Genomic DNA, 250939 nt, shown 5'->3' with positions numbered 1-250939 from the left:
ATTTCAGTTTCAGAAACTCATTTTGTAGTTGAAGAAACGGTCTTAAATAAAACGAGCTTGTCTGTCACACAGGAAGCCAGTGACAGACTGTGCGCTACAATTCTTATTTCCAGACTTCCAATCCAGTAGGCCTCTCCTCCCCACCACATTGTTACATAATAGCATGAGATTTCTTAGATTTTAGGCATTATGTGATTAAGCATCAAGTGAATGTTACAGAAAAGAATGCACCAAATGGTCACAGAAGTGGAGATTGTCCCTGAGGATGATGTTCTAGGGCAGCGTTAGTGTTAGAATGCTATAGAATCGTTAATGAATGGTCAAAATAAATATGATTGCTTCACTAATATACAAATATGAGATTAGCTGTGTTAGGATGACAGGTTTTTTTTTTAAGTTTTATAACTTCAAAAAGGAAAAATTGTAAAACCTTACTCTACCCTTCCCCCTCCCTCACCCTTTGTCACAGTTTTTATTATGTAGATTGACCCAATCTCTCTTGACTGAATTCCTCCTTTCTTCCCATTATCCTTCCATCTTCTATTCCCCATGAATCTGCATTTTAGGAGTCCAATGAATTGTTCTAACTCCATTAACTCGTCGAATTGAGAGGAGGGAATGAATGGTAGAAACCATGAGCACTCACATTAAATCATTTTTGTTCTTATAATTTAAGATTCTAATGCAGTCTCAAAATTTAGTCTTTACACAGGCTCCAGCCTGTGAAAGAGCAAGTCCTAGGCTGGGAGTACCCACAGTGAGCTCTTAGCTTTCAGAAGTAAGCCTTTAGAACAAGTTTGGGGAAACGACACCAATAGCCAGATGCTGCAAACGAATGGCTTACTCCCATGCCTTCAGTAAGACAGCTGCTCAAAATCATCTTGCAATGACTCAGTCAAGGACCATCTCTAATGAGTAGCCCTTCTTGACTTGGGATATGACTACTAACAGCTAAGAAGAACAACAAAAACTCTTAGCTCAGGTGCCTGGCTGGCTCAGCACCACTTTGGGCACAGGGATTGGAAGACAAAACAAAACAAAACAAAACCTTAGCTCTCCTGTCACTTCACATTAATATACATTATAAAAGGAACCATTTTCAATTACATACCTAGAATGTTGTTGTCATATTTGAATATGGAAATTAAAGGGTTTCCAAAAACATATTTTACCTAATTCTCAGTCTCATCAATTTGGCCTTAAACAAAACCCTTCAAAACTGCCGATACTATGAATGATGAGCCAAGTACTGCATTTAACTCTCAAATATCTTGTAAGGAAAGATAATTATTCCCTACCTTTACAGATGAAGGGAAGCCTAACGAGATCAAATGACTTGCCTCAAATCATAAGATATAGAGGAACTTGTAGATTAAACCTAGACACTGTTTTGACACTAGTATCTCCACTATTTGTAGAACTTTTGCTATTTTGTAAAATTAGTACTAATGATTTTCAATGCAAAGCAAAGGTATAATCAAAATCCCTTTGAAACTGATTCATGAAATAAAGCACATTATTATTAGTGGATATTAGCAGTGTATTTAAAGATTTCCCCTTTAAAGACCTATGAGACTAAATCAACCATAATTTAGGTTTTGGGGTCAATCAATTAACACTATATGCCAAGTACTATTGGAAGGGGTCTATAATTTCAAATACTACCAGTTACTCGATAGATTCCAATGACTGACTTGGAATTCCAACGTAACTGGAAAGTATATCAAGGTAAGCACTATGCTAAACCTTTTTATGTGTATTTTCTCAGTTAAGCCTTGCAACAACCTTATAACAACGGTGACAATTATTCCATTTTATGGATACAGAAATTGTGAGGTATTAAATAACTTTGCCAGGGTCACAGACTATTAGGTGTCATAGTCACACATTAAGACTCAGGTCTGTCAGGCTCTGAAATCTATGCTCTTAATCACTGTGCTATACAGAGGAAAAATCCAATCTAACCATTAATGCCAATCTCAAATCCAATTTAAACCTTTCCTGTTTAGGGCTCCTGACACTTTGTGCTCCTCTGTGGTTCCAGTTCCTTTCTTTATTTCCTAGGCAGGCTCTTTCCATAACAAAGGTTTTATTGCTGATCACAATGGGAGAAATAAACCAAAGCTAACAGACATAGATATGGGTAAATCACAGATGTTAATAGCTCATCTTTGTGTGCTTCCTCAATGCCCGGAAAGAGACAAATACTCGCTCAAAGTCACAGACCTTTTCCCTTAGAAAGCATCCTATCTATTTGAAAGCCAAAAATAACACATAGGGTAGAAGTTCTATTAGCTTTTAAGTAACTGCCCAAAGGAGAGGTGAAGTGGAATTTGAATTCAGGCTTTTTTGACATCAAAGTTCATGATCTTTCCTCTATACTTCAGGTCCATGAGGCTTAAGAGATTTTATAAAATTCTTAAAGAATGTCAACCATGATTTAAAGAGATCTTGACTACAGTTTTCTAATTTCATTTCAAAGTTTAATTTCTTTATTTTGTTATTTTTAAAGATATTTTTATTAAGTTTATTTATTTTGAGAGAGATAGAGTATGTGAGGGAGAGAGGGGAAGAAAGAGGGAGAGAGAGAGAGTCCTGAGCAGGCTCTACACTTCAGTACAGAGTCTGATATGGGGCTTGAACCCATGAACTGTGAGATCATGACCTGAGCTGAAACCAAGAGTCAGACGCTTAACTGACTGAGCCACCCAGGTGCCCTATTATTATTGTTTTTAAGTAGGCTTCATTCACACCTAGCAAGGAGCCCAACATGGGGCTTGAACTCACGACCCTGAGATGAAGATATGAGCTGAGATCAAGAGTCAGATGCTTAACTTGTGGGACCCAAGGAATTTAACAAAAACCCCCTACCCCTGGACAAGCAGAGCAAGACTAACTCCATTTTATGCTACACCCACCATCTCATGTATAACCCCCACATGACCTACTTATTGCTTAAGACACTCCCCCACCCTAGTCAAGCCGCAGAGCACACCCTTACTGGAAACTGGCTCATATAGGAACGCGGAACCCCTAACCGCCAAAGAGTGTAAACCCTGCCTTTTGCCCGCCAAACTTGCGCGCCAATTCTGACCAGAGTGATAGGCTAGTTCAAACAGTTACTATAGGGTAAATTGTAATTCAACTGGCCACCTGCGTGTGGACTAACATGACTATGCAACTTTCTGTGTGTGTTACAATCTCATTGGCCACTGGCCCCTATAAAACTGCTACGCCTCTTAACCTAGGGGTCCAAGTCCCTGCTCTGCTGTGTTGGGTATACTTGGGCCCAAGCTTGAGCTTGCAAATAAACCCTCGTGCGTTTGCATCGGTATTGGCTCCTTGGTGGTCTCTCTGGATTCGAAATCGGGGGCATTACAAACTGACTGAGCCACCCAAGTGTACTGAGAAGTTGAATTTCTTTAAACTTCTCAGTTTATCTACATCTGCACAATCCTTCCCTACCTTTTCTTCAGAGTTGGCAGGAAGAGAGTAGGTTATGTCAGTGAAGGGTTTCTAGAGGAATTGACATCTAAGTGAGATTAAAAGGATCAATAGGAATTAGGTGGGGGTGGGGGGGGTAGAGTGAACAACAACAAGTGTGCAAAAGTACATTTCTGGGGGCGCCTGGGTGGCTCAGTTTGCTAAGCTTCCGACTTGGTTTCTGCTCATGATCTCATGGTTTGTGAGTTCGAGCCTGGCATCGGGCTCTGTGCTAGCAGTGCAGAACCTGCCTGGGATTCTCTCTCTCTCCCACTCTCTCTGCTCCTTTCCTGCTCACACTGGTGCATGCTCTGTTCGCTCTCTATATTTAAGAGTCTCTTATGTTTTGTTCCTGTTAGAGCACCATCTTTAAGAATTTTTTTATTCTTCATGAGATGGGAGGTTATAGGAGAGTTTTGTTTAGAAGGGTGACATGACCGTTTAAAATGATCACCCCATGGGACACCTGGGTGGCTCAGTTGATTAGGCAACCAACTTTGGCTCAGGTCATGATCTCACAGTTTGTGAGTTCAAGCCCTGTGTGGGGCTCTGTGCTGACAGCTCGGAGCCTGGAGCCTACTTTGGATTCTGTGTCTCCCCCTCTCTCTGCCCCCTCCCCTGCTCACACTCTGTGTCTCTCTGCCTCTCAATAATAAATAAACGTTAAAAAAATAAAATAAAATGATCACCCCAGCTCCTGTTTTGAGAATAGATTTCAGTGGAGCAAGGGTGGAAGCTGAGAAACCAGATTTGTAAAAATCCAAGCGGGGGCACCTGTGTGGCTCAGTTGGTTGAGTGTCAGACTTCGGCTCAGGTCAGGATCTTGAAGTCTGTGGGTTTGAGCCCTGTGTCGGGCTCTGTGCTGACAGCTCAGAGCCTGGAGCCTGCTTCGGATTCTGTGTCCCCCTCTCTCCCTGACCCTCCCCCATTCATGCTCTGTCTCTCTCTCTCTCTCTCTCTCTCTCTGTCAAAAATAAATAAACATTTAAAAAAATAATAAAAAAAAATCCAAGCAGGCAATGACAAGCCGTTGGCCCAGGGAAGAGGTAGAACATAGATAATCTCTAGATATATTTTGAAGATAGCACCAAGGGTTTCTTAAAAGGTAGGATAGGTGATATAAGAATAAAAAACAAGGGGGCACTTGGCTGGCTCAGTTGGTAGAGCATGGGACTCTTGACCTTGGGGTCATGAGTTCAGCCCTAATGTTGGACCAAGAGCCTATTCTTAAAAAAGGAGAGAGAATAAAAGAGTTAAAAATGATTTCCAAGATTTCATAAGCAACTGAAAATGAAGAAATTGCCACATATACTGAAATAGAAAAGACTGGCAAGAAAAGCAAGTGAGGGGGAGGATATCAAGAGTTTACTTTTGGACACATTAAGGCTGTTTATATAACCAGGTTGTCTATATGTTGAATAGACAGCTGGGTATGAGTCTGAAGTTTGAAAGTGAGGCATGGGGTAGACATAAAAAATAGGGATACATCAGCATATAGATTGCTTGCAAAGTGATGAAACTAGATAAAATCCCCACAAGTAAAAGAATGGATAGAGGAGAGGTATACAAGCACTGAGTCCTGGCATACACAAAGAAGTAGAATTCTGAATGATGAGGAATCAGGAGGATGAGAAGGAGCAGCCAGTGAGGTAGGTGGAAAAGAGAAAGAAAGAAGAAAGAGGTTGGGGGCGGGGGGGTGGGGTGGGGGGGAGGAGATGTATTCTGGAAGCTAAATGAAAGTATTATTTATTTATTTATTTATTTATTTATTTATTTATTATTTTTTTTGAATGTATTTTAGAGAAGAAGAAATCACTTGGGTCAAATGCTGCTGAACAGTCAAATAAGATGAAGAATGAAAAGTGCATTTATCAACCTGACAAGAACTGTTTAGTGGAGTGGCCAGGGTGAAAGAAAATGGTAAGAGACACCAGGTACAGACCACACTTTAGAGAGGTTTTACTGTAAACAGAGTAGAAGAGATGGGGGGGAGTATGTTGTCAAAAGTTTAGAAGTAGTAGAAAAACCAATGAATTACCAAAGTAGTGATTAGTATAAGTTTCTTGTGCACACCAAAACCCTGCAAACCAAGAGCACTCAAAACCAAGAAATGGAATGAGGCTCAGGGGTTATAAAGCAGCTTATATAGTGAGAAAGCAGTGATTACTCTTCACAGTGGTTGGTTATAATATTAGAGTTTTCTTAAATGATAAGGAATTGATCAGTGGTTACCTCATACCAACCTTGGGAAACAGTTTAAATTTTGCTTATTATTTTCAGAAGCATAAGCAAGAAATGACCCAGGTTAAGTTAGCCTTGCAAAATAAATTAAATTAAACTTTGTACAACTAACTGCTTTTTTCTGTTCAGGGAATTTTTGAGGGTGGTCTCCATTTGTTTTTGACTTTTACAACCTGAATAATTAGGTCAAAAGTATTTTTTTGTTTTTAATTATGGAAAGAGTATGGGCTTTTTTTTAAAATGTTTTTTTAAATTTATTTTTGACAGAGAGAGAGAGAGACAGAGCATGAGTGGGGGAGGGTCAGAGAGAGAGGGAGACACAGAATCCGAAGCAGGCTCCAGGCTCTGGGCCATCAGCACAGAGCCCGATGCGGGGTTCGAACTCACAGACCGCAAGATCATGACTTGAGCCGAAGTCAGATGCTCAACCCACTGAGCCACCCATGCGCCCCAGTATAGGCTTTTTTTTTTATTTATTTTTTATTTTTTTTATTTTTTTATTTTTTATTTATTTATTTATTTTTTATATATATGAAATTTATTGACATATTGGTTTCCATACAATACCCAGTGCTCATCCCAAAAGGTGCCCTCCTCAATACCCATCACCCACCCTCCCCTCCCTCCCACCCCCCATCAACCCTCAGTTTGTTCTCAGTTTTTAACAGTCTCTTATGCTTTGGCTCTCTCCCACTCTAACCTCTTTTTTTTTTTTTTTTCCTTCCCCTCCCCCATGGGTTCCTGTTAAGTTTCTCAGGATCCACATAAGAGTGAAACCATATGGTATCTGTCTTTCTCTGTATGGCTTATTTCACTTAGCATTACACTCTCCAGTTCCATCCACGTTGCTACAAAGGGCCATATTTCATTTTTTTCTCATTGCCACGTAGTATTCCATTGTGTATATATACCACAATTTCTTTATCCATTCATCAGTTGATGGACATTTAGGCTCTTTCCATAATTTGGCTATTGTTGACAGTGCTGCTATGAACATTGGGATACAAGTGCCCCTATGCATCAGTAGTCCTGTATCCCTTGGATAAATTCCTAGCAGTGCTATTGCTGGGTCATAGGGTAGGTCTATTTTTAATTTTCTGAGGAACCTCCACACTGCTTTCCAGAGCGGCTGCACCAATTTGCATTCCCACCAACAGTGCAAGAGGGTTCCCGTTTCTCCACATCCTCTCCAGCATCTATAGTCTCCTGATTTGTTCATTTTGGCCACTCTGACTGGCGTGAGGTGATATCTGAGTGTGGTTTTGATTTGTATTTCCCTGATAAGGAGCGATGCTGAACATCTTTTCATGTGCCTGTTGGCCATCTGGATGTCTTCTTTAGAGAAGTGTCTATTCATGTTTTCTGCCCATTTCTTCACTGGGTTATTTGTTTTTCGGGTGTGGAGTTTGGTGAGCTCTTTATAGATTTTAGATACTAGCCCTTTGTCCGATATGTCATTTGCAAATATCTTTTCCCATTCCATTGGTTGCCTTTTAGTTTTGTTGGTTGTTTCCTTTGCTGTGCAGAAGCTTTTTATCTTCATAAGGTCCCAGTAATTCACTTTTGCTTTTAATTCCCTTGCCTTTGGGGATGTTATTTTTTATTTTTTAAAATACTTTATTTTTGAAGTTATTTATTTATTTATTTATTTATTTATTTATTTATTTATTCAGAAAGAAGGAGAGAGAGCCAGGGAGGGGCAGAGAGAGAGGGAGAGAGAATCCTAAGCAGGAGTTCGAGCCCATGAACCATGAGATCATGACCTGAGCCAAAACCAAGGGTTGAATGCTTACCCACTGAGTCACCCAGGTGTCCCTTAAATATTTTATTTTTAAGCAATCTCTGCACCCAACATGGGGCTCAAACTTAACAACCCTAAGATCATAAGTGGGAGCATGCTGCACCCACTGAGCCAGTCAGGTGTCCCTCAGCTTGTTTATGTGCTGGTGTCAATGATCCAAGAAAGGGGACAAATGATAATTCAGGAGAAAGAAAGGATGTTGCTGGGTGATGTCTTTGACTAAGCAAGAGGGGATAAGATCTAGTGGACAAGTCCAAATACAGGAGCTGGCCTTAGGTAAGAGCAAAATAGTTGATAGTAATAGGCAGTAAGGCAAAGACAGTTTGCCCATACAGAGAGGTGGGTAGTTGTTGATGGTGAGAACTTAGGATGCTCTTTTTTAAAATTTTATTTTATTGCTTTTCTTTTTTTCAGTAAAACAGGAAGCTGAGAATATGTTTGGAGGAGGAGGTGTTGGAAGTTGGAGGATAGAGAAGTTATGAAATAATAGTCCACTGAAAATAAACTCCCAACATTGACTGGACTGGGAGTTAGAAAACTAGATTTTGATTCCCAGGTTTTCTGTTCATCACGTGGGTAAAATTTAACTTGTCTATTCAATCTCTCAGGTGTTCAGTTTCTCTGTGGGTAAAATGGAGATACCTACTGTAAATAACTATTTAATGTTTATTGTTTTATTTTTGAGAGAGACAGACGGGGGTGGGGGGGGGAAGGGCAGAGAGAGAGAGAGAGAGAGAGAGAGAGACAGAATCTAAAGCAGGCGCCAGGCTCTGAGCTGTCAGCACAGAGCCAGACAGGGAGCTCAAGCTCACAAGCAGTGAAATCATGACCTGAGCTGAAGTCAGACAGTTAATGGACTGAGCCATGCAGAAGCCCTGGATTTTTTTTTTTTTTTAATGAGGATTAAATAAAAGAATAAATGTGAAAGGAAAGCATTTTGCAAAGTATTTGTACTTGAAAAATAACTAACTTTTGAATCCACTTATTAAGGACTTGCTATGTGTCAAGCATTATCATAGTTTTATGTATGTTATCTTATTTAATCTTTACACACCAACCCTGGGCGCGAACACATTCTTATCACATTTTACTGATGGGGATGTTGAACTTCAGTGAAATTAAGAACTTTGCTCAAGGTTCACAAATTAGTAGATGGCTGAGCAGGCATTCCAATCCAGGGTTCAAATCTAAGGCTCATACTCTTAAGAACTACCCTTTTCAAGACATATTTTTACTTAAATTAGCTGAAGTGTACTAATTTACTGCTTTCAGGGTTTCTTTCTTGGAGCAGGTTATAAGGATTTTCTTAGTACCTTGCAGGTGACAAGAAAGCTGAGTAAAGGAAGTCAGAAGTGTTTTTGATACTTGATTCATTCAATGTCGGTAGGAGTTGGATCAACAGAGAAGAGTGATAAAAGAGGTGTTGTTACCACAGTTTTAGGAGAAAGGTCTTTAAAAATATATTTTTTAAAGTATTTATATCTATATCTATATCGATATCTAGATATCTAGATATCTAGATATCTAGATATCTAGATATATATATATATATATATATATATATATATATATATATATATATTCTAGGGGTGCCTGCCTGACTCAATCAGTAGACCATGGGACTCTCAATCTTGGGTCCTGAGCTGAAGCCCCACGTTGGGTATAGAGAGTACTGAAAATACATAAATAAATATTCTATTTTCCAACTTCACAGAGCTAGTCTGTGGGCATACTCTAGAGTGGCTACAGGAGTGAGGTATCAACCCCTGAGGTGTGGGTTTAAGGCAAGTTGGTCTCAGAGGCGTGAGTAGGAGTTGGGTGAGCGCTCTCTGTGGCGTTGGTGTGCCCAAAGGAGGACGGTTGGGCCCTGATAGGGTGGGGTGGTGGTCGGCACGGGTAGGCGAGGGGCTGGCCGGCCCCGGGGGCGGGGTCTGCGGCGGTCCGGCCTCCGAGGGAGGGGGAGAGGCCGCGGCGGGCGCGGGCGCGTGCGCGTGGTCACGCCGGGCGTTTCAAAACCCCTGCGGTCCGGACGGAGCAGCGTGATTGCTGCGTGCGCTGCCCGGGAGCGGGCGCTCCTCAGCTGCCTCACAGCGAGGTTCGACCCCTTCTCTCGCGGGATCCGGGTCCGCGCTCGACGCTCGCTCTCTCCTGCCGCCCCGCCGACGGGGGTCGCCATGGTTCACTTCTTGCACCCGGGCCTGTCGCCCAGGAATATCGTCCCTCCCGACGCTCAGAAGGATGCCCTGGGTTGCTGCGTGGTGCAGGTGAGCACCGGGGCGGGGACGCGAACCTCGGCGGGACGCCGCGCTAGCCAGGGAGTCGTCGGGGACTGTGCGAAGGCACTTGCTGGTTCGTTTGGCTGACGTGGGGTAAAGTCTGAAGAGTGAGCCGAGACTGGGCTCCTGTCGTCGCCGGGGAAGTGCACGCTGGAAGGGAGTTTTCTGTCCCGGGCGTCCCAGCCTCTGGGCCGAGCGCTCTGACCTGGAGCCGCAGCGTTCAGGCGCGGCGAGGGCGAGTCCCGCCCCCCGGCTGACCCGAGGGCATCTCCTCCTCAGGTCTGCGATTCTCATCTGTGGAGGCAGCCGCCGTTTGCTGAGTGGTGTAAGTTTGGACGTAAACTCTCTAGGCTTGGCCGGCAGTTGACGGTGGCGCTTATTATTGTCATAATGAACCCAAATGCCCCCGACCTCGACCGTACTGCCACGTGCATTATGGACGTGGTACTCCGCAGAGACTGTGACCCAGCAGTCCCTAATACCCGAGGCCTGTGCCCCGGAACTCTAGCTGGAAGCCGCTCGTGCGTCCGGCGAGGGGGTGGGGGGACTAGAACCCCAAGACTTGAAATTCTTTCAGTTCACGTGTACCCCCTTCCGCCCTCCCTCCACGGAATTCCTATTAAACTACACCTACAAAAATGCAAACCAATAGAGTGTATTTTCTGCTGTGTGTTAAGTATCGCGTTTCTAGAGTAATCCGGTTATCTCTAGTCTTTTGTATGCATTGATAGTCTCCATTTTTCTGTGGTCTAGGGCAGTTGAGAACTCTAAAGGTTAGTTGATTTGCTTAAGAACCTGAACTTGACTTCGGGTGTTCTGGGGTCAGATTCCACATTCTACAACGCCCCAAGGGCCACGACTCTTAGAACTCAAAATCCACTTAAGGCTCAGCCTAAAATATGGAGGGAAGGAAACGTTCATTGAGGTTGTACTTTACGTGCAATACCTTGTTGGAAGATTGTTGTGCCCTACAACGATCTGTCCTGTACTTCTCCGTACTCTGTTGGATTCACTTTTAATGCTGCTTTATAATTTGTAAATATGTTTGTAGCTAATGGAAAAGCTGGGTTTTTAAGCATGTACTATATAGCACAGTATCTCAAGCACATTTTTTGTTGACGCTAATTGGAATTGAAACAAGATTTTTCCCTAGAAATCAAACCAACCCATTTTCTGCCTGGTTCCATAGTGTACTGCATACATTCGTTTTCTTGGTAAGATTTTATTTTCAATTAATCTTGAAAATTAACACATTTTCGCTTATATATATTTTCCCATTTATGTCATCTTTAATTTTATTTAGTAATGTGTTGTAGTTTTTGATAATAAAGTTTTGTGACATATTTTGTTAAATTCATCCCTATTTTTGATACTGTAAAAATATTTTTGAAAAACAATGCAAAGAATTTTTTGGTGTATTGCTCTTGTATCCTACAATCTTGCTAGATTCACTTTTTTTTTAAAAGATTTCTTAAGATTTTCGTCACAGTTATGTCATCTGCAAATAAAGACAGCTTAACTTTATTCCCTTTTAGTCTATGCTTTTTTTTAAGTCTATGCTTTTTATTTCCTTTTTCGAAATTGTATTTTCTCTAGAACCTTTGTAAAATGTTGAAGTGGTGAGAGTAAACATCTTTGCATTCTAGATCTTTCACCTTTAAGTATGATACTGGTTAAAGGTTTTTCCATAGATGCCCTTTATCAAGTTAAGGATGTTTTCTTCTATTCCTAGTTTGCCAGGAGTATATTTTAAAAAAAGATATTTTTTTGTGTGTGTGTTTTTATTTTTGACAGAGAGAGAGAGAGAGAGAGAGAGAGAGAGAGAGAGAGAGAGAGACAGCATGAGCGGGGGAGGGGCAGGAGAGAGAGGGAGACACAGAATCAGAAGCAGGCTCCAGGCTTTGAGCTGTCAGCACAGAGCCCGATGCAGGGCTCAAATTCACAGCCTGAGCGATCGTGACCCAAGCCGAAGTCGGACGCTCAACTGACTGAGCCACCCAGGCGCCCTTGCCAGGAGTATTTTTAAAATCATGAATGTGTGTTGAATTTTGTCAAGTGCTTTTTCAGCATTTATTAAGATTATATGTTTTTGTTGTTTTTCTGTTAATGTGGTGGACTTTCTAGATTGTGAATTTAACTTTACATTTACATCTAAACCCCACATGGTCATGATGTATTGTTTTTATATACCACAGGATTTTATTTGCTGATATTTCGTTAAGTATTTGTATGCCCCGTGTTTATGAGGGAGATTGCTCTCCAGAGATATTTTATCTAGTTTTAGTATCACGATAATGCTGGCCTCAAAAATGAATTGGGAATTGTTCCCTGTTCAATTTTTTTTCCTATTCAATTTTTTGAGTTTGTGGAGGATAGATATTATTTTTTGCCTTTTTAAAAATTTAATTATTTCTTTTGAGTAAACTCTGCCCTCAATGTGGGGCTCAAACTCATGACCCTGAGATTATTTCTTCCTTAGATGTTTAATAGCACTCATCAGTGAAGCCACTGAAACTAATTTCTTTGGGAGAGCTATTCATATACTTCATTTTATGTTTTATAAAAGCATCAATTTATCGAGTCATAACATTCCTAAATATGTATGCACTTATTAATAGATTGTCAGTTTTTATAGTTATTTAAGTAATTTGCCTATTTCATCTGAGTTACCAAATTTATTGGCAAAATTGTTCATAGGATACCTTTATTGTCATTTTAATTCTTATAGGATCTGTAATGATGTTCCCTCTTTTGTTCCTGGTATTGGTGTTTTCTCTTTTTACTTTCTCTTAGTCTTTGTATCTAGGGATTTAATAATTGTTAGTCTTTTTGAAGAACTAACTTTTGGTTTTGATTTATATCCATTGCACATCTGTTTTCTCTTATTTCTGCTTGTATCTTTATAATTTCTTATGTTTATCTTTGGGTTTAACTTACTCTCTATCTTTTTAAGGTGGAAACTTAGGGCATTAAATTTATAAGTTGTTTCTAAATTTTTAAAAATGTTTTTAAATTTATTTTTGAGAGAGGCATAGCGCGAGTGGGGGAGGGGCAGAGAGACAGACAGACACACAGACACACACACACACACACACACACACACAATCTGAAGCAGGCTCAAGTCTCTGAATTGTCAGCAAAGAGCCTGATGCGGGGCTTGAACTCATGAACCTTAAGATCATGACCTGAGCCAACGTTGGACGCTTCACAGACTGAGCCACCCAGGTGACCCATACATCTTGTTTCTAATACAAACATTTCCTCCAATAGTGCTTTGGTTAATACCCATAAACTCTGGTATATTGTTCACAATATTTTCTAATTTCCATTATGATTTCTTCTTTGAGCCATGGGATGTTTAGAAATGTATTGCTTCATTACCAAATAGTTGGGGATATTTAACATATCTTTTTTTTTTTTAAGCGGGGGAGGGGAGAGGGAGAGAGAATCCCAAGTAGGCCCCTCACCCAGTGCAGAGTCCTTCACGTGGCTTGATTCTAGGACCTGAGCTGAAATCAAGAGTTGGGTGCTCAACCAACTGAGCCAGTCAGGCACTCCACACATCTTTTTTTTTTTTTAAATTGACTTCAAACGAGGGGTGCCTGGGTGGCTCAGTCGGTTAAACGGCCGACTTCAGCTCAGGTCATGATCTCGCGGTCCGTGAGTTCGAGCCCCGCGTCGGGCTCTGTGCTGACAGCTCTGTTCTGTGATTCAGAACAGGCCGAATCTGAAATCAGCCTGTTTCAGATTCTGTGTCTCCCTCTCTCTGACCCTACCCTGTTCATGCTCTGTCTCAAAAATAAATAAACGTTAAAAAAAAAAATTGTAGGGGCGCCTGGGTGGCGCAGTTGGTTAAGTGTCCGACTTCAGCCAGGTCACGATCTCACGGTCCGTGGGTTCGAGCCCCGCGTCGGGCTCTGGGCTGATGGCTCAGAGCCTGGAGCCTGTTTCCGATTCTGTGTCTCCCTCTCTCTCTGCCCCTCCCCCGTTCATGCTCTGTCTCTCTCTGTCCCAAAAATAAATAAACGTTGAAAAAAAAAAATTTAAAAAAAAAAAAAATTGTAAATTGACTTCAAACATAATTATTGTTAGAGACCATACTCTATGATTTTAATCCATTTGTATACATATATTTTAAATGTTTATTTATTTTTGAGATAGAGAGCACCAGCATGGGAGGGGCAAAAAGGGGTGGGGAGACAGAGGATCCAAAGTGGGCTTTGCACTGACAGTGGTGAGGCTTGAACTCAGGAACTGTGAGAATCATGACCTGAGCTGATGCTGGACACTCATCAGACTGAGCCACTCAGGTGCCCCTTAATCCATTTACATTTATTGAGATTCGTTTTATGGCTCAGATATGATTTATCTTGGTGCACACTTATGTGCACTTAAAGATATATATTGTACAGCAATATATATGGGTTTTATCTATGAATGTCAGGTGAAGTTGGTTGATAATGTTAATTTTCTATATTCTTACTCCTTTTCCAGCTACTTGTTTTTTATCAGTTGTTTGATAAAAATCCAACTCTGGATTTTTCTTTTTATTCTTTGAGTTTGCTTCATGAATTTGGAAGCTGTTAGTAAGTGCATATACATTTAGGAATTACGTCTTCCTGATGAATTGATCCTTTTATCTTTATGTATTCTGGTAATAGTCTCGCCTTGAAGTCTTTTTCTGACATTAATATAGTTAACTCCGTTTTCCTTATGATTGGTATTTGACAATCCTGTATGGTTGTTCATGTTTAAAGCACATCTCTTGTAGGAAAGGTCTTTTATTCAGTCTGACAGTCTGCCTTTTAAATCAGAGTAAATGTGATTATCAAAATTGTTGGGTTTAAAGTCTGCTGTGTTTCTATTTGTGTTTTATTTGTCCTGTTTGTCATTTTGTTTCTTCCTTTCCTGACTTGAACACTTTTCAAGTTTCATTTTATCTCTCCTATTGACTTGCTAGTTCTGCTGCTCTCCTCTCCCTTCTTCCAGTCTTTCCCTCCTCCCCCCTTCTGTCAGTCTTTAATGGTCACTCAAAGGTAGCAGTTTTTAAAGTGTGGATTAAGGACCTCTGTGGTCTCTAAGGCCCCATTTTCTTTTTTTTTTTTTACATTTATTTATTTTTGAGAGACAGAGACAGAGCATGAGCAGGGGAGAGGCAGAGAGAGGAGACACAGAATCTGAAAGCAGGCTCCAGGCTCTGAGCAAGCTGTCATCACAGAGCCCGATGTAGGGCTTGAACCCGTGAACTGTGAGATCATGACCTGAGCCAAAGTTGGACGCTCAACTGACTGAGCCACCCAGGCGCCCCAGCATGGAATTGGGTTTTTAACTTCTTTTATTTCTAAATGAATTAATACAGGTTTTAAAGATTTCTGAGTTTTAACTTATGTAGTAACATGTTGATAGATAGAATCCAGTTTTTAAGAGTATAAAGTGGTCCTAAGACCAAGAAGTTTGAGAGTCACAGCTCTGGGTTTTAAAATACACATTTGACTTGATCACATTCTACTTTAAAATATATCAGTTTAGGGGCACCTGGGTGGCTCAGTTGGTTAAGCATCCGACTTCAGCTCAGGTCATGATCTCCCTATTCGTGAATTCGAGCCCCACATCTGTGCTGACAACTCGGAGCCTGGAACCTGCTTCAGATTCTGTGTCTCCCTCTCTTTGCCCCTTCCCCACTCAGGCTCTGTCTCTCAAAAATGAATAAACGTTAAAAAAAATTTTTTTTAAATATAGCAGTTTACCTTAAAACAGTATTCTTTGATTTTTTTTTTCCCTTTTGTTTTGTCCTTGGTGCTAGTGAGATAATATACCTCTTCTCCATGTTATAAATTGCACAATTTATTTCTTTATTTTTGCTTTGATCAGTTATTTCTTTTTTTTTTTTTTTTTAATTTTTTTTTTTCAACGTTTATTTATCTTTGGGACAGAGAGAGACAGAGCATGAACGGGGGAGGGGCAGAGAGAGAGGGAGACACAGAACCGGAAACAGGCTCCAGGCTCTGAGCCATCAGCCCAGAGCCCGACGCGGGGCTCGAACTCACGGACCGCGAGATCGTGACCTGGCTGAAGTCGGACGCTTAACCGACTGCGCCACCCAGGCGCCCCCATCAGTTATTTCTTAAAGACATTAGGAAATAAAAAAGTTTTTCTCTTTATCCACGTTTCCATTTCCATTACTCCCTTTTTCTTAAATCCCAAATATTCATCTTCTTTCCTTTTTCTTCAGCTTAAAGAACATTTAACCTTTCTTATAGTGTAGATTGGTTGGCAACAAGTTCTCTCTGCTTTTTGTTTGAGAATATCTTTATTTCAGCTTTATTTCTGAAAGCTATTTTAATTGTACTTAGTTTTTTTCCCCTATTGTACTTTTTTGGGAAAGATTTTGTTTTATTAAATTTTTTTAATGTTTATTTATTTATTTTGAGAGAGAGAGAGCAGGGGAGGGGCAAAGAGAGAGAATCCCAAGCAGGCTTTGCACTGTCTGTGCAGAGCTGGATGTGGGGCTCAAACTCACAAACCTTGAGTTCATAACCTGAGCCAAAATCAAGAGTTGGACACTTCACTGACTGAGCCACCCAGGCACCCCTCAACATAAGAATTTTTGAGGAACACAGTCTATAGCAAGGAGTGAGGGCTAATTTTAAAGGAGTGATTTGGGGGACACAGCCCAAGGCAACCTTAACAAATCATTAACAAGTCTTAACAAATGTTAAGAATCTTGATGAGATTAGTGGAATCTTTATGAGAGAATGGAGGGAGATTTGAGACCTGGAGACACAGGGAGGAAGGCCATGTGAAGATGAAGACAGAGATCATTTATGCTGCCTCAGTTGGGGAGAGCCAGGAGCCTCTAGAAGCTGATAACAGTTTTTCCCTTGAGCCTTCAGAGGAGAATGGCCCTGTTCTCAGGGCACTTGTTTTCTGGACTTCTGTTCTCCAGAACTGTGAGAGAACAAATTTCTGTTGTTTTTAGCCATCTCATTTTTTTTTCTCAGTCTTTATTTAATTTATTTTTTTAATTTACATCCAGGTTAGTTGTAATATAGTACAACAATGATTTCAGGAGTAGATTAATGCCTCTTACCCATTTAGCCCATCCCCCCCTCTCACAACCCCTCCAGTAACCCTCTGCTTGTTCTCCATATTTAAGAGTTTCCTCTGTTTTGTCCCCCTCCCTGTTTTTATATTATTTTTGCTTCCCTTCCCTTGTGTTCACCTGTTGTGTGTCTTAAAGTCCTCATATGAGTGAAGTCATATGATTTTTGTCTTTCTCTGACTAATTTTGCTTAGCATAATACCCTCTAGTTCCATCCACATAGTTGCAAATGGCAGGATTCCATTCTTTTTGATTGCCTACTAATAGTCCAGTGTGTGTGTGTGTGTGTGTGTGTGTGTGTACACACCAAATCTTCTTTTTCTTTTTTTTTTTTTCACCGTTTATTTTTGGGACAGAGAGAGACAGAGCATGAACGGGGGAGGGGCCGAGAGAGAGGGAGACACAGAATCACAAACAGGCTCCAGGCTCTGAGCCATCAGCCCAGAGCCCGACGCGGGGCTCAAACTCACAGACCGCGAGATCGTGACCTGGCTGAAGTCGGACACTTAACTGACTGCGCCATCCAGGTGCCCCCAAATCTTATCTATTCATCCATTGATGGACATTTGGGCTCTTTCCATACTTCAGCTATTGTTGATAGTGCTGCTATAAACATCGGGGTGCATGTGCCCCTTTGAAACAGCATACCTGTATCCCTTAGATAAATACCTAGTAGTGCAATTGCTGGGTCGTAGGGTAGTTCTATTTTTAATTTTTTGAGGAACCTCCGTATTGTTTTCCAGAGTTAGTCATCTCATTTTTTGTGATAATTTTAGCCACACTAGGAAACAAATACATGTTCTAACTTCATTCACCTCCCTTCTGTCTTCTTTGAGAGTTTCATGTTGTCAGAACCAAACTGACAACAGGGCAAGGGAATCTGTTCAGGAGATCTGCTTAATTCCAGTAGAGAGCAGGGTAGAGAAGATTAAGGAGTGAGTCTGGGTAGGAGGTAGGTGGCAAGTGCTATAGTACAATTCTGCTTACATAAAGTTTACAGACATGGAGAACTAAATAGTATACAAGATAATGATTGCCTCTGGGTGAAGGGATGGGAAATAGCATCAGAAAGGGACTGCAAACATATTGGTATATTCATTTTAAGCTATGGGATAAATACAAAAGTGTATTTTAAAAATATATATTATATTTTATTTTTATATTTGAAATGTTTTATAAATTTTCTTTAATTTTTTTAATGTTTATTTGTTTTTGAGAAACAGAGAGACAGAGCATGAGCAGGTGAGGGGCAGAGGGAGAGGGAGATACAGAATCCGAAGCAGGCTCCAGACTCTGAGCTGTCAGCACAGAGCCTGACGTGGGGCTCGAACCCACAAACTGTGAGGTCATGACCTGAGCTGAAGTTGGTCATTTAACCGACTGAGCTACCCAGGTGCCCCTGAATGTTTTATAAATTTCTAAATATCTTTTATGTGGATTTAGTCTTTAGTATACTATATTTTTATTTTTGTTCTTTTTAAAAAATGTTTATTTTAAGAGAGAAAGAGCGAGAGCAAGTGCACAGGGGAGGGGAAGAGAGAGCAGGAGAGAGAGTATCCTAAGCAGGGTCCTCGACGTTAGTGCAGAGCCCTATGCTGTGCTCAATCCAACAAAATGTGAGATCATGACCTGAGCTGAGATTAAGAGTCAGTGCTTAACTGATTAAATTAACAGATTAAGTGCTTAACAGATTAAGTGCTTGACTGACTGAGCCATCCAGCCATCCCTACTATGCTATATTTTTTTAAATGGGGCTGTCATGTAGTAATATGGCAAATAATGTTAGAAAATCTTAAAACTAAATATTTGGGATAAAATGTTACAAACATTTGCAAAGTAAGAGAAATCCCCAGCACCCCCACCTAATCCAGATAAAGTGGAAAACATCACTGTAAGCAGACCCTAAATCTTTGACATTTACCAATATCAATAACTTGGGATTGGAGGCTAGTCTTTTGCCAAAATCTGGGAGGGAATTTGAGTGGATACTGTAAACTATAACTATATATATAATATAAACTAATATGGGCTAACAAAGGCTGACTTTACTTTAGTGAAATGGTAGATCTAAAAAAATTTGCTTATGGGAAAGGGAAATAGGGAATGCTGTCAGTTTTGGCGTGGATTTTGAGTAGAAAGATACCTCCTTAAAATTTGCTACTGGGGTGCCTGGGTGGCTCAGTCAGGTATCCAGCTTTGGCTCAAGTCACAATCTCGCAGTTGATGAGTTCGAGCCCTGCATAAGACTCTGTGCTGACAGCTCAGAGCCTGGGAGCCTATTTCAGATTATGTGTCTCCCTCTCTTCGTACCTCTTTCCCCACTTGTGCTCTTTCTCTTTCAAAAATAAATAAACAAAAAAACAATTTGCAGGGCGCCTGGGTGGCGCAGTCAGTTAATTCGTTCGACTTTGGCTCAGGCCGTGATGTCAAGGTTTTTAGTTCGAGCCCAACATCAGGCTCTCTGCTGACAGCTCGGAGCCTGGAGCCTGCTTTGGATTTTGTCTCCCTCTCTGCTCCTCTCCTGTTTGCATTGTGTCTCTGTTACTGTCTGTCTCTCTCTCTCAAAAATAAATAAACATTAAAAAAAAATTTGCTACCATAGGCTTATCTTCACACACATTCAGGGTTTTTTGTTTGTTTGTTTATTCTGAGAGACAGCACAGCTTAGGAAGGGCAGAGAGAGACTCCCAAGCAGGCTCCACACAGTCAGTACAGAGCCCAACGTGGTGCTCAGTCTCATGAACCACAAGATCATGACCTGAACCAAAATCGAGAGTTGGACACTTAACTGACTGGGCCCCACATTTAGGGTTTCTTGCTTGGTTCAGGAAATCTATAGTTGAGAAATTATCAGGGTGAGCCTTGGTAATTCCCCTGAGGTAACCATAGTTTTGCAGAATCTCTCTGATGTGAACATCTTTTTTCTTCTTCTTTTAAGTTTATTTATTTTGAGAGAGAGAGAGTGCAAGAGAGAGAGAGAGAGAGACAGAATCCCAAGTAGACTCCACGCTGTCAGTGCAGAGCCCAGTGTGGGGTTTGAACTCATGAACTGTGAGATCATGACCTGAGTGGAGATTAAGAGTCATATGCTTAACCAACTGAGCTACCCAGGCGCCCCTGTGACATGTCTTCTACCCAGGCCTCATAGGAGTCCAGTAAATAAAATCCCATTAAAAGTGCGTTCACAATCTTAATTTATGAACCATGAATCTCCATGAGTAAAATTCAACAGAATCAACAACAGGATTACATTCCAGGAAACTTAAGGAAATGGATTATTAAAACACTATAAGTATATTTAAAAGTAAAGATATAAAAGATGAAATAAGTCATGAAAAAAGAACAATATACAATTAGACTATGAAGAAATATATACCACTAAACAAAGAGATAGTGACCTGGGAGATAGATGTGTGGAAATTACCCACATGAAGTATAATCTCCATTTTCCCATGGGCCTGTAAACCAATTCTGGCTTTTAAGACCTAAGTAGAAGTCTCCTGAGACTCTTTCAGGGAATCTTTTTGCTTCCCTCAGTCTTTTGGACATGAATTCTGACCTGGGGAGTTGGAGCAACTAAAATTTTGGGAATGCAAAATGGTAGATCCATTTGGCAAGAACAGGTTGGCACTTTTCTTTTTTTAATTTTTTTTTAAACGTTTATTTATTTTTGAGACAGAGACAGAGCATGAACGGGGGAGGGGCAGAGAGAGAGGGAGACACAGAATCGGAAGCAGGCTCCAGGCTCTGAGTCATCAGCCCAGAGCCCGACGCGGGGCTCGAACTCACGGACTGTGAGATCATGACCTGAGCTGGAGTCGGACGCTTAACCGACTGAGCCACCCAGGCGCCCCGGCACTTTTCTTATATAAAGTTAAATACAGACTAGTAGGAAGTGTGGAATCCCAGGGACCCAGGAATCCCATTCCTAGGAAACTACCCAAGAAAAATGAAACCCGGATTCACATAAACTTACATGAATATTTATAGCAGCTTTCTTCAAAACTGTCTAAAACTTTAAATAATACAAATACCCTTAATGATAAAATTGTGGAACATGCGGTATAATACTTCTCAGCAATAAAAAAGGAACTAATTACAAAAACACAACATGGAAGAATCTTGAATGCTTTATGGGGAGTGAAAGAAATCAGATTCAAAAGGCCTACATATTGAATGATTCTATTTATATGACATTTTGGAAAAGGGAGAACTCTGGGGACAAACACAGATTTGGTTGCTTGGGGTTGGTGGGAGGGATTGTCTACAAAGGGACATGGGAATTTTTGGGTTATAGAACTGTTCTCTATGTTTATTATGGTGGTGTGGCACATGACTATGCATTTGTTAAAATTTGTGGAACTAAGTACATCAAAAAGTAATTTTTTTGCTATATGTAAATTAGACCTCAATTAAACACACACACACACACACACACACACACACACACACACAGAAATGAATAGGAAAAAAGTGATTACAGTAGTCTCCCTTTATCTGAGGTTTCACTTTCTGTGGTTTCACTTACCCTAAATCAACTGTAGTCCCGAAGTAGGTCATCGTTTGTTTTATTTTATTTTATTTTTTTAACGTTCATTTATTTTTGAGAGAGAATGTGAGCAGAGGAGGGGCAGAGAGAGAAGGAGACACAGAATCTGAAGCAGGCTCCAGGCTCTGAGCTGTCAACACAGAGCCCCACGTGGGGCCTGAACTCACAGACCGTGAGATCATGACCTGAGCCGAAGTCGGACACTTAACCAACTGAGCCACCCAGGCACCCCTCAGGTCATCTTCTCTTGGCATATTGTCAGAAAATCATTAGTAGTCTAATGCTGCTTCACACTGCCTGTGGCATTCACCTCACTGCTTTTCATCATGTAGCCATTTTATCATTTCATATCCTCACAAGAAGGATGAGTACAGTACAGTTAAGATATTTTGAGAGACAACATTGATACAATTTATTACAGTATATTGTTAATCTCTTACTGTGCCTAGTTTATAAATTAAACTTTATTTTAGGTATGTAGAGGAGAAAACAGTCTGTATCGGGTTTGGTACTGTGGGCAGTTTTAGGCATCCACTGGGAGTCTTGGAACGCATCTTTTGTGGATACGTGGATAAGTGGGGGACTACTGGATAGCATGTGAACTTATTGGAGAAATTTAGTTATGAAGAGGAGTAACTGAAGAGAATGTGGTTTTCGGCAGAAGGTGTTTTTGTTTTTAAGGTATATAGCAGAACAAATTATATGTTAAGAATGATCCATTTGAGGACACTCTGAAGATGTATGCATGAAGAAATGATAGGAGGGACCAAGGCAAGGGGGGGATGAAATCAGTCAGCACATGTGGAAGTGTTGGGCTTTGCAAGGAGGTACACATTTTCTTTTTTTGTTTGTTTTTGTTTTTAAAGTTTATTTTTGAGAGAGAACGCACACAAGCAAGGGAAGAGCAGAGAGAGAGAATCCCAAGTGGAGCTTGAACTCAGGAACCATGAGATCATGACCTGAGCTGAAATCAAGAATTGGATGCCTAACCCAGGTGCCCCGCCCCCCCAATATTTTCCATGTAAGAGGAAAGTAAAGGAAAGATGCATGCATTTTCCGGCTAAATTTGATGGTTGAGATGGCCTCATTTTTCTCCATGAAGTGAGTCAGATTCTGATAGCATAAAATGCATTTGAGGAATAAGTAGAAGGCACGGAATAATTCTTGCCTGATGTTGGGAGAGTACCCTGTCTTGAAGACCTTATGGACAGACAACTGTCTCAGAGCTACGGAGGGCTAATTTGAAGTTAATGATTATGAATTTGCTGTGACATGCTATGTTATGGGAATCTTCCTCCTTCCCATAGATGATTAGCTGCTGTGTGTTGCCACAAAAAACTAGTTGGTAGAGTTCTTCTAAGAATGGAGTTTTGTCTGGAGAGGGAATAAGGAGTTGAGGGTATTTGCAAAGGAGTAATTTTTACTTTGGATCATGGAAGGAACTTAATCATTTGAAAGTGGTGTGGAAGTCAAGGAATTATTCCATGTTGAAGCCTCTGACAAAGGTAACAACCTCTGTTTGACCTATGTCTATCTCTTCGTGTCTGATACAGTGCCATGCCTTTCAAATATTTGTTGGATAAACAAATGCCAGTTTCTCTTAGAGGAGAAAGAGACCATATGCCTCTTTACTCTCACCTCACTGTCAGTTCTTACTCTTCTACAGCAGCCTGGTATAGCACACTTTTACATTGTGAACACTTGAGGGTAAGAATAGGCAGGCCTGGGGCACCTGCATGGCTCAGTCAGTTAAGTGTCTGACTTTTGGTTTTGGTTCAGGTCATGATTTCATGGTTTGTGAGTCTGAGCTCCGCGTCAGACTCTTTGCTGCCGGTGGAGAACCTGCTTGGGATTCTCTCTTCCTCTCTCTCTGCCCCTCCCTGGCTCGCACTCTGTCTCTCTCAAAATAAATAAATAAACTTAAAAAAATAAACTTAAAAAAAAAAAAGAATAGACAGGCCTTATCCTCTGGGACATAGTAATCACTGAGTAATAAGTATTTGTTGAGTGAATGACCATGTGATATCTGTTTGAGTTGCCCCTTGTGTTTCATTGAAATTGTCAGATTTCTTGATTGTATTCCCCACTATTAGCTCCAAAAGGATTAAAATAATATTTTGCTCATTGCTGTATTTTCAATGGCTGGCACACAACAGGTGATGAGTGAAGGATTGAGAGAACTTATTTTTTTTTCAAGATACAACAGAAATAGATAAAATCTTCCATTCAGTTAACAGTTGGAATAAGGTGGTTTCGTTACATATAAATCATGTAAGTCACTACTAGGGTAAGGAGAATGTATCTTCAGATATCCTTACCAACTAGTTTGATGTCTTTTGCATGGTCTACTTCTGTGCTGAGTTTTTCTGGATGTATTCTAACAAAGTTTGTTTTCTAGGAGGAGGCATCTCCCTACTCTTTGGTCAACATCTGCCTGAACTTCCTGATTGCTAACCTAGAGAAATTGTGTTCTGAAAGATCTGATGGAACATTGTGCCTTCCAGAGCATTGGAGTTTCCCTCAGGAAGTAGCTGATCGATTCCTTGGGGTGATGACATGGCAAGGTAATAATAACACTCTTTTATTTTAATTTTTTAAAGTTTATTTCTTTATTTTGAGAGAGAGTGCGCACTCGTGAGCACTCTTGGATGAGTGCACGGGGGAAGGGCAGAGAGAGAAGGGGGAGAGAGAGAATGCCAAGCCCATGTGGGGCTCGATCCCATGAACTGTAAGATCATGACCTGATCCGAAATCAAGAGTTGGACACTTAACCAACTGAGTCACCCAGGTATCCCTATTTAATTTTTTTTGATAAGGTTTCTTTATATTGTAGTCTTAAAGCATTTTACTGTTTGAAGAGTGCTTTCATATCCAGTTCCTGTTTTACTCCTCACAACAAATGGATGGGAAATAGGGAAATAATTTCCATTTTATTTGTGTGGAGATTTGAATCTCAGAGTCTTTCTGGGATCCCTTGCAGGAAATTTGTCTTGTTTCTAGGTTTATCCTGCTATTAGCTTAGCAGAGTGAAGACAATGGAGAACTAAACCAAGTTCCCACTCATCTGTTTGCTCTCTAGCTTTTGAAGTGCTGTTCCTATAGTCTTGTCTCCTACTCTTTTCGTTGTGAATATGAGACTTAAAAATCTTTTCATTTACTTCCCCGTGTAGTGAGGCTTTCAAAACCTCACCAAAAGTTGTTCTTTTACTTTTTGATTACAGCCTTCCTGGTGGATGTGAAGTATTTATTGTGGTTTTGTTGCATTTCCCTAATGAGTAATGATGTTGAGCATTTTAAATGATGTTTAATTTATCATGTTACTGTTTTTTTTTAAGTTTATTTATTTTGAGAGAGACAGTGCAAGTGGGGGACGCGCAGAGAAAGAGGGAATCTCAAGTAGTCTCCACACAGTCTGTGCAGAACCCAGTGTAGGGCTTGAACTCAAAACCATGAGATCATGACCTGAGCTGTAATCAAGGGTGGGACACTTAACCAACTGAGCCACCCAGGCATCTCCACTTTTTTTTTTTTTTAAATGTTTATCAGTTTTTTCTTAATATAAAGGCTTTTGGTAACAAATTACTGAGATGTGTTTCACATACTATATCATTCACCTACTTAAAGTGTACAGTTCAATGGTATTATTATTTTTGTTTTTAGCGATTTGGGCGGCTGTCATCACAATCAATTTTAGAACATTTTTTGTCACCTCAAAAAGAAACTCCTTACCCATCCCCCAATCCTAAGCAACTACTCATAGACTTTTTATTTCTGTGTTGTTGTTTTTTTTTCCTGAACATTTAATATAAATCAAATTGTATAATATGTGGCCTTTTATATCTTCTTTGGAGACATGTCTATTCATATCCTTTGCCCAGTTCTTTCTTTTTCTTTTTTTTCTTTTTATTTACTTATTCTTTTAATTTATTTATTTATTTATTTTTTAAATTTTTTTTTTTTTTCAACGTTTATTTATTTTTGGGACAGAGAGAGACAGAGCATGAACGGGGGAGGGGCAGAGAGAGAGGGAGACACAGAGACGGAAACAGGCTCCAGGCTCTGAGCCATCAGCCCAGAGCCCGACGCGGGGCTCGAACTCACGGACCGCGAGATCGTGACCTGGCTGAAGTCGGACGCTTAACCGACTGCGCCACCCAGGCGCCCCTACTTATTCTTTTAATTTAAAAAAACTATTAATTTTTTAGTTTACATCCAAGTTAGTTAGTATATAGTGCAACAATGATTTCAGGAGTAGATTCCTTAATGCCTGCATTTAGCCCACCCCCTCCCACAACCCCTCCAGCAACCCTTTGTTTGTTCTCTATATTTAAGAGTCTCTTATGTTTTGTCCCTCTCCCTGTTTTTATATTATTTTTGCTTCTCTTCCCTTATGTTCATCTGTTTTGTATCTTAAATTCCTCATATGAGTAAAATCATATGATATGTGTCTTTCTCTGGCTAATTTCACTTTAGCGTAATACCCTCTAGTTCCATCCACGTAATTCCAAATGGGAAGGTTTCATTCTTTGTGATTGCCGAGTACTTTTTTTTTTTAATGTTTATTTATTTTTGAGAGAGAGAGACGGAGGGGCAGAGAGAGAGGGAGAAATAGAAAATCCCAAGCAGGCTCAGCACTGTCAGCACAGAGCCCCAGAAATTTAAAAAAATGATCACCATGATAAATCTAGTTACCATCTGTTAACCATACAAAGGTTTTACAGTATTACTGATTATATTCCCTATGCTGTACATTACATCCCCATGTCTTATTTTCTTGTTACAAGTCCCTTATCAGTTACATGGTTGCAATTATTTTCTTCCATTCTATGAATTCTCTTTTCACTTTGCTGATAGTGTGTTTTGACTTAGAAACAGTTTTAATTTTTTAATGTTTATTTCTGAGAGAGAGACGAGTGCGAACGGGGGAGAGGCAGAGAGAGGAAGACACAGAATCCAAAGCAGGCTCCAGGCTCTGAGCTGTCAGCACAGAGCCCAACGCGGGGCTCAAACTCACAAGCTGCAAGGTCATGACCTGAGCCGAAGTCGGATGCTTAACCGACTGAGCCACTCAGGTGCCCCAAAAATGGTTTTAATTTTCATGAAGTCCAATTTATCTATTTCTTTTCTGGCTTATGCTTTTGGTATCATATCTAAAAATTCATTGCCAAATCCAAGGTCCTAAAGATTATACCTGTATTTTCTTCTAAGAGTGTTGGTTTTTTCACTCTTACACTCTTAGGTTTTTGGTCCATTTTGAGTTTATTTTTGTATATGGCATGAAGTGTAAGAGTCCAGCTTTATGTTTTCCATGTGCCTATACAGTTGTCCCATCACTATTTGTTGAAAAGTTTATTCTTTCACTATTGAATGGTGTTGGCACCCTTTTAAGAAATCAGATGACCACAGAGCATTGTGTTTATTTCTTACCTTCATTTCTGTTCTGCGAAGCAATATGTCTATCCTTTGTCTGTATGACCCTATCTTGATTGCTGTTGCTTTGTAGTAAATTTTGAAATTCGAAAGTGAGAATTCTCTTTTTAGGATTGTTTTGGCTATTCTGGGTCCTTTATATTTCCGTATGAAGTTTAGAACCAGTTGGTCAGTTTCTACAAAGAATCCAGCTGGGATTTGAATAAGGATTGCATCAAATAGGTACGTTAATTTGGAGAGCATTTCCATCTTAACAGCATTAAGTCTTCTGATGATGAACATGATGTCTGTTTATTTAGATCATCTTGAATTATTTTCTAATGTTTTGCCATCTTAACCATTTGAAATCTTCATGAGTTTGGGTTAACTTTCTATTAAACTAGACTTTCATCTCTTTGAACAGTGTTTTCTAGTTCATGTATATAAGTTTACACATCTTTTGTTAAGTTTATTTCTAAGTATTTTATTCTTTTGATATTATTTTATGTGGAATTGCTTTCTTAATTTCATTTTTGTTATTTACGTATTTATTTACTTATATTTATTTATTTTTTTGAGAGAGAGAGGGAGAGGGGCAGAGAAGAAGGGGCAGACCCTGGGATCATGACCTGAGCCAAATCGAGCTTAACCAGCTGAGCCTCCCAGGTGCCCCTTAATTTCATTTTTGGATTGTTCATTTTTAGTGTACAGAAATATAGTTGATTTTCTTTTTGAAATGTACAAAACTAGAAAATGTAAATAAACCTCAGTATATTCAACCTAAACAATTATCAACTCATGGCCAATCTTGCATCATCCACACACCTACCCACCTTTGTCCTGCCCCCAGATATTTTGAAGTAAATCCCAGGTATTATGTTATTTCAACTGTAAATGTAGGTGGGGAGTGGGGCTTGTAAAATGTATATACATAACCGTAATTTTAATTTAACACTTAAAATTTTAATATTCGTTTTTTAATATCAGATAGTGAGCGTTCATTTTGACTGATTGTCTTACAACTTTTAAAAACCTTTGTTTGGGAGCGCCTGGGTGGCGCAGTCGGTTAAGCGTCCGACTTCAGCCAGGTCACGATCTCGTGGTCTGTGAGTTCGAGCCCCGCGTCAGGCTCTGGGCTGATAGCTCAGAGCCTGGAGCCTGTTTCCGATTCTGTGTCTCCCTCTCTCTCTGCCCCTCCCCCGTTCATGCTCTGTCTCTGTCCCAAAAATAAATGTTGAAAAAAAAAAATAAATACAAATAAAAAATAAAAAAAAAAAAAAACCTTTGTTTGAATTGGTATCTAGGTGAGGTCCATATATTGTGATCGGTTGATAGGGTTTTTAGCCCTCTTTTGATCTACAGGCTATCTCGTATTATTTTGCAATATGTATGTTATATATGTATATATCTCTATCTTTGTGTGTGTGTGTGTGTGTGTGTGTAAGACTTTATTTTTTAGAGCAGTTTTAGATTTACAACCAGGTTGAGGGTACACACATGCGTAGCCTCCCCTATTGTCAACGTCACTCATTAGAATAGTACTTTTTTTTTTTAACCAAGGATGACGCTACCTTTGACACCTCATAGTCACCCAGAGTCCATGTTTTAGTTTAGGGTTCGCTCTTGGTGTTGTGTATCCTGTGGGTTTGGACAAAAGTATAAAGACATACCCATCATTATATCATAAAGAATATTTTCACTGTCCTAAAAATCCTCTGTCCTCTGCCTGTTCATACCTTCCTCCCATGCCTGGCAATCACTGATGTTTATATTGTCCCCATAGTTCTGCATATTTGGAATCCTGTGGTATGTAGCCTTTTCATATTGGCTTCTTTTACTCAGTAATATGCATTTCACTCCATGTTTTTTATAGCTTGATAGCTCATGTCTTTTTAGTGCTGAATAATAGTCCATTGTCTGGATGTGCCACTGTTTATTCATTTACCTACCCAAGGATGTCTTGCTTCCAAGTTTTGGCAATTATTGAATAAAGCTGCTGTAAACATCTCTGTGCAGGTTTTTGTGTGGACATAAGTTTTCATCTCCTTTGGGTAAGTAACAAGGAATGTAATTGCTAGATCATATGGTAAGAATATGTTTAGTTTTGTAAGACACTGACAGACTGTCTTCCAGAATGGCTTTTGTACCATTTTGCATCCCACCAGCAGTGTATGAGAGCTCCTGTTGCTTCACATCCTGCCCAACTTTTGGTGTTATCAGTGTTCTGGATTTTGGCCATTCTAATAAGTGTGTAGTGCTGTCTCACTGTTGTCTTAATTTGCATTTCCCTGATGACGTGTGATGTGGAGCATCTTTTCCATATGCTTATTTGCCATCTATATATCATCTTTGGTGAGGTCTTTTTAGGTCTTTGGCCCACTTTTTAATTGGAATGTTTTCTTATTGTTTTTGTTTTCTTATTGTTAGGCGTTCTTTTTTTTTAATGTTTATTTTTGAGAGAGAGAGAGCACACACTAATGTGAGTTGGGGAGGGGCAGAGAGGGAGACAGAGGCTTTGCACTGACTCCCATGTGGCGCTTGAACTCACAAACCATGAGATCATGACCTGAGCCAAAGTTGGATGTTCAAATGACTGAGCCAGCCAGGCGCCGCATGAGTTCTTTATATGTTTTTGGATAAGTCATTTATCCGATTTGCCTTTTGCAATTATTTTCTCCCAGTCTGGCTTGTCTTTTAATTATTTGGATATTCTCTTTCACAGAACATATGATTTTAATTTTATTTGAATTAAGTTAAATCAAATTTTGTTTTATTATACTTCTAAATGTTTATTTTTGGGTGAAAGAGAGTGAGTGAGGATGGGGCAGAGAGAGGGGGCCAGAGGATCTGAAGCAGGCATTGCACTGAAAGCAGTGAGTCCGATGTGGGGCTCAAACTCATGAACTGTGACATTATGACCTGAGCCGAAGTTGGACTCTCAATTGACTGAGCCCCACAATTTTAATTTTAATGAAGTCCAGCTTATCAATAATTTTTTTCATGGATTGTGTCTTTGGTGTTGTATCTAAAAAGGCATTACTATACCCATTATACCCATAGATTTTCTTCTGTTACATTCTAGGAGTTTTATAGTATTGTGTTTTACAGTTAGGTGTGTGATCTGTTTTTGAGTTAATTTTTTTAATGCTTTTTATTTTAACGTTTGTTTATTTTTTGATTCCGTGAGCAGGAGAGCGGGGCAGGGGGACAGAGAATCCCAAGCAGACTCCAAACTGGCAGTACAGGGCCCAACTCGGGGCTTGAATACACAGACCCTAAGATCATGACCCGAGTCGAAATCAAGAGTCAGATGCTCAACTGACTGAGCCATCCAGGCACCCCTGTTTTGAGTTAATTTTTGTGAAACGTATTAGTTAGGTCTGTGTCTAGATTCATGGTTTTTTGTTTCTGTTTTTTCATGTGGATGTCCATTTGTTCCAACATCATTTGTTGAAGAAACTATATATTTGCCATTGAATTGTCTTGGTTCTTTGAGTCAAAGATCAGTTGACTGTATTTATCAGGTCTGTTTCTGGGCTCTCTCTTCTGTTCCATTAATATCTTTATTCTTTTACCAGTACCACACTGTCTTGATTACTATAGCTTTATAGTGAGTCTTGAAGTTACGTAGGGTCAGCTCTCCAACTTTGTTCTTTTCTTTCAATATTATGTTGGCTATTCTAGGTCTTTTGCCTTTCCCTATAAACTTTATTTATTAAAATTTTTTTTTAATGTTTATTTTATTTTTGAGAGAGACAGAGCCCGAGCAGGGGAGGGGCAGAGAGAGAGGGAGACACAGAATCTGAAGCAGGCTCTAGGCTCTGAGCTGTCAGTACAGAGCCTGACGTGGGGCTCGAACCCACTAACCATGAGATCATGACCTGAGCTGAAGTCAGATGCTTAACCAACTGAGCCACCCAGGCACCCTCCATATAAACTTAAAAAAAAAATATTTTTTTTTTTTTTTAAATTTTTTTTTTTCAACGTTTATTTATTTTTGGGACAGAGAGAGACAGAGCATGAACGGGGGAGGGGCAGAGAGAGAAGGAGACACAGAATCGGAAACAGGCTCCAGGCTCTGAGCCATCAGCCCAGAGCCTGACGTGGGGCTCGAACTCACAGACCGCGAGATCGTGACCTGGCTGAAGTCGGACGCTTAACCGACTGCGCCACCCAGGCGCCCCAAAAAAAAAATATTTTTAATGTTTATTTATTTTTGAGACAGAGATGAACGGGGGATGGTCAGAGAGAGAGGGAGACACAGAATCTGAAGCAGGCTCCAGGCTCTGAGCTGTCAGTAGAGAGCCTGACATGGGGCTCGAACTCATGGACCGTGAGATCATGACCTGAGCTGAAGCTCAACTGACTGAGCCACCCAGGCGAATATAAACTTTAGAATCAGTTTATTGACATTCACAAAATAACCTGCTAGGATTTTTATTAAGATTGCATTGTATCTGTATATCAACCTGGGGAAAACTGATAACTTGAAAAAAAATTTTTTTTTGTTTGGATATTTATTTATGTTGGGGGAGAGTGCAAGTGGGCAGGGGCAGAGAGGGGAACAGAGGATCTGAAGCAGGCTCTGTGCTGACAGGCTTTCAACAGCAAGTCCAGTATGGGCTTGAACTCACGAACTGAGAGTTCGACCTGAGCCAAAGCCGGATGCTCTGCCCACTGAGCCACCCAGGTGCCCCTAAAAATTTTTTTTAATTCCAGTGTAGTTAATGTACAGTGTTATATTAGTTTCAAGTGTGCAATATAGTGATTCAGCAGTTCCATACGTCACCCAATGTTCATCACAAGTGCACTTCTTAGCCCATTACCCATTTCACCCATACCCCTACCTCCCTCCAGTCTGGTAACAGGACTGTTTGTTCTCCACAGTTAAGAGTTGTTTCTTAGCTTATTTTTCTCTCTCTCGCCCTCTCTTTTTTTCCCTTTGCTCATCTGTTTCTTAAATTCCACATATAAGTGAAATCATATGGTATTTGTCTTTCTCTGACTTATTTCATTGAGCATTATAGTCTCTAGCTGCATCCATGTTGTTGCCAATGGTAAGATTTCTTTCTTTTTTATGGCTGAATAATGCAAGAAACTGATATTTTATAACATTGAATCTTCCTGTTCATGAACATAGAATATCTCTCCCACTTATTTAGTTCTTTGATTTCATTTATCAGTTTTCTAGTTTTCCTCATATAGATCTTGTACAAACTTTTTTAGATTTATACTTAAGTATTTCATTGTTTTGGGGTGTTGATGTAAATGGTAGTCTATTTAATGTCAAATTCCCTTTTTCATTGTTGGTATATAGGAAAGCTAGTCACTTTTTGTATAGTAACCTTGTATTGTGCAATCTTGCTGTAATATTAGTTCCAGGCTTTGTTTTTTTGTTTTGTTTTATTTTTTTGTGATTCTTTCTGATTTTCCACGTAAATAATATGTCACCCGTGAACAAAGAGCTTTATGTCTTCCTTCCTAATCTCTTTTTTCTCTGTCTTGTCTTATTGCATTAGCAAGGACTTCCAGTACAGTGTTTAAAAGGAGTGGTGAGAGGGGACATCCTTGTGTTGTACCTTATTTTAGTGAGAAAGTTTTGAATTTCTCACCATTAAGTATGTTAGTTGTAGATTTTTTGTAAATAGTTTTCAAGTTGAGGAAATTCATCTCTATTTGTAGTTTACTTAGAGTTGTTATTAGGAATGAATGTTGGATTTGTCAAATGCTTTTTTTTTCATTTATTGATATGATCATGTGATTTTCCTTTTTGCATGTGATGGGTTACATTAATTGATGTTTGAATGTTGAGCCAGCCTTCTATACCTGGGATAAATCCATTTGGTTGTGGTACAGATTTCTTCTTTTATGTTTTTGGATTCGGTTTGCTAGTGTTTTGTTGAGGATTTGGTTTACTGATATTTTGTTGAGAATTTTTGCATCTGTGTTCATAAGAGAGATTTATCAGTAGTTTTCTTTTGTAATATCTGTGTGGTTTTGCTGTTAGGGTAATGCTTGCCTCAAAGAATTAGTTAGGAAGTATGTCCGTATGTCCTCTGCTTCTATTTTTTATTTATTTATTTATTAGGAGAGAGAGAGAGAATGATGTGGGGCTCAATCCTATGACACTGGGGTCAAGACCAGAGCTGAAATCAAGAGTCGGATGCTCAGTCCGACTGAGCCACTGAGCCACCCATGTGTCCCTTCTCTTTCATTTCTGATGCTAGTAATTTGTCTCCTCTTTTTTTTTTTTTTACTTAACCTGGACTTTTTAAATAACCAGCTTTTGGTTTTGTTGATTTTTCTCTATTGATTTATATTGATTTCACATTTTCAATTTCATTGATTTCTGTTCTAATTCTTACTATTTCTTTTCCTCTGTTTAATTTGGATTTAATTTGTTCATTTTTTTTTTAATGTTTATTTATTTTGTGGGAGAGAGAACGTGCACACACGTGAGCAGGGGAGGGGCAGAGAAGGAGGGAGAGAGAATCCCAAGCAGGCTGCACACTGTGAACGCAGAGCCTGATGTGGGGCTTGAACCCACAAACCGAGATCACAACCTGAGCTGAAATCAAGAGTGGATGCTCCACCGACTCAGCCACGTAGGCATCCCTAATTTGTTCTTTTTCTAGTTTCCTAAGGTGGAAATTTAAATGATTGATTTTATTTTATTCTTAAAAATTATTTATTTATTAATATTTTATTTTTAAGTACTCTCTACACCCAATAGGTGGGCTTTATCTCACAACCCTGAGACTAAGAGTCTCATGCTCCTCGGAGTGAGCCAGCCAGATGCCCCAAGATGATTGATTTTAGATCTTTCTTTTGTCTTATATGTATTCAGAGCTGTCATTTTTCCTCTAAGCACTGCGTTCACTTTATCCCACTAATTTTGATAAATTATGTTTTCATATTCCAAATTTAAAATTTCTCTTATTACACTGTAATTAACTAATTGTAATTTAAATAAAAACTTGGGAAAAGAATAAAATAGAAAAAAAAACCCAAAAAACAATTTAAAATTTCTCTTGAGATTTCTTCCTTGATCCATATATGTTTTTTTAATGTTTGTTTATTCTTGAGAGAGAGTGCAGGTGGGAGAAAGGAAGAGAGAGAGAGGAAGACACAGAATCCAAAGCAGGTTCCAGGCTCTGAGCTGTCAGCACAGAGCCCAACACAGGGCTCAAACCTATGAGCTGTGAGACATGACCTGAGCCTAAGTCAGATGCTTAACCGACTGAGCCACCCAGGCGCCCCTCCATATGTTTGTTTAGAAGTGGATTGTTTAATCTCTGTTTGTTTAGAGATTTTACAGTTATTTTTATATATTTATTTTACTTTTTAAGATGTTTATTTACTTATTTTGAGAGAGAGAGCGCATGCATGCTTGTGAGCAGGGGAGGGGCAGAGAGAGGAAGAGAAAGAATCCCAAGCAGGCTCCCCACCATCAGTGTGGGAGCTAGATGCAGGGCTCCATCTTAGGAATCATGAGATCACCACCTGAGCTGAAATCAAGAGTCAGATGCTTAACTGACTGAGCCACCCCAGCGCCCCCAGTTATTTAATTTTTTTAAAGAAATTGTGGTAGTTTTTCTGTAGTGTTTTCCCACAATCTGGATTTTTCCATTGTTTGACAGTGCTGTGATTTTGACTATTCCTCTGATCCCTGAAATCCCTATAAATTGAAAGTTAGAGGTAGAGGCTTGATCATATTCAGGTTTGATGGTTTTGGTTGTACCTTGTACTTCCTTAAGGGGATTAATTAAGTCTGGTTGTCCGGATGGTTTTGTGATTTTGGTGGTCATAGATGGTCATTGCCTAGATCCATTAAATCATCAGAGAATTCTTGTACCTTTGACTTTTAGTATTAATTACTCTTGACCTTTCTGACTTCAGAGTATTTCATTTTTCTGTTTTTTTCTTGTATCCTTGGTTACTCTGCCATAATTTCCTTGTATGCTCCTGTTTTTCTATATATCCCTTGAGTGTTTTATATTCCTTAAGGTTTCATCTTGGGTGCCCATCTCACTTTATACCCTCTTTGGGTCTGTGGGTAATCTTTTTAAATTTTTGTTGTTGTTGTTTAGCTACCACTTATTCTCCGATTCCCCAGAGTTCCCAGCACAGTACTTTTATTTTAAGCCCTAGAACCGCATATCCAGGATGCCTCATGGATATACTGCATTTCTTCTCTGGGCTGCTCAGTCATCATATTTTTCTGGTTTTCTTCCTTCCTTAGTGGCTGTGCTGCTGATCTGTTTCCTTATCTAGCTCCCCTTGAAAGACAGTAGAAATTAAAGTTTTAAGATATCTGGCTCTGATGCTAGACTGTCTAGGTTTGTACAGTCATGACTATTAGATGTTTCCTTGGGCCAGCTACTTAACTTTAGTATGCCTCAACTCATCTGCAAAATGTGGCTAACAATAATCCCTACCTCATTGGGTTTTATGAGGATTTGGAGAGTTAATATATCTAAAACGTTTAGAACATTCAGCAGCTGTTAGTTGCTATTATGACTGTTATTCCTCATTCTACTGACCTTAAATGTAAATGTTTTCGGTACTTTGTCTTGCTCCTTCTTTTACATTCCCATGTTATCCATTCCCACAGTTTTAAATACTGTCTTTGTGCCAGTTAATTTTAAGTGTTTATACTTCAGTCTTGTAGGTTTAAAATCTATAGAACCTAGAATGCCAACTGATATTTTGGGGAATTCTGAAGGTGTAACAACTACTCAGATCTGTTTGGTTGTGGTGTAGAATTCTTTTTATACATTGTTGGATTCAGTTTACTAATATTTTGTTGAGGATTATATTATACCATAATTCTTCTATAATTTCTTTCAGAGAATAGAAACAGAGGACATAGTTCCTAACTCATTCTTTGAGGCCAGCATTACCCTAACAACAAAACCACACAGATGTTATAAAAGAAAACTACTGACAAATCTCTGTCATGAACACAGATGCAAAAATCCTCAACTATTCAGATCTGTGTTGAGCTGGACTGTGAACACTGGACCTTCTACCTCCCAACTCAGTTTTGGAAATGGGTCTGCATGGGGAAGTGGTGTGACCTTGGGTGGGACAACTGTTTGTCCCATTGGACTACAGCCAGTGTAGTCCCCATAGATGAGGGCTGTTAGCTGTTGGCACTCCCAACAGATCTAGTAGTAAGTCCTTTGTTCCTAAAAAGGATCTAGGTGTCCTATTGCAGCATCTACTACACTGCCATTTTCCCCATCTCCAAAATGACCATCTACCTATTTGTTTAGTGACATTTTTCATTTCTTTTTCTCTCCTCGGTAATATTGAAACATTTTCTACTTTCGAATATGTATCTCATTCTTTTCCTCTTACCTCCTATCATAGATACCTTTTCTTTCCTTTCCTCTGACCTCATATGCACTCTCTTCACTTCTGCTTTTGCCCCTTGGCAAGCTCTGCCACACAGCAAACAGTCCTCTTAAAGTTTAATCAGATCTGGACATTACCTCTGTCACTCTCGAAAGGCTTCTCCTTGTACTTAGGATAAAAAGTCAGTTTCTTGCCCTGGTCTGCACGATTGACTCTTGCCTCTGTCTCTAACCTGTCAGATGCTGGTATCCCCTCATCAACTATGCTTCAGCCATACTGGTTTGCTCTAAATTTCACAGAAAAAGCCAACCTGTTTCCCACATCAGGACCTCAGCTTTTCCTTCCATCTAGAATGACAACTACTACCTTCACCTTTCATATCCTTCAGGTCTCAGCTTAAACATCACCTCCTCAGCCTCCTCAGAGAGACAGGATTCTTGTTTTCCTTCTTCATTTCCTTACCCCTCTATCATGTTCTTGTTTCCTTTAGAACTCTCACTACTTTTATTTTATTTTATTTTATTTTATTTTATTTTATTTTATTTTATTTTAGTTATGTTATGTTATGTTATGTTATGTTATGTTATGTTATGTTATGGGAGAGAGAGCGCATGTGTGAGCAGGAGAGGGGCAGAGAGAGGGAGAGAGAGAATCCCTAGCAGGCTCTGCTGTCAGCAGAGTGCCCAAAATGGGACTCAGTCTCATGAAGTGTAAGATCACGACCTGAGCTGAGATAAAGAGTCAGATGCTTAACCCACTGAGCCACCCAGGTACCCCTTACTACATTTCAAAAATTTTTTAATTTAAATTTGAGTTATTTAACATGCAGTGTATGTTAATAACATGCAGTGTATGTTAATAACATGCAGTGTATGTTAATAACATGCAGTGTATGTTAATAACATGCAGTGTATGTTAATAACATGCAGTGTATGTTAATAACAAGTGTATTTCTTAATCCCCAGCATCTGTGTTAACCCATCCTCCCACCCACCTCCCATCTGGTAACCATCAGTCTGTTCTCTATAGTTAAGAGTCTGTTTCTTGGTTTGGCTCTCTCTCTCTCCCTTTTTCACTTTGTTTTGTTTTGTAAGTTCCACATAGGAGTGAAATCATATGGTATTGATTTTTTTCCCTTATTTCCCTTAGCATATACCCTCTTGCTCCATCCATATTGTTGCACATGGGAAGATTTCATTATTTTTTATGGCTGAGTAGTATTTCATTGTGTGTTATATATACCCATACCACATCTTTTTTTTTCTCCCTATATCTTTATCTAGTCATCAATCGATAAGACACTTAGGCTGTTTCCATAATTTTGCTATTAATATGTAATGATTCTTTAAACATAGGGGTGTATGTATCCCTTTGAATTAGTATTTTTGTATTCTTGGATAAATACCAAATAGTCTGATTATTGGATTGTAGCATAGTTCTGTTTTTAATTCACTCAGTACATTTTTTAAAAATGTTTATTTTTTGAGAGAGAAAGAGCAAGCGAGCAGGGAGGGCAGAGACAGAGGGGGGACAAAGGATCCCAAGTGGGCTCCGTGCTGAGAGCAGTAAGCCTGATGTGGGGCTCCAACTCACAAACCATGAGATCACAACCTGAACCCAACTTAGAAGCTCAACCAACTCAGCCACCCAGGCACCCCTCACTTACTACATTTTTAATGTTAGATATTTTCTGCTTGTCTGGTATTCTCCCTCTAGAGTGTAAGTAAACTCCATGATGGTATGAAGCCATGTCTGTCTCATTCACTGTGAAGCATAGCACTTTGCATACAGTGAACATTCAGTATTTGTTGAATAAATGTATGAATCAGTGTACTAAATTCTTCCTTAAAATCTGAAGTATAGGGACTTTCTTCCTCCTGTCTTGGTAGCACAGCCCAGCTCAAACTGAAAAGGTGGGAATCAGCTTATATACCTTTTTCTCTCAGTTCTTTCCCCCATTCTGTTCAGCCACCATGTTCTGTCAGCCCTGTTTTAAACTTTTATCTTGCATTATGAGAAGCATCAATAATCTCTTGCCCCATCTTCCATCAGACACCATCCTAATTCCTTTACAGTCACATAATTGGTCTTTCTAAAAATATAATTATGACTATTTTTTATTAAATTTTTTAATGTTTTTATTTAATTTTAAGAGATAGGACATGAGTGGGGGAGGGGCAGAGAGAGGGAGAGGGAGAGGGAGAGGGAGATACAGAATCTGAAGCAGGCTCCAGGCTCTGAGCTGTCAGTATAGAACCTGATATGGGACTCGAACCCATGAACTGTGAGATCATGACCTGAGCTGAAGTTGTACACTTAACCGACTGAGCCACCCAGGTGCCCCAATGACCATTCATTTTTCTGCTTCAAAATTGAATTGTTCCTTATTGTGCATAGGATAAAAAAAAGTCTGGGTTTCATAACTTTGTCTACAGGCTGCATCTGCTTTTTACCTTCCTTTCTACTTTTCTTTCTAGCCATCTTTCCCTTTTACACCACCGTATTCCAGTAATGCTAATCTGCTTGGGGTCTTTCCAAGTAATCTGCTGTTCTTTGCCTCCTTGTCTTTAATAAGTTCTTCCATTCTCTCTGCCCCCACCCCCAAACTAATATTTAGTCTTCAGAACTTTTCACAAAGTTAATCTCATCTGTACTAATTTAATACATGGTGCAATTTACTACTGCGTGTAATACACTTATAATCATTTGTTTACCTGATGTGCCTTCCTAGACTGAATTCCTTGTGGTCACAGGTATCTAATTACCTTGTGTGACCATTACTTAACATAGAATGTCACACACAGAAGATGCTTGGTAAATCTCTTCTAAATAAAATCTAGTACAACCCATTCATTTTATAGATGAGCAAAATGAGGCCTAGAGTGGTAAGTGACTTGTTAAAGGCTATCTATTAATTTAGTTAAACTAATCATTGGTAGTGTTATTTGTATATTGCACATATGTACTTATTTATCTATTTTATTTTTTATTTTTATTTTTATTTTTATTTTATTTTATTTTTTGTGAGCACAGTTGCTGTGGATAAAACTGTGGGCTCTGGAGTCAAACTGGTTTTGATTCCTGATTCCGCCACATATTTTGACTTTGAGCAAGTCACTTAACATCTTTAAGCTCTAGTATCTTATAAGATAGTAATTAATAGTATTATAGTATTATTATAAAGAATAAATGAGGTGATCTCAGTAACGGGGTTAGAACAGTTCTTGCTACAGAATGAGCAGTAAATATAGTCATTATTATTGGCATCTGTCATTGTTCATTGACCACAATGCTTCCTGGAAAAGGCATGAGATTTAGTTGTTATTACAAGCTGGTTCTGGTTTTCTTATAGGCAAGCTGACTGATAGAACAGCGAGCATTTTCCAAGGCAACCAAATGAAACTGAAGCTGGTCAATATTCAAAAAGCCAAAATCTCGTCAGCTGCATTCACAAAAGCCTTCTGTCATCACAAAGTCATTGAACTGGATGCTACTGCAGTGCACACTGACCTCCCAATTCCAGACATCATAAGTGGACTCTGCAGCAATAGCTGGATCCAGCAAAACCTTCGGTGTCTCCTGTTGGACTCAACGAGCATCCCTCAGGATTCCAGATTACTGTTCTTTGGTCAGCTCACCGGTCTTCGCGTTTTAAGTGTTTTCAATGTTTGTTTTCATAGTGAAGACCTGGCTAACGTTTCTCAGTTACCAAAACTGGAAAGTTTGGATATCTCCAATACTATGGTCACTAACATCTCTGCACTCCTCGCCTGTAAAGATCGACTCAAATCTCTCACAATGCACTATCTAAAGTGTCTGACCATGACCAAACCACAGATTCTTGCAGTTATTAGAGAACTTAAATGTCTGCTTCACCTTGATATTTCTGATCACAGGCAACTCAAATCAGATCTGGCTTTTCATTTGCTGCAGCAAAAGGATATTCTGCCTAATGTTGTGTCACTGGATATATCGGGGGGCAGTTGTATCACCGATGGAGCTGTAGAACTGTTTATACGGCAGCGGCCTGCAATGCAATTTGTGGGACTGTTGGCTACGGATGCTGGTTATTCTGACTTCTTTACTACAAAGCAAGGCTTGAGGGTTTGTTTTTTATCTGAAATAAGTTTGTTTTCATTTGTTTACAACAGGATTAGGCTTTTGTTGTAAAACAGAATCTGTGCTAGGTATTAGGGTTACAAAGACAGATAAAAAATCCTTATGGAGCGAGCGTAACAAAAATGATTGTGTAGCTACCATGTGGTAGGTTGTGGAATTACAGCCTAAAGCAAGATATGGTCCTGGTGTGCAGGTCTTCTAATCTAGTTTGATATGATAAGTATAGCCATTTATACATTCCCGCCTATATGCCGATGCCACTTTGTGCATGTTGTTTTCCTCTTTAATCCTCCCATTTTATAGATGAGGAAGTAGAAGCTCGGGTTAAACTTCTTATCCATAATCCTATAACTACCTATTAAACGGTAGAGCTAGGACTTTTATCCAAGTCTTTGTGACTCTAAAACTTGGTCTGTTCACCTCTATTGACAGCTAAATATAATTAGTAAGGCAGTGATCAATGTTTTTGCTGAAGGTTTGAGAGAAGACAGTTTTGAAAAGGGTCTTAAGAAAAAAAGTTTGGAACATTGCCAGAGTAAGTTTATAGCCAATCATGATGCTGGTTTTTTTGTTTTTTGTTTTTTAAATATGGAACACTTTATGAATTTGCCTGTTATCCTTGCACAGGAGCCATGCTAATCTTTTCTGTATTGTTTCAGTTTTAGTTTTAGCTTATTGCTGAAGCAAGCACTCATGGTGCTGTTTTTAAAGCAACACACATTGGGGTGCCTGGGTTCAGCTCAGGTCATGATCTCACGGCTCGTGGGTTCGAGCCCTGCATCGGGCTCTGTGCTGACAGCTTGGAGCCTGCAGCCTGCTTTGGATTCTGTGTCTCCCTCTCTCTCTGCCCCTCCTTTGCTCACACTCTGTCTCTCTCTGTCTCTCTCTCTCTCAAAAATAAACATTAGAGGCGCCTGGGTGGCTCAGTCGGTTGAGCGTCTGACTTCAGCTCAGGTCATGATCTCATGGCTTGTGACTTTGAGCCCCACGTTGGGCTCTGTGCTGACAGCTTGGAGCCTGGAGCCTGCAGCCTGCTTCAGATTCTGTCTGTGTCTCTGCCCCTCCCCTCCTCATGCACTGTCTCTCTCTCCGTCTCAAATATAAATAAACATTTAAAAAATTTAAAATAAACATTAAAAATTTAAAAACCCACAAATTTAAATATTTTTGTTTCAGAATATTTCATTTATTTATTTATATTTTGAGAGAGAGTGCAGGAGGGGCAGAGAGAGAATCCTAAGCAGGCTCCCACAATGCCAGCATGGAGCCCCTTGCGGGGCCCAACCCCATGAACCGTGATATCATGACCTGAGCTGAAATCAGAAGTCTGACGCTTAACCGACTGAACCACCCAGGTGCCCCTAAAGTATTTCTTTTTTAAAACAGTGGTTTTCTACCTCGGTTGTACTTTGTAATCACTTGGGAAGCTTTAAAATATACTGATGCCTGTGTCCTATCTCCCAGAGATTCTGATTTAATTGGTCTGGGACTTGGTGTGGGCATCAAAATTTTGAAAGCTCCCAGGTATTTCTAATGTGCGGCCAAGGTTCAGAACCATTGTTTTGAAATGCTTTTTAATTATACCATACGTAATTCTTTCTAGGCTGAGAGAGTAAAATGATTTGCAGTCATTACTTGTTTTCATCTATCTCTCTGTCTGTCTGTCTGTCTGTCTGTCTATCTATCTATTAATGTAGGCCCTACACCCACCATGGGATTGAATTCACAACTGGGAGACTAAGAGACACTTGCTCCACTGACTGAGCCAGCTAGGCACCCCAGTTTTTTTTCACATTTTTACTCTTTTTTTCCTCAAACAAAAGGCCTCTTACATTTATTACTGAACGAGCCTACTGGTGCAGAAGCACAGTGACAGAAAAATCATTTCACCTATAAAACATGTCTGTTGTTCTGGTAGAAGTGATGTTTACAGAATGATAGGATATGAACACATTACCTTCATGCAACATAAATACATGTGCCATCTCATGTGCAATCCATTGCAGACCCAACTTGGTTCTTCTCCAATGCCTACTCTTGGAGCTATACCTCCTTTTTTTTTTTTTTTTTTTTTTTTTTTTTGTACCTGATTTTTATTACCAGTTTTCTTGCGAGTCGACTAGGGAATGGAACACTTCTGCTTTTGTTTCTTGGCCAGGAATTATTTGGTCCTGAAAGTCTTATGAGAAGACATGGTGGGAGATAGTCAGCCGCATACCCCATGATGACAGAGAAAAGGAGAGAGCTGTTTTCATATTTTTATTCTTTTGATTTGAAAATAGCAATTGTATTTTGAAGTCTTTTTAATTTTCTGGCATGTCTAATGAAGGTGTAAGCCATCAGTTAATTAATTAGGCTAGAATTAGAGATAATAGTGAGAACTTTCAGATTAGATATATAGAGAATTGTTTACTGGGAATGTATACTTGGGCCTGTTTCAGATTAATAGCATTTAGTGTCACAATGATCAAAAGACCACAGCTATCGGGAAAAATTTTTTTTAGTTCACACTCTTGGTATATGCAATAATATGGGACAAATGCTGGAATATTCTGCAGAGGGATTATGCATGTAGTTAAGATACTGTCAAAGTGGGTACACCAAAAGAAAATGGGAAGCTGTGTTTCAGTAAACTTATCTGGTATACATGTAAGTTTAGTTTATTTTGAAAACTTTAAAGTATGCATTCTATACGGTGTTAGATATTGTTGGGATGGAGAGGAGAAACCACAGTCTTCCCAGTACTAAGAAACTCTAACGATCTTAAGCCAGCCTTCTGTGGAGTGTAAGGTATGGCAAATTTAAAATTTAAATGGTTCAGAAAAACTTTATTTAATGGAAATATATATGTTTTAGATCAGATGCAAAGTATACTATGTATCTTTGTTATTTAGGTTGATCAAAAATTTGCTTGCATTAACATGAATAAAATCAAATGTAAGCAAAGACCTTTAAACACAACAAATACGTTATTTATTGTACCCCAAATTAGAATGGGCAGCATGTACTTAATTCTTTTAAAATGGGCAGAAAGTGGGGGCGCTTGGCTGGCTCAGTCTGTATAGCATGCAACTCTTGATCTCCGGGTCATGAGTTCAAGCCCCATGTTGAGCATGGAGCTTATTTTAAAATATAAAAATAAAAAATAAAATAGGCAGAAAGGGCACCCAGTATTAGTATTAAAAGCCACACACATCTTCATTTGGTATGAAATCCTTGTTAACCCCCTGGTGGGGTGTGGCGGGGATCCCTTCTGAAGATTGTTTTATAATGGCATCTTCAGGAAGCCAAGAAGAGAGGGTGAGGCAACAGTTATCTGGTCTTCTGCTTGGTCATGTGGTTAATCCTTTTGTTTCTTTTTCAGCTCTTAGATCTGGATGGCCATAAAACTTTTTAAAAAATTTTAGAATATATCCATTGTTTTACATTTTTAATGTGGAAGAGTGCCTTAGTCCTTCCTGTCCTTTGTGACATTGATATTTTTGGAGAATACAGACTAGCTTTGTTTTGTAGGCTTTTTGGAAGAATATTCCATTTTGGGTTTGTCGAATGTTTCCTTATGATTAGGTTCTTCATCTTTGGCAGAATTCCTTGGGAGGCATGTTGTATCAGTCTCAAGAATACAATCCTGAAGCACACAGTGTGCCTCATTAGTCCTGTTACTTTTCATCATACATTCAAAGTATTGTCCAGATATTATATAAAATATCCAGTATATATAAAATACTATCTATATAATATTGTATTGTTTCTATACTATATGGATAGTATTTTTTTCACTTGCAACTAATAAGTGATGTGTACTTGAAGACTATGCAAATATCCTCGTCCTCATCAAACTTTCTAATCTGGATTTAGCATCCATTGATGATTCTTACCTGAACCAGTCTTGACTGGAATGGTTGCAAAGTGATGATTTTCAAATCTAGCCCTCCTACCATAAGGAAGAGCCCTGCCTTCTGCATCTGTCTGTCTAACCCAACCTCAATGTGAACTCACTGATTCTTTTTTTTTTTTTTTTAACGTTTATTTATTTTTGGGACAGAGAGAGACAGAGCATGAATGGGGGAGGGGCAGAGAGAGAGGGAGACACAGAATCGGAAGCAGGCTCCAGGCTCTGAGCCATCAGCCCAGAGCCTGACGCGGGGCTCGAACTCACGGACTGTGAGATTGTGACCTGAGCTGAAGTCGGACGCTTAACCGACTGAGCCACCCAGGCGCCCCTGAACTCACAGATTCTTATTGTTTTCAGTGGTTTACAATTCAGTACTGTCCTTAATTATTTTGATGCCCAGTTTGTTACAGATTGGCCAATGGATGCTCCTTCATACTGGCTCCTGTGTTATTTTTTTACATGTCTCCATTATTACAATTGTTGTTACTATTATTATTTTTTAAGATTTTTATTTTATTTTTTAAAATGTTATTTATTTTGAAAGAGAATGTGAGCAGAGGAGGAGCAGGGGGGGAGGGGGACAGAGGATCTGAAGCAGGCTCTGTGCAGACAGCAGTGAATCAGATGCAGGGCTCAGACTCACAATCTGCGAGATCATGACTTTAGCCCAAGTTGGACATTCAACCAACTAAGCCATCCAGGTACCCCTTTGTTGTTATTTTGATCACTTCCTCACTTTCTAGCACATGAAGATGTTTTAGGCTTCATATACTTTCCTGTTCCTAGCCCTTCTGGCATTTCTACTAGGAGCCCTGGTTCCTTTTATTAAGCCAATATCTGAGTACTAGGTTTGTTCATAGTTGTTGGGGTATCTTTGTTGTTGTTGTTGTTGTTTAATGTGTATTTTGAGAGAGAGAGAATGAGAGGACGGGAGGGGCAGAGAGAGAGGGAGAGAGAGAGAGAAAGAATCCCAAGCAGGCTCTATGCTGCCAGTGCAGAACTCAATGTGGGACTTGAACTCAAGAACTGTGAGATCATGACCTGAGCTGAAATCAAGAGTCAGACACTTAACCAACTGAGCCACCCAGGCACCCCTGCATATTTTTGTTTTTAAGTCCCTTTTGGGAAACAGGGCTAAGGAGATATATGAAATAAGTTTCAGAGTAATACTTCCAAATGTCCATCCTCACACCATTCTCCTTTGCCTTTCTGCGTTCTTTACTTGCATCTCCTCTTTTCCACAGTGAGAACCTTGGTTCTCAAAACATTGGCACATTTGCTTCATCCTACAGTACACGTAAAAGAGTTTTCAGAATTGGTATACCCATACTATAGTGAAACACAAGCCTGTTAAAAAGAATTGAAAATTGGGGCGCCTGGGTGGCGCAGTTGGTTAAGCGTCCGACTTCAGCCAGGTCACGATCTCGCGGTCCGTGAGTTCGAGCCCCGCGTCGGGCTCTGGGCTGATGGCTCAGAGCCTGGAGCCTGTTTCCGATTCTGTGTCTCCCTCTCTCTCTGCCCCTCCCCCGTTCATGCTCTGTCTCTCTCTGTCCCAAAAATAAATAAACGTTGAAAAAAAAAATTAAAAAAAAAAAAGAATTGAAAATTTATTTGCAGTTCCTTCCCCCCCCCCCCCCCACCGCCGCCAGACCGAGGGTTTAATCAAGGTACTAAGCAGATGTATTTAGGTTCTCTTATTTCCTCTTCTTACACAATAGGTAGTATATACTTTGTATTTATTACTTAACAATATGTCTTGAAAATCACCCCATGTCAGTTCATATTTCCATTCCTTTTTTCTTCTTTTTTAAAAAATAATCTTTGCCCCCAATATGGGGCTCAAACTCAGGTCCCTGAGATCAAGAGGCACATGCTCTACTGACTGAGCCAGTCAAACACCCCTATATTTCCATTCTTTTAAGTTTTTTGGATGACAAAACATACATAACATAAAATTTACCATCTTAACCATATTTAAGTGTACAGTTCAATGGTATTAAACACCTTCATAAAGTTGTGCAACCATTACCACCATCCATTTCCATAGCTCTTTTCATCTTGAAAAACTGAAACTATGTACCCATTAAACACTAACTCCTCATTCCCCCCTCTCTCCAGACCCTGGTAACCCCGATTCTATTTTCTGTTTCTGTGATTTTGCCTAAGTACATAAGTGGAATCATACAGTATTTTTGTGATTGGCTTATTTCATTAGCATAAATGTCCTCAAGGTTCATTTGTTGTAACATAATTGCAGAATTACTTTCTTTTTTAAGGTTAAGTGTGTTATGTATATACCACATTTTGCTTATCCATTTATTGTCAATGGACCCTTGGGTTGGTTCCATGTTACTTCCAGCTATTATGAATAATGCTGCTCTCAATAAGGCTATTCATATATCTTTTTGAGACCCTGCTTTCAGTTCTTTTGATACAGACCCAGAGGTAGAATTGCTGGATCATATGGTAATTCTGTTTTTAATTTGTTGAGGAACTGTCACACTGTTTTCATAGCAGCTGTACAATTTTATATTCCCACAAACAATGCGTAAACATTCCAGTTTCTCCACATCTTGTCAACACTTAATTATTTTCTGTTTTTGAACAGTAATGATCCTAGCGGGTATGAGGTTGTATCTCTTTGAAGTTTTGATTTGCATTTCCCTACTGATGAGTGATTATTAAGCATGTTTCATGAGCTTATTGGCCATTTGTTTGTCTTCTTTGGAGAGAGGTCTGCTCAAGTCCTTTGCCCATTTTTGAATGGGTTTACTTGTTTTTCATTATTGAGTATAGAAGTTCTCAATATATTGTGAATCTTAATCCCTTACCAGAGATATGATTTGCTGATATTTTCTTTCTGTGAGTTGCCTTTTTACTGTTGATATTATCTTCTGATGCACAAAACTTTAAAAAATTTTAGGTCTTATATATTATATATATTTTTTTTCTTTTGTTGCCTGTCTTTGGTATCCTACGCAATAAGTCATTGCCAAATCCATTGTCATGAAATTTTTGCCCTGTGTATCCTTTTAAGAGTTTTATAGTTTTAGGTCTTACATTTAGGTCTTTGATCCATTTTAATTTTTTTATATATAAAGTAAGAGCCTCCAACTTTAGTCTTTTGCATATGCATATCCAGTTTACTCAGCACAATTTCTTGAAAAGATTGTGCTTTCCTTGTTGAATGATCATGGCATCCTTGTAAAAGTCATTTGACCATATATACTAAGGATTATTTGGGGGCTTTCTATTCTATTCCATTGGTATATATGTCTGTTTTTATGCCTTTAATATCTTTTAGTAGTGTTTTGTAGTTTTCACCATATAAGTCACCTCCTGGGTTAATTCCTAAGTACTTTATTATATTATTGTAAATGGAATTATTTTCATAATTTCCTTTGCGGATTGTTCATTGTTATTATATAGAAATGTGGCTGATTTTTGCTTGTTGACTTTGTGTCCTGCGATTCTTTTTAGTTTCCTTTATTAGTGCTAATAGCTTTTTGTGTGTGTGTGGAATCTTTAAGGGGTTTCTGCATATAAGTTTATATTACCTGCAAACAAAGATAATTTTACTTTTTCCTTTGCAGTTTGGATGTCATTTGTTTCATTTTCTTGCCTGATTACTCTAGCTAGGACTTCCAGTACTATGTTCAGTAGAAGTCATGAAAGTAGGTATCCTTGTCTGTTCTTGATCTTAGAATAAATGCTTCCAGTCTTCCACCATTGAATATGATGTTCACTGCAGGTTTTTTTATACATGGCTTTTGTTAAGTTGAGGTAATTTCCTTTGAATTCCAGTTTATTGAGTGTTTTTGCCATGAAAGGGTGTTGTCAAGTGTTTTTTCTATGTTAATTGAAATAATTATGTTTTTTCCCTTCATTCTGTTAATGTGTGTTTTACTAATCGATTTCCATATGTTAAGCCATCCTTGCATTCCAGGAATAAATCTCACTTGGCCATGGTATATAATCCATTTCATACGCTGCTGTATGTAGTTTGCTTATATTTTGTTGAATTTTGAATCACTGTTCTTTAAGTGTATTTATCTTTAGTTTTCTTGTATCTTTTTCTGATTTTGGTATCAGGGAAATGCTAGCCTCATAGAATGACTTAGGAAGGGTTTTTCTTCAATTTTTAACCTTTGAGAAGGATAGGTATCACTTCTTAAATGTTTGGTAGAATTTATTAACAAAGCCATCAGATCTAGGACTTCTGTTTGTGAGAAGATCTTTAATTACTGATCCTATGTCCTTACTAAGTTACAGGTCTCTTAAAATTTCCATTTCTTCAGGATTTAGTCTTGTTAAGTGTTGTGTTTCTTGAAACTTGCCTATTTCATCTAAGTTACTCAATTTGTTGGGGCATAACTGTTCATAGTATTCTTAAAATTTTTTTAAATTTCTTTGTGATTAGTAGGAATGTTCCCACATTAATTTCAGATTTTAGTATTTTGAGTTCTGTCTTTTTTTCTTAATCCATCTGGGAGCTAGTGGTTTGTTAATTTCATTTGTTCAAAGAACCAACTTTTGGTTTTACTAAATTACTCTATTTGTCTATTCTGTATTTCATTTATTTCTGCTATAATCATTATTATTTCCTTCATTCTGCTAGCTTTGGGTTTAATTTTTTCTTTTTCTTGTTCCTTAAGTTGTAAAGATAAGTTGTTGACTTGATTTTTTCTTGTTTTTATTGTTCTTCTCTCTTTTTAAGTTTATTTATTTTGAAAGAGAGGGAAAAGTAAAGAAGAGAGAAAGAGAGAGAGAGAGTAGGTGCAAGCAGAGGAGAGACAGAGAATTCCGAGCAGGCTCTGTACAATGCAAGACTTGATCTCACGAACCGCAAGGTCATGGCCTGAGCTGAAATCAAGAGTCAGACACTTAACTAAGTCACCCAGGTGCCTCTTCTTGTTTTCTTCTCTTTTTTCTTTTTTTTTAAGTTTATATATTTATTTTGAGAGAGAAAGAAAGTGAGCAGGGCAAGGGCAGAGAGAGAGGAGTCAAAGGATCCGAAGCGGGCTCTGTGCCGGCAGCAGAGAGACCAGTGCAGGGCTCAAACTCATGAATTGTGTGATCATGACCTGAGCTGTAGTCTGACGCTTAACTGACTGAGCCATCCAGGCACCCCATCTTGTTTTCTTTTTTTTTTTAATTTTTTTTTTTAATGTTTATTTATTTTTGAGACAGAGAGAGACAGAGCATGAACAGGGGAGGGGCAGAGAGAGGGAGACACAGAATCTGAAATGGGCTCCAGGCTCTGAGCTGTCAGCACAGAGCCCGACGCGGGGCTCGAACTCACGAACCGTAAGATCATGACCTGAGCCGAAGTCGGACGCTCAACTGACTGAGCCACCCAGGCGCCCCTCCATCTTGTTTTCTTAATGTAAACATTTATAGCTATAAATTTCCCTCTTAGCACTGCTTTCCCTGGGTCCTACCAGGTTTAGTATTCTGTGTTTTTGTTTTTATTTGCCTTTAAATATTTTCTAATTTCCCTGTGATTTCTGATTTGATCCATTGGTTATTTAAGAGTGTGTTATCTAATTTCCATAAATTTGTAAATTTTCCAGTTTTACTTCTATTATTTCTAACTTCATCTTGTCAGAAAAGACACTTTGTATGATATCTGTTTTTAAAAATCTGTAGAGACCGAATTTCTGCTCTGACACATGGTCTATCCTGGAAAAGTCCCACGTACACCTTAAAGGCTGTGGATGCTGATATCATTGGGTAGAGTGTTTTGCATATGTCTGTTAGATCTAATTGGTTTATTGTGTTAAGTCCTTTATTTCCTTACTTCTGTCTGGTTCTATCCATTATGGAATGGGTTATTGAAGTCTCCATTATTGTAGAAATGTCTGTTTCTCCCTTTAATTCTGTCAGTTTTTGTGTCATGTTTTTGGTTTGTTTTGTTTTGAGAGAGAGAGAGAGAGAGAGAGAGAGAGCGAGCGAGCGAGCATGAGCTGGCAAAGGGGAGGGGCAGAGGGAGAAGTAGAAAGAGAATCTTAAGCAGGTTCCATGCTCAGAGCAGAGCCTGATGCAGGGCTCTATCTCACCACCGTGAGATCATGACCTAAGCTGAAATCAAGAGTTGGATGCTGAACTGACTGAGCCATCCAGGTGCCCTTATGTGTCATATGTTTTAATAGTCTGTCATTAGATACATCAGTGTGTATACTTATTATATCTTCTTGCTGTACTGCACCTTTTATTGATATATAATGTCTTGCTTTGTCTCTTGTAACCTCTTCTGATTTTAAAGTCTATTTTGTCTGACAGTAGTATAGTCACCCCTGCTGTCTTTTGGTTATATTTGCATGGAATGTTTTTTTCCATCCTTGCATTTTCCATCTAGCTATGTCTTTGGATCTGAAGTGAGTCTCTTGTAGATAGTGTATAGTTGGATCATATGTTTAATTCATTCTTCCAATCTTTGTCTTTTGATTGTAGCATTTAATCCATCTACATTTAAAGTAATTAGTGATAAGGAGGGACTTATGTCATTTTGCTCTTTGGTTTCTATATGTTTTGCAGCTTTTTTTGTTCCTCATCTCCTGCATTACTAGTTTCCTTTTGTTCAGCTAATTTTTTTATAATGAAATGTTTAAACTCCTTTCTCATTTCCTTTTGTGTATTTTCTGTAACAGTTTTCTTTGTAGTTATCGTGGAGATTACATTTAATATCCTAAAGTCACAATACTCCAATTTGAGTATCAGCTTCACTTCAGTGACCTAAAACACTGCTCATTTACATCTCCCTTCTCACCCCTTTTAATCAATGATATCCCCAAATTATATCATTATGCATTTTTTGCCCCAGAGTATAAAAATTGATAATTCAAGTTATAATAACACTAGCTTTTAGAGTAATAATTTTTTTTTTTTTTTTTTTAGCAAATGTATTCGTTTCTTAAATCATGTAGAAAACGAAAAGTTACAAACCAGTTTTTGGGTTTTTTTTTTTGTTTGTTTGTTTTTTTTTTTTGAGTAATCTCTACACCCATCATGGGGCTTGAACTCATGACCCTGAGATCAAGAGTCACATACTGTACCAACTTAGCCAGCCAGGTGCTCCTACAAACCAGTGTTAATATATCACTAGTTTTGTTTTGTTTTGTTTTTGTTTTTGTTTTAGTGTTTATTTATTTTTGAGACAGAGACAGAACACGAGTGGGGGAGGGACAGAGAAGGAGGGAGACACAGAATCAAAAACAGGCTCCAGATTCTGAGCTGTCAGCACAGAGCCTTATGTGGGGCTCGAACTCATGAACCAGAGAGATCATGACCTGAGACGACATTGGACGCTTAACTGACTGAGCCACCCAGGTGCCTCAATATATCACTAGTTTTTTAAATGGACCATGTATATACCTCTGTTGAGATCTTTATTACCTCAGATGGCTTATTACTGTCTAGTGTTAACTTTATTTTACTCTGCAGGACTCCTTTGAGCATTTCTTACAGGACAGGTTTAGTGATAATGAATTTCTTCAACTTTTTTTTATCTGGGAATGTCTTGATTTCTCCCTTACATTTGAAGGACAGTTTTGCTGGATATAGGATTCTTGGTTAACAGGGTTTTTTTTCTTTTAACAATTCAAACATATCTGTTTTCCCACTGTCTTCTGCCCTTTAAAGTTTCTGATGAGAAATCTGCAGATAATCTCATCAGGGATCCCTTATGTATGATGCTTTGCTTCTCTTGCTGCTTCCAAGATTTTCTTTGTCTTTAGCCTTCAAAAATTTGATTATAATGTGTCTTGGTGTGAGTATTCTTGAGTTCATCTTACTTTAGATTTCCTAGGATATTTATATTAATGTCTTTAATCAAATTTGGGAATTTTTCAGTCCTATTTTCTTCAGATATTCTCTCAGCCCCTCTCTTTGTCTTCTTCTGGGATGCCCACAATGTGTAGTTTGGTCTGCTCCTTGGTATTTCATAGGTTCCTGAGGGTCTCTTCACATTTTTTTTTCTTTTCATCTTTTTGCTTTTTGTTCCTCTGACTACTCATTTCTGTTGTCCTGCTTTCAAATTGGTTGATTCTTCTGTCTGGTGAAATCTGCCTTTGAATCCCTCTAGTGAAGTTTTCGTTTCAGTTATTGTACTTTTCAGCTCAAGAATTTCTTTTCTTTTTCTTTTTCCTTTTTTTAAAAAAATTTTTTTAAATATTTGCTTATTTTTGAGAGAGAGAGAGAGACAGAGTGTGAGCAGGTTAGGGACAGAGAGAGAGGGAAACACAGAATCCAAAGCAGGCTCCAAGCTCTGATCTGTCAGCAGAGAGCCTGACGCGGGGCTTGAACCCACGAACCGTAAGATCATGACCTGAGCTGATGTTGGATGCTTAACTGACTGAGCCACCCATGTACCCCTTCTTTTTCTTTTTTATGATTTCTGTCTGTATTGATTTTTTTCTCTTTTGCTCATGCATCATTTCCTTGACTTTATGTATATCTTCCTTTAGTTCTCTGCAAGACAGTTGTCTAGAAGTCTTTCCTAGTAGATTTGCCATCTGGTTTTTTTTTTTTATAGGGACAGTTTCTGTTGATTCCTTTTTCTTTCAAATGAGCCATACTTCCTTAATTGTTTGTATGCCTTGTGATTTTTTTTCTTGTTAAAAGCTGGACATTTGAAACTTACAATATGGTAGCTCTAGAAATTAGATTGTCTCCTTTCCCTAGGGTTGGCTGTTTTGTTACTGTGTTTGTTTTTGTTTTGTTTTGACCTGTGCCAGATATCAACCTGAAGTATAAACTTAAAGGTCTTTTTAGGTGTTCTCTGAATCTTTCTTGGGTCTGTGCAGTCACTTTGGAATTTTCTCTGTGTATGCATTTGTTTTGAATGTTTTAGTCTTTAATGTCTGGCTTCCCAAATTAGAAAAAGAGTAAAAGGAAGACAAGGGGGATATAAAGGACACTGGCCCTTTAACTTCCCTGGAAGTCAGTTTGGTTGGAGGGAGAGGTGCAGCAATAGTGGCTTCTCACCTGCGTCCTGTACCCTGTTCTCAGAAGCAGCATTCTGTGATCAGAACACATATCCCTGATAATTGGGAGTCATGATCCTTTTTCCTTTCTTGGCTCCCACAAGCCAAGTGCATGCTGCCCTGGATGTATTTCTGGGGGCTGATGGGTGGGGGTGGACAGCTGTTACTGTGCTAAGAGCTGAAATAGATGGAAACGAATCACAATTTCCTGTTTAAGGCTTCTCTGGGAAATTGCAAGCCTTTGATAAACTCCTGGGTTCTGACATAGTTATATCAGACAGATAATTTCCCAATGTACTTGTTGACTATGTGGGGACACAGATCTATGATTAAATATGTTAAATGTTTACCATCTGTCCTTTTGCTAGAGTTACCTCCGTCATCTCTTGGTTACTGTATGAAACTTACTCTCTAGCAGATTTTCCAGGAAGGAGATTTGTGTCCTATTCTCTGAGTTCTTATTATTCAGTATTTTATATTTTTATAACCTTGATATTTGAAGTATAGCTTGGCTGGATACAAACTCCTTTTTTACCCTTTTCTTTCCTGGTTTCTTGAAAATTCTCCACTGTTGACTTGCTTTGTATGTTGCTTTTTAAGTTCCATGATAATCTAATTCTCTGTGTTACTTATTTGATCTTTTTATGTGGAAGCCCTGCAGATTGTTTTTTTCTTTATCTTTAAATTTAATCTTTGTACTCTGATATGTCTCAGATGATCTCAGTTAGTTGTCCCTGGTACTGGGTGGATCCTTTCAATGTATTGATTTAGGTCTTTTTAAAAATTATTTCTGGAAAGTTTTTCTAGATAATAGTTTTAAATATTAGTTTTCCCCTAAGGACCTTCAAATATATACATCTTGGATCTTCTTTGTCTTTTTTCCATAACAACACTCAATCTTAGACCATTTGTACTTTTTTCTTTCTTTTTGTTTTAAGTTTATTTATTTATTTTGAGAGAGAGAGAGAGAGACAGAGCACATGAGCAGAGGGTGGACGAGGGGCAGAAGAGAGGGAGAGAAAGACTCCCAAGTAGGCTCTGTACCACCAGCAGAGTACAATCTGGTGCTTGAACCCATGCACCGTGAGAGCATGACTTGAGCCGAAGTCAAGAGCTGGACCCTTAACCAACTGAGCCACCCAGGAACCCCTGTACTTCTTTCTTTTTAAAAAATTTTGTTTTCTTGCATTTCTTTCCATTACTAAATTTTTATTCAAATCCACGCTTCCTTGGGTGCCTTGTAACTTAGTTTTTATATTTGATATGATTTTGTCTTTTTCTTTCCTGAGTTTAAGCAACCATTGTCTCATCTTTTCATTGAGGGTATTTTTTCATGTCCCCAAATGCTTACGGAGAATATTTAATTCAGATTAGTGCTGTGTTAAAATTTTCTTCTGATTTGTTGTTGGTTTATAGGAAGAATTTTTCTCAGATGAAATGTGTAGATATGCTGCTTAGAAATTTCTTATAAATAGCTATATATGGAATTGGTTTGAATTTTTTATTTTTTGGTATTTAATGGACATAGTTCCTACTTCAGAAGCATTGTCCATTAGTGATGTCAATCAGTGATGTGAGGTTTCTTCAGTGATAATGATATCACTGGTCATGGTAGAGTGGAGAGGGGATTGTTTTCATTTTACAAGATTCTGAATTTTCCCCTTTATTTTCTTCTCCACTACCCAGGAATGCTGAAAATTGGGTCATACTTAGTTTTATTTGCATTCCTTATTTATGTTTTGGATCATGGTGGGGGGGGGTACCATTATCCTCCAGACCCAAAGTCTATATGTAGATTTTTAAAAGTTATTATTTAGGTGGTAGCAAGAAAGAATTGTGTTAATATTTAATAAATAAAAAGTAATACTACAAAAAAAGTCCTTTTCCCTTCCATTTTAGTTATTTTATGTGGCCTTTTACCTTTCTCTTATTACCTAATTTATTCTATATGAGTACTTAGAAAACATATGCAGTCATGGTTATTGATTGTTTAAAAATTTGTATGCCACCCATTATTCAGTTGAAGTCTTTTTTTTTTTTTTGAAGTCTTAACTGTAATATAGTTGTAGGGAGATGGCATTTCAGTTTAGCTCCATCACTGAATTGGTTTGTTAAAATTAGCACCATACTTCATCTCTCTGACCCCATCTGTAAAAATGGGATTGAGGAGACCGTTTACCTATTAGACTTAGAATTCAATAAGAGTAACTTTGTAAAGCACCTGGAACACTGAATTGAATACCTGTCATTGTTTCTAACACTCAAAACCCCTTAAAAACCTGAGTAGTGAGGGGCGCCTGGGTGGGGCAGTCGGTTAAGCGTCCGACTTCAGCCAGGTCACGATCTCGAGGTCCGGGAGTTCGAGCCCCACGTCAGGCTCTGGGCTGATGGCTCGGAGCCTGGAGCCTGTTTCCGATTCTGTGTCTCCCTCTCTCTCTGCCCCTCCCCCGTTCATGCTCTGTCTCTCTCTGTCCCAAAAATAAATAAAAAACGTTGAAAAAAAAATTAAAAAAAAAAAAAAAAACCTGAGTAGTGAAAACTATTGGTAATATTTTTGTTTTTCAGGTTGCTGGAGGAGCCAATATGAGCCAGATTTCAGAAGCACTGAGTCGATACAGGAATAGGTCATGTTTTATGAAGGAAGCCCTTTACAGGCTCTTCACAGAGACGTTTTCAATGCAGGTAACCATGCCTGCGATTTTAAAGGTAACTATACCTCAGAAAGGTAGTTTTTGTTACCACTTTTTGCTTAGTTCATTAAAGCTGTTCACAAAACACTGACTGCAATAATTTATATGCCTTATTCTATAGTGAGCCACAGTACCCTCACAGAGAAAGGAAAACAATGTTAGACTTAACTACTAGACCATTTCTCATTTTGAGCATCTGAATCAATTAGAATCATCCAGCGTTTTGATTTTACCTGAGAAGGGTCTATAGGAGCACTGTACTATTTTGCCTACAATAAGAGATATAATTTATAAACACAAAGTCACTTTGCCCTAAATGTTGTTTCTTATTCATTCATTCATTTGGTTACTCTTTGTTTTTTATTTAAAAAATAATGTTTTTTAAATGTTTACTTATTTTTGAGAGAGACAGAGTGTGAGTGGGGGAGGGGCAGACTCAGAGGGAGACACAGAATCCAAAGCAGGCTCCAAAGTCTGAGCTGTCAGCACAGAGCCCAACGCGGGGCTCAAACTCACGAACTGCGAGATCATGACTTGAGCCAAAGTCAGACACTTAACCGACTGAGCCACCCAGGCACTCCATTTGTTTACTCTTTAAAATCTAACCTCTGGTTTTCTAAAAGAAAACATCAGTATCTCCAACAAGAACAGAGCAAAATGTAATAATTGAAGGTGGCCAAATCTACCATTTAAAGTATTTTGTGAATAAAGTAAAATTACCAGTATTGGTAGGTCCAGGCTTTGGTTTACAGAAGAATGAATTTTTTTTTATTTTTATGTTTATTTATTTTTGAGAGAGAGAGGAAGACAGAGGATCTGAAGCGGGCTCTGTGCTAAGAGTGGAGAGCCTGATGTGGGGCTCAAACTCATGATCCGTGAGATCATGACCTGAGCCAAAGTTGGACGTTTAACTGACTGAGCTGCCCAGGTGCCCCTACAGAATGAATTTATTTTAAATGTTATTGGAAGTATTAAGTGGTTTGGGAAAGAAAACTGCAGTTATTTAGAGTGAAATGTAACGTGGAAATGAAGAGTCTTGAAGTCACTGTGTCTTTATTATTTGTAATTCTTTGCATTTCCTTAAAAATATGTATATTTCTGCCTTATGCGAGATTAGATTTGTTCATAACCTAAAAGCAGCACTGTATAAAGAGAAAAAGTTCTGGACTTTTCCCATTTGTAATGATACTGAATTTGGTGTTCTAAAAGTCCATTTCATATCAAAGATTCTATGATTTTTGAAAACCATGGTTTTTTTTTTATTATTTCTGCATATTTAATTTGCAGATGATGGCAATCCAATGAAATCCTAGGAGCAGTTTAGCAATATAGACAACAGTCATTTTTTTCTCTAGTAGAATGTGTCCCAGTTCTGTGTCTGTCTCTAGGCTCCATTACTTCATGCAGCTGTCAGAGTGAGGGGCTCTGGTCTCTTAAAATCATGGTTCATGCAAGTATCAGCAGACTAGTTTCTGAGGTAGATAGGGATGATTATTATCCCTGTTGGATAGACAAAACAGATTGCTTTGTCCTTAAATGTTAGAGCAGGGGTGGTCTAAGGTTAGAATGGCACCTCCATTTTACATGAGTGTTGTAGGTCTTTCACAGTTTGTCTTCCAGTTACCTTTCTAATGTTATGCTTTACCATTTTTCAAATGCTTTCAAAATTCTGTTAAATTCAAATTTTCTCCTCCGCTAATGGATTCATCCCATCCTTTTGTTTATTTTGTGTATTTCCTTATCACCTTTCCCTTCCTTGGGAATCTCCTCTTCATTTCATCCCTACCTCCATCTTATTCTGTCCAAATCTTAGCTGCAACCCTGCTTAAATGTGCTCTGTGAATGAAGTCTTCTGATTCCATACCAGAAATAATTGCTCCCTCCACAGTGACCTTAGGCAGCACTTTATGTATACTTCTTTTATGATACTTTCTTTTTTCCAGTTTCATGTTTTGATAGCCCTCACAGTATCCTTTGTTTACATACCTTATTTTTCTCACAAGGCTTTATGTTAAGGAATTAGGGTGTAAGTGATTCATGTTTGTGTCCCCTGTAGTGCTTATCACAATGCTTTGTATGGAGTGAGGTTCGATAAAGGATTATGAAATTACTGAGGAAACAGAAGTCCAAAGAAGGGAAGTGACTTGCCTTTAGTCACAGAGCTAGTTAATGGCTGCATTTGGATTGGAAGGTATTGCTGGTGTCCTAAAATAATAAATGCTGAGGATAGGGAAAATCTGTTACTTTCTGGCCCAATGAACAGATATTTTTGCCAATTAACACAAAAGCAAGACAGTTTAAAGAATGCTAATGTTGTCATATGCCACTAAAAACAAGTTCATCTTCAGCTTGTGGCTGTAGGAATGAGGAATCATCCATTGGATTTGCCAGTGCAGTTCACAGCCAGTGCTTGCGCCCTCAACTTAACACGCCAGGGCCTGGCCAGGGGGATGCCTGTTCGTCTGTTGTCAGAGGTCACCTGTCTGCTTTTCAAGGCTCTGAAAAATTTCCCCCATTACCAGCAGGTAATTTGAATTGAATACTTGACTGTGCTTCTTACTTCAGGGCAAATACATGAAAAAAGTTATTAGTATTAGTTATTACTAGTTTTAGCACTATTTTCTTTTAATTTTTCATCCCACCTGAAAGAATGAGAGAGAGAATAAATAAGGAATTTATATTTGTTATAGAAAAAAATAGCAAATTTGGATAAGCAGTTGGGTTCAAATTTTTAAAATTTCTCAAAAACCCAGTTACCCAGAAACCCATGTACTGTTAACACTTCAGTACATCGTTATAAGCTTAACATCATATGTGAAAGTTAACTTGAATTGAATCATAGATCTAAATATAAAAGGTAAAACCCTAAAACTTGTAGAAGAAAACATAGGAGAAAATATTTGTGACCTTGAAGTAGGCAAAGTTTTCTTAGGATACAAAAAGCACACATCATGAAAGAAAAATAATAAATTTAGAATTCATCAAAATAAGCTTCTCACACACACACAAATTGAAAAGGCTGAGCTGTGGGCTGGGAAAAATGTTTATTTTGTATATATGAGAAAAGACTTTTATAGAAAATATAAAAAAAAACCTCTTAGTAACACAAGATAAACCAATTTTTTTAAAAGGCAAAAGATTTGAGCACTTTACCCAAGAATACATGCAGATGACAAATGAGTATGTGAAAAGATGCTCAGTGTGTTTAGTTATTAAAACCACATTGAGATACCACTGCATACCCAGTACTACTACACACTAGATTGGTTGAAATTAAAAGTGTTGGCAGGGGTGTGGAGCAACTGAGATTCTCATATTGATGTTAAGAATGTAAAATGATGCAATTACCAGTTTGACGTTGGCTTACAAAGTTAGACATATACCTTCTACACTACCTAGTCATTCCACTACTAGAGAAATGAAATCATATATTCATACAAAGACTTCTACATGAATGTTCATAATATCTTTATTGATAATATATCTCCTAAAACTGAAAACTTTTCAGTTGTTCAGCAACAGATGAATAGATAAATTGTGGTATGTTCATATAGAAAAATACTATTTGGCAATAAAAAGGAAAAAAGTACTCATGTGCAATATGGATGAATCTCAAAAACATTATATACTGAGCAAAATAAGCCAGACACAGAAGAGTAGATACCATATGATTTCCATTTATGTGAAACTTGAGAAAAGATTAGTCTCTTAGGACAGTGTAATTTTCTGGGGTTGAAGCTTGTGAGGTTAAGATTGACTGGAAGGTCATGCAGTGCAACTCTTTGGGGTGATGGAAATATTTTTTATCTTAACTATGGTGATGGTGGATGGTAGTGGTTACACAGCTGTATCAATTTGTCAAATCTAATTGAAGTATGTACTTAAAATGTAAAATTTTTAAAATACAATAAGGAAGGTGGTTTTTCCTCATTAAAAAAAAAAAAATCTATTTCTACTTTCTGTTGAGAAGTTGGAAGCTCCTTCACAGTTTGGTGTTAATTCCTACATGGAAGGCATCAGTTGGAGTAAGAACTGCCCCTATAAGAGGCCATTAATTCTCGTTTGCCGTAATTCCTACAACTGCTCTGCTCTGTCACATTCAGCTCACTTCACTTGTTTGTTACTGCCCAGTTCCTGTTGGCATTTCAGGCTTGCTGGCCCTGCCTCTTAAACTACTTCAGTCATACAGGCCTACTTATTATGGCCTTTCAAGGAAATGGTATGTTTTTCTATTCCTACAGCTTTCCCATGAGGCTTTCTCTTTCTTTCCTGTCTCTAATGGCCCAGTTTCATCCCTGCTGGTCTTAGGTAGCAGTTATAACTCTATCACATAGTTATGAGAGATCTGGTAAGGACATTTGTAGATGGCCCAGTCTTCAGGTAATTGATTTAGACTGACCCATAGTCAGGCCATTGGGGTTCAGGAGAAAAGACCCCACTTTGTCAAAAAAAAAAAAAAGGCAGGGGGAGGATTGTTCTTTAGGCAGAGGTAAATGTGACAGAGTAAGATTAAATGAACTTGGAAGTACACAGAGGCAGGTACACAGTGAGCTCTCAGTAAATGCCTAGAATCATTATTTAGAATGGTGTATACCTTTGCTCAAAATTATTTTTCTTTATTCCCTTAAAGTTACAGAAGAATTGTCTTCTCTCCTTAACCAATTCCAGGATTCTTGTGGATGTTCCATTTGACAGGCAAGTATAAAACTTGGTCATCTGATTTTGGGGTGTTGACTAGTGTTACTCTGAACATTGTTGGCTTTGGTTATTAGCTTATTAGCAAGGGTTTGATTAAGGCTGGGCTAAGGTGTTTGAGGAGAATGTTCTGTTGAGCCTCTTCCACAGAGGTGATTAGAAGTACCCTACAGATGACCCTTGAAAAAATGCAGGGATTAGGGACACTCACACTACACCCCCGCCCGTCAAAACGCATGTATAATTTTGACTCAACCAGAACTTTACTAGTAGCTTGCTATTGACTGAAAAGCCTTAGTGATAAAATAGTCGATTAACATGTATTTTGTATGTTAAATATTATATATTATATTCTACATTAAAGTAAGCTAGAGAAAAGAAAATGTTATTAAGAAAATCATAAAGAAGGGGCACCTAGGTGGCTCAATCAGTTAAGCATCTGACTCTTGATCTAGGCTCTGGTCCTGATCTCGCTGTGGATTGAGCTCCACATTGGGCTCTGTGCTCTGACAGGCAGCCTGCTTGGGATTCTCTCCTCTCCCTCTGCCCCTCCCCCAGTCATGCTCTCCCCAAAAATAAATAAATATTTTTTTAAAAAGAAAAAAATCATAAATAGAAAACAATACATTTATAGTACTGTACTGTATTTATTGATACCAAAAGTTTATATTATCTACTTCTAAGGTGAATCTTCTGTCAGTACCTATATCAATATCATCTACAAAACACTGTAGATGTTTTATGTATTACTAACGCTAGATATCAAAAATGAAAAGATAATTGTGGGGTATCTGGCTGTCTTAGTAGAATGTGTGACTTGATCTCAGGGTCATGGAATTCAAGCCCTACATTGGTGGTAGAGTTTACTTAGGTTTTTCTTTTTTTTTTTTTTTTTTTAATGTTTTATTTATTTTTGAGAGAGAGACAGCATGGGCAGGGGAGGGGCAGAGAGAAAGGGAGACACAGAATCCGAAGCAGGCTCCAGGCTCCAAGCTGTCCTCACAGAGCCTGACGCAGGACTTGAACACAGAACTGTGAGATCATGGCTGGAGCCAAAGTCAGCCACCCAACCGGCTGAGCCACCTAGGTGCCCGAGTTTACTTAGGAAGGAAGGAAAGAAGGAAAGATAGTGTGAAAAATATTTATTTACAAGTGTATTCATGCATTGATAATGAAGAAGCAGCAATATGATTGCTTTATGGTAGTATAGTATAATCAGTGAATTGTTTCATGGTAGCCTAGCCTTACACTAATGAATGAATTGCTGTAAAATTTTCATGGCATAGAGTAAAGCAGTCATATTTATCATACAGTGTTGGAAACATTGTTACTTTAAAAAAAAAAAAACAAAAACAAACTACTGGGGTGCCTGGGTGGCTTAGTAGGTTGAGCATCTGACTTTGGCTCAGGTCATGGTCTCACAGTTTGTGAGTTCGAGCCCTGCCTTGGGCTCTGTGCTGACAGCTCAGAGCCTGGAGCCTGCTTCTGATTCTGTGTCTCATTCTCTCTCTGCCCCTCCCCCACTTGTGCTCTGTCTCTCAAAAATAAATAAATGTAAAAAAAAACAAAAAAAAAAAACCAACTACTTGCCTTTGATAATAGGCTGAAATGCAGTTTCTTCAGTTATGGCAGAGGCATATTATATGGTAATGTAATTCTTGGAAAGCAAAATTACAAAATGATAAGAAAACTAACATGTTTTTAATCTTATATTAAATATCACTTACCTTATGCTCTATAAGGGTAGGCTGTCCACTTCCATGCAAGTCTTGCATGTGATGTTGTACATCCTGAATACTTAGGCATTAGTAAGGACACAGACACCTCTCATACAATCCTTGCTATACAGTTATTAGATGTTCATAGGAAGATACATACACAACAGAGAGGTTTATTAACTGTAGGCATGATGATTATTTACTGCTCATTAAGTAGAATTGGATCATCATAAAGGTCTTCATCCTCATTGTTTTCATGTTGATCAGACTGAGGAGAAAGAGGAGGGGGTTAATCTTGCTGTCTTGGGGGTGAAAGAAGTGGAGGACATGGAAGGGGAGGCAGCCACACTTGGTATAACTTTACTACATCATAATTTCTGTCTGACTTCTTTGCTTTTTCATTTCTCTAGAGATATTTCTATACAGTACCAATTTTTCTTCCACCATTTGCTTTAGTTTCATTGCCCGTATTATAGAAGGGTCCATGTTATAAAATAAGTCAAAAGCAGTCTTGAGCCGAAGTCAACAGTCGGATACTCAACAGACTGAGCCACCCAAGAGCCTTGGAAGAACATATGACTTTTGATCTCAGGGTTGTGAGTTCGAGCCCACTGGTTGTAGAAATTACAAAAAATAAACTTAAATTTTTTTTTGCAGTTTTAGATCCTTTCCCTTCCTTTTCCTTTAACTTGTCATATGGTCACTTTTTCTCGAGTCATATTAGAGTCTATAACTATGCTTTTCTTATGGCAATCCCTGCCCACATAAAAGCTGCATTTTCAATAAGATAAAAGGGTGTTTTGCAAAAAAGCGCAAGGTTTCATGACAGCTGGCATAGCTGCAGCAACACCTTCACCAATTTCTCTTTTCTTTCTTTTTTACTGTGGTCTTTATTCTGGATTCATTTATGAAATGATGGGCACCCCAGCTGCAGTCTTCAATCTTTGGTAGATATCAGGCAGTTCAACTTTTTCTTGTAACGGCATGATTTTTCTTTGTTTCTAGGGAGCACTTCCAACATCATTAGTGGCATTTTTATATGGGTCTCATGGTGTTATTCAGGATTTACAATATTTTGCTAAACAGTGAAAAATATGTGAGTACTGCAAGAGATTACTTTTTACTGCTGTATGCAGTTTACTGGAGGGAAAACTGATCATGTCGAGTGATTAATGTTGCAGGGCATTTTAAGTGGATATACACACACACTTGAGCTCATTGTAATGTTAACAGGAGGTGGCTGTGAAATAATTACGGTAGTACAGTATGTAGTACAGTTAACTATATAGTCACTTAATACTGTATGTTTGTTTCCATTTCTGTTGACTGGTGCTATGTATGGTCTATAAGTGTTTGTGTAACTTTCAATAAGTTTTAACCTTTTATGGTAGATGTGTATACATTTTATGGTAATAGTAAAAGAAACCAGTAAAGTATCTGTGTATGTTTTGTATAGTTATAAATCCCTAACTTTTTCTTATTTTTTTTGATATTTCTGGGCTATGAGGTTTGTTTGTGAGTTTTTTCAAATTGTTGCAAATCTGCAAAAACATTTTCCAGTGTGTCTATTGAAAAAAACTCTGTGTTTAAGTGGACCACAATAGTTCAAACCTATGTTGTTCCAGGGTCAACTGTGCTTGCAAATACTGTCTCTCAAAGTGATTCCAGTTCAGGGTAGTAAGTGTCAAGAACATGGGCTCCAGAGAGTCAAACATACTTGAAGTTTGACTCATTTGTAAAAGTTTCCTCATTTGTAAAATAGTGACTCTTATGAGGATTAGACATGATAATGTTTGTAAAGTACTTATCAGGGTGCCTAGCTTAAGAAGTAGAGCCTGTTTAGGGGTGCCTGGGTGATGACTCAGTAAGTTGAGTGCCTGACTCTTGATTTCGGCTCAGGTCATGATGCCAGGATTGTGTGTCTGAGCCCTGCATCAGGCTCTGTGCTGAGCTCAGAGCCTGCTTAAGATTCTCTCTCTCTCTCTCTCTCTCTCTCTCTCTCTCCCTCCCTCTCCCTCTCCCTCTCCCTCTCCCTCTCCCTCTCCCTCTCCCTCTCTCTCCCGTACCTCTGCCTCTCTCTCCAGCTTGCACTTTCCTTAAAAAAAAAAAAAAAAGTCTCTTCTAAGTATAGTCATTCTTTTTGTTACTATTTTATTGAAAATAATTGAGAAAATCATCATCCTGGACTCCAAAGGGACTCCTTTTGAGGCCTTTATAGTCTTCCAGATTCATGAGCTCAGAAACATTTATAATAGTTGCTAACAGCAGAAAAATTCAGCACAGGCTGGCATGAACAAAGCCTGTGGTATGTGGGTGTGGAGTGTTAGGCTAAGCCATTCTCAAATCTAATTGAAATGTGTACTTAAAATGGGAGTTGACTTTTAAAGTTACAATAGGGTCTTCCTCATTAAAAAGAAAAAATTGATTTCTGTCTTCTCTTGAAAGTTAGAAGATCTTTCTCATCTGAGTCTTCATTCCTACAATTGTAGTCAATAGGAGCTAACTACTATCTGCCTCTATAAAAGAGTATGAATTCTCTTTAGCTATGTGATTTGTTTGCTATCCCATTTTAGCACTGTCTACAATTCATATTACAAATTACTACTTGTTGGGTGGGTTCTTCCCATTTTTCAGACCCATGAAAGTAGGAACTGAATGGTAAGTTTTTCCTAGGTCTGCTAATCTTACTTTGTTTAAAAAAAAAATTTTGTTTTTGATGTTTATTTATTTTGAAGGAGAAAGAGCATGAGCAGGGGAGGGACAGAGAGAGAGGGAGACACAATCTGAAGCAGGCTGCAGGCTCTGAGCTGTCAGCACAGAGCCCAGCAAAGGGCTCAAACTCACTAGCTGTGAGATCATGACCTGAGCCAAAGTCAGATGCGTAACCAACTGAGCCACCCAGGCGCCCCTGCCTGCTAAACTTACTTTGAATTCTGTGCATTTTGCTTACATTCTTATTTGTCTTCTGTCCTCTTCCTCTTCTGACCTTCTCTTCTTTTTGCCAGATGCTCTTGATTTTCATGCCTGAGGGATTAGAAATCCAAGATACAGGGTTTGTTGGGGAGGTTAAGTAATTTCTTCTCTCCTCATGTACTGTTTAAAACTTCATTGTGAGAAAAAAAAAACTGTTTTTTCAGGTTTGATGCTGCCAAGTTTGTTATGAGATGGCTTTGTAAGCATGAGAACCCCAAGATGCAAACAATGGCAGTGAGCATCACCTCTATTCTAGCCCTGCAGGTATGTGATTGCCAAAGTCCAGATTTCTCTCCTGAATCTTGATGGAGCTCTGATAGATGTCCAATGTTTTACTTTCGGCTTTTTGTTTGCTTACAGCTCTCATCTGAGCAAACTGCACAGCTTAAGGAAGAGCTCTTCATGGCAGTTAAGGTAAGTTGATTGTTGCTTTTATAACCCTTTTTTTTCCAATAAAAAAATCTATGAACATAATTTTAAAAGTATAATCATTCTAAAAGGCTTATAAGTGAAAACTGTCTAAAGACCTGCTCCCCAAAAGAAACTACTTTCTACTCTTAGAGCTATTTCTTTTGGTATTTACCTCCACATCTCTAAATAAAATGCTTTTAACTTGATTTATCAATTTTATATGTTTTCTAGTGATTCTGCTGCTATAGTAAATAAGAACTTAGCTCTCCCACATGTATCTTTAAAGAATTTTTTTACATTTATTTATTTATGTATGTATGTATGTATGTAATTTATTTTAGAGAGGGAGGGATGGAGGGAGGTATCTGCAGAGAGAGAGAGAGGGAGAGAGAGAATCCCAAGCTGACTCTGCGTGGACAGATGCATGTATTATCCAACACAGGGCTCGATCCCACGAACTATGAGATCATGATCTGAGTCAAAATCAAGAGGTGGACACTTAACCAACTGAGCCACCCAGGTGCTCCTCTCCTACATGTATCTCTATAAATTATCTCCTTTCCCAATAAATTAATATCCTAATTTTTATTCAGTAATCAGTATTAACCTTATGATTATGCTAATACTGCTCACTAAAAAATGTACATCATTGTTTTATTTTGCACTTGTTTTGAGCAAGTAATACCATCCCCCTTCCCCCTCCAAACATTTATGTTTCCTGTGAACTGTTTTCATAGCCTTGATAGGTTTCCTTTTTTTTTTTTAATGTTTATTTATTTTTGAGACAGAGAGAGACAGAGCATGAACGGGGGAGGGTCAGAGAGAGAGGGAGACACAGAATCTGAAACAGGCTCCAGGCTCTGAGCGGTCAGCACAGAGCCCGATGCGGGGCTCGAACACACGGACTGCGAGATCATGACCTGAGCCGAAGTCAGACGCTTAACCGACTGAGCCACCCAGGCGCCCCGATAGGTTTCCTTTTTTTAAAAAATTAATTTATTTATTTTGAGAGAGAGAACCACTTGAGTGGAGGAGAGGCAGAGAGAGGGAGGATGAGGTCCGAAGTGGGCTCTGCGCTGACAGCGGAGAGTCTGATGTAGGGCTTGAACTCAGGAACCATGAGACAATGACCTGAGCAACCCAGGAGCCCCTGTTTTCCCTTTTGGGTTGCTGGCTTTCTTATGATTTATAAGATTTTGCTATATATTAAGGAATTGAGCCTTTTGACTCTGATGTGAGATGCATGTATTTTCCCCAGTTGGCTGTTTGATTATTTGTACTTTATTTATGACATGTTTTGCCATGCAGTAATTTAAAAATGTTTATAGGTTTAAATTTATCATTTAATTTCTCTGGCATTGATGGCACAGTTTGAAAGTATTTCTGTGCTCCACAGAGTATATTTTAAAATTTTCTCATGATTTTTGTCTGTGGTTTCCTTTCTTTTAACATGTAAATTCTTGATTTACTTAAAGCCTTTTTTTGGGGGGGGGGTATGTTGTAAGGGTCTGTGTTTCTTCTCAATGTCTGCCTCTGCACCTTTTGTTGAACAAATTATCTTTTCTCCACTGTTATACATTGCTACCTCTATCATATATTAAATTCCCTTCTCTATTTGCATCTGTTTCTGGACTTTGTGCTGTGTTAAGTTAATTTGTATGTCTGTTTATATGCTGATACCACACTTTTTATTTACTAGTTTTATAAATTCCTTAATTATTAAGATCTTGAGTTTCTTTTTTTTCTTATGTTTTATTTTTGTGGCTTTTTTTTTTTTTTATTGTTATTGTTGTTTTTGAGAGAGAGAGGGCGCAGAAGAGGGGTAGAGAGAAAGAGGGAGATACACAATTCGAAGCCGGCTCCAGGCTCTCAACTGTCAGCACAGAGCCTGTCGCGGGGCTCAGTCCCATGAACTGTTAGATCATGAGCTGAGGCAAAATCAAGAGTCAGACACTTAACTGACTGAATCACCCAGGCGTCCCTCTTTGTTTTTTTTAATGTGAACACCAGAACTGGCTTTTCTTGTTTTAAAAAAGCTTTGTTTTCTTTGAGATTATGTTAAATTTATAGATTTACTTAGAAGAATTGACATCTCTTTGATACTGGTTTTTCCTTCTGAGAATAGGAGATGTTACTCCATTTATTTGGTCTTCTATGTCCCCCAGATGTATACGGGTGTTGTCTTAATATTGATATTCTATATTTCTTAAATTTATTCCTAAAGTTTTTACCTTTTGCATTGCTGTCACAAGTAGAATCTTACGAGTATTTGATATGTAGTCAGTAGGTTTGGGGGATAAAAATCAAGAGTGACTTTAGACATGTTAATTTCTGCAATGCTTGAGATGTCACAGAGGCAGTTTGATATGGGGCACAGCTCAGAGTATTGGGTAAGAATAATTTGAGTCCTCAGTTCTGATATGGGATATAATCACCTGGAGAGTGTGGAGTGCATATAGAGTAAAAAGAAGGACTGAAATGAGTGTGTTAGAAAGAAGAACAAGCCGGGGAAGGAGAGTGGAGTTGTGTCGAAAATGAGAAAATCAAGAAAGAGTGATGTCTTAAAATCCAAGAGAATCATTTCCAGAAAAATTGAGCAGTCATGTCAGATGCTATTGAGTGGTTGAGTGAGATGGACAGAGAGGTGCCAGTTGGATTTGGCAGGATGGAAGTCATTAGTCATCTTGTTTACATTATTTTAGTGGAGTAGTGGGACAGAGCCTGTTTGGACTACAATGATGAGCAAATGGGAGGTGCAACACGGAAGCAACTTTTTGATATACTTTTTTTTTTTTTTTAATTTTTTTTTTTTCAACGTTTATTTATTTTTGGGACAGAGAGAGACAGAGCATGAACGGGGGAGGGGCAGAGAGAGAGGGAGACACAGAATCTGAAACAGGCTCCAGGCTCTGAGCCATCAGCCCAGAGCCTGACGCGGGGCTCGAACTCCCGGACCGGGAGATCGTGACCTGGCTGAAGTCGGATGCCCAACCGACTGCGCCACCCAGGCGCCCCTTGATATACTTTAATGAGAAAAAAAGAGAAAGGAAGATACTACATGGGGCCAGCAATTGGTTTTTTCCAAGATCTATTCTACGCCCTTGAAAACATTTCTGAAAAAAAAGGAGAAATTGATGGGAATGGCAATAAAGAGGGAAGTAATTTGGTGCCAAATCTTTGTGTGTGTGCAGGAATTGTGTATAGAACAGGAGTAAAGATGTTCGCTTTAGACTAAAGCAGAAGGGAAAGCGGGGTGCGTTGATATATGTGTCGGTAGGCTGGTAGATTTTGTCAGGAGGAACAGCAGTAGTTCGTGAAAAACTAGATGAGGTGATCGAATGAGAGGTGTAAAAAGATGGTGAGTAAAGTCGGAGGGGAGAGGGAATGATGAAAGAAGAGTGGTCTTGGGAGCAAATTCATTGAGAAATCCAGTAGAATTCCCAGATACAGTTGAATGCCCTCTTCAGAGTGTTCTGGCAGATATTGAAGATGAGACTCAAGCAGCCTTTTTCAGGATTCTAGGGCATAAAGTAGGGTGTTTGAGGCAGCAGTTTCGTCAAGATGATGTGATGGATGGAGTTGCTGGGAATGGTTAACAGGAACAGACAGAGGTACAGAATAGAGCGAGACAGAGAGCAGGTCCTGAAGTAACACGGAGGGAAGAGCAGCCCTGTAGTTCTCGGAGAAACAATTTTGGAAATGTTACCAAAAATTCAGGCTTTAGGTGAAAACAAGCCATGTTCAGCCACTAGTCATAAGACCTTAGATAATTTATTTATCTTCTCTGTGCCTCGGATTCTTCATCTGAAAACTGGCATCATCTGAAAAACAGGCATCTGTCATAGGAGTAATATTTTGCAGTTATTTTGAATGTCATTAAGGTAAAAAGATATAAAGCATCTAACCACGGGCCTGGCCACATTCGTTATTATTGTCAGGGTCAGCCTCACTTCCCCTGCTCCCTCCCTTGCCTTGCGGCCATTCACCCCATTGGGCATCTGAATGATTGCTACCAATGCTGTGTGTCACTCTTACACTTCCCTGTTGGTTCTCACAGCTTTATTTTTGTGATAAACTCTCTCGATACATTCTCTCCTGATTGGGTAAAATTTTTGAGGTGGTCTCATTCCTCCTGAAAACAGACATACTCTGCTTTGTTCAGTGCTGTTTTATTTTATGTGTTTTCATTAGGTGGTTAAGTGAAAATGGCTATCTTTTCCCTCTCTCACAACAGTCTAATATGCTTGCAGGAAAGTGAGGATACTAGCTTCACTTGTGTCCAGTATTATTCTGCTATGAAATGGGGTTTTGGAATCTCTGTTAAAGTGAGCCAATGATTTCTTTATTATGACATATGGTTGTAGTACTGGTGTTACCCTCTAGCCGTACTGATCTGCTCAAGTGTGCTCAAGAACAGCACACTTTTTCTCTGCCTGGCATACTCCCTCCCCCTCTATGTCTCCACTCCTTGCTTAACTCATTATCTTTCTTTCTCTTCTGGTCTCATTTGTTTCAGTATACATATTACCTTTGCATGGAGGTTTCCTTTTCCTGCCTTTTCTAAAGTAAATTCTTAGGCTTTTATGTGTTTCCTTCAGAACATTTTCCCAAACTTAAAATTCTTTTATTTAGTTGAGAGAAAAACCAACATTTTTTTTTAATCTGTCGCTCTTACCTGAGGTGTTGACTAACCAGGCTCAATAAATGAATAATGGAATGGCTAATATGTACTTGATTATCAGTCTTATTAACAAGGACCAAGAACTAGATTAAGTGCTCATTAAAGCTGAATTGTTTTTTTCTTTTAATCTTCATAAAAACCTTAGGAGTTAGGTATAACTCATTATATAGAGAATAAATGGATCACAGAGCTATTAAGTGGTAGAACAACTATTGCTTTTCTTATGTTGTAATTGAGTTAGTCACTGGGGCATCTAACTCTTTGTCTCTTTGGTTTTTAGGAACTTCTAGCAATAGTAAAACAAAAGACTACTGAAAATTTAGATGATGTCACCCTCTTGTTTACTTTGAAAGCACTTTGGAATCTTACAGATGAGTCTCCAGCTGCCTGCAGTCACTTTATAGAAAACCAAGGATTGGCAATCTTCATCCAAGTCTTGGAGGTGGGAAGACAGGATTGAGTTTATATGTAAAGTTCTTTTTTTCATGGTAAAGTAACCTGTATATTCTTTTGACAGACTTTTTCAGAGTCAGCAATACAAAGCAAAGTACTTGGTCTTTGGGTAAGGTGAATTGTTTCAGTTAATTCTGATTTCTAAAAAAAAAAAATAATAAAACTAACAGTTATGTAGCACCTACTATATGCTAGGCACTATTGTAAGCAATTTCTGTGTGTTAACTCATTTAGTGTTCACATGATTCCCTATAAAATAATACCACATCAGTCCTCTTGCTCTGAACAAACTACAGCTTAAAACAACAGCCATTTTATTTACTTTTGAATCTGTGAGTCAAGAATTTGAACTCCGTTTAGCCATACAGTTCTTATGGTCTCAGTAATTCCAGTGGAGTTATTCATGTTGCTGTAGTCATCTGGTGGCTCAACTAAGGCGAGGTGTGCTAAGATGGTCTAACTCTCACTGTGACAGTTGGTACAGGTTGTTAGTTGGGCCTTGTATCTCCGTGGGCGATGACTTCTTCTTCTCCTCCCCTTTCCCTTCCTCTTCTTCTCTCCCCCTCCCCAACCCCCAGGGAGTTCTGTGCCCAATGTGGGGCTTGAACTTACGACCCTGAAATCAAAAGTTGCATGCTCTACTGACTAAGTCAGCCAGGCACCCCTGTCACCATGGGCTTGTTTCAGTTTCAGGGTAGCGCTAGAAGGCAAGTCCCACCATGCAAGTGCTTCTTAAACCTCTGTTTATGTCACGTTCTCTAATGTCTCATTGGGCAAAGCACACTAGGTGGCCTGGGGTGTTTCCCAGTAATCACTTCTCCAACTCTCAGTAACAACTGAGTATGCTCCAATTCAGTTCAATTCCTTTCTTACACTACCTACCTAAGTTATCCTAAGTTATCCAAGTTAAAGGGCTCAGGTTCATAAGACTGCCCCACTTCAGTTGCCAGTTTTAAGTCTTGGGCCACCCATACCTCTGACCATCTGGCTATAAATTAGACCCCTATAAATGACCCCTTCCTCAGGTTGATAATTTGCTAGAATGGCTCACAGACTCCAGAAGTCGTTTTGCTTGATATTGTCAGTTTATTGTAAAGGATACAACTCAGAAACAGTGAAATGGAAGAAAGATATAGGGCAAGGAAGGATGAGTGCATGCAGAGCTTTCATACTCTGGGCACACCACCCTCCCAGCACCTTCTCAAATGTGTTTACCAATTCAGAAGTTCTCTAAACCCATCGTTTAGGATTTTTTATGGAGGTTTCATCACATAGGCATGACTGATCATTAATTCAATCTTCAGCTCCTCTCTCCTCCTCCAGAGGTTGTGGGGTGGGGCTGAAAGTCCGAGGCTTCTAATTAAGGTTTGGCTTTTTTTGGCAACCAGTCCCCATCCTGAAGTTATTTATTTAGTTGCCTACCAAATAAAGAACAAAGATGCTCTGATTACTCTTATCACTTGGGAAATTCCAAGGGATTGAAGACTTCTCTTTCAAGAACTGGCAACAAAGACCAAATATATATTATATGTCCATGGTTAAGCCCACATTAAAGGAGGTGGCCACCCCTTGATGGGAGGAGCAGTGAAGTCACATGGCTAAGTCACATAGAGATAGGAAAAGTTGTGTTATGTTCTGTTTATCCTGTTACCTAAGTAGTAGGAGGCAGAATCAAATATCAAATTCAGGCAGTCTAGCTGTAGACCCTCTGATATTAACCACTTTACCATACTTTTTTATCAAGGTAATCAATTCTTTAGAAATTTCTTTGATTATATTGTTATACTACCTCTCAATCAGGATATCCATAATTGAGAAATTTCTTTGTTTCCAAAAGATAAAGGTGAACATTTACAAAAAGTAATGAAGACATACTGTTAAGTCCTTGCAGTTTGCCATGCATGAAATACATCCAGCTGATGGTCCTTCAGTGTTGGGGAGGTGGTGTTAGACAGGTATATGAATAATTTTCTGATTTAAGATGGACTGTGGTAAGTGCTAGAAAAGCACAAAGTCTAGTAGAAGCTTTTGATTCTAGAGCATGCACTCCTTGAAAGCAGGGACTGTGTCTTTACTTTAGTATCCCTAGCACATATAGGACTTGGAACACAGTAGAGGGGATTAAATGATTAATATTGGAAATCTTAATATTGGAAGGTACAAAAAAGTAGAAAGATAGAGGACAAAAGAAGTAGGAGACAAAGGTCTTTTGGCTAGGGAAGATGAGAAAATGTAATCATTTAAGGGATACTGTAATAAAGAATATCTGGAATTTTGGCAGAAGTTGGGAAAAGCAATAAATAAGGCCAGAAAGGTGGATTGAAGCCTCATACATGCTATATAAAGCTAAGTGTCCTACTATTAGCTAACCTTTTCTAAAAGATCTTTTACTTTTTTCTGAGAGCCTCTCAGAATGCTGAGAGTTTTTGAGGATGCCTCCTTTCCTTCCTTTTTCTGAGTGAAGAAGACCCACATTCTCCTGTAGCTTCCATCTCTTCTCAACATTTTGTTCATAGACTATTGGAATGAAAAAGGTACTAGAAAAGTAGCCTCTGCCAAGCTTATAAGAGAAATTGTGAGATTCATCTAAGGTGTCCTCAGTTATAGTAAGGATGCTGTCATGTTGTCTCTCCTTGTCTGGGGCTTCCATCTGATCGACTTAATGCTGAAATCCTACTATTGATGAGGGTATGTATAGATAGCTTTGGGGAAAACTGGGGGGAAATCTCACAATAGTGCAGTTTCTGCTGAAATCAATAGGGTATAGCTGGTCTTGTAAAAAAAAAACCTGGGGTAAGTGATCTCAAAATAATGTAGCTTTCTGCATAGTGAGTGCTGTATGATGCTATTTTGAACATACTAGTCTCTAGGGTATACTTTTCTGAAAACTGCTTCAGAAGGAACAGTAACTGCTGTGTTCAATTTGACCATGTGTTTCACTTCTAAACCTTTGTGTTTTCATCTGTGTGGTAGACAGACCCTAAGGTGATTCCTAGTGATTCTGATTTCTTCTTGGTGTTCACGTCTTTGTAAAAGTCCTCCTCTCAAATGTGGGCAGGAACTGTGACTTGCTTCTAACGAATAGAATATAGCAAAGATGATAGGGTATCAGTTCTGTGATTATGTTATGGTGTATAGACAGTAGACCCCTTCCCCTTATCCATAGTTTCAGTTACTCACAGTCTGGAAGCAGGTGATCCTCCTGAGGAATGGTCCAAAAGTCAGTAGTAGCCTAATGCTATGTCACATGCTTACGTCATCCACCTTTTTGTCTTGTCATATAGGCATTTTATCATCTCCTCACAAGCAGAAGAAGAGTGAGTACAGTGAAATAGGATATTTGAGAGAGGGTGCCTGGGTGGCTCAGTCGGTTAAGCATCTGGCTCTTGATTTCAGTTCAGGTTATGATCTCACAGTTTGTGAGTTTGAGCCCCACATCAGACTCTGTACTGACAGAGCAAAACCTGCTTGAGATTCTCTCTCTGCCCCTCCCCCCGCTCATGTGTTTTCTCTCTCTCAAAATAAATAAATAAGCTTTAAAAAAAAAGATATTTTGAGAAAGAGACCACATTCATGTAATTTCTTTTTTTTTTTTTTTTTTTTTTTAGAGAGCGAGAGAGAGCACAAGCAGGTGAGGGGCAAGAGACAGACTCCCAAGCAGGCTCTGCACCATCAGTGCAAAGCCCAATGTTGGGCTTGAACTCAAACCATGAGATCATGACCTGAGCCAAAACCAAGAGTCAGACACTTAACTGACTGAGCCACTCAGGTGCCCTATAACAGTATATTCTAATAAAAGTTACATGAGGAGCACCTGAGTGGCTCAGTTGGTTAAGTGCCCAACTCTTGATCTCAGCTTAGGTCATGATCTCATGGTTCATGAGTTTGAGCCCTTCGTCGGGCTGTGCGCTGACAGCATGAAGCCTGCTTGGGATTCTCTCTCTCTCCCTCTCTTTTTGCCCCTCCCCTGCCCATGCTCTCTCTCTCTCAAAATAAATAAACTTTAAAAAAACAGACAAAAGTAAACAATATATTGTTATGATTATTCTATTATTGTTAATCTCTTACTGGGCCTAATTTATACATTGAACTTTATCATAGGTGTGTTTGTGTAGAAAAAACAGTATATTATGGAATTTGATACTGTTTGTGGTTTCAGGCATATCCATTGGGGGTCTTAGAACATATCCCCCTCTGATTTAGGGGTACTATGGTGTTAATCCCTCTTGCTAATAGACTTGCTAGAGAGACTCTTCCATGTATTTGAAAAAGCAAGCTGCCAAGAAGTAAGTAGTTGGAGAAAGAAGCCCCTGTGGGAAGTAACTATGGGCAGCTTCTAGGAGCTAAGGGTGGCCTCCAGCAAGAAAACGAAACCCTCAATCTTAATGAATGTGGCCAACAGTTTGTAAGCTTGGAAGTAGGTTTCCTTCCAGTGGAGCCCCCAGATGAGAATGCAGCCCAGCCAGCACTTTGATTGTGGCTTTTTGAGACCTCAGAGTAGAAGAGCCACCTAAGCCATGGATGAACTCCTGGCCCACAAAAACTGAGAGAGAAAAAATGTATGTTGTTTTAAGCCACCAAGTTTGTGGCAGTTTGTTAAACAGCATAGAAACCTAATATATAAAATAAAATACTACCTGCCTTTCATTGTTACTGTTAAGTTTCAAGCTAATGTAACATATAGTAGGCCCTGAGCAATCTTAAGTATTTGAGTCAGGCCTGGATTTTATTCTAGTTCAACCAGTTATTAGCAGTATAAACCTGACAAGTTCTGACTGACAAGTTAAATCTTGCTGAGTGACTTATTTCTTGGTAAAACTATATGAAACATTAAATGAGATAAGGCAGAAAAAAGGACCTTTTTGTTTGTCTAGTACAGTGCCTGGCACTTAGTAAGTGCTCACTCAGTGATTTGTCATTACTGATATCCTCATCATCAAGGGATGGGATTACGGGTTTTAGGCTAAATTGAGAGGGAGGAGGATGGGATGAAGTATTCTGACTGTATCTAAGCTAAGCAGTAGGAAAGGAAGAGAGAATCAGACACTGATTCCTCTCCCTTTCCTATCCCTGATATTTTCTGCTCTCTTTTACCTGTAGAACAACATAGCTGAAGTTAGAGAACTGTCTTCCAAGCTGGTGACTGAAGATGTGGTGAAACATATTAGCAGCTTGCTCCATAGCAAAGAAATGGAAGTCAGTTATTTTGCTGCAGGCATCATAGCCCACCTGACATCTGACACACAGCCCTGGATGTCCCATGACCTTCAGAGGAGTGCTCTTCTCCAGGATTTGGTACAAGGACCATTCATTCTTCTTTATAAACTGTGTCGTGATCTCTTCTTGCAGGAGACTTACTTTTCTAGTTTTAAGAATTTTACTTTATTATTATTATTTTATATTTCAGAAAGAGAGAGAGACAGAGTGTGGGCAGAGGAGGGGCAGAGAGATGGGGGAGACACAGAATCCGAAGCAGGCTCCAGGCTCTGAGCTGTGCGCACAGAGCCTGACACAAGGTTCGAACCCACAGACTGTGAGATCACGACCTGAGCCTAAGTCGGACACTCAACCAACTGAGCTACCCAGGCGTCCCAAGAATTTTAGAAATATATATTCATTATAGAAAATGGGAAACATAATAAAAAAGTACAAAGAAAATATTCTAAATCACCGTACAATCAAGCTCTAACCTCTGTTAATACTTTGTTACATTCCTCCTGATATTTTTCTTTTATAAAAGTTACACGTATAAACAGTTGAATGTGGTTTTACCAGTTCTCTTTTCCACTTTCAGCTTTTTTTCAAGCTATTTCTTTTGATATTTTCTCCATATCTAAATTACCTCTGTTGCTACTTCATTTTGCAGTTTTAGACATTAATCTGTTCATTCATTTTCCCACTCTGGAAAAAGAAGATTCTTTTTCTCATTTTCCCTATGTGTACCCTTTCCTATACTCCCAAGTATATATATCCTTTCAGTATATTGAAATATATTCCATCTACTTCAGCTTCTTAAGACTTCTTTCCCAGAACTTTCTGTTTTCTTCCATCTGGTCTGCTTATTTGTGTATTTGCTATACTGCTGTCATTCCAGGATATTCCTTTACTGGGGATTCTCTTTACTTCTCTGGTGTTGGAATCCCTGTTTCCTGGATTGCATGCCTTCCTGGTTTTTTGGTGTACTCCCTCATTCTGTTGGATCTTATCTAGTAGCTTCCTCAGAAGAAATGCATGAAATAAGAAATTTTAGACTTTACATGATCTCAGAGTCACGAGATCCGAGCCTCACGTCAGGCTCTGTGCCGGGCATGGATCCTGCTTAAGCTTCTCTCCCTCTACCCTCCCAACCTCCCCACCTCCATACACTCTCTCTCTCTCTCTCTCACTCACTCACTCTCTCTCTCTCTCTCTCTCTCTCAAATAAATAAATAAAAAATTCAGACCTCATTTGTTTGAAAAGGGCATTATTTTACCTTCATATTTAGTTAGTCACATGGCTGGGTGTAGAATTTTAGTTTTGGAATATTTTTCTTTCTGAATTTTTAAGTTATTACTTCTTTGTTTTCTCAGTATCACTTTTGAGAAGCCATTTTCCTTCGGAACCTTTAAGATTTTTGTTCTCAAAAATCACACAGTGGTGTGCCTGGATGTAGGTTTATTTTCATCATTATCTTGGATACTAATTGCTCTAGAAGCTTGTTTCCTTCAGTTCTGGGAAATTTCTTTCTCCCTCTCTACTCTCTTCCTCTTTTTTTCCCCCCGCCTTAGGATGTTGGCCTCCCTGGACTCATTTTTCCTTACCTATTTCCCTGTTTTCCTTTTTAAAAAAAATCTTTAAAAATCTCCACTGCTGGGGCATCTGGGTGGCACAGACAGTTAAGTGTCTGACTTTGGCTCAGGTCATGATTTTGAGGTTTGTGAGTTCAAGCTTCACATTGGGTTCTGCACTGGTGGTGTGAAGCCTGCTTGGGATTCTCTCTCTCCCCACCTCTCTCTGCCCCTTCCTCACTTGTGCTCTCTCTCTCTCCAAGATAAATAAATAAAAAATCTCCACTCCTATTGGGTTTTGCATTTATATTTGTATTTTATATATTTTATTATATAATTAACTATTTTAATGTAATTTTATATATTTATATGGTTCATCATATAGTTTAAAATATACTTTAAAATTTTTTAATGTTTATTTTTGAGAGAGAGAGAGAGAGAGAGAGAGAGAGAGAGGAGGACACAGAATCCGAGGCAGGTTCAGGCTCTGAGCTGTCAGCACAGAGCCCAGCATGGGGCTCAAACTCACGAGCTGTGAGATCATGACCTGAGCTGAAGTCAGAGGCTTAACCAACTGGGCCACCCAGGTGCCCCTTAGTTTTTTTTTTTTTTGAGAGAGAGAGTGTGTACACACACGCAAGGAGGGGAGGGGCAGAGAGAGAGAGAGAGAGAGAGAGAGAGAGAGAGAGAGAGGAAATCCCAAGCAGGCTCCGCACTGTCAGTGCAGAGCCCAACGTGGGACTCAATCTCACAATCTGTGAGATCATGACCTGAGCCAAAATCAAGAGCTGGACACTTAACTGACTCAGCCACCCAGGTACCACAGTATATTTATTTATTTTTATAGCTTATGATGTGTTTTTATGTATTATGTATAGTTATATATTTGTATTTATATATTTCTATTTTAATTTTCAAGAACTCTGTTTTGTTCTCTGAGTGCTTCTTTTTCATATAATATCTTACTCTTTTCCCATGGTTGCTGTATCTATTATCTCTTTAAAGGTAGTAATGATTAGTTTGGGTTTTGCTTTTGTTTTGTTTTTTAAGTTTTCCTCTTCCTTCATGGTTTCTGTTTTCTGCAAGTTGCTTTTTCACCCTATTTTTATCGTTTATGTTACAGACTTTCTTAGAGTATATGGAGATCTTCAGCTGTCCAGTCATATTTAAGAGTGGAGTTGTTTGGAAGCTAGGTGCAGATAGTTGGAACTTGTCAACTGTGGGCCTCACCTAGCGTGATCTGTATTAGTCACTGTCATTGTCATTAGATCTTCTGTCCTGAACTGGTTGGAATTTTCCTCAAGAAGAATCTTTTGTTCTCCTGACTGAAAATGATAAGCTTGGTTCCAATGGTCTGAAATCCCACTAGAGGAAGAGAGTTGAGAGCAAGGGACTCTCAGCATTTATCATTTAGATTTTCACTTCATCCCTGTTTTTAACATGGTACTTCAACCCTTAATTGTTCACAAGGTTGCCCAGTCCAGAAATTTTTATTAGTGGTGGAAAGGAGATATGGGAGTCTTGATTCTTCGGTACTTTCAATCATTCCTCTTGTTTTTAACCCCACCTCTAATCTCACTTCCTAAAGTACTTGGTGTGCCAGATTTTTATGTCTAGGAGTTCTGTTCAAACTGGTTCATTTTTTAATCTTCTCCAGTGCTAGATCTACTAAATCACTCACCATTTTCTTTCTGCTTTGTTCTTGTTTGGTTGCCTTCTTTTATTTTAAACCATTTATATATTTCTGGTCATGGGATTTAGGAAAGGAATGGATGCATGCCAAGTCCTGCATCTTTACTCAGAAGCCCCCTCTTATTGCACTGTTTTCCACATGACTTTGTTCCTATTCTACATATTTAATGGTTATCTACTTCATATTTTGGCAGGTAGGTATACCTTAATTTGGGTGATCATTCCCATATTTTGAAGATTTGTTTTTTCATATATATGTAATTATAAATGGCATGAAACAGCCTATTATGACCTTTTAAAAAGGATGGAATACAATACTAGAATCCTGGTTTCTCTTTTTGTATAGTATGCAACCATCCAGAATTGGCCAAGTTCAAGTTGTAAGATGACAGCGTTGGTGACCTACAGGTAATCTCGTGATGGAGCAGTACTTTTCTTAAAGCTCGTCCTCATTGTACTCACTATGTAGAGACCATGGTACAGTGATAAAATATAGTCAGATAGCCTTATGTTCAAATCCTGTTACTTTGTGATTTTGGGAAAATCACTTTTAGAAGATCTCTGAGACTCAGTTTTACTCCTCTGTAAAATGAGGCTTATTGTATGCAAGATTGAGGATGAAATGAGATACTGAATGTAAAGAGTGTCTAACATAGAATGTAAGTTCTTAAATGTTAGCTTCTGATATATGCTCAACAATACATCTGTCTCAATGAGGAAATGATCCTGTGGAGAGGTTAAAAATAATTATTGTATCACAGATGCTAACCTGAATTCTAAATGAACTTCTTTGTGCCTCTTTAGATCCTTCAAGGCATTTTTCCCACTCCTTGGCAACTTCTCTCAACCACCGGTTCAGCTCTGGGCACTATGGGCAATGTATCATGTCTGCAGTAAAAACCGTATGTATTCAAAACAGTAGTTTTCCAACTGTTTTTCTGTATAAAGGTTAAGATCAAGATAGAGTTTTGAAAATTTGTTCACCTCTACTGAATTTAACTTTTTTAAAAAAGGAAGTTGGAAAATGTTTTTATTAGTTTAAAAAATGTCACAGAATTATAATCTATTTGGGGGTGGATGTCAAGCAGTATAGAAAGTGAAAGTTGGCTCTCACTCCTATTCCCCACAGGCAGGTACTATTAATAATTTGATAATTATAACTATCCTTCCAAATACTTCTCTATACACATACTGTAGTTAGTATATACTATATATAAATAAGGACATTTTTAAACAAAATGGGCTCATTCTGTGCATGCTGCCCTATAGCTGGCTCTTTTCACTCAACAGTTTATCATGAATACTCTGTCTATAGTAATATATACATCTGCCTTTTTGTAATGGTCTGGGGGAGGCTGGAGGGCCAGGAGTCAGGGGTTGTTTCCTAGCCAGATTAAATGCTTTTACATGTTTGGCTGTTGGGAGAATTGGGGACTTACATTCTTTGCTAAGGATTATTGTAAAATTTTTTGCTTTTATTATAAAAGAAATACAGAGTATAATTTTATAGTGAAAAGTTTCAAGAAATAGCTTTTAGAATTAAAATATTAGCCACTAACAAAAGTATAAAATTCCCAAAATAATTTTAACAAACAATGAGAGCTCTGTGCAGTAAACTGAGAAATAATTGAGAAACCTGAAGTAATTATGAGACATACTATATTCCTAGATGGAAAGACTTTAAGAGACACATGTCAAATCTTTTCAGCTTATGAATATGCTGCAATTTAAATGAACGAGTGAGATGAGGGATCTGAAAATTATTCTAAAGTTAACCTGGCAGAATAAACAAGAAAGAACTGACCAAGAAAAATGGTTTCTAGGAGCTTGCCCTAACACTTCTCTTTAAATTATAAATAAGTATTGTGAATGGTGTTGGCGTATAAACAACTACAGGCAGATCTGTCAGAATAGCTCTGAAATGACTTTGGTTTATAGCAACTAGAAGTTAGTTGAGTACTTTCTCTGTGCCAGGCAGTATTGCAAGGTCTTTATGAGTTAACTCAATCTTCACAACAACGAGAAGGGGGTAGCATTATTATTATTATTCATCTATTACAGATGAGCAAACAAGGCACAGAGAACTTAAGTAACTTGCTAAAGTTAAAATAGCAACTGGCAGAGCTCCAGATTACCACTATTAGTTAGACTGCTCAGTATTTCTTCACTATATAGATACAATTATTTAACCAGTCTTCTTTAAATGGATATTGTTTCTAGTCTTTTCTGTTACAAGCACTATTTTATTGAATATTAACATATTTATATACATGAATATGGATTAATGTACAATGAAAAATGATATACAAAGACTATATATCTGTAACTCTATCTATCTATGAATTGAAGATGCACATGTGGGTAATTAAGAGGACAGATGTTAGAACCAGACTGACTACCTGTGCTCTGTTCCCAGTTTCTGCCAGTTACTAACAGTGGGAACTTGAGCAGGTTACTTGACTTCACTGTGCCCCAGTTTCCTTAACTATAAAATGGGGATGAAGATACCTACTTCATAGAGCTGTGAGAATTAAGTGGGTTGGGGTGCCTGGGTGGCTCAGTTGATTGAGCATCTGACTTCAGCTCAGGTCATGATCTTGTGGTCCATGAGTTCGAGACCTGCATTGGGCTCTGTGCTGACAGCTCAGATCCTGGAGCCTGCTCTGGATTCTGTGTTGCCCTCTCTCTCTCTGTGCCTCCCCCACTCATGTCTGTCTGTCTGTCTGTCTCTCTCTCTCTCAAAATAAATAAATAAACATTGAAAAAAATTAAGTGGGTTAATATTCGTTAAGCATTTAAAACATTGCCAGGCTCATAGTATTAGCATTTGTGCATAGCATAGTATTAGTTCATGCATAGTACATATCATTTGTTAAGTGTATCATTTTGCAAGTGTCAGTTAACCTGCATAATATTTAGAATTGCTGAGTCAAAATGTTAGGAACATGGTGATATTGATAGGCATTGCTAAACTGTTTTCTGGTGAGTTGATTATCAGTTTTCATTCCTGTCAGCAATGTATGAAAGCTTGTCATTCTTACACAGACAATGTTTAATTGAACTTTTTGTTTGCCAATTTAAGGTGAAATGATGGTCTTGCTTAACATTTAAGTTACGTTAACTATCTTTTATTGAAGACTCGTTTTCGTTTCCTTGAATTGTCCATTGATATTCTTTATTCACTTTTTGTCTACTCTTTGTTGATCTTTTTAATTTGAAGGAACCCTTGCAAATATTTCTTCTGCAGTTTATTGTCTTGACTTTGTTCATTATGTTTCATCGGCCTTTTGTTACACAGCCTCTGGACTTCAGGTCACAGTTACACTTTCCAAAATTGATGAAAATTCTCAGCTGTTTAAAGATCTTATTCTTCCCCTATACTTTCCTTGTGGGGTGTCTGTCAGAAGTATCTTATACCTTCTCTCACTTTATTCTATCTTATCCTTAAAAAAACAATTTCCATGTCATTAGATCATTATTTCTCCCTGTGTCTAGTTGGCCTTTGGAATGATTAAGAGACTCCTTTTTAGACTACGCAGTTTTGTATTTGCTTCCCTCAGGTGCTCTAGAGGTTTTCCTGGGATTGAAGTAATTTTCATATTAACTTCTCAGCTCAAGGGTTCCCAGAACATTTAGGCAGTATAAATTCAAATCCTATACCAACTCACTACTGTGGTTATGAATTCTTGGGAAGGGTTTCTTCCAACCACACCTGTATACCCACCTAGAGGCCAAATGTTTTCATTGTCTTATCCCTTCTCTCCTATAGTCCTTTGAGGGGTCAGCTTTATGCACTGATACATATTTTATTATATATAGATTGCTTCTAACTTTGTAAGTTGGAACCTAAATTCCTAGATTACTGAAACTGACAGTCCCCTTCTTCCCCGGGATAGCTGCAGATAAAGTTACATGAGCTTAGGTGCTCTCTGCAATCTGTGTCTTCTGGGTCCTGGACAAGTTCTTTACTTTGTACACATGAGTATACATTTAAAATTTTTTGTTATATTTTATCCAGCATCTAGTGTTATCAGGTTATCTAGCTCAGCATAACGCCTGAACTTGAAATGTGTATTACATTTATAATAAAAGAGGTTTCTATCCTTTTAGCTAGGATTAGAGATTTGAGGCATAGAGTTGTCTGGAAATAAACATACTAAAAAATCATTTATAATTGCACTACACAATCCAAGCATTATTTAAGTTTTGACGTGGTTTTTTTTTTAAGTTTTTTTTTATGTTTATTTTTGAGAGAGAGAGAGCATAAGTGTGAGAGGGGCTGAGAGAGGGAGACACAGAATCTGAAGCAGGCTCCAGGCTCCCACCTGTCAGCACAGAGCCCAACGTGCGACTCGAACCCACAAACCGCGAGATCATGATCTGAGCCGAAGTCGGGTGCTTAACCGACTGAGCCACCCAGGTGCCCTTTGACATATTTCTTTTATCTGTTAATTCCTATGTCAAAGGGCTTAAACCTTGGTACCCTTTCTTCAAAAAGGTGAATGTGGTGACTTGGGAATATTTAAAATGCCAGTTTGTCCATCAGTTCTCTTTGATTTTCTTTCAGCCAGCAAATACTGCAGAATGTTAGTTGAAGAAGAAGGATTGCAGTTTTTGTGTGACATCCAGGAGCACAGTGAGGCAGATGCTCAAGCACAGAGGATTGCAACCTCCATTCTAGATGACTTCAGAATGCATTTCATGAATTATCAGAGACCCTCTCTGTGTTGAATGCCCTCCTTAGCCCCTGGGGCTTCAGAGGTGCTGTCTGTTCCTCAGTGTCAACCCTTCTGCCTTGCCAGCAGTTCAGTGTTGAAACAAGTTATCATTGGAGTTTGTAAGTTGGCTGCCTCACTGGGCCTTTATTGTTGATTTTCTGTAGGCCGCAAAAAGGTTGATTTTGAATGATAGCCATAATCCCAAATCAAGTTGGAATCATTCTGGGGACGCTCCTTCAACAGCTTTGCAAAATCAAGCCTTGGACTATGTGGGGAGGCCTGTGAGCTTATGTTGGAACAGCTATGCCAGTTACTTTTCCTAGCCCTGGCCAGCTTCTTAACTCTGGGAGTTTCAGAGAGGAAGGAGAAATGAAAGACCTACAGGGAGACCTTGGTATTTATGTTAAATTTCATGTTTGAAAGAACATCCTGAGTTGTTACTCCTAGTGAGGCTACTAGAAAAGAAGTACATAAAAAGGCTTTGGAAAATACATGCTTATAAATGTGTTGTTTAGAAGGCAGAATCTCAGCTGGAGGGGAGGAAAAAGAGGGGAAATTTTTTTTTTTTTTTTTTTAATACCAAAGTACCTTCCACTTGTGGGGTAGAGGGAAGGAAAAAATATATTTTTTACAATTTTGGGTATTCTGCTTTTGGCCTCTTTTGCTCCAACTTTACACACTAGACTGAACATAACATTCTGTGTAAGTGGATGTGCTGGTGGAAAATAGTAGGACTTGATGACTGTGAGTAGAGGGTTTAGATGATGATTATATGGGCATTGTAAATCTTAATCCCTCAAAGTTTTGATTTAAATGGGATTGTGACCAAAACTGAGAAGAAGAGGAAGGGCCAGAAAAAAGACTTTGCTATAGATTTCAAGAGTGCTCTTACCTAGCATGAAGACAAGAAATATAATGGGCTTTTGAGAACCAGCCTCAACTGCAGTATAAACTATCAGAGGCTTCTGTCTGTGTCCTTTGCAAACCTCTGTGGAACAGAGTATGAATTCCTTCCTTATTATTGACAACCAACGAAATGTGTTTTGCCATTCCTCTGTTTAAGTTTTCCAAAGAACAAAAGTATATTCCTTTTTGATTAGTGGCCTATTTTTATACTAGATGTTTGTGCTTTAGCTGGCCAGACTTTTTTTTTTTTTAATTTATTTTTTATTTTTTGAGAGAGGGAGAGAGAATCCCAAGCAGATTCCTTGCTGTCAGTGCAGAGCCTGACGTGGGGCTTGAACCCACAAACCACAAGATCATGACCCGAGCCCATATCAAAAGCTGGTTGCTCAGCACTCCGAACTGGCCCGATTCTTACTGGAGTTCTGTGTACTGTCTTTTGGAATCAAATGAGGCTTATCCTTACTCTAAATCATATTCAAAATTCTTGCTCACCAGTGAGCAAGATAAGGAGAATTTGTAATCTCTTTCCTTCCACAGTTCTGAAACTGCACTGTATTTTCTCGTATGCACTCTTTTGCATGATTCCAAAAGGCTGTCTTCAGTTCCTGACCTGGGTTCTAGTATTTTAGAACATTCTGTTGCCAGATACTAACTCTTACTGATAGGAGGATGTGGTAAGAACTAGTGCCTGTTGAGGCAGCCCTCTGAACTTTGTTTCATTCATGATAGTCCTTTGATATAGATAAGTTGTATTCTCCCCATTTAACAGATGAGGAAAAGGAGGTTAAGTAACATTGTTACTTTACTGAGTAGTTACAAGGAATGCGTGGCTCCAGCTAATGTGGTTCTTTTCTGATTCTAAGGCCTGGGCTCTGTTACTATTCCTTCCAGGAAATGAGCACAGCCTTGGGCACACTTGTATTTAGCAGCACATCGACAATGTTACTGGTATGTATCCATGCCCTTGGCTTAGTATCTCTAGGCCAGCCCTAAGCTGGGGAAGCTGAGATGAGTTAAAGAATGATCATAAGGCCGCAGCTTAAGATGCAGCCTTCTCTTTTCCTACCTTGGTACAGGAGGAGGGCTATGAGGCTTAGTGTGCATATGTGTTTATCAGCCACCATCATTTCTAAGTGTGTCATCCTCTTGCTCACTTTCCCTCATGCTGTTTCCCTTACCCTTCCTTTCTTTGCCTCAAATGCCTATTGAACGTTCAGGCTTCACTCCAGTGTTGCCTGACCATTTCCTGACCCTCCATTCTCTCCTTCAGACTTAACCTGCTCCCTTCTCAGTGCTCCTGAGAGCACTGTGTACTGCAGCCATCAAAGATTGCCTGCCACCCTATAGTTTACAAAAAGTTTTCACAGTGATGATTTCATCCGGTTCTCACAAGAGCACTGTACAGTAATAATAACTCACATTTATTGAACATGAGGCATAGGCTTTTTTTGTTTTTAACAGTTTCATTTTGCAGCTGAAGAAGCTGAGGCACACAATGAATAACTAGGAGAGCTGGGATCTGCAGTCTGATTGCTGATGCCTGTTCTACCATGACCAGGGTTTCCATATTATCCCTATTGTATGGAGGAAGAAACTGGAGGGTTCTTACAACCTTTTGCTGTCTCTGGTGAGCACCCGATAATTGAGTGGCAGAGGTCAGGCCAGGCCTGAGAGTCAATAATATAAAGACCCAGAGTGGTCTATTTTAATCCTTAGTTTACCATTCAAATAGGGAGAGACAGATATTCTCCAAAGCTAACTTGACCCCAGTGGTCATCTAGCCCCAGGATAAGGAATAACGAAGGTAGCAGTCAGTGGCATGGTCAGTACCTTGGTATCAGACACCATGCCAGTTGTTTTATATCTATCATTGTCCTTGTGGATCTTGCCCTTGATGGCTTGCATCTCCCATACTTAAATGGGAGTCATTTGCCAACAAATCTGGGGGGCCGCTTCTCCCTGAAGGCTGCCATGCCCTCTAGCCGGTCCTGGGTGGGGATGTTCTGAAACAACAATACAGAGTATTAATTTGGGGTGGGGTGGGGGGCACAACAGGGCCAGAGGCCAATAAAGACTTGCTTAAGCTTGTCCAGCCCATGGCAAGGTCAGAGTCCAAGTCTTTTCATTGTTTCTGAACTCTGGTGATGGGCCAGGCAAAGGTGTGGGCCTGACTCCTTGATCACCTGGGGAAGTTAGGCCACCTCTCTAGCATCTGTGACCTGTCACATTAGCCTCTTGCACACTGCTTACATGCTTCCAGGGAGCTGATAGTCTGCAGGAGTCCAATACGAGGCTGATTGGTAGAGAATGATTAAGTTTTACAGTTAGAAATCTGGCTTTGAATCCTGGTGTGTAGCCAGTTTGCACCAGGTTCTACAAGTCCCCAGACCCCTTGTTTAGGAGTATTTTGGATATTTGTTAACCTGGAGATTAGTATTTTTGACTCACCCAGGAGTCAAGGGCTAAATAAGTCAGCCTTAGGTAACCATCCTCCCCCAATCCTCCACAATTGAACACACACAGCCCGCAGGCTATAACCAAGGCCTTGACATTGCAAGGCCATCCTGGTCTCTACAGCAGCCACTGGTACAGAGACAAAAGAAGTGGCTCTTTGCCAGTTACCTCTACCTGTGTGCTTTGTGACTCTCTGTGCACTAAGTGGGGCAGTATGAGCCACCATTAGATGGCTGAGGACACAGTACCAGGGACCAGTGTGGTTTCCCTAGGACCATCCCAAGCTAATTGTGAGAGAGAGTGGCACAGAGTTTAACTCTTCAGGGTGGGAGGAGCCTACTAAATTGGTTATGTATTACACAAGTCTCCCCACTCTGGCCTGCCCTCTGCTTGCAAGTATGTACCAACGGACAGCGGTCACGTACCTGGGCATAGCATATCCCTTCAATGGCCATCCCTGATGCGATGTCCACCTGTGAGAAAGAAGTGGTGCCTGGATCAGCCTGACCTTCTTTCCCCTCTGTCTGCTTGGGGTGCCTGCCCACCTTACTGCCTACACCATTTCCTAGTGTTCATGGATTTCTCCAGCAAAGTATTACTGAGGCTTACTGTATGCTAGTCCATAGGAACAGAGATGAATATGATAAGGAATTCCCTACCTGGAGAGGGAACACCATTTGCAGCAGTGATAAAACAATGTTTGGGACAAAGCGGGGCTGTGAGAACTGGGGAGGATTGCACTTGGCCTGGGGAGCTGAGGAGGGTGTATGGAAGCTGTACATAGCCAGTGTTCCTTCCTTCCCATCTGGCTGCCTCTCCACACCTCCTGTCACTCCTGGTAAGTGAACTTCACAGGCTTTCTGTTGTCCTGAGGAGTAAGGCCCTAGGGTTTGTGGCCGGGCCCCTGGCAGCTTTCTAGTCTCTACTGCCCAGTGCTTACTGTTACTACCACTTATGGGCACCATTCTAAGAGAAATACCATGTGTGTATAAACTCGTTTACTTTTCACAGCAAGGGTTATTATCCCTACTATACAGCTGAGAAATCAGGCATAGAAAGGTGAAGGTCACAACTATATATGGAGAAGCAGGTCTTTGAATCCAGACAGTCTAGCATCAGAATGCCTGTGCCCCTAACTTACGTGCTGTATAGTCTCATTCACCCCTTACTCCCATTCAGTCAAGTTACTTGTTTATACACGTCTATGCTTTTGCTCATACTCTTCCCTTTTTTTTGAACCCTCATCCAACCCAAGGCCCAACCTTACAAAACATTCCCTAACCCAGCAATACCCAGCAGTAGCTGTGTCTGCTTGGTACCCACCCCTGCCTTTTTTTAGTAATCTCTACACCCATCATGGGGCTCAAACTCCTGACCCTAAGATCAAGAGTTGCATACTTTAGTGACTGAGCCAGCCAGGTACCCCTACCTTGTACTAGTGACTGTGTCTGTATCTGTCCTGTTTCCCTACCTTAGGGGAGTGACCATATTTGACTTCTCTCTGTGTCCCAGTTCTCAGCTCAGGTCTAGATTCAGTGTGTAATGGATGAGTTGATGAGTAAGTTGATGTCTGAGGATGGATTAGTAGCATCCAAGGCACCACCCTGAGCCCTATCCTTGAGGCCACCTTACTGACCACCAGCATAAACCCAAGAACATGGACTGGGAGCCACACAGACTTGCATTCTTATTACACTTGTTCTGTGATCCTAGATAAGTCATTTACCCTTTTACTCAAATTACTTTCTCTCCAAGAGAAAGAGATGAGGATAAAATGTAATTCGGAATATCATCTGGCCAAATTTTCCATTTTGTGGGTGGGTAAACTAAGGCACAGAGAGAGGTCAGACTCCATGTTTGTTAGAAAAGTCTGGTTCCTGAGTTGTTTCTAGCTGTGCTCTCAGTCTGCATGAGCCATGAAAGCACTGTTTCCCAGCAATCCCACTGACTTCAGTGGACCCAGAACCTGCTTACATCCATTCCTCTGTCAATGGCTACTTTGCCCAGCCGCACAGCAATGGGTGCCTAGGGAAAAGAAAAGGAAAAAGTCTTAGTTGAGGGGATCAATGCTGATAGTTGAGGGGGAGGGTTGGAATAAAGAGAGGGACCTATCTTCACGGGCGGGGTAAGAGTCATGGACAGGGAGACAGGTCTGGGTCAAGTTCCAGCTGTTCTGTTACATTTTGTTAGTGTTAGAACTTTCTACTTCTCAGTTGATACTCTCTATCTGTAATGAAGGAAGCCTGACTGATCCCTGAGCCTCCCAAGTGTATCTGGGGTTCTTGCCATTTAACCTATCCCCCCAGTGTGTATAACATACGATAGTTTACAAAGTGTTTTCCCACCTACAGACTTGCCTAAAGGTGCCACCCACTCTTCAAGGGTGGTGCCATCTTTGAGGTTCAGGGAGGTGAAGCAGTTGGTCCTGTTTGTCCAGAGTGGTGAAGCTTGGATTTGATTCCCAGTCACCTTTCTCACTGCTGCTCTGTTCCCCTACTCATCTCAGCAAATGCAAGCCTCTACTGCAAGCAGGTTTCACTCCAGCAGGGTGAAAAAAAGGTCAAGATTAGGAACTTGGGCTTTGGGGTCTGACAGGCCTGAGTTGAAATCCCAAGGGGCAGTTTACACAGCCACTGGAAGCAGGTGTATCAGAGCAGCAACCTGCGGTTCACTGGTCTTGCTTCCGATTAACTCGTGCCACCACAGGCCTGGCAGTCCATCCCCGGCCTCACTTTAGGCAAAAAATGTATTTATTCCCTATATTGCTCATATAAATTATTTGAAGTTTTTGTAAGTACAACTTTATCAGAAAAAGATTTGTAAAGTCTGTTAACATAGAGGCCATAAGTGAAAAGGCTAGCTACATAAACACAAATGACTTCATATTGGGGGAAAATACCATGAATAAAAGGCAAAAATGAAAAACTGGGAAGATGTATTTGTGATGTTTCTGACAGGCAAATGTCCTTGATTTACAAAGAGCTGGTATAATTTTTTTACGAATATTCACAAGGGTATGAAAAGGTAGTTCACAGAAAAGGAAATATGACCACAAGGGTTATTCGGTTATACTGTTAAAGAAATGCAGCTTAAAAATCTGAGGTGCCCCCTTTCCCCTAAACTAGGTAAGTAGTAAGATGTTGGTGATGCCCACTGTTTGCTGAGATTCAGGAAATAGGTATTTGCATACATTATTGATGGAGTGAATTGGTACCATGCTTCTAAGGGCAAGATGTTAGGTGGATGCACATACCCTTTGATGTTTTAATTCCATGTAGGAATCCACCTTACAGATGCACTTCTAGAAGTACACAAAGATGTTCAGTTATGCACTCCAGCCATTTTGGTAACAAAAAGCAACATAAAATGTTCATCATTAGAGTACTAGTTGAGTAATGATGGCACATCTGTACCATGAATGAAAAAGCGTGCAGTTGTTTTAAAAGAATGAGGTTGATAAGTATATGCTGAAATGGGAAACTCCAAAATATTGGGTAAAAAAAACAAGGGCTATACTAGTATGTACATTCTTATCTCATTTGTGTAAAAGTTGTTGGCATGACGTGCCTTTGATCTCTCCAGAGGGTCAGGAGAATGGACAACTTCACTTTTTGTTTTATACATTTCCATATTGTTTGAATTCTTTACTATTCATATTTTAATTTCATGTTTTTTATATGTCTGTTAGAACTGTATTAGCCTCTGCAAGTGTGCTCCTTGTCTCCCAAACCGTCCTAAAAGGAATTCAGAGTTCTTTAGATATGTGAGTGTATGTGCATAATATGTATTCCTATATATACAATGAAAATTTTTGGAAGAGTATGTAAATTGTTAACAGTGATCATCTCTGGGGAGGGCTTGGGGAATCTAGAGCTGTTTGGGTGACCACCTATCCCGGTTTGCCGGTGACTGAAGGATTATCAAGACATGGGACTTTCACTTTTAACTGAGACAGCCCTACGGAGACAAGGTCAGCTGGGTCACCCTACTTGTGACTTTTTACTTTATGCCCTTATTCTTCTGTTTGATTTGCTTGTCATGAATATGCATTATTATTTAGGTAACTACCTAATAAACTGATTTCTCACCAAAGAAAAGTAAAAACTGTATAGATATGATGTGTGTTGTGTGTGTGTTGAAAATGTAATTTTTTCCCTGAGTGTATGGATACCATTTGACTCCCTAGTCTTGGTGGTTTATCCACTAGAGAGCAGCAGTCTACCACACCATTCTTACTCTCATCCTATTTGGGAACCTTCTCATTCTGGGCACCCAATAACTCGCCTAGAAGTTGAAGATTGGGATTAGTGAATGTACAACTAATTTTTGGTAAGTTGGTGCCTTGGTATACAAAGCTATTTTTCAGTAATGAAATATAAGTAATTAGTAGGAGGCCATTGTTTCAGTATAGTCAAAAATCTGAAATCTGAATCCTCTTGAGATGAAGCTCAAAGACCCAATTATTCAGTTTATGCAAAAAGACAACCCTACAGTCCACAAGTCTTGCTAGTGCAGTGAGCCACGCACTACCTTGAGTTTTTTTGTGTTAGTTCAGACTTTTGCTCAAGTGTAATAGAAACCTGGTAGCATTAGAATGGCCCAAGTAACATCATCAGGCTCCATTTGTATGTGATGAAGAAAAGAAAAAGAAATAAAGACAAAACAAATGCTTTCTTTTAAACCAACTCACTATTAATTTTTAAAGTTACAGTCCTTGCCCTCAAAGAACACCTGAAAGTTATGAGGGAGGATTATTTAAATTTAAGAGAGACAAAGTATTTTTTCCAAAATACTTATTTTCGTGGTTAATTCAAATACTTTTTTCTGTTAATATTAAAATGATAATATATGGTTAACAGTTTTATAAGCTTATCTGTTTTATAAATGTAAATTTTTTGTGTTGGAAATGCATTAAGTATTTAAGTTTTAAAAATTTTGTATGTATTCTGCACTCTTAAGAATACCAGTTTTTATATTGTATTTTGTAGTATACAAAATAAAAGCCCAAATGCCAGTATTGTCTTTTTTTCTGGTATTGCAGTCACTTTTTGTGACCTTAATGAGCAAGTCACTTAACCTTTCTGGGTCTGTTGTATTACAAATACAACATGGATAATCAACTCGGCTGGATTGTACTAGTGATTGAGAAACTCTTAAAATACCTGGGATTGTGTCTGATGGATAGGAAGCGCTCCATATGGGCTAAGTCATTATAAAACCTAGCTCCATTTCAAGCTGCTTTCATACGGAAACTTGGGACCTTCCTCCAAGTCCCAGCAGTGAGAAGTGAGAAGCCAGCAGTGAGAGGCTCTCCAGTCCTTGGAGACCCCATCAGCCAGATTCTGGCTGCCCTGCTAAAGGCTTTGGGCCTGGAAGCAGGTAGGATTACACCTAGCTGGGGTCTTAACACATGTCCTACATGATACATGGGAATTTCTCTGTGCAGTATGTTGGGAAAGATAAGCTTGTAGTTCTTTATCTGCTTTAGAATCTTGCTTTATAGTTTTGGGGACATTTTATTGCAGTACTGTCTGATCTAGTAGCCACTAACCACATGTAGCTATTAACATTTGACATGGCGGAAGTGTAACTGAGAAACTAAATTTTTAATTAAAGTCCAGTTAAGTGGATCTTGTTTGTGTGTCCTCATGGGACGCACCCCCTCGCCTCCCCACAGGTGTACACATACACACCCCCTCCCGTGGCACAGGCTCTCCTGTGCTAGGCTGCTGCCTCACCTGGGGCAGGATCTCCTGGGCCAGCGCTCTTGCCCGGTGGTAGGCAGCATTGCCCTCCTCATTCTGGGGAACAGTGTGGTTCACCAACCCCAGGGCTTGAGCCTGTGCACCACTCAGTCTTCGGCCTGTGAAGATGAGCTCCTTTGCCAGGGCCACCCCTAGACATCGAGGCAGCCTCTGAGTCCCTCCTGCCAGGATGGAGTACGGGTGGTAAATCGACATAGGAAGTGGGAACCCAGAGAAGCCCAGTCTGGGAGTCAGCCAAGACTTCTCAGAGGAACAGATTCTGAGTTAGGATGGAAGGGCAGAGCCCAGAACATAAGGCAAAGGATGGAAGCAGGGGAGTAGCTTGGATAGAGTGGGAATGGGTAAGTAGAGAAGGATGGGTGCTGTGGGTACAGTTACCTGCTCCTGGGAGGAGCCCTCGGGTGGTCTCAATCAGCCCCATGACAGCCGAGGAAGCTGCTTAAACAGAACAGAGTGAAGCACCCATGCTGTCCTGCAGTGCCAATCCCCAGAGAGAAGAGTCCTCTGCCCCTAGGCTCACCCCTCCAGCCAACCACTTCTGTCATGGGCTGGCCGCAGCAGACCTCCCCAGACTGCCTTGGCAAGAGCCCTAACATAGAAGTCAGGAGGCCTAGGCCCTCATCCTGCCTCCTCCGGTGGTGGAGGTATGCATCCAAGCAAATCTCACCCTTTCTGAGCCTCATTCATAGGTGGAAAAAATATGGTTACTCTTCTGCCATTGTCAGAGAGCTGCTAAGGATCAAACGAGGTACTGGTGCTTGTAACAAGGAAGGGGTTCTTGGGAGGTACCCAGTGCCTATTTGTGGGTTAATGGATTCTCTGTCTCATGGACCCTTAGCTCTGGCCTGGCCTATAGTATCATGACTCATGCTCATACCACAGTTATTCCTCCCAGCTTTTCATCAGCCTGAAAATTCCCATGTTTCAGTCCACTTCTTTTGAGTTCTACTTCCTCTAAGGAGCTCCCTTGTGTGTCTCACTCCACAGGCTTCTCCTGAATTCCCTCACAGACCATCTGAACCATGCAGTCTGGCAGCAGGGAATGGCCAATACTCCTGCCTATGAGGGGTTTTATGGTCACTCTCTGCCATCTACCCAAACCCTGCAAGTTAGTTGCCCTAAACATGGGCACATGAGAAACAGAGTTGGAGCTATGATCTGACTTGGTAATTTGATACCTTCTCTTTGATATGCATCATGTAGATGCTACCTCTGTGCCTGGAGTTACACATTTCTAAATGTTCTACCTGGAGTGGCAGGAAAAAGCAGTGAAAAGGAAGAGCGTAGCACCAGATAGCACTCAGACTTTCTGCCGCCAAGAAGGGCACACTAACCAGCAAGTCTGTAAGGTTAAAGGCAATCATCTTTTTCATCCCCTCCCTCCACTCTTCAAACTCAACCGCTCTGAACAAGTATTGCAACCCTTGCCTGGTACCAGTGAACCAGAAGGCAGTGTTTTTGCCCAGGCATGTTTGTGATTAACTGGGCTGGTGACAAACTGCCCCCATGGTTCTTTGTGCAAAACATGACAAATAAGTGTGGCTTGCATAGAACCAGAAAGTTGAACAATTAATCTTTTCCTCAGTCTCCCCTCCCTGCCTTTTTGTTGATTGTCCTCTCACCAACTGCTGTGGGGTTGGTAGAAGCATTCCTGAGGTGAAAGAGGCTGGTTCTGAAGAGTAAAAGGTACTACAGCAGTCGGTGGCTGGGCCAGGAGGGAAACCAGCTTCCCCCCAAACTTGCCCTGTATCCCTCACGTTACATTTAGTTTTGCTGTTGATTGGAAAGCTCAGAGCAGTGGCTAACTGCAGAATCTCCAGACTTACCCTGCTTTACTTCTTCCCTTCTCACCCTGTCCCACCTCTTCTTCTGCCCAGTACCTGCTACTCGGAGATCACAGGCCAGGGCAAGTTCCAGGCCTCCACCCAAGGCAAACCCGTCCATAGCCGCAATAGTGGGTGCCGGGAAGGCTGCTGTGGAGATGAAGAAGGGCTCAGCCTGAGAGGCCCTAGCAGGGCAAAAACAGGGACTCAAGGTTGGAAAGGGGCTAGCTGGTTGGGACAGAGGGCCTCATGGGTCCCAGGTTTGGAACCTTACCTGGTACCTCAGCCAGGTTATCTTAGAAGTTGGTTTTTCTACTGGGGAAAGTTGGGAAATTAGCTGGGCTACTGGGGTGGGGAGATGGGCTGAATGATCGGTGCTCAGGCCCACTCTCCTGCTGGCCTCCCCAGACCAGCCTTTCTGCACTTCCTCCAAGTTCTGTGTGCCAAGCCCCATGCTGGGTGCTGAAAACATAGAATTGAATAGATACGGGGAAGGCAGATCAGTAAACAGGCAATGATGACCCATGGTAATCAGTGCTCTGATAAAGAAATCTTGGAGAACCAGTCAGGGAAGGCTTCCTGGTGGTTTTAAAGAATGAGTAAAAAGTTCAGGTGGCCAAGGAGGGATATTCCAGGCAAAAAGAGCAGTAATTATCAAAGCCTGGAGGCCTGCAGCCTGAAATCTGACTCCACTGGAATAGCTGGGCTTGAACCCTGAGGGTAGAGAGGTGGGGAGGTCAGAACTAGCAGGACACAAAGGCTGAGCACCAGAGCTCCCTCCGGGAGAAATGCCCTCTGAACTCTCTTGTCCCTTTCCACCTTGTAGAATTCTCTGTGCCCTTCCTCCTGGGAGAGTCATCTGTCTTCACAAAGCTCACAACAGAAACTGTCCTCTCTTTACAGTGGAGGATGGTAGGTGTGGTGGGGCTGGGATCAGCAGGGCCCCTGAACGCCCTCCTCCAACCCACTCCAAGACCCTCACCAATCTCATTCATCAGGCCTCGGAGCCGCTGGACAAAGATCCCCACTTCCGCCTCACTCATCTGCTCCCGCTCCTTCAGGTCTGCACCTGCAGATAGTGAGGGGGTGGTGACAGCCCTTGGGAAATGACCTATTACTGAATCCCAGGTTGTTAAAGGACCCAGCAAAGGTGACTTGAGAGGCAGAGAGGAAGGCGAAATCTCAGAGAGGAAGGCATGGGCCAGGAAGCCAGGGAGGAAAGGGGGGGGCGGGTGGTGTGTCAAAAAAGGACAGGTGCAACAACAAAAAGGTCAGTTGGACTTCATTAGAATTAAAAACTTTTGTGCATCGAAGGACACTATCAAGAGAGTGAAAAGACACCCCATGGAATGAAGAATATACTAGCAAATTATATATCTGATAAGGTATTAATATCTAGGATACCTAAGGAACTCTTAGAACTCACCAACCAAAACCACAAAGGACAAAGGGCTCAAATAGACATTTCTTCAAAGAAGATATATACAGATGGGCAATAAACGCAAGCAAGAAAAGATGTTCAACATCATTAGTCATTAGAGAAATGCAAATTGAATCCACAATGAGAAACCAACTTCACACCGTTTAGGATGGTTATTATAAAAAAACCACAGAAATAGAAAGTAAGTGTTGGCATGGATGTGGAGAACGCTGGTGCATTGCTGGTGGGAATGTGAAATGATGCAGCTGCTCTGGAAAACATGTGGGCAGTTCCTCAAAAAGTTATTCGTAGAATTACTATATGACCCAGCAGTTTCACTCTTAAAAGATTTAAAAGCAAAGACTCAAACAGAGACTTGCATACCAATTTTCATAGCAGCACTATTCACAATAGCCAAAAGGTGTAAACAACCCAGGGCACATCAAGATAGATAAAACGTAGTATAAATACAATGGAATATGATTCAGCCATAAAAAGGAATGAAGTTCTGACATATTCTGACATGTTCACTATGGGTGAACCTTGAGGATATTATGCTAAGTAAAAAAAGCCAGATACAAAAGAACAAATGTATGATTCCACTTCTATGAGGTATCTAGAATAGGCAAATTCATAGAGATAGAAAGTACAACAGAGATTATCAGGGGCTGGTGGGGGGAGGAGGAATGGAGAGGGATTGCTTAATAGGTACAGAATTTGGGATGATAAAAGATTTCTGGAATTGGACAGCGGTGATAGTTGCATGGCCATGTGAATGCACTCAGTGCCACTTTATTTTATACTTAAAAATGGTTAAAATGTAAACTCTGTGTAATTTATTTATTTACCACAATTTAAAATATATATGATAATATTTAAAATGTATTATTTCTTGGGGTGTCTGGGTGGCTCAGTCAGTTGGGCATCTGACTTCCATTCAGGTCATGATCTCACGGTTCGTAGGTTCAAGCCCTACATCAGGCTCCACGGTGGTAGTATGGAGCCTGCTTGGGATTCTCTCTCTTTCTCTCACTGCTCCTCCCCCCCCCCCCCATGCTTTCTCTCTCTCCCGCTCTCTCAAAATAGATAAATAAACAAATTTAAACATCAAAAATGTATTATTTCTTCCCAGTTTTATTGAGAAATAATTGACATATTGATTTTTTAAGGTTTATTTATTTTGAGAGAGTGCATTAGAGCGGGGGAGGGGAGAGAGAGAGAGAGAGAGAGAGAGAGAGAGAGAGAGAGAGAATCCCAAGCAGGCTCTGTGCTGTCAGCCCAGAGCCCGATGTGGGGCTCAATCCCACAACCCTGAGATCATAACCCAAGCCAAAATCAAGAGTCGGACGCTTAACCGACTGAGCCACGCAGGTGCCCCAACATATTACTTTTTGATAGGAGGGGTCAGTGTGGTCCAAGGAGACTACAAAGTCAAGATGAGAGAACTGACAAGCAAGTGCAGGATACAGTGGGATGGAGTTGGGAAGGACTTTGGTAAGAGTAGTACCATGGCAGAGTCATCAAAGGCCAGATGGCAGGGGGCTGAGGTGGGAGTAGGGAGTGAATATATTCTCTTCACATCTGAAACTATGGGAATTCAGAGCTGACAGCCCTTGCATGTCTTTGATTAGTCCCAGCCCCTCAAAGACAGATGGAGAAACTGAGGCCAAAGAGGGGTAGGGACTATCCCAGGATTCCAGAACAAGTCAGAGACAGACCCAGACCTCCTGCAGCCATCCCCCCAAGCCCTCCACTTCCCTGTGCTTAGGTGGGATAGTGGGGCTACTGGGACCTTCATAGAGAAGGTCAGACAGGCATAGAGCTGAAGGAGGAAGCCAGGGTAGAGTGAGGCCCTCATCCAGGGCAGCTGCGTCAGGCAGACCCCTCTGCATACTTGTCGTGCCAGGGGAGACCCCAAACTGGGCACTGTGATCCCGACAGCTCAGACCTAGAGACTGAGCCATATCACCTTGAAATTCCATGTTCTTCCCATCCTACCCATCCATGGCCTCTTCTCACCTCCTCAGTGACTCCTGCTATCCCTTCCCCAATCACCCCAGAGTGGGTTCTTAGCTCAGCTCAGTGCATCTCTCACTCACTTGCTTCTTGTTGTGGGCATGTGAGTCTGTTTTGTGTCTTTGAAACAGAAGTTGGTGATGCTTGCCCTACTGTGAGGACCAAATTGTCCAGGGGCAGTGGAGAGTTTTGGCAACAGGAACTGAGATCTTGTGGGTGGGCAAAGGGGCACAGAGTACCTTCTTGGCCACAGACCTTGTCAATGTCACAGCACTTAGTTTCCTCAGTGAAGCGTCAGAACAGAGCATGGTGTAGCAGAAAGAATAAGGATTTGAGGGTCAGAGGGGCCAAGTTAAAATTGAATTCTATTCTACCTCTTACTAGCTGTGTAACACTAGGCAAGGCATTTTACCTCTGAGTATTTGAGTTCACATCTATAAAATGGGAACAATAAGTCCTATGCTAGAGCTGACCTATGCCCCCAACCCCCTATAGGCTGGTGGGAACCCTGCTGAGCCCTGGGGTAGAGGCAAGGGAGGAAACCCACCTGCACAGAATACACCCTTCACTCCACTTCTGAATAGCAGAACGCGTACTTGCTGGTCCTCCCGCAGCCGGGCCAGAGCTTCCAGAAGCTGCAGAGGAGATCTTTTCAGGTATCTCCCAGCCCAGCCCTAGCCCAGCCCCCACCCACCCTGGTGCTGCCCTTTCTCACCTCACTGACCAAGACATTCCCCAGGGCATTACGGGCACTTGGTCTGTTCATCAGGATCTCCGTGATTCCTGCAGGTGACAGGGCAGCCTTGGGTAAGCCAGCTGGCCTGCTCACTCCTGGGCTGGGGCCTGGAGGCAGCCGCCTGGATTCTTGGTGGCCTCCACCCTTGATGAGCAGTGTGACTTAGAGTGAGTCACAGACACCCAGGCTTCAGTTTCCCTGACCATAACACGGAGAGAATAACCCCTTGCTCTTTCTCCCTCACAGAAGTGAAAGGGCTTGTAACCCCCATGGAGCAACCCGGAGAGACGGACAACAATGACCACTGCATTGGTTCCTACCTGCTTCTGCTGTTATTATACACGCAAACACACGGGCAAGTCAGGAGGGCTTTCACATGCTCATCTGCCCCTTCTCCACCTTCCACACCACCTGTGTGCTTGCCTCCTGTATACCCAGAACTGCTCTGCATATCTGACTAGCCCAGAACTCTCCCCGGAGCTCTAAGCCTAAATACACAGTTGCCCACTTGATGTCTTGGCCAACCGGTCAAAAAAATGATCAATCTTTTCTCCTGTTCCCTTTGTGAGTAAATGATCTATCAACTTAGAAGTCCCCTCTTCCTCACCCATGGAATTTACTCAGTCTCCAATGCCAGTTCAACCTCTTAAATGACATCTCAGATACTTCAGCTAATATCCCTCCTTGCAGCCAGCAACCTATATGGGTTCTTTACTACATGGATCACCCAAAATTGGCCCTCCTGCCTTCGGTCTTGCTCCCCCTCCCTACTCCACATTCATTCTTCATTTGGGTCAGAGTCCTCTTTCTAACCCAAATCCAACCATGACCCTCCCTTTCCCTTTTCACCAAAATTAAGCCAAATTTCTTAATACCACCCAAAAAATGCCCCCCCCCTCCATCCCTAATGTGGCCATTGCATCCTACTCTGGCCTCAACTCACCCCCACAATCTGGGCCAGTTGTAGAGAAGAGAGACCAGTTCTGGGCAAGGGCTCAAATACTCTCGTACCTTCTTGGTTGTATCCCCTCCTGTATTTTTTTTTTAATTTTTTTTAACGTTTATTTATTTTTGAGACAGAGAGAGACAGAGCATGAAGGGGGGAGGGTCAGAGAGAGAGGGAGACACAGAATCTGAAACAGGATCCAGGCTCTGAGCCATCAGCACAGAGCCCGATGCGGGGCTCGAACTCACGAACCTCGAGATCATGACCTGAGCCGAAGTCGGACGCTTAACCGACTGAGCCACCCAGGCGCCCCTCCCCTCCTGTATTTACCTATCCTTTGGCCTTCAAAGACCCGTTAGTATTTTCCCCCAGGGTCCCGAGACTTGTCTGTGAAATAAGCAGTATTTATTAAGATGGCATTCTCAGTGTGAGTTAATCTGAGACACAGAAGGGACAATAAAAGTTTTGGAGCGCTCAAGGGACAGGGTTTCCAGCCAGGAGTTAGAGAACTGTGGTTCAGGACAGAAATCTATAACATGTAGACTAGGCTGGCTTCCTTAGCCTCCCCAGAAACCTTCAAAGAGTTCTTTGAGCCCAACAGGTCTGGAGGTCCCACAGAACTCAGATGTCCCCAGGGTCTTCTCCAGCTCTAATGCTCCATGAAAGAAAATGCTGCAACTCTGGGGAAGGGAAACTCTGGTAGATACAAAGAAACCACATCAGAGGGATTGAGGAAAACAGTCTAGAGGTCCAACATCTTTGTGGCAGACAGGCCCCATCTTCATATCCTCAATAATCTCCTTCCCTGGAGTGTGGGCAGGGCCCCGTGAATTGCTTCTAACCAACAGAATACAGCTAAACTCATAAAATGTCACTTCGAAGATTAAAATTTAATGATATGGCAAAGGAGATGAGATGTTCGTTCCATAATTAGGTTACAATGTATGTAAGACTCTGTCTTGCTAGGGCATACTAGAGAAACTAGTGGACCTATAGAGAGGGTCCTGTGGCAAAGAACTATAGGCTGCCCCCAGGAGCTGCGGGACACCCCCCAGATCAACAGGAAGAAAACAGGACTTCAGTCCTACAACCACAGGAGGTGACTTCTATCAATGGGAGGAGCTTGAAAGCAGATCTCTCCCTAGTCAAGCCTATGAGGAGACCATACCCGTGGCCAATTCTTGGATTGTGGCCTAGTAAAACCCTGAAGTAGAGAACCCAGCTACATTGTGCCTGGACTTCTGATCTATAGGAACTATAAGATAATACATGTGTGTTATTTTAAGCAATAAAGTTTGTGGTAATTTGTTATCCTCAGGCAATATCCTGAGATTGACAGACGTTCTTCTCTCCTCTTCACTTTCCTATTCTGTCTTGCCTTTCTGGCTGATGCTCTCCCATATTTCATCTTTATCCACTCTCTCCATCTCTATCTCCTTCTTTCAGAATACAAATGGGGTGCTTGGCTCATGTCACAGCTTAGTCATATACTGGTTCCACTGGTCTTGGGCAAGTTGCTTTACCCTCTGGTCTTCAATTTCCTAATCCATAAGTAGAAATAATAAAAAGAGGGGCGCCTGGGTGGCTCAGTTGCTTAAGCGGCTGACTTCGGCTCAGGTCACGATCTCACAGTTCGTGGGTTTGAACCCCATGTTGGGCTCTGTGCTGACAGCTCAGAGACTGGAGCCTGCTTCCGATTCTGTGTCTCCCTCCTTGTCTGCCCCCACCCCCCACTTGCACTCTGTCTGTTTCTCAAAAACAAACATTAAATTTTTTTTTAATAATAAAAAGGTTGTTATGAGGATTAAAAGAGATAATGCCTTGGGGCACCTAGCTGGCTCAGTCAGTAGGGAATGCAACTCTTGATCTTGGGGTTGTAAATTTGTTTGTAAATCTTGGGTGTAGAGAGTACTTAAAAATAAAATCTTAAAAAAAGAGAGAGAATGCCCATAAGTGCTTAGCCAGAGTTTGTGAGTGAGCAGTGAGCAGGAAAAATGCATAGATGGTAGGGAAACTCTAGGATTTAATAGAAGGAATGAACTCCAAGCTGGGAGCTATGAGGAGCCAGACAGGGTTATGTTTGGCTTTCATTTAATTTGCACTTATCACATGTCAAGTCCTGGAGAAATAGGGAGGAATCAGCCATGGTCCCTGACTTTTTAGTCAAGCCCTGATTCTGGGAACATTGCCCTTGCTGGACCTCCACAGTAAGGATAGGTATGTACTATACCCTCCCCACTCTTACCTAGAAACTAGACCTTGCAAGGGACAGAAAATTCTTGTTCCCCAGAAAAAGTCAACAGGAACCACTGTAAGGTATTAGAGACCAACTCTTTTTACAACCCCTTACTATATAGAAGGGGAAATTCAGGCCCAGAAGAGAATGTACCTAATAGCTGGACCCACCTGGCAATCCTCACTCTCTAAGAGTTAACAACCTATGAGAGAGATAAGTTTAGATACATGGAAAGTAATGGGAAAATGGGAAGGAGGGGGTGTGTAATTCCATAAGGACTTATATAAGCAGAGTGGAAAGAGACTCCAAGTGAACAAAACAGAGGTGGGACAGTTTGAAATGAACCCAATGCACTGAAGAGATAAGATGGAAAGGTAAGGTTGTGGTGGAGAACGTTGAACGCCCAGCTAAGGAGTTGGGTAGAGCCATAAGAAGAGCCAAGAGTGGTTAAAAAGGGAATCCCATTTTCAAGGACAACAGAAAATGTGACAATGTTGTGGTGCCAGTCAGCTCAAGTGGAAGCAGAACCTGTGGCTTCTAACATGAATATCAAATGACCCCAAATCACTGTAGGTTGGTGGAAGGTGGGGGGGATGGAGGTAGGGGGTGGTGGTGGTGTTCTCCTTTGTGAGTCTCTTCCGGCTGCCTCCTCCATCCGCGGTTTCTCCATGGTTTCCTTCCTCTGTGGTTTCCTTCCTCATTGACTTCCTCCTGCCTTCTATATGCCCTCTGGCAAGGGCAGCCGTTTAATCTGCTAATCCTTGTTATTTGTGGATAAAACATTCTGTATTTGCAAGTGAGCCCTAATTTGACATATGATAGTTTTTTGGTTTTTGGTTTTTTTAATTGATGTAGAAGTCTGTCTTTTGAGTCAATACTAAAGAAGTAGTGATGATCTAATAGTTGAGAAAACAGGTTTTGAAATCAGATCTGATTCAAACTGCCTAACCTTTGCCTCAACTTCTTAATCTGTAAAGTAGGGAGAATAATTATAACAATCTCAAAGCAAGTGCTGTTGTGCTTTGCAATGAACTTAGCATGAGAGTAAGGAGTATTCTCTAAGAACCAACAATCCTAAGCACCTGGGTGGCTCAGTCGGTTAAGTGTCTGACTTCAGCTCAGATCATGATCTCACAGTTTGTGAGTTCGAGCCCCATGTCAGGCTCTGTACTGACAGTGCGGAACATGGAGCCTGCTTTGAGTTCTGTGTCTCCTCTCTCTGCCCCTCCCTTGCTCTCTCTCTCTCTCTCTCAAAAATAAATAAACATTAAAAAAATAAAACAAAAAAGAACCAACAATCCCAAATGGCTAGAGGAAGACCCTTCATGTCCAGGTCGGGGATGCACTCTACGGAACAGTATACAACAGCAGGGAGCAAGAAACTAGATTTATATGGCAAAGCAGCTCTTCAAAACTTAGTATCAACCAGGGAAAAAAGGAAGAAATACGAGTTATATAGTATGACACCATCTATGTACTTTAAAACTGTAAATTAAAACACAAACTATGCTACATCAAACTCAGGGAGAGAGTTGGGACTGGGGAGAAAGTAAAGCCAAGAAAATGGCTTTGCCCTTATGGTAACACGCAGAGGACTGAGGGGTGTTAACGCCACTGAATGCACTTTGACATCCCCTTGCACCCCAGCAAAAAACAAAACGCCCTTAGTGGAAAATGGAGGGCTGCCTGGGTGGCTCAGTAAGTTAAGCTCAGGTCTTGATCTCAGCTCAGGTCTTGATCTCAGGGTGGTGAGTTCAAGCCCCACTTTGAGCTTAGGGCTCCGCGTGAAGCCTACTTAGGAAAAAAAAGTTCTCTGCCAGTGACCAGCACGAACTTTCTCCTTTGACTCAAAACAGTGTAAAAGTCCGCCAGCCAAGGCCAGCCACAGCAGGGCCAGAGCTCATGGAGACTTGCCCAGGTCTTTGCTCCTCCTCTGCTCTCCTCCCTCTTCGTCCCTGCATGGCGAGCCGGATTGGCTCCGCCGCCTCGGCGCTCTGGAAACTAGCCAGGACTCTTGGCCGACGGGACAGCAGGCCTTTTAAAGTTACTGGGGTGGAAGCGGTGAGGGGTGGGGGTCGCCGGTGCTTGGTCTATCGCTGAGCGAGTCTCCGTCCCTCCGTCACAGCCCCAGGCCTTCGAATGGGGGACTGAAGGGACTTAGATTGACCTAGAGCTCCACCTCAACTAGGGTCTGGGCGGCTAGTGACGGGGCCACCCACTTCCCCGGCCTTAGGAAGGCGTGGGGAGCCTTGACTGGGAAACCGCACATTCGGGATCAAATCCTTAAACGACCCGCCTTCCCCTTACTGGTCTGTGTTCCCGCGTGTAGTGGGCCGCTCTGGCCATGGCTTCGGCCCTCGCAGCAGCGCCAGGAGCCCGGCTCGGACCCGTCGCGTCTCCCCCTGGGCGCTCCCGCGACAGCGCACTTACCTTGGTCTGGACCTGCCAGGACGCGCACTTGGATCTCCGGGTCCCCAGCCGCCCCATCGGAGGCGCAGCTGCGGGTCTGAAGGGGTCTCCAGGGGCGTGGAAGGCGCAGGGCACCGGTCAGGGCTCGCAGCATCTGGGCGCAGGCTGGGAAGGTGCCAAGGGCCCCTCCACTGCTCCCTCCTCTCTGGCTGAAAGCTTGCAGCGGCGCCCCCAGGTTTCGCAAACTGCTCCACCTACGGGCGGAGAGCACAACACAGTTCTTCGCGCCTCTTGACTCTCAGAGCCCTGGAGCCCAGGCTAGGTAAAGCCCGGCTCCGCTGTGTGATTTGGGACAAGGATGTCAACCTCTTTAAGTGCCAGTGTTTTAATCACTAAAGCGGGGATAATAATAGTGACTACTGTCGCAGATAAAGGGGAGGCTAAAGTAGTGAGAACAGATAATGTACTACTGCAAATGGGAAGTGTCGTGTGTGAACTGAACTCAACTTCCATTTGTACAGAGGTGCCTGAGAATTTTAAAGGGAGAAAGAGGAACGAGAGAGGTGGGTGAACCGGGCTTGTGAAGAATTACAAAAATCAGGAAAGGCGTTTGGCCACGTGAAACTCATCTGTGTTAGCTAACTGGCGCCTATCCAACCTTAGGCTCCCACAGAGACTGGGGTTGGTGGCAGCGGTGACAGACAGTGGGGGTGCTGTCTTCAGGTGTTGGCTGAAACAAGCAGTAAATTCTTTTGTCAGTGCTGACCTTAAAAATAAAAGTTGTTTTACCAGCAAAAATAGGTGTCTTTGGGAATGGCCAAGAATTGCAATTTGGGACAAACAAGCCACGGGAAAAAAACAGGCTAGTCCAACAGAGGAGGAAACCATATTTTATGGAGAAGTTGGGAGTGGTTGCTTTAAAACCAAAACCCACTGGAGAAAAGCAAGAGGTCAGAGTGATCACAGTTTCTCATGGGCTGAGCGGCTGACCTACTGGATTTCTTGTAGGAGATACAATGTACACCCTCTCCTGTTGAGTCTATTATAATTGACAATTCCTCCTGTAATTGATGTCCAGTGGTATCACATGAGAACTCCTCTTTCTGGCCTCCTGACTGCATTTTAGTGAGGGTTTTCCTTTATTAATTTCTACAGTTGGCTTAAGTGTTCTCCTCCAGGCACTCTAAGGGGGGCCAGGGTCATCTTAGGAATGTGGCCTTGATCTGCTAGAAACTATGTTAGTGTTCAAGTCATTGTAGGCCAAGTAGAGAAGTGGGCTCAGAGGGGCATGGCTAGAATTTGGTCAAGAAGAGAATCTTTGTCACTATGTCATGGTGGTATTATGATGATTGAATGGGGGTATGTGAACCTTGCTTCTTATTCCATTTTTTAAATGTCATTTCATTTATTCATTCTGATGTTGTCTACATTCATGGGCTTCACTGCCTCACCTCCCAGTTACTCTTCAATCATCCCAAATTTATGGTCACTAATTAGATGGCAAAAATATTTGTGAATGTGAATCCCTAGCCTCTGCCTCCACTATCTACCCAAAATGCTTTTGCAGAGGTCATCAGTGGCCCTGTTTAGTTCATTCTGGGTGGATCAATAAAGAGTGTTCAGTGAACACTCTACCTCACTCGCCTTCCACTTGTTAATGACCCCAAAGTCACTAATAATTCATGCCTCCAACCAATGGCTGGACTATTAGGTGATCTAGAAATAAAATTCTTTTTATTTCTTTGAAAGCCATGGCTTTCAAAAAAAATTAATGTGTATTTATTTTTGAGAGAGAGCATGAGCAGAGGAGGAGCAGAGAGAGATGGTGACACAGAATCCAAAGCAGGCTACGGGCTCTGAGCGGTCAGCACGGAGCCTGACGTGGAGCTCGAACTCACTACCATGAGATCATGACTTGAACTGAAGTCAGATGCTTAACCAACTGAGCCACCCAGACACCCCTAACATTCTCTCTTTTCAAAGTCATTGGTGTTTGCTGAGGTCATCACTATGTCTAGTAAGGTTTAAGCAAAAATGTGCTCTCATCTCCTTCCTGGGTCTAATGGGAAACCCTAAGTTCCTCTGTGTGACCTAAAAGATTAATTGGGGTTTGTATCAGTCCTAGTCATTTTTGATCCCTTGCCTTTGCTTCCAATGAGTTAATTCAGGTTATGGATCATCTGGCCATCCCTCTGTGTCCCTTTTCTATATATTAGTGGACACAACTCCAACTCCTTCACTCCTTAAAGAATAGTAGACACAAGAATGCATGAGAAAGAAAGGTTGGGGATCAACTGTGGGACCCCACTTCTCATACTTAATGAGGTTAATGCTAACTGTTGTGGACTGAATTATGTCCCCCTAAATTCATATGCTGAAGTCCTATTCCCTAGTACATCAAAGTATGATTGTGTTTGCAGATAGGGTCTTCAAAAAAGTAATTAAGTTCAAAATGAGATCATTAGACTAGACATTAATCCAATATGACTGATGTCCTTATAAGAAGAGGAAATTTGGACACAGATAGGTATAGAGGACAGACCTGTGAAGACAAAGGGAGAAGATGGCCATCTGTAAGCCAAGGAGAGAGACCTCAGACAAAATCAACCTACCGACACCTTTATCTCAGCCTTTCAGCTTCCAGAACTGTGGAAAAATAAATTTCTGTTGTTTAAGCCATCCAACCTGTGGTCCTTTGTTATAGCAGCACTTGCAAACTAATACACCAATAAAAGAATTCCTTTTGTTAAGAGGAAATCTGGTGCCTGGTTTTTAAAATAACAAAGTGCCCCCTTCCTCTACATTATTATTATTCCTAGGTCTCCAAGAAAGATCAGCAGAGCAGCAATAGGCATAGGACAAAGTGGTAATAACAGTATGGCCATAGGCGTCACAGACTTTGAGTCTGGAATTCTCTCCTGTCCAGCAAGGGAGCAGATGCAGAATTGAATATGAGAGAGGTTAATGTCCAGGAGGAGACAGGAGTCCTGAGTAAGGGTCCTTGCTGTGTATTTATTAGGATCATCTTCACAAAACACCTTATGAGAATGTGTTGGTTTGTGAAAATTTCAAATCCACTTATGACTTACGTGCAGTTGTTCTGATCTGAGGGTGAACTTGGGAGGCCATGTGAAGATGATAGCAGAATTGTGCTGCTGAGTGCTTATAGATAGGAACATATGGAGGAGCAACTATGATATAATGGACATTTAAACTTTAAATACCAAGAATTTATGAGGACTTATTGAGAATGTTCTATTTGGGCAAGGCTACTCTTTGCTGATCAAAACAGATCTCTGAAGGTCTTGAGACACTTGCTCATGTGGGGTGGCCACCCTACCCTTGGTCCTGAGTGGTATTCAAGGCACAGTGGTCTCAGGAATACAAAGACTTCTGTTCTGCCTTGGCAAGCCTACTCTTCCTAGGTAGTGGTCAACTCGGTGCCAGCTAGCATGTGCCCCAGCAGTAAGGAACCTAAGCTGGCAGCTGATTCCCAGCTTAGTTGGAAGGACTGATTTACAGAGGACCAACTAACTCATAGAAAGTACATCACAACTAAACTTGGACTTTATTTCATCTCCCTTTTGCCTGGAACTATAATGTAGTTAACCTATCTTTGGTTTGGAGTATGTTATTTCTTTATGAGCTTATTAAGAGACGTTAACCGTATGCTACTGGCTTGTGAAATATTACTATTATAAATTAGAATCCCTACGGCAAATCTGTGCTAAATAAACCATCGGCAAAGACAAAGCTCAGTTTCTGAGCACAATTTGCGGGAGCAAAACAAGAGTGAGATTCAGAGATTAACAAGAAAGGTCACATAGCTAGTGAAATGAAATCTGGTTGTTTTAGACATCCAGTAAAACACTCCCCATAGTCTTGTTGTACAGCCTTATGACTTTTTGCACTTCCAATGACTCTTCTGAGTACCAACAGTAACAGGATACAGAACAATTAGAACACTCCCAAAACCTTTCCTCAGGCTACGCTTTTCTGAGTCCGGTTTCAGGCCACCCTCTGCTCTCAGCCTCAGGCGCTACTCCTCTCATTATAGAGAACGTAAACCCGAATGGCTGTACTAGGTTATGAAACTTTTTCCTGATGTGTGATGTGGACTCAGATTCCCATCCGCTTGTGAGCCAGGTCCAGAGCCTCGCAGACAAAGAACTGCTGAACGCCCCCCTCCCCGAAAAGAACGCCACCACCGGCCGCCTCTGCGCACGCGCAGGCGCCCTACTCTCGCTCCACCTCGCGCCGCCGGAGCGTGCCCCCCGCCCCCTCACCGCCTCCGGCCCCGCCCCTAGCTCTTGGGTGAGCGCTGGCGTCGCTGCCGCCTTAGTCCGTGAGCGCCCGCGTCCGCTGCCTCAGGACTTGCTCTGTCGGCCTTCGCAGCGCACAGTCTGAGCCATGCTCCTTACGGCCGCCGTAATGCCTCGGCCCCGGCACCGGGTGTTCGTGGTGGGGGTTGGGATGACCAAGGTAAACAGAGCCGCGGACCTCTTCTTCGCTCTGTGCCGGAGAGGCCGAGGAGTCGGGGAGCCCCGAGGTGACAGGGGCACGGCGGGAAGGGCAGGGGCCTGGCGCTGGCCGGCGGTTTGTCCTTCCTACCGGGAGGGTGCCCCGGGCACCCGACTGGCCCGTTCCGGCTTCTTGGCATGAGAGTGGCGACTCGGATGGGTTGCGGTGCAGGGTTGTCTCTGAGGTACTGCGCTGTCTGGGGGTGGTTCCTGTGGCCATTTCTTCCCCCTTCCGCCTTTTCCGTTCTCCCTGGATCAGGCTTTGTGACGGACACCCCAACATAACCGAAAACCCACACCTCCTTTGATTCTGAGTGGAATCCCAAGGTATGTGGCTCTTTGACGAGGCAAGATCCTCCTTACAGTGGAAAGGGAAGCAGGTACGGAAAGGGGAATGTCCCCAGCTCTCCACACCCAGGAGTACTCCCCGTAGGATTCCTTTACAGGCACAGTTAGAAGTGTGGACGAGGAGAAACGGTGATGTGCAGTGTCTTGGCACAAGTGGCAGGTTTCCTGGATCCTCCGACCCCCTTTCTGTCCCCGCAGTGGTACTCTGCTTGGTTCTCAGGAATCCAGAGGCTCCTGGCCTCATTTCTTGACGCCCTCCCCGCTCCTAAGTGCGAGTAATGCCAAACTGCTTATTACTTTCACCCGCACTCTGTTCTCTGCTTCTCTTGCTTTCCTTCTCTTGTTCTTACTCCTTGTGCTTGGTTGACTTCGGACTTTTAAAAGACTGGTTCGGATCTTAGCTTCTCCAAGAAGTTTCTGATCCTCCCGACTTTCCCGCAGAGTCCCGTACTTCACCTTTGCTTCGGTGCGGCTGAACTTGTGGCAAGTGCAGGTTGTGCCACTTCGTTTTCACCTGTATTTCAGAGACCTGTGTTAGTGCCTATTTTCATTAGCTGAAATTCGAAGAGGATTTTCGCTTTTAGAAAAAGGCAAAAAGTGAAAGTAGCATTCAGCATTTTTTTTTTTTTTTTCCGGGGAGTTGTTAGAGAGGCAGTGAGCACCTGAAGCATCAGCCAGAGTGGGACTGCCAGGCTTCTTTCCTGGAATTACGCTCAGCCTCTCAGCATGAAGCCAGCATAGTTTTGTTTGTTTGTTTGTTTAATTTTTGAAAATGTTTATTTTTGAGAGAGACAGAGTGTGAGCAGGGGAGGGGCAGAGAGAGAGAGGGAGACACAGAATCCGAAGCAGGCCCAGGCTGTCAGCACGAGTCCTGACATGGGGCTTGAACTCAGGGACTATGAGATCATGATCTGAGCTGAAGTCGGGCGCTTAATGGACTGAGCCATCTAGGCACCCCTGTGTGATGGTTCTTAATTTGAATAGCTGAGTTCCCCATACAACTTGAAGTTCTCGTAATGAGATTTTATTATCAGTATAGGAAATAAGTTAGAATTTCTATGGTGGATGTCAACAGGTTTTTAAAAAAAAATTTTTTTTTCCAACGTTTATTTATTTTTTTTGGGACAGAGAGAGACAGAGCATGAACGGGGGAGGGGCAGAGAGAGAGGGAGACACAGAATCGGAAACAGGCTCCAGGCTCTGAGCCATCAGCCCAGAGCCCGACGCGGGGCTTGAACTCACGGACCGCAAGATCGTGACCTGGCTGAAGTCGGACGCTCAACCGACTGCGCCACCCAGGCGCCCCAACAGGTTTTAATACAACTAAATCACAACCACCACCTGGCTGATAGCAGCCCAAGTCCCTTTGCTTATGCTGCTTACCTTCTGATGTGCCCTTTTTTCATAGATTTACCTTCTACCTATTTCAAGAAGTGGTCTGACTTCATCTGTTTGGACTGCTGTAACAGCAATACTGTAGCATGGGTGGCTTAAGCAACAAATACTCATTTCTCACAGTTCTGGAGGCTGAGAAGTCCAAGATCAAGGCACTGGCAGATTCAGTATCTTGTGAGGTCTTGCTTTCCGGTTCATAGACAGCTATCTTCTTGCTGTGTCCTCACATGGCAGAAGGGGTGAGGGAGCTCTCTGGGGTCTCTTTTATAAGTGTATTAATCCCATTTGTAAGGGCTCCATCCTCATGACCTCCTAAAGGCCCCTCCTCCAAATTCAACCATATTGGGGATTAGATTTCTTTTTTTTTTTTTTAATTTTTTTTTTTAACGTTTATTTATTTTTGAGACAGACAGAGCATGAATGGGGGAGGGTCAGAGAGAAGGAGACACAGAATCTGAAACAGGCTCCAGGCTCTGAGCTGTCAGCACAGAGCCCGACGCGGGGCTCGAACTCACAGACTGAGAGATCATGACCTGAGCCGAAGTTGGACGCTTAACCGACTGAGCCACCCAAGCGCCCCTGGGGATTAGATTTCAATATATGACTTTTGGGAGGACACAGACATTCAGTCTATAGCAAAGTACCCAAGTACTATATTTTCTCCTATTTCTTCAACTTGCTCTAAGTTATTCTGGTCACTTTTTTTTTTTTTTTTTTAAATTCTGGTGCCCTTATAGTTAGGACCAAATAATAAGCACTTGATTTTCCTAATACTTTAATGTATGATAATTTCATGACTTACAGAAGAAATACATTTTACATTCCCCCTCCCCCGCCCCCCCAGCCCAACACACAACTGAAACAAGTTTGCTAAAGCAACACTTATCTGGGCAGCTCTAGGTCAAATGTTCTAGGTTCTTAAACAGATACATTGAGAGGGAAAGAAAGTGGAGGAGGACCTGTAGATTAAAAGAGAATTAAAAGACCCGTGGAATTTTGATAAAAGGCAAGACTAAACTGTAGTGTCTACAGATACATACTTGGATGATAAAGTAATGAAATATTACAAAGAAGTGATTGCTGTAAGAGAATGATAGTAAGGGGAGATTGAGATTGGGACGGAGTGCTTAGAGGAGTTTCTGGAGTAAAAATGGAAGCAAAGTTCAATTTATCGGTCTGGGTGGTGGTGTGAAAGATAAGGAAAGGCAGACACTAGGTAAAGCATCAGGACATATTTCAGTCAGTAACATATGACTGTGAAAGGGAAAGTCCAGTGTGAAGTGCACTCAGTTTTGATGTATACAGAGGTGAGTGGGTGTTTTAAAGGGAAATGAGGGAATAGGGAGGGTGGTGAGTTGGGGCCCAGTAGTGTAGTGCTAGGGAAATGAAAACTTACAAAAAGGAGGAAGGGGGGTCTTGGTCCATGTGAAATCCACTTGGGTTTGCTAACTGGTGCTTATCCAAACTTGGGCTCCCACTCTCCCACAGAGACTTGGAGACAGGGGTCCTATCTTCTTGTGTTTGTGCGAACAAACAGTAACTTCTTTTTGGTAGCCTTGAGGCACTTTAAGTAGGGCTAGAGTCATCCTAGGGATGTGGACTTGAGCTGTTAGAAACTGTGCTAATGTTTGTTTTTTATAAGCCAAGGTGGTGGCTTAGAGAAGAGGGCTCAGAGGAGCCTGGCTAGAGTTTGGTGAATCTTTGTCAGTGGTTAGAGTAATTCATGTTTTGTGTGTGGTATTCTGTATCAGTGCCTTAGAGTCAGTGCCTTAGAGTAATTCATGTTTTGTGTGTGGTATTCTGTATCTCTGCTATTTACAATTAATCTTTAAAAAGGCTAAAACTTTTATTTATTATCATTTATTTATTAAACATTTATTTATTTGAAAGAGAATGAGAGAGGGAATGAGCAGGGGAGGGGCAGAGAGAGAGACACACACAGAATCCAAAGCTGGCTCTAGGCTCTGAGCTGTCAGCAGAGAGCCCGACGTGGGCCTCGAACTCACAAACCGTGAGATCATGACCCGAGCAGAAGTTGGATGTTCAACTGACTGAGCCACCCAGGCGCCACTTTTTTATTATTAAAAAAAAAGTTTATTTATTCATTTGTTTTTAAATAATCTCTACGCCTAGCCTGTGCCTCAAACTCACAACTTCGAGATTCAGAGTCACATGCTCTATTGACTGAGCCAACCAGGTGCCCCCAAAAGGTTAAAACTTTTTTTTTTTTTAATTTTTTTTTTTCAACGTTTATTTATTTTTGGGACAGAGAGAGACAGAGCATGAACGGGGGAGGGGCAGAGAGAGAGGGAGACACAGAATCGGAAACAGCCTCCAGGCTCCGAGCCATCAGCCCAGAGCCCGACGGGGGGCTCAAACTCACGGACCGCGAGATCGTGACCTGGCTGAAGTCGGACGCTTAACCGACTGCGCCACCCAGGCGCCCCAAGGTTAAAACTTTTAAAAATAACTCTAGAAAAAAAATTTTACCATAGGAAATGTAATTATAGCACACAACTTGGCCCAGTAATAAAAAATATTTACTTAATGAAGTAAACAATGAGAACTGATTTAATAAAAAATTATTCAATTGTATAAGTGGGATGGAGTAAGTGTAAATGTCTATGTGGGGGGGGGCCTAAAGAGACCTAATCCTCACTGGCCCTTTTTGGAGATGGTGATATAATTTCTGAAATTGATAAAGAAATGATAGTATAAGAACATTTAGAAATATGGCAGTTTATAAAAAAAAAGAAATGTCTAAAAGAATTAAAAGTGGATGTTTTGGGAACAAGTAAGACTAGTGTGTGGAGAGTAGCGAAACTGAATTGCCGTTTTTATTAATGCCTTATGGTGCTTTTTGTTTGTTTTGCATTTCTTTGATGAAACAAAAACTAAAAAAAATAGAACTTTACCAGCACCTCAGAATCTCCTTTGTGCTCTTTTTCAGTCACCGACTCCTCACCTGCAAGGATTGCCATTATCCTGACTTTAGACCTTTAATGCTATAGATTACTCCTGGCTTTTTTATTCAGCATTATATTTGTGAGATTCATCCATAATTGTATGTGTATTTATAGATTTTTCATTCTACTTGATGTCATGTAGTCCACTGTGTGAACATACCACAGTTGATCCAGTCTGCTGTTAATGGACATTAGGTAGTTTCCACCTAACTATGCTTTTTATTTTGAAGAAGTAGTGTTGTATGTGTTTATTTGCTTGGCTAGTCATTTAAAAATTACCTTGATTTCAGTAAGCACTGGGAAAGTGCAGTTGTTTCACTACATGGGTTATAATTTAATCATGAATTGGTATAACCAGTTAGAACCTAGCATACTGTTCTCTGTATATGAGTGCTCTCTGTAAATGATCTGATTGTGGATAGTGAATTGAAGAATAAGTAGGGGTGGAATAGGCAATTTTTAGGTACTGAATTAGGGAATTATGAAGGATTCCCTAATGCAGGAATTATGAAGAAATTGGATGAGACAGAATGGGAAGAAATGTTAAATGTTTTCTTTTGGTTCAAGTTCAACAGATGTATTTCAGCACTGTGCAATGAAATGTGGAATTTAAGTCAAGTCTCTATATAATACTTAAGACTGGTTTTGTGACACTGGGAGGTTGAAAAGTAAATTTGGTAGGTTGCTTCTAGCATTAAAAACTTGAAATCGAATAGAAAATATTTTATCAGTATAACAAGGATAAGTGTTTCATGAAAATTTAGCTTCAATTTTGTATGTATATATGTGTCTACTGGGTTTGTTGTAATAGGTATTTTTTGTGGCTTGCAGTCAAAATTTTTTGAAAGCCAATTTTTTGTTAGCACCTCCACTGACCAGCAAACCACTCCACTTTATTTTTGTTTGTTTATCTACCTAGTTTGGTAGATTTTCCTCTTTTATGTTTCTTAAATCTGTCTACTTTTTTCATCTTTTCTGCTGTTATCTTAGTCAACTCTTACTTGGACTGTTTCAGGATCATTTGTCCTCACTGCCTCCTGCCTATTCCCTTCATTCATTTCTCCACATTACATCTATAATAATCTATTTTTTTCTTTTTTTTTTTTAATTTTTTTTTTTCAACGTTTATTTATTTTTGGGACAGAGAGACAGAGCATGAATGGGGGAGGGGCAGAGAGAGGGAGACACAGAATCGGAAGCAGGCTCCAGGCTCCGAGCCATCAGCCCAGAGCCTGACGCAGGGCTCGAACTCACGGACCGCGAGATCGTGACCTGGCTGAAGTCGGACGCTTAACCGACTGCGCCACCCAGGCGCCCCACATCTATAATAATCTAAAATGCAGCTCTTCTCACCCCAGTTCTCTCTTTTTTAAAAGATAAGGCTTTATTTTTCAAAGCGGTTTTAGGTTTACAGCAAAATTGATCAGAAAGTATAGAGTTCCCATATGTTCCCTGCCCCCACACATGCACAGCCTCACTCCCTATCAGTAATCTGCACCAGAATGGGGCATTTGTTATAATCAGTAAACCTAAACTGACACATCATTGTCACTCAGAGTCTATAGCTTACATTAGGGTTCCGTTGTGGTGTTGTATATTCTAGGTTTGCACAAATGTATAATGACATGTATCCATTGTAATATCATACAGAATATGGGGTGCCTGGGTGGCTCAGTTGGTTAAACATCTGACTTTGGCTCAGGTCATGATCTCATGGTCTGTGGGTTCGAGCCCTGTGTCTATGCTGTCAGCACAGAGCCTGGAGTCTGCTTCAGATTCTGTGTCTCCCTCTCTTTCTGCCCCTCCCTCGCTGTCACTCTCTCTCTCTCTCTCAAAAAATAAACAAATATTAAAAAAAAATCATACAGAATAGTTTTATTGCCTTGAAAATCCTCTGTGCTCTGCCTGTTCATCCCTCTTTTCCCTCAACCTCTGACAACCACTAATCTCTACTATCTCCATAGTTTTGCCCTTTCCAGGATGTCGTATAGTTGGAATCATACAGTTTGTTGGCTTTGCAGATTGACTTCTTCACTTAGTAACATGCATTTAAAATTCCTCCATGTCTTTTCTTTGTTTTTTTAAAGTTTATTCGTTTGAGAGAGAGAGAGAGAAAGAGAGAAAATGTATGCATGAGAGAGCACAAATGGGAGGGGCAGAGAGAGTGGGGAGAGAAAATCCCAAGCAGGCTCTGAACTGTCAGGGCAGAGTCCAACAAGGAGTTCTTCTCTGTGCCATGAACCGTGAGATCGTGACCTGAGCCAAAGACAGTATTTAGATGCTAACTGACTGAACCACCCAGGCACCACCCTCTGTGTCTTTTCATGGCTTGATAGTCCATATCTTTTTAGTACTGAGTAGTGTTCCATGTGCCACAGTTTATTTATCTATTCACCTACTAAAGACATTTTGGTTACTTAACAAGTCTTGGCAGTTATTTAAAATTGCTATAAATGTGCCTCTGTGGGCTTTTGTTGTGGACATAAGTTTTCAACTCATTTGCATAAATACCAAGGATTGCTGGATTAATGTTAAGAGAAGGTTTAAACGAAAATGAAAATACAACAGTCCAAACGCTTTGGGACGCAGCGAAGGCAGTCCTGAGAGGAAAATACATTGCAATCCAGGCCTATCTCAAGAAACAAGAAAAATCCCAAATACAAAATCTAACAGCACACCTAAAGGAAATAGAAGCAGAACAGCAAAGGCAGCCTAAACCCAGCAGAAGAAGAGAAATAATAAAGATCAGAGCAGAAATAAACAATATAGAATCTAAAAAAACTGTAGAGCAGATCAACGAAACCAAGAGTTGGTTTTTTGAAAAAATAAACAAAATTGACAAACCTCTAGCCAGGCTTCTCAAAAAGAAAAGGGAGATGACCCAAATAGATAAAATCATGAATGAAAATGGAATTATTACAACCAATCCCTCAGAGATACAAACAATTATCAGGGAATACTATGAAAAATTATATGCCAACAAATTGGACAACCTGGAAGAAATGGACAAATTCCTGAACACCCACACTCTTCCAAAACTCAACCAGGAGGAAAGAGAAAGCTTGAACAGACCCATAACCAGCGAAGAAATTGAATCGGTTATCAAAAATCTCCCAACAAATAAGAGTCCAGGACCAGATGGCTTCCCAGGGGAGTTCTACCAGACGTTTAAAGCAGAGATAATACCTATCCTTCTCAAGCTATTCCAAGAAATAGAAAGGGAAGGAAAACTTCCAGACTCATTCTATGAAGCCAGTATTACTTTGATTCCTAAACCAGACAGAGACCCAGTAAAAAAAGAGAACTACAGGCCAATATCCCTGATGAATATGGATGCAAAAATTCTCAATAAGATACTAGCAAATCGAATTCAACAGCATATAAAAAGAATTATTCACCATGATCAAGTGGGATTCATTCCTGGGATGCAGGGCTGGTTCAACATTCGCAAATCAATCAACATGATACATCACATTAACAAAAAAAAAGAGAAGAACCATATGATCCTGTCAATCGATGCAGAAGAGGCCTTTGACAAAATCCAGCACCCTTTCTTAATAAAAACCCTTGAGAAAGTCGGGATAGAAGGAACATACTTAAAGATCATAAAAGCCATTTATGAAAAGCCCACAGCTAACATCATCCTCAACGGGGAAAAACTGAGAGCTTTTTCCCTGAGATCAGGAACACGACAGGGATGCCCACTCTCACCGCTGTTGTTTAACATAGTGCTGGAAGTTCTAGCATCAGCAATCAGACAACAAAAGGAAATCAAAGGCATCAAAATTGGCAAAGATGAAGTCAAGCTTTCGCTTTTTGCAGATGACATGATATTATACATGGAAAATCCAATAGACTCCACCAAAAGTCTGCTAGAACTGATACATGAATTCAGCAAAGTTGCAGGATACAAAATCAATGTACAGAAATCAGTTGCATTCTTATACACTAACAATGAAGCAACAGAAAGACAAATAAAGAAACTGATCCCATTCACAATTGCACCAAGAAGCATAAAATACCTAGGAATAAATCTAACCAAAGATGTAAAGGATCTGTATGCTGAAAACTATAGAAAGCTTATGAAGGTAATTGAAGAAGATTTAAAGAAATGGAAAGACATTCCCTGCTCATGGATTGGAAAAATAAATATTGTCAAAATGTCAATACTACCCAAAGCTATCTACACATTCAATGCAATCCCAATCAAAATTGCACCAGCATTCTTCTCGAAATTAGAACAAGCAATCCTAAAATTCATATGGAACCACAAAAGGCCCCGAATAGCCAAAGGAATTTTGAAGAAGAAGACCAAAGCAGGAGGCATCACAATCCCAGACTTTAGCCTCTACTACAAAGCTGTCATCATCAAGACAGCATGGTATTGGCACAAAAACAGACACACAGACCAATGGAATAGAATAGAAACCCCAGAACTAGACCCACAAACGTATGGCCAACTCATCTTTGACAAAGCAGGAAAGAACATCCAATGGAAAAAAGACAGCCTCTTTAACAAATGGTGCTGGGAGAACTGGACAGCAACATGCAGAAGGTTGAAACTAGACCACTTTCTCACACCATTTACAAAAATAAACTCAAAATGGATAAAGGACCTAAATGTGAGACAGGAAACCATCAGAACCTTAGAGGAGAAAGCAGGAAAAGACCTCTCTGACCTCAGCCGTAGCAATCTCTTACTCGACACATCCCCAAAGGCAAGGGAATTAAAAGCAAAAGTGAATTACTGGGACCTTATGAAGATAAAAAGCTTCTGCACAGCAAAGGAAACAACCAACAAAACTAAAAGGCAACCAACGGAATGGGAAAAGATATTTGCAAATGACATATCGGACAAAGGGCTAGTATCCAAAATCTATAAAGAGCTCACCAAACTCCACACCCGAAAAACAAATAACCCAGTGAAGAAATGGGCAGAAAACATGAATAGACACTTCTCTAAAGAAGACATCCAGATGGCCAACAGGCACATGAAAAGATGTTCAGCGTCGCTCCTTATCAGGGAAATACAAATCAAAACCACACTCAGGTATCACCTCACGCCAGTCAGAGTGGCCAAAATGAACAAATCAGGAGACTATAGATGCTGGAGAGGATGTGGAGAAACGGGAACCCTCTTGCACTGTTGGTGGGAATGCAAATTGGTGCAGCCGCTCTGGAAAGCAGTGTGGAGGTTCCTCAGAAAATTAAAAATAGACCTACCCTATGACCCAGCAATAGCACTGCTAGGAATTTATCCAAGGGATACAGGAGTACTGATGCATAGGAGCACTTGTACCCCAATGTTCATAGCAGCACTCTCAACAATAGCCAAATTATGGAAAGAGCCTAAATGTCCATCAACTGATGAATAGATAAAGAAATTGTGGTATATATACATAATGGAATACTACGTGGCAATGAGAAAAAATGAAATATGGCCTTTTGTAGCAACGTGGATGGAACTGGAGAGTGTGATGCTAAGTGAAATAAGCCATACAGAGAAAGACAGATACCATATGGTTTCACTCTTATGTGGATCCTGAGAAACTTAACAGGAACCCATGGGGGAGGGGAAGGAAAAAAAAAAAAAAAAGAGGTTAGAGTGGGAGAGAGCCAAAGCATAAGAGACTGTTAAAAACTGAGAACAAACTGAGGGTTGATGGGGGGTGGGAGGGAGGGGAGGGTGGGTGATGGGTATTGAGGAGGGCACCTTTTGGGATGAGCACTGGGTGTTGTATGGAAACCAATTTGTCAATAAATTTCATATATATATAAAAAAAAAAAAAAGAGAAGGTTTAGTTTTATAAGAGACCACCAAGCTGTCCTCCAAAGCGGACATACCATTTTGCATTCCCACAAGCAGTGAGACTTCCTATTGCTCTACATCCTTGTCAGCATTTGGTATTGTCAGTGTTTGGATTTTGGCCATTCTAATAGGTGTGTAGCAGTATCTCGTTGTTTTTTTTCCAGTCTCTTAAAAAAAAAAAAATCCATTGTCTTCAGGATAAAGCTCAGATGTCAAAGGAATGCATATAACGTTCCCTGAGTTGGCTCCAGAGCCAGACTGTCTGAAGTTTCAGCTTCATTGCTTATTAGCTATGTGACCTTGGGCAAATTACTTAATCTCTCTATATACCCTAGTTTTCTTACTGTAAAGTGATGATAATAATAGTGACTACCTCTTAGGATTATTGTGAAGATTAAATGAGTTAATATATGTGAAGTGCTTAGCGTAATGCATAACACAGTAAGTGCCCAATTAATGTTAGTGGTTACCATCATTTGGACCTAAGTTACTCTTCTGTACCTGTCACTTGCTGTAACTTATCTTGCACTTCAACTGCTGCAATATAAACTTGTTTTTAGTACCTGGATTGAGCCATATTCTCTCATTTGCCCTAGAAGTTTTGTTTTCTTTGACTTGGCAAACTCCATCCTAAAAGACTTAATTTAAATGTCAGTTCCTCTGGGAAGCCTTTTTTTTTTTTTTTTTTTTTTTTTTTTTTTCAACATTTATTTATTTTTTTGGGACAGAGAGAGACAGAGCATGAACGGGGGAGGGGCAGAGAGAGAGGGAGACACAGAATCGGAAACAGGCTCCAGGCTCCGAGCCATCAGCCCAGAGCCCGACGCGGGGCTCGAACTCACGGACCGCGAGATCGTGACCTGGCTGAAGTCGGACGCTTAACCGACTGCGCCACCCAGGCGCCCCTCTGGGAAGCCTTTCTAATCCTCCCTCTGAACCTATGTAGTTTTCCCTCCCAAATTATTCTGTACTTATGGACACTGTAGTATAATTTTCTGTTTTCTGTTGGACCAGAAGCTCCCCGAGTGCAAGGACTGTATATTATTTATTGTCAGAGTCCAGGAACATGATAGGTGCTCAGTATGTTAGGTGCTCAGTGTGTTTTTGTGTAAGCTAATAGATGAATGAATTTCTGCAGTGCTCTGTTGTGAGAAAAATCTAACTATATTTGCTTCTGTTATTATCTCCTTCTATATTTCTAGTTCCTAAAGCCTGGACTTGGGAATTCAAGAGACTATCCTGACTTGGCAAAAGAAGCAGGTAAAATAGAAAATTTAGGTATTTGAACATTGATGTTACTGTGTAGTCTATCTTGATTGTGGAACAACCTTGCAACCGTAAAAAGAATCCTGGGTCAAGGAGAAGAACCTATACAGATAATTGCTTACTGATTCATTAGGAAGGACAAAGGGAAAAGAGCTTGGGCTAATTTTTAGCTAGAAAGCCAGGGCAAACAGTGGCCTTTGATTTTATGTACTATCCAACTGTTTAGTGTGACAGCAAAGGGCTCTGTGGGCGCCCTCCCTGCCCCCCAATAATGATATTCTTTCCAATTTTGCCCTTTAGAGGTACAGTGGAGCCACAGAGATGAGTAAGACAAGGACCTTGCCACTAAGGGGGTTTAAGATTTTGGGGTTTAATATATTTATAGTTAGTATATAAGTATCATAAAGGAGGTATGGAAAAGTGATGTAGTAGCTTAGAGGAAGAAATGGTTATTTCTCAATGGAGAGGTCTGAGAGGATTTGATGAAGGTTTGTCATTTGAATTGAACGTAGACTATTTGGAGGTAGATCTACTCTGGGAAAACTCTAAACTTAATTTTTACTCACCTAAAGCAAATACTCAAAGCACTATTTGATTAAACGCTTTTGTTTTTATAGGCGAGAAAGCTTTATCTGATGCACAGATCCCTTATTCAGTAGTGGAACAGGCATGTGTTGGCTACGTTTATGGTATGTGGTAAACTATATATTCTAAAAGTGTTTCACCTAATATAGCAGCAACTTCATAAACAGTGCAGAGGCATTTGTAAATTTTAACCCTCAAAAATCAGAATTCAGAGTCTTATTCCTATCATTCCTAGATTTCCCTTATGTGTTAGCCTAGTTTAATATATGTCTTTGCCATTGTTTATTGCCAAAACAGGAGATAAGTTAAAAAAAAATTGTTTATCTTTAAAAAACAAAAAATTGCCCATAGTTCTACCATATAAAGATACTGTTCAGAAGATAAATTTTTGTTCTTTGTTATTTTAAAATTTGTAAACATTTACTTTTTTGTATCCAATAAAATTTTTTATTAAACTTTTTTCTTTTCTTTTTCTTTTTTTAATTTACATCCAAATTAGTTAGCATATAGTGCAACAATGATTTCAGGAGTAGATTTCTTAATGCGCCTTACCCATTTAGCCCATCCCCCCTCCCACACCCCCTTCAGTAACCCTCTGTTTGTTTTCCATATTTATGAGTCTCTTATGCTTTTGTTCCCCCTCCCTGTTTTTATATTATTTTTGCTTCCCTTCCTTTATGTTCCTCTGTTTTGTCTCTTAAAGTCCTCATATGAATGAAGTCATATGGTATTTGTCTTTCTCTGACTAATTTCACTTAGCATAATACCTTCTATTTCTATCCACGTAGTTGCAAATGGTAAGATTTCATTCTTTTTGATTGCCAAGTAATACTCCATTGTGTATATATACCACGTCTTCTTTATCCATTCCTCCATCGATGGATGTTTGGGCTCTTTCTATACTTTGGCTATGGTTGATAGTGCTGCTATAAACATTGGGGTGCATGTGTCCCTTTGAAACAGCATACCTATATTCCTTGGATAAATACCTAGTAGTGCAATTGCTGGGTCGTAGAGTAGTGCTCTTTTTAATTTTTTGAGGAACCTCCATACTGTGTTCCAGAGTGGCTGCGCCAGCTTGCATTCCCATATCAAACTTTTTCTAACTAGGAAAAGAATATACACTAATTATAACAAAAAAAGGAAACAGAAAAAGACAAGAAAAAAGAAATCACCTGTAATCCCATTGTCTAGTTCAGAAATTATCACCATTAATTTTTGGTGTTATCCTTCAGTGAATATGAATGCATGTGAGTATGCATGCATATACAACTTTCTCTTCAAGAAAATTAGGTCCTGGGGCACCTGGCTGGCTTAGTCAGAAGTATGTGCAACTCTTGATCTCTGGATCGTGAGTTTGAGTCCAATATTAGGTGTAGAGGTTATTTAAATAAATAAAACTTAAAAAAGAAAAAAAATAATGAGGTCCTAGTATACATACTTTTTGGTAACCTACTTTTCTCATTTTAGTATTGTCAGTATTCTCCATTAGGTCTTCCTTTATGTTATCATTAACATTAAAAAAATTTTTTTTTACATTTATTTATTTTTGAGAGACAGAGTGAGACAAAGTGAGAGTGGGGGAGGGGCAGAGAGAGAGGGAGACATAGAATCTGAAACAGGCTCCAGGATCTGAGCTGTCAGCATACAGCCCGACACGGGGCTCAAACTCACGGAACGCGAGATCATGACCTGAGCCGAAGTCAGACGCTCAACCCACTGGGCCACGCAGGTGCCCAGCATTTTTTCAATTAAGTTTTTTTTTTTTTCTGGACTTGATGAAGTATTTACATGGTACAAAAATACCAAAGGTGGATGGTTATATAGTGGAAAATCTCACACTTATTCCTGTCTCCCTGTCTCATGGTTACCTTCACTTAGTCATCCAGTTTCACTAATTTCTGGTGTATCTTTTCAGAAGTGATTTGTACATATACAAGTATGTGTGAGTGTGTAAGTTCCCCTTTCCCCTTTTGTTACATACATGGTAGCATAATATACACACTATTTTGTATCTTAAATTTTTTTTCTTTTTTACTTAGTAGTTCTTGGCTACTGTTCCAAATTGTATCATAAAGAGCTTCCTTGGTCTATTTTTTATGATAGCATAAAATTCCATTGAATAGATATATCATAATTTATTGAATCCATTGCCTTTCAATGGACATTTAGAATGTACCCAGTCTTTTTACAGCGTTTTTAATGATTGTATGATTTTCTAGTCTTTGGGATTTACTGCAGTTTATTTAGTAGTAGTAATGATATCCTGTTCTTGGACATTTTCTTTCTTTATTCATTCATTCATTCATGGGACATTTTAAATTTTTTCTGATTTCTAGTTATCATAAAAGGCTTTGGGGTGCCTGGGTGGCTCAGTCGGTTAAGTATTTGACTTCAGCTCAGGTCATGATCTCGCAGTTCAGGGGTTTGAGCCCCGCATTGGGCTCTGTGCTGACAGCTCAGAGCCTGAAGCCTGCTTGGAGCCTGAAGCCTGCTTCCCAAACTTGTGTCTCCCTCTCTCTTTCTGCCCCTCCCCCGCTCACGCTCTGTCTCTCTCAGTCTCTCAATAATAAATGAACGTTAAAAAAAGTTTTTGAAAAAAGGCTACAGTAAGCATAACCGTAGGTGAGTCTGTGTGCATATCTGTGGTTATTTTTTTGAGATTTCAAGATACCAAGAGAATTCTCAAAGGGAAATTTACTAGGTCAGAGAGATACACAATGTATTTATTGAAAAGGAAGTCCTGAACTTTGCTGTTTTCCCTGAAGACTTCTGAAGAGTCTATACCTTCAGATGTTCCCATTACATTGCTCTAGCATGTCTGCTTTGGTGGCCGTATTACTTGGCAAAGGGAGTCAAATGTGTATTCAGCTTGGATCACTATTTTTTTGTAATGACCTGCCTCATAGGATCTTTTAAACTTTTTGAAGTTGTGGAACCTTTATATGAAGAGAAAAATCATAGCCTTTTAAAATTTTATTTTATTTTTTATTTCTATTTTTAAATTACTATTATTTTTTAATGTTTGTTTATTTTGAGAGAGAAAGATAGAGAACAAGCAGGGAAGGGGCAGAGAGAGGGAGACCCAGAATCCCAAGCAGGCTACGCACTGTCAGCGCAGAGCCTGATGCTGGGCTTGAACTCACAAACTGAGATCATGACCCGAACTGAAATTAAGAGTCAGACGCTTAACCAACTGAGCCACCCAGGCTCCCTGAGAAAGTCATAGCCTTTTAATCAGATGGTATAGTTTTAAAGATTTGTAAAGAAGTATAAATGAAACATTGCTTCCTTTATCATGTAGCACTAGCCAGATTGAATTGTTCGCTATTACTTGGTCATTTCTCTACTTTCCTATTGTAACATGTAGAGAAAGTACATATCATACTGTGTTTTGAGGATTTTTCATATTTGGAGTGTAAATGATGCTTAATGCAAAACCTTTTTCTGAGTAAGATGTCAGTTTATTTATTGTTCTGCCTGTGTTGTATGCTAGGCAAAGGCATAATACTGGAAAAAAAACAACAACCATACTGTGGTATTATGTTGCATTGCAGCTTCATAAATTCCCATGTTGTAGATATTATAGTTTTTGTTTCTTTTTCTGTACAGGTGATTCTACCTGTGGGCAGAGGTCTATCTATCACAGTTTGGGACTGACTGGAATTCCTATAATTAACGTCAACAATAACTGTGCTACTGGTTCTACTGCTTTGTTTATAGCCCGGCAGCTGATACAGGGTGGTGAGGATTGTTTATTTGTCTACTGTACTTAAATAGACATGGGGCAATATCTATTGCCCTTTCATCATTTCTCTCTATGACCATCAGAGGGATTGATTGATTGATTGATTGATTGATTTTTAAAGTTTATTTATTTTGAGAGAGAGAAAGCACAAGTAAGGGAGGGGCAGAGAGAGGGAAAGAGAGAGAGAATCCCAAACAGGCTCCAGGCCATCAGCACAAAGCCAGAGGTGGGCTTAAACCCACAAACCATGAGATCATGATCTGAGCCAAAATCAAGAGTCATATGCTTAACGAGTTGAGCCACCCACGTGCCCCAGAGGGATTGCTTTTATAATGTGTATCTTTCTTTAAACTGTTTTTTTAAGTTTATTTATTTATTTTGAGAAAGAGAGAGAGTGTGCTTGTGCACATGCATGCCAGGGGTGGGGCAGAGAGAGAGAATCTCAAGCAGGCTCTGTGCTGTCAGCACGGAGCCCAACTCAGGGCACGATCTTGTGAACTGTGAGGTCATGACCTGAGCTGAAATCAAGGGTTGGATGCTTAACCAACTGAGCCACCCAGGCACCCCTATAATGTAGATCTTTTTAAAAAATAACAGCTGTAAGGGCATCTGGGTGGCTCAGTCGGTTGAGTGTCCGACGTTGTCTCAGGTCATGATTTCACGGTTTGTGAGTCTGAGCCTCTCACTGGGTTCGCTGCTATCAGCACAGAGTCCACTTTGGATCCTCTGTCCCCCTCTGTCTCTGCCCCTCCCCTGCTCACGCTCTCTCTCTCAAAAATAAAAATAAAAAGAAAACATTAAAAAAATAAAAAATCATAATTTTATTGAGATCTAATTTATGTACCATAAGTTCACCTTTTGAAACTATACAATTAAGTGTGTTTTAGTATAATCACAGATTTCATGTAACCATCACCACTATCTAGCGTTTTAGAACATTTTTATCACCCCAAAAAGAAACCCTGAACCTATCAGCAGTCACTCTTCATTTTCCCCTCTCCTAAACACCTGGTAACTACTAAGCTACTTTCTGTCTCTGGATTTACCTATTCTGAACATTAAATGAATGGAAGCATATAATACATAGCCTTTTGTGCCTTCTTTCATTTAACATAATGTTTTCACAGTTCATCTGTGTTGTGGCATATATCCCTACTTCATTATATTTCATGACCAAATAATGTTCCATTGTATGGATAGACCACATTTTGTTTATCCAATTATCAATTAATGGCCATTGGATTGTTTCTATTTTTTGCCTATTATGAATAATGCTTCTATAAATATTTATGTACATTTTTTAGTGGCCATGTGTTTTTAGTTCTCTTGAGTATATATCATATTCTATATTTCCAAATATTCCAATGTATTTTATTAGGCCCTCTATTCTGTTCTGTTGGTTGATTGTTGATTATTGCTCTACTACTCCACTATTGTTTTTGTTTGTTTTGTTTTATTTTTTTATTTTGAGTTTATTTATTTATTTTGAGAGAGTGAGAGAGCAAGAGCAGGGGAGGGGCAGAAAGAGAGGGAGAGAGAGAGAATCCCAAGCACTAACAGTGTTAGTGCAGAGCCCAGTGTGGGGCTTGAACCCATGAATGTGAGATCATGACCTGAGCTGAAGTCAAGAGTTAGATGCTTAACCAGCTGAGCCACCCAGGCACACCCCTGTTTGGTTTTGTTTTTTAGAGATAAACAGAGAGAGTGCTCGAGTGGGAGAGAGGGGCAGAGGGAGAGAGTCTTAATTAAGCAGGCTCCGCACTCAGGGCACTCAATGCAGAGCCTTACCTGGGGCTTGATTGCACAACCCTGGGATCATGATCTGAGCCCAAATCAAGAGTTGGATGCCCCACCAACTGAGCCACCCGAGTGCCCGTCCACTGTTATTTTAATTGTTGGAGCTTTATAATGTCTTATTTTTTTTTTTTAATTTTTTTTTTTCAACGTTTATTTATTTTGGGACAGAGAGAGACAGAGCATGAATGGGGGAGGGGCAGAGAGAGAGGGAGACACAGAATCGGAAACAGGCTCCAGGCTCTGAGCCATCAGCCCAGAGCCTGACGCGGGGCTCGAACTCACGGACCTCGAGATCGTGACCTGGCTGAAGTCGGACGCTTAACCGGCTGCGCCACCCAGGCGCCCCTATAATGTCTTATTGTTTGATAATGCTTGAGTCCTCTGTGCCCCTCACTTTGTTAGGTTTCTTCATTTTTTTTTTTTTTTAAAGAAAAATTTTGGTAATTCTTATTTTGCTGTTCAGTTGAACTTTAACATCATTTTTAAGGCATCCCCTCCCTCCAAAAATAATTCTGTTAAGATTTTAATCAGGATCCTTTAAAAAATTTTTAAATTTTATTTGTTTTAAAATTCAAAATTAGTTGTTTATGGGCGCCTGGGTGGCTCAGTTGGTTAAATGTATGACTTTGGCTCAGGTCATGATCTGGCAGTTCGTGAGTTCAAGTGCTGCATAAGGCTCTGTGGTGACAGCTCAGAGCCTGGAGCCTGCTTTGGATTCTGTGTCTCCCTCTGTGCCATGCCCCCATTCATGCGGCGCTCTTTCTCTTGGACTCGTGTGCGTGCACACGCTCTGTCTCAAAAAATGAATAAACATTAAAAAATAATTAATAAAAACCCAAAATTGGTTGTTTATATTTGTTTTCACTGAACCATATTTCCATATTAATAAAAAGTTTTATTAGCATACAAATTATTTAGAATAAAAGAATTAAATACGTAATTTTTCCTCTTATCTGGAATCATATAAGAATTTACTCTAATTTTTCACTTATTAAACATTTTGTCAGATTATAGCATCTTTTTCAATTTTATATAAATTACTTAAAGTATTTAATGGTATTTGGTTAGGTGTCTTGAAATTTAATTTTTCCTAATGATTACATTTTTCTTTCAAGGTATGGCAGATTGTGTCTTGGCTCTTGGGTTTGAGAAGATGGAGAAGGGACCCCTTTCCTTTTTATCAAATGTGAGTCTTACTGTTACTCTGGAGTTGTTAATAGTACTGTGAGAAAACTTTGCCCATCTGACTACTATAAATAGAACCTGTTAATAAGCAACAGAAAGCATAATTTGGCATAGTTATTAAATGAGCTGATATATTCACAATCTGAAATGTGACATTGTATATGTATGCATAAATTCTGGTATTTTAGAACAGTAAAGAATCAGAGATAATTTGGCTCAACCTCTTTACTTTGTCAATGATAAACCTGATGTTCAGAAATGTCAAATGATTGAATTTGAGGTGACTTACCTATTTGAGAGTCATTAATTCAAAAACTTAACAAATTGAAGAGGATTAATAAAGTGTGGGATTTCTGATTCTGGGAATGGGAAGCCAAATTATTTAAACCAGTTCTAGAGATGACAGTTAAAGTATTGGAATATAAAGAAAAAATCCTAAAGGCAAGGAAGTGCTAAAGAGAGAGGAATTGCAGATGAATGCCAGAGAGTTTGAAGTATTTGAAGCACTTTTGCCTTGAATGCCTTTGATCAGGAAGCTGTGAGCTTTAATTTTGATGGTCCCCTGGAGTGAAGAGGCAAGTAGTCCTCCCAAGATCAGAAGTTTAATACTCACTCTGCACATTAAACTGGGGCCCTGCGGGGATAAACTCTTTGGGTAAGGGCAAATCTAAAGAAAAACTGTCTTTTTTTCCTGTGAGAGTTGTCTTGGTACCGAGCGGAATAGGGGAGAAAAAAGAGAAGGAAAAAAACAAAAACAAAACACCAGAAAAACCTTTCACTGAAAAATCTTTCTTTGATATTCCTCATATGAGATTGCTACCAAAATTCTCATTACAGGACAGTTAGAGAAACCTCAAACCTTGAATTCAGTCTAAATTGGTTCCAGAATGGTAATTACCTAGGTACTTAACAGACACAAGTGTGAGTTTTCTTTTGGAGGAAAGCATCTTCTTTTGGAGGCTTTGAGAACTCTTCAAATAATTATCTAAGACATGCAGTAATAACCAGGCATTAAAGAAACAAGGCACCATAATTGGAAATATTGTAAGAATATTGGAAACTGCAAAAGGGGGCATGATAGGCATGAAAAAAAAGTAGAGTTTATAGAAAAGAAAAATAAAATGATTAAAAGTAAGAAATCAGAAGATAGGTTTGATAGCAGATTACACATGACTAAAAAGAGAATTAGTGAAACTGGACTAGGTTAGAAATAATTATTTAGTATGCACTCTAAAGAGAAAAAAGATAAAAAGAGTTTAGATGATAGTGTGATAAGATATAATTATGTTTAATTGGAATTAATGGAGAAGAAGTGGTGAGAGAAGATAAGGCTTGGGCATTTTGTTTATCTTCTCCAAAAACCAGTGTTTAGTTTTGTAATACCCCGATTTCGAATCCCAGAGACCGCCAAGGAGCTGATACCGATGCAAACGCACGAGAGTTGATTTGCAAGCTCGAGCTTGGGCCCAAGTATACCTGACACAGCGGAGCAGGGACTTGGACCTCTAGGTTAAGAGGCATAGCAGTTTTATAGGGGCCAGTGGCCAATGAGATTGTAACACACAGAAAGTTGCATAGTGATGTTAGTCCACATGCAGGTGGCAATTGAATTACAATTTACCCTTAGTGAACTGTTTGAACTAGCCTATCACTCTGGTCAGAATTGGCACGCAAGTTTGGCGGGCAAAAGGCGGGGTTTACATTCTTTGGCAGTTAGGGGTTCCATATTCCTATATGAGCCGGTTACCAGTAAGGGTGTGCTCTGCGGCTTGACTAGGGTGGGGGAGTGTCTTAAGCAATAAGTAGGTCATGTGGGGGTTATACCTGAGATGGTGGGTGTAGCATAAAATGGAGTTAGTCTTGCTCTGCTTGTCCAGGGATAGGGGAGTTTTGTTAAATTCCTTGGGTCCCACAGTTTCATCGATGTTTTCTATTTGATATTTTGTCTCATTTATTTCCACTCTGATCTTTGTTATGTTCTTCTTCTACTAACTTTGGGCTTAGTTCTTCTTTTTATTGTTCTTTGAGGTGTAAAGTTGGGTTTTGTCATGTGGGTTTTTTTTTTGTTTTTGTTTTTGGTTGTTTTGGAGATCTTTCTCATTTCTCCATATAGGAGTTTATTACTATGAACCTCCCCCTGTTAGAACTGCTTTTGCTGCATCCCATAAGTTTTGGTTGTTTTATTTCCATTTTAATTCATCTTAAAAAAGATATTTTTTAATTTCTTTGTCCCACTGGTTGTTCAGTAGCATGTTGTTTAATCTCCACATATTTGTGCATTTTCTAGTTTTCTTCTAGTTTCATGCCATTATGGTTGGAAAAGATGCTTGATGATTTCAGTCTTGTTAAGTTTATTAAGGGCCTACCACACGATTTATTCTGGAATGTTCCATGTACACCACATGTTCCGTGTACAGAATTTATTCTGTAAATGTTCCATGTACACCACAGAAGAATGTGTATTCTTTTGCTTTTGGATGGAATGTTCTGTATATGTCAGTTACGTCCATCTGGTCCAATGTTTCCTTATTGATTTTCTGTCTGACTAATCTATCTATTGATGAAAGTAGGGTATTAAAGTTCTGTGTACAATTATTGAATGCTGTCTATCCCTCCCCTTTAGGTCTGTTGACATTTGGTTTATATATTTAGGTGCTACTGTGTTGGGTGCATGAAAAATTACAGATGTTATGTCATGTTGTTAGATTGACCCCTTTATCATTAGATAGATGGTTTTGAGGTTTTAAACCTGACTTAAAATAATAAGACCAGACATAATTATACTTTAATAAGTATATCAACATGTGAATGTAGAGGAGAGCCAAAATGATTAAGTGTTTTTCTTTAGATTGAATATTTGAATCTTATGTGTAATTAATAGAAGTGGATTTTAGTTTAATGACCTTCTTTGTCTCTTATTATAGCCTTTGTCTTAAAGTTTATTTTATCTGATATAAGTATAGTGACCTCAGCTTTCTTTTAGTTTTCATTTGAATAAAATATCTTTTCCATCCCTTTACTTTTTTAAAAAATATTTATTTATTTTGAGAGAGAATGAGTGAGTGTGTTCAAACATGCATATGTGAGTGGGGGAGAGGCTGAAAAAGAGGGAGAGAGAGACTCCTAAGCAGGCTTCGGGATGTCAGCATGGAGTCCAATGTGGGGCCCGATCTCAGGAACCATGAGATCGTGACCTGAGCCAAAATCAAATGTCAGATGCTTAAGTGACTGAGCCCACCCAGGTGCCTCATGTATATAATTTAAGAAGCAATTACCCTTGAAAAAATATATATATATTAGAAATTGCCAGTGCCTGGATGGCTTGTGCTGTTAGCACAGAGCCTGCTTGGAATTCTCTCCTCTCTCTGCCTCTTTTAACCCCCTTCAAAATAAATAAACTTAAAAAAAAAAAAAAAACTAGAGTCATTGCTTTATTATTATTTTTTTTAGTTTTATTTAAGTAGTCTCTACACCCAACATCTAACTCATGACCTTGAGATCAAGAGTTGCATTCTCTGCTGACTGTACCAGCCAGGCGCCCCTAAAACTAGAATCATTGTTAGAAAATGAGTTGAAGATAACTTTTAGCCTATTCATCTAAGACTTATGAGGTCAATCTGATTCAGTTCTTTCTGTTCAAACATTAAAGGACCTCTACCTTAAATTAAGTTAAATATATGTGACAGTATCTCTTAGTAACCACAGGCATTGAAATCAACAAGAGCTATTTCCCATTTTCATTAGAGAACATTTTAAGAAAGTAGGTGATGTTAGGTTGGGTCTTAAAGACAATAAGAGATAATAATTATATGAAATTTTTATATAATAAATATGGATAATTATAATAATATAATAAAGATAATTAAAGATAGGGAAGCATGAGATCTTTCTGGGTATGGGAGAAAACATCATGAGCTAAGTCATGGATGGTGGAATAAACATAATATAATATGTTCAGAGGCACTTGGCTGGCTTAGTCGGTAGAGCATGTGACTCTACAAGCCCAACATTGGCATGGAGCCTACAAAAAAAAGTAATTAATATAATATGTTTAGGGGACAGTTTGAAAAACTGGATTGGAGGGTGGCAACTGGAGAAGAGTATGAAATAAGATTAGGTGATGCCTAATGAGAGTACCTGATATTTATGACACATGAAAAATTGACTTTTTTTCTTAAGTAGTGAATGATAAGTATCTTGGTAACTTGTATTTGAAAATTATTAAAAACCACATCTAGGTCTGGAGTTTTCTTTATGGGAAAGTTTTTAACCTTTTAAGTTTAGTAATTCAGTTTCTTTTTTTTTTTTTAATTTTGTTTTTACATTTATTTAATTTTGAGAAACAGTGTGAGACAAAGCGTAAGCGGGGGAGGGGCAGAGAAGGAGACACAGAATCCGCAGCAAGCTCCAGGCTCTGAGCAAGTGGTCAGCACAGAGCCTGATGCGGGGCTCAAACCCACGAACCGTGAGATCATGACCTGAGCTGAAGTTGGATGCTCAACCAACTGAGCCACCCAGGCACCCCAGTAATTCAGTTTCTTTAGTAAATATATTACTATTTATGTCATTATTTTTTTTTTGAGTGAGCTTTGATAATGCCTTTTAAGGAATTTGTCCATTTCATCTACATTGTTGAATTTATTGACAAAAAGTTGATCATGTTATTCCCATAGTATCTCTTTAAAGTAAGATCTTTATTTATTTTTTTAATGTTTATTTACTTATTTACTTATTTATTTATTTATTTATTTTATTTATTTTTTTAAATATGGAACGCTTCACGAATTTGCATGTCATCCTTGCGCAGTGTTTGTTTATTTTTGAGAGAGAGAGAGATTGAGAGAGCTGGGGAAGGGCAGAAAGAGAGGGAGACACAGAATCCAAAGCAAGCTCCAGGCTCTGAGTTGTCAGCATAGAGCCTGATGTGGGGCTCAAACCCATGAACCACAGATCATGACCTGAGCTGAAGCCATACGCTTAACCAACTGAGCCACCTAGGCATCTAAAATAGGATTTTTATTTATTTATTTATTTTTAAATGTTTATTTTTTTGAGCCAGAGAGAGGCAGAGCATGAATGGGGGAGGATCACAGAGAGAGGGAGACACAGAATCCAAAGCAGGCTCCAGGCTCTGAACTGTCAACACAGAGCCCGACGTGGGGCTTGAACTCATGGACCATGAGATCATGACCTGAGCTGAAGTCGGACGCTTAACCGGCTGAGCCACCCAGGTGCCCCTAAAATAGGATTTTTAGACGTGTCCTTGTTCTTCCTCTGATGTTGTTAATCTTTGTCTTCTCCCCTTTTCCCATGATGAATAAAATAAAAGGTGTTTACCAATTTTATTGATCTTGTCAGAGTGCCAGCTTTTATTTTCATTGGTTTTTCTCTATTTTTTCTGTTTTCTGTTCCATTCTGTTAATTTCTATTTATTTCATTCTGCTCACTTTCTAGTTACATCTGCTATGATCCTTAATATTTCCTTTTTTTTACATTGGGTTTAACTTGCTCTTTATTTTTTATTTTTTTTATTTTTTATTTTTTTTATTTTTTATTTTTTTTCCAACGTTTATTTATTTTTGGGACAGAGAGAGACAGAGCATGAACGGGGGAGGGGCAGAGAGAGAGGGAGACACAGAATCGGAAGCAGGCTCCAGGCTCTGAGCCATCAGCCCAGAGCCCGACGCGGGGCTCGAACTCCCGGACCGCGAGATCGTGACCTGGCTGAAGTCGGACGCTTAACCGACTGCGCCACCCAGGCGCCCCCTTGCTCTTTATTTTTATAGTCTATAAAGTTGGAGGCTTAGGTCATTGCTTTAAATCTGGCCTTTTTTCAAATGTAGGTATTTGATACTATACATTCTTTTAAAACACTGCTTAAGCAGCATACCGTAAATTAAAAAAAATTTTTTTAATGTTTATTTTTGAGAGAGAGAGAGAGTGGGCAAAAGGTAGAGAGAGAGGGAGACACAGAATCCGAAGCAGGCTCCAGGCTCCAAGCTGTCAGCACAGAGCCCAACGTGGGACTTGAACTCATGAACCACAAGATCATCACTTGAGCTGAAGTTGGATGCTTAACCGACTGAGCCACCCAGGGGCCCCCATACCATAAGTTTTTTTATGTCATGCTTTTATTTTCATTTATTTCAAATTATTTTTAAATTTCAAAAAAAAAAAAAGGGGGGGGTAAACCAGGAAACACTCTTAACTGTAGAGAACAAACTGATGGTTACCAGAGGGGAGGCGGGTGGGGAGGGGGGATGTTATGATGAGCATAACAAATGTTGTATGTAAGTGATGAATCACTAAATTATGCAGCTGTAACTAACATTACACTGTATGTTAACTAACTGGAATCTAAATACAAACTTGAAAAAAAATTTTCCATTGTGATTTCTTCTCTCACCCATGTGTTAGAAGCATGTTGTTTAATTTTTAAATATTTAGGCATTTTTCAGATATCTTTCTGTTCTCTGTTTCTATTAAAAAGTTTTTTTAATGTTTATTAACTTTTGAAGGAGGGTGAGAGCACAAGCAGGGGAGGGGAAGAGAGAGATGGAGACTGAGGATCAGAAGCAGGTTTTACGCTGACAGCAGGAGCCTGATGCGGGGCTGGAGCCATGATCCAACCGTGAGATCATGACCTGAGCCAAAATTTGATGCTTAACCATCCAGCCACCCAGGCACCAGGCCACCCACACACCCCTATTTGTTTCTATTTTAAATCTCTGTGGTCAGAGAATATACTTTGTATGATATGAATACTTTTTAATTACTGAGACTTACTTTTTGGCTCGGGATATGGTCTATTTTGATAAATAGTCTGTGCACTTTCATATGTATTCTGATGTTATTGGGTGGAGTGTTCTGTAAATGCTAAGTCATATTGGTTGTTAATATTGATCAAATCTTCATATCCTTACTGATTTTCCTGTCTACTTGTTCTATCAGTTATTCAGAGGGGAAGTATTGAGATCTTCTGCTAAATCTGTGGATTTGTCTATTCCTTTCAGTTCTATCAGTTTTTGTTTCATGTATTCAAGCTCTGATATTAGGTATACTAACATTTAGGATTGTTAGGTACTTGATAATTGACCCCTTCATCATTGTGAGATAATCCTCTTTATTGTAGTGTTCCTTGATCTTAGATCTATTTTGTCTGATATAAACATAGGCATTTCAGCTTTCTGTTGATTAGAATTAGAATAGTATATCTTTTCCCATCCTTTTTCCTATTTCTGTCTTTGTTTGAATTAGGCTTTTTAAAATTGAGGTGTAATTGAGATGCACAATTATATTACTTTCAGGTGTACAACATAATGGACCGATATTTGCATATATTGTGAAATGATCACCACAATAAGTCTGGTTAGCGTTTGTCACCAAACTTAGTTACAAGACTTTTTTCTTATGATGAGAACTTTTAAGGACTTTTAAGATTTACAGTCTTAGCAACTTTTGAATATACAGTAAAGTCTTATTGACTATAGTCACCATGTTGTACATTATATCTCCATGACTTTTTAATAGATTTTATTTTTAAGTAATCCCTACACCCAGCATGGGGTCTGAACTGACAACCCTGAGATCAAGAGTTGTATGGTCTACTGACTGAGCCAGCCAGGTTCCCCGCCACTGCCTTGGCCATGACTTTTTAATTTTATAACTGGAAGTTTGTACCTTTTGCCTACCCTCTGACAACTACCAATCTGTTCTCTGTATCTGTGAGCCAGTTGTTGTTTTTTGAGAATCCACATGTAAGTGAAATCATATGGTATTTGTCATTCTCTGACTTATTGCACTTAGTTTTTCATAATGCATCAAGGTCCATCCATGTTGTCATAGATGGCAAGATTTCATTCTTCTTCTTCTTCCTCCTCCTCCTCCTCCTCTTCCTCTTTCTCCTCCTCTTTCTCCTTCTCCTTCTCCTTCAAGTAATCTCTATACCCAACTTGGGGCTCAAACTCACAAGCCTGAGATCAAGAGTTTTATGTTCCACCAACTGAGCTAGCCAGGTACCCCATGATTTCATTCTTTTTTATGGATGAATAATATTCTATTATATGTATGTGCATGTATGTATATGTGTGTGTATATATGTATGTGTGTGTGTGTGTGTGTGTGTATATATATATATATATATATATATATATATATATATGTATATATGTGTGTGTGTGTATCTATATGTCTATATAGCCCGCATTGTCTTTATGCATTCATCTGTTGATGGGCACTTAGCACTTAGGTTGTTTCCATATCTTGGCTGTTGTAAATAATGCTGCAGTAAGCATGGGGGTGCATATATTTTTTGGAGTTAGTGTTTTTGTTTTCTTTTGATAAATACCCAGAAGTGGAACTGCTGAATCATATGGTATTTCTTTTTTAATTTTTTGAGGAGCTGCTATACTATTTTTCATAGTGGCTGAAATTTACATTTGCACCTGTAGTGCACAAAGGTTCCCTTTTTCCAATACTTGTTATTTCTTGTCTTTTTGATAATTGCCATTTTAACAGGTATGAGGTGATATATCAGTGTGGTTTTTGAATTAGATTTTTGTAGGCAACATATAGTTGGGTCTTGCTTTTTAACAATTTATCAGTCTCCTCTTTTTAACTGGAGAGGAGTTAATTTTTTTTTTTAATTTTTTTTTTTTCAACATTTATTTATTTTTGGGACAGAGAGAGACAGAGCATGAACGGGGGAGGGGCAGAGAGAGAGGGAGACACAGAATCGGAAACAGGCTCCAGGCTCTGAGCCATCAGCCCAGAGCCCGACGCGGGGCTCGAACTCACGGACCGCGAGATCGTGACCTGGCTGAAGTCGGACGCTTAACCGACTGCGCCACCCAGGCGCCCCTAGTTTAAAATTTTTTTAATGTTTATTTATTTTTGAGAGAGAGTACAAGCAGAGGAGGTGCAGAAACAGAGAGGCACAGACAGAATCAGAAGCAGGCTCCAGGTTCTGAGCTGTCAGCACAGGGCCCAACGTGGGGCTCAAACTCATGAACTGTGAGATCATGACCTGAGCCAAAGTTGGGCGCTTACCTGACTAAGCCACCCAGAAGCCCCAAGGACAGCACTAGTTTAAATCTACTATCTTACTATCTTGCTATTTGTTTTTTTTTTTTTTTTTGTTCAATGTCTTCTTTTTCCCGTTTTCTCTTTGTTTTCTGCTAATTGAGTTTTTTTGTGTGTGTAATTTCACTTTAGTTTTTTTTTAGTTGGATTTTTTTTTATTCCATAAAACTCTTGGAATACACTTTTTTAATTTATTTTTTAAATTTACATACAAGTTAGCTATAGTGCAACAATGATTTCAGGAGTAGATTCCTTAATGCCCCTTACCCATTTAGCCCATCCCCCACTCCCACAACCCCTCCAGCAACCCTCTGTTTGTTCTCCATATTTAAGAGTCTCTTATGTTTTTGTCCCCCTCCTTGTTTTTATATTGTTTTTGTGTCCCTTCCCGCATGTTCATATGTTGTGTCTAAAAGTCCTCATATGAGTGAAGTCATATGATATTTGTCTGTCTCTGACTGACTCATTTCACTTAGCATAATACCCTCTAGTTCCATCTACGTGGTTGCAAATGGCAAGATTTCTTTCTTTTTGATTGCTGAGTAATACTCCAGTGTGTGTGTGTGTGTGTGTGTGTGTGTGTGTGTGTGTGTGTACCACATCTTCTGTATCCATTCATCCATCGATGGACATTTGGGCTCTTTCCATACTTTGGCTGTTGTTGATAGTGCTGCTATAAACATCAGGGTGCATGTGCCCCTTTGAAACAGCATACCTGTATCTCTTGGATAAATACCTAGTAGTGCAATTGCTGGGTCATAGGGTAGTTCTATTTTTAATTTTTTGAGGAACCTTCATACTGTGTTCCAGAGTGGCTGTACCAGTTTGCTTTCCCACCGGTAGTGCAAAAGAGATCCTCTTTCTCTGCATCCTCGTCAACATCTGTTGTTGCCTGAGTTGTTAATTTTTGTCATTCTGACCGGCGTGGGGTGGTATCTCATTGTGGTTTTGATTTGTATTTCCCTGATGATGAGTGATGTTGAGCATTTTTTAATGTGTCAGTTGGCCATCCGGATGTCTTCTTTGGAAAAGTGTCTATTCATGTCTTTTGCCCATTTCTTCACTGGATTATTTTTTGGGTTTTTTGGGTGTGGAGTTGGATAAGTTCTTTATAGATTTTGGATACTAACCCTTTATCTGATATGTCATTTGCAAATATCTTTTCCCATTCTGTTGGTTGCCTTTGAGTTTTGTTGATTGTTTCCTTCGCTGTGCAGAAGCTTTTTATCCTGATGAGGCCCCAATAGTTCATTTTTGCTTTTGTTTCCCTTGCCTCCGGAGATGTGTTGAGTAAGAAGTTGTTGCAGCCAAGATCATAGAGGTTTTTGCCTGCTTTCTCCTCGAGGATTTTGGTGGCTTCCTGTCTTACATTTAGGTCTTTCATCCATTTTGAGTTTATTTTTGTGTGTGGTGTAAGAAAGTGGTCCAGGTTCATTTTTCTGCACGTTGCTATCCATTTCAGAGCATGTGCACATATGTGTTCTTTGTCTGTCTCTTTTTGTCTCCAGTTCCCTTCTCTGTGAATTCTAGATGGCTTGGTCTCTTTGAATTCTGAACTCTGTTTCTTCAACTTAGGAAGATTGCTGGACTCCATGTTACTCCTCCCTGTTCTTTCCAAGTAGCAATCTGGGGAAAATCATAATGCTCATCTTATTTGTTTTCCTTCTCTTAGAGATCTCTATGCTGTGCTTTATACTTGAACATTGAAAATTGTTGCTTTACATATTTTGTCCAAGCTTTTAGATGGTTAAGCTAGAAGGATAAATATGTTTTCTGTAATCCATCTTGTCTAGAAGCAGAAGTTATATATCATTGTTTTAATTAGCACCCCTTTTTTACTTAGCAGTGAACATTTTCTCTTTAAAAAAACCTTTTTTTAATTTTATTTTTTATTTTTAAAAATTTACATCCAAATTATTTAGCACCTAGTGCAACAATAATTTCAGGAGTAGATTCCTTAGTGCCCCTTACCCATTTAGCCCATCCCCCCTCCCACAACCCCTCCAGCAACCCTCTCTTTGTTCTCCATATTTAAGAGTCTCTTATTTTTTTTTTAATTTTTTTTTAATGTTTATTTATTTTTGAGACAGAGAGAGACAGAGCATGAATGGGGGAGGGGCAGAGAGAGAGGGAGACACAGAATCGGAAGCAGGCTCCAGGCTCTGAGCCATCAGCCCAGAGCCTGATGCGGGGCTCGAACTCACGAACCGTGAGATTGTGACCTGAGCTGAAGTCGGATGCTCAACCGACTGAGCCACCCAGGCGCCCCAAGAGTCTCTTATGTTTTATCTCCCTCCCTGTTTTTATATTATTTTGCTTCCCTTCCCTTATATTCATCTGTTCTGTGTCTTAAAGTCCTCATATGAGTGAAGTCATATGATACTTGTCTTTCTCTGACTGATTTCACTTAGCATAATACCTTCTAGTTCCATCCACGTAGTTGTAAATGGCAAGATTTCATTCTTTTTGATGCCGAGTAATACTCTATTGTATATATATACCACATTTTCTTTATCCATTCATCCATTGATGGACATTTGGGCTCTTTCCATACTCTGGCTGTTGTTGATAGTGCTGCTATAAACATTGGGGTACATGTGCCCTTTTGAAACAGCACACCTGTATTCCTTGCATAAATGCCTAGTAGTGCAATTGCTGAGTCATAGGGTAGTTCTATTTTTAATTTTTTGAGGAACCTTCATACTGTGTTCCAGAGAGGCTGCACGAGCTTGCATTCCCAAAAAACTTTTTTTTTCTTAATGTTAATTTTTGAGAGGGAGAGAGAGAGAGGGTGCAGGGGAGGAGCAGAGAGGGAGAAAGAGAATCCAAAGTGGACTCTGTGCTGACAGCAGAGAACCTGATTTGGGGCTTGAACTCATGAACCATGAGATCATAACCTGAGCTGAAGTCAGATGCTTAACTGACTGAGCCATCCAGGGGCCCCTTCTCTTTGTTTTTAAAAATTTCTTTAGAACTCTTATTTTTAAGATTTCTGTGTTCAGAGATTCACAAGACCCATTTCTATCAAAATATCATTTGGATTGTCAAGTGTTTATCATATCTAACTAAATGATTTTCTTTCTTTAGGCCTATATTTTTTCTTTTTTTCTCAATGTTTATTTTTGAAAGAGAGAGAGAGACAGAGCATGAGCAGGGGAGGGGCAGAGAGAGAGGGAGACACAGACTCCGAAGCAGGCTTCAGGCTCTGAGATGTCAGTACGGAGCCCGATGTGGGGCTCAAACTCACAGACCGCGAGATCATGACCTGAGCCGAAGTCAGATGCTTAACCCACTGAGCCGCCCAGGCACCCCTGTATTTTCTTAATCAAAGAGAAGGGCTTAGCAGTATTCCCTTTGGAACTCCTTGTGGACCAAAAAATAATCCTCATTTATTCATTCAACAAGTATAGAATGTTTGCTGTGTGGCAGGCCATATGCTAGTCATTGGGTGTATGTGCAAAGATGTATGAAAAAAGATTCCTGCCTTCAGGGAGTTCATGGTCTAGCAGGGAAACAGAAGAAACTGTTAGCTTTCCCTTTGTGAGATATTTGTGGTAGTAACTATGTTCTTATATTGTAGAACTAGGAAACAAAGGTGATTACACTCTCTGAGGTGATTACACTCTTTATCTTAGCCCTAATTCACTTCTTTTCTCAAAAACCCAAGCATGCTTCTGCCTTAAGATCTTTTTGGTTGCTGTTCTCTCTGCCTAGAATGCTCCTTTCCCAAGGTTACCCAAATAACTTACTCCTTACTGCTTCACATTCTTGCTCAAATATCGTTTTGTCAATGAGACCTTCCTTGTCTATTGTGTATAAAATAGCACTTCCTAGGGGTGCCTTGTGGCTCAGATGGTTGAGTGTCCGGCTTCGGCTCAGGTGACGATCTCACTGTTTGTGAGTTTGAGCCCCGCATTGGGGTCTATGCTGACAGCTCAGAGCCTGGAGCCTGCTTCGGATTCTGTGTCTCCCTCTCTCTCTGCTCCTCCCCTGCTCACCCCGCTCACACTCTGTCTCTCTCAAAAATAAATAAAACAAAAAAAAAATTAAAGTAGCACTTCCTACGTTCAGTTTTATCCCCTTACTTGAATTTGCTCTTCTTTATAGCATTATTATTTATATTTTAATTTAGTTTTATCTTCATCACCTTTTGTCCCCTCCCTGCCTCAGTTGTAAATGCCAGATGAGCAGAGCATACTACCTTGAGTAGTATGGGTACATATTGGATTCTTTATAAATACTTCATGAAAAAATTAACACCTCACTTGATTATTTTTCCTTTCCATGTTTCCCTGCAAAGTATTTCCTGACTGACTTTATTCACATTGCTTATTTTTGGTTTACTATGGCTTAAAATAAGCAGACGTCTTAAGTAACACTGTAATAATTGAAAGAGACACTTAGCATGTCAAGTACTTATTTCTTTCTCTCCTCTCTTAGACTTCACAAAGGACCAATCCAGTTGATAAGCATCTTGAGGTCCTGATAAAAAAATATGGATTGTGTGCCAAACCAGTTGCTCCTCAGATGTTTGGGTTTGCTGGAAAAGAACACATGGAAAAATATGGTATGTTAAAAACATTTTAAGGCCTATTGATAGTTATATGCATGTGAAGAGAAACAATAGGAATTTATTTAGGAACTGTGGAAAATATCAGGATCTATAAAATATAAAGTGGTTTTTGAATTAAATTGAAGAAATAGTTCATGTAGGATTTAATTGTAGAGAAGGTATTTATGTATAGGATATCATATGGGAGGTACCTAGAATGTTCCATACCAAGAAATTGAAATAGGAAAAGTAACATAAGTCTTGTCCCCTATAATCATGAATTATAAATTGAGGTGTATCCATTCTGAATATGACGAGACTTAAAGCTTGCTCTTGGTAATAGGTTTATATAGCCAAATTTTATTCTTAGTGCTTGAATTCATCAAGAGTCCATCATTGTTCATTTTTAATGTTTTATGAGGTTTAAATTTCATAGTTGATTTGCATTTTGTAGGTAAACATCCTAATTTTTTGACTCATAATCAATGATTGGCTTGCCTTAGCCAGTTAGTTAAAGCATGGGATAGTACAGATAGGATTTTAAAAAAAAATTTTTTTTTTCTTTTTAAAATTTTTTTTCCAACGTTTTTATTTATTTTTGGGACAGAGAGAGACAGAGCATGAACGGGGGAGGGGCAGAGAGAGAGGGAGACACAGAATCGGAAACAGGCTCCAGGCTCCGAGCCATCAGCCCAGAGCCTGACGCAGGGCTCGAACTCACGGACCGCGAGATCGTGACCTGGCTGAAGTCGGACGCTTAACCGACTGCACCACCCAGGCGCCCCTAAAAAATTTTTTTAACATTTTATTTTTTATTTTTGAGACAGAGAGAGACAGAGCATGAATGGGGGAGGGGCAGAGAGAGAGGGAGACACAGAATCTGAAGCAGGCTCCAGGCTCTGAGCCATCAGCCCAGAGCCCTACACGGGGCTCGAACTCACAGACTGCGAGATCGTGACCTGAGCTGAAGTTGGACACTTAACCGACTGAGCTACCCAGGTGCCCCTACGATTTTTTTTTTTTTAATTTTTTAACGTTTATTTATTTTTGAGACAGAGAGAGACAGAGCACGAACGGGGGAGGGTCAGAGAGAGGGAGACACAGAATCTGAAACAGGCTCCAGGCTCTGAGCAGTCAGCACAGAGCCCGACGCGGGGCTCGAACTCACGGACCATGAGATCTTGACCTGAGCTGAAGTCGGCCGCCCAACCGACTGAGCCACCCAGGCGCCCCAACAATAATTATTTTTTACAAGTTAGGAGATTGACTAGGAATCAGCTCATCTAAGCTGAACTCAGCTTTTCTTGTTTGGGTTAATCATATGACTATAGGATGACTGGAGGCTCTGTTCTACTCTTGTTTGACTGGGTCATATATCTTTCTTCCTCCTGGGACCAGAGAGCCAGCCCTGGCATGTCCTTTTCATGGTGACAGCAGGAGGACAAGAGAGTAATCTGCAGCATGTAAAGCCTTGTGAGACTTCAGCTGTTGACCAAAGCAAGTTACATTGCAAACTTGGAATCAAGGGATAGGGAAATACATTCCGCTTCTTTTGTTGTAGGAAACTGCAAAGTCAGACCTCAAAGGACGTTTAAGAGGGAAAAAGAATTAAGTATATTAGTGTATTCATTCATAAGCTATAAATAAGCAGATGAAATATGAAGTCTTTGCTTACATTTCTGGTACGGGAGAGATGTTAACACATGAAAAAAATGAAGATAATTTCAGGTAGTTATTAGTTTTGTGAAGAAAAAAAACAAGGGTGGGGTGAGGAAGGCAAACTTAGGGCAGTCAGTGATGGCTTCTATACTTACATAACCAGGTGGCATCTTGGATATCTGCTTGTATATTTAATAGGCATCTCAATTTAACATGTTCAAATGCAAACTCTTCTCTTCTCCCATAATTTTAAACTTGTTCCTCCTCTAGTTTTCCTCATCTCAGTAAGTGGCACTTCCATTTATTCAGATGTTCAAGGCAGAAACATGAGTCATCTTTGACACTTCTCCCTTCTTATTCTTCTTATTCCAGTCCCTCCAGTCCCATTATGTCCTATCATTTCTACCTGCAGACTCTAAAACAAAGACTCCAGACTCCTTCCAGTTCCTTTTATTACCACAGCTCTTAACCCTAGACCAGAGTTTTTCAAACTGTGGGTTGTGACCTGCTAGGAAATGATGGGATCAGCTTAGCGGGTTGAACCCAGCATTTTTTAAAAATAAAAAAATTTGTCATTGATGGGTATTATAACTCAATACAGAGAAGTACACAAAACATAAATATACAGGTGGTGCATGGATGGCTCAGTTGCTTAAGCAACTTGATTCTGGCTCAGGTCCTAATCTCACAGTTGTGAAATCAGGCCCCAAGTTGGGCTCTGTGTTGAGTGTGTAGCCTGCTTGGGATTCTCTCTCTTTCCTCTCTCTGTCCCTCCCCTGCTCATTCTCTCCCCCCACTCTCAAAAATAAATAAATAAACTTCAAATTCAGTTGGTTGAATGTCTGACTCTTGATTTTGGCTCAGGTCTTGATCCTAGGGTTGTGGAATCAAGTCCTTCAGACTCTGTGATCCTGCTTGAGATTCTCTCTCTCCTTCTCCCTCTCCCCTTCCCTCTCCCTCTCCCCTGTCTGCACACACACACACTCTCTCTCTCAAAATAAATAAACATTTAAAAAAAGATAAAGATAAGTTTTCTTCTACCTTGGGTCCCTTCTGAAACAGCTGAGGGACAACATTCTTAAGCTTCTTGATTCTTTGATTGAGAGGATTTGTGAGGCACAACCTTTTTTTCTTTAGAGGGCTTTTTGTCTGTTTGAACTATATTCTGAGGCGTCACTTTTGATATTTCTGAGATCATAGCAAAAGATTTGTCATACCTTGGGCTTCATCCTTGTACCATTTTTTACAAGCAGTGCCCTGGATTTGATCTTTGCTCAAAGACTGTTACTTAATTTTAGCATCTTTTCCCACTTTGAGAGGCTTGAACTTTCAATGTCATCAGGTCCTGAATTCTTTTTGTTTAACAGCCCTTTCTTCAGTATAGCAGTATAGATTTTTACTGCAAATAGCAAGAAGAAATCATGTGGCACCTTCAATATTTTGGTTATTATCTGATTTTCACATAACTGCAGATAATAGTGTTACTATAGTGTCAGCAAGCATTGCAGCAAGGATCTCCTTTCCTCTGTTCCTCAGTAAGGTTTTTATCGTTTTGTAAACCCTCACCAACAGCATCCTCACAGGATCTGGAGGCTTCTACTAATAGTTTCTTTAAGGCACTTTATTTAGGCTTTCACTAGCAGTTTCCTTAAAACCCACTTCCTTGTTCCAAAGCCATTCATGTATTTTACATTTTTGTTTAGTGTAACCTCAGTTCCAGTATATTAGTCTGCTTGGGTGCCGTAACAAAATACCGTAGATTGGGTGGCTCAAACAACAAAAATTAATTTCTCACAGTTCTGGAGGCTGGGAAGTCTGAGATCAAGGTACAAGATAGATTTTATTCTGAGGCCTCTTGTCTTGGTTTGTAGGTGGCTGCCCTTCCATGTGTACTCACCTGACCTCTTCTTTTGTGCAGGTGCAAAGAGAGAGAATGAGAATGAGAGAGAGAGAGAATGAGACAGAGAGAGAAGGAAACATCTTTCTCTTCTCCTTCTTGAGTATTGTTTTTCTTTTTTCTTTTTCTTTTTTACATTTATTTATTTATTTAAAAAAAAATTTTTTTTTTCAACGTTTATTTATTTTTGGGACAGAGAGAGACAGAGCATGAACGGGGGAGGGGCAGAGAGAGAGGGAGACACAGAATCGGAAACAGGCTCCAGGCTCCGAGCCATCAGCCCAGAGCCCGACGCGGGGCTCGAACTCCCGGACCGCGAGATCGTGACCTGGCTGAAGTCGGACGCTTAACCGACTGCGCCACCCAGGCGCCCCAACATTTATTTATTTTTGAGAGACAGAGAGACAGAGCACAAGTGGGGATGGGCAGAGAGAGAAAGAGACAGAATCCGAAGCAGGCTTCAGGCTCTGAGCTGTCAGCACAGAGCCTGACGCGGGGCTCAAACTCACAAACCATGAGATCGTGACCTGAGCCGAAGTTGGACGCTCAACCGACTGAGCCACCCAGGTGCCCCTTAAGAGTATTGTAAGGGCACTAATCTGTCATGGGGACCTCACTCTCATGACCTCACTACCCTAATTACCTCCCAGTAGTCCTGTTTCCAAATACTATCACATTGGGGTTTAGGGCTTCAACATATGATTTTTGTCAGGGACACAGTCTGTAGCATTTAGGTACTAAAATATGTATTCATTATTTGTTATTGTAAAACAATGAGACTCTGTATTTTAAAAAATAATTTCTTGTTGTTTTCATTCCCATTGTCCTGGCCTTCTTTCATTGTCTTAAGTAAACCAAACTGTTTTCTGCCTCAGAGTCTCATATTCCCTTTGGCTACAGTGCTATTTACTCCATTCTTTCAAGATTGGCTGTCCTCATCCATTAGGTCTTAAAAAAATCCTGTCTCATATCTCCAACACTTTACCAAGGTATCTCCACTTGGATGTCTATAATAGGCATTTCAACTTTAATAGGTCTAAAACTGAAGTCCTAATTCTTTCTCTGAACTCCCCCCTTCTCCTCTGTTCCTCCTGAAGATTTCCCCTTTCAAAACATGGTAACTCCATCTTTCTAGGACATTTGGCCAAAAACCATGGGGCTGTTCTTGATTCTGCTTGAACTTGACAGTATGAGTATATTGTCAAACCTTTTCACTCATTTCTCAGTAAACATCTCTCACCCTTTCTACCACTTCTACTGTAGTGCAGGTCACCCTAATTTCTCATCTGGATTATAGGAGTCCTGTTTTGTTTTTGGTTTTTTGCCTCTTCTTGTGTATCTCTGCAGTCAGTTCTTTACTTTATAGCCAGAGCAGTGTTGTTGTGTTGTTGTTGTTGTTTTTGTGGTTTGTTTGTTTGTTTGTTTGTTGTTTTTTAATTCAAGAATCGCCATTCAAATCAGTATTTAATTTTATTGACGTGTATGAGACCAAGTGTCCCTTGCTGTCACAGGAGTATAGCAAACAGGTATAGTTAAGAAACAACTTTATTTTGAGCAGGGGGAGTGACAACACGGCACTTAACAGCTATATCCTATATCAGCTATATCAGCACTTAACAGTCTAAACCCTGCTTCAGTGCAATGTGTTTAAAATATAAGCCAGATGAGTTCACTCCTCTGCTCAAACTCTCCATATGTTCTCATCGTACTCAGATTGAAGCTTAGACGTCTTATTGTGGCCTACAAACTTCTGCACAATCTGCTCCCCCACCCTCATTAGTGTTCTGACCTCATCTGTTACCATTTTTTCTTTCACCACTCTACTCCAGCCACATTATCCTTTCTGTTTTTGAAAACAGTGAACACATTCCTGCTTGAGGCAGGGCCTTGCTGTTTCCACTTCTGGAATGCTTTACCCTAAGATATCATTGGTGCTAGCTCCTTTATTTCCATCAGGTCTTTGCTTAAAAGTTGTCATCTGCTTCTTTGATCACCCTCTTTCCTGGAACTCCCTATCCTCTGTGTCTCCTCTTGAATTATTTTATATAACACTTATAAAACCTGGCATATATATTTTTTCTTACTGATTGTCTCCTCCAACTAGCATCTAAGTTCCATAAGGCCACTCACTTTTGTTTTATTCCCTGTTCATTTCTTGTTACCTAGAACAGTGCCTGGCACAAAGCAGGTATTCTATAATTAATTATTCTCCAAAGAAAGACTGTCCTTGGCCATTCAAATTGAAGCAGGTCCCTCCTATTATTCTCATTCATAGATAGCCCCCAATTGCTTTCCTTCATAGCATTTAGCACTATTTATATTCATATATATATAAACGTGTGTGTGTGTGTGTGTGTGTGTAGTTTTACTTGTTTAATTTTTGTCTTCCTCATTATTTTGTAAACTCCATGAAAGCAGGATCCATGTCTGTTTTGTTTACTTTCAATATATCCAGCCTAGCACAGTGCTTGGCATGTAATCTAGATAGAAGAACGTTGTTGTTTTTTTCCCCTTTCTCTTCTACAGTCCCTACCATATGTAAATAATAAATATTTGTGTGCTTTTTCTTTTAAAGGACATGTTTATTCAGTGTCATGATTAAAAAAACCCTTTGTTGGAATGCTTTACACTTTCCACAGAACGGAAACTAAAATAACCTGTTGTACAGGTCACAAATACAGTCCTCGAGTTTTTTGACCATACACATGAGTATTGTCTAAAACATGTCTTCTTTGTAGCAGCTAAGTCCTGCCACCACTATGCGTGGCTGAGTTCACAAATCTGTTGTAACCTGTAGGTTCCCTGTCACTTCTCTGGCTTTCCTCTCCTGCTAAGCTTTGTTTCCTTGCAGTAATTAAAACCTTCTGCCACTGCCATAGCTACTGCTGCTGCTGGAACCACCATAGCCACCTTGGTTTTGTGGTTTGGCAAAGTGGCCTCCACCACCATATGGGCCAGAGCTTCTGGCTCCAAAATTTCCTCCTTTCATGGGTCCAAAATTTGAAGATTGCTTGTTGTAATTGCCAAAATTATTATAGCTTCCACCACCTCCAGAGTTGCTTCCATCGTTATCAAATCTATTATAGCCATATCCACTGACACCATATCTACTACCACCTTGACTGCCACCGAAGCCACCTCACCCACTGAAGTTTCCTCCACAGCCAAATTTGTCATTCCCATCAAAATCACCTCTATGACCACCACTGATGTTTCCAGAACCACTTCGACCTCTTTGGCTGGAGGAAGCACTAGCCATCTCTTGCTTAGATAAAGCTTTCCTTACTTTACAGTTGTGCCCTTTCACAGTATGGTATTTTTGAATGACAGTCTCTCTTTTTTTTTTTTTTTTTAATTTTTAACGTTTATTTATTTTTGAGACAGAGAGAGACAGAGCATGAACGGGGGAGGGTCACAGAGAGAAGGAGACACAGAATCTGAAACAGGCTTCAGGCTCTGAGCTGTCAGCACAGAGCCTGACGCGGGACTGGAACTCACGGACCGCGAGATCATGACCTGAGCCAAAGTCGGACGCCTGACCGACTGAGCCACCCAAGCGCCCCTGAATGACAGTCTTGTCTACAGAGTCATGATAGTCAAATGTTACAAAAGAAAAGCCTCTCCTTTTGCCACTGCCTCGGTCAGTCATGATTTCAATCCCTCCAATTTTCCCATACTATTCAATCTCTTAGATGATGTTCTTCAGTATTTTCTTTAATGCCATCGACAAAAATCTTTTCCACAGTTAAGTGGGCACCAGGTCTTTGAGAATTGTCTCTCGACACAGCCCTCTTTGGTTCTACAACTCTTCCATTCACTTTGTGTGGCCTTGCATTCATGGCTGCATCCACCTTTTCCACAGTGGCATAGGTGACAAACCCAAAGCCTCTGGAGCACTTGGTGTTTGGATCTCTCGTTACCACACAGTCTGTAAGCGTTCCACATTGCTCAAAATGGCTCCTCAGACTCTCATTGGTTATTTCAAAGCTCAGACCTCCGATGAAAAGCTTCCGCAGCTGTTCAGGCTCTTTGGGAGACTCTGACTTAGACATGATGGCAGTGTGAGGGGAGACTTTAATGATGCTTACTCAGCAGCGTCCGTGGGCAGAAAGGACTCAATAAATACTTGTTGAATGAGTAAATGAATGAATGAATGAATGACTTTCCATACTTATATTATTATTCAATTCTCACAACAATCCATTACGGCAGATGTTATTATCCCATTAAGTAAGATGCTGGCTGATGGCCTCAGGATCTTTTATATATATAAAAGATATGTAATATAAAATTTTTTATAATTATATATATATAGTATAATATATAATATATAATTTTGTTGTGTTCAGAAAGCATCCATCAGTTGTTTTCTTGAGTTTTTTTTTTTCTTTCAGGAATGGGTATTGAATTTTGTTAAGCCTCTGTTAATTGCACTTAGGTCTATTATTAGAATATTTTATTACTGGATTCGTGGTATTGAACCAACTTTGCATATCTCGAATGAATGCCAGTTGGTTGTGAGGTATTGACTTTTTTTTAATGTGGGGTTAGATTCTGTCACTATTTTATTTTATTTTATTTTTTATTTATTTATTTTTTTTATAGCTGACCCTGCAGAGGAGACTTGCCCTTCTTTTTTTTTTTTTTTTTTAATTTTTTTTTTCAACGTTTATTTATTTTTGGGACAGAGAGAGACAGAGCATGAACGGGGGAGGGGCAGAGAGAGAGGGAGACACAGAATCGGAAACAGGCTCCAGGCTCTGAGCCATCAGCCCAGAGCCTGACGCGGGGCTCGAACTCACGGACCGCGAGATCGTGACCTGGTTGAAGTCGGACGCTTAACCGACTGCGCCACCCAGGCGCCCCAACTATTTTATTTTATATAGTACTTTCAAATCAACATTTGTAAGTGATTTTATGTTAATTTCATACTTGCTTTATAAAAAGAAATAGGAAGCCTCTCCTTACTTTTAATGCTTTGATACACTTTATGGAGCATGGAGATTACCTAATCTTTGTAGGTTTGATAGAATTCCCTGTGAACTCATCTTGGCCTGTTTTTTTTGTTGTTGTTGTTTTTTGTTTTTTTTTCCTTTTTGGTAGTTGCTTGGTTTCCTTATGTTTAAATATTCTATCTTCACTGAGGTTATTTTGGGTAGTTTATGTATCTCTAGGAAATTATTCATTTCATTTAGATTTCCAAATCTTTGTATTGAAGTCTGAAAAGTAGTCTTTTGCAATTTTACAATTTTTTCGATTTCAATGATATTTCCCTCTTGTTATTTTTTATGTTTGTATATTCATGCTTTGTCCTTTTTTTTTTTTAAATGTTTATTTATTTTTGAGAGACAGAGTGTGAGCAGGGGAGGGGCAGAGAGAAAGAGAGAGACACAGAATCTGAAGCAGGCTCCGGGCTCTGAGCTACCAGCACAGAGCCCGATGTGGGGCTCGAACTCACAAACCGCGAGATCATGACCTGAGCTGAAGTCAGATGCTTAACTAACTGAGCCATCCAGGCACCCCGTTGCTTTCTCCTTTTTAAAATTAAATTAGGTATTTGTCTATTTTGTTAAAATTTTTTTTAATTTGAGAGAGAGAGAGAGAGAGAGAGAGAGAGAGAGATGGAGAGAGCCTGCATATGAGCAGGGGAGAGGGGCATAGGGAGAGAGAGAGAGATTCTTAGCAGGCTCTATGCTCATGGCGCCGAATATGGGGCTCCATCCTGCAACCCTGGAATCATGACCTGCGCTGAAATCAAGAGTCAGACGTTCAACTTACTGAGCCACCCAGGTGCCCTTATTTTGTTAAATTTTTCAAAATAACAGGATCTTGATTGATTATGTCTACTCTTTTTATTTTTTCTGCAATTAATTTCTGCTTTTATCTTCTTTGTGCTTTCTTTTGGTTTACTTTGGTTGTTGTTTTTCTAGTTTTTGAGTTGGGAATTTAATTCATTTTCTTTTTTTAATGACAGCTTTATTGAGATATAATTCACATACCATAAAATTCACCTGTTTAAAGTATACAATTCAGTGATTTTTAATATATTCAGAGTTTTGCAACTATTACCACTTTCTAGTTTCAGAACATTTTCATCACTCCAGTCCCACCGAACATTTTCATCACTCTAGTCCCACCAATGGTCACTCCTTCCATTTTTTGGGTGATTCCAGTTGTTACAGCGGTCTTTTCCATGTTGAACTCAAATCTCTGTCCCTATAGTCCATCCATGGTCTTGTTTCTGTCTTCTGAGGCTCACAGGAGGTGAGCCTCTTTCTATAGCTCTTCAAATATCTGAAACCTGCCAGACCTTGTGCTTAACTTTCTTTTAACTGTTTCTCACTTAACTGTGTAACTGTTCTCATTTGACTTGTTTCATAATTCATCAAGTCTAATTGCGGATACTGGGATCACATGTAAGCATTTATGGTAGTTGCGTCACACTATTAAATCATATTGAACTTGTAGTCAAACAGAACCTCAGAGCATTTCTCATAGTTGCTGCTCCTTTTCCCAGATTGTTTTGGGGATCCAGGAATAGAATTGGTCATTTAATTTGAATGTATTCTGATCCATCCCATTAATAAGCTTTGTTGAATCTATTTGGATTCAATATTATAGCAGTCCTTCCCACATTCAGGTTTGGTGAACATGCCTTTAATTTTCTAATCCAATTTTTGGTAGACATATTAGCCAGAGCATGGCTGAGGTTATAGGTTAGCACTAGAGACTTTTCTGCAGGTTAACCTATATTAGTCAATGTTGGTGGTTTCCCAATATGTGTTCTGTGGGACAGTAACCTGATAAGATTCTCTATTTCATGGGTCAGATAAGTTGGGAGATGCTTCAGATTCTTTAACCCCCTTTTGGACAGTCATGATACACATATAATAATAGTAAAGGCTCTGAATGTCTTGCCATAAAGAAACCTGTTTCACTTTGTTTAACCTAGTATTATCTAAACGTATTTGACAGAATCCTCATTTTTTAAAGTAACATCATTGTGCTCCCCCCAAACAAAAACCAAAACCCACAGTATAGTATTTCCTTACCTTGTCCCAAAAGATGTCCTAAAAAATTTAATTGTCTTGCTGATAATCAGATACTATGTTTCATTTGATCTACCAGTCAAACCAATGAAAACAGGTATTAATCTTCTATGGCTTGTTCCTACTGAACCCATATTGGCTGCCACCTGATTATCACTCTTCTTTGTATGAGATCACTAGTGTGGATTCTGCCTTCTTCCTTTTTTATTAGAATTGAGACAAGATTTGCTCAATTATATGTATGTCATTTCTGCTCTGAAGATCATCCTCCTGACAGAGATGATAGAGATGAAACAGAAATGGGGGCTCTTCATTTTCCTGTGCCATCATCTATTAACATAACATTATCAGCTGCTATCAGTGTTCCTTTTCCTTCCTTGGCCTTTCTGCCTCTCAAGCAGGATTCAAAACCTATCTTATGCTGCTTTGTCTTTTTTAAAGTAGTAAAAACTTTTTGCGTATTTAACTTCCTTAATACATGCTTTTGTTTTTCTGACACTAATCTTTAAACTTTCTGTTAAAGAATTTAAAAACATACATATTGGGGCGCCTGGGTGGCGCAGTCGGTTAAGCGTCCGACTTCAGCCAGGTCACGATCTCGCGGTCCGTGAGTTCGAGCCCTGCGTCGGGCTCTGGGCTGATGGCTCGGAGCCTGGAGCCTGTTTCCGATTCTGTGTCTGCCTCTCTCTCTGCCCCTCCCCCGTTCATGCTCTGTCTCTCTCTGTCCCAAAAATAAATAAACGTTGAAAAAAAAAAATTAAAAAAACAAAACAAAAAAAAAAAAACATACATATTTCTTGTTAGGCTATAACTTTTCTTTTCTTTTTTTTAAACTTTAAAAAATATTTATTTATTTATTTTTGAGTGAGAGACAGCATGAGCGGGGAAGGAACAGAGAGAGGGAGACAGAGAATCCCAAGCAGGCTCCGAACTGTCAGCACAGAGCCTGATGTGGGGCTCAAGCTCACAAACTATGAGATCAAAACCAAGAGTCATATGCTTAACCAACTGAGCCACCCAGGTACCCCTAGGTTATAACTTTTCTAAAGACTCTTCTGCCTTTTCATAAGGAAGGAGAAGGACCAGGTCCTGGAGGGTGTGGGTTGTAAAATTCACTTAGCCCAGGGGCATTGGGATACTTTGGCAAACTCCTTAAAAAATTGCTGGCAGTGCTTTCCTGCCCTATATCCACTGTGAATCCCAGGCTATATATTCTGGTTTTTGAAACTGGACTCTTACTTATACTAGATAGAATTAACCAGTTTGAACTATTTTCATATTCAGTGCTTTTCATATTCATATTCATGTGCTTATTAGTGGATTCAACTCATTAAATATACACAAGTTTAATTAAATATTTATGTGAGGGATCAGTTGTTGACATGATCAATATTGACAATCTGTGCAAGGGAAAATGCAGAAATATTTTGCAGGACACTGCGTACCATTGCAACATTTAATAAACAATATGAAAGCACTTACTTGTTTTCTCTACAGGAACAAAGGTTGAACATTTTGCAAAAATTGGATGGAAAAATCATAAACATTCAGTTAATAACCCGTAAGTATTTCAGAAATATGAAATTGTAAAAATCTGAGTTATCCTGCTATGTAATATACAACTTTATACTTAAAAAGTAAGGGGAAGACCTCAAAGATATTAACTAGAATGTTTTATTATTTTTCTTATAAAAGGCCTATACCCAGGTAAACTTTTAACTACAGTTTTAGCTTTGGGTTTGTTTATATTTAGAATGTCATTTATTTAAGCTTAAGAAAGAATGTGGATGATTGCTGATAAAGTTTTAGTGAATTTTCCTTGCTTATATGATATAATAGAAACTCCTTCATATGAGATAATAAGCTTGTTATAATTTGGCCCACTCTACCTTGCCAGTCTTATTTCCTACTACTTTCTGGTTATTTACAGTCTCTAGCTTCACCAGATCACTTGTTTTTTCCCAAGTGTAGTATACAGTACTCACTTCTGTGTTTTTACTTAGGCTGTTAACTCTCCCTGGAATATCCTTTTGTCTTTCTTTTGTTTGGTGAATGTCTATTTACCCATCAAGCCCCAACCCAAATGTCATTCCTTCTCTAAACACCTTCTTAAATCTTCCTGGGCATAATTTTTTTTTTCTCATGAGTTTCATTGCACTGTCTGTATACCTCTATTATAACACATCACCCTATCCCACTTAGTTATTTATAAGTCTTTCTTTGATCATGATGGTCCTTGAGCAGAGATTCTGTCTTATCTTGTATCGTCAGCATCTAGCAGGGTATTGGAACATAGTATATGTTCAATAAAACTTTGCTGCTACTGAATAGTAGAGTTGGTATATGTGCTGCCGAAGCAAGCACCTGTATAGTAGAGTTTGAATAAGTAGTCTTAAGCCCATGAAGATGATCTAGAGCAAATTCTTTGTCCTTAGAACTTGGAGAACCATGCAAATATCCTTTTTATTTCCTAAGTAGTAAGGAACTATACCAATACATTGAGGGATTGACAACACTGCAGTTTCTTGGCTTTGAGGCTTCAAGGAGTAGCTCTTAACTTTCTCTAGAGAATCAAAGTCTTTCTCTTACTTAACACCCTGCCTAACCAGGCATCAATTATCCACTCATTATAGCATTCTTCTAAAGGGAATTCATTCACTCAACAAATATGTATTCAGCGGCCTACTGTATGCAACACACCTTTAGCTGCTAGTGATACAGCAGTGAACAAGATAGATAAGTTCCTTGTCCCCAGTGGCCTTCCATTTCATATTGTAAATTCTCAATTATGTTGAATAGTCAAATGTTATTTCTGGATGTCCGTTTCATCATGTAAAACTCTTTGAAACAGCCAAGAATAGCCTTCTAGGTTTTGCTCAGAAATTTCAGATGCCAACTTCTTGCACTAGGTTTTCCTTGGCTAGGAAAGAAAGAGAATCCTGTGTTTGCTCACTAGTTGTTATAGATACCCGGTTACATATTTCTAAGAAGGTTGAATTATAAAACTCTTCTCAAGTGTTTCCTCACAAATTATAAGAATACTTAAAGGCAGTGAGAATCTGTGATAAGTAGTGTCGAATTAGGGATAGTTCATGCCACTTGAGCCCTCAGACCTGTGTCTATAACTTACTCCTAGTTGTCTCTACTTAGATGCTTCATAAGTGCCTCAGAGTCAACATGGCCGTACAGAATGGATCATTTTTTCTCAACCCTATTTTTACTTTAGTATTCTTCATGAGTGACATCAATATATACCTAATAATAGAAAACTAGAAGTCATTCTTAACTCTGCTTTCTTCCTCACTGTCCCATATGAATTGCAGATGAGTTGAGGATGAACAGAATGCTGCGTCCTTACTGTCTCTTGAACTCATCCCTTCTTTCTGTCTTTAACTTCCAATTCCCTACTCTAGGCCCTTAGCATTTCTTGCCTTAATTATTGCTCTCATCTCTTAGTTTAGTTGCTTTTGATAATGCCCCTCACCATCCCTTTTGTGTACCATAGCCTTCTTGTTTAAATACAAGTCTGATTGTTACACTCCAGCTTAATATCCTTTAGTAGTTCCTCAATGTTTTTAGTGTAAAATGTAAATACCATATACTGGCCTTTCATGGTCTGATCTTTGTTTATTTCTCTTGCTCCATCTTTGTCACCTTGTGACTACATTTCCTCCCAAACTTTATGCCCTAGCTTCAGTGAGCCACTTTAACTCAAGAGGCTTTGTGTATCCTGATTCTTTTGCCAGTAATTCTCTGTCTCCTCCTTCCTCTTATTTGCTAACCCCAGAGGGAAAGCTCCCTCTGGTATCTGGGTCTGATGCTCATCCTGTGTGCTCTCATGGCACTCTGTATAACATTTCTGTCATGGTATTTATCATATTGTATTTATTTGCCACAGATTCATACTGAGTTCCTTGAGGGTAAGGACTATGCCCATGTCCCACATGCCTACCACAGGATCTGGCACAAATTAGGTGTTTTATGGAAGTTGGTGATGATCAAAGTTAACTTTAGAAGAAAAGGTACAGATACTAGTATGCAGATCTAAGTTACATGGCCTTTATTTCTAAACATTTGAATTGCTGTTCATTTCCATACCAGTTGAAGTTTGCTTATAGACTCTCCTTTGTGGTGTCTACTGCTTCTGCTATTTTTGCCAGAGCAGTTTCTGAAATCATCTCATTTTATTGTTAGAGGAGCCAAAGGGGATAAAAATAAGTTTCTTCTTTGCAGTGGTTAAGTTTCTTCTTCACAGAAAGGAAATGTGTTTTGAAGTATGCAGGTAATTTATTACAGGTTTTCTACATTTATTTAAGAACTCCATTAGCCTTCATTAAAAGTAATTGTATAATATCATCCCCACAAAAGGCTGAATTGCAAGTAATTTTGTTTTGCTCTTAAGGAACTAGTATTTAATAATTCTCTAGGTGGTGGTGGTGGTGGTGGTGGTGGTGGTGGTGGTGGTATTACATTTTAACCCCCAACTGATCTGGCACCAACTGGGTATACTGCAATTCAATTCTGGCACTAACCACCCAAGTTGATGCAGACCCCAGGAATTAAGAACTTAGTCCTCCGCAAGACTCCCCTCACTTAAGATGCCAGCCACAAGTAGGGTCTCCAGGCCACCTGTACTTCTGACCAACTGACTATAAATACAGGGGTTTCCATGACCTCTCAGGTTTGATAATTCACTAGAGTTCCTCACAGAATTCAGGAAAGTGCTATACTTATGATTACAGTATTATTATAAAGTATATAGCTCAGGAACAGCCAAACAAAGAGGCACATAAGGCAAAGTCTGAGAGGGTTCCTAAAGCAGAGCTTCTGTACCTTCTCCCCATGGAGTCAGGACACATTACCCTCCTGGCATATGAAGGTACTCACCAACCAGGAAGCTTCAGCAAGCTTCAGTGTCCAGAGTGTTTGCTGGGGCTTTATGCAGACGTACTTGATTAAATCATTGACACAAGATTGAACTCAGTCTCCTGCCCCTCCCTTCTCCTTAGGGGTCAAACTGGCTCAAAAGTCCTAACCCCTATATTCACACAGTTGGTGTTTCTGGTGACCAGCCCCCGCCCCCCATACAGTTAACAGGGGGCCCACTATAAGTCACCATATTAGCATAACAAAGACACTCCTGTCACTCAGGAAATTGCACAGGTTTTAGAAGCTCCATGCTAAGAAGCCAGGATGAAGATTAAACACATTTTTATTTTACAACATATTGTATGTTGGAGTTCATATTTTTAAAAAATTCAGTTCAAACAACTTACTTATTAAAGGTTGAAACTTCAAGCTGTATTACAAAGCTGTAGTCATCAACACAGTATGGTACTGGCACAAGAACAGACACATAGATCAATGGAACAGAATAGAGAACCCAGAAATGGACCCACAAACATATGGCCAACTATCTTTGACAAAGCAGGAAAGAATACCCAATGGAAAAAAGACAGTATCTTCAGCAAATGGTGTTGGGAAAAGTGGACAGCGACATGCAGAATGAACCTGGACCACTTTCTTATACCATACACAAAAATAAACACAAAATGGATGAAAGACCTAAACGTAAGACAGGAAGTCATCAAAATCCTAGAGGGGAAAATAGGCAACAACCTCTTTGACCTCAGCCACAGCAACTTCTTACTTGACATGTCTCCAGAGGCAAGAGAAACAGAAGCAAAAATGAACTATTGGGACCTCATCAGGATAAAAAGCTTCTGCACAGCGAAGGAAACAATCAACAAAACTCAAAGGCAACCAACAGAATGGGAAAAGATATTTGCAAATGACATATCAGATAAAGGGTTAGTATCCAAAATCTATAAAGAACTTACCAAACTCCACACCAAAAAAACAAATAATCCAGAAAAGGAATGGGCAAAAGACATGAATAGACACTTTCCCAAAGAAGACATCCAGATGGCTAAGAGACACATGCAAACATGCTCAACATCACTCATCATCAGGGAAATACAAATCAAAACCACAATGAGATACCACCTCACACCTGTCAGAATGACAAAAATTAACAACTCAGGCAACAACAGATGTTGACGAAGATGCAGAGAAAGAGGATCTCTTTTGCACTGCTGGTGGGAAAGCAAACTGGTGCGGCCACTCTGGAATGCAGTATGAAGGTTCCTCAAAAAATTAAAAATAGAACTACCCTATGACCCAGCAATTGCACTACTAAGTATTTATCCGAAGGAAAGACGAGTGCTGGTCCAAAGGGGCACATGCACCCCAATGTGTATAGCAGCACTATCAACAATAGCCAAAGAATGGAAAGAGCCCAAATGTCCATCAATGGATGAATGGATAAAGAAGATGTGGTATATATATACAATGGATTTGGCGATCAAAAAGAATGAAATCTTGCTATTTGTAACAATGTGGATGGAACTAGAGTGTATTATGCTAAGCGAAATAAGTCAATCAGAGAAAGACAAATATCCTATGATTTCACTCATGTGTGGAATTTAAGATACAAAACAGATGAACATAAGGGAAGGGAAGCAAAAATGTTATAAAAACAGAGAAGGGAGACAAGCCATAAGAGACTCTTAAATACAGAGAACAAACTGAGGGTTGCTGGCAGGGGTTGGGTCGGGGGAAGGGCTAAAGGGGTGAGGGGCATTAAGGAGGACACTTGTTGGGATGAGCACTGGGTGTTACATGTAAATGATGAATCATTAAATTATATTCCTGAATGTATTATTACACTATATGTTAACTAACTTGGATTTAAGTTAAAAATAAATAAAAATTAAAAAATAAAAGAGAATCTTATATTAATAGAACAGTCAAAATATATTAAATGAAAAAATATATATATATATTAAATGAAGATGCCTATAGTATTACCAGTTTTAGCATAGCACTTCTTATATTACTCATAATAACCATAATAAAAAGTTAATATTTATTGAAAAAAAAAGGTTGAAACTCTTCATAAAAGCCTATCTTTTGTTTGTAAAAATAATATTTACATATTATTCTCTGACTTCTGGATCAGAACATTTTCAACAAAAATTATAACTGCTACTTCGTATTCTGTAACTACTTATTTTGTATTTAGGAATTCCCAGTTCCAGAAGGAATACAGTTTAGACGAAGTGATGAAATCTCGAGAAGTTTTTGATTATTTGACTATCTTACAGTGTTGGTAAGAAAACCATATTTTAATATTTAATAGAAGTAACTGCTCCGTCTGGGTATATCTGTAACTGTATCTGCTTGTATAGAGCTCCTACTAATGAAGTCCTCACTCTGGCGCGCCCTTACTTCCTATTCCTTTTTTTTTTTTTTTTTGAGAGCGAGAGAGAGAGAGAGAGAGAGAGAGAGAGAGCGAGCGAGAGTGTGCACGTGTAGGAGCAGAGGGAGAGAGAAAGAGAGAATCTTAAGCAGGTTCCATGTTCAGCACTGAGCCTGAGCTCAGCATAGAGCCTGAAGTGGGGCTTGAAGTGAGGCTCAGTCCCACGATCATGAGATCATGACTTGAGCTGAAATCAAGAGTCAGATGCTTAACTGACTGAGCCACCCAGGGGCCCCTTTACTTCCTATTCCTATCTGGAGACAGACTGTCTTTTCTCTTGGAAAATTATGTACTTCATTTCCTTCATTCTTGAGTTCTACCTACTTTTTAAAAATTGTATTTTATTCATTTAAATGTGGCTTAGGAGGCCAGTAGAGTCCAGAGTTTCTCCCTTGAGCATTTTGTTTTCTCTACTGTATGCTTCTATCTTAGGAAATGTTACTCAGTTATAGTAGCTAAGAGTAAACATAAAATAGGAAAAATGAAAACAAGAAAAAAATAGCTCTAATAATAATAGTTGCATCTTGAAAATTGCTTGACAATATCTGTTTCCCAGAAGGTTGAATTGGTACTGTATAGCTCCTGCTTACCACCTGGAAGACCCTGGTAGGATGCAATTGAATAAATGGGGTCAGCTTTTATCTGTTGCAATATGAAGGTCTGCCCATTTATAAAGTCCAGCTGAACTCAGAGAAGTCTTCTTGTGTTTGCCATTTTCCTTCACAGCTTTGCTATAAGGAAAAAATCTATTTTGAGGAGATCTCTTAACTAAGCCCCACCTTCTGGTTTGGACTTTCTGGTATTTCCTATTCTGTCCTTTCCAAGTTTCAAAAGGATTCCAAGACTGATTATTTGGAGATAACAATGTTAGAGCTAGTTAGGCCCATAGTAGATTTTTATTGTACTAGAATAGGAAAAACCTTGTTGACTCCTCAGAAGTCACCAGGAGATGCCTTATGCATCTGCAAAGGTAAATTCAGGATTCTTTGCATTAAGAATGTTTTGGGAGAGACCCTTATAGACCAAGCAGTGGCTGATAGTGTTTAAGTTCTTGATAGAGATTCAGTTCTCAGGTGGGAAGCATGTATAATTTTTAACTATAGATTTCACAAAGAAGACAGTGGAATGACCAGCAAGCATAATCAGCTTTTCTTTCCACATAGAAAGAACTCTTGGTCTGAAATCCTAAGATAGAGGTGCACTGGGTGTAAATGATTATTTTTACCTCCTCTTAGTCCCACTTCAGATGGTGCTGCAGCGGCAGTTTTGGCTAGTGAAGCATTTGTACAGAAATATGGCCTAGAATCCAAAGCTGTGGAAATTGTGGCACAAGAGATGGTAACTGATTTGCCAAGCTCATTTGAAGAAAACAGCATTATTAAAATGGTATGTCTGAGATTCTATTTTATTTATCAATTGAGGGCTTTCTGTTTTAAAATTTCAAGGTGACCTCATGTTGTCATTAGCTCTGGAAGTTATTTACTTGAGAAAATTCAGTCCAGAATATTTAATATTATAATCCATCCTTAAGAATCTGTTAAGGGAAAATAACTGATGAGAACATATGCTTCTTGTGATAGAGCCATAAGTGCACTTTTAATTAACTAGACGTACTATTTTGGTGGGTTTTTTTTTTTTTTTTTTGAGTTGACTGGATATGCCCAGAACTCCTTTCTTACAGAGTTAAGGGAAAAACAAGGATATTTTCAGGAAACTTTCTTGACCTTAGCACTTTAAAAATCTTGATTAAAGATTGAGTAAATGTGGAAGAAGTTAAAAAATGACAATTCAGACCTAGAGTTAGTTGAATATTTGAAGATATACACATACATATTTAAAAATGTACCCGTGCACGTATACACAAATGTATAACAATGGTAAGGTAATTAGAGTTTACAAAATGATTTTACAACAATGCTTTGAATTTGAAAATGTCTCTATAACTTGCCCAAGATCACAAAGCTGGGATGTGGTTGAGGTGGAACTTCTCAGATTTTTTGTGTAATACATTTACACCACAATTTTATGCCTTGGAGAGTTTGCTTGTTATTGTCTGAGACCAAAGGGGGGTTAAGAGCATGGGTTTGGAAAAATGTTATCCTATATGATTTTTTAAAAGAAGATTGTTTGTTGTCACATAGAAATTCCTTATATTTTTAGTGTATCTGAATCATAATTATCTATTGCTCAATCTCTTCAAACTATTTACCACAACAACAAGTTGTGGTTTGACTGAGTTTTTGTAACTGTGCAAGATATGGCCTAAGGAATTTTAAGTCCTTTTTATATATTTATTTAAAATTCTGGTTTTTGTTTTGTTTTGTTTTGTTTTTTTCCGGGCACCTGGGTGGCACAGCATCCAACTTTGGCTCAGGTCATGATCTCACAGTTCATGAGTTTGAGCCCTGCGTCGGGCTCTGTGCTGACAGCTTAGAGCCTGGAGCCTGCTTTGGATTCTGTGTCTCCCTTTCTCTCTGCCCCTCCCCTGCTTGCACTCTGTTTCTCTTTCTCTCAAACATAAATAAACATTTTTTTTTAATTCTGTTTTTTTTCTTATATTTTTTTAAGTTTATTTATTTATTTTGAGAGAGAGAGTGAGAGAGAGCAGGGGAGGGGCAGAGAGGGACAGACCGAATCCCAAACAGGCTCCATGCTCTTGGTGAGGAGCCCTGATGTGGGGCTCGAACTCACAAACCATGAGATCATGTCCTGAGCCAAGATCAAGAGTTGGATGCTTAACCGACTGAGCCACCCAGGTGCCCCTAAAATTCTGTTTTTTATAGTATACAATTTAATATGTACATTCTCCATCCTGAATATTCTTTTATTTAGACTTTCCATGTAATAGAGAATCATTCTAAGATTTGATTATTAATCTCAACTGAGATTTTAATTTGCATAGTCAGTTTTCAACTGTAAAGGTTATACATGTTAATCTCTCAGAAATCGTATATAAAAGTCCCAATTTTGATGCCCTTAACTTACTTATATGTGGTTTTGGTTTTAGGTTGGCTTTGATATGAGCAAAGAAGCTGCTAGAAAGTGCTATGAGAAATCTGGCCTGAGACCAAGTGATATTGATGTCATAGAACTTCATGATTGCTTTTCTGTCAATGAACTCCTTACTTATGAAGCACTGGGACTCTGTCCAGAAGGTAATATCTTTGGTGAGATGCAGATTAACTTAGTAAAGTCACTGAGGACATTTCAGTTTTGCCATTAAAAAAAGGAATTCACTAATTGCCTTTCCTTTCATGTTGACTCTGCCATACTGTGCAAAGTAAATGTAAGCTATCCCAATACTGGACTTTTTAGAGCATGTAGTCTTGGATAATACCACCACTGAGGTAATAGGTTATACAAATAATTTGTATTATGTGTATCAGAGGAACTTAGAATGAATTGTTAAGTAAAAAAAAAAAAAAAAAAAGGATAAAAATTACATATGTACTTCCAAATATTTCATATCGTATTTTTTTTTTCCCAGACAGGGAGCATGAGGCGGGGGAGAGGGGTAGAGGGAGAGAGAGAGAGTATCTTAAGCAGGCAACGTGGTCAGTATAGAGCTGGACATGGGGCTGGAGCCCATGACCCTGGGATCATAACCTCAGCTGAAATCAAGAGTTGGGCACCTCAACTGACTGACCCACCCAGGTGCCCCTTGGTTCTTTTTTTTTTAAGTTTATTTATTTATTTTGAGAGAGAGCGTGCCCATGCATGAGAGCTGGGAAGGGGCAGAGAGGGAGGGAGAGAGAGAATCGCAAGCAGGCTCTATGCTAATGTGGAGACCAGTGCAGGGCTTGATCCCACGAACCCTGAGATCCTGACTTGAGCCGAGATCAAGAGTTGGATGCTTAACTGACTAAGCCACCCACGTTCCCCCATATTGTGTTTGAATAAAGACTTGCAGAAAGGAAAATGTGAAAACTAGTTGGTGAGATCTGGAGGATTTTTTTTCTTTTCTTTTATAAAAAGGTTGTATTATTTTTCATTACCATAAGCAGTGTATGAGAGTTTGAGTTGCTTCACATCCTCACCAATATTGATATGGTCAGTTTTAAATGTTTTAGCCACTCAAAAGAGTATGTGATGTCCTGCAGCATTCAGATAAAAAAAGAAATAAATGGCATCCAGATTGGTAAGGAAGAAGTAAAACTGTCACTATTTGCAAATGACATGATGCTATATATAGAAGACTCTAAAGAGTCCACTAAAAAAACGATTAGAACTAATAAGTAAACTCAAGAAAGTTGCATGATACAAAATGAGCATACAGAGATCTCTTGCATTTCTATACACTAATAATGAAGTAGCAGGAAGAGAAATTAGGGAAACAATTCCATTTACAATTATACCAAAAAGAATAAAACACCTAGGAATAAATTTAACCAAGGAGGTGAAAGTGTTTTATACTCTGAAAATTATAAGACATAGAGGAAAGAAACTGAAGATGACACAAAGAGATATACCATGCTTATGGATTGGAAGAATGAATATTGTGAAAATATCCATAAGAATATTCCCAGAGGAATGTATAGATTCAATGTAATCCCTATTAAGATACCAATAGTATCTTTCATAGAACTAGAACAGATACTTCATTTTTTTAATGTTTATTTTTATTTTTGAGAGAGAGAGAGAGAGCACAAGGTGGGAAGGGACAGAGAAAGAGGGACAGAGGGTCCAAAGCAGGCTTCTTGCTGACAGTGTCAAGCCCAATGTGGGGCCTGAACTCACGAACCTCGAGATCATGACCTGAGCTGGAGTCAGACGCTCAACCAACTGAGCCACCAAGGTGTACCTAGAACAGATCATTCTAAAATTTGTATAGAACGATAAAGGACCTCAAATAGCCAAAGCAATCTTGAGAAAGAAGAACAATAGCTGGAGGTATCCCAATCTCTGATTTCAAGATATACTACAGGGGCGCCTGGGTGGCGCAGTCGGTTAAGCTTCCGACTTCAGCCAGGTCACGATCTCGCGGTCCGTGAGTTCGAGCCCCGCGTCGGGCTCTGGGCTGATGGCTCAGAGCCTGGAGCCTGTTTCTGATTCTGTGTCTCACTCTCTCTCTGCCCCTCCCCCGTTCATGCTCTGTCTCTCTCTGTCCCAAAAATAAATAAACGTTGAAAAAAAAATTAAAAAAAAAAAAAAAGATATACTACAAAACTGTAGTAATCAAAACAGCATGACACTGGCATAAAAATAGGCACATAGATCACTGGAACAGGAGAGCCCAGAAATAAACCCACTTCTTGTATGGTCAATTAATCCACAACTAAGGAGGCAAGAATATACAATGGGAAAAGACAGTCTCTTCAGTAAATAGTGCTAGGAAAACTGGACAGCCAAATTGGACCACTTTCTTACACCATACACAAAAATAAACTCAAAATGGATTAAAGACCTAAAGTTCAGACCTGAAACCATAAAACTTTTAAAAGAAAACATAGGTGGTAATCTCTTGGACACATTAACCTTAGCAACATTTTAATGGATATGTCTCCTCAGGCAAGGGAAACAAAAGCCACAATAAACTTTTGGGACTACACCAAAATAAAAAGCTTTTACACAGCAAAGGAAGCTATCAACAAAACAAAAAGGCAACTTCCTGAATGGGAGAAGATATTTGCAAATGATATATCTGATGAGTTAATGTCCAACATATATAAAGAATTTATACAAGTCAACATGAAAAAACCCAAATAATCTGATTAAAAAATGGGTAGAGGACCTGAATAGGCATTTTCCAGAGAAGACATACAGATGGCCAACAGACACATGAAAAAGATTGTGAACATCACTCGTCGTCAGAGAAATGCAAATCAAAGCCGCAATGAGATACCACTTCCCATCAGTCACAATACCGAATATCAAAAAGACAAGAAATAAGTGTTGGCAAGGATGTAGAGAAAAGAGAACACTTATGCACAGTTGATGGGAATATAAATTGTTATAAACACTGTGGAGAACAGTATGGAAGTTCCTCGGAAAATTAAAAATAGAGGGCACCTGGGTGCTTCAGTTGTTAAGCATCTGACTTCAGCTCAGGCCATGATCTCACAGTTTATGAGTTTGAGTCCCACATTGGGTGAGCTTGAGCCCTGCATTGGGTGAGCACTAGCCATGCTTTGGGTGAACAGGAGCCCTGCTTTGAGTGAGCCCTGCTTCTCTCTCTCTCTCTCTTCCCTTTCTCTCTCTCTGCCCCTCCTGGGATTCTCTCTCTCTCTCTCTCTCTCTGCTTCTTGTTCACTTGTGCCCTCTCTCTCTCAAAAAAATAAATAAAAAAAAATAGAAACATCATGCAATCCAGTAACCCACGCCTAGGTATTTACCCAAAGAAAGCAAAAACACTAATTTGAAAAGATATATGCACCCCTATATTTATTGCAGCATTATTTACCACAGCCACAATATGGGAGCAACCCAAGTGTCCATCAGTAGATGACTGGATAAAGATGGTGTGTGTGTGTGTGTGTGTGTGTGTGTGTGTGTGTGTATACACACACACACACACATATACGTACATATGTATACATGTATACATATATATACATATACATACACACACATATATATACATATATATATGTATGTATATATACATATATATTTACAATGGAATATTACTTGGCCATAAAAAAGAATGAGATCTTGCCATTTGTGACAACATGGATAGATGTAGAGGGTATTATGCTAAGTAAAATAAGTCAGACAGAGAAAGTCTAGTTTTCTTCTTTTCTTGGTTTTGGCATTAGAGTTATGTTGGCCTCATAAAACAAATTGACCATTCTATATTTTCTGTAACCATTCTATATTTTCTGACAAAGTTTGTGTAACCTAAAGAATTTACCAATGTAATCAAGTAGTTTTAAGTTTTCTTTTTGGGAAAGTTGTTGATAAAAAATTTGTTAATAGATATGGGGCTCTTCAGATTTTCTGTGTCTTCCAGTGTCTATCAATTTTTGTAAGTTGTATTTTTAAAGAAATTTACCCATTTCATTTAAGTTGTCAAATTTATTGTCTGAACTTGTGTGAAGTATTCTCATATTATTCTTTTTTTTTTTAAGTTTATTTATTTAAAGAGAGAAAGCACGAGAGAAAGCAACCATGAGTGGGGAGGGGCAGAGAGAGAGAGAGAGAGAGAGAGAGAGAGAGAATCCCAAGCAGCTCCATGCTGTCAACACAGAGCCTGACTTGGGGCTCCATCCCACAAACTGTGAGATCATGACCTAAGCTGAACTCAAGAGTCAGATGCTTAATCATTTTAAACACTTAAAAAATTTTTTGAACTGAATAATTATGAAATATATCAAATTTTGTAGAAGGTAGCTAAAATACTGCTTAGAGGAAAATGTGCAACTTTAAATATTTACATTTGAAAAGGAGAAAGATCTAAAATAAATGACCTAAGGTTCTCTTGTAAGAAACTTAAAAGAAGAAAACCAAAGTAAACCCAAAGTAAGTTAAAAAAAGTTAAAATTGAAGAGCTGAAATCAATGAAATGGAAAAAACAGACAATAAAGAAAATTAACAAAGCCAAAGCTGAATCTTCATAAAGCTCAACAAAACTGACAAACCTCTACCTAGGTAGATCAAGAAAAAAGAAGAACACCAATCTCCAATACAAGGAATAAAAAAGAAGTTATCACTATAGATCCTATAGACATTAAAAGAATAATAGGAGAGGGACACCTGGGTGGCTGGCTCAGTTGGTTCAGTGTCCAACTCTTGATTTTGGCTCAAGTCATAATCTCGCATTTCGTGAGATTGAGCCCCACGTTGGGCTCTGTGCTGACAACATGGAACCTGCTTGGGATTCTCTCTCCCTCTCTCTCTGCCCCTCCCTCCCTCAAAATAAATAAATAAACATTAAAAAAATTTAATATCCAGGTATTTAGAATTTTCCTGGATATATTACTGTTAATTGCTTTCTAATTGTGCTATAGTAAGAGAATACACTTTGATTTTGATCCTTTCAAATTTATGATTTTTATTTTATGGCTCAACATGTGGTATATATTGGTGAATTTATCTATCATTGCACTTGGAAATTATGCAGATTCTGCAGTTATCAGATGTAATGTTCTAAACATATCAATTAAATTGAGATGATTGATAGGATTTTTCAGATCTATGTCTCTAATGATTTATTTGTTTTGCTGTTATCATTTGCTGAGAGGGGTGTTAAAATCTCCTACATAAATTGTGGAATGGTCTCTCTCCCTTCTAGTTCTATCAATTTTTGCTTTATTTTGCAAGCACAAGCACATTTATAGTTGTATATCTTCTGTTTTTTTCATTATGAATATCTTGCTTTATGTCTGGTTATAGTCTTTGTTTAGAAGTCTCTTTTTGTCTGACTAACATAGTTGCTCCAGCCTTTTTATGCATACTGTTTGCATGATATATATTTTCTATTCATTAGCTTTTAATCTATTTATGTTGTTTATCTGTATAAGGTATATCTCTTGTAGGTAGTAGTGTATCATTTTTTAGCCTTTGTCAATTTCTACCTTTTTACTGGAGTATTTAAATCTGCTCTAATACAGTAACCATTAACTATATGTAATTATTGAATCCTTGAAATGTGGCTGTTCCAAATTGAGATGTGTTGTGTGAAGTACACATTGGATTTTGAAAACTTAATATGAAAAATTGTAAAGTATTAATTTTTTTACTGCTTACATGTTAAAATGAAATAGTTTGGATATATTGGGTTAAATAAAATGTATATTAAACAAAGTATATGTTAGAAAATTTTAAAGTACATATGTGCTTTGCATTATATTTCTGTTGGACAGTGTGACTTAGATTATTAAGATCATTAACTTGACCACTTTTATCTCTTACCTGTTGTGCTCTCTGTTTTTTGTTCTGTTCTCCCTCTCCTGCTTTCTTTTGGATTATTTGAATATTTTTATTTTATGTTTTTATTTTTTGGTTTTAAATGTATATTTTTATTTCTTAAAGATAGTTTTTTTAAAAAAGTTTATTTATTTATTTTGAGAGAGAGAGAGCACATGGGGAGGGGCAGGGAGAGAGGGAGAGAGTGAATACCAAGTAGGCTCCACACTGTCAGTACAGAGCCTGATGTGGGGCTCAAACTCAAAAACTGTGGGACATTGACCTGAGCTGAAATCAAGAGTCAGAGGCTTAACTTCCTGAACCACCCAGGTGACCCTATTTATTTCTGAGAGAGAGAGAGAGAGAGAGAGAGAGAGAGAGAGAGAGAGAGAGAGAATATTCATGCGTATAAGTGGGGGAGAGGTAGAGAGGGAGAGAGAGAATCCCAAGCAGGCTCCACACTGTCAGTGCAGAGCTGGATGCAGGGCTTGATCCCATGAATTGTGAGATCATGACCTGAGCCAAAGTCAAGGGTCAGATACTTAACCAACTAAGCCACCCAGGCACCCCTATTTGAATACATTTAGTATGCCTTTTATTTTGTGTATTGAACTTTGGCCATATCTCTTTAGTTAGTTTCTTTGTTTTTTAATTTAATTTAATTTAATTTAATTGTATTGTATTGTATTGTATTGTATTGTATTGTATTGTATTTTCAAGTTAGTTAACATACAGTATAGTCTTGGCTTCAGGAGTAGAACCCAGTGATTCATCTCTTACATATGACACCCAGTGCTCATCCCAAGAAGTGCCTTCCTTAATGCTCATCTGCCACCCATTTAACACCCCCAGTTTTTTTGGTTTTTGTTTTTGTTTTAGTGGTTGCAGGGTTTCTTAACCTCAATGTTGTTGATGAATTAGATTATTCTTGGTCTTGGGGGTTGTGTATTGCAGGAAGTTTAGCAGCATTCCTGGTTTCTACCCACTAAATGCCTAATACTTCTAATACATAGAAATAAGGGATCCTCTTCTCTGCCTCTGTCCTCTGTGAACTTTCTCTTTTACTCTCTGACCTGTATGGGTTTCTTTTCCTGGTTCCTCTGGTTAGAAAGATGGAGTTTCTGTTAGAGTTTTGGCTACCTATGCTTCCCTACTGCCAGTAATGCTCCAGGATGGTGCTCACCCTTGGAACAAAGCTGTTGAGAGAGCCTAAAAAGAGAAAACTTGGAATTTACCCTTGTATAGTGGCTTCTCCAAGTTTTAACTCTCCTTGATTCCCCTGCATTTGTTGACTTTTCAGAGTCTTCAAGTAGTTGTTTTTTGTATTTTATCTAGTGTTTTATATTGTAAACAGTGGGAGACACAGGCTATAGTGAATATATATGCTATGCTGCTTTAGTAGAACTGGAACATAATCTCAAGGTTTTAAATATATATACATTTTGATATATGATGATGACTTTCAAAATTATATCCCTAGCTTACACCACTTCCCTGATCTCTAGACTTATATGTCCAGCTGCCTATTTTTCAAGAGTTTTTTGGATGTCTCGTTAGTATCTCAAATCCAAGTCCAAATTGAGTTTCTGCTGTGACCCAGACTTCCTCCTTCCTCAGTCTTCCCCATCCTCCTGTTGCTCCAGTTCCTCTCTTTCTTTCATAGCCCCCTTTGAATCCATCTCTAATTCCTGGTGGCTATGGACTCTGTCTTCTAAATATATCCAGAATACAACCATATCTTACCACTTTTTATCACCACCAGCCTAGTCCAGACCACCGTTATTTCTCACTTACATTATTGCAGTAGTCTCATAACTGGCACCCCTTCTTCTGCCTTGTCTCCTTATGGTTTATTTCCTATAATGAAGCTTTCATGGTCCTGTTAAAAGCATACAGCAGGTCAATATCATTCCTCTGATCGTCTCATTCAGGAGTAAAAGCCAAATGTGATCGGTCCCTTTTATTCCCCTCTCACATCTTTCTGACTTCTACATCTCCGACTCTTTTACTTTGCTGCAGCTGCACTGGGCTCTTTCCTCAAACACTCCAGACTTACTTCTAGCTCAGGGCCTTTCTTTGTTCCACATATCCATATGATTTGCTCCCTTATTCCCTTAAGGTCTTTGACCAAATGTCAAAGTGGAAGACTTCTCCCATAACTTGGTTTAAAATGTGAACTCCTTACCCTGTCTTTTTGGTCCCAACACTTACTGTACCCCCTTTCCTGCCTTTACCCCACCCCATGGTGCTTATCACCACTCTGTTATATATCTTACTTTCATTACATATTGTCTGTCTCTTCCTTACACCTCTCCTGACAGTGAAGTTAATTCCATTAGAACGGGGATATTTGCTTCATTATTGCTGTATCCCCTAGTTTCCAGTGCAGTTTTTGGCACATAATTGCTTTCTATTTATTTTCTTATCAGTGGCCCATAAGAATGGTTGTTACAGTACTTTCATCTCTGGATCACTTTAGTTGATGGGCTCAAGATATTGCCAGTGGAATCTTCTAATACTTAATAGGTTGTATATATTATAAAAAAGAAAATGCAGTGAATTATTCCATTCTTGGGGTTGGTTTGTATTCAGTCTGCTATTACTTGGTATAGTAACAATATTTAGGAGTTCTAAAAGCAGTAATGGCAGGTAGAATACCTGTTATGACCAGAGCCTTGTATCAGGCTCTATGTCAGAAACACCAAAAAATAAAAGAATGCCTCAGTGGATGGTTTTTAATCTACAACCTAGATTTAAAGTGAAATAAGAAGTGTTAGTCATAGGGGTGTCTGGGTGGCTCAGTCAGTGGAGCATGTGACTTTTGATCTCAGGATTGTGAGTTTGAGCCCTACATAGGGTGTAGAAATTACTTAAAAATAAACTCATAAAAAAAAAGAAGTGTGAGTCATAAAAAATTTTGTGATTAGTGTGTTTCATTTTACCAATAGAGAAACTCTTTGGTTTTTGAAGGCAATAAAATATATTGGTTAAGAACACGGGCTATGAAGCCAGGCTGCCTGATGATTAATCCTAGATTAGTCCCCTGCTGTTGCCTTGGCTAGTTACTTAACATCTATGTGACTGTTGCCTCATCTGTAAAATGGGAATGATAACACGTACTTCATAGTGTTGAGGATTAAATTATGTAGATATATGTAATAATTAGAACAAGGCCTGACACAAAGGGAGTACATAAAAGCTATTAGCTATCTCTGACAGTACCATAATCACCATCTTTCTTTGGAGGTTCCACTTCATTATCAGAAATACCAGCTGGAAGAATATTTTATAGCCTACATGGATTTTTATTTACTCCTTAACCACCTGGAAGAATGACCAGAGAGTTGATAGAAATGTTGAAGCCACCAAGCATGTAATTTTCATTTTCTTTTAAGCTTATGCTTATGGCTCAACAGTATTTTCATCTACTTCATTTCATCCCTTCATTTCATGTCCCATGCTCTCCCCTCAGCTTGCTGGGAATGTTTATAGATCATATAACAGTGCAATTGAAAATAAAAATGAATACATTGGGCACAATTATGGATTTTTAAAGCTGATGCAATTATTTTAGTTATAGTATTGGATCCACGTCCATTCTTCAGGGTCTTTGAATCTCTGTTATATTTGTAGCAATTTTGGAAGCCAGAGAGCTCTTAAGAAATTCTAAATAGGAACTCTGTTTAATGTATGAAATGTTCTTAAAATATAAATCTTTATTACTCAGTATTTATTATGTAGCTTTTAGAAGTGCTTATATCAGGGGGTGCCTGGGTGGCTCAGTTGGTTAAGCATCCAACTTCGGCTCAGGTCATGATCTCACTGTTTGTGGGTTCAAGCCCTGTGTCAGCTCTGTGCTGACAGCTCAGAGCCTGGAGACTGCTTTGGATTCTGTGTCTCCCTCTCTTTCTGCCCCTCCCCCATACTCTCTTTCTCTCTCAAAAATAAATAAACATTAAAAATTTTTTTAAAAACAGAAGTGCTTACTTATATCAGTTTGATATTAGTTTGAACTGTTAAGAAATGTTTACTATAAGAAGATCTTGGCTATACTGAAATTAAAAAAAAAACGTATCACTTGGACCAATGTTATTTTTAACCTTTGTGAATATTATTTTTCCTTTAGGGCAAGGTGGAAAACTGGTTGATAGGGGAGATAATACTTACGGAGGAAAGTGGGTCGTAAATCCTAGTGGTGGATTGATTTCAAAGGGACATCCACTGGGAGCTACAGGTAATACTACACACACATTTCCTAATTTTTTTGTTATCATTTTTTATATAAGTGTGAATGGTTTAGCCATTGATTTGAATGAAGGATTGTATTCTCTGAACCTGGTAGCCAGTGCTTTAAATGATTATTTAGTCATGTTATTTTAAATTTTCCTTTAAGTATAGTGCATTTTAATAATCTTAACTGATGAAAATTTGAATTACATGAAACTCTAAATTCAACATACATATATTTTTTAAAATATTTTTTTAATGTTTATTTATTTATTTTGAGAGAGAGAGAGAGAGAGAGAGAGCTAGCGTGCAAGCAGAGGAGGGCTCAGAGAGAGAGAATCCTAAGCAGGCTCCACACTGTCAGTGTAGAGTCTGATGTGGGGCTCGAACCCATGAACCATGAGATCACAACCCGAGCCCAAGTTAGGCACCTAACTGACTGAGCCACCCAGGCGCCCCAACATACATATATTTTTTGAGTTTGATTATTTTCAAATAGGTGTACAATTTAAATTAAAATGTTCCAAATAGAGATCTTGCTAGACCTGCTGGATGGATAAGAATAACTTGAAATGAGCACATTATTTGTATATAGTTGTATATGTGGTTGGTGTTACATGGAAATTTTTTTCTCTGGAGAATTGGACTAGAAGTTATGAAATAAGAATTTTACTTTGACTTTACTGCTGATTGGCCATGTGACTATTTTGATTAGTTATCAATTAATCACTTTGAATCTTAGTTTCCTTAATTGTAAAATGAAATTATACCAAAAAAGTTTATAAAATAATTTAGTATTAAAATCTGGGATTTGTTTTTATGAAGATAGCTGAGCTTTGTATTTTTTCATATTGTCTTATATATTAAATATTTTATAAATTATTACAAATTCCAAAATAGAGAAGTTAGAATTAACAGTGTATTCATTATAGCAATTAACTGGTTTATTTTTCTTTACCACTTAAATTTAGTAAGCTTATTATCTAGTGAATAGATACTTGTAATCAGAGAGTAAGAGATAGGTAGACAAATGTGCACACATAGATAGTTACAGTATAAGGTGCCACCTTGTTATTTATTTTGTCTGGTTTGTTCTTTGGTTCTTTTCTCTTTTTTGTGCTTTTTGTTCATTGGGTGTTTTTTAGTATTTTATTTTCTCTTTTCTGTTGAATTATTTCTTTTTCTTATTTCTTAGTGGTTGCTGTAGAATGTGCAACATACATCTTTAATTTAACCACAGTCTACCTTCAAATAATGTTATGCCATTTTACATATAATGTAAGGGACTTTTACAACAGCATATTTCCAAGCACTTCCAAAATATTTGTAAACCCCACAGTATACTATTGTTATTATTGCTCTGAACAATCCACTATATTTTGAAGTAATCTGAAAATGAGGGGAATGAGAGTGATATCACTGGGAGTGACAGAATAACAATATCTGACAAATACTCTCCTTTATAAAAGTACTAAGAACACTTGCAAAAATTATCAAGACTGGGGCGCCTGGGTGGCTCAGTTGGTTAAGCCTCCAACTCTATCTCAGCTCAGGTCTTGATCTCAAGGTTGTGAGTTCAAGCCCCACATTGGGCTCTGCACTGGGTGTGAAGCCTACTTAATAAAAAAAAATTGTCAAGATCAAGTTTTTACAGAACTCTGGAAATTAACCAAAGGGTTGCAACAATCTGGGGGAACATTTTTAAAAACAGTCTGCTGAATCTCCATAAGAACACTAAGCTTTAATGGCGTTTTGACTTGCTCTAATACCACTCCCCCTTGCCCCAGCTCCATGGTAGTCTTGAAAGCAGTAGCCTGCAATCATGGTAGAAACCAGCAGCCTGGCCAGCACTGGAGGAGTCAAAATGGAATTGGAGTTCTTTCAAAGCCCCATTCTTAGAGAATTGTCATTATTTGACCTGACAGTTCCCTGGTAAACCATTCTTAAAATGCTTGTCTTTATGTAACCTGACACAGAACTTGCAGAGTATTTTCTCCAGAATCACTTGTTAAGAATAATTAACAACAATTGGCTTAACAACATAGGTGCCTGAGGTGCTGATAATTGGGACAAAAGACCCAACCAAAACCTTAAAAGAAAAAACCGGGGAATGAGATGTCTATTAAGGGTCTTTGAAAAGATCTGACATGTCCCTAAGAATCTAGAACACCCAGTATATACATGAAGATTGTATGTATGTTCAAGGCTTTCTGCATGCTCAGAAAAGACCTAACAAGATCTTAAGCTCTTACCTCTGGCTAACCTTGGGGCTCTGCGCAATTGGGAAGTAGAGGCTAAGGTGAAGTTGTAAACTGCCTGGCTGAGTGCCCCAATACACACACACACACACACACACACACACACACACACACGCAGCTTCAGCAAAAACTGGGAGACTTATTAGTTCCAGACACTTAAGAAAATCTCTGTCCAGCCATTAGCTAACCACTAAGGTAACCAAGAAGAAAATATAATGATCAATTGTGACAAAGAATACAGACTTTACAGAATCAGTTTGGAAAAGTCAACAACAACAAACTCTGAGAAAGGGGAAGAATCTGATTTCTAGAGTTGCCATGTTGTATTATATAAAATAGCCAGTTTTTAACAAAAAAATGTGAGACATGCAAAGAAACAAGAAAGTATGGCCCATACATAGGGGAAAAACAGTCAGTAGGAACTGAGGTAGCCCAAGCTTTGGATTTACTAGACAAAGACAAGCATCTACTTAAGTGTGTTCAAAGAATTAAAGGAAGCTATATCTAAAGAACTAAAGGAAAGTGTCACAACCAAATAGAAAATATCAATTACTAGGTAGAAATTATAGAAAAGAACCAAATATATTCTGCATTGAGAAGTATAGTAACTGGAATGAAAAATTCACTGGAGGGTCTCAATACCAAATATGAGCAGGCAGAAGAAAAAATCAGTAAAAGTTTTAGGTAGGTCAATTGAAATTATCCAGGCTGATGAACAGAAAAAAAAAAAAAGAAGAAGAAGAAAAATGAACAGAGCCTCAGAGACCTGTGGGACCCCAGCAACACTAACAGCATAAACGTAGTGACCTCAGAAGGAGAGGAGAAAAAGGGGCAGAGAATATTTGAAGAAATAATGGCTGATAACTCCCCAAACTTGAGGAAAAAACATTTATATGCATATTGAAGAAGTTCAACAAACTTCAAGTAGGAATATCTCAAAGAGATTTACACTTAGACACATCATAGTCAAACTGTTGGAAGTAAAAGTATATTGAAAACATCAAGGGAGAAGATTCATCATGTACAAGCATTCCTCAGTAAGGCTTAACAGCTGATTTTGTTTCAGAAACTATTGAAGCAGTGTGATGAAAGAAAGTGCTAAGGAACAATTCTGTATTCAGTGAAACTACCCTTTAAAAATGAAGGAGGGGGCACTGGGTGGCTCAGTCAGTTGAGCAACGGACTCTTAATTTCAGTTTAGGTCATAATCTCATGGTTCATGAGATCGAGCCCCATGTCAGGCTCGGTGCTGACAGCATGGAGCCTGCTTGGAATTCTCTCTCTCTGTCTTTCTCTGCCCCTCCCCGACTAGCACATGCACATGTGTGTGCATGTGGGTGCGTACTCTGTCTCTATAAATATTAAAAATAAATAAATAAATAAATAAATAAAAATGAAGGAGAAATGAGGACATTCCCAGATAAACAAAAATTGAGAGAATTTATCACTAGACCTCTCCTATAAGAAATCCTTTATAAAGAAATAGTGAGGGGCGCCTGGGTGGCGCAGTCGGTTAAGCGTCCGACTTCAGCCAGGTCACGATCTCGCGGTCCGTGAGTTCGAGCCCCGCGTCAGACTCTGGGCTGATGGCTCGGAGCCTGGAGCCTGTTTCCGATTCTGTGTCTCCCTCTCTCTCTGCCCCTCCCCCGTTCATGCTCTGTCTCTCTCTGTCCCAAAAATAAACAAAAACGTTGAAAAAAAAAAAAGAAATAGTGAAATGAAAGAACACTATATATAGCAATCCAGGCCTTCCTAAAGAAGGAAGAAAGGTCTCAGATACACAACCTAACCTTACACCTTAAAGAGCTGGGAAAAGATGAGCAAATAAAACCCAAAACCAGCAGAAGACAGGAAATAATAAAGATTAGAGCAGAAATTAATGCTATTGAAACCAAAACAAACAAACAAAACAAACAAACAAACAAAAAAACCCCAGTAGAACAGATCAATGAAACCAGAAGCTGGTTCTTTGAAAGAATTAACAAAATTGATAAACCCCTAGCCAGTTTGATCAAAAAGAAAAAGGAAAGGACCCAAATAAATAAAATCAAGAATGAAACAGGAGAAATCACAACCAACACAGCAGAAATAAAAACAATAATAAGAAAATACTCTGAGCAATTATACACCAGTAAAATGGGCAATCTGGAAGAAATGGACAAATTCCTAGAAACATATACACTACCAAAACTGAAACAGGAAGAAATAGAAAGTTTGAACACACCCATAACCAGTAAAGAAATTGGATTAGTAATCAAAAATCTCCCAAAAAACAAGAGCCCAGGGCCAGATGGCATTCCCCGGGGAATTCTACCAAAGATTTAAGGAAGAGTTAACACCTATTCTCTTGAAGCTGTTCCAAAAAATAAAAATGGAAGGAAAATTTCAAAACTCTTTCTATGAAGCCAGCATTACCTTGATTCCAAAACCAGACAAAGACCCCACTAAAAAGGAGAACTATAGACCAATTTCCCTGATGAACATGGATGCAAAAATCCTCAAGATATTAGCCAACTGGATCCAACAATACATTAAAAAAAATTATTCACCACGACCAAGTGGGATTTATACCTGGGATGCAGGACTGGTTCAATATTCGCAAAACAATCAATGTGATTCATCACATCAATAAAAGAAAGGACAAGAATCATATGATCCTCTCAATAGATGCAGAGAAAGCATTTGACAAAATACAGCATCCTTTCTTGATAAAAACCCTCAAGAAAGTAGGGATAGAAGGATCATACCTTGAGATCATAAAAGCCATATATGAAAGACCCAACACTAATATCATCCTCAATGGGGAAAACTGAGAGCTTTCCCCCTAAGGTCAGGAACAAGACAGGGGTGTCTACTCTCGCCACTGTTATTCAACAAAGTATTAGAAGTCTTAGCCTCAGCCATCAGACAACACAAAGATATAAAGGCATCCAAATTGGCCAGGAGGACGTCAAACGTTCACTCTTTGTAGATGACATGATACCCAAGTGGAAAACCCAAAAGATTCCACCAAAAAACTGCTAGAACTGATTCATGCATTCAGCAAAATTTCAGGATATAAAATCAATGCACAGAAATCGGTTGCATTCCTATACACCAACAATGAAGCAACAGAAAGAGAAATCAAGGAATTGATCCCATTTACAATTGCACCAAAAACCATAAAATGCCTAGGAATAAATCTAACCAAAGAGGTGAAATATCTATACACTGAAAACTATAGAAAGTTTGTGAAAGAAATTGAAGAAGAAACAAATGGAAAACAAATGGAAAAATGTTCCATGCTCCTAGGTAGGAAGAACAAATATTATTAAAATATCAATACTACCCAAAGCAATCTACATAGTCAATGTAATCCCTATCAAAATAACACCAGCATTCTTCACAGAGCTAGAGCAAACAATTCCAAAATTTGTATGGAACCAGAAAAGACCCTGAATAATCAAAGCAATCTTGAAAAAGAAGACCAAAGCAGGAGGCATCACAGTCCTGGATTTCAAGCTGCATTATAAAGCTGTAATCATCAAGACAGTTTGGTACTGGCACAAAAACAGACACTCAGATCAATGGAATAGAATAGAGAACCCAGAAATGGACCCACAAACATATGGCCAACTATCTTTGACAAAGCAGGAAAGAATATCCAATGGAATAAAGACAGTCTCTTCAGCAAGTGGTGCTGGGAAAACTGGAAAGTGACATGCAGAAAAATGAACCTGGACCACTTTCTTACACCATACACAAAAATAAACTCAAAATGGATGAAAAACCTCAATGTAAGACAGGAAGCCATCAAAATCCTCGAGGAGAAAGCAGGCAAAACCTCTTTGATCTTGGCCCCAGCAATTTCTTACTCAACATATCTCTGGAGGCAAGGGAAACAAAAGCAAAAATGAACTATTGGACCTCATAAAAATAAAAAGCTTCTGCACAGCGAAGGAAACAATCAGCAAAACTAAAAGGCAGCCGACAGAATGGGAGAAGATGTTTGCAAATGACATATCAGATAAAGGGTTAGTATCCAAAATCTATAAAGAACTTATCAAACTCCACACCCAAAAAATCCAAAAAATAATCCAGTGAAGAAATGGGCAAAAGACATGAATAGACACTTCTCCAAAGAAGACATCCAGATGCCAACCGACACATGAAAAAATGTTCAACTTCACTTATCATCAGGAAAATACAAATCAAAACCACAATGAGATACCACCTCACACATGTCAGAATGGTTAACATTAACAACTCAGGCAACAACAGATGTTGGCGAGGATGTGGAGAGAGAGGATCTCTTTTGCACTACTGGTGGGGATGCAAACTGGTCCCTTACTCTGGTACACAGTATGGAGGTTCCTCAAAAAATTAAAAATAGAGGGGCGCCTGGGTGGCTCCGCTGGCTATGCAACTGACTTCAGCTCAGGTCATGGTCTTGCGGTTCGTATGTTCGAGCCCTGCGTCAGGCTTTGTGCTGACAGGTTAGAGCCTGGAACCTGCTTCAGATTCTGTGCCTCACTCTCTCTGCCCCTCCCCCACTCACACTCTGTCTCTCTCTCCTTCAAAAATAAATAAACATTAAAAAATTTTAAAAAATCCCCAAAGGCAAGGGAATTAAAAGCAAAAATGAATTACTGGGACCTTATGAAGATAAAAAGCTTCTGCACAGCAAAGGAAACAACCAACAAAACTAAAAGGCAACCAACGGAATGGGAAAAGATATTTGCAAATGACATATCAGACAAAGGGCTAGTATCCAAAATCTATAAAGAGCTCACCAAACTCCACACCCGAAAAACAAATAACCCAGTGAAGAAATGGGCAGAAAACATGAATAGACACTTCTCTAAAGAAGACATCTGGATGGCCAACAGGCACATGAAAAGATGCTCAATGTCGCTCCTTATCAGGGAAATACAAATCAAAACCACACTCAGATATCACCTCACGCCAGTCAGAGTGGCCAAAATGAACAAATCAGGAGACTATAGATGCTGGAGAGGATGTGGAGAAACGGGAACCCTCTTGCACTGTTGGTGGGAATGCAAATTGGTGCAGCCGCTCTGGAAAGCAGTGTGGAGGTTCCTCAGAAAATTAAAAATAGACCTACCCTATGACCCAGCAATAGCACTGCTAGGAATTTACCCAAGGGATACAGGAGTACTGATGCATAGGGGCACTTGTACCCCAATGTTTACAGCAGCACTCTCAACAATAGCCAAATTGTGGAAAGAGCCTAAATGTCCATCAACTGATGAATGGATAAAGAAATTGTGGTTTATATACACAATGGAATACTACGTGGCAATGAGAAAGAATGAAATATGGCCTTTTGTAGCAACGTGGATGGAACTGGAGAGTGTGATGCTAAGTGAAATAAGCCATACAGAGAAAGACAGATACCATATGGTTTCACTCTTATGTGGATCCTGAGAAACTTAACAGAAACCCATGGGGGAGGGGAAGGAAAAAAAAAAAAAAGAGGTTAGAGTGGGAGAGAGCCAAAGCATAAGAGACTGTTAAAAACTGAGAACAAACTGAGGGTTGATGGGGGGTGGGAGGGAGGGGAGGGTGGGTGATGGGTATTGAGGAGGGCACCTTTGGGATGAGCACTGGGTGTTGTATGGAAACCAATTTGACAATAAATTTCATATATTGAAAAAAAATTAAAAAAAATTAAAAGTAGAACTACCCTACAACCCAGCAGTTGAACTACTAAGTATTTATCCAAAGGATATAGGTATGCTGTTTCGAAGGGACACATGCACCCCAATATTTATAGCAGTACTATCAACAATAGTCAAAGTATGGAAAGAGCCCAAATGTCCATCAATGGATGAATGGATATAGAAGATGTGGTATATCTATACAATAGAGTATTACTCGGCAATCAAAAAGAATGAAATCTTGCCATTTGCAACTATGTGGATAGGAACTAGAAGGTATTATGTGAAGCAAAATTAGTCAGAGAAAGATAAGTATCATATGAATTCACTCATATGAGGACTTTAAGGCACAGAACAGATGAACATAAGGGAAGGGAAGCAAAAATAATATAAAAACAGGGAGGGGGACAAAACATAAGAGACTCTTAAATATGGAGAGCAAACAGAGGGTTACTAGAGGGGTTGTAGGAGGGGGATGGGCTAAATGGGTAAGGGGCATTAAGGAATCTACTCCTGAAATAACTGTTGCCCTATATGCTAACTAACTTGGACATAAATTAAAAAAAAAAAAATTAACAGCAGGAATAAACCCATAGCAAAATGAGAAAAAAAAAAAAAAAAGAAAACACTAGACAGTGGAATAAAGAGCATATGAAGAAATACAGAGCATTAGTAGTAGCATTAGTAGTAGGTGTATTTGTAAATATAAAGACAATAGCAGTACATTATTTTGGCATGTTTCTCCCCTCCTGTCCAGCTGCATGAAGCAATAATCTGAGTTGATAGACATACAATGCGTAAAAATGTTATTTGTATGACAGTGACAACACAAAAGAGGGTGGAGATAACATAGCTGACCATTTTTGTATACTATTGAAGTTAAGTTGGAGGGGCACCTGGGTGGGTTCTGACTTGGGCTCAGGTCATGATCTCACAGTTCGTGAGTTTGAGCCCTGTGTCTGGCTCTGTGCTTACAGCTCAGAGCCTGGAACCTGCTTCGGATTCTGTGTCTCCCTCTCTCTCTGCCTCTCCTACATTCATTCTCTATCTCTCTCTCTCTCAAAAAAAATAAACATTAAAAACAAAAGAAATTATGTTGATATTAATTCAAACTAGGTTGGTATAAATTAAGATGTTAATTGTAATTCCTAGAGTAACCACTAAAAAATAGCTTTCAAACATATAGGAAAGAGCGCCACCTGGGTGGCTTAGTTGGTTAAGTGTCCAACTTCAGCTTAGGTTATGATTTCATCCTTCGTGGGTTCAAGCCCTGCATTGGACTCTGTACTGACAGCTCAGAGCCTGGAGCCTGCTTCGGATTCTGTGTCTCCCTCTCTCTCTGCCCCTCCCCTGCTTTGCTCTCTTTCTGTCTCTCAAAAATAAATAAATGTTAAGAAAAAACATATAGGAAAGATAGTGAAAAAATATATAGTAAAATGACAAAGAATGAAAATGGTATACTAGAAAATACATATTTAAAATTTTTTTTTTCAACGTTTATTTATTTTTGGGACAGAGAGAGACAGAGCATGAACGGGGGAGGGGCAGAGAGAGAGGGAGACACAGAATCGGAAACAGGCTCCAGGCTCTGAGCCATCAGCCCAGAGCCCGACGCGGGGCTCGAACTCACGGACCGCGAGATCGTGACCTGGCTGAAGTCGGACGCTTAACCGACTGCGCCACCCAGGCGCCCCAGAAAATACATATTTAATACACAAGAAGGAAATAATGGAGAAATAGAGGGATTAAAAAAGACAAAATTTTAAGAGAATGAGAAAATAAGCCAGAGTGAGAGAAAATATTTGCAAAAGACATATCTGCTAAAGGACTATTATCTAAAAGATACAAAGAATTCTTATAAAGTAAATAATAAGAAAATGAACAATATGATTAAAAATTGGGCAAAAGACCCAAACAGACACTTCACCAAAGAAGATATAGAGTGTCAAATAAGCATGTGGAAAGATCATTAACATCATATGTCATTAGGGAATTGCAAATTAAAACCATAGGATACCATTACATACCTATTAGAATGTCCCGGATCCAAAATGGTGACAACACCAAATGCTGGCAAGTTTTTACAAAATGAAATATTCTCTACACTTATCATGAACACTGAGTAATGTGTAGAATTGTTGAATCGCCATACTGTGCACCTGAAACTAATATAACACTGCATGTTAACTATAATGGAGTAAAATTAAAAACTTAATAAAAAAAAATGAAACATCCTCCACCATACAATTCAGCAGTTGTGCTCATTGACATTCACCCAGATGAGTTGAAAACTTATGTCCACATAAAAATCTGCACATGGATGTTTATAGCAGCTTTATTTAAATTGCCAAAACTTAGAAGCAACCAAAATGTCCTTCAGAAGGTGAATGAATACATAAATGATGGTGCATCCAGACAATATAATAGTAGTCATTGCTAACAAAATATTAGCTATCAAGTATTGAAAAGACATGGAGGAACCTTATGTGCATATTACTTAGGTGAAAGAAGCTGATCTGAAAAGGCTACATACTCATATGATTCCGAATGTATAACATTCTGGAAAAGGTAAAACTATGGAAGTAGTAGAAGGATCATGTGTTAGAGGAGAGGGAAGGAAGAAGGTATACAGCATAGAGGAAAAGGGCATGAGACTGTTCTGTGTGATACTACAGTGGCAGCTACATGTGATTATACATTTGTCAAATGTATACAACACCAGAAGCCAGGTGGTGAGCTTAGCTTTCAGGTCAATGGAACTATTGTCGTGTCTAAGACTGCTAAACTAGCAGAACCCAAAGTTTCAGGAATGACAAAATTTTCCTAGTAGATTATTAGGGATAACAGTGAGAGGAGCTACTCCCTTTTCCATCTTTTGATCCTTTTTGTAGTGACTATAGAGAAATAGCACCACTAATTCAAAACATGTTCCACATTTTGGAGGGTGTGACTCCAGCACTACAAAGTGCTGCTGGTACCATTATAGAGTCTTCAAAAGGCTTTTACATTATACTATCAGATCAACTGCTTCAGGGTGATAGACTACATTGTAAGCCCAATGAATGCTGTGAATAGGTGTTCATCCCTGTATTCATTTATTGAGGCTATTAAATGAGCTTCTTAACCAGAGAAAATACTATTTGGAATACCATGTTGGCAAATCCAGCACAAAGATCAAGAATAAAACCCTAGGAGATATAAAAATTAAAGGTATAGGTGGAGAGGAAGATACATTTAAGAATAATAAGAATATATGGTCAGTTATTCAAGGGAGGAATGTTTCAAAAGTTAAGTCATCAGGCCAGAAAAGTTAAATTGATAGAGTGAAAAGTGTCCTTTGGATTTCACTATTATAAAGCCATTGGAAGTATTGGAACAATTTTATTGAAATGTTTTGCTAGAAACACATGGGAATGCAGAAATAAATAGAAGTGGGAAAGTAGCAACAATAGTGCAGGTTAACTTTCAGGAGCAGTGGCTGTGAATGGAAAGGTTGATGTACCTCAATTGCAGGGGTGTGTTCTGTATGACTGAAGTCTTGGATTTGATCTTAGCCTCTTCATTCTTTTCAGTATACAGCTTTGTTGCTCCTAGTTTTTGTTGTTGTTTTTAATATGTAAAATGGAATAAATAACAACCTATGTCTACCTTACAGAGTTGTTCTGTGGATTAAATTAGGAAATATGTATATGTGAAGTATATAGCACAGTTCCCAAAATGGGGTAGAAAAACAATAACTGCTAGTATTCTCCTCCTACAATTTCTGTAAAAGGATGCCATATTGGATCTAGGTAACTGTTTGTAGCTGGTAATAAAGTCATTGTTTGTATCACAACATGGAAAATGTATAACTATTTCAGGAGAACAACATTCTTTAATTTGTAGAGAAAGTAATTTTTCTTCTAGTATGACAGCCTCAAGGCATTAATTTCTCTATATAATTATTTTACCCAGTACTACACAGACATTTTTAAACTACTTTTCTGCCTTTAGTAATTAGACTAAACCCTTTCCTTTATCCCTCCAAAGAGGTAGGTCATATGTCAATGTTGACTTTTTGCTAACGGGACATAAAGAAGTCTGAGTGATAATAAATATTTCCATGGTATGGTCATTGAAGCCCCATAGAGTTGTAGTTTGCACTTCTGGGAAAGATGGTGAGGTAGAAAGACCCTAAGTTCACTTTGTCCCATGGATACAAGTAGATAACACCTACCTTAGTGTAAATAACCCAGAAAATGACTTGAAGAATGACAGAACACACTCTCCACAGCTAAACATAGAGAAGAGGCCACATTGAAGAGCATAGGAAGTGGGCAGATGTGTTTGGAAGCTAAAGAGATGTGCAGGACTGTCTACAGGAGGGAGGGACACTGCAGGTGCAGAGAGGAGAGAGAAACAGACCTTTGTACTAGGCACCTCAGGCATGGGACTCCTGCATGGTGAAGACAAATCCCCATAACATTTGGTTGTGAAAACCAGAGGGGTCAAAATTTTCAAGTTCTTACAATTATCAGGGATGGAATTTTAAAAATCAGTGGGCTCCGCTCTGGGAGAACTGGGTTGGTCATGGCAAACTGAGTCCCTGCCCTTATAGAAATAGCACAACATACATACCCGTGGAGATAACAGCATAGAAACAGTGGTCTGAAAAAAACCTGGGGTATATAGGAGGGAGATTTGTATACTCATCTCAGAACATGTGCTAGAAGGGCAGGGATCTTTGGGAGACTTCTCCAAGAACAAAAGAGCTAGCAGGTGCCATTTCCCTCTCCTACCCCCAGCCTAGACACATGGACATATATGGGAAACAGCACAGTGCCAACACTTTCCACCTAGCTTGCTAACAGCATGCCCAGCCTCCACAGGTCCACCCCCTGCAACCTGGCTGGCATCTGTAGGAGTTTTACCGGGCAGTTGCAGGTCCCCTCCTGCAGTGGACCAGCACAGACTTTGCTGCCACTGCATGCCCTGCCCCCACATTCTCCTGTGGACCAGCCTCTTCCCATATACCTTTGGCTGGAGTCAACACAAAGCAGTGCCACAAGCCTGGCAGTGTGCAAGCATCCCCAAGAGGGGTTGGCACCACTCCAAAGTGACGCTTGCCCTGGAGAGAAGGGAAGATACCCACATATACCAATCCAGCTGCAGTTGCAGCAGTGGGCTGGGGGCATATACCTGGTCTCACTATAGTCCCTGCTCACCAATGAAAGCTTCTCAGGGGACAACACAGGAAAAGTGCCAATGCTTTGCTGTTTGTTGTTACTGCATCTCTAGCAAATGCCTGATCTGACTTACTCAAGCCCAAGGCAGCCCCAAACTGGCCCACTAACAACACAGGGACCAAACACTGTCTGCAACAGGCAAAGAGAGCCATTGCAGAGGATGGGACTGAAGGCAAAAGCAGCTCAGGCACCATAGTAGGATGCAAGCAACACACATAAAAGGCACCCCTGAAGTGCCAGGTTCAGGTGAACAGGGAACATTGCATTGCAGGGCACTACAGGACCTCTTCTTCATAAGGCTACTACTTTCAAGAGCAGGAGACATAGTTGACTTTCCTAACACATAGACACTCACAGAGGGGTAGACAAAATAAGGAGACAAAAGAATATGTCCCAAATGAAAGAACAAGATAAAAGCACAGTAAGAGAGCTAAATAAAACAGAGATAAATAAGTGGTATGCCTGATAGAGAATTAAAGTAATGGTCATAAAAATACTCACTGGACTTGGGAAAGGAGTGAAGGACCTCAGTGAGACCCTCAACAGAGATGGAAAACAAAAAAAAAGAACCAATCAGAGATGAATAACTCAATAACTGAAATTAAAAATACACTAGATGGAATCAACAGTAGACTAAAGGAGGCAGGAGAATGGATTAGCAACCTGGAGTACGGTGTAATGGAAAGCAATCAAGCTGAACAGGAGAGAGAAAAAATAATAATACTAAATGAAAATAGGGAACTCAGTGACTCCATCAAGCATAATAACATTTGCATCTTAGGGATCCCAGATGGAGAAGAGAGAGAAAATGGGGCAGAAAATGTATTTGAAGAAATAATAGCTGAAAACTTAACAAATCTGGGGAAGGAAACGGAAATCCAGACCCAGGAAGCACAGAGAGTCCCCAACAAAATCAACCCAAGGGGGTCCACATCAAGACATGTAGTAATTAAAATACAAAAAGTAGTGATACAGAAAGAGATAATTTTAAAAGCATCAAGAAAAAAGAAAACCAGGGGCTCCTGGGTGGTTCAGTGGGTTGAGCGTCTGACTTCAACTCAGGTCACGATCTCGTGGTCCGTGAGTTCGAGCCCCACGTCAGGCTCTGGGCTGATGGCTCAGAGCCTGGAGCCTGCTTCGAATTCTGTGTCTCCCTCTCTCTCTGCCCCTCCCCCGTTCATGCTCTGTCTCTCTCTGTCTCAAAAATAAATAAAAACGTTAAAAAAAAAAAAGAAAAAAGAAAACCATTACATACAGGAGAAATCCCATAAGGCTGTTAGCTGATTTTTTAGCTGAAACTTTGCAGGCCAGAAGGAAATGGCATGATATATTCAAAGTGCTTAAAAAAGAAAACCTGCAACCAAGAATATTCTATCCAGCAAGGCCGTCTTTCAGAATAGGAGAGATAAAGAGTTTTCCAGACAAACACAAGTTAAAGGAGTTCATGACCACTAAACCAGCCCTATAAGAAATGTTAAAGGGGACTCTTTGAGTAGAAAGGAAAGACCATAAGTAGGAGTAAGAAAAGTAGGAAGCACAAAAGCAGTAAAAATAAGTATACCTATAAAAATAAGTCAAGAGATTCACAGAATAAAGGATGTAAATTATGACACCCTATACCTAAAATATGGGGTTGGGGAGGAGAGTAAATAATAGGTTCAAACTTAAGTGACTATCGACTGAACATGCACTGCTGTATGCATAAAATGTTACATATAAACCTAATAGTAACCACAAATCAAAAATCAGTAATACATAATGCAAAAAAATAAAGAGAAAAGAATCCAAGTATATCACTAAAGCCAGCAAACCGTGAGAGAAGAGAGCAAGAGAAGAAAGGAACAGAGAAGAACTACAAAAACAAACATAAAACAAGTAACAAAATGACAATAAGTATATACCTATAAATAATTACTTTAAATGTAAACGGACTAAACACTCCAATGAAAAGACAGAAGGTGATGGAATGGATAAGAAAGCAAGACCATCTACATGCTGCCTACAAGAAACTGAAACGCTAACTTGAAAAGATAAATGCATCCCTATGTAAATTTCAGCTTTTTTTACAGTAGCTAAATTATGGAAGCAGCCCAAGTGTCCATCAATAGATGAATGGATAAAGATGTACTATATATAATGGAATATTACTCAGACAAAAAAAATGAAATCTTGCCGTTTGCAACAGCATGGATGGATCTGTAGGGCATACTGCTAAGTGAAATAAGTCAGAGAAAGACAAATACCATATAATTTCACTCATGTTGAATTTAAGAAAAAAAAATGAACAAGGAAAAAGACCAAAAGGAGATTCTTTTTTTTTTTTTTTTTTTTTTTTTTTTAAATTTTCAACGTTTATTTATTTTTGGGACAGAGAGAGACAGAGCATGAACGGGCGAGGGGCAGAGAGAGAGGGAGACACAGAATCGGAAACAGGCTCCAGGCTCTGAGCCATCAGCCCAGAGCCCGACGCGGGGCTCGAACTCACCGACCGCGAGATCGTGACCTGGCTGAAGTCGGACGCTTAACCGACTGCACCACCCAGGCGCCCCTATTTTTTTTTTTTTTTTTTAAATTTTCAACGTTTATTTATTTTTGGGACAGAGAGAGACAGAGCATGAACGGGGGAGGGGCAGAGAGAGAGGGAGACACAGAATCGGAAACAGAAGGAGATTCTAACTATAGAGAACAAACAGATGGTTACCAAAGGGTAGGTGGGGTGGGGGGTGGGGGGTAAAATAGGTGAAGGGGATTAAGAGTAATCTTTTTTTTTTTAAGTTTATTTTGAGAGAGAGGAGAGAGGGAGACAATGAGCAGGGGAGGGGCAGAGAGAGAGAGAGAGAGAGAGAGAGAGAGAGAGAATCTGAAGCAGGCTCTGCACTGATAGTGGGGCTCACAAATTGTGAGATCATGACCTGAGTCAAAATCAAGAGTCAGACGCTTAACTGATTGAGCCACCCAGGTGTGGCAAGAGTAAAATAATATTGATGCGCATTGAGTAATGTATAGAATTGTTGAATCATTATATTGTATACTTCTAACTAATACAACACTATGTGTTACCTATACTGGAACTAAATTTTTAAAAAGACAAAAAGTAGCAGTTTGCAATAGAGACAGTGATTTAAATTTTCCTTTCAGACAGCTTCCTCACTCTCATATAAAAAAAACTCCTTTTTCTTTTTTTTTTTTTTTTGAAACTTTTTTCATCCCAGAAGTGAATGTGGCATTTCAGGTTAATTGTGTGGTTTAAAAAAAAAAATGTTTATTTATTTATTTTTTGGGTGGGGGAAGAGCAGAGACAGAGGGAGATAGAGAATCCCAAGCAGGCTCCACCTTGTCAGCATAGAGCCCAATGTGGGGCTTGAACCCATGAACTGCAAGATCATGACCTGGGCTGAAATCAAGAGTCAGAATTTAACCAACTGAGTTACCCAGGTGCCCCTCAGGCTAACTGTTTTTATTGACACATAACTTTTTTCTCCCTGAAGGAACATATTTTCATTATAAATAATTTGTTTGCCATTATAATTAATTTGTTCTGCTATTCACTGAAACACTCAGAAATCATGCTTTGTAGTAACAATATGATTTTTCACTCCATATCTTAAAATTGACGTATAATTTTCATATAATAAAATACACAGTTCTCACAAAAACACAATTGTTTATAGCAGCATTATTTATAATAGCCAAAAAGGTGAAAATAACCTAGATGTTGATCATCATTTGATGAATGAATAAACAAAATACGTTATATTCATGCAATAGAATATACTTATGCCACAAATTAAGTATTGGCAGATGCTACAACATAGATGGACCTTGACTTCCCTCAAACATCTTCCCCATTCTCTAAACTCTTCCCCCTCAATCAGGCTAAGACTGATCCAGATTTTTCCTGTATCAGTAGTTCATTCTTTTTTATTGCTAAATTGTAGTCCATATACCAGTTTGTTTATCCATTCTCCTGTTGATGGATGTTTGAGTTTTTTCCTGCTTGAGGGCATTATAAATAAGGATGCTATGAACATTTTTGTACAAGTCTATTTGTGGACACACCTTTTGCATTTCTCTTGGGTTAATAACCCAGAGTAAAATTGCCCAGTCAGAGGGCAGATGTATGTTTAACTTTATAAGAAGCTGCCAAATAGTTCTCTAAAGCGTTGTCATGGTTTGTAATATTATAATGGGATGACAAAGTTTAACATTTAGCATGTCTTTCTCTTTCTTCTTACCCTTAGTTCTATTTCTCAGAGTCAACCTCTTTTACAGTTTTTTTGATATTCTCCCTCAAATTGTTATAAATGTGTGTTTTTCTTCTTTTGTTATTGAAGTATACTTGACACATTATGTTACATTAATTTCAGGAGTACTGCATAGTGGTTGGACAAGTCTACACATTATGCTATGCTCACCACAAGTATAGGTACCATCTGTCACCCTATAATGCTATTACAATACCATTGACTATATTCCCTATGCTGTATCTTTTATCCCCATGACTTACTCATTTCATAACTGGAAGCCTGTCTTCCACTCCCCTTGACCCATTTAGCCCATCTCCCTACCCCCTTCCTCTGGCACTATCAATTTGTTCTCAGTATTTATGGATCCATCTCTGCTTTTTGTTTATTCATTCGTCTGTTTTGTTTTTCAGATTCCATACATAAGTAGAATCATATGGTATTTGTCTTTCTCTGACTTATTTCACTTAGCATAGTACCTTCTAGGTCCATCCATGTTATTGCAAGTGGCAAGATCTCATCCTGTTTTATGCCTGGGTAATATTCCACTGTGTGTGTGTGTGTGTTTGTGTGTGTGTGTGTGTGTGTGTGTGTGTGTGTGTGTGCGTGTGTGTGTGTGTGTGTGTGTGTATCTACATACCACATCTTCTTTATCCATTCATCTATAGGTGGACATGTGTATTGTTTCCATATCTTGGCTGTATGCAGCCTTTCTCTTTTTTTTAATGTTTATTTATGTATTTTGAGAGAGAGAGAGAGAGAGTGCATGCACATGAGTGGGGGAGGGACAGAGAGCAAGGGGAGAGAGAATCCCATGGGCTCCATCCCATGAACCATGACCTGAGCCAAAATCAAGAATTGGGTGCTTAACCGACTGAGCCACCCAGGCACCCCACAGCTTTTCTTTATGTAAGTATTATATATGTATATTTACTACATTGCAGACAGCTTTATTTACTTACATATTAAAATCTTTTTATATTATCATTTATAGATATTCTTTATTCTTTTTAATGCCTGCACAGTATTCTCATTATAAGAAATTTATCTAGCATACCTACTAGACATATGTGATGTCAATTTTGCTACTATAAACAATGCTGCAATAAGCATCTTTGTGTCTTTGTACACTTTTGTATGTATACTCAGGATAAATCCAAAACAATGGCCTCACTATGTCAAAGGATAGTATATCATTAAAAATTGGTAGACATTGCCAAATTTTTTTCAAAAAAGATTATACCAATGTATAGTCCCAACAGCAGAATGTGAGAGTACTTCTTTTTTTATAATCTTGTGTGCAACACTGGATTTTAAAATATTAAATGTAAACAATGTTGTCAATCTTGACAGGTCATCTACTTCTTTCCCCTAGCACTAAAAAGCTAACCTAAAATACCTCAGGAAGATAGAATTTACTCAATTTTTAAATACTTCAAAGAGTGTTATACCTTCTACAATATCCTTTGAAAACCCTCTCCAATATTTTAGTCTACACTGTTGGTAAAATTTTCCTGTTATCATCAGTCATTAGGAATAATGTTAGTGGTGGGGTAGCATTTTTGGGGAAAGACTTACAGATCTTGATAACTTGATTGGTAGCCTGAATAGGGATGAGTAATTATTGAAGTGTAAATGTTCACCTGCTACATATTGAGAATTTGGATATACTTAAGTAAATACAGAGCTATTAGCTGTAGCCCAAGAAAGAATTCAGACTCCTGGAAAACATATCAGGATGATAGCTCTGAGCAGTTTAAATATTTTTGCCCTGGTTACTTGGATAACAAATTGCAATAGGATTCTAAGTGAATCAGAAAATTGTCAAGTGCTTCCAAAACATACTGACTTATGATGGACTGGGGAAGATGGAAGGTTCTCTTCTACAAATAGTATTAGTTTAGTTGTAAGATATTGTTACTTTGGTGGAAACTCAGTATTGGAGAATTAGTTTTAAAATTAAAGCTTCATGATATAGTTTCCAATTTTAACTTGTGCAGATCTGCATAAAAAAAAAGTTCTAGTTGCCATAACAGGACCTGTAATAGAAAAAAAAAAAAAGATTTAAGCATTTGAAGTGAATATTTTATTTACTGTCAGTTTAAAATCATGAATTCCTTTCAGAATTTTCAATTAGAAAAATCACATTAAAACTTAGATTTTTAAATTATTAGTGTCTAAATAATAGTATCATATTTTATTTATTTATTTATTTATTTATTTATTTATTTATTTATTTATTTTTACATTTTTACATTTTTATTTATTTTTGAGAGACAGAGAGAGACAAAGCACAAGCGGGAGAGGGGCAGAGAGAGAGGGAGACACAGAATCTGAAGCAGGGTCCAGGCTCTGTCAGCACAGAACCCGATGTGGGGTTTGAATCCACAAGCCATGAATTCATGACCTGAACAGAAGTCAGCCGCTTAACCAACTGAGCCACCCAGGCGCCCCTCATATTTTATTTTAGTTTTTAATGTGCTTTCATATATATTGCATTAACCCTTACTGAACGCTATTTAAAATGAATAAGTGGGGTGCCTGGGTGACTCAGTTGGTTAAGCATTTGACTCTTGATTTCAGCTCAGGTCATGATCTCATGGTTTGTGAGTTCGAGCCCCGTGTTGGCTATCAGCACAAAGCCTACTTGGGATTCTCTCTTTACCTTTCTCTCTGTCCCTCCCCCACTTTCTCTCACTCTCTCTCTCTCTCTCTCTCTTTTTCTCAAAATAAATAAAAATAGATAAAATGAATAAGTAGAATTTCATTTTAGCTTATTAGCTATTTCCAATTTTTGAACATGCATATTAATGTCTGTGATCTCCTGAAAGAGCATGAAAGTGATTTGAGATAGAGTTCCTTACAAGGGATTGTTGTTTTGAAGCTGGAGGTTGGTTATTTAGTTTGGCCTTTTGTGCCAAACTAAATTAAGCCTAGCATTTAGTGCCTTTCCATTGTGGTTTTAGGTCCTGATCTTCAGTCCATGAAAGTTCAACAAATGCTTATTGTGTGCAGACTTTATCATTAGGTGCTGTAATTAATTGACTCTCAAACATCGTGTCTATGTGAGGTACTGATATAGAATCTCCTATAGCTTTTAAAAATGTATATACTCTTGCCTTCCCTTGGAAATTCTCTCTCCTAGGTCTAGTTGAGCCCAACAACTTACATATTTTTAAGATCTGCTAAGAGCTTCTCCTGCACAGCTGGGTTTGGGATCTAGGGCTAGGATATACAAGAAAACATTGCCCTCCTCAAGTATACAAGTGGCAGATAATGTGATAATGCAAATAGTTACTATGCAAACTTATAGATCTTACAGATGTTGATGACTTGATTGGAAGCCTGAATAGGGATGATGAATTATTGAAATGTAAATATTCACCTGCTACAGAAACTCAGGCAAAGAATAAACCAGAACTATGAGAAGAAAAAGGGAAAGAGAAATGGCAAGGTGAAGATTTATTACTTCCCTACCACAGGCGAGGGTCTGTGCTAGCATTTATATCTAGCTGGGTTTTGGATGTGGAGATGCAGAAATGGGAAGAAATGTTTAAATTAACCTGAACTGTTTGCTTTTCCAAGACGTCTTTAATTCCTTCTCACCTGTGCAAGCTCTGTCTTTGATGTTTTCTGAATAACAACAGCAGCAAACATTTACGCAGTGCTAAGTGCTGGGCACTGTTCTAAGTATTCCTCATTTAATTCTCATGTCCATTTTATATTTTATCAAAGTGGAAAATAACAGCACAGAGTAACTTGCCCAAAGTCACTAAACTAGTGGTAAAGCTAGGATTCAAACTCAGGCAATGTATTTCTAGAGTCTAAGCTCTTAACCATTACCTTCACTACAAAGCTTTTTCCTCAGGAGAAATGCCCATCTTCAAGGTCCATTTCAAGTATTAGCTACCTTATGAAACTTTCCCTAATTTCTTCATCCTTTCCATAGATTGGATTAATCTTTCCCTTTTCTGAACTCATGACACTTTCTCAGTGCTTCTTTTTTGACATTTATACTTATATAGTACATATGGTAATTATTTATGGCTTTTAAAGAAAAATCTCTCCATTTGACTAAGAGCCTATAAAGGCAGAATCCATATTTCATTTGTCTCTGTACCCCAAACAGTGCTCAGTACAAGAGTTTGCACATGTAAAGGGGATTGTTGAATTAATTGTTCTTTTAATATCTGAAAGGTGATACGGGGCAGAGGGGATAAACTTGTCTCCTATGGGAAAAAATAGGAAGAATTCATGGGAAGCTTGACTTTGGGCCGATATAGGAAATTACAGTCTAGGCTATGCACAAAAAATACAAGTTAACAACATGATGGGAATGTCATGGGGGGATTGCTCATTTGTTAGGGCCTTAGATGTGATGAGCTCTTAGAGCCTTTCTTTCTTTTTTCTTTCTTTCTTTTTTTTTTTTTTAACATTTATTCACTTTTGAGGGACAGAGAGAGAGTGCAGGCAGGGGAGGGGGGTTGCAGAGAGAGAGAGAGAGAGAGAGAGAGAGAGACAGGATCTAAAGCTCTGAGCTGTTAGCACAGAGCCTGATGCAGGGCTCGAACCCACAAACCGTGAGATCATGACCTGAGTCAAGTCGAATGCTTAACCGACTGAGCCACCCCTCTTAGATCCTTTCTAATCCTAAGATGCTCAGATCCCCAAATGTGAATAGTTATTTCTCCTCCTGAATTTGCATTGTTCTGGATGTTTTTAATGGTACACATACTATTCTATCTTGTGATTTTTCTTTACATGTTTTAATACCTTTATAGGTATTATAAACATAGGCTCTAAAGATTTAGGTGAAAATGAAATGAAAGTAAATGGAATTTGAGCCAGGGGACCTAGCATACTCAAACTATGGCTTGCCTCTTTTACTCTGTAAGAGGTCACTAAAAGAAATACATCCTAGGACAATGACTGGCAAGAGCTAAATCTAATACTGACTCTAAAAAGTCAGTAAGTCAATAAAGCCTAAATAGCTTTTCACCAGAGCATCTATTTTACCTCTCTTCATATCCTATAGGCCACCTGTCCTCATTCCCATTGCCTAGAATTTTGACTTTTGCCACTGAGGTGTGAGGAGAGGTAAGTTTAGTTGTTGGACTATAATGAGTACTCTCCAGTGCCAGGAGAAATGGAACCCAAGTGAGAGCATTTTCTCTTGATACCTATTGGCAGGTAGAGATAGGTAGGAGGAGCAGGCCCTGGCTTTTATTGTTCTTGCTAAGTAAAAAGAAGAGAGAAGGAAGATCAGGCCTACATATCTCATATTTTATTTTATTATTTTAACAGCTTTATTGAGGTAAAATCAACATATAATCAACTGAACATATTAAAATGTGTAATTTAATAAGTTCTGTGAAACCATTACCACAGTCAAGATAGTGAATATATCCATCAACCAAAAGTTTCTTCATATATACGTGTGTGTAATCCCTCCTTCTCATTACTCCTCACCCCTCATCCCAAAGCAGCCATTGATCTGCTTTCTGTCACTGTAGATTAATTTGCATTTTCTGTAGTTTTACATAATGGAACCCTATAGTATGCACTCTCTTTTTGTCTGAGATGTATCCATATTTTTGCATGTATCAGTAGCTCATTCCATTTTATTGCTGAGTAGTATTTCATTGTATAGATATATCACAATTTACTGTTGATGGGTATTTGGGTTGTTTATAGTTTTTGGCTACTACAAATAAAGCTGCTGTGAACTGTGAACATTCATGTATAAATCTTTCTATGAACATTTGGTTTCTCTTGAGTAAATACCTAGGAATGGAATGACTGGATCATATACTAGGTGCGTGTTTAACTTTTTTGTAAAAGTTTTTATTTAAATTCCAGTTAGTTGCCATACATGTAATATTAGTTTTGGGAGTACAATTTAGTGACTCAACACTTCAGTATAACGCCAGGTGCTCATCACAACAAGTGCCCTCCTTAATCCCCATCACCTAATTAAACCATCCCTCTACCCCCCTCCCCTCTGGTAACCATCAGTTTTTTCTCTATAGTTAAGAATCTGTGTCTTGGTTTGCCTCTCTCTTTTTTTCCCCTATGAGCAATTGTTTTGTTTCTTAAGTTCTACATGAGTGAAATCTTATGGTATTTGTCTTTCTCTGACTGACTTATTTCACTTAAGCATTATACTCTCTAGTTCCATCCATGTTGTTACAAATGGCAAACTTTCATTCTTTTTTTATGGCTGAATAATATTGCATTGTATATATACCACATCTTCTTTATCCATTCATCATTGGATGGACATTTGGGATCTTTCCATAATTTGGCATTTAGGAAATGGTCAAACTGACTTCCAAAGTGGTCATACCATTTTATATTCCCATAGCAGTGTAGGAGAGTTCTAGTTCTTCCACATGTTCATCAGCACTTTGTATGGTCAATCTTTACATTTAGTCATTCTAACCAATGTGCAGTGGCATCTCCTTGTGGTTTTAATTTACATTTTCCTGATGACTCATGATGTTGAGCATTTTTAAAGTGCTTATTTGCCATTTGTATACCTTCTTTAGTGACTTTATATTTAAAGTGCATTAGCATGATTTAGTTGAGTCTTGCTTTTTTTCTTCTGACAATCTCTGCCTTTAATTGGGGTGTTTCGACTATTTATGTTTTAAATTTTTTTTTTCAACGTTTATTTATTTTTGGGACAGAGAGAGACAGAGCATGAACGGGGGAGGGGCAGAGAGAGAGGGAGACACAGAATCGGAAACAGGCTCCAGGCTCTGAGCCATCAGCCCAGAGCCCGACGCGGGGCTCGAACTCACAGACCGCGAGATCGTGACCTGGCTGAAGTCGGACGCTTAACCGACTGCGCCACCCAGGCGCCCCTCGACTATTTATGTTTTATGTGATTATTAATATGGTTAGGTTTGAGTCTGTCCTGTTATTTGTGTTCTCTTTGTCCCTGCTAATCTTCATTTTCTCTTACCTTTTTTTCCAGCCTTCTTTTGGATTACTTTTTATGACTCTATTTCATTTGTATCTTATCATAGTCTATTATACTACTTAACATATAGTAAAAAACAAAAACAAAAACAAAAACCTTACAATAGTATATTTTCATTTCTCCTGTTCAGGGCATATAATACTGTTGTGAAATTTTTTACATATATTATAAACCCCATAGGAAATTATTTTTGTTTAAACAATCAATTATCTTTTAAAGAGATTTAAAAAGGATGTAAATTAAAAATAAATAAGGAGATTTAAACAATTAAAAAGAAAACCTTATCCATTTACTCATGTAGTTACCACTTCGAGTATTCTTCATTCCCTCACGTAGATCCTTTTTTTCTATCTGCTACCATTTTCCTTCTGCTAAAGGACTTTAACATTTATACAGCATCAGTGTTGAGTATGGTAATGAAATATTTCAGCTTTGTGTGTCTAAAAATTTCTTTATATTACTTTTTTTGAACTATATTTTATATTATATTCTAGATTGATTACTTTTAAAGGGAAAAACTGCTCTTACATAAATACACATCTTTCAGTGCATGCTGAGTCCATTAAAGCTTTTTGCTCTTTGAAGCTCAGCAAACCTTTTCTTTCTCAGCCAGGCTCCAATAATAGAAAACCATGCTTTTTTATGTTGTTTATGCTAAGGCCTTTAGATGTCTAATGTAAACTGAAGCTGAATTATGACTTCTTTGTACTTGACTGTCTTAATGGTATAAGGAATAATGATGGGTTCAAGGAAGCAGGAGAAAGAAAAGAACTCAGGTAGTATCTCAAGATGTTTTTCCCTGTAGTTTTTCCACTCTGAGGTTTTTCCATTGGACTTAGTGCTTATCTTTATTAGCTGTTTATTGGAGTGATTGGTACATGTTTGAATGGTTTATTTTCAGTAGCAACCAGACTATGGGTAGTAGAGTCCTAGGCTAATGCTTTTGTAACTGCTGTGCCTTCTTGGCAAACGGATTTCTGAGACCAACATTTTTTGTTTTTAGTCTTTTTTTTTTTAAATGTCTGTTTATTTTTGAGAGAGAGAGAGAGAGAGAGAGAGAGCAAGCCAGGGAGGGGTAGAGTGAGAGACACACACACAGAATCCAAAGCAGGCCCCAGACTCCAAGCTGTGAGCACAGAGTCTGACGCAGGGCTTGAACTCACCAACCATAAGATCATGACCTGAGCCAAAGTCAGATGCTTAATTGACTGAGCCACCCAGGTGCCCCTCTGAGGCCAACTTTTGACTTCTACCCTTTACAGATCCAGATTCTAGAAATGTAAGAAACGCCAGTTTGTTTTGAAAGTAGACAACCGGAAAGCTCAAATAATCAGTATGCTCTCTTACTAACACTCGTCTTTTATTGAAAGCAATTAAATGGCAAGACCTTTTTCTCTTTCTCCAGCTCTCTCCCTCTTTTTGCCTACCTCCTTAGTCCCCACCCCCCCACGGTAGCATTAATGTAATGCTACTCCCAATGTAGACTGTATTGTAAATGCCTGCATCTTTATATCTCAAGAATATCTGCTTCCTGAGGGAACAGACTATGCCTATCTTGTTTTTGCTGGGTTTTCTGAGCCTTAAGCAGTGTCTGGCACATAATGGGCCATAAAGTATTTGTTGGATGAATGGGTAGATCAGTAATGATGAAGGAGCATGGGGCAAGCTGAGGGCACACTACAGGCTAATAGCACCTCCTGCCCCAGGTGGGATATGTGTGATATTCCTCATGCACTGCTGGCTGCCCAAGAATGGGGGAAAGGAAAGAAAGCAAATGGTTGACTGATAGAGATCACAGTCATGAAGGATAGGAGTCTCCTTGAGTTTACGATAACTTATTAAACTATAAGAAAAAGGCAAATTTATTTATAGCCTAATCTCCAGAAACCTTAGACTCTGTTTCCTGGAGCCCTAATATTGCCCTCATCAAGATGTGGGGGTTTAAGTTCTTGCCATGGTGATGTTGGCAGCAAAGGCAAATGAAAAATTAAATTCCCTTACTGCCTACAGCCCACTGACAAGTCCTTGAAACAAGCAGAGTGACCTTTCTCTAGGAGCTCAGCTGCCTTGGTGATGACACTTTGCTAGGAGCAAAAGGGAATCTTGGCTTACCATTATCCTGACCCCCCAGAATCCTGTGAGTCTCCTTAAACACATAAAAATTCCTTTGCAAACCTCTTTTATCTTTAACCCCCAAGGATATGTTGGCAATTATACTCCAAGCATATGGCCTCTGATACACATCTGAAGGGTCTCAGGACTGAGGTTTTACCAAACAGTAACAAATGGTTTTCCTAACACCAGCTAGCCTCTCAAGGTCCTGGAAACCTTGCTTCCAAAATTCCTTGGAGATGTACGCTGTCCCTGACCTGCCCAACCTGAAAGTATATAATCGTCACTCTTCCAACTCCAGTGCAGCTTTTTTCTGCCCATGGGTCCTGTCCCCATACTTTAATAAAATCACCTTTTTGCACCAAAGACGTCTTCAAGAATTCTTTTTTGGCCATCAGCTCCAAACCCCACCATCACTCCAAAACCTCATCAAATATTGGTTCCTTGCATTTTTTATGAATATTACCAATCATAATAGTAATTTTCATGAATTGTTAGACATTTCATTAAACACTTAAAATAGAAACATAGTGCTTTATCATATAGATACTTCATAATTTATATAACTATTCCTCAGTTCTTTCACTTCTAGATTATTTAGTTTTTCACTGTTACAGTGTGATAGAGATTGCTTTGTGTGTAAAATTTTACCTGTGCTTATTTCCATAGAATGGTTTTCAAGGCATTTTCAAGGCTCTTAATTTTGTATATTACTTTCCAAAAAGGTTGTAATGATTTGAACTTTCACCAGTACTGTATGGAGGTGGCTGTCTTGCTAGTCTCCCCAGCATATGGATTATGCTTTAAACATCCTTACCAAAAACAAAACAAAACAAACAAAAAAACATCCTTACCAATTTCATTAAAAATGGCATTTTTCTATTTAATCAGGTGAGATTGAGTATTTTCTCTAATATTGTGAACTATGTATATTTATTATTTTGTGAAGAAGACTAGCTGTATTTTCCTGCCCATGTGTATATAAGACTAGTGTGAATATTTTTTGCCTTTTTCATATTCATTAAATGGTTGAGCTTTCTATATGGCAGATTTCTAGTAAAATTAAGTGCCCCAAAGTTTCACTTTGATCTTCTTCATTAATATTCAGAATGTTCATAGTTCAAAAAGTCATTAATAGGTTGTGGAGTTACCTATTTTAAAACAGTGCTTAAGATATATATTCTGTAAATATATACACACTGCTTGGATATAAGAAGTAGGAGTTATATTTCTTGAGGAGGTTAGGGTTTGTTAAATAACAAAAATTCAACTGAGTAAATTTTAAAGACCTGATAGGCTTTATTAAATGATTCATGAATTGGGCAGCATCCCATCTAGCAAGTAGAGGGTTGCTCTGAAGAGTTGTACAAAATGGAAGGTTTTTATAGGAGACTGGGGCAAAAAAGTTATTAGCAAAAGAAAAGGATTGTTCCAGGCAAGACTGCTTTCCCTTAAGAAGAAAAGCGAAGGGTCTTATCATGCAGCTTTACCTCATCTTTGGGGGGGTGCAGAGGGCCCAGGTGGCAGACTCGGTGGCACTGATCAAAAAATTCCTGACTGGTTAAGACTGCATTTCTGGGGGAGGTCGAAACTACAGTTAGATTAGGACTAAGCAGGGTTTGGGAACTCAGTCTAAATGACACTGTTTGGGGCTTATGGTTTTCTTTTTCTTTTTTTTTTTTTTTTTTAATTTTTTTTTCACGTTTATTTATTTTTGAGACAGAGAGAGAGACAGAGTATGAACGGGGGAGGGGCAGAGAGAGAGGGAGACACAGAATCGGAAGCAGGCTCCAGGCTCTGGGCCATCAGCCCAGAGCCTGACGCGGGGCTCGAACTCACAGACCGTGAGATCGTGACCTGAGCTGAAGTCGGACGCTTAACCGACTGAGCCACCCAGGCGCCCCTCTTTTGTTTTTTTTTAATTTATTTTTTAAATTTCCTTCCTTCCTTCCTTCCTTCCTTCCTTCCTTCCTTCCTCCCTTCCTCCCCTCCTCCCTTCCTTCCTTCCTTCCTTCCTTCCTTCCTTCCTTCCTTCCTTCCTTCCTTCCTTCCTTCCATGCTTATTTATTTTTGAGAGAGAGGGAGCCAGAGGATCCTAAGTGGGCTCTGCACTGTCTGCAGTGAGCCCAGTGTGGGGCCCAAACTCACAAAACTCTGAGATGATGACCTGAGCCTAAGTTGGACACTCAACTGACTGAGCCACCCAGATGCCCCTGTGGTTTTCTTTTTTAACCGCTTTATGTAGGAAATTGTCACAGGTACTGAGGAATCAGTAGTTGTGATTGGTGATGTAGGTGGATGAACAGACGTTATAGTTGGACCTATATAACTCTGCCTCTGGGATGGTGAAGCCAGTCTATCCTGTGAGAACATTTCTTAACTCAGGGATCCTTGAATAGCTGGTTGTTAGAAAGACAAACAAATATAAATCAGGAGACAGGAATTCTAAAGTTGACTCTGGAATTAGCCTGCTTTGTGACCATTCACAAATTATTTAATCTTACAGTTCCTCAGTCTGACATCATTAAATTCCTTCCAGTTCTAAAAACCTTTGATTTTGTTATACAGGGGACAAAATGCTATTCTTATGAAAATCTATTCTTGTTGAGAACTGTTTGGGGGAAAATCATAGGAAAATTCCCCATACTAGCTAAATTTTTTAGGGAAAGCGAACTCCCAAATTTAGATTTTTTTTTCTTTTGATACATTAAAAATGGTAAAATTAAATTATTGTATGCCATTTTACCTGGGTTAGAGAACTTATATTCAGTGTTTTCTTTTCCAACATTGCCAAAAAATGACAGGTTAGAGTTCATGGAATTTCTTAAGCCTGGGTATTGTCTAAATACAGAGATTAGTGGGGTTGTGGGAGGGGGAATGGGCTAAATGGGAAAGGAGATTAAGGAATCTACTCCTGAAATCATTGTTGCACCATGTGCTAACCAACTTGGATGTAAATTATAAAAAATAAATAAATTATATAAAGTAAAAATAAGTAAGTAAGGAGATTACTTAGGAAGGGGGAAAACTAGCTGCAGAAACCCTCTTGCCCTTTAAGAGAAGTTATTTATGCATGCATTTTCTTGACTTTAAAAGTGGGCTTGAGAAAGCTGGCTGGGGCAGCTTTCTAACGCAATGGAATCTGATTGCTCTGTGTTCGATTTGTTAGGTCTGGCTCAGTGCGCTGAACTCTGCTGGCAGCTGAGAGGGGAAGCCGGAAAAAGGCAAGTTCCTGGTGCAAAGGTTGCTCTGCAGCATAATTTAGGCATTGGAGGAGCTGTGGTTGTCACGCTGTACAAGATGGGTTTTCCTGAAGCTGCCAGGTAAGTGGCATTCTGGGTTTTGTCTGTTAATGAATCCTGACTTTTCATAGCTGATGACGTTGTATATGTAAAAAGTCCAAATTTTATTGCTTTAGTACTCAATAAGTATATCATAACATTGCTTTGATAGCTTGGCTTTAAAACCTTAAAACTGGCAATTAGCTTTTAAACTTAAACAGCCTTAGGAAAATTTTGTTAAAAAATTTTGTTCAAAAGAGGAGGCAGCATAGTCAAAAGAGAGTGCTGAACTAAAAATACTTGTCTTAGCCCGGCTAACCTGAGTGATTTTAATTTAGGCAAGTCACTTTTTTGGTCTCCTTTTTCAGAGTTCGCTTTCTCTGTCTGTACATACCCTCCCAGGCTTCTGAGGTTGTTTGGAGAAAGTTATCAAATACGCTGATTGGATCTCTGCACATGTATGTTTCAGAATCCAGCCAAGCCCTCACTGCTGCTAGAATTCCTTTTATTTGTCTCTTGCTGATTTTCTTCCTGTCCTTATCAAATTCCTCTGCTCCTCAAATCTCCAAGTGCTTTCTGTTCCAAGCCTTTCAGGATCCCTCAACTTCCTTGCTCTTGTCTCAGAGAAGTGTTATTGTTCTTCCCATAGGCAAAAAGGCCCTCTTCCTTTCCCAGGCCAGGCTCTCCTCTTTGAATGCTTTTGTTACCAACCACTTTCTGTAACTTTGTTCTAAATATTAAGTATACCTTCTCCCTTTAGAGTCTTTTCATCTTTGCCTTTCTATTGACTCCTGTCTGTTAGCAAACATGTTCAGCTCTGACAGATGATAAACATTTATTTTTCTTATTGCCTTATTTTCTTTCATAATGAGCCTTTTATAATGGGACACTTTTGTTTATCTATGCTGAAATATTTGTCTTGATTTTTGACTTCACCCCCGAGGTCAGGTAAAGCCAAGAGCAATCTGATTATGAAATATTGTCTTTATTTTGTTCTTATTCTCTTTAACCCTGATGTAGCTGTCAACACTAATTGGCTCCCTTTTTCTCCTGAAATTCTTGGTAATTATTTTTCTTTCTTTTTTTAATTAAAAAAAAAATTTTTTTAATGTCTATTTGTTTTTGAGAGAGAGAGAGAGACAGAGCACGAACAGGGGAGGGGGTGGGGGCAGAGAGAGACAAAGACTCAGAATCTGGAACAGGCTCCAGGCTCTGAGCTGTCAGCACAAAGCCTGATGCTGGGCTCAAACCCATGAACTGCGAGATCATGACCTGAGCCGAAGTCAGATGCTTAACCAATTGAGCCACCCAGGCACCCCTAATTTTTTTTAATGTTTATTTATTTTGGAGAAAGAGCCAGAGTGTGAGCAGGGGAGGAGCAAAGAGAGAGGGAGACACAGGATCCCAAGCAGGCTCTGGGCTCTGAGTTGTCAGCACAGAGCCCGACATGGGGCTCAAACTCATGAGCCATGAGATCATGACCTGAGCTGAAGTTGGACACTTAACTGACTGAGCCACCCAGGTGCCCCATCTTTCTTTCTTTTTTTTTAATGTTTATTTATTTTTTATTTTTATTTATATATTTAAAAAAAATTTTTTTAATGTTTATTTATATTTGAGAGAGAGAGAGTGTGTGTGTGTGAGCAGGGGAGGGGCAGAGAGAGAGAGACGGAGACAGAATCTGAAGCGGGCTCCAGGCTTTGAGCTGTCAGCACAGAACCTGACATGGGGCTTGAACCTGCAAGCCGTGAGATTATGATCTGAGCCGAAGTCAGACGCTCAACTGATTGAGCCCCCCAGGCGCCCCTTTTTAATGTTTATTTTTGAGAGAGAGAGAGAGACAGAGCACAAGCAGGGGAGGGGCAAAGAGAGAGGGAGTTATAGAATCCAAAGTAGGCTCCAGGCTCTGAGCTGTCAGCACGGATGCAGGGCTTGAACTCACAAACTGCAAGATCATGACCTGAGCCAAAGTCAGACACTTAACCGGCTGAGCCACCCGGGCATCCCTATTTTTTTTTTTTCACACTTTTGGTTCCACAAAGGATATGTGACACACTTCTTTTCAGAATCGATTATATTCTTCTGTTTTACAAGCTCTTGAGTCTCTTCTATCTGTCCTTTCACTTTTCTTTCTCTGTCTGGAATATCATTTCTGTTGTGAAAATTCCATTGTTTTTAAGGCCCATCTTGAGTACCGTCTCCCTTTAAATATCCACAGCACTTTGCACCTCCTGCACCCTTATCTAGTTTTGGTTTAGTTGTAGTATATCCACATTTTTATTCCCCTCATATGAAATCTTTGAGGCCTAAGACTGTCACATCACTCCACTCCTCTAAGGATCTCTGTCATAGAGAGTGAATGTTTCTTGAATTGAATCACATAAAAAGGTGTTAAGATGTTGAATTTTTTAGTTCCCTCCTAAATGTGATCATTAGTCTGTACTGTCTTCTGGAATTCCGTCCAGTTCATATTTGGAGTTGAAAACTCTCAGTAAAATCCAAACTTTAAAGTCACTTTATAGCTACTTGAGTCAGCATATTAGTGTAACTCTCTAATTTGCTCGGATTAGAAGGTTATGAATTGGGGGAAATAAATTCTATTTTAAACATGGAATTCTCATAGTTCTTTTAATTTCAGGAGACTAAGTAATTGGGAGATTGAATTGTTCAAAATAATTACAGTGATATTTCTGGGAAAGCAGAAGTATGAACAAATCCAGCTGGTGTACAGGTTTCCCTTGCTATCCAAAAGTAAAGCATTCCTATGAAACTTTTTTTAAGCCAAAATGCTATAAAGCAAAGAAGCAATTACCATTACTTTATATGGAAAAATTCTTGAGTATTCCCAGACCCCCCAAATAACCTCTTTTATGCTTTTCTGATACCTTAGGACACATCTTACTAACAGATGCACAAAATAAATTGAGATAAAGCACAGGTGTTCACAGATACAGTTCAAAGCTGTGGTTCCCTGCTGAGTGTAGTTCTTGGGGAAAGAGCTTGGGGACAGTGCCACTCTCCACACATGCACTGCCTCTGTGATGGCTTGCTGCAAAACGAACATTGAACTCTATCGTCTCTTTTTGCTTCTTCTTTGGTAAAAGCCAAAATCCTCTTTGGATTTCTTTTGGTTAGCGAAAACAGGTACTAATGTAGGTCTTTTGTAGAAGCAAAATGGCATAACATGGAACGTTTGAAAAGCAGCAATACCTGTACTAGTGACTAATAAGAATTAATGACTAATAACAGAGAAGGACAGATATCATATATTTTCACTCATATGTGGAACTTGAGAAACTTAACAGAGACCATAGGGGAAGGGAAGGGGAAAAAATAGTTATAAACAGAAAGGAAGGGAGGCAAACCACAAGAGACTCTTAAATATAGAGAACAAACTGAGGGTGAATGGAGGCTGGGGGAGAGGGGAAAATGGGAGATGGGCATTGAGGAGGGCACTTGTTGGGATGAGCACTGGGTGTTGTATGTAAGCCAATTTGACAATAAATTATATTCATAAAAAAAAAGAATGACTAATAAGAAAATATTGAAGGTAGTACTGATAGTTTTAGTGATCCAACATAACTCATGACAAAGGCCAAAGTTGGGAAAACGATTCTAAATCTGATGACACAAATATATAGTTTTAAAGCGAGGTTGTGGTTTCACTTTAAATGAAGTCATTTTAAGGCACTATTTTAGGATTCCTGGACCCCCAGTTCCAACATGGGGAGTGGGAACTCCCACTCCCCATCCCCAAACACCAAACAATTCTTGGACACCAGTAGGTCTGAATTCAACTCCTCTGACACCATCTACCCAGAGATAGCATCACATTCCACAGCTTAAGTGTTACGTACCACACTGACCCACACCCACCACTTCAGATGCCAGTCAAAAACCTCAGACTGGCTACAGTTTGGAGGTTTCAATGACTTCCTCCTTAGGTTTGATTAATTTGCTAGATTAGTAGCAAATTGCTAGGCTCACAGAACTCAGAAAAACACTTACTTATATTTACCAGTGTATTAAAGGATATGATAAAGGATACGAATCAACAATAAGATAAAGAGATAAATAGGGCGAGGTCCCAAACAAAGGAGCTTGGGGCCTGGTTGATTTGGTGGTATGAGGAAGGGTTCTGGTTTCCTAAGTGTGGAAGTTCTCTGAAAAGGACCAAAAGCTGTCCTCTTGGGTTTTTATGGAGGCTTTAGTACATAGTCATAATTGACCAAGTCAACAGCCATGGGCCAGCCTCCAGCTCCTCTCCCCTCCCATATGGTAGTGGTGTGTGGTGGGGTCCAAAGTCACCTTCATTAATAATAAGACACTCAGTTTACCTTTATGACTTTGAAGCATTTTCAGGAACTGTGGATGAAGACCAAATCTATCTGAGAAATACATTTTAGTCATCTGATGACCAAATAATATTTCTTATAAATCATTATATTGCAGATACCCATTGTACATGATCTGATTTACTTAGTTTCTAATTTAGCTAACTTTGATGGAGCAATTGCTACATGGTTAGGCCCCCAGAATGGTCCTCTGTGTATGTGGGGAAGGCAGACATAGGTTTTTCAAAATGCTGTAGAAGCCCAGAGGAAGAAATTATTATGAAGAAGGTAAATTTAAACTGATAAGAGCAGATACTACACTTGATCTTAGCCAAAAGGTCGAGAAGTGATGAAGAAGGTAAATTTAAACCAGATGACTAGGATTGCCCAGCAAAGGGTAGAGAAAGGATATTCCAGGCAGGTACATAGATGGGTACAGAGAGTTGAGATACAAGGTTTGATGAGTAGTTGTACTGTGTGGGTGCAGAGTAGATTATTTTGTGTGTGCCTTGGTAGATGGGCAGAGTCAATAGTGTGTAGGTGACAGAAGATACATTTGTAACTAGACTGGGTATGGTTTTGAAACCTTCAAATGCTCTCTTCAGGAGTTTGGAATTTAGCCCACAGAATTAGTTTTAACAGAAGATCATGTGATTATATTGTGCCTTAAGCAGATCAGTCTGGCATTAGTTTGAGTTGATAGGTGGAGAGACCAGAGGTCAGGAATCCTCTCAGGAGGCAGTTGCAGCAGGGTGGATAAGAAATGGTCAGTGCTGGGGCACCTGGGTGGTTCAGCCGGTTAAGTGTCTGCCTCTTGATTTCGGCTCAGGTCATGATCTCACAGTTTGTGAGACTGAGCCCCGCACTGGGCTTAGCACAGAGAGGGGAGTCTGCTTGGGATTCCTCTCTCTCTCCCTCCCTCCCTCTCTCTCTGTTTCAAAATAAATAAACTTTAAAAAAAAATGTTCAGTGCTGCAGTAGGAACTGAGAAAATGAGAAGTCATATTTAAGGGCGGTGACCAATTGCATTTAATTTATAGTTAAACTTTTCTGTCTTTTAAGTTAGATCAATTTTGAACAGTATTTTTCTTTTCTGCTATTACAGTCTGGTTTTGAGTCGTATCTTGCATAAATTGAGGTCTGCTGTCAGTCTGTTCAGGTTGCTATAACAAAATTTGTCCTTGGCCCCCAAAATTCATGTCTTTATCATGTCATCAACTCAAAAGTCTTAAGTCCACAGTGTCATTTAAATATCTCAATCACATATGGATGAGACTCAAGGTGTGTTTCATCCTAAGGCAAATTCTTCCCCAGCTGTGAACCTGGGAGATCAAACATGATATGTGCTTCCAAAGTAGAATTCCGGGACTGGAACAGGATAGACACTCCCATTCTGAAAGGGAGAAAAAGGAAAGAGAGAGTCCTGAGCAAATCCAAACTCCAACAGGGAAAACATCATTATACCTTAAGGTTTGAAAATAATCCTTGTCTCCATGTTCTGCCCTCTAGGTACTTTGAGATGAAGGTCCTGCCTTCTAAACACACTGGGGTGAGGTGTGGGCCCCCAAGGCTCTAGGCAGCCCTGCTCCTATGGGTTTGCTGGACACAGCTCATTTTGTGGCTCTGATTGTCTAGAATTGCACATGGGTGACTTTGCTGGTCTGGGGTCATGGACATGGCTTCACCCCCAAGGTTCCATTGGGTGTTGCCCTAGTGGGGACTCTCAATAGTGGCCTCACTCCCATGGTGGTTCTCTGCCTGGACACTGAGGATCTTGGAGGCATCCCTAGAAATTTAGGAGGAGGCAGTCATGACCCTACAGCTTTGCTGGGTGCAGCATATGCTTCACCAGAGCCTGTCAGAGCCCAGCCTAGGGTGGCAGAGGAATGGGATGTTAGAATGAGGGGGAGCAGAGCCCATGAAGTGAGATGGCACTGGGCAGTGGTGACTCTTCCTTTCTTAAATTGTTCTGCCCCTAAGGTCCTTGCACTCTGGGTTAGTGAAGGGAGGGGTAGCTCTGATGATCTCCTTGCCTTTGGAGTCATTCTTCCATTGCCTTGGACAATAGGTCTTGGTTTGTGTGAGATAACAGAAAACATAAATATTTGGACTTTGACCCTGTTTCCTGACACAGGGCTCCTGAAACCCTTGTAAATTCTCAAGTTCACCAGAAGCATCTTTTGTTTAGTGAGATGACTCTGGGTGGGCTCCTACATGACCCTGGTATGGGGACTGGTCACCAGAAACACCAAGCCTTGATTAGAAGCTTGAAACTTTCAGTCCCACTCCCCATCTTCCAGAGAGGAGCTGGAAATGCAATTAATGATCATGCCTACTATTAAGAACAAAAGTTCAACTGAGTTTATTAAGTGATTCATGAATCAGGCAGCATCCCATTAGCAAGTAGAGGGAAGCTCCTTAATTTAGACCAGTTTTGAATATGAGTATTGACTTTGTATTATAACACTCTATTCATTTTATGTAAGTTGAGAGCTTTTGCAATACAGATGGAGGATAGATTTGCATTCTATACTTTGTTAAATAAAACCTATGTATGTATGTATGTATGTATGTATGTATGGGAAAAGCATGAGCTGGGAAGGGCAGAGAAAAAGGGAAAGAGAGAATCCCAAGCAGGCTCTGCACTGTTGGCACAGAGCCCCTTGCAGGGGCTTGATCTCACCAACCATGAGATCATGACCTGAGCCACGATCAAGAGACGCTTAACCAACTAAGCCACTCAGGTGCCCCAATGAAACCTATTTTTAAAACCCAACTTTGTTTTTTGTTTTTTCTTTTTTTAATTAAGGTATAATGTACATATAGTAAAAGTCACCTTTTTAATGCATAGTTCTGCAAGTTTTGTCCAACATATACATTCATGTAACTACCACTATAATCATGATACAGAATAGTTCTATCACTTCCCAAAATTCCTTGTTCACCTTTGTAGTCAACCCTTCCCCCTCCCCTCCAGCTCCTGGCAACCACTGATCTGTTTTGTGCCCCTGCAGTTTTCCCTTTCCAGAATATCATGTGAAAAGAACCAAAAAGGCTTTGAGTCTGGCTTCTTTCATTGGTCATAATTCATTTGAGATTCATCCATGTTATTGCACATACTGGTAACTCGTTCCTTATCGATGAGTGGCAGGCATTCCATTATATGGATGTACCACAGATTGTTTATCCATTCCTTGGTTGAGGCTTTTTTATTTTATTTTATTTTATTTTATTTTATTTTATTTTATTTTATTTTATTTTAATTTTTTATAATTTGACATAAAGACTTTTTTTTTCAATATAATTTATTGTCAAGTTGGTTAACATAGTGTATACAGTGTGCTCTTGGTTTGGGGGGTAGATTCCTGTGATTCATTGCTTATATACAACACCCAGTGCTCATCCCCAACAAGTGCCCTTCTCAATGCTCATTACCCATTTTCCCCTCTCCCCTGCCCCCCGCCCCCATCAACCCTCAGTTTGTTTTCTGTATTTAAGAGTCTCTTATGGTTTGCCTCTCTCCCTCTCTGTAACTATTTTTTTCCCGTTCCCTCCCCCATGGTCTCTGTTAAGTTTCTCAAGTTCCACATATGAGTGAAAACATATGATATCTATCTTTCTCTGACTGAGTTATTTCACTTAGCATAATACCCTCCAGTTCCATCCATGTTGTTGCAAATGGCAGGATTTTATTCTTTCTTATTGCCAAGTAGTATTCCATTGTATATATAAACCACATCTTCTTTATCCATTCATCAGCTAATGGACATTTAGGCTCCTTTCATAATTTGGCTGTTGTTGAAAGTGCTGCTATAAACATTGGGGTACATGTGCCCCTATGAATCAGCACTCATGTATCCTTTGGGTAAATCCCTAGTAGTGCGATTGCTGGGTTGTAGGGTAGTTCTATTTTTAATTTTTTGAGGAATCTCTACACTGTTTTCCAGAGTGGCTGCACCAGTTTGCATTCCCACCAGCAGTGCAATGGGAATTCCTGAGTTGTTAATTTTAGCCACTCTTACAGGTGTGAGGTGGTATCTCATTGTAGTTTTGATTTGTATTTCCCTGATGATGAGTGATGTTGGGCATCTTTTCATGTGTCGCTTGGCCATCTGGATGTCTTCTCTGGAAAAGTGTCTATTCATGTCTTCTGCCCATTTCTTCACTGGATTATTTGTTTTTCGGGTGTTGAGTTTGTTAAGTTCTTTATAGATTTTGGATACTAACCTTTTATCCGATATTTCATTTGCAAATATCTTCTCCCATTCTGTTGGTTGCCTTTTAGTTTTGTTGGTTGTTTCCTTTGCTGTGCAGAAGCTTTTTATCTTCATAAGGTCCCAGTAGTTCATTTTTGCTTTTAATTCCCTTGCCTTTGGGGATGTGTCGAGTAAGAGATTGCTACGGCTGAGGTCAGAGAGGTCTTTTCCTGCTTTCTCCTCTAGGGTTTTGATGGTTTCTTGTCTCACATTCAGGTTCTTTATCCATTTTGAGTTTATTTTTGTGAATGGTGTGAGAAAGTGGTCTAGTTTCAACCTTCTGCATGTTGCTGTCCAGTTCTTCCAGCACCATTTGTTAAAGAGACTGTCTTTTTTCCATTGGATACTCTTTCCTGCTTTGTCAGGGATTAGTTGGCCGTACATTTTTGGGTCCAATTTTGGGTTTTTTATTCTGTTCCATTGGCCTATGTATCTGTTTTTGTGCCAATACCATACTGTCTTGATGATTACAGCTTTGTAGTAGAGGCTAAAGTCTGGGATTGTGATGCCTCCTGCTTTGGTTTTCTTTTTCAACATAACTTTGGCTATTTGGTGTCTTTTGTGGTTCCATACAAATTTTAGGATTGTTTGTTCTAGCTTTGAGAAGAATGCCTGTACAATTTTGATTGGGATTGCATTGAACGTGTAGATTGCTTTGGGTAGTATTGACATTTTAACAATATTTATTCTTCCAATCCATGAGCACAGAATGTTTTTCCATTTCTTTATATCTTCTTCAATTTCCTTCATAAGCTTTCTATAGTTTTCAGCACACAGATCTTTTACATCTTGGGTTAGGTTTCTTCCTAGGTATTTTATGGTTCTTGGTGCAATTGTGAATGAGATCGATTTCTTGATTTCTCTTTCTGTTGCTTCATTATTGGTGTATAGAAATGCAACCAATTTCTGTACATTGATTTTGTATCCTGCAACTTTGCTGAATTCATGTATCAGTTCTAGCAGCTTTTTGGTGGAATCTTTTGGGTTTTCCATGTAGAGTATCATGTCATCTGTGAAAAGTGAAAGTTTGACGACTTCTTTGCCAATTTGAATGCCTTTTATTTCATTTTGTTGTCTGACTGCTGAGGCTAGGACTTCCAACACTATGTTAAACAACAGTGGTGAGAATGGACATCCCTGTCGTGTTCCTGATCTCAGGGGGAAATCTCTCAGTTTTTCCCCATTGAGGATGGTATTAGCCATGGGCTTTTCATATATGGCTTTTATGATGTTAAGCTATATTCCTTTTATCCCGACTTTCTTGAGGGTTTTTATTGAGAAAGTATGCTATATTTTGTCAAATGCTTTTCTGCATCTATTGACAAGATCATATGATTCTTATCCTTTTTTTTATTAATGTGATGTATCACATTGATTGATTTGCAAATATTGAACCAGCCCTGCAGCCCAGGAATGAATCCCACTTGATCATGGTGAATAATTCTTTTAATATGCTGTTGAATTCAATTTGCTAGTATCTTGTTGAGAATGTTTGCATCCATGTTCATTAGGGATATTGGCCTGTAATTCTCCTTTTTTGTGGGGTCTCTGTCTGTTTGGGGAATCAAGGCTTCATAGAATGAGTCTAGAGGCTTTCCTTCCATCTCTGTTTTTTGAAACAGCTTAAGAAGGATAGGTATTAACTCTGCTTTAAATGTCTGGTAAAATTCCCCTGGGAAGCCATCTGGCCCAAGACTCTTTATTTGTTGGGAGATTTTTTTGTTCAATTTCTTTGCTGGTTATGGGTCTGTTCAAATTTTCTATTTCTTCCTGCTTGAGTTTTGGTAGTCTGTGGGTGTCTAGGAATTTGTCCATTTCTTGCAGGTTGTCAGTTTGTTGGCATATAATTTTTCATAGTATTCTCTGATAATTGTTTGTATTTCTGTGGTGTTGGTTGTGATCGCTCCTCTTTCATTCATGATTTTATCTTATTGGGTCCTCTCTTTTCTTTTTAAGAAGTCTGGCTAGTGGTTTATTAATTTTGTTTATTTTTCAAAAAACCAGCTCTTAGTTTCATTAATCTGTTCTACTGTGTGTGTGTGTGTGTGTGTGTGTGTGTGTGTGTGTGTGTTTGATTCTATATTGTTTATTTCTGCTGTAATCTTTATTATTTCTCTTCTGCTCCTGGCCTTGGGATTTCTTTGCTGTTCTGCTTCTAGTTCCTTCTAGTGTGCTATTATTAGATTTTGTATTTGGGATTTTTCTTGTTTCTTGAGATAGGCCTGGATTGCAATGTATTTTCCTCTTAGGACTGCCCTTGCTGCATTTCAAAGGATTTGGACTGTTGTGTTTTCATTTTCATTTGCTTTCATATATTTTTTGATTTCTTCTTTAATTGCCTGGTTGACCCATTCATTCTTTAGCAGGATGTTCTTTAATCTCCGTCCATTTGGAGGCTTTTTCTTGTGGTTGATTTCAAGCTTCATAGTGTTGTGATCTGAAAATATGCATGGTATGATCTTGGTTCTTTTATGTTTATTGAGGGTTGTTTTGTGACCCAGAATATGATCTGTCTTGGAGAATGTTCCATGTGCACTCAAGAAGAATGTGTATTCTCTGCTTTTGGATGAAAAGTTCTGAATATATCTGTCGAGTCCATTTGGTCCAGTGTATCATTCAGGGCCATTGTTTCTTTATTGATTTTTTGCCTAGATGATCTGTCCATTGTTGTAAGTGGAGTATTCAGGTCACCTGCGATTACCATATTCTTATCAGTAAGATTGCTTATGTTTATGATTAATTGATTTATATATTTGGGTGCCTCCAAATTGGGTGCATAAACATTTATAATTGTGAGCTCTTCTTGATGGATAGACCCCATAATTATGATGATATGATGCCCTTTTTCATGGTTGAGGCATATTTAGATTGCTCCAGTTTTGTTGTTGTTGTTTTGTTTATGGAAAATTATCTAAATTAGCTTGAAAGTTTAACTCAACGTGTGAAAACCCTAAGTGCTATAAGAATTTAAAAGTTAGAAGTAAAGGTGTATCCATGTAATGATTACAGCTGTATATATGCTTGTAAACTAGAAGGACCAGAAGAAGCAATATGGAAAATTGAATATAGGAAACTAGTTTGAGTGATAGGATTATAGGTGATTAGCTTTTTCATTTTCTAAATTTTTATTTTAACTACAACCCTTTATTTGTAAATGAAATAAATGAAAACATACAGGGAAGAATTATAAGAATACTACAAGGAACTCCTATATACCTTGTACTCAATTTTACTATTTGTGCTTACATTTTGCCCCATTTGCTTTTTTTTTTTTTTTAACATTTTATTTATTTTTGAGAGACAGAGAGAGAGCACAAGCGGGGAAGGGACAGAGAGAGATGGAGACAGAATCTTAAGCAGGGTCCAGGCTCTGAGCTATCAGCCCACAGCCTGACGCGGGGCTCGAACCCATGAATCGTGAGGTCATAACCTGAGCCGAAGTCAGCTGCTTATGTATGTATTTCTTTTTTACATAAATTTATATATGTGCATATTTTTTTTCTGAAGTAGTTGGAGGTTGGAGACCTTATGCCCCTTTATCCCTAAATAATTTTTTTATAAATTTTTAAAGTTTTTATTTATGTATTTTGAGAGACAGAGCAAGTGAGGGAGGGGCAGAGAGAGAGAGGAAAAGAGAGAATCCCAAGCAGGCTCTGCACTATCAGCATGAAACCCAATATGGGGCTCTAACTCACGAGCCATAAGATCATGACCTGAGCCCAAACCAAGAGTTGGACGCTTAACCGACTGGGCCACCCAGGCGCCCCATACTTTATCCCTAAATAATTTAATGTATGTTTCTAAAAACAAGGACATTCTCTTAATCACACTATAGTTTTCAAAATCAGAAAATTTAATATAGATAACATACTAATAATACCTAATCCAACAAACATATTCAAAATTTGACAATTGTTCCAATAATATCTTTATAAAAGATACTATAAACTTCATTTTTTTCTCCTTGTCTAGATTCTAACCTAGGATCCTGAATGCATTTAGTTGTCATGTCTCTTTAGCTTTCTTTAATCTGAAACAACTCCTTAGCCTTTCTTTGTAATTCTTGGTATTGACTTTTTTGAAGAGTACAAGTACATTCCTTAGGAGTAGAATGTTTCTCAATTTGCGTTTGTCTGATGTTTCCTCATAATTAGATTCAGAATGTACATTTTTTTGCAAAAAATACCACTGAAGTGATGATATCCTTCTTAGCACATCATATCTGGAGGCAAGATAAAGAAGTTTCCCCTGCCATCTGAAAATAGAGCATTCCTATGAAACCTTTCAAAAGGTGAAATGGTGCAGAGTGAAGAAGCAATTACCATGTTGTAGCAGCTAAAATCCTCTTTGGGTTTTTTGTTTTGTTTTGTTTTGTTTTTGGTCAGCAAAAACAGAGATTAATGTTGGTCTTTCATAAAAGCAAAGTGACGTAAAGGGAATCGTTGGATAGCAGAGGATACTTGTATCTGTGGCCTGTGGGAGCTTGTAGTCTGGACTCTGCTCCATGAAGTATCAAGATATTTTGTACACTGAAAAGTGCTACTTATCAGTGTATCAGTTAGTATTTTATCATATACAATTAGGAAGTGACAAGCTTAGAAAAGGGCATAGTGATGATTAAAAGTTGCGAAGTTAGACAAATGAAATGGGCTTGTGGAGGACTAGTTGTGGCCACTTTATTTGAGGTCATTCATTCAGACTTTTGACTGGAAGATACTGTACCATAGATAATTCTGCTCTAAATGGAACAGGAGAACATAAGAATTTAGGTAAGGGAGAGAATTCAATGTAATTTCACTTCCATTCAGTCACTGTTTACCAATTGTATGCTGGGAACAGGAGACACAATTTTTTATTTTATTTTTTAAATGTGGTATCTGCTCTGGAGAAGCTGTCATTTAGTAGGGTTTTACAGAAGAGGAGTTTCCTGGCCTGGATCTTGAAGGATAAAATGGAATCTGCTAAGACAGAGGTATTCTAGATACAGGAAGTAGCACTGACAAAGGCATGCAAGTGTGGGGTAGCATGCCATGCTCTAAGTACTTACTGTATGTATCTCAGCATGGCAGGGGTGCGGGTTCCATTCCTCATTAGTGATATTAGTATCATTCCTCTAGTAGGCTTGCTTTTCGGCTTCTTAGACTTCCCATACCTACTTGTTCACTCTTATTCTCAACTGATTGCTTTGCCTTATACATTGTTGAAAAAATAGAAGCCATTAGACCAGACTCCTTCATCTTCCATTCCAAGACCTAATCTAGAATTGCACCCATCTGATTCTCTTTCTTCCATTGAGTCACCTCTTCTTCTTATCATAGGCCCCTGGATCTCATCCTCTCTCACCTTCTCAGGTCTTTTGTTCTTCTAGCTCCTTTTCCCTGGTTCACTACCATCAGCAGGCAAAAATGCTCTGATATGTTAATCTTAAAAAAGAAAAACAAAAAGTACATTTTCCTTGGGGCGCCTGGGTGGCGCAGTCGGTTAAGCGTCCGACTTCAGCCAGGTCACGATCTCGCGGTCCGTGAGTTCGAGCCCCGCGTCGGGCTCTGGGCTGATGGCTCAGAGCCTGGAGCCCGTTTCCGATTCTGTGTCTCCCTCTCTCTCTGCCCCTCCCCCGTTCATGCTCTGTCTCTCTCTGTCCCAAAAATAAATAAACGTTGAAAAAAAATTTAAAAAAAAAAAAAAAAAAAAAAAAAAAAAAAGTACATTTTCCTTGATACCGTAATCCCCTCCAGAGACCACTCTTTTTCACTGTTCCTCTAAAAGTAATATCTCAAAAGAAGCACACTGTCTGTATTTCTCTCTCCTAGTCACTCTTTAATTCACTATAATCTGACTTCTGCCTTCCACTACTTCTTCAGATTGTTTTGTCAAAGTCACCTTTACTCTCCATGGTGCCAAATCCAGTGGGTATTTGGCCTTTGGCAGCATTTGACATGGTTTACTCCTCCCTCCCCAATTCTTTCTCCTTTCTCAGCTTCTGCAACACCTCTTGTATCATTGGCTGCTGCTTCCTCTTCTCTAAATAATGGAGTTCCATAGGATGTTGTCCTGGCCTTTCTTCTTTGTCTATAATTCCCTCAAGGGAAGCTTATCAGTTCCCATGGATTTAAATACTTTGATTATGTTGATAGTTATTCCCATTTTATATCCAGCCTCAACCTCTCCTCTGAGCTCCAGATTCTCATATCCAACTGCCTTTTTGTCTCACAGACATCTCCTACTTCATGTGTCTAAAATGCAACTTCGATCCCCTCTACTTCCACTGCTTTCTTCCTTTTATCCATATGTGGCACCGCTGCCCCCTCAGTTATTCAGGAACACCTGAATATTCGTGTCCTTTCCCCCCACCCTTAGATCCTCCTCATTACTCTTTGGTAGCAAAGCCAATGGATTCTGTCTCTAAAATGTATTTGAATGCACTTCCTTCTCTCCATTTCCACTGGCAGACTGCCTTCACTGGGGTTCAGACCACCATCACTTCTCACCGTTAGTGCAGAGCCTGTCGTGGGCCTCGAACTCACAAAACTGAGATCATGACCTGAGCTGAAACTGAGAGTCAGACATTTAACCATCTGAGCCACCCAGGTGCTCCATCTTCCTCATGATTTTATTTTTTTTTAATTTTTAAAAATATTCATTTTTGAGAGAGACAGAGTGTAAGCAGGGGAGAGGCAGAGCGAGAGGGCGACACAGAATCCAAAGCAGAATCTAGGCTCTGAGCTGTCATGTCAGCACAGAGCCTGACATGGGGCTTGAACTCACAAGCTGTGAGATCATGACCTGAGCCGAAGTTGGACGCTTAACCGAATAAACCACCCAGGTGCTCCATCTTATGATTTTCTTAATGTCACCTTCTCTTCTGTAGCTCACTTTATTGTAAGAATACAGAACATAATACAAATAACATACAAAATATGTGTTAATTGACCTTTTATGTTATAGGTAGGGCTTCTGATCAACAATAGGCTCTTAGTAGTTGTTAAGTTTTTAGGGAATCAAAAGCTCTGGAGAATTTTCAACTGCACAGGGGTCAGCACCCCTAATTCCCACATTGTTCAAGGGTCAACTGTAGGTTGCTTGGTGATAGTTCTTACAACAGTGTGCAGAATGAATTGGGGAGGGGGGAGGCGAGAACAGAGGTGGGGAAAATGGTTAGGAGGCTGCTTGAATAGTCCAGTTTATCTTTACATGGCTAGCTCATTTACAAAATTTACAACCTAATTTAAATATCACCCCCTCAGAGAGGCCTGTCTGACCAGACTATCTAAAATAGAACACCCAACACACACATCTATAATTTATCTATATCTTCTTGACCTGCTTTATTTTCTTCATAGTAACTATATTTCACATTTTTTTGCTTGTTCATTATCTCTCTCCCCAACTAGCTTCATGAGGGTAGGTTTCTTTGGTTTATGTATTTTTTTTAATTTTATTTTTTATTTTTTAAAATTTACACCCAAATTAGCATATAGTGAAACAATGATTTCAGGAGTAGATTCCTTAGTGCCCCTTACCCATTTAGCCCATCCCCCCTCCCACAGCCCCTCCAGTAACCCTCAGTTTGTTCTCCATATTTATGAGTCTCTTCTGTTTTGTCCTCCTCCCTGTTTTTATATTATTTTTGTTTCCCTTCCCTTATGTTCATCTGTTTTGTCTCTTAAAGTCCTCATGTGAGTGAAGTCATATGATTTTTGTCTTTCTCTGACTAATTTCACTTAGCCTAATGCCCTCCAGTTCCATCCACGCAGTTGCAAATGGAAAGATTTCATTCTTTTTGATTACCGGAGTAATACTCCATTGTATATATTTACCACATCTTCTTTATCCATTCATCCATCGATGGACATTTGGGCTCTTTCCGTACTTTGGCTATTGATGATAGTGCTGCTATAAACGTGGGGGGCATGTGTCCCTTCAAAACAGCACACCTGTATCCCTTGGATAAATGCCTAGTAGTGCAATTGCTGGGTCATAGGGTAGTTCTATTTTTAGTTTTTTGAGGAACCTCTATACTGTTTTCCAGAGTGGCTGCACCAGCTTGCATTCCCAGTTTGGTCTATGTATTTTTAAGGGCAGTGCCTACCACCTAGTGAGCACTAAATATTTGTAGAAAAATGGGAAAAAAAGCTTAATTATTTTATGGGCTTAATTATGGTTTTCTTTGGTAAGAGCCACAACATCTCTGTTCTTAGGACTTTTGAAAATTACTATTGTTAACTATTGAAAAACCTAATATCTGCATGACTCCATGGGTTGAAATTGATTTCTTTTCTCCAATTCTTTTAGAACTCATCAAATTGAGGCTGCTCCAACTAGCTCTGCATTTGATGGATTTAAGGCAAATCTTGTCTTTAAGGAGATTGAGAAGAAACTTGAAGAGGTAAGTAAGATTTGTATAAAATACTACCGGGAGGACCTTGAGCCTAGAGCCTTGAGCCAGTTGTTGCCATGAAAGGGTACAAGTTGAAAATTTATATGATACTGTCAAGTATTGAGTGTATTCTAGACTTTTTTTCTTTTTTTTGTTTCGTTTTATTTATTTTGAGAGAGAATGACAGAGCACAAGCAGGAGAGAGGGGCAGAAGGGGGGGAGACAGAGAGAGAGAGAGACAGAGAGAGAGAGAGAGAGAGAGAGAGAGAATATCTCAAGCAGGCTCCATGCTCACTGCAGAGCCTAATGTGGAGCTTGATCCCAGGATGCTGGGATCATGACCTGAGCCAAAATCAAGACTTGAAGCTTAACCAACTGAGCCACCCAGGCACCCCTTGCATGTATTTTAGATTCCTGAGTGTCTATTATAGTTTCTTCTTAATTCTGGTAAGACTGTATTTCAGAGATGTGTAAATCTCCAAACTTGAGTAATATAAAGAACCTATGGTAAAATTCTGTTAAAATCTGAACTGTAGAGGAAAGGCTAATAATATCCTTGTCACTCTCCTCAGTTTTCTTTTTCGGGGAGATAATAATTTTGGACAAAGTTCGTATGTAAAGAGATTCTAATTTATTTTGGTGTGATTTCTTTCTGAACTAAAAAGAAGAAGAGAGAGAATCCCTAGCAGGCTCTGTGCTTGCAGCACAGAGTCTGACATGGGGCTTGATCACATCAATTGTGAGATCATGACCTGAGCAAGATCAAGAGTCAGATGCTTAACTGACTGAGCCATCCAGGTGCCTCAGAAAGAATAATAAAGTGTATCTTTAAATGTGCCTAATAACAAAACTCTTTTTAAAAATAAATCTTTTGTGCTTGAGCTTTTTCAAAGTAGGTTTTTATTGTAAAAATAATGCTAATTTAAAAGAAATTCACGCTATATATAGAAAAGAAAAATTAAAAATCCCCTGCATTTCCAGGGGTGCGTGGGTGGCTCAGTCAGTAAAGTGTCCAACTTTGGCTCAGGTCATGATCTCATGGTTTGTGAGTTCGAGCCCTGCATCGGGCTCTATGCTCATAGCTCAGAGCCTGGAGCCTGCTTCTGATTCTGTGTCTCCCTCTCTCTCTGTCCCTCCCCCAGCCAATTCTCTGTCTCTCTCAAAAATACACACATTAAAAAAAAAAAAAATTAAAAAAAAATCCCCTGCAATTCCATTACTTTGAGTTCACTAAATTTAGTTAACAGTGATTGACATTATTTCAGACATCTCTCTATGTTATACAGTGCTACATAACTAGGAACATATAATATGTGTTGGGTTTTTAAAATTATACTCTGTATACAAATCTATTTTTATGTACAATAATTAGTTCTTAATAGATACTAATCACACTAAGGCAATTTAACTAACTTTTTTCAAAAAGAGCTATTCTTTCTCTCTCTCTCTCTTTTTTTTCTTTGAGAGCTATTCTCTTTAGATGGGATTACATATTTACTTCATTGTTTCAAAACTAAAGGCATCTTGGGATATCATTACTGATATTAAGTTTCAGACCAATAAGGCACAGTTATAGCCACAGCCACACAGTTCTAATTAAACATCTATTAAGGTGACCAAAGTGGGTTGAAATAAAAGGATTCAGAAAAGTTAAACTGTGTATTTCATTCATGCTACAGTGTGAAAGGCATACATTGTGCATTTCTCCTCTTTATTGTAGCACAAAGAACTTATTAACATCTAAAGTGATTGATTGAACTGTGGGTGGGAAAAGAGTCAGTGTGACTGGTGTTTTGACAAAGGTCCCTGTATTTCTAAGATTTTCATGATCAACAACCTTCCAGAGGTAGACAGAGAGCAAGGTTTGCCGGTTCTGAGCAGGCAGGCACCAGCCCAGGAGCCGCAGACCTGTCTTGCCACCATCTTGTGGGGATATACCTGCATGGGGTGGCAGGGGGTGGGGGGAAATACCTGTTTTATAACCCGCTTTTTTCTCTTAACAGTGTGTTCCATGCCCATACATATAAATCCTTACCATTAGTTTTAATGGCCACCTAGTGCACTTTTGAATTTATGTATCATCTATTTAATTAGTCTCTTATGATGAACATTGGTTGTATTTAAATTTTGCAAGTAAAATAGTGAGTGGTATAGTAAATTTCCCTTTTTAACTCATCTTTAAATACATAATGCTGGGTGCCTGGGTGGCTCAGTCAGTTAAGGGACCAACTTCGGCTCAGGTCATGATCTCATGGTTTGTGAGTTCGAGCCCTGCTCGGGCTCTCTGCTGTCAGTGTAGAACCTGCTTCAGATACTGTGTCTCCCTCTCTGTCTGCCCCTCCCCTGCTCTGTGTCTCCTTCTCTCTCAAAAATAAACATTTTTTTAAGTTAAAAAAATAAGTACTTGACACCATGATCACTTTAGCATAAATAATTAAAGGGGGAAATTATTGGTTTGGATATCTATTTTGCATTTTGGTATATATTGCCAGCCTATCCACTGACCAAAAAGAGGGCACTAATTTACAAACAACAGTTCGTGGGTGTGACTGTTTTTTCTTCACACCTTCTCTAGTGCTATGTTGGCTGGTTTATAAAAACCAATCTAATAGGAAAAAATATCTTATTATTGTTTTTTTTTTTTTTTAAGCAATTTCTTCCCCCAACATAGGGCTCGAACTCACGACCCTGAGATTAAGAGTTGCATGCTCTACTGATTGAGCCAGCTCTGAGGCCCCCCTCTCATTACTGTTTAATTTCTTTCATTCTGTATGTCCACTAAACTGAAGTTGGACTCGATAAGGGTTCAACTTGAATTTTTTTTCTTGCCACCAATATTTGCCTGCAGAGCAATCCATCAGATAATTGCTTATGCCAAGTTACCCCATTTTTTCCAACTTTATTCTGTCAAAAAAATCAAATAAAAATAATTAGAGAGTATCTGGTATGGCTATATGTCAATCACTGAATACTTCATTATTGAGATGAAAAACCAGTGCTGTTTTTCCATTTTTATTCCATCTTCTTTTAACTTTGCAAATGTATTCCTCCTGCTCCCATTTTAATCCTTTTCTCCTCCCTCCATAACCTCACTTGCATGGACTTTGTCCCCTTGTTTCCTTCCCACGATTGTAAGTTTCCTAAATGTTTGTAAGGACTAGAAAGAGTGAAAGTCTTGAAATCTTTTGTCAATTCATGCATTTTCTGCATTAGCAAAGGAAGTCTGGCAAGAGATTTTATTTCCACTTTTGTCGTTGTTAGCAATACCCCGTTGCCCTTCTTTGAATTCTGTCTTAACTTTTTGTTCCAGTTAAGTTTGAGACAGGCCCTACTCCTTGACCTTTTGCCTACTCAGAAAGAAGTACTTTTCTTCACTCAAAGACACACTTAGAACTTTCTTAGTATTAATGATCTTTAGTTTCACAAAATGTGTATTTTCTCCCTTTTAACTCTCTCCTTGTCCATTTCCTTACTCTCTCACGTCCTCTTCAGTGAAAAATGTTATTTTATCAGAGGATCAGTTGATTCTTAAAAGTAACAACAAGTGCAAAATCAATCTACATCTGTTTTAAGGAGGCAGGTGGAATTTCTCTCCAAGTATGTTAGGTAGAATTCCTAAATGTTTGCTGGGGTTTTCCTGCTCTGACTTGTTGGTGTCTGTCATAGCTCTATTCCTGAGGCATTATGCAAGCAGATGGCATGGATGCACCTGGAAATAGTCATTCATGAGCTGTTGGCCCCAAGGGAAACCTGGCTCTTGGGTGGCCCACTATATCAGGATTATTAACTCCCTCTTCTAGATTGTTTTCACAGAAACTTGAGAGATAAAAGATCTCAAGGAATGTGGAGAAGACTTGAACTTGCTTTTTAAAAATTCCTTTATGGAGACAGAAACTGCTTTCATAGGCTAAAGTTGGAAATATTGATGTAACCTACTTTGTAATACAGTATGGTCAAACGACAAGAGCCTTGAATTTAGAATTAAACCAAACTGGGATTGAGTTCTGGTCGTGCAATTTACTAGCCATATGTCCCTGCCCCTCAGGGAACACCGTTTAGTGGGAAGATAAACATGGAAAAATTTTCCCAGGGAAAAAAAAAAATAACTGCTTTAACTAGAACCATGGATGCATTGGGCAAAGGGCTATCAAAGTGTCCAGTAGAGACAGAAACGCCTTCCCAGAAGAATTAGCAAGTGAGCAGAGACTTGATGAGGTTCGTGTGAGAATGTGACTAGGAGGAGGTGAGTGAGCTGGGATGGGGCATGAGCAAAGGCATGGAGGCACATGTGGTTATGGAATTCAGGATGATCAGTATTGTTAGAACATGAAGACTGAGGAGAATGAGAAAGTAGCTGAAGCTAAGAACAGATAAACATCCCTCAGATTTTGAAGAGTTTTGAGTGATACGTAAAGACAGACTTCATCCTATAGGGATGGGGAGCCACATTTAAGAAATTCCACTTGGCCGTGTTAGATGGCTTATGTTAGTGTTAGATGAGTTATATTAGGTGGATTACCCAGCAGCCAGATAGAGCATAGTCTGACGTGTTCTTAACCTTTATGAATCTCAGTTGTTTTTTTCTTTTCAATGAGCTGATATTAATACCTGTCCAGCTACTTACAGGCATTTATGGAGATTAAGGAAATAATGTATTTGAAAGCACTTGAAAACTTTATAGCCCTGAAAAGATTATTATTGTCGTTAATAATTTCTCCTAAATGTAACTTAAAATAACTTAAAATAACTTTCCAGCTTCATTCCCCCAAGATCCAAAAGTAATTGGTGGTTGACATATTATTTGTATAATTCTCTATACTAACCCAGAAAATAAGTTGACCCCTCCACCCAAAAAGACTTTGCTTTCAGAACCAGTTATGTTTAAGTTCTAAGTGTGGAAAACCAGAAACACATGTAAAGGAATTTATCTGCAAAAAAAAAAAAAAAAGAGAGAGAGAGAGAGACTGGGGTGTGTGTGTGTGGGGGGGGGGGGTCCAGTATTTAGGCAGGCCAGAGTGAATCTTTCTGAAACTATGACAAAGGAAAGCTGCTTCAGTAGAACATGCTACTGTGCCCACCCCCATCCTCCCTTTCCTTCCACCAGTTGTATCCAGAAAGCCATTGTCAACAAAGGATTTGGCAGATGAGGGAGTTGTTGCCTGTTGCCTTTCAGATTTTTCTGGGTAAAAGATCCTAAGGGAGCTTGGGGATTGCGGCAGGCTTGGCTGTTCACATCATGTATCTACTTAAACATTTAATTTGGGGAAAAAGCCAGAGAAACGAACTTCATGTAACTCCCAGAGTTTGTTTGTTTGTTTGTTTTTTCTTTACAGGAAGGGGAACAGTTTGTGAAGAAAATTGGTGGTATTTTTGCCTTCAAGGTGAAGGATGGCCCTGGGGGTAAAGAAGCCACCTGGGTGGTGGATGTGAAGAATGGCAAAGGATCAGTGCTTCCTAACTCAGGTCAGTGAAGTAATGACTTCATTTACAGGAGCACTGACAAGTTCACAAGGGAAAATAGGGGTCTGCTTTGGTGTTTCCTAAAAGGGGTGGCTATAGAAGTATAGGACCTTGTTAAAGAACCAGTGAATCCTTGAGAACAGGGATATGTCACAGCTGCCTCCTCCCAAAGATTGGGAGGCTCCATCACGGAGTTGACAATCTTAGGCTTTAGAATTAGACAAACTAGTGTTGGGATCCTGGCCTTACCACTCACAGATTGTGGTTTTGGACAAGTTATTTAACTTTTCTGAGCCTTGGTTTTCTGATCTCTAAATGGGAATAATAAATGGTACCTATTTCATAAGGTTGATGCAAAGATTAAGAGAATTATCTTTTAATTATCCTATAAAGCACATGTGGTAGTGTGTGGTTACATGGCCTTGAAAGTTCTGTCTATACCCAATCACTACCTCCACTTCCTCTCATCCCAGTCTTTCTTGAACCCACTCTAGTCAGCTTGTATCCTCATCGCTATTCCAAAGCTGCTCTTGTCAAGGTCACCAGTGACCACCATATTACTAAATTGAGTGGTTCTCAGTCTTTTTTTTTTTTTTTTAATTTTTTTTTTTCAACGTTTATTTATTTTTGGGACAGAGAGAGACAGAGCATGAACGGGGGAGGGGCAGAGAGAGAGGGAGACACAGAATCGGAAACAGGCTCCAGGCTCTGAGCCATCAGCCCAGAGCCTGACGCGGGGCTCGAACTCACGGACCGCGAGATCGTGACCTGGCTGAAGTCGGACGCTTAACCGACTGCGCCACCCAGGCGCCCCTTCTTTTTTTTTTTTTTTTTTTTTTTTTTTTTTTTAAATTTAAGTGGTTCTCAGTCTTCATGATATTACACTTCTAGGCTTTCCTCTTATCCACTGCCTGTTCCTTCCTGGCCTCTCTTCCTATTTTCTCATCTCCAAATTTCTAAACATTAGAGTGCTCCAAGGCTCAGTTCTGTCTCCATTCACTCCCTGGGGATCTCTAGTCTCATTCTTTTTTTTTTTTTTTAATTTTTTTTTTTCAACGTTTATTTATTTTTGGGACAGAGAGAGACAGAGCATGAACGGGGGAGGGGCAGAGAGAGAAGGAGACACAGAATCGGAAACAGGCTCCAGGCTCTGAGCCATCAGCCCAGAGCCTGACGCGGGGCTCGAACTCACAGACCGCGAGATCGTGACCTGGCTGAAGTCGGACGCTTAACCGACTGCGCCACCCAGGCGCCCCATAGTCTCATTCTTTTAAAACCATCCCTACACTGATAATTCCCAGATATCTTCACCATGGACTCATCCACTGAACTCCAAGGTGTATATCTAACTGACAAGTTTACTTGGATACTTGGTAGGTATCTCAAAGCTAACATGTATAAAACTGAACTTCTGACACCTGGGTGGCTCAGTTGGTTAAGCATCCAGCTTCAGCTCAGGTCATGATCTCACAGTCTATGAGATTGAGCCCCGCCCGGGGCTCTGTGCTGACAGCTCAGAACCTAGAGCCTGCTTCGGATTCTTTGTCTCCCTCTCTTTCTGCCCCTCCCCCTCTCATGCTCTGTCTCTCTCTCCGAAATAAATATTTAAAAAATGAAAAAAAAAAAAAAAAAGCTGAACTCCTGATTTCCTCCTACTCGCCTTTAATTATGTATTCCTCTCACCATCAACCCATCTCCGTAAAAATTGCTTCTCTGTCCTAGCAGTTCTTCGGTTCAAAAACCTTGGAGTCATCATTGGCTCCTCTTTTTCTCACACTCCACAGTCTGATCCATCAGCAGATTCTTGGTCTAAGCTTCCATCATTGTTTTGCTTGGTCTCCCTGTTTCTAACCTTGCTCCCTACAGGTTCTTCTCCACATACCAGCTGGAGTGATCATTTTATTTATCATTTTTATTGCTATTGTTATTATTACTATTTTAAATATTTACTTTTGAGAGAGAGACAGAGCATGAGCAGGGGAGGAACAGAGAGAGAGGGAGAGAGAAAATCTCAAGCAGGCCCTGTGCTATCAGCTATCTGGTAGCTGAGAGCACAGAGCCTGACTCAGGGCTCATTCTCACAAACATTGAAATCAAGAGTTGGATGCTTAAATGACTGAGCCACCCAGGCACCCTGGAGTGATCCTTTAAAAACTTGAGTTAGATTGTGACCCTCCTCTGCTCAAAACCATCCAAAGGCTTTCAGCTCACTCAGTAGAAGCCAGAGTTCTTACACTGGCACCACATGATCTGGCCTCCGTTTTCTCTGTTCTACTACACTTTCCCTCACTTTGCTCCAGTCATACAGGAAGGATACTCGTTGCCATTGTTGACATGCGGGTGTTCCCAGTTCAGGGGCTTTCTACTCTGTTCCCTCTGCCTGGACTCGTCTTCCCTTAGATATCCTCATGGCTTGTTCCCTCATTTTCTTTGGATCTTTGCCCAGATGTCACCTTCTCAGTGAGCCCCTTCCCTAACCATACTTCATACCTGTTACCATTTCCTCTTGCCCTTTCCTGTCTCTTTCTTTCTTTCTTTCTTTCTTTCTTTCTTTCTTTCTTTCTTTCTTTCTTTCTTTCTTTCTCTTTCTTTCTTTCGAAATTTATTGTCAAATTGGTTTCCATACAACACCCAGTGCTCATTCCAACAGGTGCCCTCCTCAGTGCCCATCACCCACTTTCCCCTTCCTCCCACCCCCATCAACCCTGAGTTTATTCTCAGTTTTTAAGAATCTCTTATGGTTTGCCTCCCTCCCTCTCTTCCCCCCCCCCCCTTCCCTTCCCGCATGGTCTTCTGTTAAGTTTTTCAGGATCCACATAAGAGTGAAAACATATGGTATCTGTCTTTCTCTGTATGACTTATTTCACTTAGCATAACACTCTCCAGTTCCTTATTTTTATTTATAGCACTTACTGCCATCTGATATACCATATAATATTTTACTTATTTGCTTATTGTCCATCTCTCCCACTTGAATTATAAGCTGCATGAAGATAGAGCTTTTTGACTGTTAGGTTCACTGCTGCATCCTCATTGCCTACAAGAGTATCTGATACATGGTTGGTCTTTGATAAATAAATACAGTAAAACCTTGGATGGCAAGTAACTTGATCTGTGACTGTTCTGTAAGATGAGCAAACATTTCTAGTAAATTTTAACTTGATAAAGCAATGTCTTGCAATACAAGCAGTATGTGAGGCCAAACATCACATGATTACAACTAAGCCAGTGATTCTTGAAATTCTCTTTGATATACAAGTGCTTTGGATTAAAAGCATGTTTCTGGAATGAATTATGTTCACAAACCAAGGTAGTCTTAATTTAATTTAAAAATGAACAGCAGAATGAATGATGTAATTTAAAAATGAACATTCAATGAACAGAATGAATGATGCATAGTACGTATTCAGCAGGTCACATTTTGTATGTTTTATTGTATGTTACACACCTCCCGCTGGAAAGAGCCTGGTGTACTTAAGAAATCTGATGGATGGAGACTACCTTTCTGGAGAGCTTCAAATACCATGCTATGAACTTTGAAAGTGACTTGATATATAATCAATCCAATTAAAGCTTTTTAAGTAAGAAAGTGAAAGTTAGGGCTGTGCTTTAGAGGATGAAGCTGGTGCATTAGATCTGACAAACTGCAAAGGGAGAAATCAGAGGTAGAGAGAGCAATTGGGAGGATGGATGTTGCTACCATCTGAGCAAAAAGAAGAGCTTCAGTGTTGACAGTGAGAAAAAAAAATGTTATGTTGTAGTTGCCAGGGATATTTGGGGTGAAATTGATGGGACCTGAAAGCTGTGTAGGAGAAGGAAGTCTATCAAAGATGGGAGAGTTTCCTTACTAGTACCTTATTGAGGAAGGTCCTGGAGGAGTAGATGACATCAAGAGCACAGGAGGAAGGAAGGTTAGCTTTAGCAAGCAGCAAGGAGGGATGGATACTTCCTTCTCTGAGAGGGTAAATATTCAGGGGCATTTTGAGGTAGAAAGGAGGTTGGCAGAGCTCTTGGAATAAAGTTTAGAACTTGGAGACAGGAGAAAATGTTAAGAGTAGCACTGTTGAATAAGGAATCAACTAGAGATTCATGATGGAAGAACTGAGGCAGTAGTAAGAGCATCTTGTGCAGGCAGCATGGTGGCGTTGTGGAAAGTTTTTGAATTATATATAGTCCCTTTTTTTTCCTCAAAATGAGTAGGCAGAAAAATAATGATGTGTTTGGATTCTATGAGCTGCCACTCTTATGTTGTATAGGAAGAAAAACTAAGTGCTTCATCTAGATTTAAGCTTGTAGAAATAAAAAGAACTTTTGGAAAATAGCTATTTCAGGATTATATTTTGATATGCCCAGGCAGGTGATAAGGTGATATTTAAAAAATTTCTCCTGTATTTTGTTATCATTGTTTGTCATGAAAGATAATATGCTTATGGAAAGCTATTGCATAATTTCAAAAAACCTTACTACCTGTGTACTCTGGCAGTGAATTCTCCCCATATTAGGTGCCCCATCCCAGACCTGAAGGGACTTCACCCTGGGGCAAGGTAATTTCTGCTGAAACTGACACTTGTTGGCAGCTAGGAGTAGCGTTGAAATATGGACTTACCCAGTAAAAGCCACCACTGGAAATTGCCAGCTCCTATTACATCAGCCAACAAGTGCCCATTTGTTAGAGATCAGCTATGTTAAAGCATTAATAACCTGTCCTAGTTTGAACTAGCATCTTAAAGAGAATTGCTAGGTTTTTTTGGCATGTACAGTGTTGAGAGTTTTACTTACTGTTGACAAAGTAAGATTTCCTTAAACGTATTTCATTTGCTTATATTCTAAGAGTTTGATAGTGATTATACAGATGACTATATTAAGGACCTTTAGATTTTATGCATTTTCCATAATCTTTTCTTCCTGCCTAGGTGCCTTTGTCTATGAATTCTGCCCCTCCCTTCTCTCCTTTGAAACAACTCACATAGCATATCTCTAGGAAGCCAACTTTGATTAATCTAACTTGACCATTATCTTTCATTCCTTTATTCTGCCCTGTCAGCATCTACTTGAGTCCTCAACCCTGCCCCTTTGTGGGGCACACGATATAGCAGGCCTCAGAGTCTCACATCCCCAAGGTAGAGTAGAAAGAGCATTGCCTTTGGAGACACCCAAACTGGGTTCAGACCACAGCTCTGTCACTTACTGGATGTGTACCTTCCCTGAGTCCAGTTGTCTCATCTAGAAAATGGTGAGAATAATTTCTATCCATGGAGCTGTTGTGGGGATTTAATGACATAAATCATTAAAGTGCTTTAGCATAGTAAGTGCTCAGTTGCTTCCTCCCCAACATATATTAAATAATAGTTTTGCTTGAACACATGGGACTCATCTAAGACTGCAGAAGGGCTTAGGGAACTGTGAAAGTATCTAGATTCATCAGATACTGACGAACTGGTGAATGCCCAATTAAAACTGAGCCATTGAATGTTTGAATCCTTCCTGTAACATTAGGAAGCCATAGCGCTTAGCGGTTGGGAGTGTGGGCTTTAGCAGCATCAGGAATCTGCTTTCAGATCTAGCTCAGCCTCTTATTTAGTTGTGTGATCATGGGCAAGTTTTTTTTTTTTTTGACTTCTCTGATCCTTATACGGTTGTTATAAAGATCAGATGAGTCCATGTATGTGAAGTACTCAGCATAGTGAAAGCTCAGTAAATGCTGATATTACAGCAGCAGCAGGCTTCACTTTATAAACTTACTTTTCAATGACTAAGAGTCTTTTCTTGGAATATTAGGATCAAATCCAATTATAAATCAAGTCCAACAATCTCGATTTGCTAACTTTCTTTCTCCCTGTTCTTTGGTGATATAAATCTACATGGGAACTAGATTTTCTAGACTGTAAGTAAGTCTCTTCATTTTCAAAGCTTCACACCTTTTTTTTCCAGTAATAAGATTTAGTCAGAAGCAAAGATGGAATAGCCATTGAATATCAACCTTTTTAGGGGCTATCCCTGAGTTCTAACACATATAATAAAAATGTTTAACTTTCAATCTTGTTTTAACTATTTAATAATAGTTAAATAGTTATTTATAATAATAGTTAACTATTTAATGGGCATGCTGTATTTTAATAATTTACCACTATCTTAGACCATTTGGGCTGCTGTAACAAAATACCACAGAGTGAGTAGCTTATAAATGACAGAAATTTCCTTTTCACAGTCTGGAACCTGGAAGTCCAAGGTCAACGTGTCAGCCTTGGTCAAGGCCCTCTTGCTGCTTTATAGATGGTGCTTTCTTGCTGTGGGTTCACATAGTAGAAGGGGCTGGGGGCCTCCTTGGAGAATCTTTAAAATAAATTTTTAAGTATTTTATTTTGAGAGAGAGATTGAGAGCATGTGCATGAGCGGGGGGAAAGGCAGAGAGAGGGAGAGAGAAAGAATCCCAAGCAGGCTCTGCACTGTTAGCCCCTGGAGACTTTTATAAGGCATTGATCCCATTCATTAGGGTCCACCTCCTGACCTCCCCACCTGCTAATATCATCACATAGGGCATTAGAAGTTCAACATGGGAGTTTTGCGGGAACATTCTGACCATAGCATCCTCTAATCTCTTATTAAGGCACAGATTATCTTATTAGCTATTGGGCCATGATTTGACAATCTTTTGAACTCTACATAATCTACTTATTATTCAGCAAGTATTTATTGGTTACCCTTTATGTGTCAAGCACTCTTCAAGAACCTGGGGATATAGCAGTGAACAAAACTGACAAGGGCTCTGTCCCTTGAAGTGTTTATTCTAGTGGACAAATACAGACAGAAAACACCTAAACAAATAAATAAGGTAGTTTCAGATAAGTACCACAAGGAAAAATAAAACAGAATAATAAGCTAGAAAATGACTTGGTTTCAGGGAGAGGCCAACTTTGAGGAGGAGCCAGCCATTAGAGGATTATTGTTATATTAATTGTCTAAAACACTGAGTGCTGGCAAATATTTTTCTGGGTGAATTTTTTCTTTTGTACTTGAAAATTCTTATTTGTCCAAGGTAGACATGGTTGATTTAGCAATGAGATATTAGAGTCTTTGTTATATAGTCTTTTTATTCATTGTACTTTGATATTAAAATTAATATTTTTAAAACTTTCTATTATAAGTAATATGCACGTAGTGTAAACAAAAATTAGAAGACTCAGAGAAACAAAATGGAAAAATTACTCTCCTGGAATCCCACCATCTATGTCAGGGGTTGACAAATGATGTGGGCCAAATCCAACTCACCACCTGTTTTTTTGTTTGTTTTGTGTAAAATTTGTATTGAGGTCTTGTAATAAAAAGCATACATCTGAAGTGTATAGCCTGATAAATGTTTACTGATGAATATCTCCCAGATCAAGCTGCAGAATGTTGCTAGCATTCTGGAAGTCTCTCTCATGCCCCCTGTCATCACTGTCCTCTCCCACAAGAAACCACTATTCCAAATTCTGTCACCATAGATTGATTGTATTTATTTTGGAAATTTATTTACATGGACTCATACAATATTTATCTTTTAGGTCTGGCTTCTTTTGCTCAGCATCGTAAGATTTTTTAATTTGTTATATGTAGCAGTAGTTTGTTTTTAGTGTGTGAATGCCCCAGAATTTATTCATTCCATGGTTGATAAATCTTTTCAATGTTTCCATTCTGGGGTCTTATGAATAAAGCTGTTATGAACATTTTCATATGGGTCTTGTAGTGAATGTATGTACTCATTTCCACTTGGCATATAACCAGTAGAAATACTAGGTCATAAGGTACAATATAGCCCGTTTGCGCGTGTGTGTGTATGCTATTTTACATTACCTTCCACATTACATGAGAGTTTTATTTGCTCCACATTTTTGACAGTACTGGTTACTGTCATTGAGCTATAATTTAATATAATAAAATCTACCCTTTTGAGAGGTATCATTCTATCAATTTAGGCAAATGCATATATTTGTGTAACCATCACCAAAAGTCAAGTGATAGAATATTTCCATCACCCCAAAAAGTGTTCTCATGTCCCTTTGTAGTCAATCCCCTTCTCCCACCCTCAGGCCTTGGCAACCACTACTCTGATTTCTGTCCCTTTTCCAGAATGTCGTAAATGGAATCATATAGTATGTAGTTTTTTGTTTTGTTTTAAGGTTTTGTTTGTTTGTTTGTTTTTAGAGAGAGAGCAGAAGTAGGGGACAGGGGCAGAGCACAGGGCCCGTTGCAGGGCTTGATCCCATGACCCTAGAATCATGACCTGAGCTGAAATCAAGAATTGGATGCTCAACCAACTGAGCCACCCAGGCGCCCCTTCAGATTTCATTTTTAAGTAATCTCTACACCCAAAGTGGGACTTGAACTTACAACCTTGAGATCAAGAGTTACACGCTCTACTGACTGAGCCAGCCAGGTGCCCCAGTACATAGTTTTTTAAGCCTGCTTCTTTCACCAAGATTCATTCATGTTGTTGCATGTAACATCAGTAGTTTCTTCCTTATTTTTCTCCCTAAAGGTCAAATAATTACTGTTTTATATTGGAACAGTACATTTCATATCAACCAAAAGACAAAAATGCAGTTTAACTTAAACACAGAAAATAATGGCTTCTCTGAAATGCCTTATTTCTAAATCAGACAAATAAACAAATTCTGTTCCCTTCCCTCCCCCAATGCAAGCCCACAGACTTTGCCCAAAGTCTTGTGTTTTCCATGCCATATGGCATCCAGCATCTTGGACTTGGGAGGCGTTTGAACATCTTGGACTTGAGAGGCCTAGCAAATGGCATTCAAAAGGGACCTCAAAGTGCAGATACATCTTTTCAAATGTGTTACAGACTGAGCAGCTCTTTGAACACTATCACTGTGCTTAAATTCAAGAAGCAGGCTTTAAAAATGCAAAAGTGGGGGCTCCTAGGTGGCTCAGTTTGTTACGCGTTGGACTCTTGATCTCAGCTCAGGTCTTGATTTCAACTCAGGTCTTAATCTGGGGGTTGTGAGTTCAAGCCCCACACTGGGCTCTGTGCTGGGCATGAAGCTTACTTTAAAAAAAAAAACGCAGGGGCACCTGGGTGGCTCAGTCAGTTAAGTGTTTGACTTCAGCTCAGGTTATGATCTCTCAATCTGTGAGTTTGAGCCCTGTGTCAGGCTCTGTGCTGATAGCTCAGAGTCTGGAGCCTGCTTCGGATCCTGTGTCTCCCTCTCTCTCTGCCCCACTCCTGCTCATGCTCTGTCTCTCTTCATCTTTCAAAATTGAATAAATGTTAAAAAAAATTTTTTTTAATGCAAAAGGCATATAAGTTGTGTTCCAGTGCAGATCTTTAGCTGATCATTGGAAAAGATTACAACAATAGAAAAATCTTTTGTGTCACCTGCCCCTCCCTGCACCCAAAGCTGGAAATGAAGGGTAAAACAGAACAAAACAACAAAGAGAATTACAGATGGCTTTAGAATCATTTAGGAATCTACTACTTCTGATTAAAAAATTTTAGAAAATTGTTTTTAATGTTTATTTTTGAGAGAGAGAGAGAGAGAGTGTGGGCAGGGGAGGTGCAGAGAGAGAGAGGGAAACTCAGAATCTGAAGCAGGTTCCAGGCTTTGAGCCTTTAGTACAGAACCTGACATGGGGCGTGAACCTACGAACTGCAAGACCTGGGCCTGAGTTGGATGCTTAACCCACTAAGCCACCCAGGTGCCCCGTTGATTAAAATTTTTTTAATGCATTAGGGAATCATTAAAATGAAAAAACACAGGCGTAATTTTGCTTTGACTGCTCTTCATGTATAAAATGAGCTTCCATGTAGAGTGCATTTGAACTTCAAGTTGTGTGGAAGGTGGGTGATGTGAAAGGTGGAGTTGCTGGAGGCATTACAAGGCTTTGGGAGAGAGGGGTTGTTTCTTTTTGTTGAATAGTTTATCCATTCACTAGCTGATGCACATTTGGGTTTTTTTCCCCCAGTTTTGGCCATTTGAATAAAGCCACTAGGCACATTCACATAAAGTTTTTTGTGTGGACATACGTTTTCATTTCTTTTGGGTAAACACCTAAAAGTGGGATTCTGAGTCATATGGCAATGTATGTTTAGCCTTCTGAGAAACTTCCAGACTGGCTTTTAAAGTGGCTGTTCCATTTTACTGTCCCTCCAGCATTGTATTGACCTTTTACTTGCTCCTCATCGTAATCAGCATTGGATATTGTCTTTTTTTTCCTTTTTGGCCATTCATTCTAGCAGGTATGTAGTAGTATCTCACCCATGCTTTTATTCACGTTTTCCTGATGACTAATGAAGTTGAACATAGTTTCATGTGCTTTTTTGGCCATTTGGAGATCTTTTGTACAGTGTTTATTATTTGCTTGTTTTGGTATTGGATTATCTAACTTTTCTAATTGAATAAGAGGAATTTTTTATATATTCTGGATACAAGTTTTTTGGTCAGATCTGTGAATTGCAAATATCTTCTCCTTCTCTGTCTACTACCTGTTTTGGAAATAGTTTTATTGGCACACAGCCACACCTCTTTTGTTTAGGTATTATCAATGGAAGCTTTTGTGCTACAGAGGCAGAGTTGCGATAGAGACCTACTGGCTTTAGGCAGAGTCTAAAATACTTAGTGTCTGATCTTTTACAGAAAAAGTTTGATAACCCCTGATATAGATAACTGTACTCATTTTTTATTACTATATCTCAAATTACCACAAACTTAGTGGCTTAAAACAACACACACATTTATTACCTCATAGTTTCCATGGGTGAGTTGGCTGAGGACAGCTTAGTTGGGTCCTCTGCATAGGATCTTATAGGCTGCAGTAAAGGTGTTGGCCAGGGCTGGGTTCTCATCTGGAGGCTTGACTGCAGAAGGGTCCGTGTCCAGGTTTACTCAGGTTCCTGGCAGAATTCATTTCCTTGCAGCTATGGAGAATGAGAACTTTAGTTTTTTAGGGGTAATGGGCCAGAGTCTGCCCTCAGCTCCTAAAGCACAGCACCCTGCCACATGGTCCTTTGCTTATGCACTTCACAGCATAGCAGCTAGCTTATTTGAGGCCTGCAGGAGAGAGTGAGTCTGCTAGCAGGACAATCTTACATAACAAAACAAAACCACAGGAATGACATCCCATCTCCTTTGCCACATACTGTTGGCTAGAAGCAAGTCACAGGTCATGCCTACACTCAAAGGCATACAAAGGCATGAACACCAAGAGGCAGGTATCACAGGGGACTCCTTAGAGTCCGGGTGCCACAATAACTATTATTAATATATTGGTATCTAAGTTTATAGATGTTTTTTCCTATATGTATATAATTGAATGTCAGGGTTTTGTTTTTTTTTTTAAGTTTATGTATGTATTTTGAGAGAGCGAGTGAGTGGGGAAGGGCAGAGAGAGGGAGAGACAGAATTCCAAGCAGGCTTTGTGCTGTCAACGCAGAGCCTGACTTGGGGCTTGAACCCAGGAACCATGATGTGAGATCATGACCTGAGCCGAGATCAAGAGTCAGATGCCTAACTGACTGAGCCGCCCAGGCACCCTGAATATCTGTTTTGAAGCAAAAACCAGACCATGCTCATAGTTTGTTTTGCAACTGGCTTGTATAACAGTATCATGAACAATATAACAATAGCATTTTTTCAGGTCAATAAATGTAGATCCATATCATCTAATGACTGTATCGTATCCCATTATATGAATATGATAATCAGTTCCCTCTTGTAAAATATTGAGTTTGCTTGTAATTTATGCCACCTTTTACCAGGCTGCCACAGAAGAGTACATGAGTACTCTTGCCCACACTACTCCAGTACTGGATGTGATCTGTTGCTGTCAGTGGGTTTTGACTAAAATGTACACATGAAACTGAATACTCTCCCTTTTTCTCCTCTCTCTTCCTACATATCTGTTTTAGATAAGAAGGCTGACTGCACAATCACGATGGCTGACTCCGACTTACTGGCTTTAATGACTGGTAAAATGAATCCTCAGTCGGTAAGTATGATGGGGCTTATTTCCTCCTAGTAGATGGGTCTTTTAGCCCATTCCATTTCATCTCCCACCTCAGCCTCATACCATAAAGTGCAAAGTGGTCAAACCCACAAAACTCAGTGTTCCCTAAAATGTTCACTTAACAAATGACAAACATTTGTGGAGCAGGCTATGTGCCAGGCACTGTCTTGTGTGCTGGAAATACCCAGATGAATAAGAAAGAGTTCCCATGCACAGGGCATCCACAATTTGGTATGAGACAGACCTGCAAAAGAGTTAAGTATATCCAAGTATCCATGGTGCCATGGCCAGCTTGTGGACAGGGGAACATGGGGGATGGCACAGCCATGTCTTCCTGGACCAGCACAGAAAGCCTCACAGCAGAGGAAGTGACACTTGAACTGAATCTTAAGAGTGACCAAAAGTCAACCATGCATAGATGGAGAGTAGGAGCAATCCAGGGGGAAGGAGCAATGTGAACAAAGGCATGACCTCGTACATTCCTCATCTTTCTTTGCCCCATGCTCTTTTGGTCTGAACTACCTTCCCTGACAAACGCCTTTCCTTTCAAAATTAGCCCAGATGTTATGCCCTAAGACCTCCTTACAAGTTGTTGGGGAACCATAGCCAGTCGCTCTTCCTGGCCATCTATTGGAAGCAAGCTTAGCACTTGTCACATTATATTAGTCATGATGTGCCTATTTCTTCTCCATTAGATTGTGAGTGTCTCAAAGGAACAAACCATGCCTTATTCATCTTCATGTCTCCAGAACTTAGCATGATGCCTGACATTTTTAGGTTATCACTAAACAATTGCTGGATTAAACTGTATTTGTCTAAAATGTATTTATGCCTTGTGTAGATTTTCCTGGTTCCCAAATCATCAAGGGTCTTTTTATACTCTTTAGTCACACAGTGTTGAACAGACTTGATACATACACTAAGCTTTCATTAGACAGAGATAACAAAAAGAAACTGATGCTTCTTTCCATTGTATATGTTTTTTTTTTTGTTGTTGTTGCCTCAGCCAGCTTTGTTTCAGGTCTTATTCCTGCAGCCCCCTGGTAATTCAAAAGATTGGATAAAACAACTGAGTCTGACTCACACTAGTATTCCTTTTTAAAATGTTTTCTCTAAGCAACTAAGCCTGTTTCAGTTGATGCTTTGACAAGCGAGAGACTCGCATCTGTGACGTTTCAGCTGATTACACACCATTGGTACTGACATCTCCTCCCATGGAGCCTGCTCCAAAAATCTGGACAAAATAGAGACCACCAGTATAGGAGCTGGCTGTCCTTGTCCTTCCCACCCACTGCTCCTCGTTCCACTGTGCACTCCGTGCACCTCCTCGGCAGGGTGATCAGACTTCACATGTCAGCTGCCTCCATTCTCAGTTTATCTGTTTACCATCCATTCAGGGAAGCAAAGTATCCTTCAGCCTTTTTTTTTTTTTTTTTTGAATTTTTGAACACCTGTTAGCACTCAAAGGAATTAAAGATTAAAATGGCAGGTATTTCTATTAATATGCTAATGGCCTTCCATTATGCTTAGAGGATTTGATTGGAAACCATTAAATGCACTGGAAATTATAATTTCAGTGTTTGGCTACAGTTGAAACAAAGCAGTGTGCTCTCCAGTGTAAAGCACACATGAAGAACACCTAGGGTTCAGAGTAAAGCGATCCTTATGCTTGGACTCCCTAAAGGGTGAAAATTCGTGTTTTCTCTATAATACTCAGTAAATAAAAAGTCATTTTCTCTTTTAATTTAAAAAAGGAAAGATGGTGAGTTTCTCTGTTAGGTACTACTGGTCCATATTTTTAAGGACATATGTTAAATATATTGTGTTCTGAGACACTTGACCTTTAAGTCATCAGACAGAAGGCTGTGTGCCATATAGAAAGGAAATATTTAGTTTGTCCAGACAGAGGAGGAGAGAAAAAAAAAAAAGGAATTAGTCACCCTTACCAGAAGGTGTAGAAAAAGCAGAGCTCTGTGCATTCTCATGGATAAGGCAGAAGAGCTCCTAACTTCTTAATGTACTTGCTTAGAAAGCTAAGACTACCAGGAACTTTTTTCATCTAATCTAGCCTTTCCTTATTTTGACAGTTTTGTTAAAAGAGATCATAGCAGGAAAATCATGCTATGTTCCCAATTTTGCTATTATTTCTCTTAAGTTTTCCTGGGATTTTATTACATGATAAATTTAGCAAACATCAAGTGATCTAATCCCAGGCAGTTGTTAAATGGAACAAATTGTGGCTCTGCACTTCTGGGTTGGTTTGATTCTTTTTCTTGAGCCAAAGACTAACACCAGCACCTCCGTCTCAGCAGGCTGCCTGGCCTCCCTCTGTAGGGGTAAATCCTTTATCATGTAGACCAAAAAAAAATTGGCGACATTTCATCCACATTGTATCGAATCTCACAAGTATCTAAGTGATACTTAGTGTTATGCATGTGTTTTTTCTCCCAGCAAACTACTGAAAATTTTAGTTCATATTCTTTTTTTTTTTTTTTAAGATTTTAGTTTAAAATAATCTCTATACCCAGTGTGGGGCTTGAATTTATAACCCAGAGATGAAGAGTCACATACTCTACCAACTGAGCCAGCCAGGCACCCTCATTTCATATTCTTGATCATGTGTGATATTTTAAAACAAAATCCATCTAGTATGAATCCACTTTGCTTACTATTTGGAAAAGGTACCTTCTGTGAGGAAGGCAGATAAAGGTAGACTCAATTTCTAAGAGAAGACATTTGGGAAAGATGGGCCATGTGACTGCTCTTTGTAGAGCATGCCTTTTACAGAGCCTTCCTTTTGAGGAATCTAGATTTTTTTTTTTTTAAGTTCATTTTTATTTATTTTGAGAGATAGAGAGCTAGTGGGAGGGGGCAGAGAAAGAGAGGGAGACAGAATCCCAAGCAGGCTCAACCTGTCAGTGCAGAGCCCTCTGTGGGGCTCAAACCTGTGAACCACGAGATCATGACCTAAGCCAAAATCAAGAGTTGGAGGCTTAACTGACTGAGCCCTCCAGGTGCCTCAAGGAATCTAGTTCTAAATCTATTCCGGAAAGCCAAGTTTCATATTTTGAATAAAGTTTAAGAGACCTGGACAAATAAATGATCTCAGGGCTGGATCGTCTAGAAATATCAGCAATCTCAAAACAAAAAACACCAAGTAATAAATTTTCTTTCTTTTTACTCACAGGCATTCTTTCAAGGCAAATTGAAAATCACGGGCAACATGGGTCTGGCTATGAAGTTACAAAATCTTCAGCTTCAGCCAGGCAAAGCTAAGCTGTGAAGAAGTCCCTTTGCCTATCTTTGAAAATTAAGATGAGATATATAGATACATATCCATGTATTTCATTGTCAGAACTTAGATGGAAACCACACACTGGCAAATAATGTGTTTTTAAATGGGTGTGACCAATCCTGTTTTTCCTGAACTCTGGGTGAATAGAGCCTGCTGGTGTACTGCTGCTTTTGCTGAATTGCATACAACTGTGCATTACAAAGTTAATATGGTAATTATGGTTTGGGGTAAAATTGAGTTTCAGAATAAAATTAGGAACAGCGAGATCTAAAAACTATGTAAACAAAAGCTCTCATTTTGCTTATAAAGTATATTTAAAGAGCATTCTGCTGAAAATTGACTTTAAGTTTTCCTTGGGAGAACTAGGGAAGAAACCGAATACCAGTAGCTGGTAATTAGTGTTGTGCAGTTAATGTCCTTAACCTATTTTGCATTAATAGTTTTTAATTCTGTACTGGGATGTTTTAAAAAACTTGACTTTTGCATTTCATGCTGTCAAAATGGTATTTTCTTCCCAAATCAAAATAAATCTGATCAGAGCTGGGGGCAAAAAATCTATAGGTGAACACAGGCCTATTTTTAAAATAAAAATATTTTTAAGATGAGTTTCCTTCTTGAAACATCAGTGTATTAATCATAAAATGCTGTTGTTAAAAATAATTGAACAAATAAAGTTGGCTTTGAGATGCACAGTTTTCAAAGTATAATCTCATTTAATTAAATTTGTAAAGCTCTCAGTCCTTTGTTATAATTTTCCTTTTTAAGTTTGGTTTAACTAATTAGCCACATTTAATTTATCTTTCTTCCTGATTTTTCTAATGCTAATGTTATTTCTTATAACTCAGTAAGATACAGGGTAAAATGCTTTTGGAAGAATGTTTGATAGAAAATTAAAATAACTCTTCCTGATCTCCTTTGTTTTTATTGTGTATGTTCTTTTTGTTCAGCACAAGTCTTATTGATAGAGAGTAAGAGAAACATTGGGGGATTGACAGTCTGGTTATCTAGGTGTGCTCTGCTCGTTACTTTGATGTGATCACTAGGTCTTGATAGAGGAGGCAGTGTGTTGTAGTGGGAAGAGCACTGGACTAGGAGCCAGGAGTCTTGTTTCTCCTAGGCAAATAAATAGCAGCCTGCTGGGCCTGTTAGAAAACTTTTCAAAGAGGGGATTAAGTAGGGGGTCTCTAAGGTCCTTTCTGCTCTGATAATCCTGGCCACAGAGCCCAGCAGAAGTGTTCTAGGGGTTGTATACAGGCCCCACCTTTCTTTTGTTAACATGTCTCTTCACCAAAAGGTGGCCAAAGGTAAAAAGCCAGGTTTATTGGCTAGTTGTTTGGGTCCTGTGCTAATCAAATCAGGATTATGGGTCAGATCCCCTTTGACCATTCAGCTTTGCATGCATGTGCTGCGACCAACAGAAAAGCATCTGGTGATGGGGGAAAGACAGTATATTAAACCAACATAAATTGGTCTCAAGTTCCATAAAATGAATTCAGAACAGAATTCAGACCTACTTCCTAATCATAGTAGCTTCTTACCCTGAGAAGAAAAAGACTTCCAAGAAAAAAAGTTCCAACAGAACACCTGTTGTTTATCTGTAGTTTGGATTTGCTTTATCATTCTGCTGTTACTTGTGCCAGATAACAAAAGATGCCTGAAATAGGCTTTAGGATGAACCTTAAAACAAACAAACAAACACCAAAAAACAAATAACACCAAACACAAAAGAAAACTAGCTCTTGGAGCAGAAATATTTTCATATGTATGCAATTTATATGTATAATAGATAATGATGAAATATTATTAGTAGCAGTTTAATTTCTAGGGAAGGAAGCATCGTGGTTTGGAGGAAAGGTTAACAGGTCTGGGTTAAAACTGCTGCTGTTAGTGGTTTTGCTATTTGAGCAGGTTGAGTCTCAAGTTGCCTGATTTATAAGTGAAGATACTAATATTTGCCTCCTAGGATTATTGAGAATCTAGAGAGAGAACATATGTAAAGCACCTAAATTAGTGTTAGGCACATCAGTCACTTAGTAAATGTGAGTTCGCTTACTCTTCCCACAACTACTGCCTCCTCTTGCCTCTGTGATAGGTGATATGAAGTCTCTATTATTTTCTTATGTCCCACTTTTGGAATCTTTTTTTGTTTGTTCATTAACAAATATTTATTGAGTGTCTACCAAACAGGGTAATATACTGAAGGTGCAATGCTGGGCACTGGAGGTAGTGGTGAGCTTTTCCCATCATGGTGCTTACAGTCGCGAGGGAGAGACAGTTTACCAAAGAGATGGATGACTGCTATAGACAGTGATGTGCCATGCAGGAAATGGTCAGGGTGCTGTGATGAAGAATCACAGTGAGGGGCCTTCATTGAGACTGGTTACAGGAGACATCTCTGAGCAGGTGATATTTAAACTGAGATATAAAGGTGCAAAGACCAGTGCATGGAAGGGTGGCAAAGGGGCAAATGTGAGTGGAATATAGTGAGCTGGAAGGATAGGTCCAAGATGAGGTTGGACAGGTAGATACATAGGAACCAATTGTATTGGAATTTGTTCATTATGGTAAGGCACTTAGAATCTTTTGAAGATGTGGCTTTCCATCCATTTATTTCTCACTCCTGCTGCCTATCCACTTTGCCATTATACCCTAAGTCTAGGACCCAGGTTAATGCAGCAGCTGTTATCTGGAGCATTGTGATCGTCAAGGCAGAGGAAGAGAAAAAGGCAAAATACACTTTGGCTCTTAAAGTTTCCACCCCAAAGTGATACATATCACTTTTGCTCCCATTTATTTGTCCAAAGAAAGTCACATGCTCCACCTAATTTCAGAATCTTACCAGGTACCTGGAGAGAATGGAGTTAGAATATTTATGAAAGACAGAACGGCCGTATGCAAGGGAATGAAAGAACTTAAACTGTCACTGTAGTTGTTATGTGGAGAATGTACCCCTTTACTGGGGGGAGAGGGCCAAAGAGTGGGTATCCAGGTGCAAGAAGATGGTGTCCTGGACTAGGGTGTTGGTGGCAGATGTAGATGTGGAAAAGTAGGTGGAGGGAGAGCTGACAGAATTTGATGACTGGACGTAGGGGCAAGAATGACTTCCAGGTGAATGGTGGGTCATGCATGACTGGTATGACCAGGAAACAAAGGGATTTTAGGGACAGTCACTGAAATAATAAGCTCCACTTTTGAACTTACTAACTTTGAGATGCCTGAGAGATTTGCAAGTGAAGATATCAGAGAGGCAGTTGGATTTACAAAACTGGAGCTTAGAGATGAGGTCAGCTTAGAGATATACATTTGGAGGTCATGGGCATCTGGGTGGTATTTAAAGCTATAGGAATGGCTGATATTACCTGGGGAGGAAAGGAGGGCATGGAGTAAGCCTTGAGGAACTTCAGCTTTAGAGTTCAGGTGGAGGAGGAGGATCTATCTGGCAAAGGGGATGAAGAAGAGGGGCTTAGAGGTTAAGAGAAGTTTCTCTAGAAAAGAGTATATGTAGTCAAAGGGTGGGAATGGTCATCTATGCTTTGCTCTGTAAGGTCAAATAAGATGATGTCTGAAAGTGTGTTTTGGATTAAATTTGGCAACATGGAAGTCACTGGTGATCACTTACAAAATTAGTTTCAGTGGAGTAGTAGGGCTAAAAGCTAGATTGGAATTGGTTTCATAAAGAGCTATGAATAATAACAGAAAAGTTCCATTTGGTAGTGATATGCTCAGTTTCCAAGTGATTAATACAGAGCAAGCACATTAGCTAATACTTTTAGCTCTAAGTTAGGTCATCTTGCATAGCACACATTTTGCAACAACAACATCTTGCTGTTCTCTGTGCCCACCCTCACCATTTTCTCCCTGCCTCCACCCCAATCCACTTGGCAAATTCCTTTTCATGCCTTAGCTTTCAGGAAGCTGTTTGCCCCAAGTTGAGTTAATCATTCCTTTGTAGTAATTTGTTTCTGTTTCCCTGAACAGAGACTGCATCTCATGCATCCATTTTGATCCCCCCAGCACAGAGTCTTGGCTTGCTGTCATTAAGTAAATGAATGAGATAAGTTGAATAACAATTTGAAAACAATTCACAGGGGGTTTCTGAGTATAGGAAGCTTGTCACAGAAATGCATTCTCTATTACAGTGACCTTCTGTTGCCCTGATGATGAAAGAGAACATTAAAAATTCTCCTTTAGCCTGACTTAACCTGCTCTTTTTTGAGAATATTTGCAGCTTCTTAGAATAGTCTTTCAATTTAAGATTGGAGCAGCTCTAGTAATAAGAAAAGTCAGTTTGTGGTTTTATTACATGTTTTTAAAAACAAATTGGCCTAGTAGGTTCTGTGTGCATGAAAATCATTAACCCTGTTGCTGTATTTATCCAGATGAATTCAGACTCTCAGATTTCTACAATCCTTGTTGAATATGTAGAACAACAACAATGGAGAGCACAATTAGGAAGCTGAATGTGGAGGTCGGGGTAGTGTGGAGGAGTCACTGAAGTGTGATCATAAGAACTTGGATCAGGTCCTGTCTGCCTCTGGGAAGCTAAGTTAGGGTAAGGCACTTAAATCTCACCAGTCTTTGGTTTCTTCCTCTGCTAAAGGGGGGCACTGTTAATTCCTTTTTAATAGTCTCATTGGACTGTAAACATCTTGAGGGTAGAAACTCTCGGTTATTCATCTCTGTGTCTCTTGTATTAATACAATGTCTACCAGAGTAAGCATCAATAAAGTTTCTCAAGTATTAGGCAATGATCATTAAAGTTCTTTTTAATATTTATTTATTTATTTTTGAGAGAGAGAGAGAGAGAGAGAGCGAGCATGAGCAGGGAAGAGGCAGAGAGAGAGGGAGACACAGAATCTGAAACAGGCTCCAGGCTCTGAGCTGTCAACACAGAGCCGATGTGGGGCTCGAATTCACAAACTGTGAGATTATGACCTGAGCCGAAGTCAGACGCTTAAGCAACTGAGCCACCCAGGCACCCCATTAAAGTTCTTTTTAAGTTGTAAAATCCTTTTGAAAGGTTCAATCACATATAAATATAAACCCCTTCTGTTTTCCCTATATATGTCACCTTAGAAGAAAGAAGTAATGAAATTAAATCCTGTAATTAATACCTTTATCTTCTGAAACTTTAGAAAATAATACCTTAGAGCAGCCTGGTATAGGAAACTATGGGCCCATCAGATGTGGGTTTTGGTCCTAGCTCTGACACTTAAACAACTTTGGGACCTTGAGCTAATAATAAGTAAGGACTCTGAGCTTGCTTCTCCTTTTGGAAAAGGAATGATAATGTCCACCTTGCTGGCTGTAAGGATTAGCAATTATAGCTGTAAAATGTCTAGTAGGTACTCAATAGATGGTGCCTAATGTTATATGAGACATTTTTTAACAGGAAGGAATTTATTCATTGGAACATTTTATGACAGTTTTTTTGAGTTCAGATATTATGCTAGCCTCAGGACTGGGGACAGTTTCCTTATTTTTTTGGACTGTCCACATCCTTACATTTTCTTCTTCAAGAATCACTAAAATTTAATAATCTCTATAGCTTAGTGAATGGATATAGAATATTTAGTTTGACTTTCAGAAGGTCTGCATTTTCAGCCAAAGATTACAGTTCTAGCTACCCCATGGCATAGTTGCTTTCTGAACACAAAGAATTTGCTGCATGTTGTTGACCAGAAAAAAATGGTAATCATCCAGATTGTAAATTACTGGGTAAATTACTCTGTGGGACTGGTTTTGTTTAGAGACCACACTGATGTGAATTAGGAATTGGGGGTATAGTACTACACTTGATCTTAGCCAAAAGGCCGAGAAGCGATTAGAATTGGGGGTGTAGTACTAAACAGCTAATAAGAGCCCTGAAAGAATTACGTGCTATCAGGAACCACAGCCACGTCTAGCCAAATTTTAAGAGTTTTTCTCAATAGAGAGTTACAAAATCTACTGGAAGGGTCCAGTATTAATATCTGTCTGGAGACTACTGCAAACAAACAGCTCTTTAGTTCTTGGTAAGAACAGAGAATATTGGGCCAGATTTCTGGCCCTTAAAAATGTGTCTGATTCTATTTGGCAGGGAGTTTAATCTGGTATGGAATTTTAGCCAGACTTCTTGGAGAAATATTTTTTTAATGTATCATATCCAAAATGTATTGCAAAACGTGGTTCCACTTAATCTTTTCTATTAATACTCATTTAAATATTAGCTAAATATTCACAGTGCTGTTTTCAGCAGCATGTAGTGTTTGACCTTTTAGTTACTGAATTTGTGGCCATAAACTTTTATGTAAAGTTGGGGGAAATTCATTGTAATCTGCTACTTATTTAAATTGCAGGCAGAGAAGCAGTAGGTGCTACAGTTTTCTAATTAACTACCAAACAGTGGCACATTCCTTTTTCTTTATAGATTATTGTGTAATTCACCTTTTAGAATACAGCACTTTTATTGTGTGTACAACACTCTGTTCAAGATCAGACACCTCGTTTGAACAGAAATATATGGAAAAGAAGTTCAGATGTGAAGATGCAACAGTATTAGGGAAAGATTGACCTAGGTGGGCAGAAAGAGCCTTCAGCTTGGCAAAGTGATACCCAAGGGCAGGGTGTGATGACAGTTCACAGATATTTGAGAAATGGAAACACCATCGAGAGGGAGGAATTATTTTGCTTAGTTATTAGAACTAATGGGTAGAACTATAAAAGGGGAATTTCAGACTAAAAACCAGTTGAACTTCTTGACAATAAAAACTGGTCAAGAGTGGACTAAAAGCTCCAACACAGAGACGTTCCCAAACCAGGCTGGCAAAACAGGGCATCTGTGAAAGGTGTACTTTAACAGTGGCTAGAAGAGCATTTGAGTGGGAGAAAATATTTCATTGGCAGCCACTCTTGAGGATTTCTCCTCTTGTCATTTATCAAAATCTTGTTTCTATGTGTCAGAAAGAAGATTTGATTAAAAAAAAAAAAATATATATATATATATATACTTGTTTATATCTTGACTTGTTCTGTGACTTACTAGCTATCTTTGGAAGAAACAGAAATGAGTATTCAAAGCTCTTCAGTTTTCATAGTGTGAAAGCTGCCTGAGAGGTTTCTGTTGTTGTTGTTTGTTTTAGTCTTTTCTTAAGTCCATTTTTACTTAGCTTAAGACAGTAGAGCCTTAAAGCCACAGAATGGCAGCTGCCATGGAGGAGACCACTCTCACTGAAGTTGGAACCTGAGTGTGAATTCTACCTAGAGTACTCATTATCTGGTCACCTGAGCAAGTTACTTATCCTCCCTGAGTATTGGTTTCTTAAAATAAGGGGGCAATAATACCATCATGCTTGTTGAAGATTCAGTGAAGTGACATCTGGGAAAATGCTATAGTACCCTGTACAGGTTTTGGTTATTAATGTTTGTATTACTTTTCTATTGCTGCTATAACAAATTGCCATAAATGTAGCAGCTTACCTCCACATGAATATATTATCTCACAGTTCTGTAACTCGGGAAATCTGGGGGGGGTGTGGCTGGTTTCCCTGCTCCAGGTCTCATGAGGCTGAAGTCAAGGTGTTGGCTGCCCTGGGCTCTTATCTGGAAGCTCTGGGGGAGAATCTGCTTCCTTGATCACTCAGGATGTTGGCAGAATTCAGTTCCATGCTGCTGTGGAACTGCATATCCTCATATCCTTGATGGCAGCCTAGGGCTCTCAGTTTTTTTAATTTTTTTTTTTTTTTTTTTTTTAGTGTTTATTTTTAAGAGAGAGAGAGAGAGAGAGAGAGAGAGAGACCGAGCATGAGTGGGGGAGGGGCAGAGATAGAGGGAGACACAATCAGAAGCAGGCTTCAGGCTCTGAGCTGTCAGCACAGAGCTCAATGCGGGGCTCAAACTCACAAACCATGAGGTCATGACCTGAGCTGAAGTTGGACACTCAACCGACTGAGCCACCCTAGGGTTCTCAGTTTTTAGAGGCTGCCTACATTTCCTCGATCTTTAAAGCTGGTTGAGTCTTCATGTTTCACATCTCTCCGATCTCCCCTTCTGCTGTATCTCTCCTACCTCCAGCCAGAGAATGTTCTATGTTTTCAAAAATTCACGTGATTAGGTTAGGCTCACTGGATAATCCAAGATAATCTCCCTATTTCAAAATCCATAACCTGAATTACATTTGCAAAGTCCCTTTTGCTTCATAGTGTAACATTCACAGGCTCTAGGGAGTAGGGTATGGGTATTTTTGGGGGTTCACTCTGCCTACTACAGTAATGGTATTTGGGGCTGGAAAGGGACCTTACAGAAGATGAGATGAGGTTCTTGCCCTGGATGGCTTACAATCCAGTGGGGGAAAGAGATGAAAAACATACAGCAAAAAAAGTCCAATAATAAAAAGGGTTTGTATGGGATGTTCCAGGAGCCCAGAAGACCTTTTCTGTATCTGACTTGGCCTGTAGTTCTTCCATAATACCCTGCTTGTTCTTTGATGCTGTGTCTTTTATCAAAAGCCTTCAGATGGAAGGATTATGTGTCCATATACACAAAATAACACGATGTGATTTGATTTCTAAATGTCCAGAAAATCAAGCTGCTGCCATATCTCCATATTTGGGACTCTGCTACTTAATAAGGAAAGGTCTTGAGTCCTCAGCTCAAAGTAAGAGGAATTTTCTTCATCTCTGATGATGAAGTATTGACAACACCTTATCTTCCCTTATCTTGTTCCTTATCTCCCCTTTTTCCTCATTAACCCCCCCATGAGAACCCTCTTGTCTTTCACTCCTAGCTCTCTCTGGTCACATGTATGTCTTTACTCCCCTCTTTTGAGTTTTCTTGTTTCTTATTGTTTTGAATTAGAAGGCACTTAGCCTGGATAATGCAGAGATTTCTGTTTAATTCTTGCCGCTTGACATTTCTATTTTAATCATGTTTTATAGATATTTGGTGACAGTTTTGTAACAATAACAGCTGCCATTTATTGAGCACTTACCATGTGCCGGGTGCCGTGCAGAGTTCTGTACTTCCATTTTTTCATTTGCTTCTATTTTCTCATTTAATTTAGACAATCTGTGAGGGTGTAGGTACTATTTTTATCTCCATTTGAACCCAGCTGGGGTTTGAATCCAAATCTAAGTTCAAAGCTTCTACTTGACGGCATGCACTACAGTAACATTAAACAGGAGCAGAAAATGAGGCTTGAAGGAGCCAAAGCAACACAAGTGGATTCGGAGTCCTCAACTCTTTATAGCTATTCTGAAAGAGAATTTCTTTCTTTCTTTCTTTTTTTAATTTTTAAAAAATGTTTATTTTTGAGAGTGACAGAGAGACAGAGTGTAAGTGGGAGAGGGGCAGAGAGAGAGGGAGACACAGAATCCAAAGTAGGCCCCAGGCTCCGAAATGTCAGCACAGAGCCTGTTGCGGGTCTCAAACCCACGAACTGTGAGATCATGACCTGAGCCAAAGTCGAACCCTTAACCTACTGAGCCACAGGTGCCCATAGAAGATTTCTTTCTAGAGCACTAGGGTCACCTCCATTTTCCACCAGAGATATTCAAAGTGATTGCTAAAAATTCTATTTCAGACAGGTGATGTTAGTGTGTGTCTACAGCTCCAGAGAGCTACAGAGTATGTGTGAGCACTGGTTTGGTGTTCCATAGAAGAGCCTGTTTCTCTGGGCGGTAGGGAAGATGTCGTGTGCCCTGTGGCTGGCCCCAGCAGTTACTGGTAACAGAAAATACCTTCCCCAGAAGGTTGGGATGATTAAGATATTTAAGGATTTAACACAGTGCCTGGCACTTAGTAGGTACTCGGTATGTGCTGGTTCTCATTGTCCTTCTAGAAGATTTTCTTTAGTTCCTGGGTATTCAAGCTAGTAGAATCTTATTCTTCTAGCTCCACTTGAATCTATGCTCAATGTTAAGAGATGCATTTCTGAGTTGGCCCCTGTCCAATCCTGTGAATCATAGCAGCTTTCAAGTTTGAGCTCAGAGAAAACTAAAATCTGAGGTCAAAGAAGGCAAAATATTTCCTTTTCCTCTTGTAAGTTTTTGAGTTATTGATGTAATGGAAACAGCTCTGGGTTCAAATGCAGGCTCTGCATTTGCTTTCTCAAGTTACTTGCCTGTTTACATCATGGAAAGAACTCAGGCTGTGGGGAAGGGTGAAGCTGGCCATTTTACTCAGTTAAGCACTTCTCAACGGCCTTACCTGGGAATGGCACCAGTAGCAGCTCTTCTCCTGTAGGATTGTCAAGCTCAGAGTGTAATGTATGTGGTCCAATCAGGTTGCAGTAGTAGAAGCCTGTGAAAGATCCTTTACATGAGCCATTCATTCATTCGGGGCATTGGCAATTAGGTTGAGCAAGTGGTCCCAAGTTTGAGTTATTTATCCTTCTTCCCTGTCCGGTAGGAGGGCAGCCAGGTAACGTAGTTGTGGATGCTGTGCCCACAGGCTCGAGCAGGTATGGGGAGAGCTTGTATAGGCAGTGGAGATGTCA

At 39.4% G+C, this 250939-nt stretch overlaps 3 protein-coding genes, 2 non-coding genes and 2 pseudogenes across 12 annotated transcripts; 2 read left to right on the top strand and 5 right to left on the bottom strand.

Annotated features, from left to right (window-relative positions):
- Positions 1 to 9699: 9699 nt before the first annotated feature.
- On the top strand, positions 9700 to 84031 carry ZYG11A (zyg-11 family member A, cell cycle regulator). The gene is made up of 14 exons (XM_047083795.1): positions 9700 to 9789; positions 23851 to 24016; positions 39574 to 40325; positions 55785 to 55925; positions 58258 to 58434; positions 60540 to 60604; positions 65460 to 65559; positions 65656 to 65709; positions 70668 to 70829; positions 70905 to 70949; positions 75941 to 76135; positions 79647 to 79708; positions 80105 to 80202; positions 83868 to 84031. Exons 1-14 carry the CDS (start codon positions 9700 to 9702, stop codon positions 84029 to 84031), a joined length of 2271 nt encoding a protein of 756 aa, XP_046939751.1.
- Positions 40923 to 41029, bottom strand: LOC124516729 (U6 spliceosomal RNA). Its single transcript, XR_006963137.1, has one exon. It is a non-coding gene; the product is annotated as a U6 spliceosomal RNA (small nuclear RNA).
- On the bottom strand, positions 71915 to 104960 carry ECHDC2 (enoyl-CoA hydratase domain containing 2). Of its 7 annotated transcripts, none has more exons than XR_006962761.1 (11): positions 104751 to 104959; positions 99118 to 99185; positions 98950 to 99037; positions 95949 to 96035; positions 94970 to 95116; positions 93522 to 93578; positions 93117 to 93304; positions 89353 to 89403; positions 87804 to 87851; positions 86755 to 86927; positions 71915 to 72258 (listed from the first exon to the last, which is right to left on the bottom strand). XR_006962761.1 is itself a non-coding variant. In XM_047083799.1 (11 exons), coding segments are annotated over exons 1-11 (912 nt in total). In that variant the 5' UTR covers positions 104884 to 104960; the 3' UTR covers positions 86843 to 86925. The 7 variants fall into 7 exon arrangements, 6 of the variants coding, with proteins under 6 accessions (XP_046939753.1, XP_046939752.1, XP_046939756.1 ...); XM_047083799.1 differs by lacking the exon at positions 71915 to 72258 and adding an exon at positions 87175 to 87217 and having other exon boundaries at positions 86843 to 86927; positions 104751 to 104960; XM_047083797.1 differs by lacking the exon at positions 71915 to 72258 and having other exon boundaries at positions 86325 to 86927; positions 94970 to 95113; positions 104751 to 104960.
- A 4124-nt stretch (positions 104961 to 109084) lies between these two features.
- SCP2 (sterol carrier protein 2) lies at positions 109085 to 241374 on the top strand. Of its 2 annotated transcripts, XM_047084181.1 has the most exons (16): positions 109085 to 109211; positions 120970 to 121027; positions 121651 to 121722; positions 125231 to 125362; positions 128279 to 128349; positions 141870 to 141996; positions 154084 to 154147; positions 159671 to 159757; positions 161143 to 161293; positions 162915 to 163062; positions 172878 to 172985; positions 202632 to 202785; positions 219626 to 219719; positions 225044 to 225173; positions 237073 to 237152; positions 240358 to 241374. In XM_047084181.1, exons 1-16 carry the CDS (start codon positions 109140 to 109142, stop codon positions 240451 to 240453), a joined length of 1644 nt encoding a protein of 547 aa, XP_046940137.1. In that variant the 5' UTR covers positions 109085 to 109139; the 3' UTR covers positions 240454 to 241374. The 2 variants fall into 2 exon arrangements, with proteins under 2 accessions (XP_046940137.1, XP_046940138.1); XM_047084182.1 differs by lacking the exon at positions 125231 to 125362 and having other exon boundaries at positions 109087 to 109211.
- On the bottom strand, positions 147016 to 147141 carry LOC124516803 (small nucleolar RNA SNORA63). The gene has a single exon (XR_006963192.1). It is a non-coding gene; the product is annotated as a small nucleolar RNA SNORA63 (small nucleolar RNA).
- LOC124515361 (heterogeneous nuclear ribonucleoprotein A1-like) lies at positions 148314 to 149589 on the bottom strand (annotated as a pseudogene).
- Positions 207312 to 207428, bottom strand: LOC124516885 (uncharacterized; annotated as a pseudogene).
- Positions 241375 to 250939: the final 9565 nt, after the last annotated feature.

The sequence above is a fragment of the Lynx rufus genome, unplaced genomic scaffold (assembly GCF_022079265.1).
Source record: "Lynx rufus isolate CCGP_SWC_20201006 ecotype Redwood Valley unplaced genomic scaffold, mLynRuf1.p SCAF_2, whole genome shotgun sequence".
Classification (NCBI taxonomy): Eukaryota; Metazoa; Chordata; class Mammalia; order Carnivora; family Felidae; genus Lynx; species Lynx rufus.
This window is presented reverse-complemented; position numbering and strand designations above follow the sequence as displayed.

What these genes read in the sequence shown, in the direction of transcription:
- SCP2 (XM_047084181.1), top strand. Translation starts at nt 109,140, where the DNA reads ATGCTCCTTACGGCCGCCGTAATGCCTCGGCCCCGGCACCGGGTGTTC. An exon ending in AGAACACATGGAAAAATATG is followed by an intron (nt 141,997 to 154,083) that starts GTATGTTAAAAA and finishes TTTTCTCTACAG; the next exon opens with GAACAAAGGTTGAACATTTT. An exon ending in ACATCCACTGGGAGCTACAG is followed by an intron (nt 172,986 to 202,631) that starts GTAATACTACAC and finishes TCGATTTGTTAG; the next exon opens with GTCTGGCTCAGTGCGCTGAA.
- ECHDC2 (XM_047083796.1), bottom strand. Translation starts at nt 104,883, where the DNA reads ATGCTGCGAGCCCTGACCGGTGCCCTGCGCCTTCCACGCCCCTGGAGA. An exon ending in GGAATGTCTTGGTCAGTGAG is followed by an intron (nt 99,038 to 99,117) that starts GTGAGAAAGGGC and finishes TCTCCTCTGCAG; the next exon opens with CTTCTGGAAGCTCTGGCCCG. An exon ending in GAAGGGTGTATTCTGTGCAG is followed by an intron (nt 96,036 to 98,949) that starts GTGGGTTTCCTC and finishes CACTATCTGCAG; the next exon opens with GTGCAGACCTGAAGGAGCGG.
- ZYG11A (XM_047083795.1), top strand. Translation starts at nt 9,700, where the DNA reads ATGGTTCACTTCTTGCACCCGGGCCTGTCGCCCAGGAATATCGTCCCT. An exon ending in TGGGTTGCTGCGTGGTGCAG is followed by an intron (nt 9,790 to 23,850) that starts GTGAGCACCGGG and finishes TTTGTTTTCTAG; the next exon opens with GAGGAGGCATCTCCCTACTC. An exon ending in CTACAAAGCAAGGCTTGAGG is followed by an intron (nt 40,326 to 55,784) that starts GTTTGTTTTTTA and finishes TTTGTTTTTCAG; the next exon opens with GTTGCTGGAGGAGCCAATAT.